At 33.6% G+C, this 288358-nt stretch overlaps 24 protein-coding genes, 4 long non-coding RNA genes and 2 pseudogenes across 79 annotated transcripts; 20 read left to right on the forward strand and 10 right to left on the reverse strand.

Annotated features, from left to right (window-relative positions):
* The first annotated feature begins 24976 nt into the window (after positions 1-24976).
* On the forward strand, positions 24977-36268 carry LOC123919541 (delta-1-pyrroline-5-carboxylate synthase-like). Of its 4 annotated transcripts, none has more exons than XM_045971466.1 (20): positions 24977-25473; positions 28837-28908; positions 29206-29309; positions 29788-29890; positions 29987-30148; positions 30532-30809; positions 31050-31200; positions 31536-31700; positions 31849-31926; positions 32332-32421; positions 32629-32715; positions 32821-32907; positions 32990-33086; positions 33169-33272; positions 33419-33494; positions 33744-33894; positions 33994-34062; positions 35135-35201; positions 35288-35358; positions 35793-36268. In XM_045971466.1, the coding sequence occupies exons 1-20, from the start codon at positions 25270-25272 to the stop codon at positions 35872-35874; spliced, it is 2298 nt and encodes a 765-aa protein (XP_045827422.1). In that variant the 5' UTR covers positions 24977-25269; the 3' UTR covers positions 35875-36268. The 4 variants fall into 4 exon arrangements, with proteins under 4 accessions (XP_045827422.1, XP_045827421.1, XP_045827424.1 ...); XM_045971465.1 differs by having other exon boundaries at positions 25110-25473; positions 30520-30809; XM_045971468.1 differs by lacking the exon at positions 24977-25473 and adding an exon at positions 27450-27589.
* A 1510-nt stretch (positions 36269-37778) lies between these two features.
* On the reverse strand, positions 37779-42539 carry LOC123919542 (glucose-induced degradation protein 4 homolog). The gene is made up of 8 exons (XM_045971469.1): positions 42377-42539; positions 42233-42288; positions 40397-40540; positions 39677-39750; positions 39440-39494; positions 39296-39358; positions 39070-39197; positions 37779-38130 (listed from the first exon to the last, which is right to left on the reverse strand). The coding sequence occupies exons 1-8, from the start codon at positions 42426-42428 to the stop codon at positions 38052-38054; spliced, it is 651 nt and encodes a 216-aa protein (XP_045827425.1). The 5' UTR covers positions 42429-42539; the 3' UTR covers positions 37779-38051.
* A 1621-nt stretch (positions 42540-44160) lies between these two features.
* Positions 44161-48937, forward strand: LOC123919543. 15 transcript variants are annotated; one of them, XM_045971475.1, is made up of 10 exons: positions 44185-44596; positions 45746-45861; positions 46051-46175; positions 46517-46799; positions 46886-47098; positions 47178-47426; positions 47684-47813; positions 48220-48289; positions 48389-48484; positions 48587-48937. In XM_045971475.1, exons 4-7 carry the CDS (start codon positions 46521-46523, stop codon positions 47753-47755), a joined length of 813 nt encoding a protein of 270 aa, XP_045827431.1. In that variant the 5' UTR covers positions 44185-44596; positions 45746-45861; positions 46051-46175; positions 46517-46520; the 3' UTR covers positions 47756-47813; positions 48220-48289; positions 48389-48484; positions 48587-48937. The 15 variants fall into 15 exon arrangements, with proteins under 15 accessions (XP_045827440.1, XP_045827431.1, XP_045827427.1 ...); XM_045971484.1 differs by lacking the exon at positions 45746-45861 and having other exon boundaries at positions 44161-44596; positions 47709-47813; XM_045971471.1 differs by having other exon boundaries at positions 45653-46175.
* A 1813-nt stretch (positions 48938-50750) lies between these two features.
* Positions 50751-61847, forward strand: LOC123919545 (disease resistance protein RPP2B-like). Of its 9 annotated transcripts, XM_045971494.1 has the most exons (13): positions 50904-51214; positions 51933-52463; positions 52601-53654; positions 53822-54276; positions 54933-56034; positions 56228-56503; positions 56775-57572; positions 58009-58749; positions 58962-59107; positions 60157-60260; positions 60401-60523; positions 60885-61304; positions 61426-61847. In XM_045971494.1, the coding sequence occupies exons 2-10, from the start codon at positions 52399-52401 to the stop codon at positions 60254-60256; spliced, it is 4737 nt and encodes a 1578-aa protein (XP_045827450.1). In that variant the 5' UTR covers positions 50904-51214; positions 51933-52398; the 3' UTR covers positions 60257-60260; positions 60401-60523; positions 60885-61304; positions 61426-61847. The 9 variants fall into 9 exon arrangements, with proteins under 9 accessions (XP_045827448.1, XP_045827451.1, XP_045827450.1 ...); XM_045971495.1 differs by having other exon boundaries at positions 50903-51214; positions 60404-60523; positions 60885-61847; XM_045971486.1 differs by lacking the exon at positions 50904-51214 and having other exon boundaries at positions 51240-52463.
* LOC123922053 lies at positions 61684-98846 on the reverse strand (annotated as a pseudogene).
* Positions 98847-100139: 1293 nt separating this feature from the next.
* Positions 100140-108166, forward strand: LOC123919554. Its single transcript, XR_006813271.1, has 3 exons — positions 100140-100256; positions 106339-106492; positions 107268-108166. It is a non-coding gene; the product is annotated as an uncharacterized LOC123919554 (long non-coding RNA).
* LOC123919551 lies at positions 101532-106226 on the reverse strand. 22 transcript variants are annotated; one of them, XR_006813260.1, is made up of 12 exons: positions 106063-106226; positions 105900-105968; positions 104530-104682; positions 104194-104416; positions 104018-104096; positions 103860-103906; positions 103229-103343; positions 102965-103079; positions 102817-102862; positions 102508-102588; positions 101968-102023; positions 101532-101868 (listed from the first exon to the last, which is right to left on the reverse strand). It is a non-coding gene; the product is annotated as an uncharacterized LOC123919551 (long non-coding RNA). The 22 variants fall into 22 exon arrangements; XR_006813255.1 differs by adding an exon at positions 103708-103757 and having other exon boundaries at positions 105900-106116; XR_006813267.1 differs by adding exons at positions 103470-103562; positions 103708-103757 and having other exon boundaries at positions 101968-102588; positions 104051-104416; positions 105900-106217.
* A 599-nt stretch (positions 108167-108765) lies between the features above and the next one.
* On the forward strand, positions 108766-117357 carry LOC123919546. 2 transcript variants are annotated; one of them, XM_045971497.1, is made up of 9 exons: positions 108766-108983; positions 109509-109673; positions 109781-110460; positions 110688-111771; positions 112060-112514; positions 112725-113829; positions 114023-114304; positions 115169-115927; positions 116306-117357. In XM_045971497.1, exons 3-9 carry the CDS (start codon positions 109889-109891, stop codon positions 117203-117205), a joined length of 5157 nt encoding a protein of 1718 aa, XP_045827453.1. In that variant the 5' UTR covers positions 108766-108983; positions 109509-109673; positions 109781-109888; the 3' UTR covers positions 117206-117357. The 2 variants fall into 2 exon arrangements, with proteins under 2 accessions (XP_045827453.1, XP_045827452.1); XM_045971496.1 differs by having other exon boundaries at positions 109509-110460.
* A 1336-nt stretch (positions 117358-118693) lies between these two features.
* On the forward strand, positions 118694-126120 carry LOC123922054 (receptor like protein 22-like). Its single transcript, XM_045974798.1, has 2 exons — positions 118694-120437; positions 125234-126120. Exons 1-2 carry the CDS (start codon positions 118694-118696, stop codon positions 125920-125922), a joined length of 2433 nt encoding a protein of 810 aa, XP_045830754.1. The 3' UTR covers positions 125923-126120.
* A 2022-nt stretch (positions 126121-128142) lies between these two features.
* LOC123919548 (disease resistance protein Roq1-like) lies at positions 128143-136082 on the forward strand. 3 transcript variants are annotated; one of them, XM_045971499.1, is made up of 8 exons: positions 128193-128840; positions 128963-130010; positions 130322-130776; positions 131657-132761; positions 132944-133213; positions 133847-134641; positions 135029-135218; positions 135305-136082. In XM_045971499.1, exons 1-8 carry the CDS (start codon positions 128266-128268, stop codon positions 135331-135333), a joined length of 4467 nt encoding a protein of 1488 aa, XP_045827455.1. In that variant the 5' UTR covers positions 128193-128265; the 3' UTR covers positions 135334-136082. The 3 variants fall into 3 exon arrangements, with proteins under 3 accessions (XP_045827454.1, XP_045827455.1, XP_045827456.1); XM_045971498.1 differs by having other exon boundaries at positions 128143-128840; positions 135029-136082; XM_045971500.1 differs by lacking the exon at positions 128193-128840 and having other exon boundaries at positions 129077-129174; positions 129206-130010; positions 135029-136082.
* Positions 135994-154304, forward strand: LOC123922055 (receptor-like protein 33). Its single transcript, XM_045974799.1, has 3 exons — positions 135994-136002; positions 136615-136968; positions 152394-154304. The coding sequence occupies exons 1-3, from the start codon at positions 135994-135996 to the stop codon at positions 154050-154052; spliced, it is 2022 nt and encodes a 673-aa protein (XP_045830755.1). The 3' UTR covers positions 154053-154304.
* LOC123919553 lies at positions 139149-141768 on the forward strand. Of its 2 annotated transcripts, XR_006813270.1 has the most exons (4): positions 139149-139537; positions 139668-140291; positions 140377-140468; positions 141632-141740. It is a non-coding gene; the product is annotated as an uncharacterized LOC123919553 (long non-coding RNA). The 2 variants fall into 2 exon arrangements; XR_006813269.1 differs by having other exon boundaries at positions 140377-141768.
* On the forward strand, positions 142490-143307 carry LOC123919550. The gene is made up of 2 exons (XM_045971503.1): positions 142490-142615; positions 142694-143307. The coding sequence occupies exons 1-2, from the start codon at positions 142556-142558 to the stop codon at positions 143144-143146; spliced, it is 513 nt and encodes a 170-aa protein (XP_045827459.1). The 5' UTR covers positions 142490-142555; the 3' UTR covers positions 143147-143307.
* On the forward strand, positions 144575-147367 carry LOC123919549 (receptor like protein 22-like). Its single transcript, XM_045971501.1, has one exon. It carries the CDS (start codon positions 144732-144734, stop codon positions 147138-147140), a length of 2409 nt encoding a protein of 802 aa, XP_045827457.1. The 5' UTR covers positions 144575-144731; the 3' UTR covers positions 147141-147367.
* A 598-nt stretch (positions 154305-154902) lies between the features above and the next one.
* Positions 154903-160180, forward strand: LOC123919555 (MYG1 protein). The gene is made up of 7 exons (XM_045971505.1): positions 154903-155299; positions 156099-156245; positions 156736-156834; positions 157623-157814; positions 157939-158058; positions 158926-158997; positions 159755-160180. The coding sequence occupies exons 1-7, from the start codon at positions 155024-155026 to the stop codon at positions 159977-159979; spliced, it is 1131 nt and encodes a 376-aa protein (XP_045827461.1). The 5' UTR covers positions 154903-155023; the 3' UTR covers positions 159980-160180.
* Positions 160181-162298: 2118 nt separating this feature from the next.
* On the reverse strand, positions 162299-166032 carry LOC123919556 (ribulose bisphosphate carboxylase/oxygenase activase, chloroplastic-like). Its single transcript, XM_045971506.1, has 6 exons — positions 165656-166032; positions 164665-164987; positions 164214-164405; positions 163507-163979; positions 162857-163138; positions 162299-162620 (listed from the first exon to the last, which is right to left on the reverse strand). Exons 1-6 carry the CDS (start codon positions 165698-165700, stop codon positions 162505-162507), a joined length of 1431 nt encoding a protein of 476 aa, XP_045827462.1. The 5' UTR covers positions 165701-166032; the 3' UTR covers positions 162299-162504.
* Positions 166033-170330: 4298 nt separating this feature from the next.
* On the forward strand, positions 170331-172566 carry LOC123919557 (pentatricopeptide repeat-containing protein At5g47360). Its single transcript, XM_045971507.1, has one exon. The coding sequence runs from the start codon at positions 170676-170678 to the stop codon at positions 172110-172112; it is 1437 nt and encodes a 478-aa protein (XP_045827463.1). The 5' UTR covers positions 170331-170675; the 3' UTR covers positions 172113-172566.
* Positions 172567-179843: 7277 nt separating this feature from the next.
* On the forward strand, positions 179844-181750 carry LOC123919558. Its single transcript, XM_045971508.1, has one exon. The coding sequence runs from the start codon at positions 180117-180119 to the stop codon at positions 181563-181565; it is 1449 nt and encodes a 482-aa protein (XP_045827464.1). The 5' UTR covers positions 179844-180116; the 3' UTR covers positions 181566-181750.
* A 7399-nt stretch (positions 181751-189149) lies between these two features.
* LOC123919559 (zinc finger protein 10-like) lies at positions 189150-190884 on the reverse strand. Its single transcript, XM_045971509.1, has one exon. It carries the CDS (start codon positions 190405-190407, stop codon positions 189433-189435), a length of 975 nt encoding a protein of 324 aa, XP_045827465.1. The 5' UTR covers positions 190408-190884; the 3' UTR covers positions 189150-189432.
* A 19202-nt stretch (positions 190885-210086) lies between these two features.
* On the reverse strand, positions 210087-215921 carry LOC123919560 (CASP-like protein 5B2). Its single transcript, XM_045971510.1, has 3 exons — positions 215602-215921; positions 211503-211635; positions 210087-210680 (listed from the first exon to the last, which is right to left on the reverse strand). Exons 1-3 carry the CDS (start codon positions 215733-215735, stop codon positions 210480-210482), a joined length of 468 nt encoding a protein of 155 aa, XP_045827466.1. The 5' UTR covers positions 215736-215921; the 3' UTR covers positions 210087-210479.
* A 15474-nt stretch (positions 215922-231395) lies between these two features.
* On the forward strand, positions 231396-235090 carry LOC123919562 (NADPH-dependent aldo-keto reductase, chloroplastic-like). Its single transcript, XM_045971511.1, has 7 exons — positions 231396-231728; positions 232492-232542; positions 232768-232844; positions 232960-233047; positions 233530-233805; positions 234201-234443; positions 234770-235090. The coding sequence occupies exons 1-7, from the start codon at positions 231609-231611 to the stop codon at positions 234854-234856; spliced, it is 942 nt and encodes a 313-aa protein (XP_045827467.1). The 5' UTR covers positions 231396-231608; the 3' UTR covers positions 234857-235090.
* Positions 235091-235331: 241 nt separating this feature from the next.
* LOC123922057 (F-box protein At1g80960-like) lies at positions 235332-237199 on the reverse strand. The gene is made up of 5 exons (XM_045974800.1): positions 236925-237199; positions 236312-236702; positions 235884-236024; positions 235587-235771; positions 235332-235365 (listed from the first exon to the last, which is right to left on the reverse strand). Exons 1-5 carry the CDS (start codon positions 237197-237199, stop codon positions 235332-235334), a joined length of 1026 nt encoding a protein of 341 aa, XP_045830756.1.
* A 3834-nt stretch (positions 237200-241033) lies between these two features.
* LOC123919563 (aldo-keto reductase family 4 member C10-like) lies at positions 241034-244531 on the forward strand. The gene is made up of 7 exons (XM_045971512.1): positions 241034-241211; positions 241343-241393; positions 242328-242404; positions 242847-242934; positions 243062-243316; positions 243832-244068; positions 244319-244531. Exons 1-7 carry the CDS (start codon positions 241086-241088, stop codon positions 244400-244402), a joined length of 918 nt encoding a protein of 305 aa, XP_045827468.1. The 5' UTR covers positions 241034-241085; the 3' UTR covers positions 244403-244531.
* A 570-nt stretch (positions 244532-245101) lies between these two features.
* Positions 245102-249934, reverse strand: LOC123919564 (2-oxoisovalerate dehydrogenase subunit beta 1, mitochondrial). Its single transcript, XM_045971513.1, has 13 exons — positions 249350-249934; positions 248693-248804; positions 248342-248377; positions 248168-248227; positions 248031-248088; positions 247846-247943; positions 247041-247130; positions 246873-246941; positions 246687-246773; positions 246191-246286; positions 246023-246100; positions 245728-245814; positions 245102-245507 (listed from the first exon to the last, which is right to left on the reverse strand). Exons 1-13 carry the CDS (start codon positions 249514-249516, stop codon positions 245472-245474), a joined length of 1074 nt encoding a protein of 357 aa, XP_045827469.1. The 5' UTR covers positions 249517-249934; the 3' UTR covers positions 245102-245471.
* A 6741-nt stretch (positions 249935-256675) lies between these two features.
* LOC123919569 (serine carboxypeptidase-like 9) lies at positions 256676-259155 on the forward strand. Its single transcript, XM_045971519.1, has 6 exons — positions 256676-256860; positions 257448-257596; positions 258297-258373; positions 258542-258661; positions 258769-258871; positions 259117-259155. The coding sequence occupies exons 1-6, from the start codon at positions 256697-256699 to the stop codon at positions 259140-259142; spliced, it is 639 nt and encodes a 212-aa protein (XP_045827475.1). The 5' UTR covers positions 256676-256696; the 3' UTR covers positions 259143-259155.
* Positions 259156-259857: 702 nt separating this feature from the next.
* Positions 259858-260569, forward strand: LOC123919572. Its single transcript, XR_006813272.1, has 3 exons — positions 259858-260052; positions 260143-260214; positions 260342-260569. It is a non-coding gene; the product is annotated as an uncharacterized LOC123919572 (long non-coding RNA).
* A 335-nt stretch (positions 260570-260904) lies between these two features.
* LOC123919565 (disease resistance protein RPP2A-like) lies at positions 260905-269093 on the reverse strand. Its single transcript, XM_045971515.1, has 7 exons — positions 268270-269093; positions 266637-267681; positions 265860-266314; positions 263975-265079; positions 263618-263887; positions 262221-263018; positions 260905-261965 (listed from the first exon to the last, which is right to left on the reverse strand). The coding sequence occupies exons 1-7, from the start codon at positions 268842-268844 to the stop codon at positions 261033-261035; spliced, it is 5181 nt and encodes a 1726-aa protein (XP_045827471.1). The 5' UTR covers positions 268845-269093; the 3' UTR covers positions 260905-261032.
* A 2131-nt stretch (positions 269094-271224) lies between these two features.
* Positions 271225-273451, forward strand: LOC123919568 (polyubiquitin). 2 transcript variants are annotated; one of them, XM_045971518.1, is made up of 3 exons: positions 271331-271483; positions 272049-272271; positions 272500-273451. In XM_045971518.1, exons 2-3 carry the CDS (start codon positions 272049-272051, stop codon positions 273192-273194), a joined length of 918 nt encoding a protein of 305 aa, XP_045827474.1. In that variant the 5' UTR covers positions 271331-271483; the 3' UTR covers positions 273195-273451. The 2 variants fall into 2 exon arrangements, with proteins under 2 accessions (XP_045827473.1, XP_045827474.1); XM_045971517.1 differs by having other exon boundaries at positions 271225-271483; positions 272049-273451.
* Positions 273452-278381: 4930 nt separating this feature from the next.
* LOC123919566 lies at positions 278382-284082 on the forward strand (annotated as a pseudogene).
* Positions 284083-284275: 193 nt separating this feature from the next.
* Positions 284276-287566, reverse strand: LOC123919567 (F-box/kelch-repeat protein At3g23880-like). Its single transcript, XM_045971516.1, has 2 exons — positions 286171-287566; positions 284276-284756 (listed from the first exon to the last, which is right to left on the reverse strand). The coding sequence occupies exon 1, from the start codon at positions 287466-287468 to the stop codon at positions 286173-286175; it is 1296 nt and encodes a 431-aa protein (XP_045827472.1). The 5' UTR covers positions 287469-287566; the 3' UTR covers positions 284276-284756; positions 286171-286172.
* Between the last annotated feature and the right edge of the window lie 792 nt (positions 287567-288358).

The following is a 288358-nucleotide window of genomic DNA, read 5'->3' on the forward strand; positions in this document are numbered from 1 at the left end:
ATCCTTTCATTGATTGTCCTCACTCTAGTCCTGAGTCTCCCAGCCCAAATGATCCTATCTCATCTCCACCTCCTTCAAATTCACTTCCTCATGACATTCACAATTCTATTCCAAATCAATCTCCCATTCTCAATTCACCACCACATGCTTCCACTTTACACACACCTTCCACAAATAACCATGACACTGACAATCCTACTGTGTCCATACCTTCATATGTGTCTCATCATCCAACTCCTTCACCTGCCATGCCTCCTCCACCTACTAGAAAATCTAATAGGATTACACACCCTCCTCCATACCTCACTGAACACTACTACTGCAATGCTGCAATTCATGATTCAACAAAGGATACACCATCATCATCTTCAAAGTGTAAGTATCCTTTATCTTCCTATATTTCATATCAACACCTCTCTTCTGCACATCATCATTACCTTTCAAATATTTCCACCATCTCTGAACCCACATGCTATGAAAAAGCTGTTTGTGATCCAAATTGGAAAGCAGCAATTAATGCTGAGTTGTCTGCTCTGGATAAATACAATACTTGGAAACTTGTCCCATTACCAAAGCATAAGCATGCCATTGGTTGTAAATGGGTCTTTAAGCTGAAACTTCATGCTAATGGCACTATTGAGAGATACAAAGCCAGATTAGTAGCCAAAGGATATACACAGACAGAGGGTATTGATTACATGGATACTTTTAGTCCTGTGGTTAAGATGACTACTATTAGAATGTTCTTAGCTATTGCAGCAATACAAAACTGGCCTTTGTATCAACTTGATGTCAATACAGCTTTTCTTCATGGAGATCTTGATGAAGAAGTGTATATGAAACCTCCTCCTGGGCTTGATCTTCCTTCTCCAAATCTAGTTTGCAAGCTTCAAAGATCCTTATATGGTCTTAAACAGGCAAGCAGACAATGGAATACAAAGCTTACTCAAACTCTTTTATCTTCTGGTTACACTCAATCTAAGTCAGATTATTCTCTCTTTACAAAACAAGCATCATCTGGCTTCACTGTCATTTTGGTTTATGTAGATGATCTTGTTTTAGGGGGGACAGATGATAAAGAGATTCAAAAGATTAAAGCTTTGTTAGATAGAAAGTTCAGTATCAAAGATCTTGGCACTCTCAAATATTTCTTAGGATTTGAAGTTGCTAGGACACAAGCAGGCATCTCCTTATGTCAAAGAAAATATGCACTTGATTTGATACAAGATACTGGTCTTCTAGGTGCTAAACCTTGCACTACACCAATGCAACCACAACTTCAATTGCACTCTGAATCTGGTACTATTTTGTCTGATCCTTCTACATATAGAAGACTTGTTGGTAGGCTACTATATCTCACACACTCTAGGCCAGAAATTGCTTATTCTGTAAGCAAGTTAAGTCAATTTCTGTCTGCACCAACAAATGAACATATGCTAGCAGGTTTGCATGTGCTAAAGTACATCAAAAATTGTCCAGGTCAAGGTTTATTTTTTGCTGCAAACTCTTCACTCAAGTTGAAGGGTTTTTCAGATTCTGATTGGGCTGCTTGTCCAGACACTAGAAGATCCACCACAGGCCTTTGTTTCTTTTTAGGTAACTCATTGATAAGTTGGAAGAGTAAGAAACAAAATGTTGTGTCTCGATCCTCTTCAGAAGCTGAATATAGAGCTCTAGCACAAGCAACATGTGAGGCTCAATGGCTTAAGTATCTGCTAAATGATTTCCACATATCACACTCCTCACCAATAGTTCTTTACTGTGATAATAGATCAGCTCTTCATATAGCTGCTAATCCAGTGTTCCATGAAAGAACCAAGCACATTGAATTGGACTGTCATGTAGTTAGAGAAAAATTGCTAGCAGGACTTATCCATTTATTACCTGTTTCATCCAAAGAGCAGGTGGCTGATATATTGACTAAATCCCTTCATCCTGGCCCTTTCCACACGCTTCAAAACAAGCTTGGAATGATTGATATCTATTCCAGCTTGAGGGGGGATGTCAAAGCTGAAACTTCAAGTCAACATAGTGATTACTTGGCACACAAGCAAGCTTCACAATCCATTTGATGAGATGGCATAACTGCCATAACTACTTTTGTTTCATCCTATGTAGATTAGTTATTTTTCTGTTTTGATCTAATGGCTAGGATTGCTAGATCAATTAGTTTGTTAGATGATAGTTACACTTTGAACTTGTATATATAGTGTAACTCACCATTGTAAACATTCATTCTAGTTTTGTGTGAATAAAGCAATTTACTTTCTTCCCTACATAGCTTAAGCTTCATCCTTCATTTTGTTCTTCAACAATGGTGGTTAATCATCACTTTTCACATCAAAAGTTTTTTATTTCTATTAATCCTTCTGTTTCTAGAAAAATAGAGATATGATAATTTAAAGTTCAGCTAACAAGTAAGTAAAATTTAATAAAGAATTGTTCATCTTTATAATTAAATTCAGGTTCTACGGAACGATTTATTTCTTGAAAAATCGTATTTGAATTCTTTCGAACAATTTGTCTTTAGGGGAAATTTAACGAGTCTATCCGAAAAAAAAATCTTCTTAATCCAATTATACAAAATTTATCAATATTTCATCAATTCCAATAGACATAAAATACTCTTTAAATGTGTAAATATGATTGAGAAATTTTGAAATATTATCATTGTGCATATTTAGAAATAATACAAACAAAAGTTGCACCAAAAGAATTAATTGATTACTTGGTTTATAATATGCTGATAAAAAATTTATTCATCACCCAACCAAAAATAAAAATTTCTTATTAGAATTTGGAAAGAAAGAGAAAACATATGTATAAATAATCTCATCTTTGATGTCATAAGCAATTTTTAGACATAAAACAAACATTAATAAATGGTCGCGTAAACACTTTTAACGGAGGTTTTCTTGAAGAAACAAAAATGGAATATATTAAAACCAACAAACAGCCCTCCCTAACACAAGGTGTGGCAGAAGGGTCCGCAAAAGTTTACAAACTGAGTGAAACAGTGAAGAACGTGCTTAGTCGATGCCCATACAAACAAAATGACTCGACCACCATCTGTGAGTGTTTACACCAAGAATAACATAATAGGCTTTCAGCCACCAGAATGAGTAACGTTTAACCCTGTCTAACATTTGGTCAATTGTAGTTTCCTTGGCCTTGAAGACTCTGTTGTTCCGCTCAGTTCACAATACCGAGATGCAACACAGCCAGACAAGTTGCATGGAAGAGCGGCTAGCTCTCGCCCCACTTGTAGAATAAATAAACTGACAAAAGTGATCCTGTAACGAAGCTGGGTCAACCGATGATATACCAACCCATGATCTGACCAAACCCCACAAAGGTGCGAAAACAGGGCAAGATAGAAACAAATGTTGAGTAGTTTTCAATCCCCCGCATCCAGTTACACAAAATTGAGAGTCATGAGAAATAATGTTACGCTGCACCAAATTATCCTTTGTTGGCAACCAGTTGCGCAATAACCTCCAAGCTAGAACAAAAACCTTCAAGGGTACCAAATCAAATATGAGGTCACATCCGCCTCGAGAGCGGCGGTAGTGGTAAGCAAGTTGTACGCCCGACTCGCATAATAACCACCAACAGTGTCGTGCCGCTAGAGTCAGCGATATGAAATGTTAGGCTGCAAAACAATATCAAAAAGAAGGTTACACTCCCCTAGCATCTTCTCCTTCCACGCCCGCAATTGTCGGTGCCATTGCCACTCCGCCCCTCCTTCCTCCCACCCGAGCTCACTCATCTCTGCTACCGTAATCGACTTATTAGTGGACAAGTCGAAAAGACGCCTATACTGCCACTTTTAACGGAGTTGAATTGAAAAAGGGATATTGGTGCAAATGTTTTATACTATCTTAAACGACCAATATATATTATAAAAAAAAAGTTAAATAACTAATTTATTTATTATTTATTTTTTTGTTTCCACTAGTATCCAGTCTACTTGACGTCTAATATGATTTGGAGATCAGTTCTGACATCAAGTGGTTCAAGCTTCTTTCCGGTTGCAGTTGCACGGATTAAATGATGGTCTTTCCTACCAAATTTACCGTCAATCACCACTAGACCAAATAACGATCGATTTTAAACAACTAATTTATTACAAATATCTAACTATAAAAACCGGAAGATGTATTTAACAAGTATACAAGGTACAAATTGTTTAAATTTTCCATAGTTTATAGATTTTATCATTTCTTTTTTCCGATTTTTCATACACTCTCTATACTAAAAATGTAATCTTATTTGAATAAATATGGACACTTCTCTCAAAATCTACATTTGAACATTAACTCACAAATTTTGGAATATAGTCCTCCCATTATGCTATATATCCAAAAAAAAAAATTATATATATAAATTCTATCCATTTTGTCTTCATCTTTCAATTCCCTTGGTCATAAAATTTTGTATATCTAAACTATCTACGGGTATCTATCCCTAAATAATTGTATCACCATACGTGTCGTGTAATAGTGTATTGAAAGGTACATTAGAATGTCTTCTTTATTGAGTTCTCTCTTCTTCTCTACTCCACAAAAGTTCAACTGTTCAAGTACGTCTTGAATCTATATATATGATTTTGTCTTTTCACTCTATTTTTCAATTGGTCGTTTGACTTATAAATATTGAGAACAACACATATAACCAATAATGACAAATTATATATTAATACTCCAAGCTAACAATGATTAATTTGAATGATTAGTAGGAAGATATCTTTATAAAAAATGATTAATTGAATGATTAGTAGGAAGATATCTTTATCTCCATAGACGTACGTAAGGCATACACATTTTAAAAAAAATTCCATTATTAAAGTAATATATATGAATGATGATTCATCATAAAATTCATGATAAAAAATTGAGTGTATTATCGTACCCAAAAAAAAAATTGTGTCTATCTTAACTCAATTAATTAACAATATTAATGGTATCTAATTGAGTTTAGGTAATTAATAAATTCTGCTTAAGGCGTATTGTTCGAAAAAATTTAGTTTGATTTCTAATGAAAATATTTTTTTGTCAGATTTTACTTACACACCTTTGAACTCTAATTATTGGGGTCCCTTTCCTGAGAACCAAATGGTACCTCACAATATATGTGAGTTTCAGTGATATTTGTCATTTCATCTGCAAACAAAAAAAGATGTTAGTCATCCGATCAAACTTGAATGTAACCTCACACTTATGTGTGGTGAATTTCAGTAATATTTATCATTTCATCTGCATACAAACAAAGTTGAGTGTGCCAATAGCATTTCCGACCATTATATAATCTACTTCATTATTTCAAAATAAATGTAACTTTATTAAAAATAATGTTTAATAAGAAATGTTATTCTTAGTTTTCAATTTAATATATTAATTTTTTTTTTACACTAATATATTAATTTTTTTAATCGTACCTTTTAATTAATAATGATATACTAGTCCCTTAGTCACATATTCATCTCAAGTTATAAGTCATTTTAATTATTTTACACAAATTAAAAAATATGGAAAAGAAATATTATAAGTTATTTTAAAATATTATTTCTCATTATTAATAATATAAAAAAGATAAATTAAAAAAAAAGACAACATAATAAATAATTAAAAATATAATATAAAAAGTAACATCATACGACATCCGTAACACTCTCTTTGCAAGGTGAAACAGAGCCGGCCGTATTTTTCTTCTAAAAAGTTTTCTTCTTCTTGTTTCAAAAAGGGGTGGTTTTGGGTCGTTTTTTGACTCGAAATCACCATGTGCATCTTTTTCTCTTTGTTTTATTTTTTAAGTGGTTTTCACATATATTAGAGTCTTCTTGTTTTATTTGTGATTTTTTCGTCTTAGTGCGTCCCGTCTTTGTGCGGTGTTCGTTTGTTTTTCTGTTTTTTGTGGTGTTCGTTTGGTTCAGATTGACAGATCATCTTTCATCAACTACTGATTCAATCAATGACAAGGTCATCAACGATGAAGATTCGGAGACATTTGTATTTCAGTTACTTTTATTTTGTCACATTATTTGTAGGCTTGAATATGTCGTTTTATTCAATGTCACATTATTTGTATTTGATGTATCTATCATTTTGAATGAATGAATATTTTATTTTAATAAAAAAATTGAACATAGAAAATAATAATAATCATATTTACCAAAAATATTTATCCGAAAAGATTATCCCTTTTGATTTTCAGTGAATAATAATCGTAATCATTATAATAAATAAAAATATCATAACAACAATAAGATGAGCTTGACTCTATCACCAATACCATCAACCTAAGTCAGCGGTCACCACCAATCAACTGTCGCCAAAAAGAAAAAGGAAATATTTTTGAAAATAAATAAAAATATATGGCATATTCAGTTCTTGATCGATTTTCCACATTTGGGCAGAAAAGAAAAGGTATCCACTAAATGGAATTTTTTTTTTGGTACATCACTAAATGGACTTTTAATTAATATGATTTGGGATAAGAGCAACATATATAACTTAATATATCTCATAAAAAAAAATTTAAAAAAATGGTAGTTTAAAGTAAAATTATTAGAATAGTCTCTGTTAGATTGATTCCGTTAGTTGAGACATCATATTTTATATGCAAGAGTAAGGTTCAAACCCAAACACGTCACTTATTTATTTTAAGGGTGAAATTTATAGTCACTATATATGTTCCCTAACCCAAAAAAATTGAGAATTTTATACGAAAACGACATTTAAGAAGAACAAAGAGAGTAACTATTAAATTTTTTCAACACATTGTATGCCGGCCCTAGTTTTTTTCCTTTTTCTTTGAATTTTCTTTGTTATTTGTTCATTATAGAGGGTGATTTTAGGTCTTTTAATTTGACCTATAATCAAGTTTATCTTCTTTTCATATAAATAAATGATTTTTTCTCTACACCATTTTCTTTGCTCTACATCATTTTTTCTCTTCTTTTCATATAAATAAGTGATTTTTCACATATATCAAGTTTTTTTTTTGTGTTGTCGTCGTCTAAGTGTGGAGTTGTGTTGGTCGTCGTCTCGTGCGACGTTATTTGCTTTCCCATATTGTTGTGGGGTTTGCTTATTCCTATTGAAAGATAAACTATCATATTACTAGTATAACTTACCCGTGCAAATGCACGGGTTAATGTTCAATGAAAAATATAGATATTTTTTTGACACATGAAAAATATGGATTATTAAATTTTCAATATTTTTTGGTTTTTTTAATTATTTGTTAAATTAATTTTATATTTAATGTAATAATTTATTTAAATATGATAAATGATCCAAATTTTGGATATTTTAAGGAGAAATGGTAGAACGGAGAGTGATACTTCACTCCCCGTTCCCAACCCACATGTTCGTATATTTGTTCTTTTATTTTCATAAAAAAAGGTCATTAAGCAAAAACTAATCTAACGGTTAATATATATTAGTTCTTAATCGTCATCTCTCTCCTTTAGACATTTGTTTTCTTCTGGAGTATTTTAGCCCATGTCCCCATGTGAAAAAATTTTACATTTGTGTAATGAACAGTAGAATTATTTATCATTTGCTTGACACAAAAAAAATTTATATCATTTTTTTTTATGCATATCTCATTGGTTAATGGTGCAAATTTTAAAAAATTTATCTATTTGTTTATCTTACAGTGATGTTTGGAAAATAAAAACAAAGTAATACATGATATTATTACTTTTAATTCTTTCTTTTTTTATATATAAAATCATTGTTACTTTCCTTACTTTCAATTGATATTTATCGTATTTTTTATATAATAAAATCTACCAATGTATGTCCCACCCCGTGTAAGTTATTTTTTGCTTAATACCTCTATGTAGATTATTTTTTTATCAATACCCCCTATTGTAATATTATGTTTGGTATAAATCACTATGTAACTTTTTTTTATTAATAAAATTAATAAAATAATAAAATAAAATAGAAAAATAATCTATGAAGTCAATTACTTCATTTCTTTTATATTTCAGACAATCACACCATTTTCTCAGTTCGATAAGTATGAAGTTTAAGAATAACTTTTTTTGTGAACAATTAAATTACTATTTTTATTTTTTTTATATTCCTTTTAAGGTGAGTATTTTTGTTCAGAGATTCTTAAGCCTTCGATTTTGTTTTGAAACATATTAAGCCTTCAATTTCTCAGTTCCACATTTGGCCAATTCGTTCTATATAATTTTTTTTATAAGCAATTCGTTCTATAGTATAGTCCTTCGAGGATTTTCTATTATTTTATCAGTATATTTGTTAAATATCACATGAAAAATTAGACAAACAAAAAAATAATGAGTAAAAAAAAGAGTACAACATTTATTAATAATAGTAAAAAAATAACATTTATAAGCATGATTTACACCAATAAAAAATAATATGAACAAAAAATGTTTTTTAATAAGTAAACATGATTAAAAAAAATGACAATAAAATATAAAAAAATATAAATAAATACTTAAAACTCTAACATCAGTTGATAATACCTAATCCTAATTTGAATAACGAACAATATGTTCTTCCGTATGGACATGCCAACAAAAAATTATAGCTCAAAATTATTATAATTATGATTAATCATAAACATCATTTAAATACAAAGCTTATATATATATAAAAAAATGCATATAACATCTTCGAAAATAAGAAAATAGAACAACGAAAAAGTTGAAGATTATCTCCTTGTAAGCACAAAAAAGACGGGCACCTGCAGTAAAATAAGAAAAGAAGATTATCTCCTTGTAGGCACAAAAAAGGATAGCATCAAAATACAAAAATATACTATATAAGTGTGGAGTTGTGTTGGTCGTCGTCTCGTGCGACGTTATTTGCTTTCCCATATTGTTGTGGGGTTTGCTTATTCCTATTGAAAGATAAACTATCATATTATTATTTGTAGTAGGCAATTTGCCGTTGTATGCTACTAACTTGGATGCTGTGAATTTATTCACATATTCATCCTTTTACGTTTTTAGCGATGTTGAATATGTGATTGTATTTGTGTATTCAATCAATTTGAATAAATGAATACAATTTTGTTCCATTTATTATGAAAATTTTAATGTCTAGTGTTTTAGAAAACAAATAAACGAGAGCATATTGACACTCAGCTCTAGCTAAGATGGCCAATTTTTAACTAGTTTCTAAATTATGGTTGAGATGTAATTTTATCTTATTAAATATATTTTAAGCAATAAAATACTATAAGTATTTTCCTTTAAAAAAAAATCATAACCATGTATGTAATATATATGTGTTTTTATTTGTGATGTTGTTGCATTTCTTTTTCTTAGAAAAGAAAAATATCGACACCTTTCTCATTTATTTTTCTTGTTAACCCAAAAAAGGGAAAAAAGTATGCTATCACATGAAAATCGTGCTAAAATATTACTATTACCTTTTCTTACTTGTTTCCACGCATGCATTTTAAGATTTGTTTTTCTCCAAAGTTCAAATTGAATTCTTATATCTTACTTAAAATAAATTGTAACATATTTCAACCTTTTGATAAATTAATTTAAACAATAAACTTATTTATATTTTTATATAAATTTTCATGTAACATTTTAACTTTATTTTTTGTGTTTATAACCTTCTAGTTCAGAGGAAAAAATGTTCTGATAATCTAAAGTTCGACTGTAAGAAATAAGACAAAAAATATTCCACCTAAAAATTAAATTCTTTTTTCGGAACGATTCATTCTTTTTGTTAAACTCATTATAACCATTTGAGATTTAAACATGTTATGTTAGTTTCTAAGCTAGTTTGAACTTTGACTTTCAGATTAGTACTCTTTCGATGTTCTTCAAATTCATAACCGATCTGTCAACTTTGAACGTGAATCACATGATCGATTGATAGTGATTTTATATATTTTTTGATAAATATAATCAATAAATAATTATATTGATAGGGTTTATCTTGGCAAACATATTATTATCTTACACAATATATTATGGAGGGAATGGTTGTTGTTAGAGTCGTGAAATCATTTACTACAAGGATGGTCAAATAATTTATTATAAATCCAAATTTAAGTGTAACACCACACCAAAGCATAACGTAACATTCTCAAATAAGAATCCACATCGTGTTACATAAAGATGCTTTCGGTTTCTATTTTCTAAAGAAAATCATGAAAACGACACACTCTCTTCACAATTGAAAAGACAATCGACAACGACAAATAAGTCACATTTCGTTCATATAAATTCAAACTTCAAACACTTCACTTATTTATTTTAAAGATAACTTTTTTATTTATCATAGACAAAAAGACAAAAACATCATAAATTCACACAAACACACAAGTATAATAGAGTCGAGGTTCGAATCGCAATTATGATATCTGATCTAACAATTTCGATATTTTTTATTAGTTGAGTTAACTTGTGAACTCTTAAAGATAATATTCTAACCACTAAATTACTTGACAAAAAATAAACGACAACGATAAATAAGTGACCATGTGGCTTCTCCAAATTGCCATGAAACGCAACAAAATGATTAACGTACACATCACGGGTCGTGGCAAACCCTTATTTATGTATGTAATGCACGTGGTATCACAAAGAACCATAGCTTAATGAATCAAATTTTTGCCGTTAGATTATGTACCTCACGTGCCGTATTAATATCGTGGAGAGAATCTAACGGTTTATTAGTATTTTCAGTGTTTGCGGTTTAATAAACCAAACATGTGTCGTTGTAGAAAGTGAAACATAGTTTTGTATTTATTTGCAACAAATGGTACTCTCTCAATGGTTGTCGTTTTGTTAAAGAAACTTAGAGACGTGGCAATTCTTCACCTCATTTTCTAAAGAATGATGATAACTTTAACGAATTTAAATTTGGATGACATTTATAACATGTTATGTTAGGTACATAAAAATAACTCATTGATTGTTGTCCAAGTTCTTTATCATAAAAAAAAAAAATCATAATTGGATATTATTATTAGAGAGATTAATATGTGATTGGGACGGACTCATGAGTCATGACTTATGATCAAGCTGTCTTTGTATATTTTGGTGGCTTTGTATAGAGTTCAATTTAGTCATAGTTCAATCATGATAAAATGGATAAAGAGTCTATTTAATTAACTATTTAGGAAAGAGATAATGGTTAATTAACGTGAAATGTGTTGTGCTTTCTGTTTTAGAGAAGATGAAGATATTTATCACTTATTCTTTAATTGTTTTTTTGCATTCCAAGTGTGGAAGAAATTTGATAAGTGGATGAATGTTGATTTGGTGCAATTTGATGAAGGTTGGAGCCATTTCAATGGATTTGAAGATTTAGTATAAATGTTATCTGATTTGGTTAGCTACCACGTGGAGTATATGAAATGCTCATAATAATATCATGTTTAGAGGGAAAGTTGTTACAGTGTCTTTTTAAGTAAATTAAATTATGTTTATAGCTTGGTTCTAGTTTTTAGAGAGAATAACAAATAATACATTTTTTTTTGTTGGTGCAATTATTCATTAATTTACTTTCATAATTTCTAATTGAGTTATCATGAATTGTAAGGATTAAATGTATCTAGTATTTCTTATAATCCAATTTTTGCTTATTAAAAAAAATGTATAATTTTATTGTGCCAAATGTGTAGAGGCGTACTATTTAGCCACAATTCAACTGCGACAACATTTTATTAGGCGCTACTTATACAAACCATGACGACGGTTAAAGTTAATTTGTTTCGGTGAGGGACGGTGTTACTGCTTCTTGGAGGTGGTAGATTCCAACTTCAAGTAAGTGAGGAATTTTAGAGAGTTGATAGTTTAACTGGAATGAGATAATATATCTTTCATTGATGTTGATATCTTATAAAGGTGTGGGATGAAAAAAAGGCGATGCTTGAAGATAGACAATTGCGAGATTTCAATGCGATTTTCGGTTCAACATTTGATCACATGTATCATTGTAGAAATGTGATTTCTTTTCGCGCCTTATGTGTTTTTTGCGTGTCCTACTCATTTATATTTTTATTTTTCCAATACTTAAGTATAGCTGACGTTATAAAAATGAACAAATTGAGAAAAAAAATCATTCACTATTTAAATAATGAACTAAGTTCACTACTTAACATACTTAACTAGCTAATGCACCACATACAAGAAATTTTTATGATTTTACATGATCGAATTAAAAGATGGTATAAATTTATATGATCGTTGAATTGCATGAAATAATTGATTTAAGATATCACCTTTTATATTTATCTATAGCTTTGTAAATAAATGAGTATTAAGTATAAAACAACTTATATTGAGAAATTTTTTAATTAGGTTTAGGTTTGTGCCATCTAAATTTCTTTATATGGTTCAATTATTGGCAACGAATATTTTCTTCACAAATAGGGCAGACTTTATGCCCTTAACACTATATCTAAGCAAAGTTCATATATATATATATATATATATATATATATATATATATATATATATATATATATGGGGCTGCTAATTTAGACCCAGTTGGGTCTAAATTAGCAAGGTGCACCTTTTGAGTTGGACAAAAATACCCTTTCTTTTTTTTTTAAAAAAAAAAAAAAAAACATATTGGCGCTGATCCAGTGTCGCGCGCCTACCGCAGGACCACCGTTACAGACCGTTGATTTCCATCAGACGGCCAAGAGATGATCTCATCATGGCTGTCGGATCAATCAGACAGTCCAGATCATCCATCTCCATGATAAGCCAGCGCGTGCACCACACTAGATCTGCGCCTGGAGAGAGAAAATTTCATTTTAAAAAAAGCAGGACACGTGTCAACTGCTGGGTGGTTGGCGTGTTTTTTTTTTCATTTAATACTTTAAACTCAATTATTTCGTTGTAAATTAATTTTTTATTTTTTTATTTTTATACCAAAATTCATAATTTTTTTTTGTCTACAAATAGAGACTTGGTTCGTTTGATTTGGACACAAAAAAAAAACTCAATTTTTCATTACCTTTAATTATATTTATATAATACTGTGAAACCATTTAGCTGGTAGAATGGTTTCACAGTATAACTCTCTGAAACCATTTTACTGGTAGAATGGTTTCAGTAAGTAATTTCTTAATTGTTTGCTTCTGAAACCATTCTGAAACCATTTAGCTGGTACAATGGTTTCAGAGCGTTGTACTTTGAAACCATTTCACTGATACAATGGTTTCAGGGGAGTTGATTTTTAATTGTTTGCTTCTGAAACCATTTTACTGCTAGAATGGTTTCACAGTATAACTCTCTGAAACCATTCTTCCAGCTAAATGGTTTCAGAAGCAAACAATAGTTTTTAATTACCGTTTTATCTCATTTAATTAACGAAAAATAGTTTCAGGTCTCAAAAAATTTCATAAAATATACCAAAAGTTCCAGAATATTATCTAATATTTTATTAGAAACAAATAAAAAAACAATTGGTTTCAGAGTACAAATCTATGAAATTATTATTATTATTTGTTAAATGGTTTTAAATAATCAGCGGAATTTGTGAAAATAATTTCATGACTTGAACTAGGGAGAGTGAGGTACACAAGAGGGTTCTAAATAATTCATAGTACTTTACATAAAATTTTGGAAATTTTTTATGGAATTATAATATTTTTAATTACCTTTTTACTCATTTAATTAACTAAAAATAGTTTCGGGTCTCCAAAAATTTCATACAATATACCAAAATTTCCAGAATATTATCTACTATTTTATTATGAAAAAATAAAAAAAAATAGAGCATCCCTGAGGCCGCACGCGCCCCCACGCGCCGCCGGTGAGAGTGGGCGTGGGCGACGCGCACTGTTCATCGTCCCTCCCACCCGTTTTATGCAGAAACGGGTCGTGCGACCCAGTTTTTGACCCGGTTCGATCTCCCTCAATACTCAAGGAAACTCGACGTTCCTTATATGGATTTTGATCGTTTTTCAATTTTACAAAGGTTTCCGGTATTAGTTTTTGAAATCGGCGTTCGATTCGCACGTAAAATGAGGTCGAAATTTGGAAGAAATTTAAAAAATGTAATAGTTGTTCTATTGTTTCAAAAAAAAAAAAAAGGGTATTTTTATGATGCAAATTACATACATGCCCCAGTTGCTCTATTGTTTCAAAAAAAAAAAATGGGTATTTTTGTCCAACTCAAAAGGTGCACCTTGCTAACTTAGACCTAACTAGGGTCTAAGTTAGAAAACCCCATATATATATATATAAATATATATATATATATAAGTCATTAAAGGTGTAAAATAACATTACTATGAATACTACTTAATTTACTATACATGCTCATTTCATCATAAGAGAAAGACCAAATCTAAGCTTTATTTGCTCTTTTCCTAAAATTTGGACACAACACAATGAATTGCCTTCCATTGCAAAGATACGGTCGAATATCAAAGCTTATTGACACATCCTCTCATATAGATGCAACCTATTGTTTCATATATAGCATTCACATTAACAATAATCGCTTGAACCTATGGGTAGCAAGATGGACAATTTGGATGGATTGAGATTTGGATGATATAATAGATGGGTAATGAGGCTCCTTTTATATATTATATTATATATAAAATAATTACACATGAACAAAAGGTAGACGAACAACAAACTGCGCCGCTAAACTTTTCTATATAGTAAAATTCGATCTTTGAAAAACTACATTCATAGACCTATAGGCGACACAACATTACTATGCATGATTCTTTGAACTCTTTTCATAAGGTTTACATGCTCTAGTGTTAGAAAGTCAAAAGAGTCAAATATAAACGGTATAAAAATATATTGATTGTTAAAGTACATTTTCTCATGTTCGACCATTTTGAGAATTTTTCTTAAAATAATTTAATCAAATTTGTCCACTAAAAGGGTTCGCATGTTTCAGATTCTAACATCCATATTTATGTTGGAGACCTAGTTAGGTTGAAGCTTTTAAGAGGTTGAGCATGGAGATGAGAGAATTACAAGAGCAATGAAAGGAGTTATGGATCAAGGGAGAATGCATAGAGTTAAGGAATGTATATATGGAAGTTGTAATATTGCCTCTGTTGGGTTTTTGTATATTGGCTACATTTTGCGAAAACATATTTTAGCCAAGTGTTGAGACAAATGTGCTGACCCCAAGTGTTGAGACAAATGTGCTGACCCCAAGTGTTGAGACAAATGTGTTGACCCCAAGTGTTGTGACAAATGTTGTTACACTTTGGAACAACACCTGACTCTGTTCTGCGCGCGCCAGCTAGATGTTATTATTTTCTACTCAATCTTTTGAAGATTTGTTTGAAGAATTATTTCGTCGCTTCTTATACAACAAGGCGCACGTGATCAATGTGTTTCAGAAGGCAGCTGAACCCTAGTTCTATTTTCCAAAGGAATTATATTTTTGGAAAATATATTTTTGTGTTTCAAAAATAGAACTATTATTTTCAAAAATATATCTGGTGAAGATTGCTGCAGAAAATATGAAAGATTTATTTCAAATAAATCTTTGTGCTTCAAGAAGATTAGAAGATTTAATTTTAAAATATATTTACAACAAATATATTTATGGGAGGAATATTTGATGCAAAGAAAGATTTGGTAAAAATATATATTTTGCATCTAGAAGATTTCTTGGAGCTGAAGCATTGTGAAAAGCCCACAAGGCTGTGCTATATAAAGGGTGCTGCTAACCCTTATTATTTACCGAAACTTGAAGCAAAAATAGAATATCAAAGATATAGTCTTTTAAGGGTTTCGTGTCTTTAAGCCACTCTCTAGGAGAGTTGGTGTAAAGTGAACCACTCGGGTTGTGAGATGGTCACTATGTCCTCACTCAGAAACCTATAGGTAATGAGTTGAGTATTGTCTTGGAGGAAGCTTTTAAGCAACTCCAAATTGTGAACTTAGTCGTTGGCTAGGTGGTGATGTTATTGAAGTGTGTCGACTTCATCTTTTTCAAGGAGAGTGTCTCCATTCTGTTGTTATTGAAATCCTTACTGGTTGTAAGGTTGAGGGGAGTGAGACGGGGTCTCATATCTAGGAGTTCCTAGGTAGAAGTGTCATTGGGTAGGGATTAAGTGAGGAGTTGTAAACGGGGGAGTTTAGCTCTGAATTAATACTACTGATAGTGAATTTCCTCCTGGATTGGTATCCCCCAGATTAGGCTGTTAGGCTGAACTGGGTTAACAATTATGTGTGTCGTTTATGCTTTTCAGTATATGTTTTTAATGCTCTGTTTTATTGTTCTTACTGCTAAGACAAGTGTTGCGACAAGTGTCGGCACATCGTGGACAACACTTGTCTACTGTGTACCAGAATTTCAATTGGTATCAGAGCAGGCATCCTGTTCTGTATCTGGGTGAGATCCTAGGGAAGATACTTTCTGGTTATGAACAAGTAAGGAATACTGAAAAGTTGTTTGGACTTGAAGAAGTTCATATTTGTTTGAATGGTCCCTAGAAGTGGAGGATGGACTATTCATGGCACGATGTATAGCTTTGATGTTTGAGCTTCTGTATGGTTTGATTTATTTTCAAACCTTTGTTAACCTGTTGCACCTGAAGTGTGGAGTCTGTGCAAAGGTCATTATGGTGTGCCTGAAGTTTGTTGAGGAGTTTTCTGGTTTGAATTCCGCTGCATACATATATGATGGGAAAACTCCTGGTGGTTTTGAGTGTGCTACACTCTGTTCTCCTCTGGTGAGGTTCAACTAACTTGTTGGAGATGCCAACGATACTTGAGGGTGATCTCAAGTTCACTCATAAAGGCACTCATATATGAGTTTGTTGAAGAGAGATCTGAACGAAGTTGTGAGCAATTTATTTTTGCTTCTAACCCTAAAAGCCAACTTCCAGTGGCTTTGATAAAGGATCTCTTGGTGTGTTCCTTGAGAAGGGGACTGATGTCGTCCCAAATGTTGCTACATCCGACCAGCAGTATGCAGAATCTTGTTGGATTTATTTTGACACTAGAAACTTATGGTTGACTTCTTGGGTGAGTTTATTTCTGATCCAAGTAAGTGGTAGTGCAGATGTGTGTTTTGTTTTTCCTGTGTAAGCTTGATAAAGGATCTATTATTATGGTACCTGAGAAGGGGACTGATGTGCTCCCAGATGTTGGTACATCTGACCTGCAGATTATGCAGAATCGTGTTGGATGACAGTTGGTCATGTAAGGTGCTTGGAATTATGCATAGGAGTGCTCAAGTTGTATGGTCAGAAGAAGCTTATCTGCCTATGTGAATCAGAATGTGGAGGTTCTGATCTTTCTTTAATAGTATGCTCTAGCAATGCATGACTATTGATTCCACTAGTAGTGGATGTAAAGGGCAGCAAAATATTGTCAGATACTGAGGTCTGATAATTGTCTTTGGTTATCTACTGCAAATCACTCGAGAAAAGGGCTGATAATCAGAATCTTAGTCAAGCTTTTAAGCAAACTAAGAAGTTTTGGAGTTTGTGAGTGACTTCACACTTATTAAGCATGACATCTTGCCTATTCAAAAGGTCATGATACAGAGTGTGGTTCTGCAAGGACAGTGACCAAGATGTGTCCTTGTTAAGTAAAAGGGTTAGAGTGTTGTTCAAACATGTGTGGATGATCTGGTATTGAAGGTTAATCAACTACTGATGGTTGATCCTCTTGTGTCCCCCTGCTGTTGTTAATTGTGACTTTGGTGCTTCCACTAAGGCCACAAGAGATTGTGTTGGTGAAACTCTCAAGGAAACTATCCCTGAGACAAATGTTGTACCAAGTGTAGGTACATTTGTGGCACCTGCAACTGCCACATATTTTGATACATCTGCAGCACCTGAAACTATAATAGATCATAATGTTTCAGATATTTCTTACCAGATGAATACTACTGAGAAAGAGAATACTACAAAAGTAATTATGACTGGTAATAATTCTGCTGATCACTGTGTTGTGAACTATAAATCTGATGAGAGTATTAGGTCTTTGTTTGCTGATAAAGAACCTTCTGTTGACAAAAGTGTGGGTGATGATCCTGATGTTGTCATTGTGAATGATATAGTAGGGCTGGTAAAAATGTGACAACTGTCAATACACTTGTCCAGAAATCTAAATCATGAAAGGTGACAAGATTTGTTGGGAAGAAACCTTTTTACGGTCCACCAAGGACAAAGAGTAATAATGTATCTGTTACTGGGAGAAGAAAAAGAGTCTGAAAAGAAAGAACCCCCTTCTAGTAAATCAGACTTTGAAAGGGAGACAAGTGTAGCTACATTTGGTGACACATTCAGAAGAAGTGTGAAAGGAATGAAGGTCTGATGAGATCAGTGTCTGATCTAGGTGACTGTTTTGATAAGCTGGTAAGGGGATTTGTAGTGAATGTTGGTGACAATTGTGATGATCCTAAAAACCCTGAGTATAGGCAGGTTTTTGTGAGAGGAAGGTGTGTTCACTTCTCACCCTCTATAATCAACAAATTTTTGGGAAGAAGTAATGAGGAAGTAGCTGAGCTGGAAGTCACAGATAATATTTGTAGAACAATCACTGGGAATAGGCTGAAGCAATGGCCTTGTCAAATGAAACTTTCTGCATCTCAACTATCTCCTTTATATGCAGTTCTGAATAAGATTGTTGTTGTTAATCGGGTTCCTACCACTCATTCCAGTAATGTAGCCAAAGAATTGGCTAGGTTCATTTATGTTGTTGGAACTAAGGCCAGGTTTGATTATGGTGCTTATGTCTTTTATGCCACTTTGGAACATGCTAAATCTTTTGCTCTACCCATAGCATTTCCTACTTTACTGTGTGGTATTGTTCTTGACCAACATCCAAATATTCTTGTGGACACTGATGTCCCTTGTAAAAGAAAAGGAAAGCTGAATATTGAGCAAAGGCTGCTTGCAGGGACAAATGTTGCAGCAGGTGTTGGTACATCTGTCCAGCAAAAGCTGGTGCTCTCACTAGGCAGCAAATGATAACTGACTTGATTGAGTCTAGTACAGCTCTTGAAGCCAGGAAACTGAAGACTGTGATGATCCTTTGAGCAAAGAATTCATGAAGGTTTTTGACATGGGTAGATGTGTTGAATTTTCACCTGATGTGATTAATAAGTTTTTGGGCAGGAGTGAAGAACCTGAAGCTGAGGTAGAGTTTTCTGACAGTGCTATAGGCTTGAGTAACTTTATCTACACTGTTGGTACCAAGACCAAATGGGATTTCGACTCTTATATTTTTCAAACTACTAAGCATGCTAAGCCTTTGGATGTGAAGATGCCAACAACATTTCCAATGTGCTTTGTAGTATTATTCTTGATCAACATCCTAGTATTTTGATCAGCTCTGATGTTATCTGTAAGAGGGAATCTCCTCTCACATTGCACTATAGACTAGTTGAAGGGACAAATGTCTCACATAATGTTGCAACATCTGGCACGAAAACTTCTAGGTTCATGACCAGAAAAAGAGATGATTGCTGATTTGATGAGACCTATGCAAGTTGAAAACCTTGGTCGAAAGAAGTATGTCTTTTCAGTTGTTGATGATTCCTCCAGATTTACTTGGGTAAATTTTATTAATATCGAATCAAATGTTGTTACTCATGTTAAAGGTTCTGTCAGTTCAAATGTTGTGGATAGTGTTGGAACATCTGTCAGATGTACCTCTGAAACTTTCAATCTGGTATGAATGTGGCTGTTGTTGATGACACTACTGTTGAAATCGTGCATGTGTCATCTTCCAAGGTTGTTGGTTCTGACACTTTGTCATCCCTCACTAAAGTTGTGGTTGAGTCCCCCAAAGGAACCTCACATAAGTCTAATGTCATATCGGATGTTGAAACATCCTGGACCAACCCGTTAATGTTGTTGAAACCTGTTCTGCAATCCCCCAAACTGATGCTAATATGGTTCTGAGAGTCCTCAATCTAATGAGGATCAACTAATGGTGGTTTGGAGTATTGAGGTTTTGAATGTGGTAGAAGAAACTGATCTTGATGATCTTCCACTTGACCAAAGTTGTTGCTCAAAGTGTGACTAAAAGAGAACTAGCATGGTACGATTGTTTTTGTGGATGTGCAATCTGCTGAGAAGTATTATATATGTTCAGATGTGTTATGATCATATGCGATAATGCTCATATATGTGATGATCAAAGGTTATTACTACTATGGTAAGTGACTGTTTCAGACCTTTTTCTGAAACCTCTAGTTTGATGTTCTTATGTGATGACAATATATATATTGTTGAAGATGCTTTTGGTATATGTCTCTTGAGATTGGAACTGAATAATACTCATCTGTGTTGAATAACTTGTCTGTTCTGGTACGAGATGTTGTAACATCTGTCTCAACATCGTGTTATCTCAAGTGTTCCAACATTGTGTACAACATCTGTCACCAAAATGCCAGAATGTGGTTGACTATGGAGTTTGATGTGGTGGATATGATATGGTTCCTCCATTTCTGATTTATATCCCATGGTGTTATGTTTGGTTGTAGTAGCTCTGTGCACTATGTGGTTGATGTGATGAAGATAGTATAGGTTTATGCCTTGTTACTTATGATCTTCATGCTATACTGTTGGAGTTTGGTCATGGTATTGTGGATGAAAGCGCGCATGTTCTCTTTCCACTACTTTTGTTCTCCGTATCTTTTGTGGGCTAGGCCAAGGATTTCTAGCACCTGTATGTGCCTATGGTCTGGAATATCTGCACTCTGGATATTTCTGTTTTTGCTACTCTGTGTTCTGATATGTATGATGTTTGTCAAAATTATGACTAAAAAGGAGGAGTAGTGTGTGTGGACAAATGTGTGGACTGATGTTCTTACATTTGGTGAAGTTGCTGTTCTTATGCTTCTATGCTCGTATTGATGTTCTTATGCTTCTATGCTCGTATTGAGGGGGAGTGTGAGTTATATATATATATGCATGTGTTGAGGGGGAGAAATGCTATTCAGGAGGAGTAGTAGTGTGTAGCTAGCTTGATAATATGTTCTGCTAGCTTATGCTCTGATAGTGTGTTTAATGGTTGTGGGAGTGTTATGTTCCTGATGTGTGATGTCATGTCTGATGTCTAGACATCCTGATCTGATGTGTGAGAATTTATTTTTCTCAGTATGTGGGAGTTTATTTCTCCCTATGTGGTTCTTTTGTGAGAGTTTAGTTCTCTCTGTTATGTAACTTGCACTTCTGATACTGCTATGGTACCTCTTTGCCTCTATTCTTTTGTTTAATGCACACTGACTTTATTTGTCAGAATTTGTGGCTAAAAAGGGGGAGTAGTGATCTGTGACATCTGGTATCTATCTGTGTGGACAGATGTGCTGACATCTGGTATCTGCGTGATGTGTGGACAAATGTGCTGACATCTGGTATATGCGTGATGTGTGGACAGATGTGCTGACATCTGGTGTGTATGTTGTTGCGGTTCTTTCTGCGATGTGTTAATCTTCTAGGCCTATGTCTGAGTGGAGTAAATGTTACCTTCAGCTCTGTGTGATGTGTTGCAAGAATTCCAAAAAGCATTTAAATTTGTAGCATAGGGCATGATCATAATCATAGTCATAGAAATATGGATGATTCATCGTGCTTAGTCATAATCATAGAAATATGGATGACTTTTATGCTTAGGATCACAGTCATAGAAATATGGGTGATTTAGGTCACATTCATAGCAATATGGGTGACTTAGTTAGTTACATTCATAGAAATATGGGTAACTTGTACATGCTTATTTATGAATGCACACATGTGTGTCTACAACAACTATTAAGCGTTAATCACTCTGATTGAATGCTTCTGCTATTACAAGGATGTTGTAGTTCCTATGGTTGATTACATTGTATGCTTGTGCTCTGTCATGCATAAATTCAGGGGGAGTGGTAGTATGAATAAGTGACAAGTGTGATGCCAGATGCTGAGACATCTTGGCTTTATTCTCTGGTGGCTGGGAATTTATTTTTCCTAGTTCTATGTTTGTGGGAATTTATTTTTCCCTGGTGATCTTTTGTTGAATGGATGTACTCTGATTATAGGAGTTTATTTCTCCTATCTTTGAATCCACTATGAGAGTTTATTTCTCTCTATCTGCTCTGTGAGGCTATATGTGTTTAGTCCTGCTATTGCATGCCTCTGATGCTACTTACCTCTCTTGGAAGTAGTCTTACTATGTGTTACTTTCTTTCCTAGTTGTGTGATCATGTTGACTTGAAGGAAAGGTAATACTGTATCTCTCTATATACTGGTCTAATATTGTTTTAGCCAAAATTTGCCAAAGGGGGAGATTGTTGGGTTTTTGTATATTGGCTACATTTTGCGAAAACATATTTTAGCCAAGTGTTGAGACAAATGTGCTGACCCCAAGTGTTGAGACAAATGTGTTGACCCCAAGTGTTGTGACAAATGTTGTTACACTTTGGAACAACACCTGACTCTGTTCTGCGCGCGCCAGCTAGATGTTATTATTTTCTACTCAATCTTTTGAAGATTTGTTTGAAGAATTATTTCGTCGCTTCTTATACAACAAGGCGCACGTGATCAATGTGTTTCAGAAGGCAGCTGAACCCTAGTTCTATTTTCCAAAGGAATTATATTTTTGGAAAATATATTTTTGTGTTTCAAAAATAGAACTATTATTTTCAAAAATATATCTGGTGAAGATTGCTGCAGAAAATATGAAAGATTTATTTCAAATAAATCTTTGTGCTTCAAGAAGATTAGAAGATTTAATTTTAAAATATATTTACAACAAATATATTTATGGGAGGAATATTTGATGCAAAGAAAGATTTGGTAAAAATATATATTTTGCATCTAGAAGATTTCTTGGAGCTGAAGCATTGTGAAAAGCCCACAAGGCTGTGCTATATAAAGGGTGCTGCTAACCCTTATTATTTACCGAAACTTGAAGCAAAAATAGAATATCAAAGATGTAGTCTTTTAAGGGTTTCGTGTCTTTAAGCCACTCTCTAGGAGAGTTGGTGTAAAGTGAACCACTCGGGTTGTGAGATGGTCACTATGTCCTCACTCAGAAACCTATAGGTAATGAGTTGAGTATTGTCTTGGAGGAAGCTTTTAAGCAACTCCAAATTGTGAACTTAGTCGTTGGCTAGGTGGTGATGTTATTGAAGTGTGTCGACTTCATCTTTTTCAAGGAGAGTGTCTCCATTCTGTTGTTATTGAAATCCTTACTGGTTGTAAGGTTGAGGGGAGTGAGACGGGGTCTCATATCTAGGAGTTCCTAGGTAGAAGTGTCATTGGGTAGGGATTAAGTGAGGAGTTGTAAACGGGGGAGTTTAGCTCTGAATTAATACTACTGATAGTGAATTTCCTCCTGGATTGGTATCCCCCAGATTAGGCTGTTAGGCTGAACTGGGTTAACAATTATGTGTGTCGTTTATGCTTTTCAGTATATGTTTTTAATGCTCTGTTTTATTGTTCTTACTGCTAAGACAAGTGTTGCGACAAGTGTCGGCACATCGTGGACAACACTTGTCTACTGTGTACCAGAATTTCAGCCTCGTTGTGATTTATGCGAGTCTAACATACAAGGACGAATTCAGAAATCAATCACACGGGGACCGAATTTCTTTTTTCAATAATAAATAATATAGTTAAATATATTTTTTGTCCTTATAAAATAACGAGTTTTTATGTTTAGTTCTATTAAATTTTAATTTAAAATATCTTCTAAAATCTTGTAGTTTGGTAAGAATAGTCCCTATTTTCAAATATTTTTACAAAAAATTGATACTTTTAGTCCTCAAAATAATTGCTATAAAATACAAATATGGACTAAAAGTAAATTTTTTGAAGGACAAAACTTAAAAACTCTTAATTTTATAAAGACAAAAAATATATTAACTCAAAATTATAAGATAAAATCACAATAATTTATTAAAAGCACCTAAAACAAGAGTGAGTAAATTAAGAGGTCTCATTAACAACTCATATACATTAAAAGTTACACATATTAAACATATATGCATGGGGAGGGGGGTTGGAGCCTCAACTTGCCCCCCTTGAGTCCGTCCCTGCTAACATATGCTATAGTCATCATACTTTTATTGATTGCGGGTTTTGCTAAAAATATTTGGCATAATAATATTGTTTTCCTCAATAATATATTCAATAAAATACTACCTCCGTCCCCAATTATAAGATTCTGTTTGACAAAAATGTACTATTCATTTAGCTTGTTTTGACCGTATTTTTTTAATAATATATAAATGTATATATTAGTATATAAGATCTTGATCAATTTGTTTTGATGAGTATTTTCAAAATATTAAATTTTTATAATTTTTATTAATATACAATTAAAGATATTAGTTATCAAAATTGTGCATTGGCGTACGTGCAGTGGTCAAACAAAATTAGGGACGGAGGTAGTATTACTTTTCAAGCATATGAAGAGAGCCCAACCTAAAAAACTAGTCTAATAAGTGAGAGAGTCTTATGGCTTAAGTATCATATTGATCATTTTGAAATACTCAATGCGAGACTTCTAACATTTTCAGGGCCTTTAAGAGTTGACACCCACGATGGTTTTCATTCTTTCGACACTGACCTGATGGTAACCTTTTTTTTTTTGGTGGGTTCACTCACTTATCAATATTCGGTGAAATAACTTTTTTAGTTGTTGACTAACAAATTATACTAATCTAACAAACTACAAATTTATTAATTTTGTTTGCTATTACATTCATCCAATGTCATTATATATATTATATATATAGTATTGTCTAATCCTGATAAAATAATCAATGACTCATCATTCTTCCAAATTCTTCTAAAATATGATTAATCATCTGAACTTAACCAATGTATCTTGGACCTACAAATTTTTTTACAATTTTTTGCAAAATTTGTAGAATAAATAAAATGAATTCTATCTTTTCAGTCAAATTTTCTCTGAATGATTAAACTCATAATCATAACTACTTGTTTACAAGATACAACTCTTTTACTAATAGTAGAATATACCTTTAAACTTATAAAAGTCAACAATACATTGATACATATTGATTAAAAAAAATACATAGATACATATTGATGTCGTGTCACTCAATAATACTACTTTTTTTCTTTTAAAAAAATGAAAATTATATTCATGGCTGAGATAAATAAGCCAATAGCACAAGTGTTAATGACCCCAAAGCAGTAAAATAATAGTAGTTAGTAAAGGACAAAATCAAGCAGTGCCTTTAAAAGCCCTTGTGACTTCTGAACTTAAACTCACATCATCATTAGCTTCTTTCATTCATTCACCTTCTTTGAACAAATTAAGCTCACAAAACTCATCTGAAAAACAAAATGGAAGTTTTGCAAAATGGCTTTACCAAGTTTGCAATCACTAAACCTCATGAGATAACTGTACCTCTTACTAATGGAACAAAAAATCTCTTTGCTAATGGAACAACAAATCTCCTTAACTTGATTGCTGAAAGTTATGAGGATTTGAGTAACATGGATCCTTCTAGAGCTTTTGTTAACAAGGTTAAGCGCTTAATTGTTAAGGTACTTCTTCATTAATTTATTCATCTTCATAATGTTTATTTTTGTTGCTTATTTTATTTAGAAACTTTCTTTTTTGTGAGTAGACTGAATATTAATTAATATCACACGAAACTCACATACGTGAAAGGTTATGAATTCAAACCCGAGATACTTCTAATATTTGATTTATCAATTTCGACTTTAGTTAGTTGGATTTGAACTCACGGAAGAGATCCTGTTTTATAATGAAAATTATATACATTATTATGTTTTACTTTCTTCAATATTCAACAATTTTTTTATAAAAAACAAAATCAACATTTTTTGTTGATATTTGTCTTTTAAATTGAAACTATGACACATAAGGCATAAATAAAAGGATGTTAGTATAATTTTATTTTATTCCCTTAATATTTAAGAAAAATAAAAATTCTTTTACGATATATTTAAATTGTCGATATATTTGACAGAATTATTGTGAATTAATATAGATAAAATTTATATTTTGTAGCTTCATAAAATCATGGTCCTACTCAACACAATCCAAGAGTCCATTTGGCCTAACTTTTTTTGAGCTTATGCAAATAGTTTATGCAATATAAATTAAGTTTTATGTTATTTTATAAGTTCACACTAGTGAAAATTGTAATTTTATAAGCTATTTTATCATAAACTACCTTGACAAACTTATAATAATATATAAAAATTGCATAAGTTGTTTGCATAAACTCTAAATAAGAGGAAAAAAAGTCAGGTCAAACGATACGTAATATTATATATTTTTTTGCAGAAATTGAACAAGTAGATGCATATTATAATTTTGTTTAATTTATTTTTTTGTCTGTTTGTTTCATTTTATTTTATCAAACTTTTTAATTATTTGTTTTACTGACTCATTTTTTGTGTATATTAAAATATGTAAAAGTTTTTGGCTGCAGTTTGATCTTTTGGCTGTATGTATCCATGGTGGCCTCTCATACATTTTTTTTGACAAAATAAATCACATTTTTTATATAAAAATCGATTAAAAGTTGTGACTGAATTATATATACATAACTGGTCACATGAGAGAATTATGTTAGGAGTTTTTTGTTTAAGACTTTGATTTTTACGATCGATAATTGAGAGTTCCGCTATTAAATCTAATTCAATTTTTCAAATAATTGATTTTATAAGGAACTCGTTAACTGCTTAAACATAATCTCTTGATGAGAGTTTTATGATAGAAACAAATCTATGATAGAAACTTTGTTCTATGAACAAGAGATCACGTGAGTCGCTTTATACTGCACATGGTGCCGCAGCTGGACTTATTTGCGTAAGCAGGTACAATACAAATTATTCAAGATAACTTAAATATCTTTGAGCCTTTTCAAAAAAAAAAAAAGTTAAATATCTTTGATTTGGGACTTTTTTTTTTCTTTAATTAATATTTGAAACAGGTGTCAGTTTTATAAACTTTGATATCTACCTTTCATAGGACCGGTTTGTACATGAAGTTATGAACTATGATTATGAAGTTGATTTTGAATAGATTAATGATTAGACTTATAAACAAATTTAATTGAAAGCTAAAATTGTAAAAATATTATTAATTATTAATAAATTTAATATCACGAAAACTTTTTAAATTTCTATAATTTTTTTAAATAATTTTTATATTTACTTGATAATTTCAATTACTAGATTACTTAATTTCAATACATAATTTCAATTACTAGATTACTTAACAAAATATTGTTATGAGCTAGTTTAATTGAAAAAGACATCGTACTTTATGTATAGAAGTCAGAATTCAAACCCTGAATTTTTTTACCATTGAACTATTCGACAAAAGAAAAATTTAACAACAAAATAGTAAAATAAAAAAGAATTCCATGAGAAGAGGAGAGGACCAGTAATATCAAAGACGTGATTCGTGGGTCCCACAAAGCACAATTCACACTTGGCAGTTCGCCTATATATATTCTCCTATCCCACTTCAACAATTTTCCGCATTCCGAGTACTCGATTTTCTCGACTCGGGTCTCTCCGTCACTCACCGAGTCAAAATAATAACTCGTTCTTCTTTACTCATTTCAACTCCATGGATCCTGCTCGAGCTTTCGTCAATTCTGTCAATCGTGTTATCGTTAAGGTCTTGCTTCATTATCATTTTTTAATATATATAATCAATTTTTTATCGTTAATTATTTCTTAATCACTGTTTCATGAACTTCGATTAGCACGATCAATGATCATCATCATTTTTCTAGTTTTATCAAATTAACTTAATTTCGATTAGAATGATCATCATAATCATCATTTTTTCTAGTTCAAAATTTGGATTTATTTTTATTTATTATAGTTTTCTTTTTATCTAAAAGACTATTAGAATTTGGAAAATGTATATTGAAACGTGTTAATCGGAAGATAGATGTGAATTTAATCCATTTTTTCCGGAACTGTATTTTCTGATGCAATGCAATGTAGAGGAAAAGAAAAATGGATTGGATGTGCTCGAATAGGTGTAGTCTGCATCTCAGTACCGTCTGATTAAGATCTGACGGTGCAGAATTTAAAATAATGTTTTTTATTTAATATTAAATGTCTCTGAGGTTAAATTCTTAATTATCAGATCTCAATCAAATGACCATAAATCACTCATCACACGAGTCTCTCACTGCACGTAAACCTGGTCCAAGGAAAAGTGTGAATCAGATCTTTGTTTGGAGCCTGTAAAAATTTTTTTTAAAAAAAAAAAAAACTTTGTTTGGAGCTTATAAAAAAAAAAATAATCTTTGTTTGGATGAGGAATCACGTGATGTGTTAAGCTCTAATTAGTTGCTTTTGATTCTAAACCAATTTTTCATTTTAACTTTTACTTTGATTTGTCATTGTACTTTATTTTTAATTAGTTAGGTGCATAATTTAGGGACCTAAGTTCCCGAAAGTCAATATAGTCACACAGTCATGTCATGTAATCTACGTGTTTGATTGAGATCAGACGGCTTTGGTGTTTAAATTTTGCAATAATAGATCCAAAATATTAAGTCATACTCATAACATGAACTGTCTCATTAAAATTGGATTATTCAAATTAATTTTAGCGTAAATACGTGATTCCATACAATTTATTTCCATAATTTAATAGTTTTGCGTTAGTGTCACGTTAGTTTTGTTAGCCTAGCAATATATTCGTTTTTAGTCATTGCAAACTGGTGTATGTAGTTCAAAAGTAAAACAGTCTTGATTGAAAATTGGATTTTTTAATAATTTTTTTATTGAATGCTGTTATTTATGATAGAAATATTAACATTTTTTTATTTTACAATTAACACCTTTACAATAATAGTCAACAAGATGTAATCAATTTTTTTGTTTGTTTGATTTTCTTTACCGAAGGTTGGAACAGCTGTTGTTACTCGAAGTGATGGAAGATTAGCACTGGGCAGACTTGGAGCTCTATGTGAGCAGGTATGTGTATATATATTTGTACAATTGTCTCTATGTAAGTTCATAAGTTGCAAATAATTTCAGTCCAAGAACGAAAGAGTATTTAAACTTACTATGATATCTTGTTAAGTGTTGATTAAATTGTGCTTAATTAAACTGTTTATCATGACGAAGAAGAAATGGAAGTAAATAAAACCTTCTTATGTTTTTGTTCTGTGAAATGGTTACTTGTCATTTGTATTTGTGTGTGTGTATGTGCGCGTGTTTTCTTTTATTGCTTTGTCATTGATAGCAATCTTTCTGGTAAAATTGTTGCAGCTTAAAGAACTAAACCTTCAAGGTTATGAAGTTATATTGGTGACTTCAGGTGCTGTTGGTCTTGGCAGACAAAGACTTCGATATCGTAGATTGGCCAATAGCAGGTAGATATAAATTATCTTTTACCACCATAATAACTGTATCTTTTCCAATGACATGGACATTATTTCCAACAAAAATGGTTTTCATATATACCCTCATTACTTTAGTTTGAAAAAATTGCTAACAGCTTCAGCTCTAGATGATGCTCCAAAAAAGTATGAGTTTTCATGCGATACTTGAGAAAGAAGAATACCTGTCTTAAACACAACTTTGAAGTCATTAAATATTTTATTCCCTACTTCCCCATGCTTTCTTTTCAATCTTTTGATCCAAATGAGTAATAACGATTAGACTGATTTAGGCTTGAAGGAGTTAATGCACATGTTAACTTGTTTGTTTTTTATTTTGAGGTCTTGCGAAGCGTAGTTTTCCTCTTTGCATTTCGAAAAATCTTAACCAAACAGGCTTATACTTATTAGTGTTGGAGTGTTAGAGGACAAGAATGACTAACCTGAAAGATATTGTTTACTTGTCATGCAGCTTTTCTGATCTTCAAAAGCCACAAGGTGACCTTGATGGAAAAGCATGTGCTGCTGTTGGTCAGAGTAGTCTCATGGCTCTCTATGATACTATGTTTAGCCAGGTGGAACCAAAACTTAGTTGGTTAATCAGTTGTTTTTTTTCTTTTTTAAAAATGTTTCTTCCATATTGATGCTGATACAATATTTTTCTTATGCAGCTGGATGTGACTTCCTCCCAACTTCTAGTGAATGATGGGTTTTTTAAGGATGCAGGTTTCAGAAAACAACTATCAGAGACAGTTAGCGCGTTATTAGAGTCAAGGGTCATCCCCATTTTCAATGAAAATGATGCTGTTAGTACTAGGAAGGCACCATATGAGGTATCCTAGGTTTTCTTCCAATATTTCATTGGGCTAAATCTATCTTTAATCCTTATAAAATTGATAAAAATTTGATTGTAGGTCCTAGAAAAAATTCATCAGCTTTAGTCCCTAAAATATACACCAATTGTGTGATTTTAGTCCCTACTAAGGAACTAGTGAAAAACACCAGTTTTGTTGCTGTTCTTAGTGAAAATGAATAATTTTTTTGTAGGGACCTTAATCAATTTTTGTTTTCAATTTTATGGTGATTAAAAATATATATACCCAATTTTTCAATTGAACTATATAAATTTATTTTTATTTTTCTTTTGACAACGTCGTCTAGTCACGGTGGCTTTGTAATACTTGATATTTTCTTAAATTGTAAGCACTGCCTGCAGGATTCTTCTGGTATATTTTGGGACAATGACAGTTTGGCTGGTCTATTAGCACTCGAACTTAAAGCTGACCTTCTTGTTTTATTAAGTGATGTTGAGGGCCTTTATAGTGGTCCTCCAAATGACCCAAGCTCAAAATTAATCCATACATATATAAAAGAGAAACATCAAAGCGAAATTACTTTTGGAGACAAATCTAGATTGGGCAGAGGGGGTATGACTGCTAAAGTCAATGCTGCTGTTTGTGCTGCTCATGCTGGTATCCCTGTTATTATAACTAGGTATTTAACCTTTTATGTGTTTCATTTCTCTGGCAAAGTCCTAGCACTGAAGGATGTCGTTATAATACTCATTTCTTTTATGCTATCAAAATACAATACACATTTCTATCATATATCATGCTGTATATAATCACAGTTCATGTAATTAGTAAAAGTATCTATTATCCTGATATTAGTTGAAGTATACATTTGGATTTTACATTTTACTGACTTTGAAATTGTATTTCAACTCCGTTTAAGTGGCTATGCCACAGACAACATCATACGAGTGCTTCAAGGGGAGAAAATAGGTACTGTCTTTCATAAAGATGCACATCTGTGGAAAAACTTAAAGGAAGAGAGCGCACATGAAATGGCAGTTGCAGCACGCAATAGTTCTAGACGACTTCAGGTAAAAACAGTTATATAATAAGAAAACTTCTAAATTGTTTTTGCAAATATTAGCACATAAACACATTATTTTAATAACTAAACTAGCTCAGGTAAGGTTTAAAATATCACATTCACCTTCATGGAGAACTAAAGTGGTAAGAAAATGAACCTGGTGACTGATTTGTATATCTTTTGAAATATAAGTTTAGTAATGAAAACTTTTTTAGGACGAATATGGAAATTTACATAAGCTTTGAGAGAACAGTTTAAGTGTATACATGTTTTTGTTATTCCCATCACAGTGAGCTGAAGTAGGTTATTCATTTGAACTACATTGATGATTTTGGTTTTCAGGCCCTAAAATCTGAAGAAAGGAGGAAAATATTGCTGGCAGTGGCTGATGCATTGGAGAAAAACCAAAATATGATAAGGCTCGAGAATGAGGCTGATGTTGCTGATGCCGTGGCAGCAGGATATGACAAGTCTCTGATATCACGTTTAACCCTGACACCTGAGAAGGCAAGAACTTAATTTGGTTGCATATACTGAAGTTAACCACACCCAGATTTTGACTCTCTTTTCTGTACAGATTCCTCACAATCCAAAACATGCGTTTTAATGATTGTGAGCATGTGTTTTGTCTGACCTTTGATTTTGTACTTAACAGATCTCTAGTCTTGCAAAGTCTGTGCGCGTGCTGGCAGATATGGAAGAACCAGTTGGTCAGATTTTGAAGAGAACTGAGGTCAGATCAAAACCCCTTTTCTTTCATTTGAAGGAGGTTCTCTTATCCTCCTAACTCTATTATTTTTTGTTCTAGACCTTTGATATGATCTGAGTCGAGCTAGGTTGACTCATATAAGGGGGCAAAACCTTATGTAAGCAAAACCAAGCTCCTTGCCACTTGGACCAACAGATGTTGTTGGTCCTTCAAACTCTTGTTCATTTCTGTAGTAACATGTGTAATATCTTCTAACTTGTTTGACAGATATTGGATCTTTCCAGTATTTGAAATGACATTCTTAAATGGATTTTGTAACTTATGTTTACTGATCTTGAACTTAGATAACTAAATATAGTCACCGACAGATTTTACCAAAAAATAAGTTTACTCATTTTGACAGTTCTCATTGCTGTTATATGTGTCCAGCTAGCAGATGAACTCGTCCTGGAGAAAATATCAAGTCCTCTGGGCGTCCTCCTGATTATATTTGAGTCCCGACCTGATGTTCTTGTTCAGGTATTTAAGGACCCTGTCTTTTCTATCTTCCATTTTCAAATATTACTTAGCATGACAAATATAACTATATAAGTATCTATCTAGTATAAGTCGATTATTGTTTCACTACATAATCATATTTCAATATAGCCTTTTCATTTATGCAATATTTCCTTTTAGTTAATTTGGATATTGATGTATTAGTTTTATGTTTAAATGAATTAATAGATAGCAGCATTGGCAATTCGAAGTGGGAATGGCTTATTACTTAAAGGAGGAAAGGAAGCCCGGAGATCAAATGCGGCCTTACACAAGGTTTACCTATTTATTTAGTTAGGCTGTAGTTTTTTCAGGTCAATTTGGATCATCATTTTAGTTATAAATAAGTTTCCATCTTTACATATTTCTTCTTTATTGTAGGTCATTACTTCAGCCATACCAGATACAGTCAGTGGCAAACTTATTGGGCTTGTGACTTCAAGAGATGAAATTCCAGATCTACTCAAGGTAGATATTACAAGTGAAAATCCTCATAATTATACTTTTGTGTGATGATTTTCCGCTGATAATTATTTATACTCTTCCACAGCTTGATGATGTTATAGATCTTGTGGTCCCTAGAGGCAGTAATAAGCTTGTTTCTCAAATCAAGGCATCAACAAAAATCCCTGTTCTTGGCCATGCTGGTAATGGATCATATATAAGTTTCCTATGTGAAGACCTGTAAAATAAACTAGGGTTTCTATTGATACTTTTTCTGTTATGCAGATGGAATTTGTCATATATATGTTGACAAGGCTGCTAATATTGATATGGCAAAGCAGATAGTTAAGGATGCAAAGACTGATTATCCTGCAGCCTGCAATGCAATGGTAATTAGCATTCATATCCTTTGCAATGCTTTGCTCTTGTGAAAAATGCTCACCCACAGATAGCTAGACCAATGCTTGCATGTTATTTGTGATGTCAATAGAATTTATAGACTTTGTTCATTAAAATAATGTCATGATATTCTTAGGAGACTCTTCTTGTACACAAGGATCTGTCATGTACTGGTGGACTTAATGAGCTTATCCTTGAACTCCAACGTGAAGGTTTGACCTTACTTCCAAATGAATTTATATGAAGATCACTGGTTCAAATTTAATTTTCTTTTAGTTTTTTCATAAGAATAATTGGAGTCTACAAATTTAAATGTAATCTTTGTTCTATTATTTTTGTTGTGTTAAATCTAGTCAATTTCTGTGATGATTGAATATGAATGGTGCAACTGTGCAAGAAAGTCCATCATAATTGCCTCAAAATCCGGAAAACATGTACTAACAATGATAAATGGCTTGCAGGTGTTCAATTGTATGGTGGACCAAAAGCTAGTTCCATGCTAAATATTGCTGAAGCGAGTTCTTTACATCATGAATACAGCTCACTTGCTTGCACAATTGAAGTTGTAGAGGACGTCTTTGCTGCCATTGACCACATAAACAAACATGGAAGGCATGTTCGAACCCTTAGATAATTTTCATTTTTGTTATCATTATCACTAATTTTATTGTGTCTAAAAGGTCTCTGTTGCTTTACTTGATGTTTCTGCAGTGCTCATACTGAATGCATTATCACAGAAGACTCTGAAGTAGCTGAGACTTTCTTAAGTCAAGTTGACAGGTATGTATTTTATTTTTGGTCGGTAACCATGTTTGATCCTTATTCCTTTGATTCCTATAGAGTATAGATATAATCCACTGACATAGCATGATAAGATGGAAGGGTACTTCAGATGTTTTTCATAATTTTTTTGGATCCCCAATCACCACATACTTCCCAAAGTTTGAAGTCCATTATTCTGAATATTGGGGCATAGTATTTCTTCAATCATACAAATATTAGTATTTGTTACTTTGCTTTATTACCAACTATATAATCTTATAAACTTTTACGTATCCCTCCGAGTTAGGAAAGGTGAAAGAAGCAAACATCATGGATACTGAACTACCTACTTCTGTTCTGTTTCTGTTTATTTTATTCATCTAATTGTTTGATTTTTTCCATATTAAGATTAGTATTTTCTTCTATCGAACTCAGAAATCATTAGTCTTATTTCCTGCTTCCAACTTGCGTAAAATGGCTCTTATTTTCATTACTGTTACTATTTCATGCTCAAGTCAAATCTTGAACTCTGGCATAAAGCTACTTCTTTTGTCTAAACCCACCAGCACCTATTTTTCCATTTAATTACAATACTCCAAGTTGAGATCTTACTTAGGGTAACCAAACTCCAAACCATTTGAACTAACAGGCATTGATTGGCTTGAAAGCTTCTGTCTACTATAAGCTTTTAAGACCTTGTCATCGAACATGGTTTTTCATTAGTAAGCCTTTCCTTGAATAATTCATCCCTTACCTTACCTTACCATTCCCCCTAAAATTGTTCAATATACCCGAGAGCCCTCTGGACCCTGTAAGTTGTGCAGATGCACTGTTATTCAGTCCATGATCTATTTGTTGATTTAAATGATTGCAGAAATTTCTATGCTGTTTTGTTGTACCCCATTTATCATCGTCTAGCTCGGGTCTAGTCCAGAATGAACAATTTTTTGAGATTCCTTTGGTTTTATCTCGTAAATACAATGAGGATACCACTTTGATGTGTTTTCAACTCATAACTACTACATTTTTATAACTCTTATTACTTGTTGCTGGTTAATTAAAAATCCATTTTTGCCTTGTACACAAACAGTGCTGCTGTATTCCACAATGCAAGTACTCGGTTTTGTGATGGAGCACGCTTTGGGCTTGGGGCAGAGGTAATGCATCTTCCAGTCTATTGTCACTAGTAGCATAGTTATTTTATTTTTCTCAGTTGTTTTTGGTTGTTTTAATTGTTGAACAGGTTGGAATAAGTACAAGTCGTATTCATGCTCGAGGTCCCGTAGGAGTCGAGGGGTTGCTGACAAACAAATGGTATGAAATTAGCTTTTGTTACTTTAATTAAGAAATAGAACTTCAACTCAACAAAAGTGCAATTATTGATATTTTTTCTGTGAGGGTCTGTTCTATGTTTCATTTTCACTTCAGCATTAGTTGCACATTTTTTTTATAGACTATCAATTTAGTCCCTAAAGTATGAATCTCTTTCCAATTTAGTCCTTAAGTATAGAAATATAATAAGTAATCCCTAAAGTATATAAAATTCATCACTTTAGCCCTTACTATTAAGATGCCAGGCACTAAATTTACGGATTTTCATATATACTAGTCCTTACTAAGATGTTAGGGACAAAATGGTGTGCAATAAACATCCTCCAACCATTTTACTTTCTGAATTATGCATACTAGTCTATTACAAGATCATGTATTGGCTCATTTTAAAATATTGTGTATCTAATATAATGCAGGATATTGAGGGGGAGTGGACAAGTGGTAGATGGTGATCGAGGGATCAATTATACTCACAAAGAAAAGGCACTAAAAGCATAATAGCCATGCAGAAAACTAGTTCAAGCTAATATGCTCACCTCGTCAAAGCGGCGTCTCTTATCTGTTTGATTTTGATAAGCAGAAATTTCTGAGATGCTGATCATGCATAATCCCTATTTTACCCCTTTCCGGACCCTTTTTCTTACCTGTTCAAGGGGAAGACAATAATTATGTGAATGTTGTAGTATGATTATGCTCTTAGTATTTCATTAAATAATCCAAGTTTGTAAAACAGCTATGCTGTGACAGTTAAAAATATAGTCCCTAAATCGTAGCGAAGTTGAATAATTGTGGAGGAGTGTTATTCTCCCGGTTATTTTATAGAGAACTAGATTTGTTTTAAGCAGTTTGTACTACTGAATTATACTTTAGTAATTGAGCTACTTTCAATCCATATGTACTACTGAATATTCGTGCATTTCCATTGCCTTTTTTAATCATTTTCATTTTCTTTACCTTAACACCAAGGTGATAAGAAACTGGTAAGAAAGAACCCCACAACCAACCTAGGGTTCGTCAAGTGGTAAGTATCTCAACATCATAAAGAGGAGAACACTAGTTTAAATGTTAGTGATGATTTCTAGTTAGAAGACTGCAAAAACTGAGGTCACATACTCTAAACATCTACTGTTGATTAGTCAAATTGCTGGCACTAAACTTGTGGTAATACTAGTCAGGACAATGAATGTTATGAGAGATATAAGCACATACTAGTTTTCGAGGGGAGAGATAGGAGAGTACTCATTTTCTTGATCAATAAAAGACTCTGTCACCAAAAGAGCTTGACAAAAGGGGAACCATTCATTAGTGTATATATTTCTGGGCAGCAGTATTCAATTGACACTGGAACATCCATTCCTGCCTGCACTAATCATTCACTTCTTGAGTGTGTGAGAGAGAGATCGAGATTGGAATTAGGAAAGATGGCCACTGAATGGAAATAGCATACTAACTTTTAATCCAACAACGACCAAGATTTTTATAACAAATTCAAATCGTGCATTATTAATGAGATACATTCCTTCAAGATGATATATGATAACCGTTAGAAACTGTTTTATTGTTTTAAATTGTCAAGTCTTTCATTATGTTATGGTTTAATAATAGGAAGCATCAAAATTGAATTTTGCCTTGTAATTTTAGTAAAAACACACTGTTGGGCAATTGAAGTAATGGTGTGAAAAGTACTCAGAAATATCATATTTGACTTGTACCAAATATAAATAAATCATATTGACGATACAATTTTTTATATATACATTATTCAATCAAATTATACAATAATGTCACTTTATTGTATTAGTTCCTCTCTCTACAAATATTTATATGATCAACTATGATTTAATTCATGTATAAAAGTATTTTACACCACCTCTAGTGTTGCAGTGCTTATGTTTTGTGCCTGAACATTGGGTATGAGTGCAAGCATGGGTTCAATCCCATGTCAACCCCTATCCCCTTCATTAGGCCAAATAATAATAATAATAATAATAATAATAATAATAATAATAATAATAATAATAATAATAATAATAATAATAATAATAATAATAATAATAAAATTATACTGGTCAAATATGTAAATCAAATCATATTTATTTTGACTAGTAACTTTTGTATTAGGTTAAGCTTACATTATCAAACTAGATTTTAGAGGAAACATCCGAACATAAATCGATTTTATTTCTAATTTATTTTACAAAATCAAGTTCAAACACACCATAGAAAAGTTAGGATTCATTTTCACGAATGAAGAAGATTGTGTGTGTAAGTGTTAAGCTAAAATCTTATTTTGTATTTGCAACACAATAGAAATTACTTGTGTGTGTAATATTCAACAAAAACCGAAAAAGTTTTACAATTTTTTCATATTATTTGTAGCTTGTAAAGATAATAAGTTGCTCTTAACAAAATATATACATATTTAATATGGTCGAATCTCGAAACAACAATAGATCATGTAAAGTAGTAACATTGGGGGATTTGTAGCATATAACAAAGTTATTCACAGTTGTGACATGATTGATTGTAACAACAAAATTTCACTTTTCTTACACTCTTGACAACACTGACAGTATTGAGCGCTTGCATAATCTCCCATGTTCAACTGACTGTAAGACACTTCAGAAGATAGCTTCAATCAAATGATAGATTTGATATGTTATGTGTCACACAATCTATTGTAGCTCATATGATGAAAAAGAGAAACCTGATCTTCCATCATTTGTGGCTTTCAACTCAAGCTTCTGAAATGGGCTGCAAAGGATCAATGAGTTGTATGTCAAAAACTTTCTTAAGATCTATAAAAGATATTGAATGGTAATGAAAGAAATCGACTCATCCTAAATTCTAAAGTGAAGAATGTACTTTAGAGAGATAATTCAAAGTTATAACTATTGGTTGTAAAACTAAAGCGGTTTGTTATATACTTTAGAGAGATAATTCAAAGCTATGCATGCATGTTATTAGAATCCAAGTTACTGATTTTCCAATGAGTAGTTAACTAGTTATAAATCTGCAATATTCCTTTTAGAGTGCATCTATCATTAAAGAGAAACGAAATTCACAATAAAAATGTGTCGAAAATTATTCTGGATACTATTTCAAAATTTCAAAAGGTTTTTATATTGGACCTAATTCATTTATTAGACCCCAAGCTTTATAAGAACTACTTAGGTCATATCTCTAGACAATGTGGGACTAAATCCACACCCTCAAACCCAACAAAATGAAGGCTGCAATGAAGGCAACCCAGATGCTGCAATTAGGTAGCTAGGTGCGAACCACTTACCACAATCAAAGGGGAATTTTCAACACACACCCTAATGCCCAGTCCAATGAGTCCAAAGTGTGGACGATGCGGGAAACCCAACAACGGATCTATGATAAGCTTTGATATCATCTTAAAACCTGGGTTGGGTCTAACTCAACCCTAGAAAATCAGCTTGTAAGGTGAGAGTGCCACTTTTTATAAACTCTTTTCAAATCTTATCTCTTTTCAATGTGGAACTTGGGTTTTTCCAAATACATGCCCAACACTATTGGGATTGAAGGTGTTGGAGGCTGCAATGAACACAACCCTAATGCAGCAATTAGGCGCTAGGGGAGGAATTTCCAACAAAATGCATAATGGTTTAATTTGATAAACACAGATATAAACTACTAATAAGTAATTAGAATTGGAAGAGGAAGCACCTGCTATTCGGATCGTAATAGAACCCACTGATAGAGCCATCGTTGCATGAGAAACAAACGTAGTAAAATCCAGCTATAGTTAATCCACAGTCAGTTCCAACATTCACAAAATACTGCTCCTTCCATCTCTGAAAAGAACATAATGCAATTGTCAGTGTTTTCATTTGAGAATATCAGTGTTTTCTTTTAATATTTTCATTTAGTATATCAATGAAAATAAATTTACCATGAATATGTAAGGATAGTTGCTTAGGTCTGCAGACTTGCCACCATCCATCTCTACTTGGCCCTGAAACAATGAAACACATTAGACACGTTACATTAAGGGGATGAACCTTATCTTACACATGAACCCAGGTGAGATGGTTACCAATAGGGGGCCAAAAGAGTCAAATTTAGTCCAGTGCCTTATATCATCCTCTGGTCTGAAAAAATAGAAAGAAAGAACAAAATTGGCTAGAACATACACTGGTCTGTAGAAGAAAAAGATGCAAGTATATTTGTCGAATAATGAGGCAATTTTATTTAATGTTATAATGTAGGGCATCATCAGTATTATTCAATTTATGATCCATGCTTGATTTAATTGTATTGCATAACAACATACGCTGCCTCCCATTTTCCTGTGAAGAAAGTATAATTCTTGGTATCGACAATCTCCCCTTCCCAGAATGTTACTACCTAAAAATCATTAAAGAGAAAGTGAATATCAGTGGTAATTTTTCTTTCTTCCTAGACATAAACAACCAGGGCATGCAGGAATAGTATGTATCGGTAGAAATTTACATCCAAGTAAATCCTGATGAACATGTTATAGCATAAAATGAATAAAAAAATTTGCTATATGTCATTCACACACAGGATAAAAGTATAGAAACTAATCACTGCCTGGACCATATTGGTCAATGTATCAATATAAAAAGAGATTATCATAAAAAAGTTATCAATTATTAATAAGATAAACCGTGTGAAATAAAATAGAAATGACAAGTTCTGCCATAAAGTAGGTTAATAGCATTCTAAAAATTCAAAATGCAAGCTAGAAACTTTATTACTAAAACTAAAAAAAAATGTTTGTAACCTATGGAAGTTCAATAAACATCACTCATGCAATACACATTTGTTTTTGTTAGATAAATATAAAACCAGTAGGTTATTCTGATATACATAAGATTTACAACAGTTTAATCCTGTCTTCAATTTGTGACAAATAGTTGAAACTGAACTAGAAAGAATTTATAAACATGCATATTTTCTAAAGGAGAAAAGTAGTTTATTTTTCTTATTTTTCTTTTTAAGAAAGATGAACTGTAGCGAAATTTCTTACCGGCGTGTCTGCCATAGGAACATTAAGAGCTTCCATGGTGCCGCATAGATATCCATGCTCAAGGTCACATCCTTGTATACGGACATTTACCCTCCATGCTTCATCCTTTTGTAGGCTTGAAACATTTTGCGTGCCAGAAAAGGCCTATAAATACAAACATCTTGAGTACATACTAGCACTTTGAATTTGTAATAAGATATACTAGCAGAAAGACAAAAGGATGTGAAACATAATTCAATGGATTGAAATTTGGAAAGACAAAATAAATTGTATCCACGGGTAGAACAACCAGCAAGTCGTACTCATATGGGTTACATTACATATATATAGTACAGTGTACATATAACAGTACGGGAATACGGACCCATAGTGAGATAATAGGTTCAAGGCTCTTAAGGAAAGTCCATCAGCTGAAGACAGTATTGTCAATCTTGGATCGTGGAAAATAGCGGTTTGTTCAAGTTCTGCTACACTACAGTGCTATAGCCACTATTTGACAACACTCTGTAGTCTGTACTAAATTGCAAATCGCAGAACAATAGCAGTTAGTCAAATTTTTGTTACGCTATAGTGCTATTTGACAGCACTAGCTAAAGACCTGCTTTGCAGCTGACGCAGAGAAAATAAGAAGCTTCAAGAAGAAATGAATGAAAAGCATGAGGTCAGGAGGCTGGCTCAAGGAATTTGCAGTGGAGGGAAACCAATAAGAAATTCCTGGATCTTGATTCTGTTTTGTGATTTCCACTTTCATAAAATTATTGTAGTGAGAAATACTGAATAGCATGAGGATTTAGGAGGTTATTAAGAAAGGTTAGGTAGGCTATAGGAAGAATATCCATTTCTAAAGAGTTTGGCACTGAAGTGTGTTTCAATTTCAATATGATACGTTTCCATTTTGTATCAGGTTCTTTTTGCTTTTTTGTTGTCCCCTTCAAATCCTGGAATGGCTTGCGTACAAAATATTGATTGCAAGTATTTCTATCCAAGCCAATACAATACATCTCAAGCTTCAAATTTCATCAAAACCAGAATTTGGCCATACATCATAATCGTTGTATCAGCTCCTAATCCTACTTGAATATCGAAATAGAAAAGTCTCCCTTGGACCACAATTCAGAGTCACACAGAACTCAGCACCATTCATTCACTCCACTTCTAATCTCAAGCTGTAATGGTATTTTTATTGCATTGGTTCAAGATTCATTGGGAAAAAAAAAAAATTCGGCTATATATTTCATATTCAGTAAAACTACATATCAGGTAAGCCACTAGGTTTGGTCTAGTGGTGAGGGATTTGGGCAGTATGCTAGAGGTCATGGGTTCGATCATTAGCTCCATTGTTAAAAAAAAAAAAAAAACTTATATCTCAGGTACCTTTGTATAATCCCACCATCAGAAACTAATCCTAGTTACCAATATTGAAGCCAATAATCACTTTGATCAAACCCAAAATAATTAAAGCACCAACATTGACACAAACACAAAACATCAACACCGATAATATTTGTAAAATGAATGAAGCTAACTACATGTGTAAGTGTTGTGTTGGTGTCAGACACAGGACACACCTTTTAGCTAAAGTGCCATACATAGTTATCTCCAACAAACTTTCATAAAAAAGCATAATTTTTGTTTTCCACAAAGGCAATAATCTTAAAGAAGCAACAACTGTTCAATGTTCTATGAATGAATCACATGAAATAAATGCAACAAAACTTAAACAAAGAAACCCAATTTCATCAAAAGGGTTTCATCTTCTCTAGCTAATAACTTCCATAATAATCGAAATTTGTCCAAGAATGAAACAAAGGAATAAAAGGGAAATGAAGAAAGTACCTGTCCAACACTTAGAAGAGAACAAGATTGAAATGAATTGCGCCTTGAATTTGCACCTAAACAAACAATAAAACAATAATTGAAAACATTATTAAGGATTGAAAACAAGAAGAAGAAGAAGAAGAAGAAGAATATAGAATATACCTGAAACGTGAGAAGGGGTTGTAGTGTTCTCCAATGCTACTCTTACAGGCATGTTTAGAGATACTGATCTCACTGTTGTTTCGTTTTGAATAAAAGGATTTTCGTAGCCCAAAGGAAACAGAAGAATATCAATTATTTAGATGAAGGATCAAAGAAAAAACAATTGACAAAAATTATTATTTATCAAAAATATAAATTGAAAAAAAATTTAGTTCTTTCATTTTTTTTTATTTTAAAAATATAAATTATAATGTGTACTTTTTTTTTTGACTAAAAATTATAATGTGTACTTGGTGAGTCTCGATTAATTGAACAAAAAGTTATAGGTATTTAAACGTTTTTGTTATTAAAATAAATAAATAAAAATAAAAAATCTTAAAAATTGAAAAATTTATAATAAAAAGTTTTGTTTTTCTACTTTTTATTATTAATGATGAATTTATATGTGTAAAATTATTCTTATAATCAATGTTATTCAAGCGAGTCTAGCCCTCAAGATCCATATTAGTTAGGCTTTGCGATAAGGTGGAATGAGGTTTTTTGAGAGAGATATTTGGCAAATTGAGACTTGCATAAAAGTATATATATCACATGATGTTATGTGTCAGTTTAGTTAATTACTTAGTATTGGTGAATTTTGAAAATATTGGCCCTATATTTTTCGAGAAGGGGTTTGAGGCAAAAAGATATCTTTTCTCCTTACCTCTTTATTTTGATGGTGAAAAGACTCTCAACAATTATTAAAAATTCGGTGGCCACAGGAGATATTCATGGAGTGAAAATATGTAAAGGACACCAATTGTGTTTCATCTACTTTATACTAGTGATTATTAATTTTTTTTTTTTTTTGGGAGTGAAATTTAGAAGAGGCAGACCATTTGATGAGGAACCTAAAAATTTATGAAGAAGCATCTGGCCAAGAAAATAATATGTCTAATTCGTAGGTATTTTTCACTCAAAATTTGAGTAGAGCTGCTCAAGAAGACCTATCAAGGATCATGAGAGTTGGACACGTGTTGGACACATCTATTTACCTAAGACTGCCATTAACCGGAAGGAGTAAAAAAGACATTTTTTTCTATGTGAAGGACCGAATCTAAAAACGTATAATCTCTTAGAGGACGGATCATTGTAAAGCGATTAAAAGTGGTGAGATTTATTTGTCTTGCAAGTGCCGTCTCATCCTATGTTATGAGTATCATTGTTATCCCAAATACAATTCTGAGGGATATCAAAGAATGTTTTACTGAGGAGAAGAATCAAACAATAAGGGCATCATGTGGTTCTGTTGGGATTGTATGATGTATCCTAAAGCAGATGGAGGGCTGGGTTTCTGGAATTTTCAATTGTTCTAGAGGGCTATGGTAACCAAACAAGGTTGTAATTTTATGACAAAATCAGACACTAGTGGAAAAAACACTTTATAGAAAACTTCTTAGGTCAGTTAGTGTTGCCACTTGACTTAAGAACACGCGCGGTGGCAATTCCGTAAATAAGTTCAACCTTTTTAGGTCGGTTGTGTTTTCAACAGACTTAATAGAGAATAAAAAAATAATATCGAATCTGTTGTCGTTTAACTGACTTAAGAAACCTTCTTTGTTAAGCCAGACTTCCCTCACCTGACCTAAGAAGTATATTTATTTTTTGACAAATTAAATTATAATATGTGGCATACGGGAATCGAACTCAGTCCCTTAATATTAAAAAAAGAATCTTTTTTTTTGTCAAAGAAAAAACCTAATTTTTTAAAAATAAAAAAAAAACAAAACTAACAATGTTAAAAAATAATAAATATGATGAATCAAAAACAAAAAAGAAAGAAATTAACGATACGTAGAAAGTTTCTAGAAACAAACTGAACCCTTCTTCTTCGTGGAAGTTCAATACACAACAATCTTCTTCTTCTTCACTGCAATTCATCACATCGAACACCTCACTGCCCAGAAATTGAACCCTTCGTCATCTCCGAACCATTCGTAAAACTTGAACCCACCTTCACCGCTCAAAATTGAACCCTTCACTACAATCTCAGAACATCGAACACCTCACTGCCCAGAAATTGAACTCCTTCACCGAAAATTCAAACCCTTCACTACAAATTTAAAACCCTAACTTTCATAGAAATTGAACTCCTTCAGTAAAACTAGAAAATTTGAACTGTTCCCTTCGCTGCAAACTTCGAAGGAATTGATTGCAAACTTGGAGGCTACTCATTCATATGTATGCAATCTTTAAACCCTAAGTTTTTATTTTATTTCTTGTGAGATTTCAATTTTTGTTGTTATTGTTGCTATTTCTGTGTTTTTTTATCATTATTATGATTATTATTTTTATTATTAGATTATTAGATTATTAGAGTCTAGATTGCTACAGTGGTAAGTTGCTTAGTATAATAGATTCACAATCTGTGTTAGTTGGTTAAAGAGTATACTATAGTATTTATTAGAGTCCAGATTTATTTTTGATATAATTTGTAAATTAAGACCATGGTTATAAGCATTAAATTTTTACCACGTTAGTTGGTTAAAGAGTATACATCAGTGATCAGTCATCCCAACAAGCACACACTTGCAGCACTTCAGTATGGAAATAAAACTATGTAGTTTTGTAACTGTAGTTCAGTTCATGATGTAGCAGTTCAGTTTAAAAATGTGAAACCTGATGCAGTTTCACAAACCACAGTTAGTCTTTTTTCACTTTGCAAAGTCAGTTTTAATAAAGCACATATGCAAAACTGTAAAATAAATAAACACTTCTTTTATAGTTTTAAAAGACAGCTTCCTCTGGAATTATTTCTTACCGATAAGACTCATTTTTAGTAAACAATGGCTTATCACCCTTGTGCCTAGCCTAATTGTGATATATTCTCATGTTGTAGACAGAGACTATATTCTCATTATTTCTAGCTGTTTCCTTTGTTTTAGTAATATTATTATTTAAATGTGATTTGATCCTTTAGTCTTATGGCACTGTAGGTTGTGCTGTATATGAAAGTTGCCCTGTATTGTTCCCCCATTTATTCTTTTACTCTGTATTTTAGTTACCCCATAATTCATAAATTACCTCATAATCTGATAAGAGCTGCGATCCTTGGAGAATTTTGAAAAACCGATCTAAAGGCTTTAATTATCCTCTTTACCAATGGCTTGGAAACCCCCTAGCTTGTATGCAGAAGATATGTTGTTAGGATAGATCCAGGATATTGAAGCAACTGATCTGGTTTCCTCTCTGATGTATGTATGCTGTGTGTTTGCTGCTTGTTTGTATCTAGCACAGGTCGGAGGCTTCTGCTTATATGGCTTTCAGCACCTTATCTCTGCTAAATTGGATGACTTGGTTTTTTTGTGTCTTTTTGTGTTTCCTTGACAGAGGCTGACATGATTTTTTAGGACAGTTTGTGGACTGGTGGTGTTGATTATTTATCCTTTGTGGTATTCTAATTTTGCAGCTGAATCGTTTTGGTTGCATCTCAAATTCTCTGTCCGGTAGGCTGCGGCAGAAGAATTGAGTTTTACTCATTTTCTTGTTAGTCCATTAGTTGTTTGTGACAGTGACTGAGGTCCTAAGACGTTCTTTTCTTACCTCAAAGGATCAAGGCTCTCAAGTTATGCATCTAGCTTTTGTGTAGCTCATTTGTAGCTCTATCAGTTCTTATTCTTGTCTACTGGTTTCAGGTTGCTTTGTGTCAAGGGTGCTAGGACTGGTTCCATTTTTTTTAGTGCTGATTTTATTGGTGTTCAAGTGGCTTGGGCCTTATTGTTATTGCTTTGGTTGTATCCTATTGTGCTTATTAATACAGGTGGTTGTATAGTTTTTTCCTTCAAAGTACTTCTTGTGCATCAAATCAAATGCTTAGATGTATATGTTCAACTTTATTTTTCTATTGATTATGTAATTTTGTTAGATTTGTTGGTTCCAATAATAAGGATTGACCATTGTATTAGCCTTGACCATTGTATTTAAAGGCATGGTTCCTCATTTTGACAATCAATCAAACATTTTGATCTAAATATGCAGTTTTTAAGTAAATTTTTTTATTGTCTCATGTACAATAGTTTTGATCATATAATCCCTTATATTTCATATTATTGAGCTTGAATTGTTATTGACCATTATTATATTTTTTTTCTCTCTAAACAGACACATGGGTGATGCATCAAATCCTTCTCAAAGTGGGTTGAATACTCAATCAACCAAAAAAAATGTAAGAGGTTGCACCCGGATGAAAAAGTTGGAACTTTTGTCTGCACGGGGTGAGAGAAAATCGATTGATTTCAATTCAGATGGACGTCCTATAGGGAAAACTGCACATGATTTCAAGTATCATGTGGCTTCCCTTGCTCGAGAGAAAATCAGTATTCTGATTAATGAGTGGGATAAGGTTGGTAGCGAAGACAGAAATGAAATTTGGACAGGACTTAAGGTAATTTTAATTGTGTTTTTATCACAATTGTACATAACTTCAGTATTTTGATATGTACTAAATCTTCTATTTGTTGTGTGACATAGCAAGTATGGGATATTCCTAAAAATGCTGCTGCGGAAAAGAAAACGATGATATATGCGGGTGAGCGTTGGAAGGCCTTTAAAAACAGTTTAACCAGTAGATATATAGACGAGAAAGGAAATAAGTTTGGCAAATCTGCTGCTGATGATTACTCTTATATTGGTAAAGAAACGTGGAACGATTTTGTTAAGTCGCGAGAGGACCCTGCCTTTCTGGTTAGTTGGCTTTATTATTTAGTTCATCAATCAACAAATTATTTAGTACTACGTAATGAATTATTGTGCTATATAACAGGAGAAAAGAAAGAAGGGGCAGGTGGCTCAGTCTTATAATAAATATCCCCATAGATTGTCTCAAGGGGGATATGCTTTGCTCGAGAAAGACATGATGGTAGATAAGTTAAAAAAAAGAAAAGAAGCAGCTGGAGGGGCAGAGGTTCCACCTCCATCTCCACCACAACGTCATGAAAAGTGGAAGCAAGCCCGACTAAAACCATCAGGAGAGTATACATCAGAAGCCACGCGTCTTATTGCAGAAAATATTGTAAGTAGTTATACAATTGTGTTTCTTGCGCTTCAAGTATGCGGTTTTTGTTCTGGTGTGATGATTTAGTTTAATTTTTCAGATTTGATTTAGGAGTGCTATAACATTATTTAGCTTGAATTCTTGGTGTGGTGCATATATATATGATTTTTAGTTTTTCAAATTTGATTTAGGAGTGTTATAACATGATTTAGCTTGAACTATGCAAATGCAATACTATATCCAATACACATAATTGATATAAATTAATTTAACAGATTAAATTGTATGTTGCCCTTGTAGTCATCATTGGCAATTGCTCATTATTAATCCTACGAAGCTTGAAGTAGTCTTTCTATGTTCATTGGGAAAGAAGCCGGATAAAAAAATCTGTGACATAGTTGAAACGTAAGTATTCAAATTATATACCGTACATAAACTATGTGATATGTTTTATTATACAAATCTAACGAATATTTCTTAATGCTACAAATCTATGAGTGAGGAAGCCTGCATTTTTTTTTCTTCTGTTTTCATGGTCCAAGTTTTGGAGTCTGTTGTTAGTTTTAGCAAGTTTTATTGTATTTCCTCTTGTTGCCTAGGCAATTTGATTTATTTTGGTTTAGGGATTGTCATTGTTTGTAGATGTTTTTAGTCCATGGATGTAGGCTTTGTGTCTGTTAGTTTGGGATTTGTTATTTTTGCCATGTACTGTGTTTGGAGTTCTGGTTTTGTACCTTTTAGTCCATGAGCATTACTTGTGCATTTGGATATCTATTAATAATATATTTTGTTGACTCTAAAAATTTTGTAGAGCTTTGGGAGCTTATAATAAGTTACAACGTGCGAGAAAGCAAAAGAAAGTAGAATGGTTCTTTCCCACCGTAAGTTGTTAACTTTCTATTTAAATGAAAATATATAACAGTTTTTGAATAATATTTACTGACTAGTCGACATTCACATTTGATCATATTATATTTTAGAGTCAAAAGCAACAAGCTAGTTATGAGTGTGGCTATTACATCATGATTCACATGTTGAACATTATATCTGCTACTATTGTTTGTTCATGGACACATGTAAGTAATAGAGTTATTTTAACAAGTTGTATCAATTAATTAGGACTATATTTTTTATATTGATATAATAATTTAATGTTATGTAAACTTTTATTTATTCAGATATTTCGGGATTCAAAGCCATTTCAAAAATATGAACTTAAAAATGTTCAAGAACGCTGTGTAAACATGATATTGGAACATATTGAAGTAAGTGCGGACAATGATATGAATTAGGGTGCAATTCTGTGTTGGATGTTGGCTATATAGTCTTTAAGGTTCCTACTTTTGATTGTATTTTGATAAGTACGTTGTTGTTTCACCCAAGTAGTTCTTGTTTATGCTTTTTTTATAAGACTAGTGTTATATCGGTTGAGTTTGCATTTTAGTGCAAAGCGCAGTGTACCTATTTTGATTACAATGATGTTTTAATTTTATATGACAATATTTTCTTCTATGGTTTTATTATTATTATTATTATTATTATTATTATTATTATTATTTTGCAAGCAGTGTATGCTATTAGTTTAAGTATATATGTGCCACCCAAATAAAAGTGTCATTACAAAAAAAAAAAAAAAAACTGCTTAAAAAAAACCCACAAGAAAAAAAGCATGCGTGGAAAAAAAATCCAACGTAAAAAAAAAAAATTCAACTTCTTAGGTCGGTTGATTATATCCGACTTAATAAAGAACTTCTTAAGTCGGGTACAAAATCAGACTTAAGAAGTCAATACTTCTTATGACTGTAATTATTAGGTCAGGCTCGGAACCATCTTAAGAAGTGGATTCTAACAGACCTAAGATGTACTTTTTAAGTCAGGTACTGATCTGACTTAAGAAGTGGATTCTAACAGACCTAAGAAGTACTTTTTAAGTCGGCTCAAATACGACTTAAGAGGTGGATTCTAACAGACCTAAGAAGTATTTTTTAAGTCAGGTTCAAATCCGACTTAAGACGTCAATACTTCTTATGTCGGCTTTTCTTAAGTCAGACGCGAAACCGACTTAAAAAGTCAATTTTAACCGACTTAAAAAGCATTTTTTCCACTAGGTTAGTGGCTAAGATCTATAACGCGAGATATTTTCCCAAATTTTGTCGTTTTGATTCTCATCTTGGTAATAATTCGAGTTACGATGAACATGTTATTTGGAAATCACATCAAGAGCTTATGGTAATAATCCGAATATATAATATCACTACCAACTGAACTATGCTCACGGGAACGTTATTACCTCTTTCTATCGAGACTTTATTGTTTAATGAAATTAATTAAATTTGTTAGTATCTCTTTATACTGGGTCAACTTATATACCTGTGCGAGTCGATTTTTATCCATTCAATATTCATATTCATCAATAGAAAAATGCCACGTAACCATTCTGTTTGCCAATTGTGAAAAAAACAAATACAAAACCAAAGTTAATAACGAATCAAAATGTCAGGTTTATTGAAACATTTGTTAAAAATGTAGGGACTATTCTTAAAAATCGAGCAAAATGCAAGGACTTAAAACATATTTAACTCTTAAGCCACTAGGTTTGGTCTAGTAGTGATGAATTTTAGTTAGTATGCTAGATGTTATAGGTTCGATCATCAACTTCATTGTAAACAGGTACTCTTGAAGGTCTCTATTTTTGCGTGGCGTTTACTGCGGAATCGACTGGCCACTAAAGCCAACCTGGTTACCCAAGGCATCTTATTGTCTGCAGTTATCTCTTGTGTTTCTGGATGTGGAGAGGACGAGTCGGCACATCACTTGTACCTTTCCTGTAGTACTTTTGGTTGGCTTTGGTTCGCTCGTGGATTGACGTTCCTATGGTGGACTACATTACTTTGTGTGATCATTTTGTCTGGTTCACTTTTTCAGCAGGTGGTTCTCGAGCACGACGGTCTTTTATGCAGCTTATTTGTCTTGCTTGTGTTTGAGTTATGTGGACGAAAAGAAATCATAGATTATTCGGTGATTCAACAAGTACTCCTCACCAATTGTTGGATAAGATCAAGTTGTTTTCCTATAGGTGGTTGAAGACGACGAGCGTGACTTTAGTCTCCAACTATCATAGCTGGTGGTCTAATCTTTTACTTTGTTTGGACCTTGTATGATTTGTTTATAGTTTTTTTCGCGACTCTTTGTAAATATTTGTAGTCGATCTCGGTACACCTTGTACTGAAAAGATTATTTAATTAATATATCTCATTTTGGTTTGTTCAAAAAAAACTTCATTATAAACAAAAAAAATATTTAACTCTTTATTTACTAATTACTAGTCTACAACATTTTTTTATATGTTATTTCAAATAATGTAAACTTAACATTTATATTTTTTCTTCATTTATTATTATTTTTGAGATTGACGAAATGACAAAATAATTATAAGCCGGCACAATCTCACAGAAGTGAGAGAGGTAAAGTTGGTATTTCTCGCATTTTAGTACCGAACACAATAGATTCAATTCTCAATCTTTTCAGTTACAGATTCAATTCTGAAACTTACCAACCAGCTATGAGGTTTTCAATTATTGGGTACTATGTACGAATCCGAGTTACAGTCTCAAGCATGGCATTGGCTGGTGCATTGTTTTTGGCATCAGCATATCATTTCGAAACACCACTTCACTCAAAAATGAGAGTGAGAGTATGTGATTTGTGGTTACCCCAAACAAAAGTGTGTGTGGAATGAAGAAAGACACTGTGCAACTTTTCTTCCTTCCATTCACAATCATACATACCACACCTTAAAATCAGAGGTAATCCCTTTTTCCAAATCTTAAATGTTATTATCATTGTTTTTCAATTACAAATCATATGATAGGTTTTTAAATCTTAAATGTTAAGACTTAAGACTAAGGTTTTTATATAGTGATGGCATGAAACCCCTATATACCCTCTTTTTTTTGTTGTGACTTCTTATCTTGATTCTTAACATTTTGTGGCTGAAATTTTCTGTCATATTTTGGTCCAAGTGGCTATTGACTTGTAATAATAAATAATAATAATTACATAATAACCCCGGGTTGACCTGGTGCCTGGTGGTTTAGACTTGACTTCAGAGTGTGCTCCTCTTTACGTCTCAAATTCGAATTCTCCCAGTGACAATTTTTGTGTTGGGTCGGTCCATACAGAATTGTTTGCCCGAATTAGTCAAATTTTACAATTTTTTGCAAAATTTGTAGAATAAATAAAATGAATTCTATCTTTTCAGTCAAATTTTCTCCGTATGATTAAACTCATAACTACTTGTTTTCCCGAATTAGTCAAATTTTCTCCTGTAGAAGTAATCACATATTATTGAGATGACTTTGACTTGTAAATACTCACATAAAGCAAGCAAGACTTGCTATTCAAAGAGAGTTTTGCCTCATCGTTTTAGTTGGTTTTTCGTTATGCAATTTCATATTCAATTATCACTTTGACTTAATTTTCATAAATTCCATCCATGTCTTCCTTCACTTCCTCCTCAAAAAGGCGCGAAAAACTTAAATCCACAGCTAGTAGTACTACTACTACTAATCCAAAGAGAAAGAGGTACAATGTGTACTTGAGTTTCTGCGATGAAGATGCAACTTATTTTGCTACGGAGATCTATTGGGCTCTTAGTATAAAAGCTCGATTCAATGTTTTCTGGGACGATGAAAAGCTTGGAAGTGGAAATCGAGAAATACCAACCTCAGTGCTGAATGTTATAGGAGATTGCAAAGTTGCTGTCATCGTGTTTTCAAGAAATTATGTTAATTCAAGATCGTGTATTCAAGAATTTGAGAAAATAACCGAATGTTGCCTAACCACCGGTGGTCTTATTGTTCTGCCTGTGCTCTATGATGGTCTCAATAACTATTCCGCAATCGGAACAAGTGGAGAGGCTTTTCATGATTTTGTGCATAGAATCTGGATAAAGGAAAACGAATCCTCCTCCAAAGAGGAAGATAAGTTCATGAGTTGGGTGGCAGCAATCACTAAAGCTACCACATATTCAGGACTGATTGATTTCGCAGACAGGTAATATTAAAGTTGAAACTTGCTTGATTTTTAGTTTAGACCTCTTATATTAGTATATCCTCCTTTCTTTTCACCTATGCACATATTGGAAAATTAATGTTATACATCTAATCATGTCTTGTTCATGTACTATCCAGTTATGGAAGGGAATATATTAAGGATGTAGTTGAAAGTGTTACTCGTGCGGTAAAAAAGAAAAGAGACTTGTTGGGTGTTTTCTATACAGTGAGTGTAAAATCCAGTGTGCAAGATGTGATTCAACTATTGAAACAATCAAGATCTCCTCTCCTACTAGGGATATGGGGGATGGCAGGAATTGGTAAATCAACCATTGCTGAAGCCATTTATAATCGGATTGGTCCCTATTTTGAGCACAAGTACTTGCTCGATAATGTCAGAGAATTTTGGAAAAGAGATGGAGGTCCAGTTTCTTTACAAAAGAAACTTCTTTCTTACAGGGGCATACCAACTGAAATGCAAATAGGTACAATTGAATCAGGAAAAGTTATTTTAAAAGAAAGACTTCAACATAAAAGAGTACTTCTTGTACTTGACAATGTTGATAAATTGGAGCAGCTAAAGTCTCTGTGTGGAAGTTGGGATTGGTTTGGTCCAGGTAGCAAAATAATCATCACGACTAGAGATAGGCATCTACTCAAGGAGCATGGAGTTGACCATATATATACAGTGAAAGAATTGGAAGAACGGGAATCGATTGAGCTTTTTAATCAGTGTGCATTCAGCCAAGCAACAACTCCTCAAGAAGGTTTTGGCGAACTTTCTAGACAATTAGTTACTTATTCTAGGGGATTGCCTTTTGCTCTTAAAGCCCTTGGGGGGTTTTTACATGGAAAGGAAGTACTTGAGTGGAAAAGTGTGTGGAGCAGTCTTGAAAGATTTTCATTTCCAGATCAAGAAGTACTACAAGCTCTAGAAACGAGTTTTGATGATTTGAGTGATGAAGAGAAACAAATATTCCTTGATATAGCATGTTTCTTTAACGGGATGGACAAAAATGACGTACTCCATACATTAAATAGGTCAACACAATGCACAGATCTTCAAATAAGTCTCCTTGAAGACAAGAGCCTTTTAGCCATTGATGAGAATAACAAGCTTCAAATGCATGTTCTACTACAAGCCATGGCAAAATATATCATTAAGATGGAATCAAGTAATAAGACTGATCAGGTGAGTGGTAATATATGTTTGATGTATCACCAATGTATGTTTTTTTCGTTCCATTATATAACAGCAAAGGAAGCAATGTAACAGTGGCTTCGAGAATTTTAGCTACCACATGTCTAAGCTGATTCTTTTTTTCTTTTTTTTTTCCTTCCTATTATTTATTGTTTCAGCCAAAGATGTACGATGTGTTCTTGAGTTTTAGAGGGGAAGACAGTCGTGTAAAGTTCATGTCACATCTCTACTCCTCTCTTCAAAATGCGGGTATTCATGCTTTCAGAGACGACAATGAGATTCAACGAGGAGATCAGATCTCAATCTCACTGTTGCGAGCAATTGGACAATCTAGAATTTCTATCATTATTTTGTCTACAAATTATGCTAATTCCCGATGGTGTATGCTAGAGTTGGTGAAGATAATGGAAATTGGTAGAACCAGGGGCATGGTTGTTATGCCTGTGTTCTATGATGTAAATCCCTCAGAAGTACGTCATCAGGACGGTCAGTTTGGAAAGGCTTTTAAAGATCTTATCTCAAAAATTTCAGTGGATGAATCCACCAAGAGTCACTGGAGAAGAGATCTTATTGATATTGGTGGCACAGCAGGGTTTGTACTCGTAGATTCCAGGTTATTTTCTTTTTTATTTTGTCCCAGAATATTGTTTGTGATGCTTTAAAGTTCTTAAGCCTTGGTTGGTGGTGTAATAATACCTCTATGTCCATTTTAAAAATTATTTTCTGATAAAAAGTACCATTTTTATAAAATTTCAAAATGATTATTAAGTTTTTCAAACTTATTACAAATTATAATATTTGATTGCAATGAAAAGCTATTTTGAATGCTTTTTAAATATAAATAATATGATTCAAATAACTATGTTACTGTGAATTATTTGCGGAAATTATTCACTTTTCTTTAGCATAAGGATTTGCAGACCAAATGCAGTGATGTTGGTGGTATTCTAGGGGTTGAACTTTAACTGGATCACTCACGAAAATAGAGGATATGGCGCGGTTTTATGCTACAGCGAAATTATGTAGGAGGCTTAATTGTATTCCTCTATTATTTCAAAACTAATTATATCAGAACACGCACGCAAATTTGTAGACTTAGACTCTTAAATTTCTCTTACATTCCCGTTGCAAACACATTTTTATCTTATAAAACTATACACGTATACGGACATATAATTCTTCCTCTTCTTTTAGTAGAATTTATATTGGAGAATGCTTATACATACAATCCATTGTGCACCTTATTTATCATTGATTCATATTTTATAGGAATGAAAGTGCAGATATCAAGAATATTGTTGAACATGTCATCCGTTTGCTAGATAGGACCGATTTATTTGTTGCTGAACATCCAGTGGGTGTAGAATCTCGTGTGGAAGCTGCGACTAAGCTACTAAACATCCAAGAATCAGATGTTTTACTTCTAGGGATATGGGGAATGGGTGGTATGGGTAAAACAACAATTGCCAAATCGATTTATAATCAAATTGGGAGCAAATTTGAGGGAAGGAGCTTCATTCTGAATATAAGGGAATTTTGGGAGACAAATAATAATCTAGCTTCTCTACAGCAACAAGTACTTTGTGATGTTTACAAAACAGCAACATTCAAGATACGTGACATAGAATCAGGGAAAAATATATTCAAGGAAAGACTTGCCCAGAATAGGGTACTTGTTGTACTTGATGATGTGAATGAATTGGACCAAGTAAAGGCTCTGTGTGGAAGCCGCGAATGGTTTGGTCCGGGGAGTAGAATAATCATCACCACAAGAGATATGCATCTTCTTAGATCGTGTAGTGTTGATCAAGTGTATAAAATAGAAGAAATGGGCGAAAGTGAATCTCTTGAGCTTTTCAGTTGGCATGCATTCAAGCAACCAAGTCCGACAAAAGCTTATGCTGCACATTCAGCAGACATGATTGCTTATTCTGGGAGATTGCCACTAGCACTTCAAGTCCTTGGGTCCTATTTGTCTGACTGTGAAATAACAGAGTGGCATAAAGTTTTGTACAAACTCAAATGTATTCCCCATGATGAAGTACATAAGAAGCTAAAAGTAAGCTTTGATGGTTTAAAAGATGTTACAGAGAAACAAATATTCCTTGATATAGCCTGTTTCTTTATCGGGATGGACAAAAATGATGTAATACAAATATTAAATGGGTGTGGGTTTTTTCCTGATATTGGAATTAAAGTCCTTATAGAGCGGACGCTTGTAACTGTTGACCATAGGAACAAGCTTAGAATGCATGAATTGTTGAGAGACATGGGAAGACAAATAGTTTATGAGGAATCACCGTTTGATCCTGAGAAGCGCAGTAGGTTGTGGCGGCGTGAGGAAGTGTTTGATATATTATCAAAGTATAAGGTAACTATTAATTAGAGAACTTGTTGTATGGTTCATATATGTTATTGAAAATTACAACAGTAAAGGAAGAGAACTAAACATTGATGAAATTTGAAAATTTGGTTTGATTTATGATTGTTTTAATGTTTTCTAATTACATGAGTTTCAAATGTCAAAATTATTGTATTCTGTTTCTCTGATTTTTCAATTTCAGGGAACAGAAGCTGTCAAGGGACTGGCTTTGGAGTTTCCAAGAGAAAATACTGTTTGTCTGAATACCAAAGCATTTAAGAAGATGAATAAACTTAGATTGCTTCAACTTTCCGGGGTGCAGCTTCATGGAGATTTTAAATATCTTTCCAAGGATCTTAGATGGCTGTACTGGCATGGATTTCCATCAACTTACACTCCTACAGAGTTTCAGCAAGGAAGTCTAGTTTCCATCGAATTAAAATATAGTAATCTCAAACAACTATGGAAGAAGAGCCAGGTACGAATTCTGTTCAATATTTTGGTCATGATTTTTGTTTTTTCACTAATCATATTTCTCAGTAGCGATAAATTTATCGTCTCATCTAGCTCCTTAATTTTTGTATAGTGCTCTTTTAGGTAGTAGTTAGGTGATGCTCTTATATATTGATGTTCCAAAATTGCCATTCAGTCAATGTTGTTCGTTAAACAATGACACCAAATGGTAGTATATTATTTAAGAATCTAAAATAAGCTTCTCTTAATATTCTCTTGGTTTTATTTTCTTGCAGATACTAGAGAATCTAAAAATTCTTAATCTTAGTCATTCTCGGGATTTGTCTGAAACCCCAGACTTTTCATTCTTGCCTAATCTTGAAAAGCTAGTTCTCAAAGACTGTCCAAGTTTGTCTGCAGTCTCCCATAGCATTGGATCTCTCCATAAACTTCTTCTAATAAACTTGACAGACTGCACAGGGCTTCAGAAACTTCCGAAAAGCATCTATAAATTAAAATCTCTAGAATCTTTGATTCTTTCAGGATGTTCCATGATTGACAAATTGGAGGAGGACTTGGAACAGATGGAATCCTTGAAAACCTTGATTGCGGATAAGACTGCTATAACAAAAGTGCCCTTTTCAATAGTAAGATTAAGAAACATTGGATATATTTCTATATGTGGCTTTGAAGGATTTTCACGTGATGTATTTCCTTCTCTCATTCGGTCTTGGTTGTCTCCATCAAGTAATGTGATATCCCTAGTTCAAACATCTACATCTATGTCATCTCTTGGTACTTTCAAGGACCTTCTTAAGCTTCGAAGTCTTTGTGTGGAGTGTGGCTCAAAACTACAACTTACTCAAGATGTTGCAAGAATTTTGGATGCATTAAAAGCCACAATTTTTCATAAATATGAAGCAAATGCAAGTGCAAATGCATCACAAATCTCTGATATGTATGCTTCTCCTTTAATTGATGATTGCCTCGGTCAAGTTCCCATTTCAGGGTCAAATAATTACTTGAAATCTCTCTTATTTCAAATGGGAACGAAATGCCAAGTCTCTAATAGTATGGAAGACGGTATTTTTCAGGTTTGAATTTCTCTTCTGCATATCTATTTTTTTTAAATTAAACTGGAACTTTGGTTCCGAAACAATTTTTTTCTAACCAATTTTGTTCTCCTTAATTTGAATTAGACTCCAGTTAATTCTTAAAGTTTTCAAACCCATTTTACAGTAGTAGTTTGTCAAATGAGTGTGAGTAATTATTTTATTTATACATAATTTAAGCCCAAAATTAAATTACATGCTTAGTACATTTTCAAGAAAAAAATATACCATTTCTCTTTTGTTTCCATGAGACAACTTTAATTTCTACGTAGAGTAGATGATCATATACATGAATAGAGAACATATCATTGTATATTTTTTAAGTAGGGATGTTAAAATAAATTACATAAATATAATGAACTTCTCTTTCTTTTTTGATCTTCTAAGTTTGTCATTTAAACATTTGCTCATTGTATAGACTGCAGATGCATCTTGGGATTCATTTGTGCTCCCCTGTGACAATAATTTTGATTGGTTAACCTTTCGTTGCAAAGGTTGTTGCATAATGTTTGATCTCCCAACAATGAAGGGGCGTAACCTAAAGAGTATGATGTTGTTCGTCACCTATTACTCTTCCCCGGACAACATCATATTAGAAGGTTGCCAAGGTGTGTTGATCATAAATTACACAAAGGCAACCGTTCAGGTCTATAAAATAGATACGCTAACCTCCTTTGAAGATGAGGATTGGCAGAGCATAACATCAAACCTAGAACCTAGTAACAAAGTGGAGGTTATGGTTGTTTTTGGGGAAGGATTCACTGTAGTTCAGACAACAGTATCTCTCTTATATGATGTACCGATCGACAAAGAAATGGAACACTGCAATGCAGTATACAGGGAGGATGTTATTGTTTCTAGTGACGACGACAACAATGTTAATGATTATATTAATGCGCCGGTGGATAACAATGTTATTAGACCTGGGGAAGATGAAAATGTAGGTGAAGATAAGCACTCACATGCAGTGGATAAGAATTCTTTTGTTTCTCGTGATGATGTCATGGCACCAAATATGGATTATGCTGTCCCTGGTGGCGGTGATATGCCAGCAGATAAAGTTGTTTCCATTTCTAATGAAAATGTGAGTGATAGTAAGAACGGCGATGCTAATGCTTCTTGTAAAGCAAACAAGAATGTTTCTAGTGGAGATAAAAATGTGAGTGATAATATTTTAATAGAATATATTTTTCATTTTTTCTTTAAATAAATTTTTTCATAATGTTTTGATGCTAGCGTGATTTAACAACTGTAGCTGTTGGACAAATTGAATTGTTCCAACAGCTATAGATATACACAATATATGTTTTGCAGACCAATTTTTGGTTCCTGAGTTGCTCTGGCTCTTTCTTTTTGTTATGTGTTTATTAGAGAATTTGTCGACTCTTCATCAAGCTTCCTTCCCTTGTTCGTGCTGCTTTGATTTCACGGCCTTTCTGGTTCGGTCTGGTTTCCATTCTGGTTTGGATCACTTGCTGTGATTCTAAGAAGCGAAGTAGTCGAAACCTCTGCACAAGGTAAGAACATATGTAGTCTTTGTCGAAACATGTGTGTTGATTGTAAAGAATTCACAGTTATTATTGAAGGGAGGTATTTTAATGGAGTGAATGAAAGGGATGAGGTAAGGAGTGGTGGGAAAAATAGATATTTTTTCTGGTTGAGGGGAAAGAAAGAGAGATAATCCTCTCTTTGTTTGGTTCCCAATGGAATGAAAGAGATTTTAATGAAGGGAAAATACTAATTTACCTTTTATACCAATGCAACATTTTATGGTACAAGTTGGCTTTTATGTTTCAAATAATTGGCAAGAAGCCAAGATTGAACGAGGACAGATTTTGCTCCCTGTGTTCCCATCCACCTATGTTTCAAATATTTTTTGTGCATGCATAACTAATCATCGAGTGTTTTTTTACTAAGCGCTTTAAAGAGCCAGATCCAAAAATTATAATTTGGAGTTGAATTTACTTTATTTAAAAGTTGAGGAAGTGGTTCAAATATATAAAAATAGTGAATCAAACTCTAATATATTCAAGGTATTGTATGATTTATTTTTATTTTTTTAAAAAAGCGTAACCCCTCAATTGCCCTTGTGTCTGCATGTGTTTATCAACTTTGCTTTTGTGTCTTTCTTTATCGTAATGTGATTTATCCTCTAGTTATGTTTGTAAAATGAGTAGATAACATTTATGCTGTTAATTTATATTTTTTGGCGAATATATGTATGCTGTTACAATATAGGTACCGTTTGGCCTAGCTTTTTTTTTTCTTCTTTTGAGCTTATGCAATTTTTATGTATTATTATAAGTTTTTCAAGGTAGTTTATGATAAAATAGCTTATAAAAATACAATTTTGACTAGTATGAACTTATAAAATAACATAAAACCTAATTTATATTGCATAAGCTCAAAAGCAGAGGAAAAAAAGCTAGGCCAAACGGTACCTATACTTAGAAGTTAGAACTTAAATTTATCCCCTCTTTTCAATAGTCTTGTTGGTTTACTTGGAAGATTGTTAGCAGCTTTCTATATCTATATACTTATAATTATATATTACGACGAAATGTAGATATATACAAAGGGGTAAATGGCTAGTGGATTGCGCGCAAAAGTTTATTACATACAAGAAGGCCAACAAAGACCACATTCTCAGCCATTTGCAGAGTTAAGCTTGTGAGTTAATACAGTGGATTGCTTTTTGCACTGCACTTATTGTTCATAACTCCATTTCCTTTTTTTTCCTCAAAAGTATCACTTTATGGATTAAAAACTTCTGATTTTATTGTCAACTCTCTTTTTTCCCATTTAATTAGAAGATGGCAAAGATTCTCCGGAGGAAATTCAACCATAACCATCTTAAATTTACAATCCAACTGTTGAAGGATGTCTTCTTCCATTGTCTTTGTCTTCTCCTTCATTGTCTATTTCAGGTTCAGGTTCGTGGTTTAGGTTTTTTAAATATGAAAAGTTTTGAAAATTAGTTTCCATATAATTGTGTTATGAAAAATGTATTGAAAATTAATTTTCAGATCGTAAATGTTCAATTCTAGAAACTTTATTCCAAAACATATATTGTTTACTTACTTCTAGAATATAATTTTGGGAAAACAATATAATGTGTTTATTGTGTTCAATTATGCAATTCCAAAATACAATAAAAGATACTTTTGTCATCAAATTATCAGAGGCTTTTAGAAAAATAGTGTTTTAACTATACAGTTTTAATTTGTATACATTCCTCAATATTTTGTTTACATGTTTTGATTTTGTTTGTAATTTGATCAATCAATTATGTAGATATGCATGACGTAGAGGGGATGCTCTTAAATTCTAATGATCAACAAGTTCAACACACAGACAATGTACGGTGGCTGAACAGAGTAATCATGTTTTAGAGGTTGAGGAACTTCAAGAGGACGAGGTTGTTCACCGAGTACTCATGTGTCATAGGATGAGGAACTTCAAAAGGAGGAGGTCCATCTTCAATTCCATGGCTTCTGTATCATCAAGCTTGAAGTGTGCATAATCAATAACAGATAACATGAGATCAGATGCATCGAAGCAGAGTAAGTGCCATATGAAGAAGTGCTTTGCGAAGTACCTTGAGAAAGGTAAAAGGATTATAAAACTTCATAACTTGATGGTAGAAACGGAGCAAGTTATAAATGACCAGAATCATAGAAATCAAATACTGGAAAACAATCTTGGATTCTTATTGTAAGTTTTACAAAGGTTAATTTTTTCCTTAATTAATTTGCATTTTATTAGTCCTAAATATGATTGGTAAAAAACGTTTTTATATATGTTGTTTAATACTGTTACAATATGACATCATTAGGTTTCTTAATGTGGATTTCAAGGTTGCCGACTTGAGACTTCCATGAAGCTATTGTCGATCCACCATATGTTGCCTGTGCAGTAAGGCCAGATCCTAGAGTGTGTGAATATGTAAGAGTGAGCTCTGAGACCCTTTCAGCATGAACCTGTAACATCAACTGATTACCTCAAACTTAGGATAGACATATCCTCAGGACCCTCGAGAAGGACTCAACGTACAAGTAAGTGATGAATCCTCTGCTACAAGTACAGGGACCTCCTCTTCTTGAAATTCAAAACTTCAGACATGAGTACTTGGTTCAGCTGTCACTCATTGTCTATGTGTTGAAGTTGTCGATCATTAACGCCCTTTAGAAACGCCTCCTCGGTAGTTTGGTAACGCATCTACATCTACATAAATGGTAAAATTACAAAGTTAAAATATTTAAACAAAAATTTAGAACAGCGGCAAGTGATCCAAACCATAATGCCAACAAGACCAAACCAGAAAGCGCACAAGATCAAAACAGGACAAACATGGGAGGGAAGTTTGGTAAAGAGTTTACAAAAATCTCTACTAAACAAATAACAAAAAGAAAGAGGAACTCAATAGCCAAAAAAATGGGATGCAATTTTTTTAATCGTGTCAATAGATTTGATTTGTCCGGCATCTTCAGTTAACAAATCACATGTGCATCATAGCATGAGAAGAAGAAATTTTATATTTAAAGAAAAAAACACGTAAATTTATACTACTATTACTCGCATTTTGATCTCCTCAACAACATTCATCCAAATTCTTATTATCACTCACATTTTCATCTTCATCAGAAACGGTAACATTGTTATCTGCTGGCTTATCACCGCCACCAGACAGACAGCATAATTCTTATTTGCTGTCATGACATCATCACCAGAAACAATTGCGTTCTTATTCACTGCATGTAAGTGCTTATCTTCTCTTATACTTTCATCTTCACCAATCACCAGTACCAATAACATTGTTGTCCCTGAGCAGAGCACATGAATATTTAAACCACCAGAAACAGTAACACCCTCCTTGGCTACTACATTGTAGTTTTCCATTTCTCTGTTGATTGGTTAATCAATAAAGAGATTTACCGTTGTCTTATCAACAACGAAATTCTCCCCAAAAACAAATATAACCCCCACTTTGTTACCAGGTTCTAGATTTGATGATATGCTCTTCCAATCATCATCCTCGAAGGAGGTTAGTGTATCTCTTCTATAGACCAGAATGGTTTTCTTTGTGTAATTTATGATCAAAACACCTGGGCAACCTTCTAATGTTATGTTATCCATGGAAGAGTAATGGACAACAAACATCACACTCTTTAGGTTACTCCCCTTCACTCTTGGGACATCAAATATTATAGAATAACCTTTGCAACTAAAGGTAAACCAATTGGTTTTATTGTTAGAGGGATCAAAAACCATATCCCAAGCACCATCTGCAGTCTGTACAATGAACAAATGTTTAAATGGATAAATTTAAGGATCAAAGGGAAAAACTTTATAGTTGTGCAATTTATATTGTTATCCCTATTTAAAATATATAAAATGATATATTCTCTTTTCACATATAGGATCATCTAATCTTAGTAGAATGGCCATTAGTGCCACTTTGATTAATAAAATTTCCCCCTTCCCCATTTATATTGCGTAAACTACGAATGTAAAGTGAGTTTGAAAACTTTAAGAATTACGTTGGTTCCAAATTCAGATTAATGGATGACATAATTTGTTAGAAAATTTTACTTTCAGGAACCAAAGTTTAGGTATACTTTTAAAAAAGAAGAGATATGCGGAAGAGATATTCAAACCTGTAACATACTGTCTTCTGTAATATTGGAGACTTGGCGTTTTGTTCCAATTTGAATTAAGAGAGATTTCGAGTAAATATTTGACCCAGAAATGGGAACTAGACTAAGGCATTCATCAATTAAAGGAGAAGCACACATATCAGAGCTTTTTGATGTAGTTACTTTTGCACTTGCTTCCAATTTATGACAGTTTGTGGCTTTTAATACATCCAAAACTATTGCTACAACTTGAGTTAGTTGTAGATTTGAGCCACACTCCACACAAACACTTCGAAGCTTTAGAAGGTCCTTGAAAGTACCAAGAGAAGACATGGATGAAGATTCTTGAACGAGGGATATTGCATTATTTAATGGCGACATCCAAGACCGAATGAGAGAGGGAAACACATCACGTGAAAATCCTTCAAAGCCACATAAAGAAATATATCCAATGTTTTTTGATCTTAATATTGAAAAGGGCACTTTTCTTATAGCAGTCTTATCTGCTATCAAGGTTGTCAACGATTCCATCTGTTCCAAATCCTCCTCCAATTTGTCAATCTTGGAACATCCTGAAAGGATCAAAGTTTCTAGAGATTTCAATGTATAGATGCTTCTCGGAAGTTTCCGAAGGCCAGTGCAGTCAGTCAAATTTATCAGAAGAAGTTTATGCAGAGATCCAATGTTATTGGAGACTGCAGACAAACTTGGACAGTCTTTGAGTACTAGCTTTTCAAGATTAGGCATATACGAAAAGTCTGGCGTTTTAGTTAAATACCGAGAATGGCTAAGATTAAGAATTTTTAGATTCTCTAGCACCATCTGCATGAAAATAAAACCACAAGAGAATAGTAAGCGACGCTTAGAAAAAAACACAGGAAATTGGAAGGGCTATTTTCCACTAAACCTTGAAACTATGATGCATCAATCATTTATTTGTTTTGTCTTAAACTTTGTCGATCGATAAAGGCTGGTAATTAATGGATATATGATATATCAGTATTGATTTCACTTTGAAGAATAAAGGTAGGAGCTAATATATAATGTGTGAAGTGCTAACTTGAAGCGCTAATGGGAAATATGATTAGTGAAAAAGTAATGAGAAAATACTAAACAGAAATTTTACCTGACTCTTCTTCCATACTTGTTTGAGATTACTATATTTTAATTCGATGGAAACTAGATTTCCTTGCTGAAATTCTGCAGGAGCATAAGTTAATGGAAATCCATGCCAGTACAGCCATCTAAGATCTCTTGAAAGATATTTAGACTCTCCCTCAAGCTTCACCCCAGCGAGGCGAAGCAATCTGAGTTTATTCATCTTATTAAATGATTTGGTATTAAGACCAACTGTATTTTTTATTGGAAACTCCAAAGACAGACCCTTGACAGCTTCTGTTCCCTGAAAACAAATAGCTTAGACATTTGAAACCCATTTAGTAAAAACAACAATGAAGAGACTATTTTTCATATTTCATGTGATAATTGAGAATCCAAATGAATGCTAATAACTGATTCATAAATGTTTAATTATCTTCCTTTAATGTTGTATTTTTCAATAACATATATAAACCATACAAGAAGTTCTCTAATTAGTAATTACCTTATCCTTTGATAATATATCAAGTGCTTCATCACGGTGCCACAACCTACTGCGATTCTCAGGATCAAACGGTGATTCCTCATAAATTATTTGTCTTCCCATGTCTCTCAACAAATCATGCATTCTAAGCTTGTACCTATTGTCAACAGTTACAAGACTTCGCTCTTCAAGCACTTTAACTCCAATATCAGCGAAAAATCCACACCCATTTAATATTTGAATTACATCATTTCGGTCCATCCCAATAAAGAAACAAGCTATATCAAGGAATATTTGCTTCTCTGTATCATCTTTTAAACCATCAAAGCTTACTTTTAACTTCTTCTGAACTTGATCGTTGGGAATACGTTTGAGTTTCTCCAAAACTTTTTGCCATACTGTTAATGAACGATCAGACAAATAGGACCCAAGGACTTGAAGTGCTAGTGGCAATCTCCCAGAATAAGTAACCACATCTGTTGAATGTGTAGCAAAATCTTTTGTTGGATTTGGTTGCTTGAATGCATGCCAACAGAAAAGCTCAAGTGATTCACTTTCGTTCATTTCTTTTATTGTATACACTTGATCAACTCTACATGATCTAAGAATATGGAAATCTCTTGTTGTGATGATTATTCTACTCCCTGGACCAAACCATTCGTGGCTTCCACACAAAGCCTTTATCTGGTCCAATTCATTCACATCATCAAGCACAAGAAACACCCTTTTCTTGGAAATTCTTTCCTTCAATACATTTTTCCCCGATTCGATGTCACTTATCTTGAATGTTGTTGTTTTGTAAACATCACAAAGTACCTGTTGCTGTAGTGAAACTTGATTAGTGTGTGTCTCCCAAAATTCCCTTATATTCAGAATGAAGCTCCTTCCATCAAATTTGTTTCCAATTTGATTATAAATGGCTTTGGCAATAGTTGTTTTTCCCATACCCCCCATTCCCCATATTCCTAGAATTAAAACATCTTCTGATTGTTCGATGTTCAGTAGCATAGTCCCAGCTTCCACACGAGATTCTAAACCCACTGGATATTCAGCCACAAATAACTCTTTCCTATCTAGCAAATGGGTGACATGTTCAACAATATTCTTGATATCAGCACTTTCATTCCTATAAAATATGAACCAGTGATAAAGTGTCCAAATAATTGTATGTATAAGCATTTTTTTAACATAGGCATCTATCCATAGAAGAGGGAGTATTATATGACTGTATACATTTATATTTTTAACATAGGCATCTGCCATATGCTACTGTTTCATATGCATATTATGAATCTATATGCGGTATATATGAAATTCTAAATTTGGTAGGATCTTACGATCCGTGTTACGATCCCCCGATTCACGATCTTGTAACCCTTCCCCGATCTTGCGTAGGATCTCGACTCTGACTACCTTGATTTTAACACTACTTAAGAATTTCAAAGCATCACAAACAATATTTGAAGAGAAAAAGAAAATAACCTTGAATCTATGAGGACGAACCCTGCTATGCCACAAATATTAGAGAGTTCTCTTCTCCAATTAATCTCTGTGGATTCATCAACTGATATTGTTGATATAAGACCTTCAAATTGTGTTCCAAACTGGCCTTTCTGATGACGTACTTCTGACGGATCTACCTCATAGAACACTGGCACAACCACCAGACCCTTGCTTCTGCCAATTTCCATGATCTTCTCCAACTCTAGCATACACCATCTTGAATTAGCATAATTAGTAGACAAAACAACGATAGAAATTGTCGACTGTCCGATAGCTCGCATGAGGGAGATTGAAATCTGATCTCCTCGTTCAATCTCGTCATCGTCTTTGAAAGTATAAATGCCCGCATTGTTAAGAGAGGAATACAGATGTGAAATGAATTTTGCACGACTGTCATCCCCTCTGAAACTCAAGAACACATCGTACATCTTTGGCTGAAACATTAAAGGAAAGTAAAAATAAAAAATCACAGCATAGATATATGGTAGCTAAAATTCTTGATGACACTGGTACATCAGCAGCAACGAGGCTACCACAATTTACTTTGTTGCTAACTTTTTATTTGATCTTATTAACTTTCTAGGTTCTTGTAAGGATTATGAATCCAAATGTTAACAAACTGATTTTGTTAGTGTTCACTTTACTTCCTTTGTCGCAGATCTATATGCCTATCATATATGTTAGAACCAAAAAACAATACATTGGTAGTACATTAAGCAGAGCATATATATTACCTGATCAATTTTATTACTTGATTCCCTCTTAATGATATCTCTTGCCATGGCTTGTAGCATAACATTCATTTGAAGCTTGTTATTCTCATCAATGGTTACAAGGCTCTTGTCTTCAAGGAGACTTATTTGAAGAGCTGTGCATTGTGTTGACCTATTATTTATTGTCTGGAGTACATCATTTTGGTTCATCCCGATAAAGAAACATGCTATATCAAGGAATATTTGTTTCTCTTTCGTACGCAGATCACTAAAACTCTTTTCTAGAATTTCTAGTAGATGTGGAACAGGAATGGAAAATCTTTCAAGACTCCTCAACACACCATTCCACTCAAGTACTCCTTTTCCATGCAGAAACCTCCCAAGTTCTTTAAGAGCAAGAGGCAGTCCGCCAGAATAAGAAACTACCTGTCTAGAAAGTTCAACAAAATCTTTTGGAGGACTTGCTTGGCTGAATGCACACCAATTAAAAATCTCATGTGATTCACTTTCGTCGAGTTCTTTTACTCCATATATATGGTCAACTCCATGCTCACGGAGTAGATGCCTATCTCTTGTCGTGATGATTATTTTGCTACCTTCACCAAACCATTCACGACTTCCACACAAAGCATCAAGCTGCTCCAATTTATCAACATTATCAAGTATAAGAAGTACCCTTTTATGTTGAAGTTTTCCTTTTAAAATCACTCTTCCTGATTCAATTGAAGGTATGCCAAAATGAAGAAGAAGTTTCTCTTGTAAAGAAACTAGACCATTACCTTCATTCCAATATCTCCTGACGTTTTGGAGCAAGCACTTGTCCTCAAAATAGGGACCAATCTGATCATAAATGGCTTGAGCAATGGTTGATTTACCAATCCCTGTCATCCCCCATATCCCTATTATGAGAGGACATGTTGATTGCTGTAATAGTTGAATCACATCTTGTGCACGAGAAGCTGTGCTCTCTGTATAGAAAGCACTGAATAAATCTCTCTTGTTTAGCACACAAGTAACATGTTCAACTACATTCTCAATATATTCACTTTCATTCCTGTATAATACATGAACAAGAGATGAAACGCAAGAGTTATTATACACAACAATTCTCCAATACGTTTAGAGACTAAATTTGGAGACCACATTAATGGTTTATCTCAACTATTTAAAAAAGAAAATAAATGTGCTCAAATCAAGCCCGGGCTTGCATTCACAAGCCCAAGTTCAATCCCGAGCTTGGGCATGCAGCGCCGTTAAAACTCTTACTCTATGTTTGGTTTCACATTTGGAGCCTCCATAAATAATTTTGGAGGCGTAAAATTGATTTTGACATGCATGGTTCAGTGTTGATTGGGGCTGAACTTGGTAGTGAGGATCACGACTCGATCCCCCGCAACTGCGATCAAGAGGGGGCTGAACCACTTCATGCCGCAACTGACTCATGAACCAGATTAAATTGGTGGTAAAAGCCAAAAAAAAATGCACTTAAAAAAAGAGAGTTTGCCGCTCATTTGGGTCCCAAAAGGCTTAACAAAATAAAGTCACAACATGTAGGGAGTAATCAAATTTAAAATCAAGCAATTTTCAAGTTTAAAATTACCCATATTGGTTTAAGATATCAATTGATCCTGAATATGTGGTAGCTTTACTATTCCCTGCCACCCAAGTCATGAACTTGTCTTCTTCTTTAGAGGTATCTTCTATCGACATTCTATGCACGAAATCACGGAAACCCTCTCCATACAAACCTCTATGCAACGTTCCGTACCCGGGATAGAGACCATCACAGAACAAAGGAACAACAATAAGACCATCTGTTGTTCCGCAACACTCAATTATTTTGTCCAATTCTTGAAGACAGAATCTTGATTTAGTATAATTAAATGAAAATATGATGATAACAATTTTGCATTTTCCTATAATATTGAGCACTGAATGTGAGTGTGTTAATGTTACCGGATCACCGGTTTTAAACCTCTGGTTGTCCCAGAAAACAACAGCTTCAGCTTCTAATGTAAGAGCATTATAGAGATGGGAAATAAAAGAAGAAGCAGTGTCTTGATCACAGAAACTCAAGTACACATCGTACTTCTTCTTTGGATTAGTAGTAGATATGGATTCAAATTTGTTGTAGATTTCGGAAGAAGACATGGATGGGTTTGATGAAAATTTCTAAAACTGATTGAAGAACAAGAAATGAAGAACTGAAATGATGAAACAAATGTTATGATTGCTTTATTTGATCTAAATTCTCAAACAAGTCAAATGTCTTATAAAGCTATACTTCCTCCAGTCACTATTATATAAACAAACAAAAAAATTATTTTTTAGATTCATGGAAAAATTGATACCGATAAAAAGAAGTTCCAAAGGCATCCTCCATTCATATCGATTTGGGTTTTTCTTCACCATATTTTAATCTGCCTCTTCTTCCTATACTAATAATTAGGGGTGCTCGCGGTTCGGTTTGGATCGGTTTTGAGGTAAAAACTCATCCGATCCAAAAATAAATTCATTTGCGGTTTGGTTCGGTTTTGGATAACAAATAAAAAAAATCCGATCCAATATTATGCGGTTTAATTTGGATCGGTTTTTGGATATCCAAATTATAAATTGTAATTTTTTTTAATAAATAGAAATATTATAAAAAACACTACAAAATAATAGTTTGACATTTTTGACAAAATAAATATTAAGTTTGATGTAAAATATAACATATAATATATTGAAAATTAATATTTTGGAATGACAATTACCAATTATATTCGAAACATATAAAAAGTAAAAAAAAAAGATTAAATTAAACTAACATATAGTATTAACAAAATTTAAAATGAAAAAAAAAAGGTTAATGCAATATATATATATATATATATATATATATATATATATATTTATACTAATAAAAAGATAAATAAATATTAAAATATATGTATGCGGTTTGGTTCGGTTTGGATCGGTTTTAAGAAATCAATCCGAAATCCGATCCGATCCAGCGGTTTTCACAAAAGAACATCCAAACACATCCAAAAAACTTTGGTTTTTTGCGGTTTTCGGTTTTTTTGGATCGGTTATCGGTTTTTATTTGGATTGGTTTGGATTCGAGCACCCCTACTAATAATTTTTCATTCAAAATAGAAGAAAATTATTTTCTTATCAAAATAATAGAAATAAACTAAAATTATTTTAAAATTTTCAATTGACTCAAAAGCCCTTCTTCTAGTAGCTTGGAGAAGAGACAACTCATGTGAATCCATGTGTATGTTCCCATTCTCAATAAGGATGAGTTACATGTGAGTATTAAAAAGTATTCCTTCCGATCATAGTTATAAACAAAAATCAATTTTTTAGGTTTATTGAAAAATATTGTAGTTAATTTATAATATAGGTAAGATACATCTGTTTATCTATGAAACTAAAAAGTGATTTTTTGTTTATAATAATGATCGGAGAGAGAATTTTATTTATTATTTTAGATGCAAGTTTTTATTAGAAAATGTTTATTCGGTGCCTCATGTCCCTGTCACGAGCGCTAATTAAATATATTAATGGAAAAAAAATTGTCTTAGACTTCTCAAACAAGTCAAATGTCGTCTCATAAAGTATAATATATTACTAGTACACTTCTAGATGATGGCAAGTTGCAAATAGGTCCAACGATGAAAAACCGAAGAAATAACATTGATTAACTGTAGTAATTATTTTAAGGGATATTCTAACAAACCTCTCATTATTATAGAAATAAAAATATTAATAAAATTTTGAAAGTAGTGTATTTAATGCTTTAAATTTTTAAAAATGGATTTTTTTACTTAAAACTTTTGTTTTTATTTTTGTTTTTTTAACTATTATTTAAGGACACTATTTAACATCACCCTTTAAAATTTAAGAAATGGCTTAAAGTCTTTATAAATGTTTTGTTAATTTACAATGTGACATTATTAGGCTTATTAATGTGGATTTAATGTTGACCCCTTGAAACCAACAGGAAGCTAGTATTATTGATCTAGCGTATGCTGCCATTGCAGTAATGCCAGACCCTGGAGTTTGGGAATATACAAGAGTGAGCTCTAAGTACCATTCAGTTGAGTCTATAACATCCACCTTGTTGGGAATTGTCTTGAAAACGTGGAAAAAAACAGCAAAGGCTGCTGTTTTGGTGCCCCGGGCGAAATTGTGCAGCAGAAAAAGAGGCTGGTTTCTGTTTTGGTGCCTCAGGCGGAAAAGTCTATGCCACATGCGGAAATCTGCGCCCCAGGCGGAAAAAGCTGCGCCCCGGGCGGAAAAACGCGTAGTGTTATTTATATGTCACATTTTCTGGTATTATGTGAGGAGAAATTAGGGTTTCTTCCTCCAACATCAATTTAGGATCAAAAGGGGTTCCTTTTAGGTATATTCTAGGGTTGGGGAAGTGTTTCTAACATCTTGTAATCACTTATCATTGAAATCTCTTGATCACGAGAAGAGATTTGGGAAAAGAGTAGAATTAGGGTTGAAGTCTAATTCTTGTAACTCTTTTGTGATGAATCTTTGTAATCAAGAAGGAAGTTTGATAGTGGATTGGAGGATCTCTCCCCGAGAGTAGGTCGGTTTTGACTGAATTAGATAAACAATTTTCATCGTGTTCTTTATCGCTTTGTTGTGTTTTAGCTTTTGTTGATTATTGCTCATCCATTTTGTTTTGGTTGTTTCAATTTATTTGTCCCACACATCAAAAACATTATTAGTGTGGTTTTCGATCCGAATTCACAAGACACCTATAACCTCAAATTTAAGGAAATAATATACGACTAAAAACATATAAAAATTGTATGTCATTTCGCTTTAGTGCCTACCTCTCTGAACATTATGAGATCTGGGATGAAAACACTAGTGTTTGGCCACCTCTCAACAAAAGACGTATCCTTAGGACCCTCGATCGAAAAATGACCCAACATGATGTGAAATGACCTATTTGCAGGTATGCAGACCTCTTGATATTCTAAACTTCAGGCATGAGTACTTGGTTCAGCTTCCGCACATTGTCTGTGTGTTGAAGTTGTCGACCATTAGCCTTTAAAATCACAAACAAATATTAAAACATGTAAACAAAAATTTAAACAGTGAATACAAATTAAAATTGTATAAATACAACAATTTATTCAGTGTTTTAAAAGCTTCAGAAAATTTGATCACGGAAGTATCTTTTACAGTATTATGGAAATACATTTTTAGATTTGTGTTCCGTAAGTGTTGCCAGTATTCAGTGGTCTACCTTAATCCAGCCTATACATAGATCTTCCAATAACCCAAGTCTCGATGAAAGCACCAATGGTTATAACTTTTTTTTCTAAGAAGTTAAATTAGCCCACTCAAATTGGCACCAGAGAGAATCAAACCTCAGACCTCAAGAGGAGTACACTCTCAGGTCCCAAGCCAATACCAATGCACCAACCCAAGTGGGTTACCAATGGTCTCATGACGTAAATACTACATTGAGCTATATTATAATATTTACTCATTGTGGGACTCGTAACAGTGCGGTGCAAAGAGAAAGCCTCAGCATTAACTCCCAAGCTTAACTCTGTGACGGGCTGAGTCTGCGATTTGTTGGCCTTGTAAGTAATAAGCTTTCGTGCGCAATCCACTAGCCATTTACCCCTTTGAGTATATCTACATTTCATCAATAATACATAATTATCAGTATGTAGATAACTACTAACAATTTTCCAAGTAAACCAGAAAGACTATTGAAAGGGGGAAATAAATTTAAGTTCTAACTTCCAAGTATATATCTTAACAGCATATATAATCCCTCCACTCCTTTCCTCTCCCCTCTCAATCCCTAACATTAAAATATGTCCCCTCAACAATAATTATGGATTCTTAATAATCAACACACATGTTATAACAGAGGATAGATATTGGACATAAACCTACTATTGACCAAACAGCTATTGATTTGAAGAAAATTGAAATGAAATGACATGCCATTTTTCCTTGAGTTTAAGCTAATATGTGGATGTTATAGGTTCAAATGAAAGGTTCTAAGAGCTCACTCTTACATACTCCCAAACTCCAGGGTCTGGCCTTACAGCAAAGGCAACATATGGTGGATCAACAATAGATTTCTGTGTGTCTCAAGGGTACAACATTAAAATCAACCTTAATAAACCTATTGATGTCACACCGTAACATTATTAGTGAATATATATAATCTGTGTAAAATTTAATAAGAAACCAAGATTGTTTTTCCAATATTTGATTCATGTAACTCTCTGGTCATTTATAACTTACTCAAGGTATTTGGCGAAGCACCTCTACATTTGGTACCTGTGCTTTGATGCATCCGATGACATGTTATCCGCTATTGACTATGTGTGCTTCAAGCCTGATGCAGAATCCGTGGAATTGAAGATATGGTATATGTGGTTGTTTCTCTAGTCTAAGGAGATCTATATATCTCAATTATATGCATAGCCTTATTTCATTCAATGTGGGACTCTACACAAATGATTGTGTAGTTTGGCTAGTTAAATACAATGCCTCCTCTGAGGGCTTTTTGAAGATGTGGTTTCGGTTCCCTTCTCAAGTCTAGCATGTTCTGTTTAGTTAGTCATGATTTAGGCATTATTAGTTTTTTGTTTATTTTATTTAAATAGACTATGTTAATAATTAGTATTGTTAGTTTTTGTTAATTTTGCTGAAAGTGAGAATCGGACCACTGACCTCCATAACTCCACTCCCTCACTCATTGCCTCAGTCACCAAGTTATCCTTATAATTCCCTTTAAGCATTAGTGTTTTGTGGTTTCAGTGTCCTTCAAGTCTAGCATGCATAGACAAGTTCCTCCTCCAAAATCCCATGAATATCCTAACAGGTTCCCTCACTAACATCCTAGGAGGGACGAGGCCCGACTTTGAAATCTTCTGGAAGCATGTGAGGTATCCATCAAGGCACTTTCTTGAATATGTTACACAAAGTCCTCTAGAAGCGTTATCGACTAAAACAATCTGCATAATGCTTCCATTTATTGTCCATCTCATTAGTACACGTGTCGCGGTCACCAAACCATACCAGCCTCACAATGTGGCCGGATAATGTCAAGCACATCCTTTTATTAGTACACATTATCAGTGAATGACTATAATGAATCATGAAAACAAAGAGGAGTACTATCTATTATCAGGATACACATCTAACAGACATCCTTTGTCGCCTAATCCATTGCAGTATAAAAAGGAAGCATATCATTTGTCCTTTCAATATTTGAAAAGTTCTAAAAAAAAAATGCCTATAAAACATCAATGATTCTTATAAAATAAAAGTACCTATAAAAGATTCATATAACTTCCAATGTGAAATGCACAGTGAAAGGACATAGGATAAACAGAACGCCGGAATGAATTGTAAATACTATTCGAATTTGGAAACACAATATTAATAATTTAAATAACGATAGAACACTGAAACTGGTATGAATAGAAATAATTGATATCATAAGATCAAAAGGTTCAAGTACAACTAAAAGAACCTAGGGTGTAGAATACTAATATCCTTAATTATAGAAAAAGAAACCAACAAAACAAAAAAATGAAGAGCAACATTGAAAGAAACCTAAGGATAGAACTCAACCCACGCGGTATCTGGGAAATGACATCCTCAAGCTCCTCTAATCTCACCTCTAATGCATTCAACCTAGCAGTAACTGTCTGATCTTGTCTGGCAAAATCAGCCCTGAGCTCTTTGAGGGCATCCAAAATCTGAGCTCCTAGAACCGGTCCAATGGTCTCAGGTGTTGCTGCTGCTAGCAGATTAGGCTGACAATCGGGTAGAGAAACCTGCTGCTCACCCTCGGCTTTAGCTGCACAAATCTCCTCAGCTACTGCCTCTGCAGGCCGGTCAAGGTCATACAGTAGAAACTGTACCGGTCCCGCGACATCAGCATACCACCCATCTGTGTGCCTAGTTAACTGCAAATGCTTCACCGTTCCCTCTCCAAACTGATTGTTGACTTCATTATCAGCACCAGAAACAGTAACATTATTATTGTCATTTCCAGAAACAATAACATATTCCTCGTCTACTACAGGAAACCGTTCCATTTCTTTGTCAACTGGTTCATCATATAAGAGAGATACAGTAGTTTTGTCAACAATGAAACCTTCTCCAAAAACAACCATAACCTTTACTTTGTTACCTGGTTCTAGATTTGATGTTATGGTATGCCAATCTTCATGGCCAAAAGAGGTTAGTGTATCTCTTTTATAGGCCTGAATTGTTCTCTTTGTGTAATTTATGATCAACAGACCTTGACAACCTTCTGATGTTATGTTTTCTGGGAAAGAGTAATAGACAATGAACAACATCATACTCTTCAGGTTTCGCCCCTTCATTGTTGGGATATCAAATATTACCGAACAACCTTTGCAACTAAAGGTTGCCCATTCAGAATTATTGTCACAGGGGAGCAAAAATGAATCACAAGTCCCATCTGCAGTCTGTAAAATGAACAAATGTTTAAATGGCTTGAATTAGAAATTCAGATCCAATGAAAAAAAGTTCTTCATCTAAGTACAATTTATTTTAGCATCCCTACTTAAGATATATGAAATGATATCTAAAAAAGGTATTTTTTTCTTTAAAAATATACTTTGCTTCTAAATTACTTCTAGACTTCAATTATGTGTGACTTAATCATGGAGTTGTTCACAGTTCATACCCATTACACATATTACTAATGTAAAATGAGTTTAAAAACTTTAAGAATTAAATTTGTGTCTGATTCAAATTAAGGGCGAAATAATTTGTTAGAAAAATATAATTTCTGGCAGCAACCAAAATTCTTGTGTCCTTTTTGAAAAACTAAATACGCGGAAGAGATATTCAAACCTGTAAAACACCGTCTTCAACAATATTGGAGACTTGGCATTTTGTTCCCATTTGAATTATGAGAGATTTCAAGTGATTCTTTGACCCTGAAGTGCAAACTTGACCAACGGAATCATCCATTAGGGGAGAAGCATGAATATCAAAGACCTGTGATGTTGAACTTGCACTTGCTTCCGAGTTCTGACAAATTGTGGCTTTTAATACATCCAAAAATCTTGCTATACCTTGAGTTAGTTGTAGATCTGAACCACACTTCACACAAAGAATTCGAAGTTTTTGAAGGTCTTTGGAAGTACCAAGTGATGACATGGACACAAATTTTTGAACTAGGGATATAACATTATTTGATGGAGACATCCAAGACTGAATGATAGAAGGGAATACATCACGAGAAAATCCATCAAAGCCACTTAAAGAAATATATCCAATGCTTTTCAATCTTACTATTGAAAATGGCACTTTTGTTATACCAGTCTTATCCGCAATCAAGGTAATCAATGATTCCATCTGTTCCAAATCCTCCTCCAATTTGTCAATATTGGAGCATCCTGAAAGAATCAAAGTTTCTAGAGACTTTAATTTATAGATGCTTCTCGGAAGTTTCCGAAGACCTATGCAGTCTGTCAAATTTATTAGAAGAAGTTTATCGAGAGATCCAATGCTCTTGGAGATCGCGGACAAATTTGGACAGTCTTTGAGTACTATCTTTTCAAGATTAGGCATATATGAAAAGTTTGGGGTTTCTATCAAATCCTGTGAATGACTAAGATTAAGAATTTTTAGATTCTCTAGCACCTGCATGACAATAAAACCATAAGAGAATAGTAAGAAAATCTTAGAAAAATACTATATTGGATTGTAATTTGGAAGAATGGCTATTATCGACTGAACTTTGACACTGCCATGTATCAAATACCAATCACTTAGTTTTTAGATTTAACTTTGTTGATTCCTGAAAACTGTTTAATGGTTATATCCATATTGATTTTGCTTTGAGTATTGAAGTTTTTGGAGCTAATATATAATTTGTTTAAGTGATAATTTTAATTGTTTTAGTTTATGAAAGTGTTTGTATATACAAATTACTCTGCTTTAACCGTTGTTAGTAATGTGTAATAGACATGAAACATTTTACATGCGTGTAAAATACGCGTTACATGATTTGCGGAAATAGACACCAGATAATATTACACATATGAAGTTATGTCATGCTCACTATTTATTAAACCATGATACTATTTACTAAACATAAAAATCAAAGACACAAAGTCATGCTTCAGAACATGATACTCTATTTCTTTTAAAAAAATAATGCTTTACTCAATACTTCTCAACTCAAATTGATACTATTGTGAGAGATTTCCAAAATGATAGAATCAACATAAGCACCTAAAAGGTGTGTGTCTCTTCAAGGATTTGAGGCTCAACTTGATAGGACGTGTTCTTATATGATTAGATGTATTTAATTATGAATTAATGTATTATGATCTAAATTTGTGCCAAAATCAAAACTCTAATCATTTCTGCTCTTATGTACAAATGGTAGTTTTTTTTTACTAAAGTACAAATGGTAGTTAGGGAACTATTTTTCTGTAAACTATCATTGAATGATATGCTTGTAGGTTAGTATTCAAACACACTTTAGAGTAATTGCACAATCATATTCATCTCTTTCTATTTGTTGCAGCATTCTGGCCGCACAAATTTATCCAACCAACTCTTGTACTAAATAAAATTTGTACCTTGTTCTTCATCCACATTTGCGTGAGATTAAGATGACTATATTTCAATTCGATGGAAACTAAACTTCCTTGTTGAAATTCTGCAGGAATGTAAGTTAATGGAAATCCATGCCAGGACAACCATCTTAGATTTCCGGAAAGATGTTTAAAATCTCCTTTAAGTTTCACCCCAGCAAGTTGAAGCAATCTGAGTTTATACATCTTCTTAAATGCTTTGGTATTCAGACTAACTATATTTTCTTTTGGAAATTTCAAAGCCAGACCCTTGACAGCTTCTGCTCCCTGAAATTAAAAAAATCAGATGATTGACAGCTGACTTTTGACATTTGAAACACATAATTAACAAACACTAAAAAAAAGAATGAATGATATTAATGTTCATGTGAAAATTAAAAATCCAAATGAATGTAAATAATTGATTCATCAATGTTTGGTTCTCATCCTATATAAAGCATACAAAAACTTTTCTAATTAGTAATTACCTTAAGATTAGAAGCATTAGATAACATATCAACTACTTCCTCACTACGCCACAACCTACTGCGCTTTTCAGGATCCAATGGTGATTCCTCATAAATTATTTGTCTTCCCATGTCTCTTAACATATCATGCATTCTAAGCTTGTTCTTATTGTCAACAGTTAAAAGGGCTCGCTCAAAAAGGACTTTAATTCCAATATCAGCAAAAAGCCCACACCCATTTAATATTTTTTTTACATCATTTTGGTCCATCCCAATAAAGAAACAAGCTATATCAAGAAATATTTGTTGCTCTGTAACGTCTTTTAAACCATCGAAGCTTACTTTTAGCTTCTTATGAACTTGGTCATGGGGAATACGTTTGAGTTTCTCCAAAACTCTCTGCCACTCTGTTATTTCACAATTAGACAAATAGGACCCAAGAACTTGAAGTGCTAGTGGCAATCTCCCAGAATAAGCAATCACATCTGTTGAATGTATAGCAAAATCTTCTATTGGACTTGGTTGCTTGAATGCATGCCAACTGAAAAGTTCAAGAGATTCTCTATCGTTCATTTCCTTTATTGCATGTACTCGATCAACTCTACATGACCTAAGAAGATGCATATCTCTTGTGGTGATAATTATTCTACTTCCCGGACGAAACCATTCGCGGCTTCCACACAAAGCCTTTACTTGGTCTAATTCATCCACATCATCAAGCACAACAAGTACCCTTTTCTGGGCAAGTCTTTCCTTCAATATAATTTTCCCTGATTCTATGTCTCGTATCCTGAATGTCGAAGTTTTGTAAACATCACAAAGTACCTGTTGCTGCAGTGAAACTTGATTAGTATATGACTCCCAAAATTCCCTTATATTCAGAAGAAAGCTCCGCCCCTCAAACTGGCTCCCAATATGATTGTAGATGGCTTTGGCAATCGTTGTTTTACCCGTACCCCCCATTCCCCAAATTCCTAGAATTAAAACATCTTCTGATTTTTTGATGTTTAGTAGCTTAGTTGCAGCTTCCACACGAGATTCTACACCCACTGGATGTTCAGCAACGAATAACTCTATCCTATCTAGCAAATGGGTGACATGTTCAACAATATTCTTGATATCAGCACTTTCATTCCTATAAAATATGAACGAATGATAAGGTGCACAATCAATTGCACAATCATATGCTTACCAAAAGAAGAGGGAGAAGTATATGCAAGTGTGTGTGCATATTTATAAGTTTTTTTTGAACAAGCCAAAAGTGCATATTTATAAGTTATAATTAGTTGTAATATATTGGAGGAATAATATTAAATCTCAAATATTCTTCTCCTTCTCATAACTTTGTTGTAGTATAAACCCACCATATCCTTTAGTTTTGTAAATTTGTGAGTTATTCAATTAAAATTATTCAAGATAGTTTTTTATTGCAATCAAATTTTAGATTTTGTAATTATTTAAAAAAAAAAAACGACCTATTGAAAATTTTAAAAATGATAATTTTAAAAGAAACTGGTGTTTATTACATCAAAGCATCACAAACAATATTGTAAGAGAAAATTCAAATAACCTGGAATCTATGAGTACAAACCCTGCTATGCCACCAATATCAATGAGGTCTTTTCTCCAATTACTCTTTGTAGATTCATCCACTGAGATTCTTGATATAAGATCTTCAAATTTTTTCCCAAATTGGCCTTTCTGATGACGTACTTCTGAGGGATCTACCTCGTAGAATACTGGCACAACCACCAGACCCCTAGTTCTGCCAATTTCCATTATATTATCCAACTCTAGCATACACCATCTTGAATTGGCATAATTTGTAGACAAAACAACAATAGAAATTCTAGACCGTCCAATTGCTCGCAACAATGAGGTTGAGATTTGATCTCCTCTTTCAATCTCGTCATCGTCTTTGAAAGTAAGAATCCCCGCATTTTGAAGAGAGGAATGCAGATGTGAGATGAACTTTGGACGACTGTCTTCCCCTCTGAAACTCAAGAACACATCGTACATCTTTGGCTGAAACATCAAAAGAAAGTAAAAACGAAAATTACAGCTTAGATATACGGTACTACGGTAGCTAAAATTCTTAATGCTACCGATACATCGACAACTATGAGGTTATCTACAATTTATTTTGTTACTAAGTTTCAATTCACATTCTTACTAATAGTTTGCAATGTTCTTGTAATGATTATCAAACCAAATTTTATCAAACTGATTTTCATTAATGTTAATTTGCTTCCTTTTCCGTCATATATTTTGGAACTAAGAAACCATATATTGATGATACCTAAAGCCGTGCTAGGCTCAAAATCATATATGTATTACTACCACTCACCTGATTAGTCTTATTACTTGATTCCCTCTTAATGATATCTTTTGCCATGGCTTGTAGCAGAACATGCATTTGAAGCTTGTTATTCTCATCAATGGTTAAAAGGCTCTTGTCTTCAAGGAGGCTTATTTGAAGAGCTGGGAGTTGTGTTGTTCTATTTAATGTTTGGAGTACATCATTTTGGTCCTTCCCGATAAAGAAGCATGCTATATCAAGGAATACTTGTTTCTCATCATAACTCAAATCTCTAAAACTTATTTCTAGAGCTTTTAGTAGTCGTGGAACTGGAATGGAAAATCTTTCGAGACTCCTCAACACACCTTTCCACTCAAGTACTTCCTTTCCATGCAAAAACCCCCCAAGGGATTTAAGAGCAAGAGGCAATCCCTCAGAATAAGCAACTACCTGTCTAGAAAGTTCACCATAATTTTCTCCAGGAGTTACTTCTTGGCTGAATGCATCAAAATTAAAAAGCTTAAGCGATTCACTTTCGTCCAGTTCTTTCACTCTATATATATGGTCAACTCCGTGCTCATTAAGTAGATGCCTATCTCTTGTCATGATGATTATTTTGCTACCTTCCCCGAACCATTCACGACTACCACACAAAGCATCTAGCTGCTCCAATTTATCAACATTGTCAAGTATAAGAAGTACCCTTTTATGTTGAAGACTCTGTTCTAATATCACTTTTCTTGATTCAACTGTAGGTACGATTTTTTCAGTTTCCTTACCAATATCAAAAGAAAGATGGTCTTGTAAAAACACTTGAAGATTACTTTTTCCCCGAACAGTTCTGACATCTATGATGCTCACATCTATGAAGCTCTTATCCTCAAAATAAGGACCAATTTGATCATAAATGTCTTTTCCAATGGTTGATTTACCTATCCCTGCCATCCCCCATATCCCTAGCAGTAGAGGACATTTTGATTGTTTCAATAGTTGAATCACATCTTGCACACCAGATTTTACACTTGCTGTATAGGAAGCACTGAACAAGTCTCTCTTCTTGTTTATCACATGAGTAACGCGTTCAACTACATTGCTAATATATTCACTTTCATTCCTGTTATAATATATATGAACAAGCTAGAGATGATTATATGTATAACAATTCCAACATATGCATAGATCAAAAGAAATGAGGAATAATAATCAAATCAAAACATGTAAAGAAAATATTTATCCTTTTCTTCATAAATATAAACCTAATTAATACTATACAAACTACCAAGTGTCTTAGGAGATGAGAAATCAGAATTCATCTCCTAACCAATCAAGGGGACCCTATATCAGATTCAGGAGAGATATAGGAGATTGGTTGGTAGACTAAACTATCTCACATTCACTGTCCAGATATTTCTTTTGCAGTTAATGTGGTAAGTCAGTGCTTAAATTCTCCTTGTCAAAAACACATGGATGCTTTATAAAAAATTACTTTGCACCAAATTACACTCTACCGCCTTCTTTATAAAAAAATTGATTGAATGCCACAAGATTGTGTTATCATAAAAATAAAATCTTATAAAATGCTTTGAAATATTAATTCAATACACAAGTAACAATTAGCGGATCCTTCATATATGTGAAAAATGAAAGTATTAAAAAGGCTATAAGATAGAGTAATCAAATTTGAAACAAAGCAAATTTGAACTTTAAAATTACCTGTATAAGGATTTGCGTTCTGAATATCTTGATCCTGAATATTTTAAAGCTTTATTACTGATAGCTTCCACCCAACTCATGAATTTATCCCTCTCATGAGAGATTTCTTCTTTAGAGATTCTATCCACTAAATTATGAAAAGCCTCTCCAAACATACCGCTCCGTAATCTTCCATTACAGGGATACACACCATCATAGAACACAAACAGTACATTAAGACCGGTTGTGGTTCGGCTATATTTGGTTATTTTTTCCCATTCTCGAAGACAATATCTTGAATTTGCATAATTTCTTGAAAATACGATTACAGCAACTCTACAGTCTCCAATTACATTCAGAGATGAGGTTGATATTTCTTGATCTCCACTTCTGTGCCTCTCACCGTCCCAGAAAACGGAAACTCCAGCGTATGAACTAAGAGTCCTACAGAGTTGCAAAACAAAAGAAGAAGAATCTATGGCACAGAAACTCAAGTACACATCAAAGCGTTTCCTCTTTGGATTAGTAGTGAAGGAAGACATTGATGGATTTAATGAAAGTTTCTCAAAGTGAATCTGATATTGCACAAGAAGTCAACTAAAATGAAATGATGAGGACAAACTCTTTTGAATATGAATAGAAAAATCTCAAATAAAAAATTACTTATCTCATAGACTTTGGCCTTTATTATATATTACAACTTGGATGCTTCTACGATGGGCAAGTTGCAAATAGTTCCACTAATGAATACATGATGAAAAATCCAATGATTGATTCAATGAATAATAAAGAAATAGAGGGTTGAGAATATTTTGAATTGATTAAGAATACGTTTGTTTTATTTTGTTTATTTTTAAATAATTTTTATATTGTATTGTTTGTTTGTTAAAATTTTTTTAACAATTTTTTTTTATTTTTTATAAAAGCTTCAAATAAAAAATTGATTTAAATGGGTCATCTTAAAACGTTGTTTTACATAAACTAGCAGGACACCCGTGCGTCCGCACGGGAGTCGCGGCGTTGCCGCTCCTCACTTGGTAAGATGAAAGGATATAATATTTTGTAAAAAAAATAGAAAAAGAATAATGGTAAAACCATCACAAAAAAATTTTAGGTCTCCGTATTAATTTAGGAATATAAATATAGATAATGTAGAAATTATGAAGAAAAAAAATAGGCTACCTTATTAATATATTAGTAAAAACATAGGTGTTGAAAAATCACAAAAAAAAATTAGGTCTCTGTATTAAATATATGAGTATAAATATATCCTTTTAAAATTATTAAAAATAGGTAACCTTGTTAATATGTTAGTGAAAATATAGGTCTCACAAAAATCATCAAAATAATTAGGTCACCGTATTAAATATGAGTATAACCCGTAAAATTGTAAAACAAAATAGGCAACTTAATTAATATATAAATAAAAGTATAAGCCCCGTATAAATCACAAAAAAAAGTTTCCGTATTAATATATGAGTATTTTATTGGTTCCGTATATGTTATAAAAGAACGGACAAACGTATTAATCGTATTAATATGAGTAAAAAACATAGGTCCCGCATAAACCACATAGAAGATCAGGTTATCGTATATTAATATATGAGTATAAATTTAAGTTCACAAAAAATAGTTAAAAACTGTAAATTTTATTAATAAGAGTAAAAACATAGGCCCTGCGTACGTGTATGATATAAACTGTTGTTGTTTTGTTTGGCACACCTTGTGTCAATCAGGACTCATTATTAATAATAAAATTCATTTTAGTTTGTTCAAAAAAAAAAACACAGGCACCGCAGAAATCACACAAAAGATTATATCCTTCTGTTAATGTATGAGTATAAATATATGTCAAGAATGAGCAACCTTATTAATATATTAATAAAAAAAAATATGGCTCGTAAAAATGAACAAAATAATTAAGTCCTTGTATTAATATTTGATCTAGTATAACCCGTAAAATTATAAAAAAATAAACAACTTTATTAATATATGATTAAAATTATAAGTCTCGTACAAATAAAAAAAAAGGTTATCTTATTAATTGATGAGTATAAATATATATAGTTCTACATAAATTATTAAAGAACATGAAAACTTATTAATAAGAGGAAAAATATATGCCACTTTTTGCTTTTTCATAGCCGCCCCACAACAACAACATAGTAAACCCTACTTTTTGCTTTTTATTCTTGTTCATCTTTCAATGAGGGGTAATTTTGGATCAATTTTGATCTAAAATCACCCCTTTTTGATTGTTTTATATTTATTTTTTATTTAAATAAGTGATTTTTCACACATTCTTATGTTTCATTTGAGTTTTCTTTTGTTGTTCTTGTCTGATGTTGTTTTAATCCCGTCTTAGTGCAGAGTTTTTTAGTCTTGAGTTCGCGTCTTGGTACGGTGTCCGGTTTAATTCCGTTGTAGTACAATGTTTGTTTTGTTCAGATTTGTAGATTTACTCCGATTCAGATTCAGTGCAGATTCACACGTACTCTACTTACTTGAATAAATGAATATTGTTTGTTGTTAGTCTAAAAAAAAACGAAAAACATAGGTCCCGTAGAATTCACACGAAAGATTATGTCCCCATATTAATATATGACTATAACTTGTAAAATTATAAAAAAAAATAAACAACTTTACTAATATATGAGTAAAAATATAAGACCCGTAGATATATCCAAAAAAATTAGGTTCCCGTATTAATTTGAATATAACCCGTAAAATTATTTAAAAAAAATAGACAACATAATATTTTAGTCCTTTTTTTCTCCAATAATTTTCTTCCGCATAGAAAAATCTCATAAGAATGAAAGTCATATCTTTCTTATTATATCTTTCTTGTGTGATTTGTTTATGGTTTTGTTTCTCTGACTCTTTGTAAACTTTTGTAGTCTACCTCGGTACGTCTTGTGTTGGGGAGGTTTTCTATGTTAATATATCTCATTTTGGTTTGTTAAAAAAAATATTAGTCCTTATATCAAAAACAAAAAATCTTTTAAAAAAAAAACTTCTAAAAAATGTCATTTATTTTTCAACTATTTTCAACTTTGTACTTAATTTTTACTGTTTTTTTTTAAACTAAATGTATCATTCACGCGTAACTGTAGAGAATAATCCTCTTGAGATAACTGACAATTTTTATTATTTTTGTCTCACCATTTTTTTACGGGAGTTTTTCAGTTTTTCTTCCACCATATTCTTGTATTAAATTAATTAAATTTATTGAGTTGAACTACAAATTGAAAATTAACTTAATTAAATATTGGATTGAAGTCCATAAATCAAGTTGAGTGAATCTAAAATAACGAAACATAAACAATAAATGATAAAATTACACTAAAGAAAGGGTTGAACTCAAATAAAATATCATAAATAAATGGAAACAACACCATGTACCTCTATATTGTAAAAAAAAAAAACCATACATTTGTTGTGTTATTTGGTATAATGCACTTATGACGTTGAAATAAAGAATTTTATTGAATCTCTCCTTTTATTTGTACATGAATTTTACTCTTTTATTATAAAAAAGAAAAAATAAATAAACACTTCCCCTTTCTTCTTTTAACTTAACTCATGTTGATTATATGTTGGTTCCAAAAATATAACAAATTAATTCATATGGCTTAGTGGTAAATCTAATAAGAATTGTAAGTAAAAGGTTAAGGGTTCGATTTCTACTAAGAAATTTTTTAGCATTTTTCTACTAACATTTTTTAATAAAGACACAAAATAACCCTGAATTGATTATGTGTCAAAAAATGAAAAAGGGGTAAATTAGGAATTTCATAGGTACTTTCTTTTCTTATATAGTAGATGGTTCCAAAAATATAACAAATTAATTCATATGGCTTAGTGGTAAATCTAATAAGAATTGTAAGTAAAAGGTTAAGGGTTCGATTTCTACTAAGAAATTTTTTAGCATTTTTCTACTAACATTTTTTAATAAAGACACAAAATAACCCTGAATTGATTATGTGTCAAAAAATGAAAAAGGGGTAAATTAGGAATTTCATAGGTACTTTCTTTTCTTATGTTTTTCTTCCACCATATTCTTGTATTAAATTAATTAAATTTATTGAGTTGAACTACAAATTGAAAATTAACTTAATTAAATATTGGATTGAAGTCCATAAATCAAGTTGAGTGAATCTAAAATAACGAAACATAAACAATAAATGATAAAATTACACTAAAGAAAGGGTTGAACTCAAATAAAATATCATAAATAAATGGAAACAACACCATGTACCTCTATATTGTAAAAAAAAAAACCATACATTTGTTGTGTTATTTGGTATAATGCACTTATGACGTTGAAATAAAGAATTTCATTGAATCTCTCATTTTATTTGTACATGAATTTTACTCTCTTATTATAAAAAAGAAAAAATAAATAAACACTTCCCCTTTCTTCTTTTAACTTAACTCATGTTGATTATATGTTGGTTCCAAAAATATAACAAATTAATTCATATGGCTTAGTGATAAATCTAATAAGAATTGTAAGTAAAAGGTTAAGGGTTCGATTTCTACTAAGAAATTTTTTAGCATTTTTCTACTAACATTTTTTAATAAAGACACAAAATAACCCTGAATTGATTATGTGTCAAAAAATGAAAAAGGGGTAAATTAGGAATTTCATAGGTACTTTCTTTTCTTATATAGTAGATGGTTCCAAAAATATAACAAATTAATTCATATGGCTTAGTGGTAAATCTAATAAGAATTGTAAGTAAAAGGTTAAGGGTTCGATTTCTACTAAGAATTTTTTTAGCATTTTTCTACTAACATTTTTTAATAAAGACACAAAATAACCCTGAATTGATTATGTGTCAAAAAATGAAAAAGGGGTAAATTAGGAATTTCATAGGTACTTTCTTTTCTTATGTTTTTCTTCCACCATATTCTTGTATTAAATTAATTAAATTTATTGAGTTGAACTACAAATTGAAAATTAACTTAATTAAATATTGGATTGAAGTCCATAAATCAAGTTGAGTGAATCTAAAATAACGAAACATAAACAATAAATGATAAAATTACACTAAAGAAAGGGTTGAACTCAAATAAAATATCATAAATAAATGGAAACAACACCATGTACCTCTATATTGTAAAAAAAAAAACCATACATTTGTTGTGTTATTTGATATAATGCACTTATGACGTTGAAATAAAGAATTTCATTGAATCTCTCCTTTTATTTGTACATGAATTTTACTCTCTTATTATAAAAAAGAAAAAATAAATAAACACTTCCCCTTTCTTCTTTTAACTTAACTCATGTTGATTATATGTCGGTTCCAAAAATATAACAAATTAATTCATATGGCTTAGTGGTAAATCTAATAAGAATTGTAAGTAAAAGGTTAAGGGTTCGATTTCTACTAAGAAATTTTTTAGCATTTTTCTACTAACATTTTTTAATAAAGACACAAAATAACCCTGAATTGATTATGTGTCAAAAAATGAAAAAGGGGTAAATTAGGAATTTCATAGGTACTTTCTTTTCTTATATAGTAGATGGTTCCAAAAATATAACAAATTAATTCATATGGCTTAGTGGTAAATCTAATAAGAATTGTAAGTAAAAGGTTAAGGGTTCGATTTCTACTAAGAAATTTTTTAGCATTTTTCTACTAACATTTTTTAATAAAGACACAAAATAACCCTGAATTGATTATGTGTCAAAAAATGAAAAAGGGGTAAATTAGGAATTTCATAGGTACTTTCTTTTCTTATATAGTAGATACAATGAACTTCTTTTTCTTTTTGGATCTTCTAAATTATTGAATTAGTCATTTAAACATTTGCTGATTGTATAGATTGCAGATGCATCTTGGGATTCGTTTGTGCTCCCCTGTGACAATAATTCATGAGGAGTGGTTATCCTTTCGTTGCAAAGGTTGTTGCATAATGTTTGATCTCCAAACAATGAAGGGGCGTAACCTGAAGAATATGATGTTGTTCGTCACCTATTACTCTTGCCCGGACAACATAACATTAGAAGGTTGCCAAGGTGTGTTGATCATAAATTACACAAAGACAACCGTTCAGGTCTATAAAAGAGATGCACTAACCTCTTTTGGCCATGAGGATTGGCAGACCATAACATCATTCTAGAACCTGGTAACAATGTGGAAGTTAGGGTTGTTTTTGGGGAAGGCTTCATTGTTGACAAAACTACAGTATCTCTCTTATATGATGAACCAGTTGACAAAGAAATGGAACGGTTTCCTGTAGTAGACGAGGAATATGTTATTGTTTCTGGAAATGACAATAATAATGTTACTGTTTCTGGTGCTGATAATGAAGTCGTCAATCAGTTTGGAGAGGGAATGGTGAAGCATTTGCAGTTAACTAGGCACACAGATGGGTGGTATGCGGATGTCACGGGGCCGGTACAAGACCCTGGAGTCTGGGAATATACAAGAGTGAGCTCTGAGTACCATTCAGTTGAGCCTATAACATCCACCTATAACCTCAAATTTAAGGAAATAATATACGACGAAAAACAAATAAAAATTGTGTCATTTCGATTTAGTGCCTACCTCTCTGAACATTATGAGATCTGGGATGAAAACACCAGTGTTTGGTCACCTCTCAACAAAAGAATACTACAGAGTCACACTTCCTGTAGAGAAAAAAGGTCCTGCCACTGTAGAACGATTTAATGTAACATAAAACAGAACTTAAACATAATATAAGCTTTTATTACATATCTAATCCATAACTATACTGCATCATACTCCTGACACGACCTAAGGATAGACATATCTTCAGGACCCTCCTCTTTGAGATTGCAAACTTCAGATATGATGAGTACTTGGTTCAGCTTCCGCACATTGTCTGTGTGTTGAAGTTGTCAATCATTAGTCTTTGAAGACACCTCCTCGGTTTGGTGGCATATCTACATGAGCAATAAAACCACAAACAAAAAACTAAAACATGTAAACAAAAATTAAAAAACCTGTATACAAATTAAAACTGTATAAATAAAGACTTTGTTTCAAAGTTTTAAAAGTTTCAAGAAAATTGATCACAGAAGTATCTTTTATTGTATTTTAGAATTATATTTTCAAAATTGTGTTCCGTAAGTGTTCGGCGATCTACCTCAATCCAACTTATAAGTAGTTTTTTCTGTAACGCAATCATCAACAAAAGCACCAATTGTTATGATGACTTAAGTTCATGAAGAGAACAAGTTTGATAAAAGCTATCTATGATCTTAGCCTTATTCAAATCACAAAAATTAGTCAAAAAAGTAAAAGAAGAATTGAGCATTTTTGTCTCCATAAGGAACTCAATATTGGAGCTATTAAAAGTAATAAGCCTCTTCAAGGCTCTCACTGTCTTGGGGTTGCCAAGCCCATGACAGTTCCACCAAAGGAGCCTCATAGTCCTTGGCTGACCTGCTTAGCAGGGCCTGCCATTAGTTGATTTTGCTGAATGTTGATTATGCTTACTTGCACCAGATGGGCCATCCAATTTCTGCCTTTTTGGTTGATTTGAGTTGTCCTCTTTGCCTTTATCATCAATGTGTAGCACCACCTCCGGGTAATCCCTAGTAGCCTTTAGAGCACTATGTTGAAAGACAGGTCTCAAACTTTGAGTCATAGGCATAGGAGTAGAAGAGTTTGCAGGCATCTTCACATGGGACTCTGTGTAGGGCTCTCCGGCTCTCCCTCTTTAGCTTGTAGCTTCATCTCAGCAAGCTGAGCAATTAAACTAGAAATACAAACCCACATAAGAGAATGAAAACCTAAAACCAAATAGGGAAAAACCAGACAGTGAAGAACAGATAACAGAGAAAGATAAGAAAACTTACTTGATATGCTGTTAAAATGACGACGATATGGAGAAACACTAGATCAAATACGATCATAGCGACACAAACGCAATTGGGAAGAAGAGCACGACGAAGAAGACACAGTTACAATGTTCTCATGTCTCCCTCTTTCTTTTTCTACACATTTCATCTTCGCGCTTATCTTTACTTATATTTTGATCTTGCTCTCGACCAGTAACATTGTTGTCAGCTGGCATATCAATATCATCACCACCAGAAACACCAACACTCCCATCATGGCCAGAAACAATAACATCCTCCTCGCTTACAGCATTGCCGTGCTCCATATTTTTGTTGATTGGTTCATCATATAAGAGAGATAGTGTTGTCTTCTCTACAATGAATCCCTCCCCAAAAACAACCATAACCTCTACTTTGTTACCTGGTTCTAGATTTGATGTTATGGTCTGCCAATCGTCATGGCCAAAAGAGGTTAGTGTATCTCTTTTATAGGCCTGAATGGTTGTCTTTGTATGATTTATGATCAACAACACACCTCGGCAACATTCTAATGTTATGTTGTCCGGGGAAGAGTAATAGGTGACGAACAACATCATACTCTTCAAGTTATTCCCCTTCATTGTTGGGACATCAAATGTTACAGAACAACCTTTGCAACTAAAGGTAAACCAATCAGATTTATGGTTTGAGGGGGGCATAAACGAACCCGAAGACCCATCTGCAATCTGTACAATGAAAAAATGGTTAAATGGCAAAAATTAAGGATAAAAGAAAAGTTCATTATAGTTATGTAATTCATTTTATCATCCCTAATTCAGATATATAAAATTATATATTCTCTTTTCATTTTCACATATATGATCATCTAATTGCAGGAGAAATAAAAGTCAATCGGTCTTATGAAATAAATGTAAATTAAGTTTGAAAAATTTAAGAATTAAATTGGAAATAAATTCAACTAAGGATGACATAATTTGCTGGAAAAATATATCTTCAAGAACCAAAGTTCCAATTTACTTAAAAAATAAATACGTGGAAGAGATGCTCAAACCTGAAAAAAACCATCTTCGGTAATATTGGAAACTTGGCATTTCGTTCCCATTTGAATTAAGAGAGATTTCAAGCAATTCTTTGACCTTGAAATGTCAACTAAACCAAGGCAATCCCCAATTAAAGGAGAAGCATACAAATCAGAGATCTGTGATGTAGTCGCACTTGTACTTGCTTCAAATGTATGACTATTCCTGGCTTTTAATATATCCAAAATTCTTGCTACATATTGATTTAGTTGTAGTTGTGAGCCACACTCCACACAAAGACTTCGAAACTTTAGAAGGTCCTTGAAAGTACCAAGAGATGACAGGGACACCGATGTCTGAACTGGGGATATTACTTTATTTGATGGTGACATCCAAGACAGAATGAGAGAAGGAAATACATCACGTGAAAATCCTTTAAAGCCACATAAAGAAATATATCCAATGCTTTTTGATCTTACTATTGAAAAGGGCACTTTTGTTATAGCAGTCTTATCTGCAATCAAGGTTGTCAATGATACCATCTGTTCCAAGTCCTCTTCCAATTTGTCAATCATGGAACAACCTGAAAGAATCAGAGTTTCCAGAGATTTTAATTTATAGATGCTTCTCGGAAGTGTCAAAAGACCTGTGCAGTCTGTCAAATTGATAAGAAGAATTTTATTAAGAGATCCAACGGTATGGGAGACCGCAGACAAACTTGGACAGTCTTTGAGTACTAGCTTTTCAAGATTAGGCATGTCTGAAAAGTCTGGGGTTTCAGTCAAATTCCGAGAATGACTAAGATTAAGAATTTTTAGATTCTCTAGCATCTGGAAGAAAATAAAACCACGAGAATAATGAGAGAAGATTAGGAAATAAAAAATAGATTGAAATTTGGAAGTATGACTAATTTCCACTAAACCTAGCGAAATATTTAATAGAATTTGTACAAATCGTGAATAAAATATAAAACAGAAAATTGTACCTGGCTCTTCTTCCATATTTGTTTTAGATTACTATATTTTAATGTAATGGCCACTAAAATTCCTTGTTGAAATTCTGCAGGTGCATAAGTTGATGGAAATCCCTGCCAGTGCAACCACCGAAGTTCTCCAGAGAGATATTTGAAATCTCCATTCAGCTGCACTCCGGCAAGTTGAAGCAATCTGAGTTTATTCATCTTCTTAAATGCTTTAGTATTCAGACAAACTGTATTATTTCTTGGAAACTCCAAAGTCAGTCCCTTGACATCTTCTTTTCCCTGAGATGAATAAGTAGAGAAACAGAAAATGAATAGCTTATATATCTGGTTGCTAAATTTTTTTGTAATTCAGTCTATAATTTCGACATTTGCAGCCCATATAATTAGTCTTAAAATTGAGTATTGAGCCTAACTCAATCCTACAAAACCGGCTTGTAAGGTGATGACTGCTTCTACTTTATAAACACATTCAAGCTATCTCGCAACTACTGTGGGGCTTCTTAACACACCCCTCGCGCAAATGGTGGATGACCCGATCAGAACTTGATAGCAGGCGGCCTAGCAGATGTGGAGAGGCTCTGATACCATCTTAAAATTGAGTATTGGACATAACTCAACCCTACAAAATCGGCTTCTAAGGTGAAAATTGCCTCTTCTTTATAAACACATATTTCATGTCATCTCGCAACCGATGTGAGACTTCTTAACGATTAGATAAAACCAAAACAATCATGAACCAAACTAATTACTCCCTCTGTTTCAAAACGAGTGTTGTTTAAGGTTTTTGAACACAGATTAAGAAACGCAATTATGCATTGTTGTCAAAAGACATGACACTTTAACTAAATTAACCCCGTTAACTATTGATAAATTTCTTTGAAAAAAAAATTGATATATTTCCCACTATCACAAATGCAAACTAAAATAGATTAATGCTTTGGGAATATTGTACATGGTAATAATTAGAGGACACAATTGGAAAACTTTATATTGAAAAGTGAAAATGACATACGTTTTGAAATAATTTTTTTTACTAAAGTGACACTCATTTTCAAACGGATGGAGTATCGCATATATTTCATGCTCATCCCTTTTCCCAACAAAAACATCAACAACATCTATAAACCCATAAAAGCAACAACTCAAAATCTAACAAAACTAAAAAACCCAAGATTTAGTAAGAATCATGCTCATCCCTTTTCCCTTTTTTTTTTAATGTTGTTGATGAATTTTGGGAATTATTCTGGTAATGAGTTTGAGAGGAAGAAGAATGTTGTTGCTGTTTTTTTTTTTTAAAAAAAAATTCCTTTTTCATTTAAAAAATTAAGTATTAAAAAAAAAAATTAAGTATTAAAAAAAATTACACCTATTTACTGACATGTCATTTAGAAAAAGTGTAAAAAATGAAATCATTTTGTCCAGTCACATGCCACCTAAGCTTGCCACGTCAACAAAAAATGAAGATTTCAAATCCAAGTGACATTGAGGGGGGTAAACAACAAAATCTTAATATTAGAGGAGGTAATCACAAAAAAATATTTTGCAGGGGTAAAACAAATTTCACCTATTTTGCCGAGGGTAAAACCCTATTTACCCTAATTAAAAATACAAATGAATGTTAATAAATAATAATTAATTCCCGAGTGTTTAGTTATCACTGTCATCCTTCACTGTTGTATTTTCCAGTAACATATATAAACCACACAAGAAGTTTGTAATTACCTTATACTTGGATAATATATCAAACACTTCGTCACGCCGCCACAACCTACTGCGCTTCTCAGGATCAAATGGTGATTCCTCATAAATTATATGTCTTCCCATGTCTCTCAACAAATCATGCATTCTAAGCTTGTTCCTATTGTCAACAGTTACAAGGCTTCGCTCTACAAGGACTTTAATTCCAGTATCAGCAAAAAATCCACACCCATTTAATATTAGAATTGCATCATTTCGGTCCATCCCAATAAAGAAACAAGCTATATCAAGGAATATTTGTTTCTCTGTAACATCCTTTAAACCATCAAAGCTTACTTTTAGCTTCTTCTGTACTTGATCATGGGGAATACATTTGAGTTTCTCCAAAACTTTCTGCCACTCAGTTGGTTCACAGTCACACAAATAGGACCCAAGGACTTCAAGAGCTAGTGGCAGTCTCCCAGAATAAGAAATCACATCTGTTGAATGTGTAGCAAAATCTTTTATTGGACTTGGTTGCTTGAATGCATGCCAACTGAATAGCTCAAGAGATTCACTTTCGTCCATTTCTTGTATTGTATATACTTGATCAACTCTACATGACCTAAGAAGATGGATATCTCTTGTTGTGATAATTATTCTACTCCCCGAACCAAACCATTCGCGGCTTCCACACAAAGCCATTAGCTGGTCCAATTCATTCACATCATCAAGCACAAGAAGTACCTTGTTCTGGGCAAGTCTTTCCTTCAATGTACATTTCCCTGAATCAATGTCACGTATCTTGAATGTTGTTGTTTTGTAAACATCACAAAGTACCTGTTGCTGTAGAGAAAATAGATTAACATCTTTCTCCCAAAATTCCCTTATATTCAGAAGGAAGCTCCTTCCCTCAAATTGGCTTCCAATTTGATTATAAATGGCTTTGGCAATGGTTGTTTTACCTGTACCCCCCATTCCCCAAATTCCTAGAAGTAAAACATCTGATTTTTGGATGTTTAGTAGCTTAGTTGCAGCTTGCGCACGAGATTCTACACCCACTGGATGTTCAGCAACAAATAATTCTGTCTTATCTAGCAAACGGGTGACACGTTCAACAATATTCTTGATATCAGCACTTTCATTCCTATAAAATACGAACCAATGATAAGGTGTACAATCAATTGTATGTGTATATATATATATATATATATTAATATATATAAGCATGAGCACTCTCCAACATATGCTTCTACCAAAAGAAGAGGAAGAATCATGTGCCTGCATATGTGCTTATTTTTTTTTAAAAGGAAAAAAATGCATTGCAATGGAAACGTAATAGAAGCACAAGCTTTAGTGAACCAGTAATTTGCTTGTCAATTTAGAGTACTTTAAGAGTAAATAACAAGCCTTCAAATTCACGTGCCTGTTATAATTGTTTGTAATATAATAATGGAGGAATAACATTAGGCCACAATTCAATTAAAATTCCACATCTAAATTACCACCAATATCAATTCCTTTGGTCATTACACTAAAAGGTGAGGGTTTACTTTTCTTTTTTAAATTGAAGACCTTATAAATACTTTTAAAAATGAAAATTTTAAAAGAAACTGGTGTTTAAAATAGACACATATTATTATACCACTAAGGCTTAAGAACTTTAAAGCATCACAAACAATAGTCTAAGAGAAAATTCAAATAACCTGGAATCTATGAGTACAAAACCTGCTGTGCCACCAATATCAATGAGGTCTCTTCTCCAATTACTCTTTGTAGATTCATCCACTGAGATTTTTGATAAGAGATCATCAAATTTTTCTCCAAACTGACCTTTCTGATGACGTACCTCAGAGGGATCTACCTCGTAGAACACTGGCACAACCTTCAGACCCCTATCTCTGCCAATTTCCATTATCTTCTCCAACTCTACCATACACCATCTTGAATTGGCATAATTTGTAGACAAAACAACAATAGAAATTCTAGATCGTCCAATTGCTTGCAACAACGAGGTTGAGATTTGATCTCCTCTTTCAATCTTGTCATCGTCTCTGAAAGTATGAATCCCCGCAAATTGAAGAGAGGAATGCAGATGTGAGATGAACTTTGCACGACTGTCTTCCCCTCTGAAACTCAAGAACACCTCGTACATCTTTGGCTGAAACATCAAAGGAAAGTAAAATTGAAAATCATGGTTTAGATATACTGTAGCTAAAATTCTTTATCCCGCCCATACATCATCAACTATAAGGTTACCTTCAATTTATTTTGTTACTAATTTCAATTCACAATCTTACTAATTCTTGTTATGATTATAAAACCAAACTTTATCAAACTGATTTTCATTAATGTTCATTTGCTTCCTTTTCCGTCATATATTTTGGAACCAAAAAACCATATATTGATGATACCTCAAGCCGTGCTAGCCTCAAAATCATATATGTATTACTACCACTCACCTGATTAGTCATATGACTTGATTTGCTCTTAATGATATCTTTTGCCATGGCTTGTAGCAGAACATGCATTTGAAGCTTGTTATTCTCATCAATGGTTACAAGGCTCTTGTCTTCAAGGAGGCCTATTTGAAGAGTTGTGCATTGTGTTGACCTATTATTTAATGTTTGGAGTACATCATTTTGGTTCATCCCGATAAAGAAACATGCTATATCAAGGAATATTTGTTCCTCTTTATTACTCAATTCACCAAGACTCTTTTCTAGAGCTTCTAGTAGTCCTGGAACTGGAATGGAAAATCTTTTGAGGCTCCTCAACGCACCTTTCCACTCATGTATTTCCTTTCCACACAAAAACTTCCCAAGGGATTTAAGAGCAAGAGGCAATCCCCTAGAATAAGCAACTATCTGTCCGGAAAGTTCGCCAAAATCTTCTCCAGGACTTGTTGCTTGTCTGAATGCATCAAAATTAAAAACCTTAAGCGATTCACTATCATCCAGTTCTTTCACTCTATATATACGGTCAACTCTGTGCCTCTTAAATAGACCCCTATCTCTTGTAGTGATGATTATTTTGCTACCTTTCCCGAACCGTCTATAACGCTCACGCAAAGCATATAGCTGCTTCAATTTATCAACATTGTCAAGTACAAGAAGTACTCTTTTCTGTACAAGTATTTCGTCTATAACCACTCTTCCTGAAACAATTTTATGCATCTTTATTTTAGTTGGTTCTGAGAGATCAGAAAATTTCTCTTTGAAAGAAACTTGATCATTATTATTTTTCCAAACACCCCCGATGTTTTCGAACAAGCTCTTGTCCTCAAAATAGGGACCAATCTGATCATAAATGGCTTGAGCAATGGTTGATTTGCCAATCCCTGTCATCCCCCATATCCCTATTTGGAGAGGACATGTTGATTGTTTCAATAGTTGAATCACATCTTGTGCACGAGAAGTTGTGCTCTCTGTATAGAAAGCATTGAACAAGTCTCTCTTGTTTAGCACACGGGTAACATGTTTAACTACATTCTTAATATAGTCACTTTCATTCCTGTATAGTACATGAACAAGACATGAAACGCAAGAGTTATTATACACAACATAACAATTCTCCAACATGTTTAGATACTAAATTGAAGAGATATAAAAATTTAGACACCAAATTATTGGTTTAATTGAAATCTCAACTATTTAAAAATAAAATAAATGTGTTACAGTCGTAATAATAAAATCAAAACCAAGTCCAGGCTTGCACACCCAAATTCAGGTTATATCTTGAGTTTGGGTATGCAGCGACGTTAAAACTCTTAAAAAGAGAGTTTCCGTCTATTTGGGTTTCACAAAGGCTTGATTGATTAGTCTCCACAATTGCACATGTGGCGGATACCGGTTTACACAAATAAAAAAATAAAATCAAAACATGTATCAAGTAATCAAATTTAGGCAAAATGACAAATGGAATGGAATGAAGTGGTAACTAACTAAGTTCCATTGTTTGGATTTGCAAAAAATGAATGGAGTGGAATGGAACACAATGGAACTCATTCCATCCCATACCATCCAATCTTCTAATTTTCTTTCCCCTCCAAATTGGGGTGTATGCAATGGAATGAAAATTTATAAAATATATCCAAACAATGGAATGATATCTTTACTCCATTCTGCTCCGTTCCACTCCATTCCATTATGTTCCATTCCGCTTCATTCCATTTTATACCACCAATCCAAACATAGCCTAAGTCATTTTTGTCCTTTTTAGTCTTTCATCTATGTTTGTATATGGTTTTTTAAGCTTTAAATCAATGGGTTTTTTCGGGGACATAATATATAGACTTAATTGCAGTTTTGGTCCTCCTATTTTCACCATTTTGTAGAATTGGTCCCCTATTTTAAAATTGGTCGCCCGTATTTTAAATTAACTTTATGAATGATTTTTCTTACGATTTCATTGATGGTATTTTCCCATCATCAGATCATATGCCACATCATTTAAAAAATATCACATTGTCAATTCATACTTAAAAATTATGATAGGGGACCAAAACTGTCACATTTTAAAATAGGGGACCAAATCTGCAAAATGACGAAAATAGGGGGAACAAAACAGCAATTAAGCCTAATATGTCTTTATGATCCGGAGCACAAAAATAAAAATAAAAAATTTACCTGCATTTGTTTAAGGCATCAATTGGTCCTGAATATGTGGTAGCTTTACTGTTGGCTGCCACCCAAGTCATGAACTTGTCTTCTTCATTGGTGGTTTCCTCGATTAACATTCTATACAAAAAATCACTGTCCGCATACAAACTTCTATGGGAAGTTCCGTACGACGGGTAGATACCATCATAGAACAAAGGAACAACTATAAGACGACATGTTGTTCTGCAACACTCAGTTATTTTATCCAATTCTTGAAGACACCGGCTTGATTTAGCATAATTTTTTGAAAATATGATGATGACCATTTTGACCTTTCCTATAACATTCAGCACCGACTCTGAGACTGTTAGTTTTGCATACCTCTCGTCATCCCAGAAAACAGCAGCTTCAGCTTCTGATTTAAGAGTGTTATAGAGTTTTGAAACAAAAGAACCACTGTCTTGGTCACAGAAACTCAAGTAAACATCGTAGTTCTTCGTTAGATCAGTAAATATGGATTCAAATTTGTTGTACATCCGGGAGGTAGACATGGATGGATTTGATGAAAATTTCTAAGTGAGTGAAGAAGAAGATGAAAATTTTGTGGCTGAAAATTTGAAGTAATGTTTTACTCCAAGTGCAATAATTCTACTGTCAAATGTTATTATGACACTCTTTTTTTACAAAATTTTGACAGCACCATACATTAATACGGTCTGTCGGCTTTTTTTATTTTTTAATAATTCTTTTTAGCCTTGGTAAGCGTGCTTGTTCTTGACCTAGTTGACTTTTGAACATATTTTTTAACTTATAAATAAAAATAAATATTAGCATATAAAATATTGTTGAATTCGTTTCAATGAGTATTTTTAAAATATCAAATTTTTATAAATTTTACTATAATTCAATTAAAAATATTAATCTTCAAAATTATGTATCGACATGCGTGAAATACTTAATTAGGTAACTCATTTTGAGACAGAGGAAATATTATTGAAGGTCATGTGACCAAATATTTTGTGTAAATTCCAATAAATGAGATATTCTTTCATGGACAAAAATTTGCTTTTGGTCATACACTTATTCAATTAGTATGTTGTATGAGCTTTAAAATTGTTTTTTATTATATTATTTTAATTACTTTTTATGTATTTCATGTTTTGATTGGTTGTGTGACTAAATATATGGTCTCTTCGTCCCAAAATAATTGTCACAATTTGACCGTGTGTATTATTCATACAAGCTACTTTGATTGTATTTTTTTAGCAATATATACAGACAAATATTAACATATGCGATTTTGTTGGATTTTCTCGATAAGTACTGTTAAAATATCAATTTTTAATAATTTTTAGTAATACACAGCTAAACATATTAATGATTAAAATTATGCATCGACAAGTGTGCAATCGTCAAATGTAACAATTATTTTGAGACGGAAGGGAGTAATGATTTTGTCGCATGACCATAAAAGAATATTTCATACTAAATATAAGATAACATTTATTTTTTAGATACATTGAATTCTCAATGAATCTAAAAAGTAGATATTCTCTTATATTTAGGATCGGAGGGAGTAGTTTATAAGCTTATCAGTTAGTTTATAGTTTAATTTTACCAAATAAAGCCGGGTGCGTTTGATCTGCTAAAAAATAAGATACTGGACAGCACAAATTCAATTGTACTATATTTGATTTTAAAATTGTTCATGGTACCGAACAAATTGAGGGCTAATGAACATGACAAAAAGTCTCGTGGCTTTGTTTGTAGGTTGCAGAAAGCTTTATATGGTCTGAAGCAGAGTCCTAGAGCATGGTTTGGTAGATTAAGTTCAGTTCTTCATAAATTTGGCATGGTCCGTAGCGAAGCCGACCATTCAGTGTTTTATAGACATTCATCTACTAACCAATGCATTTATCTTGTTGTTTATGTGGACGACATTGTTATCACAGGAGATGACCAAAGAGGTATTCGTGATCTCAAGCAACATTTGTTTCAGCACTTCCAAACCAAGGACTTAGGTCGACTAAAGTATTTTCTTGGAATTGAAGTAGCCCAGTCAAAATCAGGTATTGCCATCTCTCAGAGGAAGTATGCTCTTGACATTTTGGAGGACACTGGGATGTTAGATTGCAAACCCATTGACACTCCTATGGATCCAAATACCAAGCTTATGCCAAATCAGGGGGAGTCTTTTTCAGACCCAGGTAGATATCGAAGATTGGTAGGAAAGTTGAATTACCTTACTATGACTAGACCTGACTTATCCTTTGCCATAAGTGTTGTTAGTCAGTTCCTTAATTCTCCTTTGTGATAGTCATTGGGATGCAGTGGTTCGTATCTTAAGATATATAAAGGGGTCTCCAGGAAGAGGAATAGTTTATTAGAATAGAGGTCACAATAATGTTGTTGCACATACAAATGCAGATTGGGCTGGATGTCCTAGTGATTGACGTTCAACATCCGGTTATTGTGTTCTTATTGGAGGGAATCTTATTTCTTGGAAAAGCAAAAAGCAAAGGGTTGTTGCTAGATCCAGTGCAGAGGCCGAATACCGAGCTATGGCTCTCACCACATGTGAGCTTATTTGGTTGAAACAACTTCTTGACGAATTAAAATTTTGCAAGATTGAGTCAATGAGTCTCATTTGTGATAACCAGGCAGCCTTACATATTGCATCTAATTCAGTCTTCCATGAGCGGACAAAGCACATAGAGATTGATTGTCACTTTATCCGTGAGAAGATTCTTTCTGGGCAGATCGTTACATCTTTTGTGAACTCTAATGATCAATTGGCTGATATTTTCACCAAGTTTCTCAGAGGTCCGCGAATATCTTATATATGCACCAGCTTGAGGGGGAGTGTTTTCCTTTATTACTATTATGTGATATTTTGTTTACATCTTTATGTTGTTACACTACAAGAAAAATGGCAAGCGGCTGCAGTTCAAATAAGGCATCAGCGTCGGTTATGTCCGTCGCTAAATGACAGTTGCGGCAGTTGAATAAGCGTCGCAGATTGCGGCATCGCTAGGGTATACAGCGACGGTTCTGACAAACCGTTGGAATAACCGCTGCAAGGACGTTAGCGTCGGGTGCATTGATTCTTGCGACGGTTTTAATGTCACTGTTTGTAATTATTTTTCCAGTTTTTCCAGCTTTTAGCGTCAGTTTGAACCGCCGCAAATTTGTATTTTTTTTAATAAAAAATTTTTTTTTTTTTTTTTTTGGTTTCCACAAAAACATTTAAATGCTTTTTTTTTTCCACAATTTTTTTTAAATGGTGTATTTAACACTCTTGAATCCGATTAATATCAATATAACAAAATCTAAAACACAAAACATCGCAGACACATTATTTTACTGAACATATCAAGTAATTGATTCTCACAATTCATGTAGAAAATGATACAAGTTTACATCAAAATTGCTTTGAGTTAACACACTAAACATAAAACTATTACATTAAAAAGTGTAGCAAAACAAACAAGATGCTTATAAGCTCTTAGACAACAAAAATCAACTATATAGATCATCTAATTTCACACTTGAATTACTGTTGGTATACCTTGAGATCCAATTCCATAAAAAAAACAGCCCCCAATTCCAAAGCAAGCTTTAATGCTTGTAACCGCGTGTACGTGCACATCATCATCATATAAACCACCTTCACAATTTGGCCTTCAATTAAATAAAATAGAAACAACCATGAAGAAAAATCATAGAAACTTGACTATAATCATAACATTCAGAAATTAATTACAACTTTTTAAACCTCACCATGATAAACAATAAGGATAGGCAACTTCCACTACATTAGCACCATGTGCCTTTACCTGAACCATGTCACAGAGAATACGTTCTACATTAGATTGGTGAACTCCAAGCCTCTCACCCTTCAACCCGTGCAACATGAGTAAAGGTGCTTTGGAAGTGTCAAACAGAATAAGTCAATTGTTCACAAAATGACATAAGTTGTCCAGAGAATTTAACACACTAGCCTCTTTAAATTATGCAAACTAATTCAAGTCCATATGCCTCATTTGATACACATTGTTATTTAATAATCAATAGAAACAACTTAAAATAGAACCAAGACACGAATAAAAGATATAGCATAAGCTAACCCCTTATATAGCATTAGTTACACCTATCCAGTGCTACAAAACATATGTGTTCATTAATTAAGCATTTTCCTACAATAACCAAGCTTAAAGTTCACCAACAATCGAGACCAAATAAATCCATCAACACAAACAAAACTTCAAGGGAACAATCTAAAAAAAATAAATCCAAATAAGTAGTACAAAAAATTGATACCTATGTTATAATTAATGAACTCAATCTCAGTGCCTTCAATTTCCCATCACTTGATTCAATTTGTTGTGAGCACCAACATCACTAAACCAAATTTAAAACTACAACAAATGAGAAGCTATGTATCTTCATCACTGTTTTTAACTGAAAACTAATAACCCAATCTTAATTATCAAAGTATAAATCTCTCATCCACTTAGAAACAATCTTTCATTCAACAAACTAGACATATACTAGCATACAAAATTAAAAACAAACTACATGTGATTACTATTTTAGGAATCTGAGAACTCAGCAAAGAGGCAATAATACCTGTGATTTTTTCAATCCAGTCCATTTGGTCTAGTGCACTCTTTGTCTGCACAAACAAGCATAATTAATTAAGGAGTGGAAATATAAAGCTTAATCACTGTCTTTATATGGATAAAACATTATGCAAAAATATATTAAAATAACCTACAAAGTGTAGTTCTTTGTCGACTTAAAAGTCCAGAACCAAGCTCCAAACTATTCCGCCGACCAAAATGCCAATAAAAATATGGTTTTAGATAGCATCTTTGAGGCCAAATTCACCACTGAAATGCAAAAAGTTAACAAGAGTCTTAGTATTGAACTCAAATTAGGAATAGCTTCTTGCAGACTGCGCACTTTCTCAGAGACATGTTAAAGCCAAGAGGAAACATTAGCTCAACAAACAAAAATCAATCTAAGTTTAAAATCTTACTTGAGCATCAATTGAAGCCTAAATGATGTCTTTTTCAAATACTTTTAATAAACACATTTACACAAGACCAAATGTCTAAAAGCGATTTGGAGGCCATTTCAAAGAACTTTTTGACCTGTAAACAAGTGAAGAAAAGCATTACAATACATATACAAAAAGAAAGAGTAAGGTTCTTCTCTTCAAAAGGAAAATCAGAGATAAATGCAGAGTACACAAATGACAAGAAAAAGAAACTCTATACATATATCACCAATGCATCTATATATGTATCTATATCTCGTATCATCAATGCATCTATGTCTCATATCACCAAGGCACTCTGATTTTGTTGAACCTACAAATTGTAGCAACCAAGGTGGCACACTTTGATTATGTCAAACTCGTCGTCAATCCTAATTGACTCATATTGAAGATATGGATAATACTAATCCTAGTAGTATCACAATGGTCCACAACAACTAATGAGTATGATATGTTACCTATGAGTGAAATGGAAAATCCAAATTAGGCTTGTATGACTATGAAGCACCTGATTTCATCATGTCATATATAAGTCTAAGAATCTACAGAAAGTCAAAGAACATGTCTATAATACAACATGTATAACATAAGGGAAGTAGAGGAAACTTACTTTATTGTACAAGTCAAAGCCAACAAGGGACATAACCGCTTCCATGTCTGTAAAACAAAATTAAAAGATATTTATAAGACCAACAAACATCCTCATTATACAGGTATCTATATCCACTGCCTATAAAAAAATGAGATATTTTCCTGGATAATCTTTACATGAAAATGTTTAAATATAACATTTGTTGTCACCCTGCAGTTTACGGAATGGAGTGCCCATATGACTATGTGGAACAAACTGCAAAAAATTGGAAAAGACGATAACAATTTTCTTAGTTTAATCTACTGATTTAAAAATATATAAATTGGAAACAACACACATTGTGCATATTTACTTCTGCAATGCGGTTTACATCCTTTTCCTTTTTACATTCTTTTTTCCCACCCTTTTGTCTCCCCTTACATATACAGTTATCTAGCGAAAAGAAAGAATATGTTATCAATTTACCTTTTGAAAGGTTGCATAAAAGTAAACTAATGAAAGAATTGCACCCGTGACTGTGGATATAACAACTCAATAAGGACATTCAGAGCATGCAAGTGAACAAGATTTACAAACTGCAAAATTAAACAATAAGTTTTGTAATTCATATCCAAAAGAAAAAAAGTGAATACAAAGGAAATTTGATAAAAAATAAGATGTGAAAATATTCAAATAAGAAATGACTTACAACAAAAATGACGACATGGAAGAAGAATTGCCGCAGTTGAAGATTCCAAACACACTTTACAAACATGAGAATTGACATCTCCATTACCAAGATGCTTGAGTTATTTTTCCTTCACGAGGATTGGGTTACTATCAGAGTTAACAATGATTTTACCTGCATTGACAAGACAAGTTCAACATTGTCATCAGATGCATGAATAACTCAAGATTCTCTCAATCCTCTTCTCTCACGATCATGTCTCTGGCCCTTGCTTCCTACTGCCCCTTGGCTACAAACATATCATGACCAAAATCATAACAAATTTCTTGTACTAAACTTCGCCGACACTTGACGACAAGCAGTACAGGAACCAAATATAACATTCGCAAGAACCAGATCAACATAATAAAGACTGCATCGAAAACATATATTATGCAGTCAAAAGGTCAATCGATCTCAGACTTTATCCAAAAGACACATTTAACAAACACATAATAAATACATGTTAGCAAGATAACATTCTTGTTGAGATCATCAAACATACTAAATTCATTGGTCCAAGCATCTATGTTTCATCCAAAGCCTCTATGTTTCATCAAGTAAATAGACATGTATACATACACATAAGAGTAAAGAAACAGTAAATTATTCAATAACTAGAAGAGCCTATAAATTCACTCAAGAGTATGTATTCAAACTTACAGCTAACAATAAAACTTTGTCATGTCTCCACCTATAACACTATAACAGTGCCTTAACTCAAAATCAAATCTAGAACTAAGCTTTCTCGTGTAAAACACATTCAAAAATAAAAACTGAGTGATAGCACCAAAATCAAACACAAATGATTCATAAAATAACCAGCAATCACGGTGCCAATTAATTGGAGTCTAAGAGTTGTGCAAGCCAAAAAAAGAGTAGAATCTGCATAGGAAAATCAACAATAGGAGACAAACTCAAGTTTAATTGAGAAGAAATTTGATGATCTAGGTTCCTGATAAGTGTGCTTTTATATATTTTACACAATTGTTCATTATATAAATTTGATCAATATATTTAATTCAAAAATGATGTGAAATCTGGATCCAATTGAAACAGTAGAAGAATCCAAGAGAATTAACAAACCATCAAAACACTAAAAATCAAACTGTAGAAGAATACAAGAAATTAAACCACTAAACTCAAAAACCCTAAAAATCAAACTGTAGAAGAATCCTAGAAATTAAACGACTAAACTCAAAAACCCTAAAATCAAACTGTAGAAGAATCAAGAAATTAACAAATTATTATTACTCAAAATCATCATAATCAAGTTAACAACAAATTAACGAGATAGTAATCGGAGTTATAGAGAGATACAACGAGAAAGAGAGAGAGGAAGAGAGAAGAACCTGTGTTGAGAGAGAGCAATCGGAGCTACAGAGGGAAACGTGTGAGTCTTGAAGAGCAATTGATTTTCACTGAGTGAAAGAAGGAAACGTGAAAATAAATTGCGTGCGTGAGTCTTAAAAACAAACGACAATATACAGCGTTGAATGAACCGTCGCGCGATACCTAGTAAAACCGCCGAGAGTTACAAACAGCAAAGGCAGTTGAATGAACGCCGCAATAACCGTCGGGATTGACAAGAGCGGCGGCGGTTCCTTTACATGTGCCTCAAATTGACTGTCGGTATCTACATATTTTCTTGTAGTGTTATCACTTATTATTATCCCTATAATTTGGGGATCTTGATTGTATACTTTTGATTATAAATACAACAGGCTGAGGGCTTAGTCCTTCAAGCAATTCAACCATTTCATTCAAGAAAACTAAATTATGTATCTATAGGTATTGGAGGGTCTTGATGCTGTTCTTGGTGTTGGAGGTGTGTCTGATCCTGCCCGAGATCATTATGATCATCACCAGAAGGCAGAAAGGATTTGAGGATGTTTTTGGGCATGGTTTCCCCACTAAGTTGAGTATTGCTGGTCTTGTTTATAAGGTAATTTTGTCGAATTTAATTTATATGCACCGTCGGTGTAAAGATATTTTGCACATGCGTCCAATAATATACAGACACATCATGTATGGTCATTAAAAACACATGATGTGTCACATTCATTAAATGATGTGGCAACGCGTCATTGGATGTATGTGTAAAAAAAATTTACACCGACGGTGCACAGCAATTAAACTCAATTTTGTCATCTAAATAACCTATTTTATTTAAGTGTTTACTTGAATTTTGGCTTGCCTCCAATATTGGTTGGATTCGGAGGAGAGAACTACAATGGAAAATTTCTGACAAAGATTTGACCTTTTTTTATCAGTGAACTACAATGAGAATTAACTCATGATCAGTCGAACTGTGGTTAATTCATTTTCTGCAAAGATTTGACCTTTTATATGGGCTGAACTACAATGATACTTAACTCGTGATGAATAAAGTTTCATTAATTATTACATTAAAATGACTCATAAATTGACCCCAAAAAAAAAGACTCATAATTTTGAATGTAATAAGCAATATATTGGTCGTGTTCCATTTGCTTTCAAAACACAAAAGCACATTAATTCATGTCAAGGATTAAATTACACGCAAAGTACATTTTGAAGGGGGGAAAAAAATGCTTTTTTATAACATTATATATATAGGATATATCATTTCATATACAAGTAGGGATACTAAAATAAATTACATATTGATACTGAACTTTTTTTCCTTTGATCCTCTAAATTTTTAATTCGAGGTATCTAAACATTTCTTAATTGTACAGACTGCAGACGGGACTTGGGATTCGTTTTTGCTCCTTTGTGACAATAAATCTGATTGGTTAACTTTCAGTTGCAAAGGTTGTTCGAAAATATTTGATGTCCCAACAATGAGGGGGAGTAACCTGAAGAGCATGACGTTGTCTATTGTCAATTACTCTTCCTCGAAAAACATAACATCAGAAGGTTGCCAAGGTTTGTTAATCATAAATTACACAAAGACAAACCATTCAAGCATATAAAAGAGATACACTAACCTCCTTTGACGATGAGGATTGGTAGACCATAACCTCAAATCTAAGTGGAAGCTATTGTTGTTTTTGGGAGGGTTTCATTGTTGACAAGACTACAGTATCTCTCTTATATGATGAACCACTCGACAAAGAAATGGAATGCTGTCATGTAGTAGACAGGGAGAATGTTATTGTTTTTGGCAATGATGGTAATGATGTTAGTGGTTCTGGTGGTGATAACGAAGTCATCAATCAGTTTAGAGAGGAAACGGTGAACCACATGCAGATCACCATGTAAGCTGGTGGGTTATATGCTGATGTCATGGGACCAGTACAACTAGTACCACAAGACCCTGACCAGCCTGCAGAGGCAGCAGTTGAGGAGATTCCTGCAGCTGAAGCATATGGTGATCAGGAGCAACAAGTTCCTGTACCCAAGTGTCAGCCTGAGCAGCAGGCAACAGCTGCGCCTGAGGCCATTGGGACGGCCTTAGGAGCTCAGATTTTGGATGCCCTTGGAGTGGTGACGACTAATTTTTTCAAACTAGAGCAGATTGTTACTGCTAGGTTGAATGCAGTAGCGGTCAGATTAGAGGAGCTTGAGGCTGCCATGGCCCAGATACCGCGTGGGTCGAATTCCGAGTTCACTAACGTTGAGAGCTAGATCTCAGGTTTCTTTTGATGTTGCTTTTTTGTTGTTCTATATTGATTACAATATTTAGTATCAGTTGTTTCTATTCATACTAGTTTCGATGTTGTATCATTATTTGAAATCATAATATTTTGTTTCCAAAGGTTTTACAATATTTTTTTGAAGAAACCATTGAAAAGACCTTGCTCTAAATGGTTTTACAGTTTTGCACTGAACACCAAAAATAAGAAAATGTTAAATACTTAACAGGAAACCAGTTCAATGATTAAAAATGAAAACAACGTTTTGCAAAATTTGTTAGGAAACTTTAAACTGAAGGAGGGACACGGCAATGTCAATAAACAAGAAAAAAAGAGTATCGTGGAGGTGAAAGTAGAAGAAAGAAAGATTGGGTGGAGTGGTCATATGATTTCCTCCTCTCTTTCTGTTTTTTTTTCTTTTAAAATGTAAATTTCCACTTTGATGAACACATGGAGATGTCACGTCATTTAATTAATCATGTAGCAGTTTTTAAAAGAAGTGTGCTTTTTAAAAAATGTATTTATAAAAAATTTAAATGCCACATGGCATTTATCAATTTAAAAATATTTATATGTTAAGACTACCACAAGCACCTGCAGTGGGAGCCGACCGACGGTGGTTGAGGATGAGCCCATCCCACCATATCTTTTGCTCTCTTTAATCTTTCTATCTATTTTTCTTTCTTCTCCATTCCTCTTATTATGGTTTGTGTTTTGTGAATTTTGCAGGTTTTCATTCAAACTGGAGGCTTTTGGGGGTAAATGGATAGGTTGTTTTCAATGGATGAATAAGATGATCACGTTACATGGTGGTGGGTAAGTTTTTATTTTCCTATTAAAAAATTGATTCCATTTTGATTTGAGTAATAATAATATTTGGCTATGAATATGATGTTAATTAGTTGTTTATGTTAGCTTAACCATGTCATTACCAAAAAAATTGAGCTTAACTACAAGTCCAACATATGACATTTTAAAAGAGTTTGAATGAGGACTATAGAATTTGTCCTATCTAACAACTGAATTTTAATATAAGCATGTCACCATATATGACACAAGTTGTGAATTCATAATGGAATTGGGTATTCTATTCCCACTAGATGTTAATTATTTGTTTATATTAGTTTAACCATGTCATTACAAAAAAAATTGAGCTTAACCTTTCTATAGAGGACCATTGAATTTTTCCTATCAGAAAACTGAGTTTTGAAGGCCGGTTTGGCTAACATTTTAATATAAGCCGGTCACCATCTTTGACAGAAGTCGTGAATTTACAATGGAATTGGGTATTCTGTTCCCACTATTACTAATATAATAAAGCCCTCTCTCATTGCAAAACAGGTGAAGGGTGTGTGTCATGATACAGATTGAATCTAACTCCACCTCAAAACCATGGCTCAAAGGGGAAGATTGTCCAATCCTATATAAAGCCCACACACCAGGTTCATGACTTCTGATGTGGGACTCCAAGTTGGTTCATGAAGCCCAACTTGTACATGAAAATCGGTAACATGTCACCAACCACATTTGATGTTATTATTATGGTAATATAGATAGATAATATAATGTATATACTAAGTAGACCTTTGACTAGTGATAGTGTTGATGACCAGACGGCTTTGATTGAGATATAAGAAAGACTTGCTAATCAATGAGGGTTATGCCTCATCATTTTCAATTGAATTCCAGATTCAATCATCACTTTGAATAAATTTCCATCCATGTCTTCCTTCACTTCCTCCTCAAAAAACCACCACGAATTTGAATCCACGTCTACTACTACAAAACCAAAGAGGGAGCGCTACCATGTGTACTTGAGTTTCTGTGCCAAAGATACAGATTCTTTTGTTTCTTGTCTCCATGTGGCTTTTAGATCAAAGGCTAGACAGGCTATTTTCTTGGGCTTTGACAAGATTGGAGATGAAGATCGGGCAATAACACCCTCAGAGCTGACTGTAATTGAAGAGTTTAGAACTGCTATGATCATATTTTCAAGAAATTATGCTAATTCAAGGCGGTGTCTTATAGAATTGGAGAAAATAACCGAGTGTTGCAGAACCACAGATGGTCTTAATGTTCTCCCTTTTTTCTATGATGGTGTCTATCCCTCCTACGGACGTTTGAAGAGTGGTATGTTTGGTGAGGCTTTTCATGATTTTGTGGATAGAATGACCACTATAAAGGAAACCTCTAAAGAGGAAGACAAGTTAATGAGTTGGGTAGCGGCTATCAGTACTACTACAGATAAAGCTTCCAAATTTTCAGGATCAATAGAACCAACACAAGAATACCGGTAATTTTAAAGTTGAAAACTTGATTGATTTGAAATTAGGTTATTCTATCTTATGGCCTTTTTAATACTATGTGTTTTGAATCATTTGATTATCACAAGTTTAGCTAATTTAAATTCTTTTTAAAGTACTTCAGATTGCTCTCACCTTATTCCTCCTTTCTTTTTGACCTATGCACATGTTGGAGAATTGTTATCAAATAATCACCTCCTATTCATATATTACACAGGACCCAAAGTGAACATATTGATGGTATAGTTGAATGCGTTAGTTATGCCATAATCAGGCCGTCAACCAGATACTACCATCCTTATACAGTGAGTCTGAACTCTGCTGTGCAAGATGTGATTCAGTTATTGAAACAATCAAAAAGTCCTCTCCTACTAGGGATATGGGGGATGGAAGGGATTGGTAAATCAGCCATTGCCGAAGCCATTTATCATCAAATTGGTCCCTATTTTGAGGGCATGTGCATCCTCCATTACGTCGGGTATTTTTGGAAAAAAAATGATGGTCAAGTTTCTTTACATCAGAGCCTTTTTCATGACATCATAAAAAGAAATAAAACTAAAAATAGAAATATAGATAGAAGTAAAAAAAAGAAACTTAAAATTGAATCAGAAAAAATGATTTTAAAAGAAAGTCTTCAACATAAAAGGGTACTTCTTGTACTTGACGGTGTTGATAAATTGGAGCAGCTAAAGGCTTTGTGTGGTAGTCGGGAATGGTTTGGTGCTGGTAGCAAAATAATCATCACTACAAGAGATAGACATCTACTGAAGGAGCATGGAGTTGACCATATATATAGAGTGAAAGAATTGGACGAAAGTGAATCACTTGAGGTTTTTAATACTTCTTTAAGCTGCCATAAAACTTCTCTAGAACGTTTTGCTGAACTTTCCAGACAGGTAGTTTCTTATTGTGGGGGATGGCCTCTTGCTCTTCAAGAACTTGGGTACTTTTTGTCTACAAAGGAAGCACTTGAATGGAAAGATGCGTTAAGGAGTCTCGAAAGATTTTCCATTCCAGCTCCACATCTACAGGAGACTCTAGAAAAGAGTTTTAGAGATTTGAGTAATATAGAAAAACACATCTTCCTTGATATATCATGTTTCTTTATCGGGAAGAATAAAAATGATGTACTCCAAACGTTAAATAGGTCAACACAAAGTGCGGCTTATCAAATAAGTCTCCTGGAAGACAAGAGCCTTATAACAACCGATAAGAATAACAAGCTTGCAATGCATGTTATTCTACAAGCCATGGCAGGACATATCATTAGAAAGGAATCAGGTTATATGACTAAACATCAGGTGAGTGGTAATACTCTCTCTCTCTCTCTCTCTCTCCCCCCCTCTCTCTCTCTCTCTCTCTCTCTCTATATATATATATATATATATATAGCTTGGCTTGATGTATGGGTTTTTGGTTCCAAAATATATGACAACAAAGGAAGCAAAGGTAACATTAACAAGAATTAAAAATTACTTAAAAAAATAATAAATTGTGTGTAATCTCATAGTTTGTGATGTAAGAGTGGCATAAAAAAATTTAGCTACCATATATGTAAGTTTCATATATACTTCCTTTTGATGTTTCAGCCAAAGATGTACGATGTCTTCTTGAGTTTTAGAGGGGAAGACAGTCGTGTGAAATTCATTTCACATTTGTATTCCTCTCTTCAAAATGCGGGCATTTATGTTTTCAGAGACAATGATGAGATACAACAAGGAGATCAGATCTCAACCACACTGTTGCAAGCAATTGGACGGTGTAGAATTTCTATCGTTGTTTTGACTACAAATTATGCTAATTCAAAATGGTGTCTGCTAGAGTTGGAGAAGATCATGGAATTCAGCATGACCAGGGGTTTGGTGGTTGTGCCAGTGTTCTATGAGGTCAATCCCAAAGAAGTACGTCATCAGAATGGTCAGTTTGGATTAGCTTTTGAAGATTTTTTATTAAAAAATTCAGTGGATGAATTCACCAAGAGTAATTGGAAAAGGGAACTCTCTCATATTGGTGCCATAGCAGGGTTTGTACTCGCAGGTTCCAGGTTATTATATTTTTTCATTTTCGCTTAGAATATTATTTGTGATGCTTTAAAGTTCTTAAGCCTTGGTAGTATAAGAATCAAATTATATAAACACTACACAAGCCTTATCTCTAATCAAATTATACACATATTCTGGCATATAAGCATATATTGGAGAATGCGTATACATACAATTGCTTGTGCACCTTATCATTGATTCATATTTTATAGGAATGAATACGAAGATATCAAGGGTATTGTTGACCATGTCACCCGGTTGCTAGATAGGAAAGAGTTATTTGTTGCTGAACATCCGGTAGGAGTGAAATCTCGTGTGCAAGCTGCAACTAAGCTATTAAACATTCAAAAATCAGAAGATGTTTTACTTCTAGGGATTTGGGGAATGGGGGGTACGGGTAAAACAACCATTTCCAAAGCCATTTACAATGAAATTGGGAGCGAGTTTGAGGGAAGGAGCTTCCTGCTGAATATAAGGGAATTTTGGGAGTCGCATACTAATCAAGTTTCACTACAGCAACAAGTACTTTGTGATGTTTACAAAACAGCAACATTCAAGATACGTGACATTGAATCAGGGAAAAATATATTGAAGGAAAGACTTTCCCAAAGTAGGGTACTTCTTGTGCTTGATGATGTGAATGCATTGGATCAGCTAATGGCTTTGTTTGGAAGCCGCAAATGGTTTGGTCCGGGGAGTAGAATAATCATCACAACAAGAGACAAGAATCTTCTTGAATTATGTGGAGTTGATGAAGTGTATACAGTAGAAGGAATGGACGAAAGTGAATCTCTTGAGCTTTTCAGTTGGCATGCATTCAAGCAACCAAGTCCGACAAAAGCTTTTGCTGCACATTCAGCAGATGTGATTGCTTATTCCGGGAGATTGCCACTAGCACTTCAAGTCCTTGGGTGCTATTTGTCTAAATGTGAAATAACAGAGTGGCAGAAAGTTTTGGAGAAACTCAGATGTATTCCCCATGATGAAGTACATAAGAAGCTAAAAGTGAGCTTCGATGGTTTAAAAGATGTTACAGAGAAACAAATATTTCTTGATATAGCCTGTTTCTTTATCGGGGTAGATCGATATGATGTAATTCAAATATTAAACGGTTGTGGATTTTTTGCTGATTCTGGAATGAAAGTCCTTGAAGAGCGAAGTCTTTTAACTGTTGACAGTAGGAACAAGCTTAGAATGCATGATTTGTTAAGAGACATGGGAAGACAAATAATTTTTGAGGAATCACCATTTGATCCTGAAAACCGCAGTAGGTTGTGGCGCCATGAGGAAGTGTTTGATATATTATCAAAGGATAAGGTAATTACTTACTATTTATAGAAAAAATACAACAGTGTAGGTAGATAAATAAACATAGATGAATCAATTATTAACATTCATTTGGATTCTCAATTATCACATCATGAAATATGTAAAATAGTTTCAAATGTCAAAATTATATACTGCATTACAAATTTTTTAGCTATCAAATTTTTAAGCTTTTTGTTTTCAGGGAACTGGAGCTGTCAAGGGACTGACTTTGGAGTTTCCAATACAAAACACAGTTTGTCTGAATACCAAAGCATTCAAGAAGATGAATAAACTCAGATTGCTTCAACTTTCTAGGGTGCAGCTTAATGGAGATTTTAAATATCTTTCGGGAGATCTTAGATGGCTGTACTTGCATGGATTAAAATTTCCATCATCTTATGCTCCTGCAGAATTTCAGCAACGAAGTCTAGTTGTCCTCAGGTTAAAATATAGTAATCTCAAACAACTATGGAAGAAAAGCCAGGTATTAATTCTGTTTAAAATTTTGCTTATGTTTTTATCTTTTTCACTAATCATATTTCCCAGCAGCAATAAATTTTCACCGGACCATAAAAGAAGAACAGGCAATAAATTTAAATTTATTGTCTCTTTGAGCTCTTTAATTTTGTTTATAGTTCACTTTTGGGAAGAAAAAGTTAGGCATGCTTTCCGAACTTGTCAAATTGTTGAATTAGGATGCCCTAAAGTTTTACTACCTCCATCACTTATTATAAGTATCTTTTGACAATTTCACACATTAAGAATGTTAGGAAGTTTATTAAATTTGTGCATTCTGTGTATTGATGTTCCAATTTTTCCCCCTAGTTAGGTTTTTAGTTAAATATATTTTTTATTGAAAACTCGGTATCCAGCCCAAGGACCGACTAATCTGAGGGGACCAATCCCACCTCCCAATTCTCACTCGCTGCGCTACTCTTTGTGTGACGTTTGTGTTTAGTAATAAATAGTATGCATGACTGAGCACTTGGCAAGGGATTAGGACTTACAAGGTGTGTCATCCTTGGCACGTCTTCTATTCCCTTTGATGTCATTATGCTCTTAATTCGCCTAAAAATAGTATGCATGATATGATAATTGCATATACAAATAGTATGCAAGACATGTAAAATGTATCATGGCTATTACCTTCACAACGGATAAAAAATAGATAAATTGTGGAATTAATTTGTATATACGGATGTAACCATTAACCAGAATTTAGAGATCAGATCAACAAAATAATTAGTCCCAGTGTCAAGGTTTAATGGTAAATAGTTATTCTTCCAAATTCCAATTTTTTTTTCCTAAGCTGCTCTTACTATTCTGTTGTGATTCTATTTTCGTGCAGATGCTAGAGAATCTGAAAATTCTTAATCTTAGTCATTCTATGGATTTAACTGAAACTCCTGACTTCTCATATATGCCTAATCTTGAAAAGCTAGTACTCAAAGACTGTCCAAGGTTGTCAACAGTCTCCCATAGCATTGGATCTCTCCATAAACTTCTTCTGATAAATTTGACAGACTGCACAGGTCTTCGAAAACTTCCGAGAACAATTTATCAATTAAAATCTCTAGAAACTTTGATTCTTTCAGGGTGTTCCATGATTGATAAATTGGAGGAAGACTTGGAACAGATGGAATCATTGACAACCTTGATTGCGAATAAGACTGCAATAAAAAAAGTGCCTATTTCAATAGTAAGATTAAAAAGCATTGTGTATATTTCTCTTTCTGGCTGTGAAGGATTACCGCGTGATGTATTTCCTTATGTCATTCGGTCTAGGATGTCACCAACAAATAATGTGATATCCCTAGTTCAAAGATCTGCGTCCATGCCATCCATTGTTTTATTGGAACTTATAAAGCATAGATGTCTTTATGTGGAGTGTGTCTCAGATCTACAACTAACTCAAGTTGTAGCAATAATTTTGGATGTATTAAAAGCCACAAACTGTCAGAACTTGGAAGCAAGTGCAAGTTCAACTACATCGCAGATCTCTGATGTGCAAACTTCTCCAGGGTCAAAGAATTACCTGAAATATCTCTTAATTCAAATGGGAACAAAATGTCAAGTCTCCAATACTGCCGAAGATAGTGTTTTACAGGTTTGAATATTGCTTCCGTGTATCTAGTTTTTTAAAGTAAACGAATTTTGTTTGCCGAAATTATATATTTTTTAACAGATTATTCTTTCTTAGTTTGAATTAGACTCAAATTTAAATCTTAAAAGTTTGAAACTCATTTTACATTAGTAGTTTGGGAAATGAGTGTGAATTGTGAACAACTCCATAATTAAGTCACGCATAATTCAAGTCAAGAATTAAGTTATAAGTACCTTTTTTGATGATCATATTTATAGGATATATCATTTCATATATCATAAATAGGGATGAAAAAATAAATTACATAGAGATGGTGAAATTTTTTCCTTGGATCGTCTAATATTTTAATTCAAGGCATTAAAACATTTGTTCATGGTACAGACTGCAGATGGGACTTGCGATTCATTTTTACTCCTCTGTGACGATAAATCTGATTGGTTAACCTTCAGCTGCAATGGTTGTTCTATAATATTTGATGTCCCAACAATGAAGGGGAGTAACCTGAAGAGCATGATGTTGTCTGTTGTCTATTACTCTTCCTCGGATAACATAACATCAGAAGGATGCCAAGGTGTATTAATCAGAAATTACACAAAGACAACCATTCATGCATATAAAAGAGATACACTAACCTCCTTTGATGATGAGGATTGGCAGAGCATAACCTCAAATCTAGAACCTGGTAACAAAGTGGAGGTTATGGTTGTTTTTGGGGAGGGTTTCATCGTTGACAAGACTACAATATCTCTCTTATATGATGAACCACTCAACAAAGAAATGGAACACTGTCATCTAGTAGATGAGGAGGATGTTATTGTTTCTGGCAATGACGGTTATAATTTTAGTGGTTCTGGTGGTGATAATGAAGTCACCAATCACTATAGAGAGGAAACGGTGAACCACATGCAGATCACCATGTATGCTGGTGGGTTATATGCTGATGTCGTGGGACCAGTACAACTAGTACCACATGACCCTGACCAGCCTGCAGAGGCAGCAGTTGAGGAGATTCCTGCAGCTGAAGCATATGGTGATCAGGAGCAACAAGTTCCTTTACCCAAGTGTCAGCCAGAGCAGCAGGCAACAGCTGCACCTGAGGCCATTGGATCGGCCTTAGGAGCTCAGATTTTGGATGCCCTCAGAGAGCTGAGGGCTGATTTCTTCCAACTAGAGCAGACTGTTACTGCTAGGTTTGATGCAGTAGAGGTCAGGTTAGAGGTGCTTGAGGATGTCATGGCCCAGATACCGCGTTGGTCGAATTCTGAGTCCACCGACGTTTAGAGCTAGATTTAGGATTGTCTCCTCTGGTTTCTTTTGATGTTGCTTTGTTTTTTGTACTGTTGTTCTATAATGACTACGGTATAAGGTACACCACAAGTCCTTTTAGTTGTACTTGAATATTTTGATCTTATGATATCAGTTGTTTCTATTCATCATATTTTGTTTGCAAACGTTTTACATGCATAATCTTTTTTTGGCCATAGAATTTTTCTGAAGAAACCAATGAAAAACCTTGCTCTAAATTTTTTGTTGTTTTTGAAAACTTGGTATCTGGTCTTAGGACCGACTAATCCAGAGGGACCAATCCCACCGTCCACTTGTGGGGGTCCATTTAAAGCCATATTTTTTTGCTTTGTATGGACTTAGCCCACCGAAATTGACAACAGGGGGAATCAAACATGAGACCTTGAGAGGAGCATACTCCAAGGACTCAAGCCAACACCACTAGACCATCCCTAAGTGGGTTAACCTTGCTCTAAATTAATCATGTATTTGTAGACTTATTTTTGTTTTAATTCTCATCATTTGGCTAATGAAATGCAGCAAGAAAATAATGTTGAAAGAGAATAATGTTTATTAGTGGAAAAGAGTTGGATAGAAATTCATAACCAATATAAATTATGATGTGATGAATTCATGCTTTATGAATCGAGCTAAAGGAACATTTGATGATTTGTAAAAACTTTATTTATATCATAATCATAATGGATAACTAACTATCCCAATGAAAATGAAAACACACAATGTCTTTTGATCTATGCACCTATGATTTTTATTTTATTTTGACAGATGCACCTATGATTATAATAACATATTTTTCTCAATGTTTGGCACACGCTAATGGAAGACTTGGAAATCATCATTAATAAATATAACTGCAAAAATGTTTTCCATAACACATTGTAGGGTCATTGCTTTAAGTGACCTGAATTTTCCAAAGAAAAACTATACGGGTCTTGTTCAACGAAACTTCTATTGTATCTTGAATATCAAAGTAAATGTTGTGAATTCAAAAACAAGAAATATAGAATAAATAATAGTGACAATCAAACTAAACAACTCAAACAAAAGAATTAGCATGTGCTTCAAAAGTTGTTAAACAAAAATTAGTTTTGTTGAGAATAAAAACTTTTGTTATATATGTGTCATTTTTTTTGTTGGTAAATAGACAGAATGACAAAGTTATTATAAACTCACTCAAGCGAGGGGGTGGAGTTTGAACCACGGTCATAACGTTCAATTTAACAATTTCGGCATTTTTATCGACTAAGCTAGGACTTGTGTACATGTAATTTATAAAGAATTAAGAACTTCCATTTAATTTTGTTGTCTTAATTGCACACTTATTAATCAAGATATTCATCCTTTTCCACTATTGTTCAACGAAACTTCTCTTACCCTTAACCACACGGGGCAAAGTGTGTGTGTGTGTTTGAAACTATATATAATACATTAGTTTCACATAATGTAATTTCATTAGAAAGAGCAATGAAAATAACACTAGTTTCATTCCTTCTATGCTACTACTACTACTTCATATATATCACTCATGCCTCTCCCGATAGTCTTTGTCCTGTGGATCAACAAAATTGTGTTTGTCTTGAGGATCAACAATCTTTGTTGCTCCAATTCAAGAACAATCTCACATTTGAACCTGTAAATTCAAGACTATTGGATTGGAATAATAGCACTAATTGTTGTGATTGGAGTGGTGTTCGATGCGACTACGAGGGGCATGTTATTATACTAAACCTTTTTGATGCAGGACTCATCTCTGGTGGATTTAACAATTCAAGTAGTCTTTTTAGTCTCCAACATCTCCAGATACTGGACTTGTCGTATAACAATTTCAATTCTTCCTTTCCATCAGGATTCACCAAGCTGGAGAAGTTAACATATTTAGATCTTTCACACTGTCATTTTTATGGAACACTTTCCAATTCAATCTCAAACCTCACACACCTTACCAACATAGACCTGTCCGAGAATGATTTGAGTGGTGCAATTCCTTCATCCCTTTTTACACTTCCATCATTAGAGGAGATTTACCTTGAAAACAACCAGTTTAGTAAACTAGATGAATTCTTCAATGTCTCTTCCTTTGTATTAAACACCCTTGATTTAAGTAACAATTATCTATTAGGGCCTTTACCAATATCTATCTTCCAACTAAGATCGCTCACTTTCCTCGATCTTTCCTTTAACAAGTTCAATGGGTCACTTCACCTAGATAAGTTATTTCTTAAAGGGAATCCAATAAATGTTGAACCTTCTTCCATTCCAAAACTAAACACCCTAAAATTGGCATCCTGTAACTTGAAAAATTTCCCTAGTTTCTTGATAAACCTGTCAACATTGTCCTCTATAGACCTTTCAAATAACCAAATTCCAGGAGTACTGCCCAATTGGATTTGGAAAGTACAAAGTCTTTATAAACTTAACATTTCACACAATTTGCTCACAGAATTGGAAGGACCTCTAACAAATCTAACTTCCATCCACGTGTCCATGGTTGATATTCATAACAACCTACTACAAGGACCAATACCTGTTTTCGCTGACTCTGCTGACTATTTGGATTACTCAATGAATAAATTTAGCTCTGTTATCCCGCAAGATATTGGTATTTACCTAACATTCACAATTTTTCTCTCTCTTTCACACAATAATTTGCATGGAAGTATCCCTGATTCATTATTCGTAGATCCAATAAATCTTAATGTGCTTGATCTTTCCTTCAACAACTTTTCTGGATCAATTCCCTCATGTTTAATGACAATGACTGAGACCCTTATGGTATTAAATTTGAGGAGGAATAGTCTGCAAGGCCAAATACCAGATAAGTTTTCAACTTTATGTGTTTTAAAAACTTTGAAACTTAATGAAAATTTATTACATGGGCCAGTTCCCAATTCTCTTGCCCACTGCTCTGAATTAGAGGTACTAGACATCGGAACAAATCAGATTGATGGTCGTTTTCCATGCTTTCTGCAGAACATACCAACACTTAGTGTCCTTGTACTACGGAACAACAAATTTCATGGTACCTTGCGGTGTTCAAAAGCAAAAAATCCATGGAAAATGATTCAAATTGTGGATATTGCTTTCAATAATTTTAGTGGTAAACTACCAGAAAAATATTTCAGGACCTCGAAAAAAATGAAGGATGACGATGATAATGTTGAACCAGACATTATCCGCTTTAGGATAGCTGATGACAAAATTAGCAAGTGTACTAACTTATCGTTAAGTAATAAATTTTATAAAGTTCGTATCCGCAGGGATTGTTTCAATCTCGACAAAACTATTGAATCGTATTTAGGACGTAAATATAAGGGGGGTATGCTTGGCATATATTTGATTATGGGACAATAAACTAAAGATTGCAATAAATTGACGAAGACTTTTTAATGGAGAGAAACAATTAGGGATTGTTTCGAATCCTCTCTGTATTCCTATTTGGTACTCTAGGTTCTAATTCTCAACAACCAAACTCTAATAGTTACGATAATTTAACAAAATAGATTAAGTCCAATTCATTGGCTCATGATCCCTTTTATCTAATAAAGTACCATAATTCCTTAGGCGAAACTAATATTATCAAAAGCGTTATTGAACGTTAAATTCTTAATCATATCAACTAATCCTTTATTCCTAAAGCGATTACGATTGACAAACAGTTAATTTAGTTCTAGTAATAAAACCTAGCGTCAGTAGTGAATTATTTCTTGAAATCAATTCGATATTGGCCAAATAAAGAAAAGCATTAAACACGAAATTAACTGAATAACTATTAGTTTTAATTGCATAAATAAGAACACGTAGTTACATGGTTCAAATAGTTCTACAGAGAATCATCTAAAATCCTTAATCTGATGAGATTAGTTACTCATAATAATAATTGACATAACAATTATATAATAATAGATCAATGATGAAGTCACCTTGATATAAAACCCAATGGCAATTGCTTCTTCTCTCCCTGACGGCGTGAGTTCCTTGGTTCAGTTTTTTTCCCAAAAGTCTCGTTCGTCCCTAGGTTACTATGAAGCTCCTATTTATATCCTTTGTGAAAGAATAAATCACGTGCACCAAAACAATGAAACAATTGCATCCTATGCCATGCTGACACGTCATTCAAGTGAAAAGTTCTTGTCCATGTTACTGACGTCATGCTGATGTCATGTGCAAGTAGAAACCCAAATCGCGCCACTATCGTAATTTCACCGCGACGCGAAAAATCCAGAACTGAACGTATGTGAATGCTTGGAATTTTTCTAAGTGTTTTTACTCCTTTTTGCCTTTTATCTTCAAACTTTTTGTTATGTTAATTTCTTCAATTATTCTTCTCTTTGACCATGTATTACTCCTAAAAATCACTAAAATACTATAAAATAATAATTAAAAATACTCAAATGACCAACTGTCATCACAACCCCAAACTTGAACTGTTACTTGTCCTCAAGTGACATGCCTGTCAAAACAAAACTGTCAGGGATTTAACAAATTAATTTGAATGATAAAAATCTCATAAACTTTATTCTCTTCATCCGGCAATAGAACCACCGGTCTTAACTTCAGTGATTCTGCTCAATCAACACTTTGGCTTCTAAGACTTCAATCAGATTAAGTCCAATGACCGTTCCACACGATGTCCAAAGTTCAACATTATCTCTCACTCACCATTTCACTCAATTTGACGGAGTATTCACTCCATCAACATGCAAATGCTATTTTACCATAAGCTTGAAAAAAAATTCTAAACGTCAATCAAAGTAAATACATCACACACATTTTTGAGGTCTTAAGGGTTATAACTTGGCTTGGGTAAATGGTGGGATAATTTTGGGAAAAGTAGGCTAAATTGGAGTTAGATATCCACTACTATTCCTTATTGAAGCATTACCATTATCGGGGTTCAATTCATTGTTAATAAGGTACTTAGAGAACTTATCTTTCAAATTTTTTTCTTTTTTCTTTGAAGATGCCACTATTTTTCATGCTTAATGGCTCTTTATATTTTTTTTTTTTAAGAAACTCCATTATTTTTGTGAGTCTCTGTTATTCTCTTTTTTTTTTCTTAAGTTCTCTAGTACCCCTACCCCAAACTTAAGATGTTGCTAATTCCATAAGCAACCCCAAACTTAAAATGATGTCATGACAAGGAAATTTAAAGCTTCTACCTAACTCCAAGGAGGGCAAACAGATAAAAATTTTCAGGTCTAAAAGGCTTATAATTTGGTATGTCACCGAAAGAAAAGGGAAATATTTTTTTTTGGCTCAAAATGGTTTAGCAACGGATAAATAATGAACAAGGTAGCTTGAAAAGGCTCAGAGTACCAAACAATTGTGCCTCTATGTGTGTAAATGCAAAACCAATCAACAGTAGAGAATAGTCGCAAGTTCTAGAAAATATACAAAGCATGGATACACTCATAAGATGTGAAAGAAAATAGTATACCATGGAATTTATTTGGCTCAACATGCTCACCAGCCGAGGTATCTGAAAGTTGAACTGGTACACCGTGCAAAACACCATCTTTCCAATTCATCTCTTTGTCTCTTTAACCATCACACTTTCATGAGCAGTCACACGTCAGTTATTCTTTTATGTGCAAGTCTAAGAGATTCTCATCATGCAAATTCAAGTATTAACACACTGACAATTCTGAAACGACATAAAAACATTCAACTCAATAATAAACAAAGTAACATAAGGATGAAACATAGGGGATTGTCAGCAAACAACAACTATGACTGACTCTTTTTTTGTTTCTTTTTGTTTTTTTTTAAAAAAAAAAATTCAAGACTAGAAAATAAATAAAAACGTATATGATGGGTTGCCTCCCATTAAGCGCTTCTTTACAGTCATTAGCTTGACTCATCACCCATCGTTAGGGTGGCATATATGACAAAAAGAACACATCATCCTTCTTCTTTCTCTTGTTTGGTAGGAATTGCATGAACTTGACATAAAGAGTCAAATTCTTCCGTGCTCCAACAACTAAGCTCTTGGAATATGCACTCTCCCACTTTAGAGAAGAATGATGCTCATTTTTCAAGTGACATTTCTTTTTAATCTCCATTGGTTGAGACTCCCATGTTGCATAGAGATCAACATTCTTCACTCTTGAATTCTCTTTCATGCCATTATTTTTGTTTTTCGAATTTTCTTCTTCTACCACAATGGCATGAGGTTTCATCACCATCTCAACCAACTTCTTCTCACACTCATTTGCCTCCTCCATGAGGTTACCACATTGCACTTCAAATCTATCACAGGGAACTTGATTGGACCTTCAGAATTCATCCAAAATACTTTCGAGTTGTGAATTGTAATTAATCATGACCACTTGTGGCTCTTCATCTTTACTACAAGGTTTCTTATTATATTCGCAATCATGATTTTGATCACAATAAACACACCTCTCCTTTAGCTTCTTTATATCTATCTCCCTGTATTTTTCCTCGAGTCTTGATCTCAATAATTGATATCGAAGAATGCTTATCTCTTCACTATCAATCAATACATTCTCATACCATATTCCTGTCATTACTACAAAACTCAAGGAAACTTTTCAGTAGCAAAGCACAATGAAATAAACATGAAGTGTAAAAGTTTTTTTTTATATACAAACTAAAATAAAAATAACAGAAAAAAAATCCTATATACAATAAATTGTTTAGTCAAAATTAATCAACAATCCCCGACAACGGCGCCAAAAACTTGATGACAAAATTAGCAAGTGTACTAACTTATCGTTAAGTAATAAATTTTATAAAGTTCGTATCCGCAGGGATTGTTTCAATCTCGACAAAACTATTGAATCGTATTTAGGACGTAAATATAAGGGGGGTATGCTTGGCATATATTTGATTATGGGACAATAAACTAAAGATTGCAATAAATTGACGAAGACTTTTTAATGGAGAGAAACAATTAGGGATTGTTTCGAATCCTCTCTGTATTCCTATTTGGTACTCTAGTTACGATAATTTAACAAAATAGATTAAGTCCAATTCCTTGGCTCATGATCCCTTTTATCTAATAAAGTACCCTAATTCCTTAGGCGAAACTAATATTATCAAAAGCGTTATTGAACGTTAAATTCTTAATCATATCAACTAATCCTTTATTCCTAAAGCGATTACGATTGACAAACAGTTAATTTAGTTCTAGTAATAAAACCTAGGGTCAGTAGTGAATTATTTCTTGAAATCAATTCGATATTGGCCAAATAAAGAAAAGCATTAAACACGAAATTAACTGAATAACTATTAGTTTTAATTGCATAAATAAGAACACGTAGTTACATGGTTCAAATAGTTCTACAGAGAATCATCCAAAATCCCTAATCTGATGAGATTAGTTACTCATAATAATAATTGACATAACAATTATATAATAATAGATCAATGATGAAGTCACCTTGATATAAAACCCAATGGCAATTGCTTCTTCTCTCCCTGACGGCGTGAGTTCCTTGGTTCAGTTTTTTTCACAAAAGTCTCGTTCGTCCCTAGGTTACTATGAAGCTCCTATTTATATCCTTTGTGAAAGAATAAATCACGTGCACCAAAACAATGAAACAATTACCAATCGTTAGTTGGTTCAGTGGTGATTGGTGCTGAACTTGGTAGGGAGGACCGCGGTTCGATCCCCCACAACTGCGATCGGGAGGGCGCTGGAACCACTTGATGCCAGAACTGACCCCCGAACCAGATTCAACTGGTGGTGAAAAGCCGAAAAAAAAAAAAAACAATGAAACAATTGCATCCTATGCCATGCTGACACGTCATTCAAGTGAAAAGTTCTTGTCCATGTTGCTGACGTCATGTTGCTGACGTGTGTGAATGCTTGGAATTTTTCTAAGTGTTTTTACTCCTTTTTGCCTTTTATCTTCAAACTTCTTGTTATGTTAATTTCTTCAATTATTCTTCTCTTTGACCATGTATTACTCCTAAAAATCACTAAAATACTATAAAATAATAATTAAAAATACTCAAATGACCAACTGTCATCAATAGCTGTTGATGCATATTATCAGGAAAGTGTCACAGTTATGAGTAAAGGTCAACAGATGGAGTTGGTAAAAATTCGAAAAATCTTTAAAGCCATTGATTTCTCATCCAATCACTTTGAAGGACAAATCCCAGAAGATCTAATGGATTTGAAAGCACTCGTTGTTCTCAACTTGTCAAACAATGCTTTCTCTAATGAAATCCCATCAACTATTGGGAACCTGAAACAGTTGGAGTCTTTAGACCTCTCAAATAACTCTTTGGTTGGTGAAATTCCTATGCAACTTGCAAGCTTGTCGTTCCTTTCTTATTTGAACCTTTCCTTCAATCATTTGGTTGGGAAGATCCCAACAGGTACTCAACTACAATCATTTCAAGCTTCTTCCTTTGAAGGAAATTATGGGCTATATGGTCCTCCTTTGACCGAAATACCAAATGGTACAAGGCCGGATGAGGTGCATCCACAACCAACATGTGGAAGGTTAGCCGGTTCAATTGACTGGAATTTTTTAAGTGTGGAGTTGGGACTTGTTTTTGGTCTTGGAATCATCATTGGTCCTATCATGTTTTGGAAGCAATGGAGGGTAAGGTACTGGAAATTTGTGGACAAAATTCTTTGTTGGATGTTTTCAAGGATGTATCTTGAATATGCAACTGACAGAGGACAAACATACACAGTTTTAAGGTGGGGATAACAATTAATAGTGCTAGTAATTGTGATAATTAGTAAAATATTGTTTTGTATTTTCATTGATGTTGTTCTTTGTGTTTACTTATAATTTATGATGATATGTATCGGAACTTTGAAGGTATCTTCAATTGATGATATGAAGTGCATTGGGTGTTGTGGTGATGGTGTTTAATTACAAATAAAAAGAGATTAATTATGATGATTTTGTTTGAGCTTGATTATAGATTAGAAAAGTCCTTAATTTTCTATTGTACGTTTTACTATTATTATTTTTCAAAAGAGAAGGACAAATTTAAGAACCATTAAATTAATATGACTACACTGGTTGGTTGAGAATGTTTCTTAAGTATATATATACTCTTCAATAAAAAAAATGTAAGTTATCATGTATTTCACTGCCTCTAATGTCTAAAACCTTTAACATATGGCACAATTTATATAGTTAAAAACAAAACTCATCCATTTGTAATTCGAACGAAAAGATATCACCACAACTCCATGTGAAGCTATTTTATTTAGTAGAATTACTTTACTTTACTAACAGAGAAGTATACATAAATTAGAATTCTCTTCAGAGCTATAACCCTAAAATTAAAGGGTTGTAGTCACACTGTAAACTAATTAAAGACGACTCAGTTACGTGCTTTTGATCCGGCATCCTATGATGGTCATTTCTACTCCACTTTTTGGTAATCAGAGATCTATTCTAACAATCATTGTCACTAAACAAGAATTAAGTTCATCAAGCTCTCATGGGAATGAAGTTGTATAATGCTCCAGGGCCAGACGAATTTCAACCTATTTTCTTCAAGATGTTTTAGAATGATAGTAGAGACGATATATGGATGTTTCTGAGGAAATCTTTTGATAATGGTCAAATGGACCCTCAGGTAGCTTAATCTCTATTGATTTTAGAGAATTTCGGCCTATTTAGGCACTAGCCGAAGTGATTCCTGCTGCGGAAGCTAATGGTGATCGTGAGCAACAGATTCCTCCACCTGAGGGTCAGCCTGAGCAGCAGACAGCAGCATCACCTGAGGCCATTCCGTCGGCCTTAGAAGCTCATATTTTGGATGCCCTCTAAGAGCTCTGGGCTGATTTCTTCCGTCTAGAACAGACACTTACTGCTAGTTGAAAACAGTAGAGGTCAGATTAGAGGTGCTTGAGGATGCCATGCCACAGATACCGCGTGGGTCGAGTTCTGAGTCCACCGACGTTAAGAGCTAGATTTAGGATTCTATACTCAGGTTTCTTTTGATGTTGCTTTTTTATTGTACTGTTGTTCTATAATGACTACGGTATTAGTATTGTACACCACAAAGTCCTTTTCGTAGTACTTGAATCTTTGTATCTTATGATATCAGTTGTTTCTATTCATACTTGTTTTGATGTTGTATTATCATTGTACCATTGCGGTGCAGCTTTTGGGCGATCATCTTGAAACCTAAAGTTCTAAGCAAAATTTTCCGGTATATAGCTTAATTTCCATCTATTAATTATAGTTTCTTCCTCATATGATATAGGTTGCAGAGATGGTTTTCTTTGGTATAGGGTACTGTTTTTCATGAGGTTGCAATTCTAGTGGATACGGTTTTTCATTCATTGAAAACACCATCTTGATTCATTCTATTCTAATATATAGTTTCATGGATTCACTCACACCGTCATCATGTCCCGTTCCGGTTCACAAGAACTGCTTGTCTGACGAAGTTTGCTTCACTTTCATCGTAATGTTGTTTTTTCTATATTGAAAGAGAATAATGTTTATTAGTGAAAAAGAGTTGGATAGAATTATAGAAATTCATAACCAATATAAATATGATATGATGAATTCATGCTTTACTGGTCAAGCTAATGGAGTATTTAATGATTTGTATCGTAATGGATAACTAACTACCCCATTGAGAATGAAAAACAAAATGTCTTTTGGTCTATGCACCTATGTTTATAATAACATACTTTCTCAGTGGTTGGCACACTCTAATGAATAATTAAACGATCAAAACCACATAATGGAAGACATGGAAATCATCATTAATTAATATAATAACCTAAAGGAACTGTAAAAATGTTTTCCATAACACTTGTAGGGTCATTGCTTTCAAAAAAAGCACATGTAAAATCACATTGAAAACAGAAAAACACAATAATTGCATGTGGGGCAATTATGTAAATGACAAAAAGCACATGTAATGACAAAGAGCAGATGCAAATGGCACTTGTCAAATGACTTTAGCTTATAAATACTCGCATAAAGCAAGCAGGCCTGCTATTCAAAGAGATTTTGCCGTTGATTTCAGATTCACTAGCTTGCCTGTATTTGAGAAATTTTCATAAAATTCATCCCATGTCTTCCTTCACTTCCTGCTTCTATAGACGCCGCAAATTTCAACCCATATCTACTACTACTAACATGAAGAAGTACGATGTGTACTTGAGTTTCTGCGACGAAGACCCTGATTTTTTTATTTTGGGTATCTATAAGGGCCTTACTTCAGGAAGTGGAATTAATGTTTTCTGGGACAATAAGAGGATTAAAAGAGGAGATCAAGAAGTACCAACCTCAGTGTTGAATGTAATTGGAGATTGCAAACTTGTTGTAATCGTATTTTCAACAAATTATTTTAATTCAAGATGGTGTCTTCAAGAATTGGAAAAAATAACTGAATGTTGCCGAACCACAGATAGTCGTCTCATGCTTCTTACTTTCTCTTTCTTCTATAATGGTGTCCATCTGGTGTTAGGATATCCGGACACTGATTTTTTTGAAAGAGAGGCTTTTCATGATTTTCTTGATAGAATCTATAAAAAAGAAATCTCCCAACAGGGGGATAAGTTCATGAGTTGGGTGGCAGCGATCAGTCATAATAAAGCTATCACTTATGCAGGATCAACATATTTGGGACACGTCTTCACAAACAGGTAATTAATTGTGAAGTTGCCTTTTCATGTCTTTTTCATGCATCTGTGCTTCCTGGAACTAGCAGATTCTGAAATTCCTGATTTTATTTAAGTTAATTATTAACTATTCATCTATTATACAGGATAGAAAGAGAACATATTGAGAATGTAGTTGAACTTGCTACTCGTGTGATAACAGAGAAGAGAGACATGTTCAATGTTTTCTATACAGAGAGTTTAAATTCGCGTGTTCAAGACGTGACTCAACTATTGAAACAATCAAAATCTCCTCTCATATTAGGGATATGGGGGATGCCAGGGATTGGTAAATCAACCATTGCCAAAGCCATTTATGGTCAGGTTGGTTCCTATTTTAGGCACAAGTGCTTGATTGAAAATGTCAAGAGATCAGTTCAGAATAAAACTTATACTCTAGTTTCTTTACAAGAGAAAATTATACTTGATATGGCCAGAGAACCTGAAAATGATATATCTACAATTGAGTCAGGAAAAGTGATTTTAAAAGAAAGACTTCATAGTAAAAGGGTACTTCTTGTACTTGACGATGTTGATAATTTGGAGCAACTGCATGCATTGTGTGGAAGTCGTGAGTGGTTTGGTGAAGGTAGCAAAATAATCATCACGACAACGAATAGGCAACTACTAAAGGAGCATGGAGCTGACCATATATACAGAGTGAAAGAACTAGACGAAAATGAATCGCTTGAGCTTTTTAATTGGAAAGCGTTCAGCCAAGCAACTTCTCAAGAAGGTTTTGCAGAACTTTCCAGACAGGTAGTTGCTTATTCTGGGGGATTGCCTCTTGCTCTTACAGACCTTGGGATCCATTTCAATTCGGAAACAGTAGATATCTGGGAGTGTAAGTTGCATAACTTCACAAGGCATTTCTATAATGGTGTACAGGGAACACTAGAAAGTAGTTTTAATGATTTAAATGATGAGGAAAAACAAGTATTCTTTGATATAGCATATTTCTATATCGGGATAGACCAACATGATGTAGTCCAATCTTTAAATAGTTCAACACATTGTACAAATCTTCTAATAAGCCTCCTTGAAGACAAAAGCTTTGTAACCATTGATGAGAATAACAAGATTCAAATGCATGTTTTGCTACAAGCCACAGCAGAAGCTATCATTACGAGGGAATCAAGTAATAAAACTGATCAGGTGAGTGGTAGTGTGTGTGTGTGTGTGTGTGTGATTTTGAGGCTAGCTCTATTTGAGGTATCACCAATGAATGTATGGTTTTTTCGTTCCAAAATATATAACGGCTAAGGAAGCAGAGTGAACATTAATGAAACCAGTTTGTTAACATTTGGTTTCATAATCATCACAAGATCATGGAAAGTTAATTAGTATGATTGTAAATTAAAAATTAATAACAAAATAAGTTCTGGGTAACCTCATTTGTTGATGATGTATCAGTGGCATGAAGAATCTCAGCAACCATATAATGTTTCTTTTCTTTAATGTTTCAGCCAAAGATGTACGATGTGTTCTTGAGTTTCAGAGGGGAAGATAGTCGTGCAAAGTTCATGTCACATCTGCATTCCTCTCTTCAAAATGCAGGGATTGATACTTTCAGAGATGATGACGAGATTCAACGAGGAGATCAAATCTCAATCTCACTGTTGAAAACAATTGGACAGTCTAGAATTTCTATTGTTGTTTTGTCAAAAAACTATGCTAATTCAAGATGGTGTATGCTAGAGTTGGAGAAGATAATGAAAATTGGCAGAGATAGGGGTCTGGTTGTTGTGCCGGTGTTCTATGAGGTGGATCCCTCAGATGTACGTCATCAGAAAGGTCAGTTTGGGAAAGGTTTTGATGATCTTACATCAAAAATCTCAGTGCATGAATCCACAAAGACTCGTTGGCAAAGAGATCTCTATGAAATTTGTGGCATTGCAGGGTTTGTCCTCATAGATTCCAGGTTATTTATTTTTTATTTTCTTTTAGATTATTGTTCGTGATTATTTAAAATTCTCAGGGCTTTGGCTGTGTATTACTATACTATCCATGTCCATTTTTAAAATCTCTTTCTGATTGATCACTTTTTAAATTAACCCACCTAAATTGGCACGAGAGAATCGAACCTGAGACCTTAAGGAGGAGCACACTCCCAGGTCACAAGCCAATGCCACCAAACCAACCCAAATGGGTCAAAAATTTCAAGATAACTGATTGATTTTTTTTGACATTCTAGATACTGATTGATGTTTTCAAAAATAAATACAAAATCTGAAAGTTCAAGAATCATAAAATAAGGAAACTAAATATCCTAATAAAGAGGAAACTAAATCTATCATAATAAATAATATTATAATAATCAACACCCCCCTCAAATTGGAGCATATATACCATATGCATCCAACCTGTTACATATATAATCAATCTGAGGCCCCCGTAGAGATTTAGTGAAGATATCAGCTAACTGATCATTTGAGCTCACTGAAGAGATTTTAATGATGCCAGAAAGAATCTTTTCTCTAATAAAATGACAATCAACTTCTATGTGTTTAGTCTTCTCATGAATGACTGGATTTGAAGAAAGATACAATGCAGACTGATTATCACACATAAGTTTCATAGTTCACAAAAATTCAAGGCATGTAACAAGTGCCTCAACCATAAGAGCTCACAAGTAGTGTGGGCCATAGCATGATACTCTGCCTCTGTGCTTGACTTTGCGACAACAGTTTGCTTTTTACTTTTCCATATAAATCCCTCCTCTTTGATAGAAGCATATGTTTGAGAATGCTTATATACATACAATTGATTTGTGCACCTTACCGTTGGTTCATATTTTATAGGAATGAAAGTGCTGATATCAAGAATATTGTCGAACATGTCACTCGTTTGCTAGATAGGACACAGTTATTCGTTGCTGAACATCCAGTGGGTGTAGAATCTCGTGTGGAAGCTGTGACTAAGCTACTAAACATCCAAAAAGCAGAAGATGTTTTACTAATAGGGATATGGGGAATGGGGGGTACGGGTAAAACAACCATTGCCAAATCCATTTACAACAAAGTTGGGAGAAAATTTGAGGGAAGGAGCTTTCTTCTGGGTATAAGGGAATTTTGGGAGACACATACTAATCAAGTTTCACTACAGCAACAGGTACTTTGTGATGTTTACAAAACAACAGCTTTGAAGATACGAGACATTGAATCAGGGAAAAATATATTGAAGGAAAAACTTTCCAAGAATAGGGTGCTTTTTGTGCTCGATGATGTGGATGAATTGGATCAACTAAAGGCTTTGTGTGGAAACCGTGAATGGTTTGGTCCAGGAAGTAGAATAATCATTACAACAAGAGATATGGATCTTCTTAGATCATGTGGAGTTGATCAAGTGTATACAATAGAAGAAATGGACGAAAGTGAATCTCTTGAGCTTTTCAGCTGGCACGCATTCAAGCAACCAAGTCCGACAGAGGATTATGCTACACATTCAGCAGACGTTATTGCTTATTCGGGGAAATTGCCACTAGCACTTGAAGTCCTTGGGTCCTATTTGTCTAATTGTGAAATAACAGAGTGGCAGAAAGTTTTGGAGAAACTCAAATGTATTCCCCATGACCAAGTACAGAAGAAGCTAAAAGTAAGCTTCGATGGTTTAAAAGATTTTACAGAGAAACAAATATTCCTGGATATATCTTGTTTCTTTATTGGGATGGACAAAAAGGATGTAACAGCAATATTAAATGGGTGTGGGTTTTTTGCTGATATTGGAATTAAAGTCCTTGTAGAGCGAGCGCTTTTAACTGTTGACAATAGGAACAAGCTTAGAATGCATGATTTGTTAAGAGACATGGGCAGACAAATAATTTATGAGGAATCACCATCAGATCCTGAGAAGCGCAGTAGGTTGTGGCGCTGTGATGAAGTGCAAGATATATTATCTAGGGATAAGGTAATTACTAATTAGAGAAACAGTAAAGTAAGAAACTAAACATCACAAATTACTAATTAAAGTGCTTGATGAGAATTGGTTTCATTCATTATGTTCAGTGGTTGCTACTTATATGTGGGTTTCAGATTTCAAAATTAATCTATTTGTTTTCTGTTTCACTGATTATTATTTTTTAATTTCAGGGAACAGAAGCTGTCAAGGGACTGGCTTTGGAGTTCCCAAGAAAAGATTGTCTGGAAACCAAAGCATTTAAGAAGATGAATAAACTCAGATTGCTTCGCCTCGCTGGGGTGAAGCTTGAGGGAGATTTTAAATACCTTTCAGGAGATCTTAGGTGGCTATACTGGCATGGATTTCCAGAAACCTACACTCCTGCAGAATTTCAGCAAGGAAGTCTAGTTGCCATTGAATTAAAATATAGTAAGCTCAACAAAATTTGGAACACGAGCCAGGTATTTGTACATGAAAAGAATACATTCAAGTTTAAATTTATCGTCCCAAACGTACATCATCACTTATTTATAAGTATCATTTGACGATTTCACACACTAAGAAAATTAAGTAGTGTATTAAATCTGTCCATTTTGTTTATTGATGATCCAAAGTTTCTCATCAATTAATATTTTAGTTAAACAATGACAGTAGCAGCCTAGCAGGTAGTAAATCATTTAGGAATATTTTTGTAAAAAATTAATTAATATATTTAGTAAATTTTTTAATCAAAATTCATGTTCTGGGTCTCCAATTTTTGTGTTTATTAAAACTATATCCAACCGATATCATGGTTTATTAAAGCATGTCATGTAACGCTTCTGTTATAGACTTGTAAAATGTTTCAGGTCTATTACACCTCACTAACAACGGACAAATTGGGGAAGTAATTTTGACATATAAACACTTTCATGAACAAAACAATTCAAATCGTATATATTCAAAATTATATATCAGCTCCCAAATTTAATATTCAAAGAAGAATCAATACTGATATAACCATTAACCAAAACAACTAAGTGATTGATACATCCAAGTGTTTTCTTCCTAAGCTTCTCTTACCATTACTCTCTCGTGGTTTTATTTTATTGCAGATGCTAGAAAATCTAAAAAATCTTAATCTTAGTCATTCTCTGGATTTGGCTGAAACCCCAAACTTTTCCTACTTGCCTAATCTTGAAAAGCTGGTACTCAAAGACTGTCCAAGTTTGTCTACAGTCTCCCATAGCATTGGATCTCTACATAAACTTCTTATGTTAAATTTGACAGACTGCACAGGTCTTCAGACACTTCCGAGAAGCATCTATAAATTAAAGTCTCTAGAAACTTTGATTCTTTCAGGATGCTCCAAGATTGACAAATTGGAGGAGGATTTGGAACAAATGGAATCATTGATTACCTTGATTGCGGATAAGACTGGTATAACAAAAGTGCCATTTTCAATAGTGAGATTGAAAAGCATCGGATATATTTCTTTAAGTGGCTTTGAAGGATTTTCTCGTGATGTATTCCCTTCTCTAATTCGGTCTTGGATGTCGCCATCAAATAATGTGATATCCCTAGTTCAAACATCAGTGTCCATGTCATCACTTGGTACTTCAAAAGACCTTCAAAAACTTCGAATTATTTGTGCGAAGTGTGATTCAGAGTTACAACTAACTCGAGATATAGCAAGGTTTTTGGAAGTATTAAAAGCCACAAATTGTCAGAACTTGGAAGCAAGTGCAAGTTCAACTGCATCAGAGATCTCTGATATGCATGCTTCTCCCGTAAGTGATTGCATTGGTCATTTTCGCAATTTAGGGTCAAAGAATCACTTGAAATCTCTCTTAATTCAAATGGGAACAAAATGCCAAATCTCTAATGTTGCTGAAGACAGTGTTTTACAGGTTTGAATATCTCTTCCACGTATCTAGTTTTGTGAAAAGTAAACAAGAATTTTGGTTGCTGCCTGAAATTATATTTTTCTAACAAATTATTTCATCCTTAATTTGAATCAGACACAAAATTAATTCTTAAAAGTTTTTAAACTCATTTTACATTAGAAGTTTGTGTAATGGGTGTGAACTGTGATGAATTCCATGATTACGTCACACATAATTCAGGTCAAGAACTAAATTACAAGTAAAGTACATTTTATAGGAAAAAAAAAGGATATATCATTTCAATACAAGTAGTGATAGTAAAATAAATTACATAGTGATAATGAACTCTTTTTTTTTCAATTATCCTCTAAATTTTTAATTCGTGGCATCTAAACATTTTTCATTGTACAGACTGCAGATGGGACTTGGGATTTATTTTTACTCGGCTGTGACAATAAATCTGATTGGCTAACTTTCAGTTGCAAAGGTTGTTCGATAATATTTGATGTCCCAACAATGAAGGGGAGTTACCTGAAGAGTATGATGTTGTACATTGTCTATTACTCTTGCTCGGAAAACATAACATCAGAAGGTTTCCAAGGTATGTTAATCATAAATTACACAAAGACAACCATTCATGCATATAAAACAGATACACTAACCTCCTTTGACGACGAGGATTGGCAGAGCATAACCTCAAATCTAGAACCTGGTAACAAAGTGGGGGTTATGGTTGTTTTTGGGGAGGGTTTCATTGTTGAGAAGACCATAGTATCTCTCTTATATGATGAACCACTAGACAAAGAAATGGAACGCAGTCATTTAATAGACGAGGAGGATCTTGTTTCTGGCAATGACAATAAAAATGTTAGTGTTTCTTGTGGTGATAATGAAGCCATCAATCGCTTTGCAGAGGAAATGGTGAACCACATGCAGATCACCATGTACGGTGGTGGTATATATGCTGATGCTGTGGGACCATTACAACTAGTACCACATGACCCTGACCAGCCTGCAGAGGCAGTAGCTGAGGAGATTCCTGCAGCTGAAGCATATGGTGATCAGGAGCAACAGGTTCCTCCACCTGAGGGTCAACCTGAGCAGCAGGCAACAGCTGCACCTGAGGCCATTGGGTCGGCCTTAGGAGCTCAGATTTTGGATGCCTTTAGAGAGCTGAGGGCTGATTTCTTCCAACTAGAGCAGACTGTTACTGCTAGGCTGAATGCAGTAGAGGTCAGATTAGTGGTGCTTGAGGATGCCATAGCAGAGATACCACGTGGCTCGAATTCTGAGTTCACCGCCGTGGAGAGCTAGATTTACGATTCTATGCTCGGGTTTCTTTTGATGTTGCTTTTTTGTTGTACTGTTGTTATATAATGACTACGGTATTAGTATTGTACACCACGAAGTCCTTTTCGTAGTACTTGAATCTTTTGATCTTATATGATATCAGTTGTTTCTTCTATTTTTTTTTTTTTTTTTGCTTTCACCGCCAGTTTAATCTGGTTCGGGGGTCAGTTCTGGCATCAAGTGGTTCCAGCTCCCTCCGATCGCAGTTGCGGGGGATCGAACCATGGTCCTTCCTACCAAGTTTAGTGTCAACCACCACTGAACATATCGTTTTTTTTTTGGCTTTCACCACCAGTTTAATCTGGTTCGGGGTCAGTTCTGGCATCAAGTGGTTTCAGCCCTCTCCCAATAGAATATAATGTTTTTATATTGAAAGAGAAATAATGTTTATTAGTTAAAGAGAGTTGAATAGAAATTCATAACCAATATAAATATGATGTGATGAATTCATGCTTTATAGTTCAAGTCAAGCTAATGGAATATTTGATGATTCGTAAAAACAACTTTATTTATATTATAATGGATAACTAACTACCCCAATGAGAATGAAAAAAATAAAATGTCTTTTGTTCTATGCACCTATGTTTATAATAACACATTTTCTCAATGGTTGGCACACACTAATGAATAATTAACCGATCAACAAGCTGGAGAAGTTAACTACATTAATTCTTTATAACTGTCATCTTTATGTTACACTTTCCAATTCAATCTCAAACCTCACACACCTTACCCACCTAGAACTTTCGAATAATGATTTGAGTGGTACAATTCCTTCATCCCTTATTACACTCCCATCATTGAAGGAGATTTACCTTGAATACAACCAGTTTAGTAAACTAGATGAATTCTTCAATGTGTCTTCCTCTATATTAAACACCCTTCATTTAAGTAACAATTATCTATCGGGGCCTTTTCCAATATCTATCTTCCACCTAAAATCCCTCATTTCCCTCGATCTTTCCTTTAACAAGTTCAATGGGTCACTTCACCTAGATAAGTTTTTCGAGCTAAAAAAATTAACTTCCCTATACATTTCATACAACAGCTTATCTCTTAACGGGAATACAATAAATGTTGAACCTTCTTCCATTCCAGAAATTTACAATCTAGGATTGGCATCCTATCAACATTGTCCTTTCTAGACCTTTCAAATAACCAAATTCAAGGAATACTGCCCAATTGGATTTGGAAAGTACAAAGTCTTGAATGACTTAATATTTCACACAATTTTCTCACAAAATTGGAAGGACCTCTAACATATCTTACTTCCATCGATATTGAGTCGGTTGATCTTCATAACAACCAAATACAAGGGCCACTACCTGCTTTCTTTGACCGTATTTTTTCTCTCTCTCTCTCTCTCTCTCTCTTTCACACAATAATTTGCATGGAAGTATCCCTAATTCCTTATGTAATGCTTCAAATCTTAAAATGCTGGATCTTTCCTTCAACAACTTTTCTGGATCGATTCCCTCATGTTTAATGACAATTACCGAGACCCTTATTGTATTAAATTTGAGGAGCAACAGTCTGCAAGGCCCGATCCCAGGTAAGTTTCCAGCTTCTTGCTCTTTAAAAACTTTGAACCTTAATGGAAATTTATTACATGGGCCAGTTCCACATTCTCTTGCCCACTGCTTCGTATTAGAGGTACTGGACATCGGATCAAATCAGATTGATGGTCGCTTTCCATGCTTTTTGCAGAACATACCAACACTTAGTGTCCTTGTACTTCGGAATAACAAATTTCACGGTATCTTGCGATGTTCGAAAGCAAAAAATCCATGGGAAATGATTCGAATCTTGGACATTGTTTTCAACAATTTTAGTGGTAAACTACCAAGAAAATATTTCAGAACCTTCAAAAAAATGAAGTATGACGATCATAAACATGAACTGATCTTTATCCATTCGGAGAGGTATGGATTATATTATCAGGATAGTGTGACAGTTATGATTAAAGGCATACAAATGGATCGTTAGTTAAAATTCTGACAATCTTCACAACAGTTGATTTCTCATCCAATCGCTTTGAAGGACAAATACCAGAAGATATAATGGATCTGAAAGCACTCATTGTTCTCAACTTGTCAAGCAATGCTTTCTCTGGTAAAATCCCATCAACTATTGGGAACCTGAAACAACTAGAATCTTTGGATCTCTCAAATAATGTTTTGTATTTTTATTGATGTTGTTGTTTGTGTTTACTTCTAATTTATGATGATGATGATGATGATAGTATTGGAACTTTTAAGGTACATTCTATTAAGTTTAAATAAAAGTGTCATTGATAGTGTTTCATTACAATTAAAAAGACCTTGCTCTAAATTTTTTGTTGTTTTTGAAAACTTGGTATCTGGTCTTAGGACCGACTAATCCAGAGGGACCAATCCCACCGTCCACTTGTGGGGGTCTATTTAAAGCTAGATTTTTTTGCTTTGTATGGACTTAGCCCACCGAAATTGACAACAGGGGGAATCAAACATGAGACCTTGAGAGGAGCATACTCCAAGGACTCAAGCCAACACCACTAGACCATCCCTAAGTGGGTTAACCTTGCTCTAAATTACTCATGTATTTGTAGACTTATTTTTGTTTTAATCACTACTAGAAAAAGTTTAAATACCGACGGATTTTAGAGACGAAATTTGTTTCTTCTCTAATAGAGATGGAATTAGAGACAGAAAAAAGTTGTTAGAGACCGAAATTCAAATATATGTATTAGTCACGGATTTTAGAGACAGAAATTTCTGTGTCAATAAAATTTCGTGTCTAAATCCGTCTCTATTTTATTATTTTTATAATTATAATTTAAATAAATAGTTAGAGACGAAAATTTGAGACGGATTTTAGTCGTGTCTAATAATTTCTGTCTCTATATTCGTCTTTGATTGATCAACTTAAAATTAAAATAGTCAAACATTTGTCAGAGACAGAAGTAATCCGTCTCTGAATTAATCTGTCTCTAAAATCTGTCTCTAATAAAATAATATTGAAAATTTATTTTTCGTGTCATCCCTCCAAAAAGTTTATGAAATAATATTGAAAATTTATTTTTCGTGTTATCCCTCCAAAAAGTTTACCCAATTTTTTCACTGCCCGCCAAAAAGTTTTACAGAATTATAATTTTATTAAATATTTTTTTATAATAATAAGACAAGAGTGTCTTTGACTTAGGTTTCACCTTCTTCCTCCACCATCCACTCCGTTTCATCGCCGTCCACCATCCATCCACTCCGTTTCATCACCTTCTTCCTCCACCATCCACTCCGTTTCATCGCCGTCCACTCTTCCACCATTCAGAGGTCGGGTTCTTCACTCCGTTTCCTTTCCCCCTTGTTTTTCATTTAACAAAATTGATTTCCCTCTCTCGTTTTTTCATTCACGAAATTGGAACCCTAAAGCACAAATTTCCTTTCCCTCTCTTGTTTTTCATTCACAAAAAAACCCTAACACACAGACATTCTCTCTGCAGGAACCCTAAATTGATTTGTCTCACACGAACAGGGCCAGCTTCTATCGCACAGACGACGATTCACCCACCGCTTTTGGTCTTCAAATTCCAAGGTTAGTTCAAGTTCCAGTTCGATTATTCAATGATTCTCATTCCAATTTCCCCTTTCGTTTAGTTGTTTATAGTTTAGTTCATCTTCACGGTTTCTGCGTGTTTCTTCTGCGATTTTGCTTCCACGTGCAGCGCTATAGCAGCAATACATGACAGATCTGCCACAGCATTTTGTGTAGCGCCGGACCTCTTCTACGCTACACATCGTTGTGATTGCTGCTGTTACACTGATATTGACTAATGAGAGATAGACCTGACCTTGTAACCCATCTCAAAGGTTATGGGTGTCAAGCTGGCTTACAGACTGGGTTCTTTTCAAGTTTGGACTTTTTTTTTCCCCAGTTCAACCCTTTGGATGCAATGCTCATCCTTTGTTGCTTTTCATTTGTAGCTTAACCTTGGCATTTTATTAGAGTAAATTGTTGGCTATGAAGAGTAAATATTATTTTCAATAGTATAACGTTGTGCTGAAACATGGTTTGTCAATTGCCTTGATGCTTTTATCACTTAACTAGCGAAAGAATTTGACCTATTTTACAACAACTAAGTTGGCAGAGACGTATAATGCAAAAATTCTAGTATTTCCATGATTAGTTTAAAACTGCAGCATGTTACTTTAATTTCTTCTCCACAGGCTTATCTGAAGGAAGGTACTGCTATAATTCAACTTGTTATGTTTGATGATCAAATTGGCTGCCTCATTTATCTACTGTTCACCAGTTTTGAAACATTTGTTTGGATCAGGATTCAATAGAGGTATGCCTTAAAAGCACAAATTTCCTTTCCCTCTCTTGTTTTTCATTCACAAAAAAAACCTAACACACAGACATTCTCTCTGCAGGAACCCTAAATTGATTTGTCTCACACGAACAGGGCCAACTTCTATCGCACAGATGACGATTCACCCACCGCTTTTGGTCTTCAAATTCCAAGGTTAGTTCAAGTTTCAGTTCGATTATTCAATGATTCTCATTCCAATTTCCCCTTTCGTTTAGTTGTTTATAGTTTTCAAAATTCTCTTCGCCGCTACCACCGCCATCTTCACATTCAGTGGTTGGTGGTCTTCTGGTCATAGTTGTGTGTAGTTTTGTTTCTTGTGTGGTGGTGTTTTAGATGTTGTATATTAGTTGAATCTAGGTGATTTGTGCTTATTGCTATATATTTATCTGTTTTCACTAGTTTTCTAATTCATTGTACTATTTGTTGGAAATTAAGAAGTCTCACATAAGTGAGAACACCAAAAATTAGTGTCTATAACTGGTGCAGAAGTGTTTCTGCAAGTGTGTATATTGTTTGTGTGTTTTGTGTTGGCGTTCTGAATTTTGCTGTCCAATTTATATCCTTGGTTTCACTATGGTTCAGCTGTAGTCAGATTCAGCAGAAGATAATTATGTGGGGTTTAGGTTGAGCTCAAATTACTGCTTCTGTCAAGCTAGCAGTGCATATCCTATTTGTATTGGTGAATTTGTCACCCTGTGTTGTAGGATTTTGTCCTTGTGGTTGGGGTTGGTGCTGTAAAGAATTGGGGTGGTAGCTGACATTAAGTTTGGCTATCTAGATGGGTGTTGTTTGGTGCCAGGCAGCTAGTTGGCTTGTAGAAACTCTTTTGTATTCTAAGCATGTCTCATGCCCATCTTTATCTTTATTAATTCAATCCTTTTTAGCCTTTCCAAAAAAAAAAGTGGCGGATAGTTTGAATCCATAGTTTTGTTTTTGTTTTGTATTTATACATAGTTGTGTTTTATATTTATACATAGTTGTGTGGTGGTATTATGAATAAATTATATTTATGTTGGAATGCTTTATAAATATTGCTAATTGCCTGAGTGGAACAAAAGGAGTGAGGGAACACCACATGTTTGGTATACTATAGATTTTCTCATGTACTGTAAGTCTGTAAGGATAAAGAGATAAACACAGAAACAGTTTGCGAAATAGAAAGCATGTTGATTTGAAAAAAAATAAAAATTTATATATAATTGAATCTATGTGATTACTGTAGTGTTTTGAGTTGTTTTGTTCTTTGACTTGACCCCTTTATGATTAGAACCATTTTCACCTGATACTTAATTATTGCATTCTTGCTGTTTTAGTAGTTATGGATCGTAGTTGGATGAATTCTAACCGTTTGAGTGGAGAGTATAAGGAAGGAGTGAACAAGTTTATACAATTTGCTTTTGAAAATCTTCCTAATAACAACGAAAGGTTTTATTGTCCTTGTATGAAATGTCTTAAGAACACCAGGCCTGAATGCGCCACTAACACCCTTAAGAAGCACTAATCTCTCCTCTGTCACACCTTGCTCTTTCATTTCCTGCCAATAGAAATTAGAGTTAAGTTAGAAAAAATCTTTTTGTCCTCTGTCACACCATGGCTGGACTCTGTAACAGAATCTCCTCTTTCTGAACTTTCTGCAAGACAATTAAAAAAAACGTTCATCTACTAAACAATATGACAAACTACTATATGTTGGCTTTGCTTTCCTGTTGTACTATGTGGCCGATATGTACTCCTTGTGAATTTTTTGTGCCTTTTATTAATAAATCTATTTGCAATTAAAAAAAAAAACAGGTTGTGTTTGCAACTGAAATTACACTACTATTTGTATTGTTTGTTTGTAGGCCAAATACAAATGGCTTGAAAAGGATGAAACTAGCATTAAAAAAAGCTTTAATAGTAGGGGACATTGGCCCTGAAAAATGCTTTGTTCAAGGTTCGTAGCGGTAAAGATAAAGGTGAATGGATTGATGAAGACAAGTTAAAAGAATTGACGGATCAATGGAAAGGTGAAAAGTGGCAAAATATTTCTAAGATTAATACACAAAACAGAAAGTCTCAAGCCGGGCATAATGTGCACAGTGGAGGATTCATTTCTGCTAGAGAACATGCCAAAAAAATGGTTAGTAGTAAATATGCTTTAGTGAATTTCAATTTAAATAGATTATACTAAATTTATGTTGGTTATTGTTTTAGAGGATGAAATTGAATAGAGAGCCAACCTGTTTGAGGTTTATCAGAGAATGCATAAACCAAAGGAAAAATCAAATGAGTGGTTTAACAAAGAACAAGCTCTGATAGCTGTAAGTATAAACTAATCTTGTTTAAGTTGTTACTTTTAGCAATGTAAATAATATATACTAATAGTTACAATTTTTCAGGAAAGTTACCAAACTAAATTGTTTGAGAGAAATTCTCAAATAGGTGAGGGTAGTAACCAACAATCTGATGATAGTATATACATGGAAGTTGTTGGAGGCATTAACAAGAAGGGACACATATTTGGATTGGGATCTCAAGCTGCCACTATCAAAGAATCTTTGAAATTTTCTACTTCAATTTCTACTGATGTGGTACAGTCAGATAAAGTTGCTGCTATGGAGGCTAAGATTGAAGCATTAACCGTTGAACTTGAGCAAAAGAATCTTGAACAAGAAACGTTAAAACAAAAGATGGAGCATTGGGAGCAGATTTTTGGAAGGTTTGTGCCTAGTATTAATCAAAACTCTCCGGGTCAACTTGGAAGAGAAGGTGATAATGAAAATTATGAGATGGATACTAATGAAAATTATGTGATGGATGATGAAGATGATGTGTTGGATGATGAGGCTTAGCTTTAGTTACTTTCTTTTATGTATTTTTGTTAAATCAATTATATGAATTTTTGTGTCTTTGACAATTTTAGGTTTGATATTATATTTAGTGCAGTAGTGGTGCACTTGATACTTTGTAAGAATGACATACATTTGGTGTCAATCGAAATTTGATTTTCTCACATTCTAGAATTATATAAATTACATATAGTAGATAAAAATTAATATTTGAAAAATTGTATAAGCATTTAATTGCTAAATAAGAAAATAAAATAAAAAACTTTATAGAGACGGAAAATGTGTTTTGTCAATATGGAGACAGAATTCTATGCTTAGAGACGAAATTTTTGAGACAGAATTATTTGAATTTAGAGACGGACAATTCTGTCTCCTTTAGAGACGGATTTATTATGTTTTGAATTCAATGTTTAAAGACGGATGTTTATTTGATAGTGACAGATAAATTCTGTCTCCAATCAGAGACAGAATATAAAATCTGTCTCTGATAGTTTAGAGACGAGGAAATTAAAGACAGAATCAAATCGGTCTCTAATTCTGTCTCTAACATGCTTAGTGACGGAATATTGGCATTTTAGAGACAGATTTTGCCCGTCGGTATTTAAGATTTTTCTAGTAGTGAATTCTCATCATTTGGCTAATGAAAATGCAGCAAGAAAATAATGTTGAAAGAGAATAATGTTTATTAGTGGAAAAGAGTTGGATAGAAATTCATAACCAATATAAATTATGATGTGATGAATTCATCATTTGGCTAATGAACATTTGATGATTTGTAAAAACTTTATTTATATCATAATCATAATGGATAACTAACTATCCCAATGAAAATGAAAACACACAATGTCTTTTGATCTATGCACCTATGATTTTTATTTTATTTTGACAGATGCACCTATGATTATAATAACATATTTTTCTCAATGTTTGGCACACGCTAATGGAAGACTTGGAAATCATCATTAATAAATATAACTGCAAAAATGTTTTCCATAACACATTGTAGGGTCATTGCTTTAAGTGACCTGAATTTTCCAAAGAAAAACTATACGGGTCTTGTTCAACGAAACTTCTATTGTATCTTGAATATCAAAGTAAATGTTGTGAATTCAAAAACAAGAAATATAGAATAAATAATAGTGACAATCAAACTAAACAACTCAAACAAAAGAATTAGCATGTGCTTCAAAAGTTGTTAAACAAAAATTAGTTTTGTTGAGAATAAAAACTTTTGTTATATATGTGTCATTTTTTTTGTTGGTAAATAGACAGAATGACAAAGTTATTATAAACTCACTCAAGCGAGGGGGTGGAGTTTGAACCACGGTCATAACGTTCAATTTAACAATTTCGGCATTTTTATCGACTAAGCTAGGACTTGTGTACATGTAATTTATAAAGAATTAAGAACTTACATTTAATTTTGTTGTCTTAATTGCACACTTATTAATCAAGATATTCATCCTTTTCCACTATTGTTCAACGAAACTTCTCTTACCCTTAACCACACGGGGCAAAGTGTGTGTGTGTGTTTGAAACTATATATAATACATTAGTTTCACATAATGTAATTTCATTAGAAAGAGCAATGAAAATAACACTAGTTTTATTCCTTCTATGCTACTACTACTTCATATATATCACTCATGCCTCTCCCGATAGTCTTTGTCCTGTGGATCAACAAAATTGTGTTTGTCTTGAGGATCAACAATCTTTGTTGCTCCAATTCAAGAACAATCTCACATTTGAACCTGTAAATTCAAGACTATTGGATTGGAATAATAGCACTAATTGTTGTGATTGGAGTGGTGTTCGATGCGACTACGAGGGGCATGTTATTATACTAAACCTTTTTGATGCAGGACTCATCTCTGGTGGATTTAACAATTCAAGTAGTCTTTTTAGTCTCCAACATCTCCAGATACTGGACTTGTCGTATAACAATTTCAATTCTTCCTTTCCATCAGGATTCACCAAGCTGGAGAAGTTAACAGCATTAGGTCTTTCTAACTGTCATTTTCATGGAACACTTTCCAATTCAATCTCAAACCTCACACACCTTACCAACATAGACCTGTCCGAGAATGATTTGAGTGGTGCAATTCCTTCATCCCTTTTTACACTTCCATCATTAGAGGAGATTTACCTTGAAAACAACCAGTTTAGTAAACTAGATGAATTCTTCAATGTCTCTTCCTTTGTATTAAACACCCTTGATTTAAGTAACAATTATCTATTAGGGCCTTTACCAATATCTATCTTCCAACTAAGATCGCTCACTTTCCTCGATCTTTCCTTTAACAAGTTCAATGGGTCAATTCACCTAGATAAGTTATTTCTTAAAGGGAATCCAATAAATGTTGAACCTTCTTCCATTCCAAAACTAAACACCCTAAATTTGGTATCCTGTAACTTGAAAAAGTTCCCTAGTTTCTTGATAAACCTATCAACATTGGCCTTTCTAGACCTTTCAAATAACCAAATTCAAGGAGTACTTCCCAATTGGATTTGGAAACTACAAAGTCTTAAAAAACTTAACATTTCACACAATTTGCTCACAGAATTGGAAGGGCCTCTAACAAATCTAACTTCCATCCACGTGTCCATGGTTGATATTCATAACAACCTACTACAAGGACCAATACCTGTTTTCGCTGAATCTGCTGACTATTTGGATTACTCAATGAATAAATTCAGCTCTGTTATCCCGCAAGATATTGGTATTTACCTAACATTCACAATTTTTCTCTCTCTTTCACACAATAATTTGCATGGAAGTATCCCTGATTCATTATTCGTAGATCCAATAAATCTTAATGTGCTTGATCTTTCCTTCAACAACTTTTCTGGATCAATTCCCTCATGTTTAATGACAATGACTGAGACCCTTATGGTATTAAATTTGAGGAGGAATAGTCTGCAAGGCCAAATACCAGATAAGTTTTCAACTTTATGTGTTTTAAAAACTTTGAAACTTAATGAAAATTTATTACATGGACCAGTTCCCAATTCTCTTGCCCACTGCTATGAATTAGAGGTACTAGACATCGGAACAAATCAGATTGATGGTCGTTTTCCATGCTTTCTGCAGAACATACCAACACTTAGTGTCCTTGTATTACGGAACAACAAATTTCATGGTACCTTGCGGTGTTCAAAAGCAAAAAATCCATGGAAAATGATTCAAATTGTGGATATTGCTTTCAATAATTTTAGTGGTAAACTACCAGAAAAATATTTCAGGACCTCGAAAAAAATGAAGGATGACGATGATAATGTTGAACCAGACATTATCCGCTTTAGGATAGCTTTTGATGCATATTATCAGGAAAGTGTCACAGTTATGAGTAAAGGTCAACAGATGGAGTTGGTAAAAATTCGAAAAATCTTTAAAGCCATTGATTTCTCATCCAATCACTTTGAAGGACAAATCCCAGAAGATCTAATGGATTTGAAAGCACTCATTGTTCTCAACTTGTCAAACAATGCTTTCTCTAATGAAATCCCATCAACTATTGGGAACCTGAAACAGTTGGAGTCTTTAGACCTGTCAAATAACTCTTTGGTTGGTGAAATTCCTATGCAACTTGCAAGCTTGTCGTTCCTTTCTTATTTGAACCTTTCCTTCAATCATTTGGTTGGGAAGATCCCAACAGGTACTCAACTACAATCATTTCAAGCTTCTTCCTTTGAAGGAAATTATGGGCTATATGGTCCTCCCTTGACCGAAATACCAAATGGTACAAGGCCGGATGAGGTGCATCCACAACCAACATGTGGAAGGTTAGCCGGTTCAATTGACTGGAATTTTTTAAGTGTGGAGTTGGGACTTGTTTTTGGTCTTGGAATCATCATTGGTCCTATCATGTTTTGGAAGCAATGGAGGGTAAGGTACTGGAAATTTGTGGACAAAATTCTTTGTTGGATGTTTTCAAGGATGTATCTTGAATATGCAACTGACAGAGGACAAACATACACAGTTTTAAGGTGGGGATAAAAATTAATAGTGCTAGTAATTGTGATAATTAGTAAAATATTGTTTTGTATTTTCATTGATGTTGTTCTTTGTGTTTACTTATAATTTATGATGATATGTATTGGAACTTTGAAGGTACCTTCAATTTATGGTATGAAGTGCATTGGGTGTTGTGGTGATAGTGTTTCATTACAAATAAAAAGAGATTAATTATGATGATGATTTTGTTTGAGCTTGATTATAGATTAGAAAAGTCGTTAATTTTCTTGTACGTTTTACTATTATTATTTTTCAAAAGAGAAGGACAAATTTAAGAACCATTAAATTAATATGACTACACACAATCTTTTAACATATGGCACCATTTTTGTAGTTAAAAACAAAACTCATCCATTTTTAATTCGAACGAAAAGATATCACCACAACTCCATGTGAAGCTATTTTATTTAGTAGAATTACTTTACTTTACTTTACTAACAGAGAAGTATACATAAATTAGAATTCTCTTCAGAGCTATAACCCTATTAGTTTTTCTTAAATGGTTTGTGAACCAACCAGTCTTAAAATTAAAGGGTTGTAGTCACACTGTAAACTAATTAAAGACGACTCAGTTACGTGCTTTTGATCCGGCATCCTATGATGGTCATTTCTACCCCACTTTCTGGTAATCAGAGATCTATTCTAACAATCATTGTCACTAGACAAGAATTAAGTTCATCAAGCTCTCATGGGAATGAAGTTGTATAATGCTCCAGGGCCAGACGAATTTCAACCTATTTTCTTCAAGATGTTTTAGAATGATAGTAGAGACGATATATGGATGTTTCTGAGGAAATCTTTTGATAATGGTCAGATGGACCCTCATGTAGCTTAATCTCTATTGATTTTAGAGAATTTCGGCCTATTTAGGCAGTAGCCGAAGTGATTCCTTCTGCGGAAGCTAATGGTGATCGGGAGCAACAGATTCCTCCACTTGAGGGTCAGCCTGAGCAGCAGACAGCAGCATCACCTGAGGCCATTCCGTCGGCCTTAGAAGCTCATATTTTGGATGCCCTCTAAGAGCTCGGGGCTGATTTCTTCCGTCTAGAACAGACACTTACTGCTAGTTGAAAACAGTAGAGGTCAGATTAGAGGTGCTTGAGGATGCCATGCCACAGATACCGCGTGGGTCGAGTTCTGAGTCCACCGACGTTAAGAGCTAGATTTAGGATTCTATACTCAGGTTTCTTTTGATGTTGCTTTTTTATTGTACTGTTGTTCTATAATGACTACGGTATTAGTATTGTACACCACAAAGTCCTTTTCGTAGTACTTGAATCTTTGTATCTTATGATATCAGTTGTTTCTATTCATACTTGTTTTGATGTTGTATTATCATTGTACCATTTCGGTGCAGCTTTTGGGCGATCATCTTGAAACCTAAAGTTCTAAGCAAATTTTTCCGGTATATAGCTTAATTTCAATCTATTAATTATAGTTTCTTCCTCATATGATATAGGTTGCAGAGATGGTTTTCTTTGGTATAGGGTACTGTTTTTCATGAGGTTGCAATTCTGGTGGATACGGTTTTTCATTCATTCAAAACACCATCTTGATTCATTCTATTCTAATATATAGTTTCATGGATTCACTCACACCGTCATCATGTCCTGTTCCGGTTCACAAGAACTGCTTGTCTGACGAAGTTTGCTTCACTTTCATTATAATGTTGTTTTTTCTATATTGAAAGAGAATAATGTTTATTAGTGAAAAAGAGTTGGATAGAATTATAGAAATTCATAACCAATATAAATATGATATGATGAATTCATGCTTTACTGGTCAAGCTAATGGAGTATTTAATGATTTATAAAATCAACTTTATTTGTATCATAATGGATAACTAACTACCCCATTGAGAATGAAAAACAAAATGTCTTTTGGTCTATGCACCTATGTTTATAATAACATACTTTCTCAGTGGTTGGCACACTCTAATGAATAATTAAACGATCAAAACCACATAATGGAAGACTTGGAAATCATCATTAATTAATATAATAACCTAAGGAACTGTAAAAATGTTTTCCATAACGCTTGTAGGGTCATTGTTTTAAGTGACCTAAATTTTCCAAAGAAAAACTTTATGGGTCTTATTCAACGAAACTTCTCGCGTCTTGAATATCAAAGTATATGTTGTGAATTCAGCAAGATACCACTTTTCCACTATTGTTCAATGAAATTTCTCTTACCCTTAACCACACAGAGCAAAGTATGTGTGTGCGCGCGCGCGCAAGGGCAACTGTATATATAATACATTAGTTTCACTACATAATGTAATTTCATTAGACAGTAATTAGAAAGAGCAATTAAATGTATTGAGGATCAACAATTTTTGTTGCTCCAAATAAAAAACAATCTCATATTTGACAGTGTAAATTCCACCAAACTACTGGAGTGGAATAATAGCACTGGTTGTTGTTATTGGAGTGGTGTTACATGTGACAATGAGGGGAATGTATTGGCCTTGACCTTAGTGATGAATTAATCTCTGGTGGATTTAACAATTCAAGTAGCCTTTTTAGTCTTCAACATCTCCAGATACTAAACTTGTCTGGTAACAATTTCAATTCTTCCATTTCATTAGAGTGTGTTTGGACGAGGCATTCTAGAAATTCAAGGGATTTTAAATATTAAGCAATTCAATTGATTCAATTGAATTCCCTTGATTTTCAAATTCTAGTGTTTGGATAAAGTGTTGAAATTCCACCAATCGTAAAATTCTTTGTTTTGATAATGTAATTGAATTTCCTTCATTTAATTTTATTTATTATAATAAAATTGACCCTAAACCCAAAAAATTGGCCGAAAAACCAAAAAAATTGGCCGAAAAACCTATAATGGCCAAAACCATAAAATCGGCCAAAAAAACCTAAAATCGACTATCAACCATTAAATCGGCCCAAAAACCCAAAAAAATCGGCGGAAAAACCTAAAATCGGTCAAAACCATAAATCGGCCGAAAAACCTAAAATCGACAATAAACCATAAAATTGGCAGAAAAAACCTAAAATCAACTGTAAACCATAAAATCGGCCAAAAACCGGAAATCAGCAAAAACCATAAAATCGGCCAAAAAACCTAAAATCGGCCAAAAAAAACCGAAAATCGACCAAAAACCCTAAAATCCACTATAAACTCTAAACTCGGCCGAAAACCCAAAAATCAGTCGGAAAACCAAAAATCGACCCTGAACCCAATAAATAGGCCGAAAAACCTAAAATCGGCCAAAAATCCAAAACTCGACTATAAACCCAAAAATGACCGTCAAACGAAAAATCAACCAAAAAACCCAAAAATCGACTATAAACCCTAATATCTGCCGAAAACTGGGTTTATATTTTATTTTGACAGATGCACCTATGATTATAATAACATATTTTTCTCAATGTTTGGCACACGCTAATGGAAGACTTGGAAATCATCATTAATAAATATAACTGCAAAAATGTTTTCCATAACACATTGTAGGGTCATTGCTTTAAGTGACCTGAATTTTCCAAAGAAAAACTATACGGGTCTTGTTCAACGAAACTTCTATTGTATCTTGAATATCAAAGTAAATGTTGTGAATTCAAAAACAAGAAATATAGAATAAATAATAGTGACAATCAAACTAAACAACTCAAACTATAATACAAATTTATGTGTAACTTAAATCCATACAATCAAATCGAAACAAAGCCTTTTCAAAAAAAAAAAAAAACACAACATAAAAAGAGTAGGGGAAACAAAAGAAAAATATTGATTATACCACTCGTTAGATGGTCTAGTAGTGATTGACGTTGGACTTGGTAATGCCGGATACTGGTGCTGAAAACAAAGAAAAAAACAAGAAATTAGCTACAAGAACTCAGTAATAATTATCTAAAAGAACAAGAGAGAAAACATAGATACTTTCTCCAATCAATTAATTCTCACTATTTAAGGTGTTTAGAATGTGTCTTTGTACACTAGAATCTTACCAAAAACCTCTCAACCCTTAACCTTTGTTTCCTAAGAATTCCCTTACCCAAAACCAAAACAAGAATAACTATAGGAACTCTGCTTCTGTCTCATTAATGGCTAGAGGGATAAATCCTGACAAGGGAAAAAAGTATAGAGCGCTTAAGAGGATGTAAAAGAATTAGCATGTGCTTCAAAAGTTAAACAAAAATTAGTTTTGTCGAGAATAAAAACTTTTGTTATATATGTGTCATTTTTTTTGTTGGTAAAATAGACAAAATGACAAAGTTATTATAAACTCACACAAGTGAGGGGTGGAGTTTGAACTTAATAATTTCGGCATTTTTATCAATTAAACTAGAACTTGTGTACATTTAATTTATAAAGAATTAAGAACTTCCATTTAATTTTGTTGTCTTAATTGCACACTTTTTAATCAAGATATTCATTCTTTTCCACTATTGTTCAACGAAACTTCTCTTACCCTTAACCACACGGGGCAAAGTGTGTGTGTTTGAAACTATATATAATACATTAGTTTCACATAATGTAATTTCATTAGAAAGAGCAATGAAAATAACACTAGTTTCATTCCTTCTATGCTACTACTACTACTTCATATATATCACTCATGCCTCTCCCGATAGTGTTGTTCTTGAGGATCAACAAAATTTTGTTTGTCTTGAGGATCAACAATCTTTGTTGCTCCAATTCAAGAACAATCTCACATTTGAACCTGTAAATTCAAGACTATTGGATTGGAATAATAGCACTAATTGTTGTGATTGGAGTCGTGTTGGATGCGACTACGAGGGGCATGTTATTACACTAAACCTTTTTGATGCAGGACTCATCTCTGTTGGATTTAACAATTCAAGTAGTCTTTTTAGTCTCCAACATCTCCAGGTACTGGTCTTGTCGTATAACAATTTCAATTCTTCCTTTCCATCAGGATTCACCAAGCTGGAGAAGTTAACATATTTAGGTCTTTCACACTGTCATTTTTATGGAACACTTTCCAATTCAATCTCAAACCTCACACACCTTATCTACATAGACCTGTCCGAGAATGATTTGAGTGGTGCAATTCCTTCATCCCTTTTTACACTTCCATCATTAAGGGAGATTAACCTTAAATATAACCAGTTTAGTAAACTAGATGAATTCTTCAATGTCTCTTCCTCTGGATTAGACGCCCTTGATTTAAGTAACAATTATCTATTAGGGCCTTTACCAATATCTATCTTCCAACTAAGATCGCTCAATTTCCTCAATCTTTCCTTTAACAAGTTATTTCTTAAAGGGAATCCAATAAATGTTGAACCTTCTTCCATTCCAAAACTAAACACCCTAAAATTGGCATCCTGTAACTTGAAAAATTTCCCAAGTTTCTTGATAAACCTGTCAGCATTGTCCTCTATAGACCTTTCAAATAACCAAATTCCAGGAGTACTGCCCAATTGGATTTGGAAAGTACAAAGTCTTTATAAACTTAACATTTCACACAATTTGCTCACAGAATTGGAAGGACCTCTAACAAATCTAACTTCCATCCACGTGTCCGTGGTTGATATTCATAACAACCTACTACAAGGACCAATACCTGTTTTCGCTGACTCTACTGACTATTTGGATTACTCAATGAATAAATTTAGCTCTGTTATCCCGCAAGATATTGGTATTTACCTAACATTCACAACTTTTCTCTCTCTTTCACACAATAATTTGCATGGAAGTATCCCTAATTCCTTATGTAATGCTTCAAATCTTTATCTGCTTGATCTATCCTTCAACAACTTTTCTGGATCAATTCCCTCATGTTTAATGACAATGACTGAGACCCTTATGGTATTAAATTTGAGGAGGAATAGTCTGCAAGGCCAAATACCAGATAAGTTTTCAGCTTATTGCTCTTTACAAACTTTGAACCTTAATGGAAATTTATTACATGGGCCAGTTCCCAAGTCTCTTGCCCACTGCTCCGAATTAGAGGTACTAGACATCGGAACAAATCAGATTGATGGTCGTTTTCCATGCTTTCTGCAGAACATACCAACACTTAGTGTCCTTGTACTACGGAACAACAAATTTCATGGTACCTTGCGATGTTCAAAAGCAAAAAATCCATGGAAAATGATTCAAATCCTGGACATTGCTTTCAACAATTTTAGTGGTAAACTACCAGGAAAATATTTCAAAACCTTGGAAAAAATGATGCATGAGAATGATAATGTTGAATCAGTCTTTATCCGTATGGAGATAACTGGAATATATTATCAGGATAGTGTGACAGTTATGAATAAAGGTCAACAAATGGAGTTGGTAAAAATTCTGACAATCTTCACAACAATTGATTTCTCATCCAATCATTTTGAAGGACAAATCCCAGAAGATCTAATGGATTTGAAAGCACTCATTGTTCTCAACTTGTCAAACAATGCTTTCTCTAATGAAATCCCATCAACTATTGGGAATTTGAAACAGCTAGAATCATTGGATCTCTCAAATAACCATTTGGTTGGTAAAATTCCTATGCAACTTGCAAGCTTGTCATTCCTTTCTTATTTGAACCTTTCCTTCAATCATTTGGTTGGGAAGATCCCAACAGGTACTCAACTACAATCATTTCAAGCTTCTTCCTTTGAAGGAAATTATGGGCTATATGGTCCTCCCTTGACCGAAACACCAAATGGTACAAGGCCGGATGAGGTGCATCCACAACCAACATGTGGAAGGTTAGCCGGTTCAATTGACTGGAATTTTTTAAGTGTGGAGTTGGGACTTGTTTTTGGTCTTGGAATCATCATTGGTCCTATCATGTTTTGGAAGCAATGGAGGGTAAGGTATTGGAAATTTGTGGACAAAATTCTTTGTTGGATGTTTACAAGGATGTATCTTGAATATGCAACTGACAGAGGACAAACATACACAGTTTTAAGGTGGCGATAACATTAGTGCCAGTCATTGTGATAATTAGTAAAATAATGTTTTCATTGATGTTGTTCTTTGTGTTTATTTCTAATTTATGATGATATGTATTGGAACTTTCAAGTTGCATTAAGTTTAAATAAAAGTCTCATTGATAGTGTTTCATTACAAATAAAAAGAGATGAGTTATGATAATTTTGTTTGAGCTTGATTATAGATAAGAAAAGTTATGGTTATATATAACTCGCTAAAATTGGGTTTAAAATTTTGGGTTTTATCGATGAATGTATGAAGAAGATGAAAAAGAATATGAGGAAGATTATGAAAAAACTAAAAAATATTGTCATCCATCTAGACTCCCACAAAAGTGTCAACACATCGTGCACGTATCCCAAAAAATGCCACCATAAGCTTTTTTGTAAGTTAACATTAATTTTTAACGTCACATACCAAAGTGTTTAATGAATTACAGAATCATAAATATTTTGCATTTTTTTTCTTGAGTCATAAACTAAAATGACAGCAAGTTGCACATTTAAAAACCAAAATAACTATTTTTTTTCTAATCACACTCCAAAAATATTGGTTACACCCCAAATTGACCAAAATACCCTTGAAAAAAATTAAATTTTCAATGTCATCCAAAGACTTTTGTGTGTTTCTCAATTTCTCTTCCATTCTCCTTTTCGTTAACAAACAACTAAAACTCTCAAACACACAACGATGTCGCCCAAACAACCGTTGTAGTTTATTTCTACTAGTCAAATATTGGTCATGTTATTGCTTAAACTCAATCTGAAAGGTAAGATTATATAAACTCAAATGTGTACGTAAAAATTATAATACCAAAATTGCCCTTCTTTGTAAAAAAAATTTCTAAAAAGATTCAAAATAAAAAAATTATGCCAAAAATATTGGTTAAACCCTAAAAAATTGTTAAAACCTAGAAGAGGGGTTTTGGGAATGAATTTGTGTTTATAAATCCACAAGCCATGTGGGCAATATCATCAACAACAACAACAAAGACATCATTTTTATTCAATAATTTCCATTTCAACAAACATTTGACTCTTCCAATTCGTCTTCTAATGTCTAATTCTAAAACTGCTAGGGTTTCTGATTCTTCTTCACCTTCTTCTCACGCGTCACTCAAGCGCGTTGGTACTCACAATGGAAGCTTCCATTGTGATGAAGCTCTTGGTTGCTTCATGATTCGTCTCACTCGCAAGTTCTTCAATGCTGAAATCGTTCGCACTCGTGACCCTCAGGTGTGTATGGGACCTTTCTCAATCCAAATCCAAACCCAAAATGTTTGATTTTTTTGTTTTGTTGCTTAGGAAGTGTTTATTTTTCTTTGTTTGTTCAGTTATTATGAAAAATATGATTTTTTTTTGTTTGCTTGATGAAAAGTGTTTTTTTTTTGTTGGGTTGCTGAGAAAATGTTATTTGTTTTCTGGTTTTTCAATGACTTGAGAGAGACCCAATTTTGTTTTGGGGAGTTATTTTATTATTAAGTTGCTGTCAGTGACTGAAGAAGGTTAGGTTTTTTTTTTTCTTTTTCGGAGGAGGTTGTTGGTGAGAAAGTATGATTTTTTTTGTTTGGTTGATGAAAAAGTGTGATTTGTTTGAGGTTTAGTTGATGAGAAAATATGAGTTATTTTAGTTTGATTACTATGCAATTAGGATACTTTTGTTTTTGTGAGGTTTCTGAGTAAATGTGATTTTTTTCCTGGTTTTTTCATAACTTATCAGTGACCCAGTGAGATATTGGTTTATTTGGGAGGTAGTTTTACTGTTAAGTAGTAGTCTGTGACCGGAACCGGAAAATGCTGTATCTTTCGTGTTGTTTGTTTGGTGTTAAAATGTGGAAAAGGATGATGCTTTTCGATTGTCAGTGGAGTTTTTTTAATGGTAATTTGTTAGGGGGGCATTTGAAATTTAGTTGGAGAGGCATGTTTCTTTTTGTTTGTTGAAATATGTGTTTCGCTATTGAATGAAGTGAAAGATTGTGTATTTTTTTTTAATATATGTTTGATTTTTTTTTTGTTTAACCTAAATTGTGAATAGGTGTTGGAGGGTCTTGATGCTGTTCTTGATGTTGGAGGTGTGTATGACCCTGCCCGAGATCGATATGATCATCACCAGAAAGGATTTGAGGAGGTTTTTGGGCATGGTTTCTCCACTAAATTGAGTAGTGCTGGTCTTGTTTATAAGGTACATTTGTCATCTAAATAACCTTATTTTATTTAGTGTTTGGTTGAAGTGAGAAATAGAAGCAGGGGAGAGGTTATTTTAATCTAGTTTGGTTCAATACGAAGGGGAGGGTAATAAAGGGGGACACAATTTCTCCTCACTCAATTTTGGCTTCCCTCCGATATTGGTGGGATTCGGTGGGGGAGAAAAGATGGGTTTGAAATATTTTACATACATTGATTGACTAAAATATTTGTATGCAGAATGTAATATGAATGCTTATAAGTGTAAAAAAGGTAAATTAGTTTTGAAGTCCCTTCCCTCCCTCTAATCAGCAGAACATCTTGTTGAAATCCCTCAACTCCTCTCCTTTGAACCAAATAGTGAGAATTCTTTTGTTTTGGTATAATTACCAATTGTGTGTGGAAATTTGTATTTGGAATATGAATTTACCTTACTAATTCTTCTGTTTCGGTATAATTATACTATGCTTTCTTTTTTCTGTGTGTAGCATTTTGGAAAGGAGATTATAGCCAATGAACTTAAAGTAGATGAAGAGCACCAAGATGTGAATTACGTATATTTGGCTGTTTACAGGAGCTTCATGGAGGTAGTAAATTTAAAAATGTACTCTATTTCTACCTTTCAACTTTATATACATTATAGCACCTTGTTTGGTGATATTCCTTTCCACTCCTTGATTCATGGTAATTCGTTTTTCGGATACCATGTTAGACTGTTGAGATCTCAACCTTGGAGATAATGAAATCAGAAAGTGAGAGAGCGAATGGAAGAGTAAACTTCTGATTGTATTTCCTTATCTGTTTCTCTTACAATAGTAATAGGGAAGAGTCCCTAATAAATCTAAGCTAACTAAGTTTCCTAACTAACTCACAGCTGTGTAACTGCAACAAACTCGTACCGACTTAACTGTAACTTAACTGATATTCTCTAATATACCCCATCTGCATTAGTGTGGGTCGCAGGTAGAATGTACAATATCACAGCAACTCAGTAAGTAGAATTAAACAATCCCATCCCCAAGATATTCTGAGAGAGAACCTGGACTCTCCCGCAAGACTCACTAGTTGACTTACTAAGGGGTTTCCTATGATGTGTTGTGGATTTATACTGTGGATTAGTCCTTCATTGTTTTTATATTCTTTATTCAAGGACTTGGTTGAAAGATAGTTTTGCTTATGTTGTGGGACAATTAATTGAGAACCACATGTTCTTTGTTTTAATTTGATAATAATTGCCTGCAGAATGGCTTAGGGGACTACTGTTGGGGGTTGTTAGTCCTCTTAAAGTGGCTGATTGGTGAAACAAAATATATTTCTGATGATTATTAGACAGTTGGAACATTATGATAAATGATATTCTTGTTAATCATTTCAGGCAATTGATGCTGTAGACAATGGAATCAATCAATATGACACAGACCAGCCTCCAAAATATGTGAATAATACTCATTTATCTTCAAGAGTAGGGAGGTTTAATTTGGATTGGACAGATCCTGATCAGTCATCTGAGAAAGAAAATGAGGCCTTTCATCGTGCCATGGCTCTTGCTGGCAGTGAGTTTCTGGATGTGAGTATTCACCGTTCACGCCCTTTCTCTTTGAACCCTAAGAATAGCAAGGGATTTTGAATTTTTTTTCTTCCTGTTTTACCTTTTCATTGCTTTCTGAACAAGTTCCCTTCTTCCCCTGCAGAGTGTTCGATTTCATGTAAACTCATGGTTACCAGCAAGGTCAATAGTAATGGAGACTGTGGCGGCTAGACAAACTGTTGATCCTTCTGGAGAAATTTTAGTTTTGAAAAAATTCTGTCCTGTGAGTTGATTACTCTTGTCACCCTCTTCAAACATTTGTATGATATTTTTAAACTTGATTTATTCAAAATTTTGAATTATGTCTAGTAACTGTCAAAATCATGACTTGAGGGCTTGAGAATGTGTTTTGACCAACATCTTGAATATATATGTTGAAAAATATTCTAGAGCTTTTCTCATGCAAATTTTTATGGATTCATTTGAAAATATTTAATTCTGGGTAAACAAGATTTTGAGTCCATTTATAGAGCAAGTTAATTGTGAAATCATGATTTGAAGCTTGAATGATTATTTAGACTTTATCTTAAGGCTCTGTTTGGTAAAATAAAGCTATAAGCTAGCTTATAGCTGAAAAACTAGCTTATAGCTGATAGCTGAAAAGCTAGCTGATTGAAATTAAAGTGTTTGGTAAAATTAGTTTTTTAAATGATTGATAAATATAAAAAGACATAAAAGGACATTTATATGTAGTGGGTAGTTTTTCTTTTAGTGGGTAGTTTTTTATTTTATAAAAAATAATAAAATTAAATTAAAGGTTAAAAATGGAAAAAACTGTAAAAAGCTATAAGCTATAAGCTCAAACGCTACTTGAAATAGCATCTCAAAAAAAGCTATAAGCTCGTGAGAAAAGCTTTTTACCAAACACTTTTATTTTTTTCAAACAAGCTTATAAGCTAGTCCAATAAGCTATAAGCTAGCTTATTGGACTTACCAAACACACCCTAAAAGATTTCATTTGATGAAAAATAAATAAGTTATATATTTTTTGTAAAAAAAATTCATTTCAAGCTGGTGGCACCAGGATTTTATAGTGGTATTTTACTACACACCATGTTAGAAGATTTTAACTTTTTTTTTTTTTCCGCAGTGGAAGCTTCACTTATTCGAGCTTGAGGGTGAGTTGAAAATTGACCCACCAATCAAATATGTTCTGTATCAGGTATGCACTTCATTTCCATTTTCTTCAAGTTCTATTCTATGCCTTAGTTCTGAAGGAGTCTCTAAAAGGGCATGTCGATAGATGTTTTAGAATGACTGCTTAGTTTGGTCTTTATTGGTATGAGAAATCAAACTATGAAAAGTCCAATATAATTAGACAATGGGTTGTTTAATATGTCTAAAGTTCAAACGTCTAGCTAGATGTTGAAGTCATATGAAGGTTTTGGTAGAACGAGATAGAATTGAATTTGAAATGGATGCAAATAATCAATTATCAGGGTAACGCAATATGATGCAATACCAGGCTGAGTGATTCTGGTTAAGGTTTATGGATGTTCAACAAGATCATTTTAAACTGCACCTTAATGAAACTGACCAATGCTTGAAAAATCATCAACTGTACTAACTCAATGTCCAAAGTCATGACTGATTAAAATCAGAACGGACAATCATGTCTTCTCTATAATTCATAAACCCTGATACATTTTGATCCCAATTTCCAAAATCATAGATTTGTCACCAAACCTTAAACTTGTTCTTGGCTCTCATTTGTGTTCCCATTAAATACATTCTCAAATCTTAGATTCAAAGTTTTCTTACCTCTGCACCTCAATTACTCAACTTAATATACCATCACTAGCAGGATTTCCAACTGCACCATTAAGGTTGTTTCGTAGTATAGCTGATTTAACCTTTGATTCATGTTCTTTTAACATAGCTGATTTCTCCACACGTGCCTTTCTCGATGCCTTTTACAGGATGAGAGAAGCAAACAGTGGCGAGTGCAGGCTGTTTCAGTATCTCCCGATAGATTTGAGAGCCGGAAGGCTTTACCTTCACAGTGGCGAGGCTTAAGGGATGATGTGCTCTCAAAGGAAGCTGACATTCCTGGTTGTGTTTTTGTGCATATGAGTGGATTTATTGGCGGAAACCAAACTTTTGAAGGTGCCTTGGCCATGGCCAAAGCTGCTTTGAAGATGTAGGCAGAGGATTGTAAAATCATCCATTAATTTTGCAGAATCTTTCAGTCTTGTTTTCTGATTGATTGCATTAAAGAGACAGAAGGGGATAGGAACATTGCCTTAAAAGATAATTATAATCATAATTGCTGAGTTATTAACTTTCTTTACTTATGTATGTGGATCTATCTTATCCAAAATTTCGTTTTGTAATTTAACCTTGTATACCTAATGTATTCTGGGTGCTTTTTTTTGATAAAATGTAATGGATTTTGTTTAATCGGGATGTTTCAAGATATCATGAATTTCATGCATCTATTTTGTTTTCTTGGAGCTCCAGGCTTTGAAAATTCTTAAATAAGTCTCGTAAAGTTGTTAATGTTCTTTTAGAGTTAAAAAAAGAATTTTTGAAACTGAAAGAACTGTTCTTCAGATTTAACTGAGTATAGGATATGCATCTAGCATAATGTATAAAACATCCAAAGCATATAAGTAAAACTTATTTTTTCAGTGTGAAACTTTTGATGACTAATTTAAGTATCTGTTTTTTTTTTTTTGACAAATATTTAAGTATCTGTTTTATCTTGTTGAGTAAATGTATATTCTTTGCTCTCAAAATTGTCGATTCTAATCTGATTTTTTTTTTATTGTGTTTCATTTGTAATAATTCGTTGTCATGTTTTGAGTTTTCTTAGCATTGTTAATAGAAGCACATTGCTAGCATTCACATCTATGTGTATCACCACTTGCTCACAGCTTTCATGCAGATACAACAGTTTTCTTAGCATTGTTTTGAGTTTTCTTGATCTTTTGGTAGAAGTACATGAGTGGATTGGTGTTTTGGGTCTGGAAGAGGATGCACAAAATCTGACACTGTTAACACAGTAAAATCATAATCTATGAAGCACCAACTCAGACACCAAACACAACACTTACATATAAACACCAATAATATATATGTGTACATGTGTCAGTGTCTTGTAGGAATCAGAATTGACACGTATAATCTATGAAGCACCAACTCAGACACCAAACACAACACTTACATATAAACACCAATAATATATGTGTACATGTGTCAGTGTCTTGTAGGAATCAGAATTGACACGTATCAGACACCGAAAACATCTTCAATCTAAAGTGTCGGTGCTTAAAATCAACCTAAGCTAGAATCAGTTTCTCACTTTTGAGGTTGAAATCTTGATTGGTTGAACTCTGCCGCTGCAGAAGTATTGCACACCGCGTCATGGATGTCAGTTCCATCACGGGTTTAATTGATGTCCCTAAAATCATAAGTCTTGGACAGTTGTCAAACTCAACAGCAAAGGGACAATAGCGCGGAGCAAATAAGAAAGAAAAGGAGAAACCTTTACCATCAGTGGAGTTCTGTATGTTCAGATTGGTGGAATAGAATGAAACTGATTTAACATTCATTTTTTTAAAATCTAACCAGACGATTCCATTTTATTCCACTCAATTCCTCCTTATACCACCAATCCAAACATACTCGAACTATAAAGGCGTTGGATAAAAACCTTGATCCTTTAGGCTACTAGTCTCATTTGTAAGCTTTCAATACAGTTTCACTTTTTTCTATTTCTGCCATTACAGTCATGGTTAAGTTGTCACTTCTCAGTCCCTCGAATCCAACATACAAAAGCTGATCAGGCTGAGATGAGACTAGGAGGATCATAAGCCATGAATCTAAACAGAAGCTGAGAAATATAAAGATAATCCAAGGGACTGAGAATCGAAATGTTTGTGGCAGTGGAATGTATTGTGAGGTAAGAGGAAGCATAACAATTAATCTTATTGTGTATAAAACAGGCGTGTGTTGGTGTCTAGTTTAACTTTGATCATTTTTCTTCAATGTTGTTAATCCGGAAGGTACTACTCTACCATAACTTCATTCTAAGTTCTTGGTGCTGTATTCTAAAGATGCCATGCATAAAACATCTAGGACTGATTTATTTTTTTTCCCTCTTTCTTTCAAGGACCTACTAGGCTATTATGGTTAAAGAAGTGAATAACACATAACATTTGATGGTAAGGTATAAAGGTAATACTTTTCTGTAATTGCAGGTTCAATTTATTTTTCTTGCTTTAGATTTTAGTTGTGTCTCTGATTAGTTTTATTTGTTTTATATATTGTGTTAATTGTTCCCATGTCATTTATCATCTAAACCAGTTAGACTACTGGGGTCTAGCGCAAGTAGTTGGTGTGCAGTGTGTGATTGTTGTAAATCTCGAGTACCAAGTTTGATTCTTAATGTTAAAAAAATTTCTAAATCAGCTAGCTCTCACTATACAAATGATTGTGCAAAATGAAAGGAGGAAAGACGATTGCCAAAACAATGCCATCTATAAGATGTCATTCATAAAATAAAACTCAACCATAGGATACACAAGCAATAACACAAAATGTATAACCTAGAGTTGAGATTAATACACATTATATAAAATATGGTGAATGATCTACGAAACATAGTAACATGTTTTTTAGACTGCTTTTACAAATCTCCATATTTATCTGTACACTTAAAATTCAACTACAAATTGTATGTGCAGCTTCCATTGTCACTTCTGGCTGTTGGATCATAGTTTTCTGCATAAGGGTCAGCACAACCTTGTTGGACAGGAAAATTAACTTGCTGAGCTCCTTGTCCTGCATCCAAACAGTAAGATAACATTTTTGTTTTAGTCTAAGTTGTTGTCAGGACCGGCCCGACATATTTCTAGGTCTAAATCTAGAAGGAGTTTTTGAATCAAGGTTTTAAGATACCACCGAAGTCTAGTGCACGTTGTTGGTGTGAAGAGTATGTGAGTGTTATAAATTCAGCGATACCAAGAATGATTCCTACACATAAAAGAAATAACGGCTTTAAGGATCAAAGGACTAACCGTAGAAGTTTCCAGTCTTGATAGCATCATCATTTGCATCACCAAGAGCTGCCTCACTGAGGTATTTGTCAGCTAACTGAACTCTCTTTACATTGTCTTGTTCTTGAACAAGCATATTTCCATACTCTAGTAGCTTGTCAATAGTCATTTTTGGTTGCTCAAAAGTTGGAGGTCCTTCCTTTGAATTCACAAGCCTTTTCCCAATACTCTCGACACCAATACCAGAAATCCAATTCCTGACTTCATCATCATACACTCTAGCCCTCAAAGCACCAAAAAAGTCTGCAAAAAATTGCATCAAACATTTGATTACTCTAATTTCATCGGGCCCTATTTGGATAAACAGCTAAATTAGGTGCTTATAACACGAACACCTATGATATAAGTGTTTATGTATAAGCTATTTCTATAACAAAATAAAGTCAAACTATTTTCATATAAGTTATAAGCTGTTTTCATAAGCTATCATGGAGAATTTATGAAAATAGGCTGAAAACATATTATGGACATGTCATAAGTTGTTCCTATAAGCTCACCAAACAGTCTCACAGGTGTTTATATCAGTACATAAGCTCAAATAAGTCAACACAAATACAGGCCCTTAATAACTAGAAATTTTGACTTGAAGCTGAGATTAAGGGATGACATACCAATGGACTGTCCAGGGAAAGTGTCAACAAGCTTGACAACGTCATCCTTAGGGACACCATCTGACCTGAAAATACCTTGACAGACACCGATCCGATCCTCACGAGTAGGCGCCCAGTAGAATTTTTCCATACGACCATCACGAATTAAAGGAGCATACAATGTTGAGAAATCATTACCGGTGACTATGATAGGGACGCGAGGATTATCCTCCTTGTTGTACATACCAGGAAGTTGAACATTGGTAGGGTTGTCAGCAATGTTCATAAGGGTTGCATTTACCATCTGGTTGTTGACTGTGTATTGAGTAGTGCCACCAAGTCTACCAGCTCCTGCATCAAGATCATTGATGAAGAGACAACACATCTTTCCTTTTTTGATAATGTCGGCCGCCTCACGGTACCTTTGCCTAATCAACTTTGCAGGCTCTCCGGCATTTCCACTTTCTAATTCTCCAGCACTCATCATTATAGGGCTGAATTCCAAAGAAGTAAACCAGAGTTAGTAACTGAGTGTCAATTTCATCTTGGATGTACCTACGCTACCATGCTATAGTGCTGCTATAGCTGGCATGTGACAACACTTATACTAAATAGTGTATCGCAGAACAATAGTGATTTGTTCAAATTCCGCTATGCTATAGAGCACTAAAGTATCGCTATAATCATTATTTGACAACATTGTGTAGCAATAATGGAATTAAACTAACCTGATTCCCATCTTGGCAAAGACAAGCTCACATTGAAATGACTTCCCTTGACCTTTTCCTCCCCAAATTCCCAAAATGAGAGGAATCTTAACACTTGGCAAGCTTAGATAGTTCTTGGTGATATGAACAACAAGCTTGTCCATAAATGCTGGTGCAATATACAAGCCATCAATTGTATTGTCCATATTGTACCTGAACATTGTTGTCGAATGGAGATTCAAATTGTGAATCGAAAGACTTACTTTTCAAGTTGTGAATCAAATTATATTGTGATTTGTAAGATACAACTCGCATCGCATGTATTGTAAGATACTGATAAGTGATAACCGTGTACTAGAAAATAAGTCTATTAGCAATAGCATTCAACAAGTAAATAAAATGAAAACACTTTAGTTTTCAAAACCCGAGTTTCAAATCTACGTTTAACTGAATTAAGGCAAAAAAAACTTACTGGCGAAGGCCGGCACTAATATAATCATAGGAACTCATGATAGCATAGTGAGTTCCAGATCCCATTGGAGCTTGGAAAACACTGTCCACCTTTCCCTTCCCTCTAGTGATATCTTGCTGATCATCTGAGGTGTCATAAGCAAGTCCAGCCCATCTGTCCTTTGAGGTCTGCTTTTCCTCATCATATTCGACCTGCGCGGAAACCTTGAAATTACCAGACAAACTCTTCTGGCTGGAAATCAGTGAACTGGTTTTCTTAAGGCTTTTTCCAAAAAATGCTGAACTTGTCATAGGAATTCCATTGCTAGAGCCATTCAATCTCAACTGCACAAAATATAACAGACCCTTTTTAGTCCCTGATTAACCATGAACTCCAAATTCAATGAAAATTGGAACAGACTCATATGAAAGAAAATCAAACACATACTATGTTTAGATCACAAAAATTCAGAAGGAGTCCATGTTCATGGAAATAAACTTAGAGTCAGGGTTTTAAAAAAAGGTTTGGTTCCACAATTTCGCAATCTTCGACTACTCTGGACTCAAATATAAGCAAAAAAAAATTACTCCCAGTAGTCCTTATTATAAGAAAAAGTTTATTCTTAGTTCATTGAATAATTGATGTATCTGATAATAAGAAAAAATTTGTTTTTTTAGCTTCATTGAATAATTGATGTATATGGTCTATAACATCAGATACGTCAATTATTTAATGAACTTAAAAAAACATCATTTGCTCATAATTGAGTCTGCTACCCCTCTTAACACTCATACAACTAGATACTTAAAAAAAAAAAAAAAAAAAAAAAAGAAGAGATATTAGAATCAATAAAATCATGCATGTTTTATGTAGGCATGTGTAGAATATACTTAAGAAAAGAGAAATATTAGAAACAAAGTCAATAATCAAAAGCATAAGTGAAACCACGCATGTTTTATATATGGACTATAGACCAAAGTCTTATAAGCTTAATATGATATAATAAGGGTACCTGTGCCATGTTAATGGCTCCAACATTTGTAACAGAAGTTGCCATAATTATTGGAAACCAAAAACAAGTTTGGTAAAGATTATTGAATTGGAAGCAGAACAAATGGAAGTTAGCTCCAAAGTCTTTGGATTAGATTGACAAAAAGAGAGGTGGGAGGAAGACTTTATAGTGTGATGAAGAAAGCTGAAGTGAGTGGAGCAAAGAGTGAGTACAAAGATAGAAATAATATTATAAATAAATAAATAAATAAACAAATAAATAAATGAATAAAAGAATCTATGGATTTAATTGAGAATTTATCAATAGCCACACAAATGAAATTGGCTTTATTGTATTATTGTTTGAATGTTAGTTAAGTAACCCTTAGGGGAAATGAAGTTGGTTTTATTCTATTATTGTTAGTTATGTAAATGTCAAGGGTTCACAATGATGTTGAATAATTGAGATTTTGAAGTGTGTTTTTCTTCTAGTTTTAAGTTTAAATTTTTCTATACTATTTTGTTTAGGTTAATTTATATAGAGAAAGTCTTGTTTTTAACTTGGTCTCGGCTAATAAAATTGTTGTTAATTAAATTACTTTTTATTTTCGTCAGGTAAATTTAATGGTTAGAATTTTATCTTTAAAGTGAATAAATAAAGTGTTTGGAGTTTAAATTCTGACTCTATATATAAAATGTGATATCTCTTCTAACAGAGTTAAGTTCACGGGATCCCAATAGTCAAGTTGCTATGTCTATGTGTATAGTATAGTACGTGGCTTATTTAGGTAACATGGAACTTGGTTTTATACCATGATGATGATGATGACTTGGTTTGGAAGCTTCTCGTAAGTAGTTAAGGTTGAATTGAACCTTCTTCCTCTACCACTCATATTTTATCATTTTACTATTACTTATACTTACAACAATATGGAGAAAAGAAGAAAAGACAAAATCAAATTATTTATTCTTTTGAATATGATAGCTAGTAGTAGTTAGACATCAAGGTCACTTTGAATTCAACCTTATGCCATAGTTACCTTTTGCATATACTAGCTTGACTTTAGCTTTTCATCTTTTAAAATAATATGGTACAGTTAAAAATTGATAAAATCAAGTTCTCTTCCTTAATTTGGATTAATTTCAATGAACAACTTCAAACACTTTTTTACTTTTAATTGGTGGGATTTTTTAAAATTTCTTTGACACATTGATACGATTTTTTACCCCACTTGTATTTGTGAAGGATTTTTTTAGTAATAGAGATATTATTTGTTTGGATTAACTTGTTTTGACTTAGGATTGACTTATTTTTTAATAAGTTTCTTATGCTAATTCATAAATTTCCATTAGCAAAAATTATATTTTCGTAAACTGTTTATTCTTAAACTACCTAGAGTTAAAGATCTTTAATAATTGTTTTTATGCTATTTTTTTAGTACATCAATCGAAATCATTACATATTCAATTTTGCTAAAAATTAAAAAGGATGAATCTACGAACAAACTCACAACATCCAAGTTAATAGCATAAAACAGATTAATAATCTCTATTTAAGTAAGTTTTTGAGGACTCGGTTCCTTTGAGCTTAGTTTTTTTTTTCTATTGATAACAAAATTAAATACATTATTTCTAAGATAATGTTTTTTATTCTTTATCACGTCGTTAGGCACAGGTTAATAATATTCTTTAAAAATTATTAGACATAAAAGTACGTGTTCTTTTTTAATTTTCGGCTTAATTATCGTTATGGTCCTTTTATTTTCACCATTTTGCAGAATTGATTGTCTATTTTAAAATTTGACAGTTTTAATCCCTTAATCAAATATTTTGTCTAAAATATGGTGATACTACATGCATGTTTTATCAATTATAATTTTAAATTAAGATTATATACCAATCAACTTTTATTTTTTAGATAAATGCTTGATAGAAGACTAAAATTGTTAAATTTTAAAATAAGAGATCAATTATGCAAAATTATAAAAATAGAATACAAAAACTGCAATTAAACTTTTTTTTTAGGAAAGTAGCTGTCTTTTTTTTTTTTTAAGGGAAGTAGCTGTCTTTTTATTATTATTATGATCAAACGGTTAAGCCTTATCTTAACGGTAACCGAATCGACAAGTCATAAATCTAGTTTGGTTATTGTTTTCTTAGGGTGGCCCAGCAGCTACAATCATTCAAATAAAAGTGTATAAATAATTAAGCACAAATTTTTCTTTGGTGGGGTTATGACACTCGACTACTCATCCATTATTGGAGTTTAGATTTGGAAATAACTTGAAATGTAGAAACTTCACATGTGACTATCACTATGATAAGTGATAAAACAAAACAGTTTTTTTATGTTTACAAAAATGTCGACACTCAAATAGTCTATAGTTTGGTTGTGTTTGTATTTATTAATTAATGTAATAAATTAATGTTAGGTTGTATTTTTATATTATTATTTTTTTACCACCAGTTTAATCTGGTTCGGGGGTCAGTTCTGACATCAAGTGGTTTCAGCATCCTCCCGATCGCAGTAGCGGGGATCGAACCGCGGTCCTCCTTATTAAATTCAGCGTCAATTATCATTAAACTAACTAACTAACGATTGGTTATATTAATTTATTTAAAATAAATTAAAATTTTGTTTAAAGAATACAGATATTCAATAAAACTCTAATGTGTCTAAGAATTTATCTTACTTAAAATTTAAAAGTATTAATCAAGTAGTAATTTAACTTGCTTATATATAAAAAAAAAGTAGATTTTTTTTAGTAATTTAACTTAAAAGGGTTAACGAGTTTCATTTAAAATAAATGTTTGAAAATTTTGAATTTAATTTTTGAAAGGAACAATAATTTATTAAAATTTATTTATTTCTCGATGAACTCTAAATTATCAAAAATATTCCTTCAAAAATTGAAAAGTTAACAAAAAAAAACTAAAATCATTTTTTTTTTATGTGGACAAGGGTGAAGCTCACGAATAAGGTAGCACGACAGACTGACTGACAGAGCACAAGTTATTGTCCAAGTTTCTTGGAAGTAAGTGTACTACGTTTCATAATTTGCCCGGAGCTATTATTGTTTTTGGCTGTAATGGATGGATATTCACAACTCACAAGTTAGTACTGATTTCATAACTTTTTTGTTCCAAAAAGAAAAATTCCATTTGAAAATTTGTACATAAAGGTAAATTTTGGATTTGAATTTGAGTAACTGCAAAAAAATATTTCGTCTTATTAACTCATATTTTTTAAAATAAATCTCAGCATTTTTTTTGGTAGAAAAATCTCGACATTATTAGTTAAACTAAATCTTACAAACGATGGATAATTATAATTTTAAGATAACATTTATTGAGTTAATATTAATTTTTCTTTCATACTAACAATTTTAAAACACAGTTATAATAGTAGAATGATATTGTGAAATTGTTTATTTTTATTGAATGTGTAGAAAATGATTCTAATATTTTTTATAAAGTCAAAATAATACAAAAGTTATCTATACGATTCGGCACATACTCAATGAAAACTATAAAAAATATTGGCGTCAGAGAGAATCGAACCTCAAATCTCAAGAGGAGCACACTCTTAAGTCTCAAGTCAATACCAATGCACCAACCCAAGTGGGTTAGAAACTTGTATTATTATGAGTAATGATTCATCCGCAAAAATGAATGAGTATGAATGTAGATACAAGTATCTTAGTATCCACCCGTCCCATATTTGTCTAATATATATTTTTAGGTTAAATATATATTTGGTCCATTTACTTATTTTAAAAGTTAACTCCAATAAAAATCCGCGATTCGAATACCAACGTCTTTTGTAGCTATACCAACTAAATTACTTTTATGGGACTTAACAATGATCAATTTAGTCCTTAATAAGAATGACTACAAATGCCGTCCCGTGAACTTAGTTCAGTTCGTAGGGTCATTACATATATTATGCAGGAGCCGGAGTTTGAACTCATACAATTCACTTATTCACTTTTAAGGTGAAATTTCTAGTCACAAGAAAAAAAGAATGACTACAAATAACACCATATATTAATTGACCGGGTGTAGTGTATATTTATTAAAGTATTATGGTTGCATCGTGAGTGGAGCCTTGGACTTGTTCAAGTGGGCTTGATCCCTTCTCGGGTGATCAACTCATTTAAATGGCTATTGGCCTTAACGAATGGTGTCCTAGTATTGTTCGGTACAATTAATATTAGATAATGTGACTAAATTATTTATCTTTAAATTTTTCTCAATCATGCGTGTATGTCTAATTATAATTGATATGAAGTTGTGCCCCAAGTTAATATTTCTCTTATTCTGCATACATACATATTGGTATTCATCAAATTCAAGTTCATGAAGTCGAAACATATTTGTATAATTTGAATTTTAAAACTCAAATCTTATTTTTTCACCACTAGAGTCCTAGAACTCAAGTTGGACATTTTTTAAATTTCAGAATGTCCACGAGAAGGGCGCGCGAAAAGAAATGAAATTTTCTCATCTGACTCCCTATGTTGCTTTTCTACCCCGCGTTCCATTTTTGCCTTTATTAAAAAACTTCGGAACGCATTTTCCGATAATTCTTTTTAGTTTAAATTCGAAAAACACATTGCAAAATTTTTTCAAAATAAAAAAAATTGAATAACACGTTCCGAAATATTTATCCAAATGAAAAACGGAAACACTGGTAGAAAAGAAAAATAGGATGACATGAGAAAATTTCAAAAGAAATTATCGTAAAAAAATTCGCTTCTCTTCTTCCCCAGGTCGGCAGTCCTCTCTTCTGTCCCTGCACCGCCGCGGCGGCGCCCAGTCGTCCACTCCCTCTCCTCTTCCGACGCTTCTCAACAAACACAGACATTGACCGCTGCTTCATCCTTCTCACTGCCGCCCACTACACCACCGTCGACAACCCTCGCCTGAGAAGAAACCAGAGAGAGTGATGTGCGATTTCGTGTGAAAAGACCATATTAAAGCTTTGGTGAGACTACTTAATCTAACACTGAGTAATTACGATCCTTAAATTTACAAACCCAATGCACCACTTAGTAAAAATTGGATCTTTTTCATGTTTTCAAACTTTCAAAATCGTTCCTTTTGCAACTCAACAAATGGGTATTGCTTCAATTGTTGATACCCTTTATACCCATTTGCATAAAAATAATGGAATCACTATTGAGAATTTTTTGTCCAAGACTAAGCCAAAATTGGATTCTCAATGCGTTATTCAAGTTCTTACTAAGTTTTATCCTACACATTCTCAATTGGGTGTTAGGTTTTTCATTTGGGCTGGATTTCAAACAGGTTATAGGCATAGTGGTTATATGTATAGAAAAGCTTGTAACTTGCTTCAGATTGATAAGAATCCTGAGATTATTTGTGATTTGATTAAGTCTTATGAGGTTGAAGGGTGTGTTGTTAATGTTAACATGTTTAGGGAAGTTTTGAAGCTGTGTAAAGAGGCTCAGCTTGTTGATTTGAGTTTGTGGGTGTTGAGGAAAATGGAGGGTTTTAATTTGCAACCGGATACGGTGATGTATAATGTTGTTATAAAGTTGTTTTGTAAGAAGGGTGATGTTGAAATGGCGGAGAAGTTGGTGAAGGAGATGAGTTTGAATGGTCTTTGTCCTGATTTGATTACGTACATGACTATGATTGAAGGGTTATGTAATGTGGGTCGATTGGAGGATGCTTATTCGATGCTCAAGGTTATGAAAGGTCATGGTTGTTCGCCTAATTCGGTTGTTTTTTCGTCTATTTTGGATGGGTTGTGTAGGTGTGGATCAATGGAAAGGGCATTAGAATTGTTGGATGAAATGGAGAAAGACGGAGATTGTTGTCCTAATGTTGTTACATATACATCTTTGATTCAAGGTTTCTGTAAGAGAGGCGAGTGGGCGGAAGCAATGAATATTTTGGATAGAATGAGAGCTTTTGGGTGCTTTGCTAATCATGTTACTGTTTTTACTTTGATTGAGAGTTTTTGTAGTGAAGGTCGTGTAGAAGAAGCTTACAAGTTGGTTGATAAATTTGTGATGGAACATTGTGTCTCGCGTGGTGATTGCTATAGTTCACTAGTGATTTCTTTGATAAGGATAAAGAAACTTGAGGAAGCACAGAAGCTCTTCAAGGAAATGCTTACTGCTGAGATCAAACCCGATACTTTGGCGTCTAGCCTTTTGCTAAAGGAGTTCTGTTTGAAGGATAGGATACTGGATGGATTCTACTTGCTTAATACAATTGAGAATATGGGATTCTTGTCTTCCATTGACACTGATATTTATTCTATTATTTTAATTGGTCTTTGTCGAGAAAACCACTTGACGGAGGCCACAAAGCTTGCAAAAATAATGCTTAAGAAATCTGTTCCTCTACGGCCTCCATACAAAGAAAGTGCAATTGATATCCTAAGAAAATATGGAGAAAAAGATCTTGTGAACCAGTTAGCTGCTATACATAAGGAACTTCGATGATAGTGTTATGAAAGACATCAAATTCATTATTTATCAGCTGGAACTGGCTGAGATAGGGGTGCGACTCTAATCCGTGTGGTGGTTGGCCTCTTGATGGCTTTCCGGTCCCGGTTTGAAGATGATTGAAAAGTTTTGCTGTATGGTGCCTATCGTTAAATTAGTGGAGTTGCAATACACAGACAAACCTAACGGTTAGTAATAATTGTCCACCGTGGACCACATTATGGTGGTCTATGGTAGAAGCTGCGGTAATGCTGTAATTTATTTTCTCGCCAAAGATTGTAATCTGATAGAGTATCTCACTCGTGTACACTTGGATATTCTAGATTTTATGTAGTTTTGTTAGTCTATCTAACATACTTTAGTTACATCGTCATCTCTGTTAGATGATATGATTCTGTTTGAGTATCTATTTTTTTTAGTCTGAAGGACAAGATTGTGTTTCTTGTATGAATATAATCGTTATCATCAAAATAATTAATTTAGATTCATTTCAGTGAAATTCATACAAATTTCTGTCAGTTTTTCTTTCAATTTACTCTCGATTATATTATTCTAATATGGTAGATTGAGCTTGTCTGCAATCCATGGCCAATATCTTCCAATCTTCCACTCTCATATCCTTCCTCGCCAACTCTGATGAGTTCTTCGTAATCGTTGGCACACAACTACTCTTCTCTTGGTCGGAAACCTCTATTCAATTCCTTAGTTTTCAATGAAATACTATGACATACCTTTTTCATTATAGTTAATCCTATGTGCTTTTTTTTCTTTTCTTGAAATGCAAAATCCCTTAGTTTTATAAGCCTTACTTCATTATATTCATTTAATGATAGATTCTATTTTTATTTTCTTTTGGAGTAACTAACGTTTGAAAGGAAGAATTTATGAGATGAAGTTCTGCTTTTCTGTTGTACAAAAAACTAGAATTGTGAACTCTTTCATACAATTATAGTAGATGATATTGATATTTTGATAATAACTTCCATTGCAATTTATTTTGCAAATCCAAAGCCTATCCTTGATAGTGTTGATAGGCAAACAATTTTTTTTGGGTAAAATCTTAAGCAAGTGAATAGAGGGGGCATTAGATGTAGCACATGAGCTGCATGATTTTGACTGCAGTAGAAAAATTTATGATGTGGTCTAGATTATTTTTGTATGCCATAAGTAATCCTCTTTTGAGTCATGGTTGAGAACATTATAGTTGGAACCGCTTTCCTTGATATGAAATTTCTTACTGCGTGCTTGCTGCATTGTTTCCATTGATGTTAGTATTCTCATTTGCACTCAAGAGGCAGGATGAATGAAATTGTAAAATAAAAATGGAAAATAGCCAGGTAATGGATCTGTGAATGGAGGCATTCTGAGATGCTTGACAAATAAAAATTTGTATATTCATATTTATCCCTAAGAATAAAAAACATATGTTTTGTATTCTATTTGTAACTGCTAGTGCTAGATTCTGCTGGAGTAAGATTAGAGATGACTCTGTATGGAACTGAAAGTGAAAGATTGAAAATAGAAGAACGAGGTTGAACTTTGTACTTACAAATTTTTTGGGGATGAACATTTAAGCATGAATGATAATATCTTTGACAAAACATCAGTTGGACAGAACCATCGTAGGGCATAATGGCTTCTTCATATGAAACGAGGTTAAGGGTATTGTTTGTCGGGTTCTTGTTATATTGTGTTTAATGTGTTAAAAGTGTGGAGCTGAGAAATTCACCTTCATGCAATCTACAACTTTGGAGACTCCAATTCAGACACCAGAGGCATATTAACAACTGCATTTGTGCTAATTCTTAGGGAATATGGTGAAGACGTTTTCATAAGCATGCAAGAAAAGACAATAATGGTCAGTTATTACAGATTTCATAAGCAACCGAAACACAACATCCTCATCTCTTCTACTATCTTTGTTCTTTCCAGGTTAGTTTTTCTTCTTCTTGTTTATGCTTCTAACAATAACAAGTGCAAAATGCCTTGGAATAATGTTATTATAGTTCAAACCATTGGATCTTTGTTGTTCCATTATCATTCATTTGTTACATGTTGGTTTTTGTTTATTGACAATTAATTTTAACCAACATCCACTTGAAGAGATACATGCTTCTTATGTTCGAGGAGTGATTCCATAATGTTCTGTGATTTTGCTTCAGAAATATAAACTTTGACCAAATGATGCATCCATGCATGATGTCATCAACCAGTTAGCCTCTACAGTTAAATTAGGTTGTACTTGTGTCACTCACAAAGCTGTAATAGGTAACTGCTTAAAGAACTAGTAATTTAGTGTTTGTAGAATGAAAAGATTGTGAATGAAAAGTTCATTTTTGATTAATTAGGATGAGTCTAGATTCTGCTTAATAAATAAACAAGGAGGTAAGACATTCGGATACACACCTCGGTCCCATTGGCTACTTGCCAGTGCAATTATTTACAACTTACAAGCATAATCTACTAGCTGGCTATTAACCTATGAATCACTGACACAAACACGAAATTGAAACCGACTAGTAGACTGCAATAATAGTTTGAGAAATGGAAGTGATTGTATGCAACCGTACGTGTTAGTGTCATGTCAGTGTCAGACACCACTCAAATACACCTTCAATTTGAAGTGTTGGTGGTACATAGATCCTAACCAATATCTACGGATGTTTCAAGTTTCAAAATTTATGCCTGTAGAACTCAACAAGCAGTTTAAGGACAAGTGATCAACCACGGGACAAAACTCAGAAAGTATTAAAGTCCAAAGCAAAATGTAGTAGGAATCTGGTGTATGTTTAGTTCCCCAAAATGCACTCTCTAAAGCTAAATGTTTCTACTTAGACTAATTTCCCTTAAAAGCAAAATCGCAGTTTAATTTTTCTATTGATAAGTATGATTTCATACTTACGCATTCATATTGATACATGTAATTAAATAATCTTCAGTTTATATTGGGTGCAAAGGTAATGCATATAACTGTGAAACAATATGATCTGTTGAAGCAAAGTTTTGATCATTTGTTCTTCTCTCAATGTGTTTTTTCAAAACTCAGTCTCTATTTCAGTTTCTGAGTTCCAAATATGTGTCTATTATTGTATTCAGATGAGAACGAAACGAGTTAGTGCAATAAAAGAGAAAAATGTATAATGACATTCAAAATTTAATGAAACAATATACATGATTGTCATTTTAATGTGATTGCATTCTAACTTTTGAACTAATATTATTATTTGAAATATAACGAGGGAATGAGTGATTACTTGATTGAAGTTAGCATGGTTGAAAACTTGAATTGGAAGAAGATAAGTAAGATCATAAATTTTACCATTCATTCATTCAAGAGTAGAGCTATTGAAAAACGATAGTTTCTCTTCCCGCCCCCATGTTTCCTTTTCACCCTTCTAGCGCGCAAAAAAATTCGATTTCTATAAACCGAAGTTTTTTTTAGTGTAAAAGGAAACATGGGAAGCCTAATGAGAAGCCAACTTGAAAAACAAACAGGATTCTACGTTAGCAAGCACTTTGCACTTTTTAAAGAGTCAATCAAAGAGTAACAAAACCACACTGTTTGTAATACACTTAGCATCTTAATACACTGTTTATTAGATCATTTACATTCAATAAAGTTATTGAGAAAGTGGATGGTTAACCAGTTTTTCACTATTTTCCTTAAAAAAAAAAAAACAGTTTTTACTGTTTATTGGTAAAATAAAATATAGATATATTGATTCCTGTCATTCAAAAATATATTATATACTAAATATATTAGAAACTCGATAATCTAAAATGCAAACGCAAACACAAAGATAAGAGAGATTAATCTAGTGGACAAACAAAGGGGTGTTCTGCTAGTTAGTTTATGAAAGAAAAGAAAAATGACACGTACCAATGGCAATAATATTTTTCAGTGTGAAACTGAACTGAATGGATTGATTGGATAAAGACAATTAGAATGAGTTTGAGACGCTACGTTGACAGCTCCGTGTGGGGGTGTTAGTGAGTCCACACGACTATATCTATTGACTTCAAATCAATTATGTGACCTAGTAAAACAAACATGATAAGAGACTCATACAATATAATTACATCCTTTGTGCCATTAAAAAATGATAATAATCCTTTGTCTAGTTCAAATGTACACTCAAAATAACTGTCTGGTAAGTGTAATTTATTTAATAACTGTGTCACGGACATTGATTTGATTTATAGGGTTTAAGTTTGAATATTAAATATCTCGCATTTTTACGCTTAAATATTGCATAATTAATTTACTTCATAAAAGGTGGTAGAGTGTTCTTACAATGATGCTGTGATGTAGTACTTAGCAATAAACTATTTTCAATTTATCGAAAATAAAAGTGCAGAAATACTAAATGGTACGAGACGAAATTCGACGACATGTGTGGCACAATCTTCGCCGTTTAACAAACTATTTCATTTACCACTTTGGCATGTATTCCGCCAAAGCCGGATTTAACAATCTCCAAAATCATGCCAAATCAGCTTTCGCGTTTCTTCGTTACTATATTTTGTCGTACTCAATAGCACTCCTCATAAACTTTAAGCCTACTTGACATAAAAAAAATTAATAATTGTATTTTTTACTAATATAATTTAATGATAACTTTTTAATCTAATATAAAATAAACTTATATATATATGAGATTTATCTCCCTAATGCATGTCATAGGATTGACCACAAATACAAGAAAAAGGTGATGAATCTTTGGACTAACGAGGGTACTATGCTCAACTGAAATCATGAATTATATTTGTACTTGTCACATAGTCAAGGTCACAACAAAGAATTTCCAATCCACCTAAACTATGTTGGAGCTTTCTTGTGTTCACATCCTGTGTTATAGTACATATATGTCTTGATGGACCATTCGTGAGTGAGGAACAAAATCAAACTTAGACGATTGATCTACTAGGAATTTAGGATGATTTCTCCTTTTACCTTTAAATTTTTCTTTTCACGCGAAAAAATTCGAAAAATATTTTCCAAATTGTTTTCAGTGTAAATTTTAACTAGAAGAAAATTTCGAAAAATGTTTTTCGAAGTTTTCTGTTTGTTTTGCGCGAAAAGAGAAATTTGGGCAAAAATTAATAATTTTTAACGGCTTTATAGAGATCATCCTAAATTTGGTCAGAAGTTCGATTACTGCTTCATAGATATGAAAAAATTCATTTAAAAGAGAAGAATCTACCTTATATATACACTTTATAAATTCTTCGCTGAAAATTAATAATTTTTAACGGCTGATATAGTAAAAAAAAGCTCACGTCCCAATCCACAAGTGACAACACTCCATAGGCTGAATATACGAAACAGGATTTAAGTCCACATTGTAATGAGTATTTTATAATATTATTATGAAAACGAATCCAACAGAAAACACCAAAAAAGAAAGATAATGAAAGAAATTCCAGAAAGAAAAGTAATACTCTCGGAATGTATTATGTATACGTAATCATAAAATATTAAACGTCCTTTTAATTAAATCACAAGTATGATAGTATAACAGCATATACTATCATTATAATATAAAAAATAAAAGGCATGCATATATTTTCTTAATGCAATTTTTCCAGTCTTAAGGGCCATTAACTTTAGGAGACCAATTTCACTGTCCATTTGCAGGGTCTCATTCAAAGCAATTTTTCTTACTCTATATGAACTAATCTAGCTATTAACATTTGTATCAGAAGAAATCGAACTTAAAACCTTAAAAAGAGCGTACTTCAGTAACCTAAGTCAACATAGCATATATACTATCGTTTCAATATCTTGTGACATAGTATATGATAATTAAGATTAAAGACTTGAGTCGTTCTTTCATTTGGTACTCGTACGTACGTGAAGCTCTCTTTCCTTGTAGGTTCGTTCCTATAATAAGCCATCACACAAGTTACATAATGAATTAATTAGAATTTCTTAGTGTTTGATATGATATTTTTATTAATATATCTCATTAATATTTTATTTTGATTCAGTGATTACCGACATTTTTTATTATGTGAAACTGAAAACTAAAATACAATATTATATCGAAGAAATTTTATACCAGTTCAGTCCACATTCTGGTATTTTTACTACAATTTTATATAATCAAAGATGTAGAACATCTTATTCTAATTCTAATATTTTTATAAGAGACAATTAGGTCAAAAAATTTAATGCTGTAAACTATGTTACGACCAAATATAATGCGAGTAAACTATATTATGACCAAATATATATTAATTTTTGTTGACTTAATTTTTTCTTATGAAAAAGATCGGAAGTAGTGAATTTTATTTATTACCAACTTATTTTTTTTTTCTTTAGATGAAGTGGTAATCCACTGAAAATAAAGTCACATATAAATTGTGAGATCCCGGGTTCGAAACTGGGTCACGATGTCCGGCCTAGCAATTTTGACATCATTAAATTTTATTTATGACCAACGTAACTTGTTTTCTTTCTTACAACTTGTTTGTAAAAAAAAGAAAAGAAAAGAAGATTTTATTTATGACCAACTTTTTTTTATTCTTACATTATTTTTGGACAATATTTTCTTTTTCTTATTCTTATATGTTACGTGATTATAACGTTGACATATATTAATCAGCTTGACGCGTATGACTTCATCAACACAGTAATATGTACATAATTTTATATAATTTAACAAGATTCACAGATAAATAAAGAGATCAAAGTATTTTGGTTTCCAATTCCCTACGCAACAAGAAAAAGATAAAGAGGAAAAAACACAAAGGATAGTAGTATATACATAATATATACTATGATATGATTTGTATGACGAAATAATAGAATTAATTAGAGAAGCAATGAATTAAGTAGTTAAGTGGATCATATATGCATGTATACATTATTTTTGGTAATTTTTTAATGTTATGTATCTAATTGTTGAAATCCAACGCCTCAACAAAAATTTATTAAATCAGTCTCATCCATAACTCCATGTCATTATATTATTATACAAATTATATTTTAATACAAATATACAATAATTTTATCGTCTGAGTACAATAATGACGTTTGATTTCCTATTTTGTTGCGGTGTTCGTTTTATTTTTATAAAAAAAAAATTGGCTTTCGTCAATTACAGATTGAAACGATAATTTGGCACTATGGTTGTAGATCCGAAGAGATATATATATTTCAACCACTCTAATTATTTTATGATATAAGCATTTTGTCATTATATACTATTCGTAAACATTTTTGACGATGTTAGTTGTATAATTGTATTTGAGGTTCTCTCCATTTAAATGAATATATAGTTTTGCTTTAATAAAAAAAAAAAACTACAATTGAGGCGCCTAATAATTAGCTTAATCGTACTGTTAATTTTGTTTTAGTTTGGGACCTGAAAATGTGCTCCTCTTAAGGTCTGAGGTTCGATTTTTTCTGGTGCCAATTTGGGTGGACTAATTTATCTTCTTCAAAATAAAATTTGTTTTAGTTTGATGCTAAATATATGAAGCATCCACCGTTATACATGTTCTAAGTACATTAAACAATATTAAATCCTCCCATTTGGCGGTAGTGAGAACAATCAAACAATCAAACGATCATTCATAGATTTTCAGTGTCTTTTAATTAATGTTGTGCCAAAAAATTAAGATGATAAATTAATGAGTTATTTAGCCTAATCGGTGTATTGATTATGATTACCCAATGAATCCCAACCCAACTGTCCAAACGCGTCTTACTAAGGAATGTTCAAAAATAATTGATTATTATTCATGATTGAATTTCTTGGTCCACAACAATATAGTACTAATCCACTACCCTATAAATACACTTTCAATTAAACACAAACATTATCTATCATCAAGTTTTTCTCACCCTTCAAAACAAAGTCAAATAGTGAATAGTCACACATTACAACCAAAGCAAAAATAGTAAAAATCAAGAGTGAGATAAATATAAAACAATTTTCAAATTAAGAGCAATATCAAAATTAGCAAAGTAATTAACGTACAGTTAGGGAGGTGATGGTGATGGTCGTGGCATTGGCAATGCCACGGCGTCACAAGACGGTGCCGGAGTCTGCAACCCTCGGCATCCTTGCCTTTGACGCCGGCAAGACTATGTGTCGCCTGATCTCTCTCTACCACTCCCTCTCTGACGAAGAAATCACCAAACTCCACCACGATGTCATCAAATCCAAAGGTGTAACATATTTAAATTCCAACCAAGAAAATTTCCTCATCAACCTCGCCGCTGCCGAACGCCTAGAGGAGCTCGACAACATTGCTGCAACTGTCTCCCGTCTAGGCCAAAAGTGCTCTGACCTCAGCCTAGCACGATTTGACCTTGTATATGCCGATCTCAAACACGGTGTCATTGACCTCGGGAAGCTGCAATACAATTCCCGGAACACCCACAAAATCGTGGACAAATCCGAGAAACTCATCTCCGCAACTGCTAGTCTCCACTCTGCCATGGAATACTTGGCAGAGTTTGAGGCTGCGGAGAAAAAAAGACAACAACAACAACGTTATTGGGACATATCAAAACCATCTTTAAAGCAAAACTTGGAACATTTCAACGAGAAATTAGTGCACCAAAGAAAGCAAGTGCAACATTTAAAGGAAACATCGTTATGGAAACGAACATTCGACAAAATCATTGGGATCATGGCAAGGCTTGTGTGCATTGTGTATGCAAGAATATGCTCCGTTTTCGGCGCATATGTTAATACCGAAAAGAATGACAAAAACAGTTTCATACGCTTCGGTTTTGGTTTCGACGATTGTTGCCTTCTGGAACACCGCGAGTTGTATCATAATACAGCTCGCAGGGTTTCAGAATGGTACGAGGAATCCCATCCGAAGCGTGGTATGAGGTGCGGGCCTATTTCCAAAGAAGCAACAACAACTAAAACTGGTGGAATCAGATTTCTCAATAAGCCTATGCCAATGGATTTTGCGCCTGGTGGCGGTGAAATTGAGAAAATGATGAATGGTAATAATGATAGAGTTTTGAAGATGGCGCCTCCATCCACTGTGGGTGGAGTTGGGCTTTCTTTGAGGTATGCTAATGTGATTCTATCGGCGGAGAGTTGTCTCCACGGGCCAACGACGGTAGGAGATGACGCGCGTGAGGCATTGTACGAGATGTTACCGGGGAGGTTGAGGGTGAAGGTAAGGGCGAAGCTGAAGGGACGTTTGGCGAAGGGAAGCGAAGGAAGTGACGGGCACAAGCTTGCAGAAGGGTGGCGGGAGGCGGTGGAGGAGTTGATGGAATGGCTATCACCGATGGCCCACGACACTCTCCGGTGGCAGAAGGAGAGGCATTTGGAAAATACGAAATTCGAGACAAAGCCTACGGCGATGCTTCTGCAGACATTGCATTACTCTGACTTGGAGAAGGCAGAGACTGCCATAGTAGAAGTTTTGGTTGGGTTGAGTTGTATATATTGGTGTGAGAGAAGAGTGTAGTGAGATTTATTATATATTATTATATATATAATTAGGAGTAATTCCAAGGTTGTTTTATGGTGTTAATATTAAGTTTAAGATGATTGTGCTGTGATTATGAGGTAGTTGATGTATATTAAGATTTTTGAAGATTTTGTCATAATTGAAATCAAGATTACAATATTATTTTAAATCTTTGATTGGTATGTTTTTAGAAGCTTAATTGTTTGCTCCTGTGATTATTAAGGGAAGATGTTCTGTTTTGGTTTTTTGTATAATTTAAATTTATGGTCACTATTAACAAATTAGCATGATTGAGTAGTTATTATAGTTGTGAATCTGTTATGAATAATGAGTAGTTATTATAGTTGGGAAATTATGTTGTTACTTCAATTTCTTTAAGATTCTGCTTCATTCATTTTTTGTTTTTGAATTTACTGTTTTGCTTGTTACTCAAGGTATGAGGTAGTAATTCTGAGGAAATGTTCAATGAAGAAAGGCCCAGTTTGTATTTGTTTTTCAGAACAACATGATTGTTGTATAATTCATTGATTTGTGAAGAAGGGGGTGTCTAGCTAGTGGCCTATAAAATGTCACAGCTGAGAGAGCTAACTTTACTCCCTGCTCATTTTTTTAAAAAATGAAAACCACACTTCTATTGATTTATCAATTTTGACTAGAAAAAACACCATTTTTTTTCATGCTCGGATGGATACATCCGGACAAAATGGTGTTTTTTCCTGTCTAGACGGATAAATACGAACGAGAGCAATTTTGACGAATTATTGGAAGAAAAATAAACTATCTTAAGTGGATACATTTGGATGGATAAATTTGGATAAAACAGTGTTTTTTTCCGATTCAAGTGGATACATTCTAACAAAACCGTGTTTTGAGAAACATTCGAGGGAAAAGAAACTCTCTCGAGTAGATGATGTGTGAACTTGGTATGGTATGATGCACACAAATAAATCGTGTTTTGTTCATTCTGATTCAATGGACAAAGCTCCCCTACATATGATTTTCTCTTTTTGCCCCCTAAGGTCCTGAGTCTGTCGCACCTCTCCTGAATTTCCAAAAACATTCCCCACGAGTTCTAGAACTCAAATGTGTATTTTATTGTTCAAGATCTAGAATCCGAACGCCTCCCACACATACATAAAATTTCAAAATTTTATACATTCAAGTTTTATAATGTGAAATTTGCTTTGGATTTTAGAACTTGAAACATGTATTTACTAAGATAATTCTTCTTTATTAAGTTGTTTACGCTCAGATAATAATGATCTTCATAATTCTCTCGCTGATGTAAAGTGAAACGTTTCACATAAAATTTTGGATGCTCCCACCTCCCGCTGGTGCGATGCGATGCCAGACATTGCAACTAAGTTGTGGATCCTCCTATTGATATGAAGTTAAACATTGCAACAACCCATCATCAGGATGATCCACAATTTTAGGGTCAGTGTCTGGTCAACAAGAGAATAACAAGGGTCCCAGTAAAAACATGTTTCAAGTTCTAGAACTTGAATCCTAAAATTTCAAACATGTATAGGGGACATACGAATTCTAGAACTTGAACTATAAAATACACGTTCGAGTACTAGAACTCGAGGATTGGTATTTTTGAAAACTCAGGGGTGCATGAGAGGCTTAGGTGGGGCAAAAATTAATTCTCCCTTCATACACTCTCTATTGGTTCATGTTAAAGAGCATTGAGTGGGTTGCTTATGAAAATAGTGGCTGCTATTCTCCCTTCATATACTCTGTAGTTTCATTACTTTCTGCACCCTTTGTTCTTTTCTTTGTATGCTCACCCACTTCTTTCTACCCTGGGCCAAATTACTTTCTCTTCCATTAATATTGGGCTGGAAATCTGCAACCCAACTCCTCGCATAATAATATTACTGATCGCACCCCGCTCCTCTTAATTTTAACTTTTCACACTCCTGCTTTATCTTTCCCTTTTAAAAATATAAATTCATTCTCATTCTTCCCTTAAACACTATGCTTCACAATGGCACCCCTTCCGCATCACTCGTTTCCTTTTCTTCTTCTTCCTTTCTCGCCACAACCATCTACATGATAGTCTCGCAAGGCTATCGTTGGCGGTTAATCACCACCGCTCTAGTGCAACATATGCAATGTAGAGCTACTAATCGGAGATGTTTATCACGTTGAACTCCTCTCTCCACATAAAGTTACCCCTTAGAAACATTTCATCGTTACCAAACACATGGCTGAACCAACATTTTATGAGGCATAAAGCGATTTATTAAATAAAATTTTATTTAATTAATAACCAAATAATGCTGACTGAGCGGGTGTAGGCTGTTGGTCAGGGGTTCGATCCTTGGCAGCAGCAATTGTAGTATTTTCTTTGTAAATAAGTTGGTGGTACTTATAAACCATCAACTTTTAAAAAAAAAAAAAAAAAAAATAAAAAAAATAACCAAATAATGAATTTTGTTATAAATATTTTATTTTTTATTAATAAACTTATTTTTTTATTGATAAATTTATATTTTTAACCTAAAATTATTATATTCAATGCAACTTTTTGTTGTATAGTGATAAAGCTTTTCTTTATTTGCAAATGAATATATAAATATATAGAAAATAAAATTGAAAATTAGGCCATGCCATGGACACTGATTTTATTGACCACCCTGACCCTCACATTATGAGATGAGAGAAATTAAAAATATGTAAGCAAGAATAGCTCGTGATTCCAGGAACATGCCCCCATGCAAAAACATACTCTTTAGACCTTAGTTGTCACAACAATTATTAAGAATAAAATCCCAGACAACACCAACCCCCAATGCTCTGGATCGAATTTCTGTTTCAAAATTCTGATTCTCCAACACAGTGATTTATTTAATTTCTTTATTATTAATTCAATCAACAAGCTACTATAGTCCTCTATATATTATATAGTTCAACAGAAAAAAAATCACAAAATTTCATGAGAATAATATCTCATACTATAGTCTATAGTCCTCTATAAATATTTTTTTTTTACAATAAGCTTTTTTTTCTTTCTATAAGTGATGAGAGTAAGTGAGTAACGACAGTTTCTTCCCATGTGCAACTCTGCCGCTGCACCCCAAAAACTTCATTGATTCCTCTCTGTTTAAATCAGACCTACCCATCTCATTATCCCAAAAGAGGACAAAGTTCCACCAACTGCCTTTAAAACTTATCTTGCACATATATAGGACCTAGTTTACCTTACACATTCATAGTATATCTTAAATTTTGTACCTCTCATTTTTTCACTTTCCTTCTAACATTAATATTACCTTAACTTAGGAAGAAATTTTTAACTGATATGAGTTAAGGGTTGAGCGAGTTCAAGGAGTTAAATGATTGTGATTTTCAAACCCTAATGGCGAAAAAAGTATATAAATATAACAGCTAAATAATTATTAACATTTTCTTATAAGAAAATTGAGTGAAATAATCGAGATGAGATTTTTGAAGTTTTGTTTCGAGTTCAAAAATTGATTCCCTAATGCAAATGTGTGATGATACAATTGCAGATCTCAATCATCTGATGCAAATCAATGAAGAATATAGGGATGGCAATGGGTAGGGTATGGGTAGGGTACTATAGTACCCATCCCCATACCCGCGGATTGAAAAAATACTCGTACCCATCCCCATACCTGCGTGGGTAACAACCTTTGCCCCCGTCCCCATACCCTATGGGTACCTAGGTCCCCATACCCGTACCCGTTACCCGTATTTTTATTAAAAATAAATTGATCAATTATAAAATATCATATAATTTTAATAGAATTAAAAAAATTTCAAATATTTTAATATTGACCAATGAAAATTATAAACAAAATTATTACTAACCTTATGTTAAAGTTCATATTTATGTTAAATATTCACATTATTTTTATATTATGTTATAAATAAACATTTTTATTAAAAATATGTAATAGTTTAGTAGAGTTGTATTGTTTTAAATTGATTTACATATATTATAATATAATAAAATAAATAAATATATATTATGCGGGTATGGGGCGGGGTGGGTACTAAGGTACCCGTACCCGCACCCATACCCGTTCATTTTTGCGGGTAATTACCCATACCCGTGCCCGTACCCAAAATGCGGGTTTTTACCCTACCCGTTGTGGGTAATTTTTGCGGGTACTCTCTGGGTATGGGTCAAATTGTCATCCCTAGAAGAATAATCGAGATTACTTTAATTCTTAAATTGTATGCCTCTCATTTTTTTCCACTTTCCTTCTAACATTATTTCTTTTATTCGAGTTAAATTTCAACCAATTTTAATCAAGGTTGAAAGATTTTGAAGAGTTAAATAATCGAGATTCAAATCCTAATGGTGAAAATATATTATACACATTTGCTTATCCAAATCTTTTGAGTGAAATTAAGCAGAGAATTTTCAAGTACGGTTTTGAGTTTAAAAAAGGATTCACTAATGCAAATTATCGCGTGATACAATTATGGATCTTGGTCATCTGATCGAAATCAATATTTAAATTGCTTAAAAAGTTATTTAGTTGTGTGATTTGAGTCGTCAAATTTGAAATCAATGATTGAGATTCATTATTAATAGATGTAAAACAATACGATATATGTATGTGTAAGAGGGTTGAGTTCGAGTAGCTTAATTTATAGATTTCTTAAGCATGGTCTTGGATTTGAGCTTATGTTATTTAGTCAAATTTTTCGTTAGAGATTAGTCTTTGATGTGAAGATGTTGAATATTAGTTACAACAAAATAATAATTATATTTCCCTTTAATTCCAATCACGTGCAAAATTCAGCAAATATAAACTAACACTCAAATCGAAAAAAAAGGATTTCCTAACCCCCATTCCCCTTTCATATTAATATAATCTTAACTTTTTATAGCCTCATAAGAGAATTTGAATGTTGGGTATGTCTTAAGTTTTTCAATATTGATGTGCATAATGTGTACATGTGATAGTACGTATGAATGACTATGTTAGGTACAAAAAATTCATTTAAGTCAAAGAGATGAGTTTCCATCAAATTACTTATTAAAGCTTAAGATTATAAAGAGTAGCCAGAATACTCGCCTTGTGTTCTGCAACAATTTATGCATTGAACTTGACAACCTATATGGTTAAATAATATAGTAGTTTATAGGGGAGTTGGAGTACTCACTTTTCAACATTCTTTATCTTTCATTACTTGTCATCAAGTGAGTAATATTGATTTTTTAACTAGGTCTAAATTCTATCATATGCAATTCTATTCGATGAGTCGATCCAATCACCATTGATTCACTATACCTCGAACATGAAATATATGGTTTAAAATTTAGATAGAAGATCGAACAAGTGAGATCGATCACCAGGTTGGTTAAACTGGTTCAAGCATGATTGAACCGAATGACAAATAAATACGAGGAATAAATTATTGAAAATGTAAAAATAATTAATAATAAAAAAATAATAATAAACCGTGGAAAATTCACGACTCAACATCAATTTCGTTCAATCATATTGTGACACAATCGAGGTTAAACCAATTGACAAAATTGGTCGATTTCTATTTCATCTACTTGAACCTATCACTTTCAATCCGATTTTTAAAACATTTCTTCAGACAATCCTAATCAATGTGTCATCGAAGACTAAATATAAGCGCTCCAAGAGAAATTTTAATAATAATTTTTTATATTTGAGAACGTTTTTCTTCTCTTCGGTTAAACGCAACAACCGTTGATTCGTTTCGTATGATATATGTACAAGAAGAAGAAACCAAAAAAAAGTTCAATTTTCAAATTTCTTAATTCCCACATAAAACACAAGAAAAAACAAGATAATTTGCATAATCAGCGCCTGTGAGTCATTGTTGGAATAATTGATATTCTCATAGTGATTATTAAATTGCAAAAAGCATATTATCTTTACAAAATATTTTAATAGGGTTTTGATTCCATAGTAGTTGGCAAGTTTTTGGATTGATATAGAAGAAAAGGTATAGCTAAAAAAAAGGTGAAAGAGTGAAGTGAAGCAATTGGATTTGAGTGTAAGTTAAAGGGAATCAATGTTGGGATGTATCTGACTTCTTGCGGCTGTGAAAAGCTATCAGTGATTTTTTTTTATGAGTTAGTTTAGTTTAGAATCTGATGGAATGTCAGTCAAGTACTGGATAGGGAAATGAGCTAGCTAGCTATTCCCTTGTCATATTTTTCCATGCAATTAAGGAAGATTTCTCGTGTCCACGAATCTTAGTTTAACTCGCAGAAATGTCGAAATTGTTAGGTATAGAATGCTATGACTAGGGTTTGAACTCTCGTCTTTCACTATATGTATGTGAGTTTCTAATGACTTGTCATTTCGTTTATCTATAAAAAAAAAAAAGCGGACTTCTCGTATTCATGCAGTCAGGACATTAACATTTGTGCGATCAAAAGTAGAAGGTTTAAACTTCAAATTAAAACTGAATACTTTTTATTATAAAATAAAATTGAAAATTAACATTTTTTGGACTATATAATTTTGATCAAACAACTTTCGATATTCCAAATTCGTGAAAGTAGATCCCATTATCACATCGTAGTTAGGGATTCTTTGTATTCATACATGCAGTCAAAATATTGGTTTTCGTTTGTTCAAGATTAAATTATCTAGATTAAAGCGCAATATTTTTAGACCATTTAATCTTAATCGAACGATTACAGATGTCTCAACAGCATTGCCAATATGCAAATAGCTCTCAATAATTTAAAACAGTTTTTACTCACGGTACATTCTTTCTCCCTCACTCTCACTCTCTCTCTCTCTCTCTCTCTCTCTCACTGAAATTCTGAAACAGTGATTAATTTCCACGTTGCCTTGAAACATATATCAGAAGATGATGTCAATTTGAACAAGTACTGTTGTCCACATGCAGAATATTGTACTACACTACAAGGGATTAGTTTAGTTCCAAAATTAGAACACAAGCTTTCATTTTCTTCACTCATTGACATTAATGGAAATAGAAAACTCTTCATTGAAATTTTGGTTATGACACAATAGTAAATGATATAATTTCTTTGTAGACTCACTCGAGATAAAGATAAGAAACTTGCATTGGGAAACCCTATTTAACCTTTTTTTTTTCCTTGTTCAAATTAAAAATTATCCGCTCGCAACTACGCATATATATACTGATTTATTTCATCATTGAGATTCATTTAACTTAAAAGATGTTTTCTCACATAAATATTGGTTAGAAATTGAACTTCATGCTTAAAGAATCACATATTTACAATTTGTACGAACACTATTTAACTTCGAAAAAATAATACAAGAAAATAATATAAATTTATGAGATGAAAACAAGAATTATATAGTTGCATTATTAAATTAAAAACCTAGCCGGCAAATTATTGATGTATTGTTCTCAAAGGATAAGCTCTGATTCAGGTTCGATCTCAGCTACTAACATTTTTCTTATATCTTAACAAACTTATTAAGCATTAAAATTTGCCCAAGAAAATTATTGATTTGAAAATTTTCATATATGATCATAGTAAATATAAATGGAAACATCAATTACCAAGAAATGATCATGAATTTAAACAATTATTCAAAATAATTTAACTTTTGGACACATTATATATCTAAGAAGAAGTTTACAAAAGCCTGTGTATATAGTTTGCAGTAAATGTTATCATGACATACAACTTTGCAGATATCTGAAACTGAACCCTCTAGAAAAAAACAAATCAAACATGATGAAAAGCTTCCTTGTACTCTTCTAGGGTAAAGAAAATTAAGAAAAATAAATAAACAAACAACAAAACAAACTATGAACATATAAGTGAAGAAAAATCTATATTCATTAAGAAAATTGAAGAATTTTCTTTATATATGCTACTAAACTATACCTTGGACTTTGTACCAAGTCTTAACTCCAGATCTAGCTCATCAATGGAATTAGGGTTAAGCTCAAACATGTTTGCTTGCATAAGTTGGTGTCTATCAAAAGAACTTGACTTTGAGAATAATAGATTTGTGGAATAATCTATTTTCTTCCTCTTCTTACAATTTAAATCTTCTTCCTTCTTAGTACTTTCAAATTCCACAAATGGATTAGCTCTACACAAAACCAAATTCAAGCTCATAGCTACATCACTTTCATCATCATCATTGTTACCTCCTTTACCTCTAAACGTAGAATCCATAATTCCCTTGGAGACTTTTTCATGAATATTATCAACTTCAATTTGAAAATTTGTTGAGCATAATCTATCATCCGCAGATAAATTCCGCCACGATTCAGAAGAATTAAGAGGAGAAATCATCTTATGAGGAATAGAAGAATCATAAAATGGAATTAGGGTTTCATCTCTTAATAAAGCTTTAGAAGGTGAGGGTGATGAAGTTGAAGCAACAAAATGATCAAGATCATAATTAGGGTTATTAGTTTTATAAACCAAACCACAAAGAGGAGAATTAGGGAATAAGTTATTATAAGCCAAAGAATTAGCACTTCGAATAATTGGCTTTTGAAGATGATTTTGATCAAGTTCATGATGATGATGATGATAAAGAATTTTTTCATTTTGTGGACTAGAAGAAGATTCTTTTAATCTTGCTCTATCTTTTCTATGAACATTCATATGACCACCTAATGCTTGTGCTGATCTAAACTCTCTTCTACAAAAGCTACAAGAATATGATCTTGGTGGCCATATACATCCACCAAGTGAAACTCCAGCTGCATCTTCAGCAAAAGCTTGTTCTTCCCATGAATCACCATAACAAGAAGAAGAAGAAGGGTTAACAAGATTTGAATTACTCATTGAGTACTTTCTCTTTGTTTGTAATTGTATCCAACATTGATCCTGTTCCATTGATACAAAGATCACAAAACCCTAGTTGTTTATATATAAAGAAATTATAATCAAAAGCTATATGATATGAAGTTGAATTATACTATATCTTAGCTAGGGCTTATAGATATATAAATAAAAAGGATAGAATAAGATGTGTGACATGAAGTGTTGAATACTCTAACTTGGTTGTATTTTGGTGCATAATTAAACCAAACACTTTTGGTGTTTTTTGTGTTTGGTTATGAAAAGAGTCAATGAGGGGACACACACAAGAATGAAAACCCTTTTTTTCTGCAATTTTCTTAGTGAATGGAAGATAAGCAAAAGCAGCCATGGAATTGAAAATTAGTGATGTGGGGTCCACTTAATGTGTTACATATAATAAACATTAGATGTGAGGTGGGGGGGTGGGTATAGTACAATATACTGACTGAGTGACTTAACTCTAAAAAATCTGACTGCAATCTCTTCAGACTTTGAGATCCAGCAATGTGTTGTCCTTTTATTTTGTTGGGAAAATAATGTCCTTTGGTTTTCATTTTACTATTGTACATAGAAGTATAGAACAAATAGGCTTTTCATGTGTCCTTTTTAAATTGAATATAAAATAAAATAAACAATTACAATAATGATACTAGTAGGACATATTTAATATATACATAGGTCATATCGACCGATCCATAAATGAATATAACTTTTTTTAAAAAAAAAACAATGAATATAACTTTTTAAATATAATGATAGTTAATTAATATTAAATATATTTTTAATTTAGTTTTTATAAAATGTTTTTGTTGATTTTCAATCTCCAAAAAATTTTCCGTCACCACTAATTCTATCATGTGGTTTGCATCAAAGCCGTGAGCCCGTGTGACCATCATGTACATTTTTTAGATTTTGATTTAGGCCACAAATTTTGAGCTATAAAAGACCTAAAAAAATTCAATTTAGTTATAGTTCCGACACAAAACCCTTGGTCCTTTAGTTGTAGTTTTAGATTTTACGAGAAAAAAATACAATATATGACTAAAATAAGATTTGTTTAGAAATTATTAACCAAAAAAAAAAGATTTGTTTAGAAATTTCATTACCAAAACAAAAAAATAAAAAAAATATTATTATGTAAAGTATATTCTTGGGTTTTTTCCACGATCCTAAGATGAAAAGAACTACTCACGCATAAACTTGTGAGCAGCAGCAAAATAACAAGAGTTTTGATATGAACAAGTGTGATAATTTTTGCTCCGGCCGTAACACCTGGCTACAGAGACGTAGCAAGCCAAGGAATTTAGAAAATTGGCTTTGCACACTCTTACTTTTGGTGACGGTTCTATGTCCTTTTGGCAATGTCCATAAAACTCATGCATATTTTCACCTCATCAAAAGTAGAAGAACAAACAAATGTACACAAAGATTGTTTACTTAGTTCGAGCCGAATTGACAAACATTTGAGGGAGAGAGCAATTTTTGTTCCACTATTAATGAGTCTTTATTCTTTACAAAAGATACAAAAGAGCTACAAAAATTGGCTTCAAGAATTAGCTCAACATGAGCAAACCCTTATTGCAATCATTTCCCTTTCTTAACGAGAATTACAAAAGTGATAAAAAAAAATAGCGTCAATATTTACCGAGAACAATTCTTATTTCTCTCATTCACCCTTTTTCGACCCCTCAATAATAATTACCGTTCAAAGTGCTTAGAAAATGTTTCAACCCGAAACGATGATAAGCTATGATTCCATCTTAGTATTTCTCTCAATTTTTTTCCTTTTTAATAATTTCCCTCATCTTTTCCTTTTTAATAATTAAAAAAGCAAACAAACAATAGAGATTTCTAGAGGAGGGGCATCACTTAGACTATATTAATGTTAAGCTTGATACCGTCCCGATCACTCTAATTAAATTTTACTTAATTTTTGTGATTGTTGTGATTGTAATATATTAATTCTTAAGAGTGACTTTTTTGACAAAGACAATTCTCTCTTGAAAGAGATTTCATTTCTCAAATTTTTAAAATATTAATTCTCTCTTGGAGTACATGCTATAATTTATTTTCTTTAAAATAGTCTAGTGATGAAATTGAAATCAATCACACTTTTTATTTTTTAGGCTTTGATATATGTGACTTGCAAACCTTTTACCTGTTGAGAAAACAATTCAATCCCTCCAAATGCTGCAACAGATGTTGGAGCATCTGTCACCACATTTGTCTTCACTGTTTGTATTGTGTTTGTTACTTGCTTTACAAGTTAGTATTTTGATGTTAGTTAGTTGTAACAGTTAGTTATAACTACTTTGTGTATTGTTGGTTAGTTGCTAACTAACTATGTCAGTTAGAGTTAGTTAGCTTGTTTGTTAAGTAATTGTACAATTTGTAACTCTATAAATTGTACCAAAGTCAATAATAAAATCAATGCTTTTGATAATCTCTTTCTCTCATCTCTATCACCCTCTTCCACTCTAACAAGTGGTATCAGCTAGCCTTTAGGTTTTCGATCAATTCCATTCCCTTTACACAGAAAATTCGTTCTTTCTTGTTCCATTGTTCATTGATTCATCACGATGAACAATAACAGTAATTCTTTGCCTGCAAATCTTCCGATTCTAGATGGAAAGAATTGGGATCAATGGTGTGTGAAGATGAATGTCATCTTTACCTATCAAGAAGTTGAAGAAATCATCAGTACTGGGTTTGAGCCTCTTGCAGCAAATGCGACTGAAGCTCAACAAACGGCTTTCAGAGAAGTGAAGAAAAAAGATAGTAAGGCTCTGTTCTTGATTCATCAATGTGTAGATTCATCGAATTTTGAGAAGATTTCTGGTGCTAGAACAGCTAAGGCAGCTTGGGATATACTCAGTAATGCTCATGGTGGTGGAGATAAAGTCAAGAAAGTGAAGCTTCAACACCTTCGAAGGCAATATGAATTGCTAGGCATGATGGATAAGGAATCCATTGGTGAGTATTTTACTAGATTGCAGACTTTGGTTAATTCAATGAAAAACTATGGTGAAACTGTATCCGATCAGCAAGTAATTGAGAAGGTTCTCAGAACATTAAACCCTCAATTCGATCACATAGTGGTAGCAATTGAAGAATCCAAAGATCTTTCCACAATGACTGTGAATGAACTGCACAGTTCACTTGAGGCACATGAACAGAGGCTTCAAGAAAGGAAAGAAAGGAAAGATAACAAGGCAAATCAAGATCAGGCTTTGTATGCAAAGAATGGAGGTTCTTGGAACAAGAATGGTAAGGGAAAGAATAAATGGAATAAGAATAAGGGAAAGAGTGATGGCAGTCATGATCAGAATCATCATAATGGTGAGGAGGATCATTCTGAATCTTCAAAGAATAAAACCAAGAATGGTGGAAAGAAAGGTGATAAGAGCAAGATTCAATGTTATAGTTGTGATAAGTGGGGTCATTATGCTTCTGAGTGCAGAAGCAAGGGAAAGAAGAAGCAAGAGAATGAGGCAAATCATGCAAGACACAATGACTCAGATTCAGATGGTGTTTTGATGATGGTGACTTCAAACTCAGAGAAAGATACCTCAAAGCTATGGTACCTTGACACTGGATGCTCAAATCACATGACAGGTCATAGAGATTGGTTATTGGAATTTGATGAAAACTTCAAAAGCAAAGTGAAGTTTGCAGATGACAGCACTATATCAGTAGAAGGCAAAGGCAAAGTGATGGTTCAGAGGAAGAATGGTAATCACACTTTTGTCACTGATGTGCTGTATGTACCATCTATGAAGCACAACCTGTTGAGCCTTGGACAGTTACTTGAGAAAGGGTTCAATTATTCCACAAAAGATCACAGCATTGAAGTATTTGACCCTAAGAACAAGTTGATTCTGAAAGCTCCATTGTCAAAGAATAGAACATTCAGAGTAAATCTTCAAGCTTCTGCATTTCAGTGTTTTTCAAGTTTGATCACTGAAGATGAGAAATGGCTGTGGCACTACAGGTATGGACATTTGAACTTTAAAAGTTTGAATCACTTGTGTAATAAGAAGATGGTTGTAGGGTTACCACTGATTCACACACCAGAGAAGTTGTGTGAAGGTTGCTTTGTAAGCAAGCAACCCAGGAATTCATTTAAGAGTTCAGTATACTCTAGGTCAAAACAACCACTTGATGTAGTCCATTCTGATGTGTGTGGACCAATTGAAGTTCCAACTCTAGGAGGTAGCAGATACTTTATGACTTGTGTTGATGAATTCACCAGAAAAGTCTGGATTTATCTGCTGAAAGAAAAGAGTGAAGTATTTTCAATGTTCAAGAATTTCTGTGTACTAGCTGAAAGACAAAGTGAAAATAAGCTAAAGGTACTCAGAACTGATGGAGGTGGAGAGTACAATTCTAAGGAATTTCAAACTTACTGTACTCAGAAAGGCATCATTCATGAGGTAACAGCTCCCTACACACCTCAACATAATGGTTTAGCAGAAAGAAGGAATAGAACTCTGCTCAATATGGCTAGATGTATGTTGAAGGGTAAAGGTTTACCAAAGTGCTATTGGGGTGAAGCTGTCAACACTGCAGCATATGTGTTGAACAGGTGTCCTACAAAGAGATTTAAGGATAACACACCAGAGGAATTATGGACAGGTCACAAACCAAGTGTGAAACACTTGAGAATCTTTGGTTCACTGTGTTACAGACATATTCCAGATGAGAAAAGAAGAAAGCTAGATGATAAAAGTGAAAAGCTGATTTTCATTGGATATGATGCTACAGGTGCCTACAGAATGTATAATCCCAACAATAAGAAAGTTGTGATTAGCAGAGATGTGATTGTTGATGAAAAATCACAATGGAAATGGAGCTCAGAAGCAAACACACAAGTCACAATGCAACTGGAAGATGGAGTGAATGATGCTGCAATCACACATCAACCAGTAGATAATCAAAATCAGGGCACACATCATGAAGAAGATATGCATACATCAAGTGATGATGATGATAGAATTCAACTATCATCAGTGCCTACTCAAGCTCCAAGGAGATCAACTAGAAACAAATTTCCCTCTGTCAGGCTTAATGATCATGAAATCACCTCAGATAGTGCAGTGAATGCAGATGGTGACTTGGTACATTTAGCATTCATGGCAGATGCTGAGCCAATTAACTGGAAAGAAGCTGTAGTAAGTTCAAAGTGGAATGCAGCAATGAAAGAAGAACTCCATTCAATTGAAAAGAATCACACATGGAAATTGGTTGAGCTACCTCCACAAAAAAAAGCTATTAGTGTGAAATGGGTGTTCAAATTGAAAAAGGATCCAGATGGCAAGATAGTGAAACACAAGGCAAGGTTGGTTGCAAGAGGATTTCTTCAGCAAGAAGGAATTGATTACACTGAGGTGTATGCACCAGTAGCAAGAATGGAAACTATCAGGTTAGTGATTGCAATAGCCAGTTCATACAATTGGTCACTATACCATATGGATGTAAAATCTGCTTTTCTCAATGGTCCATTGGAAGAAGAGGTTTATGTACTGCAACCACCTGGGTTTGAAATTGCATCAGAAAAGAACAAAGTGTATAAGCTTAACAAAGCTTTATATGGCCTTAAACAAGCTCCAAGAGCTTGGAATAAAAGGATTGATGAATTTCTGCAAAAGGAAGGTTTTGTGAAGTGCACTGTTGAATTTGGTGTATACATGAAGGGAAGTGATATCTCAGATGCTATTGTCATTTGCCTGTATGTAGATGATTTGCTGATTACAGGTCACAGCACAACTAGCATTGAGAAATTCAAGGGGAGATTGAAAAGTGAGTTTGAAATGAGTGACTTGGGCAAACTCAATTACTTCCTTGGATTAGAATTTCACTATGCTTCAGATGGTATTGTATTGCATCAGAGAAAATACATTGAAGATGTATTAAAGAAATTTCAAATGGAGAATTGCAAAGCAGCTGAAACTCCAATGGATGCAAATTTGAAATTGTCAAAAAATGAAGATGAACAAGCAGTAGATGCTACTTTGTTCAAGCAGGTAGTTGGCAGCTTGAGGTTCATCTGCAATACAAGACCAGACATTAACTATGCAGTGGGCTCAGTGAGTAGGTTCATGAGTAAGCCTAAAACTTCTCACTTGATTGCAGCAAAAAGGATCCTAAGATACTTGAAGGGTACACAGGATTATGGTCTAGCTTTTCCAACAAGCAACAGTGAAACTCAAATTGAACTTGAAGGTTTCTCAGACTCTGACTGGTGTGGAGACAAAGATGATAGAAGGAGCACATCAGGTTACTGGTTCAGGTTCAGAAATTCACCTATCTCATGGTCTTCAAAGAAGCAGAACATAGTGGCATTATCTAGTTGTGAGGCTGAGTATGTAGCAGCAGCACAAGCAGCTTGTCAAGCAGTTTGGCTTGAATCCTTACTAGAAGAATTGAAGATCAACTATGTGAAGCCTATGAGATTGAATATTGACAATAAATCTGCAATCAGCTTGGCAAAGAACCCCATTGCACATGGAAGGTCAAAGCACATTGAAACCAAGTATCACTTTCTAAGAGACCAAGTCAGCAAAGGCAAACTGAATGTGATGCATTGCAGGACAGAAATTCAAATTGCAGATATCCTTACCAAGCCACTGAGGGCTGATAGGTTCAAGGAGCTAAGGAGCATGTTAGGCGTTGTGAAGACAGAGAAATTGAATTGAAGGGGAGTGTTGAGAAAACAATTCAATCCCTCCAAATGCTGCAACAGATGTTGGAGCATCTGTCACCACATTTGTCTTCACTGTTTGTATTGTGTTTGTTACTTGCTTTACAAGTTAGTATTTTGATGTTAGTTAGTTGTAACAGTTAGTTATAACTACTTTGTGTATTGTTGGTTAGTTGCTAACTAACTATGTCAGTTAGAGTTAGTTAGCTTGTTTGTTAAGTAATTGTACAATTTGTAACTCTATAAATTGTACCAAAGTCAATAATAAAATCAATGCTTTTGATAATCTCTTTCTCTCATCTCTATCACCCTCTTCCACTCTAACATTACCATCTAAATTTTATATACGGAGTAAGGTTTTTTTACATCGATGAAACATATGGTTTTGATGAAATGATGTCGGCAATATATGTATATCATTATATCAAAAGAAAAATTACGTATTTCTTATGGATTTAATAAAACAATACCAAGACAAATTTAGATGCAACCAAAAATTTATAATAATGCAAGTTTGCATTACGTGCGATTTTGATAGTGTTGCCGTTAGTAAACGTTACAAGCAAATAGCATGCCATGCCAAAAATACAACACTAGTATTCGAACTATATGAAAATGACTAATTTTATTAATATTGTTATCATGTCTATGTCATAGTCATAATAAATAATCCAACTCTTTTTGGGAATAAAATTAAATAATCCAACTTGATCCACAGGCATAACATTTTTCAATCCACTTGAAACTATAAATAAATGAAGAATTATACTGCTTACGAGCTTTAAACTTAATTTGTTAATTAGTTTTGTTTGGGTTTTCATTAATTATTTTGTCAAAATGCTGAGCTTTTTTTTTAGCAAAATGTATTATGGGAAAAGAATAAAAGTTGTATTATATTCTTTCTTTTTTTGCGATAAGTTGTATTATATTAATCTAAACTATATACAAAATACTCATTTTTAAATAGAGCAAGACATAGTTTTCCTAGAAAAGGATCCTCTCAAAAAAAAATCTCAATTTTCCTCAATTATTTCATCTTAAGTTCTTAACTATTGATCAACTTTTCGTTATTATTTTATAATTAAAATATTATCACATATTTTTGATCTAATAGTTTTTTGTTTTTTTTTTTTTTATGTTTTTGATCTAATAGTCTAAATGCACACATTATTTTCAAAAAAAATTTTCTAATGGAGAGAATTCATTCTCTAGTTTTCCATCTCTCGTCATCGATCTCTTCTCCTTTCATTTTTCTCCTTTACTATCTTCATCACTCTTTTCATACATCTCTCTCCACTGCTCTCTTCATTCCTCTCTTTCCATCTGTCTCGCTCTCCATTGCTCCCTCCATCCATTTTGCTCCATCAAGCTCTCTTCATTCATTTCTCTCTATCCACCTCTCTCCATGCATCTTTCTCCATTGCTCTCTCCACCACTCTTTCTATCCATTTCTATCCATCCATCTCTCTCTATGTACATCTTTCTCTCTCCCTCCATTGCATTGTCCATCAAGCTCTATCCACCACTCTCTCCACCCTCATTCATCTCTCTCTCTATATCTCTATCTCCATCGCTCTCTCAATCTACATCTCTCTCTTTTTCCACCTCTCTCCATCTCGATCTCTCTTCATATTTCTTCATCCATCTCCTTTTAGGTCTCTCCTCTTATGAAAACACCTACATATTTCTATAAAAAGATATGGCTTAAAAATTTATAGAAAAATAATAAGGTGAATTCTTCGGTACACATATTATGTGGATGTGTACCGGTACACTGCTGATGTGGTTAACAAGTAATATAGTAATTAATGCAGATTTGTCAACAAAATAAAAATAATGCAGATTTTGTTTCTTTATTAAGTTTTTTTATATTAAACACTACTTTTTAATATGAGTTTAATTATTATGCACCGTCGTTGTAAATTTTTTTTGCACATACATCCAATGACGCGTTGCCACATCATTTAATAAATGTGACACATTATGTGTTTTTAATTACCATACATGACGTGTCAATATATTATTGAACGCATGTGCAAAATAACTTTAGACTGACGGTGCATATAAATTAAATTCTTTTAATATTGGCAAATGTATCCTTCCTGAATAAATCAAATCATGCATCATATCTTTCAACTTATTTATGATTTTCAACAAATTCAAATATTTTAATATTATTCTAATATCTTATAAATAATATTATTTTAGTATTTTGTATTTTCTTAAAAATTAAAATATGATTTTAATAACTTTTTTAATTATTCAAACAAAAAAAAACTTTTAAAATTATTAATATGATTGATCCAACTACGATATTAATATTTCAATTTTTTTAATATTATTAGTTTATAAAGATTAATATTCATTTACCACCTAATCATTAGTGCATATAATTATTAAAAAATATATATATTTTAGTAAAAAAAACTTAAATTTTTAATATGTTTATATATTTTATTGTAATATTGTTAATTTTTAGTGATTCGTTATATTTTACAGGGTTAAATAAGTTTGTTATCAATACAAAATTACTAAATTTATTTTTTATCTTCATAAGAAAATGTCATGTTTTGATCCCCACAAAATGTTTATGCATGCAATTTTGGTCATGTTGTAAAGTTGATGTATATTTCTGATGATTTTGCAAATATGTATAGCGCATTATAAAAAGTTTGTCCAAAAGTAAGGAGCACAAAATTTGATTTCTAGGTCAAAATATCCGTTACTTTTATCTTGATATTTTGATTTAGAAAATTCATATTAATTCGTCTCATATTAAAAAATACTAAAGTTTTGTAAATGAACTTTTGATATTGTTCGACATGCTTGGTTGTCGAAATTTAAATTCATAAGTTATTGTTAGTCCAATTAAGTGATATTAAACGACTTGAATGAGAAAAATTGAATTCCTTAATAAAGTAAGTATAATTAGTTAAGTTTGCATATGAACTATGTTTCAAGTTGAAGGGTTTGATCTAAAATTTTTTATTTCTGTTGACACAATTGGTATTATTAGTCGAGACTTAATAGTCATTTCATTTGAACTAAGTTTTTTTAAGTCATAGTTAATCTAACTAGTTGAGGTTGAATTGTTTGATTTTAGAATTTGAATTCTTAAGTGTTTCTCATTCCCACTTGGTCAAGTTGAATAGTGAGATTGAGAATGTTTGATCTCCTTAGTTCCTTTCAGTCTAATTGGTTGTGACTTAACAATCCTTTCATAATAACTAGGTTTTTGGTGTAATAATTCGTCCAACAATATTAGATTGAACTGTTAGCTAGAATGTTGAAATTCAACTTTTTAAGTGTTTATCATTTCAATTAGGTCAAGTTGAATAGATTAACTGAGATGAATTGATTCCCTATGTCACAATTGAGAAAATTAGTTGAGACTTAACACTCATTTCATATGAATTACGTTTCTTGAGTCATAGTTAATCTAACTAGTTGATGTTGAACTGTTACATTGTCGACATTTAAATTCTTAAGTGTTTTACATTTCAATTTGGTCAATTTATTTCTTTAGTTCTTATCGGTAGAATTGGTAGCAACTTAATAATCCTTTTCTGATAACTAGGTTTTTTATTCACAGGTAATCCAATTAGTTGACATCAAAATGTTATATTGCTAAAAATTTAAATGTCACGTGTCTCATTCTAATTAGGTGGTATTGAATTGTTTGAGAAAAAAATTAAAATCAAACACGTACAATACAACTGAAGTTGTACTGTCAAGTCCCTTAAGTTTTAGCAGATCAAACGCACCCTTAATCATAGTTGGTAGAATTACTCTTTTTTTTTTTTTTTTTAAGAATCACACACTACATGAAAATCTCAATTTTCTAATAAAACTTGTTGAGAGATTAAGTAAGAAAAAAAATTGAAGGAATATTTTTAGTAAAGGGTAATTTTGGTAGAAACTCTCAAATATTGTACAAAAAAAATATTTGAGAGTTTCTACAAAAAAAATATATATTTGAGAGTTTTTTTTAAAAAAAAAAGAAGTATCGTATATATAATATTTGAGAGAGTTTTTTAAAAAATATATAACATTTGAGATATTTGAGAGTTTCTACCAAAATTACCCTTTATTACAAATATTTCCCCACCTCCCCTTCCCTCCATCTACGTCGAACCAAACATACCCTAAAGGAAAATGCTACTCCATCCGATCCTAAATATAAGAAAACGTTTATTTTTTAGATTCATCATAAAATTGATGTATCTAGATAACATTATAGTCTAGACACATCAACTTTACATTGAATTTAAAAAAAAAAAAAACTTTTTCTTATATATAGGATCGGATGGGGTATTTAGTAAGAATTTTTTGATGCAAGAAAGAGAAGAATGATACCCACAACCTAAAACAAACAAAATCCAACCGCCGGAAATTGAAAAACCTCGAAATTGCATATATGAAATAAAAATATGAACTTTACGAGAAATTGAAAGAAATGTTTCAAAACGAGTGGTGCTATAAGTATAAAAAATAATATAAATTGATGAAAAGCAAAAAAACACACATATTAAAACCCTTTTGTCAATTTCACAAAAAAAAAAAACCTTTTGTAAAAAAAAAAAAACCATTTTGAAATTTTTGTAAATTAAAAATCTCATCTCATCTAAAACATCTCATCTCTTTTTTTTTTTACAAAACATCTCTTTTTATTTTGACAAAAGACAATTTAGGAAATTTCTTTAATTTCCATTTTAAAAATTTTGTAAATTAAAAGAGTAATTTAGGAAATTTCTATTTAAAGAAGTTTTGAAATGAAATGTTAAATTATTATTACATGTGGACCAATTAAAATTATACACCTTAACAGTGTACCGGTACACGTCCACATAAGATGTGTACCGGAGTGCTCACCAAATAATAATAGTTTGTAAGACAGATATTATTAGATTTGACGGTACTTTCATTCGGGTTCAATCGCATGTCTCGCAATTGTTGTGTATAAATTTCATATGCTATTTGTCACTTTGTCTACCGATAAAAAGAAAATATAATTTTTTTAATGCAAGCGCTCTTTTTTACAGTAAATTTCATATAAAAAATTGAATATTATATATAAGAACTTTTTTACAGTAATTAATATCATATATAAGAAGTAAAACTATATTTAACCTTTTATATATCTCGCAAGCGCTCTTTTTCTCTTCTATATTTGTTATATACAGATTTACTATGCACACCCTCATCTAAAGTGGGCCGCACCCTTTTTATTCTACACAACACTTTACTTTCTCCATCTAGTTGTTTCTTTATCGCACCCCTCCTTGCACTAAACATTATTTTTTTTTGAAGAACCTAAATTAGCCTACCCAAATCGAACCTCAGACCTCAAGAGGAGCACACTCCCAGATCTCAAGCCAATACCAATGCATCAACCCAAGTGGGTTTTGCACTAAACATTATTATTAGTGAGCATATATTCTTTGTTTTCCTTTTAGTACAAGCATTTATCCTTATTATTAGTCGATACTATTAATTACTTTATTTATTAATTAACATACACATGTTTAAAATCATCACGAATTCTAAAGAGGGACGATAATTTTTTTTTGTTGTTGACAAAGTCGATAATACTTTCGTCAAAAAAAAAAGTTGATAATACTTTTTAAAAATAAAATTATGACTCTTGTAGTTTTTATGGCTAAAAAAATGACATTATTAACTTTAATTCAGTATGAATTACATTTTTATTATATGTTGTTTTATTCAAACCGGTGTCAATTAATTCATTATTCAACCATGAAAATGAAAATAACCATTAAATTATATGTTCAAACATCAACGTATATTATTGATAATATTTTAAATATTTTTTAAATATTGGTCCACCATTAATCACTTGAAAAAATAGTCCATATTAGAATTTTCCGAAATTAACACTTACTATTTACAAACTTTCTTTTAAGGGTCATGTAAACAGAATCAGAATTCCTTACTACATTTGGACTCTTTTGAGAAGATATATACCCCATTTAACAGTTTCAAAATTGTTGAGTTTCAAATAAGTTGATAAAATAAATAAATGAACTATAGGAGAATAAGAATTTCCCCATGCCATTAACCTGAATACTCAAATCCACACTTGCATGGAAAAATTACACAAAACAAACAAGTGAAGTTCTTCTAAATCTTGAACTCATGTATTATACGGCACATAAACTTCCGTTTGATATGCTAAAAAATAAGGGACTGAACAGGATAACTCTAGCTGTACTGTGTTTGATTGTAAAACTGTTTCAGGAACTGGACAAACTGGGTGGCAATGGACAGGACAAAAACAGAATTTTTTGTCCCTCACTAAACCACAACACAACTTTTTGTCCGCAGTACAAGTTGTTTAAAATATCAAAATACAATTTTATTAACCAAATATCGTATAAGACAAAAAAATGTTCAATATCCCAAAAATCTGTTCTGTGCTGTTCTGTCATGTGTTTTGCTGTTCTGTCCAGTACTAACTCTTTAATAGATCAAACACACTTGTGTTGGTTGATTAATTGTGCAACACATTTTATTTCATTTTCTTATTATCATTGATATATCAAAATTAAATTTAAAATTTTATAATCATCATATAATAATATCCACAAAGAAATTGAGTGAATAAATTCAACATCCTATTCTTTACATATGGGGAAATTAAGTATATTGAAAGGGATAAATTATGTTGAAGTTGTGAGTGGACTAAAAAAGTTGATGTTACTTTCCACATTGTTTTTATTTGTTGTTTTGTAAGTTAAGTTCAAGAGGGGAATATACACGCCTTTAGACTTTAGTTTTACACCAAAAATCCCTTTGTTTATCCTTCTTCACCTAACTCATCTCACAATTTTTTTTTTTTTTGGTAGAATAAAATTTAATTTTATTGATTTTGCTTAATTAGCACTTGCAAGAAATCGATCTATATACTAGAATTTACTCATGTGATACACTTTCTGCTTGATCTAACTCTCATTTGTAAAGTGACTTTATTAACCAAAGAAAATACCAATTTTTAAACCTATTTTCCTCATGATGCAACCCTTGATCAAGCGATACTCCCGATCCGTTTCTAATTTTTTTTAAAAGTTCTTGAATATTAGTCAGTGACGGATCCAAAAAATTTATAAAGTCTGAGTAAAATCTCAGTTTTAAACAAAAATTTCAATTTTACACTGAAAATTAAAATCTCAATTTTGAAAAAAAAAATCTAAATTTTTCCTTAAATTAACCCCTAAAATTCTAAATTTTACCTTAAACTAACCCCTAAAATATTAAAAAATTTACTAGAGCCTGAACAAGTGTATCTAGACTATATATAGATAGGCCCCTGATATAAGCGCTATGATTAATTTAATTGAATAGATGGTTAATTCAATCCACAGGAAAATTTGTTGTTAATTTCTAATATTGAATTGATTCAAATTTTAACTATGAACAAAATTAATTATCTTTTTATCTGAATTAACGTGGTTAACCGGATGTTGTCTGAGTCTAAAAATTGTGCCTGTGTATTACCGTTGATTGTATGTACAGTCAGAGTACATATACCCAAAAAAATTCAATAGTGCTTATGTTTTATAATCACACACAAATGTTAATCACTTTGACTAAAGGAAATTTTTTTAAGGAAAATAAAATAATTATATATTGAGAAATTCTTGAGTAAGTCAGCAACTCTAAAATAGTAATTATTAAAACAAATCGAATCTTTGAATTTTTAAGGAAAATAAAATAGCTATATATTGAGAAATTCTTGAGTGAGTCATCAACTCTAAAATAATCATTATTAAAACAAATCGGATCTTTGAATTTATCATATGTAAACTTTGAAGTTAAGTTTATTAAGAGACCAATGAATTTGGTTGCTCACACTTTAACTAAGACGCCCAATTTTTGGACTAGTTTCTATAATGTATTGAACTTTCTTTTTTTGGTTTACAATGAGTTGGGGATCGAACCCAGGACATATAGCATACTATTCAAACTCATCACCACTAGACCAAACCTAGTGACTTATAATGTATTGAACTTTTGATAATTAATAAAATGCAGTAAGTTTGTTTGCTAAAAAAAATGCGTCGAAAAAAAAACAAACCACATCTTGATACATTTTTTCCTTTACCTTTTTATTAAAGAAATTTAAGTAAATTGGGCTAAGGCCCTCATTATTATTAAAAAAAAAATTATGTAAATTGAATTCCAAAAGCTGATCAAAGTTTTAAAAAAAAAAGTTCAAATTAGTATCGATAGAATAGAAGTCTTAACTCTTACACTGGGTTTGGATGTCAAGAGAAATAGGAAAGAGAGAAATAATAAAGAGAGAAATATGAAAGAAGAGAAATAAAAGAGAACTTGAGTAAAAATCTTGTATTGTTTGGATGAATAGAAATGGAGAAGAAAGAAATAGTAACACTTCTTTCATTAATTTAGATAAATAAAAAAATTAATAGAAAAAAATTAATATAAATGACAAAAGACAAATTTAACCTTTATAGAAGTGAAAGTTAAAAATTTAGATAACTACGGGGTAATAATGAAAAATCATAAATGGTAGTTTATTTCTCTCGTAAATCTTGCCTCTTGTGAAGATATCTTTTTTTATTGGGTAGTTACCATCAATTATATTTTTCTCTTTCATAATTTCTCTTCTCTTCCAAACAATAAAAATATCTTATTTCTTTACTATTTTTCTCTTTTTTATTTCTTTCTTTTCTAACAAACACACACAATGTTAAATATTACCATCATTATCAAATTTTCATATCGGTGACAAAATTCTAACTCAAATTCTTATGAGATCTTAGTTGAATTCTACCAATTAGACCACAGATCTTGATATAAACGAAATCATATGCGATTCAGATACGAAATCTAATATATCAAAACTCATGCATAGATATAATTAATGTGACCACCTTATTATAAAAAATATAAATATAAAAAAAAGTACGTGGCTACCACTGAATGCACAAAATCTCAACAACCTAAATTTAGATATAATTTTTCTAATAAGCAAACAACTAGCAGTTGCATTATAGCAGTGGTAAAATAGGAACTAAGTCTAGAATATATAACCAAAAAAATAATTTTTGAAGGTGTTTTAAAAATTGATGTATCTGATCTATAATATTAATCAAATATATTGATTTTTTAATGAACCTAAAAACAATTTTTTTTTGCTTATAACAATGACCGGAAAGAGTATCATATAAAAACTAAAAACCTACTATACATATATTATTACATCACATGGTATATTATATATAAAGTACTAGCTAGTATATAAAAGAAAGACAAGAAGATAACCTGACAATTGCAGAAAGAATTTGATAGGGACGGCTGCTGTGTGGTTGGAAATGAAAGAAGTATGAGACATATATATATAATGTAAAAATAGGGTAAAGTCTACGAGAATTTTGCGGGAACCAAATAAAGTTTTTGCGGCAACCGAGGAAAATAATAGAAAGATTGTGCGGGAAACTAAATTAGTAAAAATAGAAATATTGAAATAATATTAAAAAAATAAGACAAATGCTTCTTCAGCGGGATTCGATGAGGTGACCTTCCGAATAAGGAGTTCTAAAGTTCCTTTCAACAACTTTTACTCAAAGCTCCTTTCATTCAATTTTGTTCATTCCAAAAAAAGTCCTTTAATTTAATAAGTGCTTAATTTATATTATGTTTGGCCTGACTTCTCCTTAAAATTATAAATAAGTAGAAAAAAAGCCGGGCCAAACGGTACCTAAGTGTAAGGATATATTTACTTTGAGATTATTTTTTTATAATATATGTCTTTCTTTAACCGGAGTTTGATCTTCTCCTATATATATTTTTTGATTCACTCTCATTTTCCTAATTCAATGGTTGATTGAACGACAAAGAAATAAAAAAGAATAGTGTAGGAGAGAGACAGGGCACAAATTTAATTTTAAGAAATGACAATAGAAAATATTTTCACAAAATAAATAGGGTTTTACGCTAGCTTCATTTATTTTTTCAAAAATATTTTCTATTTTCATTTCTAAATTTGTCCATAAATTCTGTTTTTAATAAGGAGATACTAATTAAATTCTGAAAGTGGAAAATTTGTGTGCATTTTTCTTAAACAATGAAAACGTTAAAAATAGTTTTCATTATTTCTAAATGTGCACCATGTCTAATTAACATATTTCATCTTATCTCCTTTCCAATTATTCAACTCGAGAGTATACTAACTTTGATTAAATCTGGTGTGTATCTTGAAGACTTAAGTGTATACATATCTAGACTAAAACAATGGAGGTAACTATGATCTCCATCCTCAACATATTTTGGAATTTACATATTCAGACAAAAACAAAAACATAAGAACAAAGAACAAAAATTATGCCACTCAAAAGCACTAATAGCTCCAAATAAATTGTATATCTTATAGAAAACATGGGCGATTTTTTTTGAAGTGTGAGGGTGGAAAAAGTACCTCTCGAAACAATAATATATATTAATTAAAACAATTAAGAATTCAAACCAATTAATTATGATGAAATCAGTGTCACTACATACTCACTAATTAACTTATAATTAATTTATAATGAAATCTAAATAAATAAAATAAAAATGTGGAAAAACATCATATCAAAACCAACCAATCTTGTTTTGAAAGCTCAAAATCCACCAAAATAATAGTTAAAATAGTGTGATGAACACAAATTATCCTATAATCTATATTTTTATCCATAGTTGTAGAATGTGGTTTGCACATAGCTTTCAAAATCTTCTTGTAGGTTAACATTGAAAATGAAACTTCCCTAGCCTTAGCGTGAAAAGTTATACTCCAATATATATACATTCTATTACTCCACGTCACCATACCCTTACATTCCCCTCATATATTTCTCCTCTTACCTACAATTTCCATCCAATTCACAAACCAAACCAAAAAAACCTTTCCCTTTCTCTATATCTTAAAATGGAGGGTCTTATTCCATTTGTGTACAAAGCCATAGTACAATACAAAAATGGCAAACAAAGATCTAATATTGGTTGTTCATGGTTTAATGATTCACCTTCCTATTCATATATGAAACTTCCCGCCGGTGATTCAGGTCGATTTCAAATTGTTGCTTCTTCTTTTTCTTCTCCGCCCTCCAACGTTACTGGTTCTACAACACAAATCGTTGCATCCCCGGGTGGTAACATTAACGTTCGTTCTCCATGTCGTCGATTGATCAATTCACATAGAGTTTCAACATGAACATGAACATGAACATGCAACTTATTATGTTGGGTGCCTAAATGAATGTGTTTTTTTTTATAAGCAAAAAAAAAAAGACACATGAACAAGTTATTGTGTTGTGGTGCTTGAATGAATGTGGTTTGGTTAATCATTATTAGTTTACTTCTTTGTAATGTTAAGTGTTCATGTTTGTTGTAATTTTCACATGCAAGGGTGTGACTAACCAAAAGAAAGGAGTCATACGCTTGATTAGTGTGCTTGGTATAGTTTGCTAGCATTGTGCAATTGTAAATATGGGTTCTGAATGCTTGTGAAAATATTGTATGTGTTTCATGGCCAAAGGGTCATATATAACATTATATGCTATATAGTATATACTATGTGTGTTTCTTGGGGGAAAATGGTTAGTGAAATGAAGGATAAGTGTCTTGGCCTAAGGGGTCATATCTAGCCCTGAATTTGCCGGGACTAGTGAGTCCTCCTAATGAAAAATTATATTGCAATTATAATTACTTGTTTGTTTTGATTAGTTGTTTGATTGATTTAGAAAAAATTATGGTAGTAAAAAGTTTAGGTATGATGGGTTTCGAACGGATTGATTTTGCGGTGGTTGGTATTTTTTAAGGAAGAATCTTTTCAATTGTTTTTCTCTATGTTTTTCACGTGTTATCAATCTCGCCATTGAATGAAAAAAGTGAGATGAGTTTTTAATATAAACATTAATGGAGTAAAACTATTCAATGGTGAAATTGATGATATGTGAAAAACATGAATGAAAAATAATTGAGAGAATATATCTATTTCCATTTGGTGCATTTTATTTGCATTTAAATAGTTTTTACCAAAAACTTGGGTTCTTAATTAAAGAATTGTTGATCTATACTAAATATGGATAAGAGATAACCAAACCGGATATCGTGATCATTGATCGTTGTACTTGACTTCCACCTCTTCCTATGTATGGGGCGAGTTGCCTACCCCATCACCTCAGACGCTGAATTGTTTCAAACCATCGAGATTGAATCTAGCATAATAGATTAGACTCCTACAACATGACGAACCAATGTTACAAGATCGAAATTCTATTTTGCCAAAGTCACATGATGAGTTATTCGATTGTTATTCAATGATTTTGATCGATTAACTGTGGTGAATTTCAATGAAACTATATATTTTGCCATTACCAACAAAATATTTTACAAAATGATCAATGATATAGTCCTTCAGGTGGAGCTTTCATGGTGGTAGCCATGGCCTATTTGACAAGGTGCTTGGAGGTGTCTGTACCTAATATTATTTTGATTATAAAAAATGTTTTGAACATTGTCATCTAACAAGATTTACACACAAAAAATGTTTTCAATTATTTGTTTATTTTGTTATTATCAGGTTTGGTAGAGGATGGCGTGTAAAACATTCCATTGTCATCTCATATATGCCTTTCATTGAAATCTCACTCATGCCATTTATTTATTCATTGAAGTAACATGTAAACCTATTCCAACATGAAAATATTAAATAATGCTGGTCTTGAAATTATAAAAATAGATCAATTTAGTCCTTTAAATTGAAGAATGCTAGTCACCCCTCCACCAAAATATCTCTTCAAAAACTATCAACAATTTAGTTTTTGCAATCCAGGTTGACTATAATCGAAAACTTCGGAGTTTGGAGCTAGCATAAGACATTGACACCCCCTACTATCAAGAGGGTTAGCAACAAAGTTTGCTTGCCTCGTAATGAAACTAATCATATAGTTTTGATGAATTTGTAATTGTAACAAGATTAAACATATACTATATGCAATCTGTATATAGCATGAATTTTAAATCATAACAAGGGAAATACGAACTCCGGTTTCTTTTCAAGGTTTCCAGGATACTAAATTAACATACAAGATTATGTACAAAATCAACAATGTAGCATGAGTACAATCATTTGCCTACATTAAGGAAGAAAGATCACATAATCATATCCAAGGCTTAGATTAAAAACCAAAACTCTATAACTAAGTTTACAAAAACATCACTGTGATAACTGAAATCTCAACTATGTTGACACCTCATAAACCACGGATCAAGAGTTTTGAAGAAGGGACAATAACGAAAATTTTGCCCCAAATATCAGAGATGTCGAAGATATTGTGATGTCCATGGTGGTCATCAGTCAAGCTGAGGGAAATAAATCAAGCTAGACTGAGGCCAATATCCAAAACATCACATGCGATGACACAGCTGTAAGACCCCAAGTGACGAAAGCCATGGCCACAGAAACCTGGTAACTGTGGCAAGGAATATTCTTATGAACTGCACACATATCCACGTCTTTCGAATATAAAACTATGACTCCTGCTGATGAGCATGCAGCTGCTAGTGACAAAATGGCTGTTACCTGTATATCATAAATCACTACTATGATTTCACCACATAATCACCTCAATTTTTCTTCACAACATAGAAAATGTGATACCATAGAATAACAGGAAGATAATGAAGGTTCCTATAATTGTTAAATATGATTCCGAAATTGAAGCACGTATTTATCAACTCAACATTTTCATCAAGATTTGTTAAAAAGATGACCAAATCGAGATATACTATTCTGCACGAGTGCATGTATGTTAATGCAGTAAGTGATGTTCAGTTTAAAATTGTGACTATTCCTTTTACAACCAAATTATGCTTATGTACAATAGTAACATGCATATCGTGTAGCTAGAACTAAATCAGTTGTTCATTTCTTGCTGTTATTAAAGGTAAAAGCTGTCACAAAATTGAAGAAGCATAAACAATAAGCCTACAAAGCTTGCTGTACTCTAATTAAAATATTTAACTCCCACAACTATGTTTGTGACTATATCCAGCTATGTAAGACCGACACTTCGGGCTAAAGGCGTGTTTGGTGTTTAACATATGTGAGTGTCCAACATCACACCAACACGAGAGGTTACACCCAATAACTTCTATTTTTTAAAATAACTATTGGTGCCTACGTGTCAGTGAACAGTTGGTGTATGTGTTTGTTGATCAGTGCTTCATAGATATCAAGTAGTTAGTGATTACCATCCAAAAATTTAGAACCAATGGAATCCCTGTCCAATTAAATGATGCGTATAATCATGTTAAGCATATTTTTATCCTTCCAATTGTTTGTTTTATAAAGTTGAACTTAGTTCTCCACATGAAAATAGAAAATGAGTTGTGTGACTATTACCCAATCGCCTACGACAAAAAGGCTAACAAGAATTGGATTTTGTAGGTCTCTCTTTCTTCTCAAAGCATAAATATCAAGACATGCAAGTCCCAAGCTCCAGAGCACTTGAAGTCCCATTGATGCAGTTAAATAGCTGAAAAAGGAAGCAAGGATCTTGTGAGAATCAATTTAAGCAATAAAAAATGGAAACACTTTCCACATAATAGCAAAACTTTGACATTAAGTTGTAAACATTAGAGCATATTATTAAAATTGTTGCGATTGAGGGAAGAAAGAATAGATACTAAATGTGTATTTGAATTGATATTGATTTAATGCGAAGAGTTGTTGCGAAACATAGAGGTTTAATGCAAAACATATATGTTTAATGTGAAAGATAGAGGTTTATACTAGACTCATAATCCTAACAAATATGTAAACAATTTAAATATACAAAAATATGGAAATAGTATCTCAATAAATAATTTAAAGTATTCAAAATCATAGTTACCAAACCTGTATAGAAATGTGTAACAGCCTATTCCAAAAATGCTGTCGCACGATAGCGCATAGTGGGATGGTCGATATACTAAAATTTTAGTTACAATTTTACAAATTAAATAATTTATACTACACGTATATTAATGCTAAAAAAATCTCAAAGTTCAAGACATTTAAAAATTAATAATGAAGTCGTAGATCTTAAGCTAAATGCATAAGCTAATAATAACAACATTCATGTAAAATAATAAATTTAATCCTCTATGCATCATTCTCACAACAGCATGTGTGATCAGCAACAAGGAATCTCAAGACCCAAAAATATATCGAGACGTTAGAATATTTCAGAGAAACAAAAAACAAAGGGAATCGGCAATGGAAAAACACTTGTACATGAAGAATACACCAAGATCACCAAATTCGGCCTGTTAGAAAACAGGGGAGGCTTGGGCCCTGCCCTCTTTTTGTAACCAAAAAAAAAAAGAAAACAGGGGAGGCACAAAATTTCATTTATATAGCCCAAAAAAATCAATCTACAACAAGCAACTAATAGGAAAAAGAGAGTTTGGCTGTGTCTGAAGGAGTGCATTTCCATTATCTCTATCAAGAAAAGCAACCATCATGATGATCACGAACGAAAAAAAGGATGCGACAAAGAAGAAATTGTGGCCATGCGATGCTATGCTCCACTATCACACCGTTCATAGTAAAATATCATGAGATATTTTTCATATATCTAAAGACTTTTCTCAAGCTTAAACTAACCATGTTTAAGCTTGTTAGTTGTTACAAATGAATCCTACTAATAAACGAAAATATAACGGATCCGCCAAATATGACTGAAAATGCAACTCAGGGATGCTTAAGATTTTGGAGAAATGAGCACTAATAGAAGGAAACTTAAGAAATGACCAAATGATAATGATATAGAGATGATTGGAATGTTGCATCACGACAAAGGAAGACGAGACTTTGCAAGAATGACTAGAAAGTCATAACAAGAAGAAAAGAGCTTCAAACTCATCAAGAATAGCCTTTGGAAGCTTTACACGCCAGAAAACAATTCACAGCCATGACGTATTCACCACTGTCATGACACATGACTTAGATAGGAGAAATCCCCGTTGGTATAATTCACAATGGGAAGCTACTATGTTATCAATCTCGATAGAGGGCGAACCCAAAAAATGGAACGGAGCTCGAGCGGGGAGCTATTTTAGCGATGTGGACACTGATACTAAAAAATTATATTATTAAGAACTGAGAAAGTATGAAAAGATATATTTAGTATTAATATAAATGAAAAATTAAAGATAGATTTTTATTTTTGGTGTTTGGAATTAATTCATAATTATTTGCTTAATTAAATTAATTGATTTTATAACTAAACAGACCCAATATTAAAATGGAAAAAAAAAAAAAAAAAAAACCAAAGTTAAGTTATCCAGTTAGGTCACTAGACCCATTCCTATTATGAAAGATCCGACATTAACCAAGGGAAACTCATCGTAACCTAGTTTCTCCTCTCTCGGTACCCGCCGCCACCTTCACTGTGCAATCCATCGTCATCCTTCTTCTTCTTCACCTTCACTGTGCTTCTTTAATTTCTTCTCTGGCGACTACACAGAGAGACGGGAGAGGCATAGAGAAAATCGCGAGAAAGAGAAGACCGTTGTTTCCCCTAATCTATCTGCTGCACCGCTCCAGATCCAACCCACAATGCTATCTAGCGCGCGAAACCGGACGCGTCACCCACTTTCGTGACGTTCCATCTCGTATAATAACAGACAGAAGCTATATTTATCACTTCATAACTCAGGTGAGAATGAAGTCACTGAAAAAGTTGCCGGATCGTGGTATGCAGGAGGATGAACTACATTAGAGATTTGCAAGGAGATTGTGGAAGCAGCAGGCAAAAAAAATTACAACTTAAAAGCAGAGAACTTTAGAGAGTAAAGGCAATTCGAAACTGATGAGAAGAAAAGGATAATAGAAATAATGGCATACAATAGTGTTCCAGATTTTATTAATTGATGGTTATAATTGATAAGCCACAGAAGATAGTATTTTGATGATATTATGTCCAAATTAACAAGATTTAAATGAGGAAGGAAGAAAATATAACATTGAGACTAAACAAACTTAAAGAGGAGAAAAAATCTAGTCCACGTCTCAATACACACCAAAATGTACACAACTTTCGCAATCGCATAGACACATCTGAAAAGAGGAGAAAATAATCTAGTCCACATCACAATACACACCAAAATGTACACAACTTTCACAATCGCATAGACACATCTGAAAAGAGGAGAAAAAAATCTAGTCCACGTCACAATACACACCAAAATGTACACAACTTTCGCAATCACATAGACACATCTGAAAAGAGGGGAAAAAATCTAGTCCACGTCACAATACACACCAAAATGTACCCAAAACTTTTTCAATCGCATAGGGGTAGACAATGAAAATTGTATTCATTAAAGTCCATAAAACACAAATTAAGTAGTCCACATTCATGTGAACCAGTAATATTTAACAGAAAAACATACTGATAAACATTTCATTTAATATCTTCACAGTTTCCACAATTGGATTACACATTACAGCTAATCTTCATTTTTCACACACATACTCCATGTATGTTGTCACTTATGCATGATATGAAGCAGCGTTCACGCCCATAAGATACGTACAAACTACAAGTCTACAATGCATTATTCTATCTAACAATCAGGCATTTCCATGTTCCCAAACTACCAGCATAAACAAAATCATAACAGCCTAAACTAACTAACTAACTTCTAAGAACAACTATTAACTACTCTAATTTCTCTTTATTCTACAATCCTAACAATAAAACATTGTTGTGCTAATCCAAAGTTTAGCCGAGAGATAAGTAAAGCCAAGGGAACGATTGTTCCAAATTTTCAGCTAGAAATCAAACTCGGGTACTTCTGATCGATTCAACCTTAACTAAAGTTCATTATTGTCTTAGAAAAACTCCAAAAAAATTGTAATAATTGTAAATTAAAAGTAATTCATTTTCACTGTTAAGAATCATTTTAGCCCCCCTTTCAAAAATGGGGTACAAGTACACCTATATCAATTGAATACAACAGCTTATCTTTGGATTTTAACACTCATACTTGAGAGGACCAAAACCATTCTTCAGCTTAAAACAATTTTCAACCACTTATTCCCAAATGAAATGACCATCACAAACTCATTTCCATAAGCTAATGGTATTTTCAAAAGGAAAACAACATCCATTTTAACTAATCATTCTCATAAGTTTAGAAACAACAATGAAACATCCTTTTCAAAAAAATCATTACAGAAACAAACACTTGAAATAAAAGCTATACTTAATCAACACTACATATCCTGCAAACTCCTCTATCCAAACACACCCTAAATAAAGTCATACAATAAAAGTCTCAGTAAAAACAAAACAATTTAGCAATATCAAACAATGATCCAACCGCACAACAACAAAACCCTAATTTTAAAATCAGAAATAAAAACAGAAGCATGCATAAAAATGCAATTTTTATTTTTACTTAAAATAGAAAAAAAAAAAAATAAATAAATAAATAAATAAATAAATACCAACCAGAAAGCGGTGATGGTAGAGAATCCAGGGGCTGAAGTCATAACGCTAATAGAAGCAGCACCAAATGCACATTGTCCAAACCTCAATAAGAATCCACTCGTTGTTCCAGGTCCACCCATTAATCTCTTCATCATTCTCCACCTTCTTCTGATTCCAATTTTTCTAGGTTTTATGAAGATGAAGAAAATGAAACCCTAATTTTCAAAATTGATCAATTATTGGAGATTTTTGTTTCTGCTTCTGAATCCATTTGAGGATTTTGGAGTGAAAGAAGAAATGTGGAATTTGTTTAATTAATGTTAGTATATTGTGAAAGATTTGTTTTTTAACTGCAAGTAGGAGTGGGTGAACTGTTTACTTTTTCTAGAAAAGAAAGATAATTGTTTTTCTTCTTTTAATTTTTTTTCTTCAAAAAGCTAAAATGATATATATTACCACAACAGCCTCCCCAGCACAAGACGTGCCAAGATAGACTGCAAAAGTTTACAAAGAGTCATAGAACCAGAATCATAAACAAATCATACAAAACCCAAACAAATCATAGGACTAGACCACCAACTATGGTAGTTATAAGCTAACGTAACACTCGTCGACTTCAACCACCTAAAAGAGAAAAGCTTGATCTTGTCCAACAAAATATAGGATGTATCTGTTGAACCTGTGAATAATCGATGATTTCGCTCCGTCCATACAACCCAAACACAAGTGAGCCAAATGAGCTGTAAAAAAGATCGACGCGCGCGGGAGCCACCTGCTGAAGAAGTAAACTGAACAAGATGGTCGCGCAGTGTAGTGAAACCCACCACAGGAATACCAATCCACAAGCGCACTAAATCCCAAAGAGAACCAACAGTACTGCAGGAGATAAATAAGTGATAGGCTGACTCAGCCTCTCCACATCCAAACACGCAAGAATGAGCTGTAGAAGATAAAACACCTCGAGTAACCAGGTTTACTTTTGTGGGCAACCTGTCACGCAATAAACGCCACGCGAAGATGGAAACCTTCAGAGGAACCTGAGGATGTCAAATGAGGTTATCCGCATCATCCATAGTAACTGAAACATGAGAAGTAAGAAGCTGATATGCGCCTCTAACAGAGTAACCCGTGGCAGGATCAGGGCGCCACTGCCAACTATCAGTAGAATGAGCCTGCATGAAAATGTTAAAAAGTAAAGACTGACACTCCCCCAACATCTCCTCCTCCCATGCCCTCAGCTGCCGCCTCCACTCCCACGCCTCGCCTCCCTCACCCCACCCTAAAGCAAACATCTTTGCCACCGTGTGCGATTTGGTCTCTGCCAACTCAAACAAGCGCCCAAATCGCTGACACAAAGGAATCTCATCCACCCAGGGATCGGTCCAGAAAAAAGTATCTGACCCGTCCCCCACCCTCTTCACAACCTGCTCCTGAAACCACCTGCCCCCTGTCTCACTCCCTCCATCCCTAATACGCGCTAACTCCCTCCACCACGACGACCCTCTCCTGCCTCCATCTCGAAGTCTACCTCCCTCAAGCCCATAACGAGCTGCCAACACTCTGAACCACAACCCCTCTTTGTCCACTAGCATCCTCCAACACCATTTTCCTAAAAGAGCCTGGTTAAACTCCCTCAAACGCCTGACCCCCAAACCTCCACTCTCCTTACTTATGCAAATAGAGTTCCAACTAACCCAAGGAATTTTCCTAGAATCCTCACAACCCCCCCAAAAAAATTTAATGAAAAGAGATTCAATAGAGGAAATAGTACCTGAGGGAACTTTGAAGAAGGAAAGAGTGTAGACAGGTAGAGATGTCAAGACAGACTTTAGCAGAACCAGACGACCACCAAAGGACAAGAAACGACTCTTCCACCCGGATAATCTATTCTTTATACGAATCAACATCGGTTCCCAAAAACTCAAACGTCTCGGATCGCCCCCAATCTGAAGACCCAGGTAAAGGAAAGGAATTTTTCCCACTTTACAACCTAGAGCAGACGCAGCTTCGCCCAACCAGGAATCAGGAATATTAACCCCAACCAACATACTTTTATTAAAATTAACTTTCAGGCCTGACATAGTCTCAAAAAGCACAAGAACAGCTCGCAAAGCCCGAACATTTGCCCAACTTTTGACCCCCAACAAAAGAGTGTCATCTGCAAACTGAAGGTGTGACACCGTCATCGAACCCTGCTCTCCAATACTGTATCCCGTGAACAAAATTTGCGCTATCATCGCCTCCATAAGCACATTTAATCCCTCAGCAGCCAGCAAAAAGAGAAAAGGGGACAGCGGGTCACCTTGCCTAAGACCGCGCTGGAGAGGGAATTCATCAGTCGGACTACCATTAACTAACACAGACGCCGAAGCCGTACTGACACACTCACGAATCCACTTCCTCCATAGAGTTGGAAAAGACATTCTCCCCATAACATCATCCAGATACCCCAAGTCCACTGAGTCGTAGGCCTTCTCAAAATCTACCTTAAACAACATTAGATCCTTCTTAAACTTCCGCGCCTCATCCACCACCTCATTTGCAATAAGAATACCGTCGAGGATTTGTCTATCCTTCACAAACGCCGACTGAGATTCGGAAATCATGCTACCAATCACTGTACGCAACCTATTCGCTAAAACCTTCGCCAAAATTTTATACAGGCTTCCCACAAGTGAAATAGGGCGAAAGTCGTTTAACCTTTGAGGACTATCAATTTTAGGGATCAAAACAATAAAAGTAGAATTTAAACCCTTTGTCAACTTGCCATTACGGTGAAAATCCGAAAGAAAACGCATTATGTCACCCCGTAGCTCAGCCCAAAAATCTTTAATAAAACCTAGATTAATCCCGTCTGGGCCAGGACTTTTATAACTGTCACAATCCCACACAGCTGATTTCACCTCATCCTCTGTGAACGGTTTGGTTAAACCAGCACTCTCCGCCTAATTTAGCTTTTTAAACAGGTGGTCATCAACCCCAGGCCTATCCACGTTAGGTGCCTTAAAGTGCGACTCAAAATATGAAAACACGGCCTGTCTAATAGGGATCACGCCCTCAACATTAACCCCATTCACCTGAATAACGGACATAACATTCCTACGACGACGCCCCGCCAAAACCGAATGGAAAAACTTCGAATTGGCATCACCCTCCTTAAGCCACAACGAACGGGATTGCTGCCAACTAATGCTGGCATGCAACCGCGCCAACGAGTGAATGTCAGACGAGACCCCATGAATTTCCACTAACTCCTCCTCAGAAAGATCATCTTCCTCCCCTTTCTCGTCAAGAGCCAAAAGCCTGCCTTTCAGGGTCTCAATACGGCCGGGAAGGTTTTGAGTATGAGTCTTATGCCACTCTTTTAGGCATGCCTTAATCATCTTAAGTTTTTCCTTGAGCACATATCCTCCCCAACCATCAATCTGGAACGACATCAACTTATCTCTGACGAACAAGTTATAGCCGGGGATGTCCTTCCAACACTTAAGCATTCTCGACGGGCGAGGTCCCCAGTCTTCCTCATTCGCAGACAAGACCAGGGGACAGTGGTCAGATAACCCTCTCATCCTAGCCACCTGCCTACAATTAGGCCAGGCCAAGCACCACTCCTCAGAAAGAAGGAACCTATCAAGACGACTCATCGAAGATCCATCCCCTTTAAACCAAGTAAACTTACGACCAATTAAAGGAAGATCAATAAGGGTATTATCTTCGATGAAGCGAGCGAAAGGAACATAATCCAAAGAACGATGACCACCTCTTGACGAGCGCCTTTCATCTACAAGTTTAACCGCATTAAAATCTCCACAAACACACACCCTCTTACCCACTAGTGAACGAAGCCTCACAGAAAGGGAATCCCACAGACCTTGCTTAGCCCTATCGTCACAAGGCGCATAAACATTAGCCACGGAGAACTCTTCTCCAGTCTTAGAGAACCGACCATGACACCACAGAACATACTCATGGCTCTCTGTCGACCACACCTCCACCTCGGAAGTATCCCACAAAGTTATAAGCCCCCCTGACGCCCCTACCGAGGGTCTATAAGAGAATCCGTTAGATGAGCTACCCCAAAGATTCGAGCCAAGAAAAACGTCACAGTTTTGCAGCTTCGTCTCCTGGATACAGAAAACGAAGGGTTTCAGATCCTCCACCAACTTACGTACTTCCTTCCTCTTCTCTAAACCACCCAATCCTCTAATATTCCAAGACACAATCTTCATCAGAAAACACTCCCCCCGCAACAAACAGATGAAACACACAAACTAGCACTCACTCGCTTGTCGAATTCCCCCCCCCTGACTGCTGACCTGAGACCTCCTTGCCTTTGCCCGCCCGGGAAAGAATATTGAACATATTCACGTTGTCTCCTTTAAACTTGACCCCAATAGCTTTCCCTATCCCCCACACATCATCCATCTTCATTTGTTCATTTCCTTGAACAGCCACCCAGTTTAACCAATCATTGTTGATAGAACCCGATGTATTGGAATCACCATCAGATGCTTGGCGACTCAAAGAACAAGACCGGTTAAAAGCATCCCCGCCCCTGCGCCGTCGAACGTTCTTCTTTAAAACTTTTAGCACCTCATGGCTTCTTTTAATTAATTGCAGTGTTGGTCCCCTATTTTAAAATTTTACAATTTTAGTCCTCCATCAAATATTTTATCTAAAAACTGTCAAATATTAAAATAGGAGGATCAACTTTGCAAAATAATAAAAACAGGCAGAACAAAAATGCAATTAAACTTTTTTGTTAATTCTCTTGTTCTTAAAGGAAGAAATCTAGTAATTCGGAGTTTGGACGCAAGAAGCTTAGCTAAGAAATTATTTACTTTTAAAATAGAATTTGGTGAAGCTCATTAACATCTTAGTTTAAAAAAATATTTTTTGGTGAAATGAATCATAATGTTATACGGTAATGGTAATTTTAATAAATTAATTGAATATACACATATAAATATTATTTAATAAATTATTCAATTCAATAATAGAATCTTCGTGTGTTAGGGGATGAAATTTCGCCATAATCCCCATATCTCTTTCGGAGGGTTTTCTCCCTCATCATCATTCTCATTTTTGCTTATATTTGTGTTCGGATGAAGTAAGTTTTTGCAAAAAAAAATTATGAAAATGTGTGAAGTTGACACATTGTAAAATAAAATATTTCATTTTATGAATAAATAGTAATTTATTTAATTGAAATACTTAAAAGAGTGGTCATAGAACACTCGTTAGCACGACACAAAGTAATAAAAAATAAAAAATTATTCCACCATTAGTCAAAAAACAAAGTAAAAAGAATAATTCTTTGATTTCTATTCATTTTAATTTTAACAATTCTTATGTTTTTTTTTATAAAAAAAATGTTATTTTGATAAAAATAAAATGTGTCACTTGGAATAAGAAAATATTAAAAACTTCTTGAATAAGTAGTTGGTTAATTACTTTGTCCTTGGACATCAACTTCAAGAGTTAAAGGTAATATTCCATCTAGGGGTGATCGTATCCGAACCAATCCAAAAGTAAAACCGCAAATCGAACCAAACCAAACCGAAAACCGCATTTGGTTTGGATGTATTTGGATGGCTTTCTTACTGAACCGCAAACCGCAAAACCGCAAACCGCAAAAACCGTAAAAACCGCGGATAACCGCAAAAACCGCATTAAGTTACTATTATATATTTATATTCCAATATTGTAAAAGAAAATATATTTATATTCCAATATACATGCCCAATTACCAAGTCAGTCGACCAAATTAATCGAACTTCAAGTTGTTTTTATTTTTTGTACTGAAATTTTATTTTGGTGTTGTAATGTTATTTTAAATAAACAAATTTTATCGGTACCGTGATGTTATTTTGAAAATTCAATTTTTTTATATATTTAAAATTGTAAGTTACTATAATGTTATTTTGGATAAATAATTTTTGTTGGTACTACAATGTTATTTTGGAACTTCAATTTTTTTTTTTTTTATGCTTAAAATTGTTCGGTACAATCGTTATGTTTTAAACCGCACCAACCGAACCGATCCAAACTGTATTGGTTTGGTTTGGTTTGGATGACTTTTTAAAAATCAACCGAACCAAACCGAACCGCATGCATTTTTATCTCGCGGTTAGGATGACTTTTATGCTCAAAACCGAACCAAACCGCACCGCGATCACCCCTAATTCCATCTGATGTGTTTGATAATTTGATGTGTCCCTTTCATCGAAAAGAAAGAAAACACGAAATGCCCTACAATTTTGCCACATGAGGCTTTTTTTTTAGTGGACATGAACTTTCTAACTACTAAGTACATTACATTCATTATTAAAATTAAGGTCAAATTAATAGGTATTTTAATGACAGTAGTTAATTAATAGGTATTAATCATTCCCTTATTTATTTAAAAGATATATGATTTATATAATAAATTACAATTATTAACTATTTTTTTGACGAAAAAAAAAAGTTAACTTAACTCTAATGTTTTTTCTTTCTTAGATTTGGAGCAACATCCCCTGGTCTAAATTTTTATTATAAAAGAAATTACAATTTTATCAATCAAAAATATTATTAATTTTTTTTTGGCACAAATAGGTAATTAATATACAGTATTATTATTTTTTTTTGACGAACAATAACTTATAACATTTCATTATTCAATAAAGGTGCAATACAAATAGGTAATATCTCAAATTGATAGCGACGAGGCCAAGAAATGGCCGCCCTAGCAAGTGTATGGGCAACCATGTTCGCTTGCCGCTTGATAAACTTAACCATAAAGTTTGGATTACATTGCAAGATATTATTAATATGGCAAATAAAAAGACTAAACTCAGAACTACCACCATGTAAGTGATGAACCGCATCCACGACGTTTTTAGAGTCCGTTTCAAAAATAACATTAGATATACCCTTTTGTCTCAATACTTCCAATGCTTGGATTAGTGCTATAGCTTCACCTTCTAAGATAGAACAGTTCCCTTCCAACCATGTAGTCTCTGCCATCACGAAACGTCCCATGTGATCCCGCAAACACCATCCCGTGCTAGTTTTATTGAGCGCTTGATGAAATCCCGCATCAACATTACATTTGTACCATCCATAACTTGGTGCCTGCCATCTGATGTATTGTTGCTGCTGCTGTTCAGTACCTGAGGCGCCATGCTGCAGATGTTGCTGTGCAGTATGCGTGTTATTATTATGCAGCTGCTGTACCGAGTTCCATTCGCCCCACAGAACTTGCGCCTTAGTTCCTAAACTTCGACCCGGTTCACTCGTCTCATTCCAAACTCGATTATTTCTATTATTCCATAATGTCCAGACTAGCATAGCAAACAATCCCGCCGTCGTTTTGTCTTCGGATGAACAGATCATGTGAATAAGTTGACTGGTGTTGGTACATTGCTGCAGCCGTGACTCAATAACATGCACCAGTCCGGCTGTTCGTCGAGCTTGTATACTTGTTTCGCACCCAAACAACACATGCCAATCGTCTTCGTTATGTTGATTACAAACAGGACACAACAAAGGACACGGGACATGCTTCTCTTGTAAACGCATACGTGTCGGTAAGCATCCTTTGCTAATTCGCCATAGGAGATGTTTGGCTTTTGGAGGAGCACTAATTGACCAAAGCCTATGCCAATCAGTTTGTTGCGGCACAACATTCACTTTTCCTGTAACATTCATCATCAAATTGTATCCACTCTTAACACTATAACAACCATTTGTGCTATCAATCCATATTAACTTATCCTCCTCAATCATGTCAAATAAAGGAATCTCAAGAATACGGTTAGCGATATGTATAGGAAATAAAGACTCAATTTTCTCCTTATCCCACATTTTCGCATTAGGAAACATAAGGTCATTAACATGAAAATTATGCACACCTTGAACTTGAGGTGAGGGAAGCCATGCGCCATTAGTTCCTCTTAACCAAGGGTCATGCATGACTTTTATGTTATCACCATTTCCAACACTCCACCTACAACCATTCATAAGAATTTGCCGAGATTTCCAAATACCTCTCCAAGCATAGCTCGGATTATGTCCCAATTTTGATTCAAAAAAAGAGGAATTCGAAAAATACCTTGCTTTATAAAGTTTAGCCAAAAGGGTGTGAGGTTTTGTCATAATATTCCATCCTTGCTTAGCTATCATGGCCAGATTGAAACTATGTAGATCACGAAAGCCCATACCTCCTTGCCCCTTCGGTATTGCCATGCGGTCCCAAGCCATCCATCGTATTCCTTTATTATTTGTTCCTCCACCCCACCAAAAAGAGTTCATCATTCTCTCAATATCCTTGATAATAGCATCTGGAAGAAGATATACACTCATGACATAAGCCGGAATTGCCTGGAGTACTGATTTGATCATCACTTCCTTGCCTGCTCTTGATAAAGCTCTTCCTCTCCAAGAATTAATGCGCTTCCAAATTCTGTCTTTAATGAACGCAAAGATATGCTTCTTTTTCCTGCCAATCATAGAGGGGAGTCCGAGATAGTTTCCCGTACCAAGAACATGCTTAACTCCCATGATTTTTGAAAGATCTTCCTGGTCTGCTATGCTTAAATTCCTGCTAAAGAAAACTTCAGATTTTGTCAGGTTAATTTCTTGTCCCGACGCTTCTCCATAAGTTTTTAGAATTCTCATCAACTGTTCAGTTTCCGCAACGGTTGACCTACAAAACAAGAAACAATCATCAGCAAAAAGGAGGTGAGACACCACCGGTGCCCCTCTGCAAATCTGGACTCCATGTAATTCTCCACTAGCCAAAGACTTCTTGAGTAGAGTTGACAGGCCTTCGGTGACCAAGATGAAAAGATAAGGCGAGAGAGGGTCTCCCTGCCTTAGTCCTCTTCCTGGTATAATAGGACCCACTTTCTCAAAATTCACCAAAACTGAATAGTTAACAGAACTAACGCATAGCATCATCCAATGTATCCATTTATTAGAAAAACCCAATCTTTCAAGCATACCCCGCAAGAATCCCCAATCCACTTTGTCATACGCCTTGCTAATATCTATTTTTAAAGCAAGTTCACCTTTAAAACCTCTTGTTCTTCTCTTGAGCGCATGAATGACCTCTACAGCGATAAGTGCATTATCCAGGATCGATCTCCCTTCAATAAACGCCGATTGTTCCTCCGAAACACATTTGTCAAGACAACTTCTCAACCTGTTTGCCAACAATTTAGAGATCATTTTATAGAGCACATTGCATAGGGAGATTGGCCTCAAGTCTTTCATGGAGATAGGGGTCTCACATTTAGGAATCAGGCAAATATTTGTTTCGTTCAAGGAAGATGGGAAGTACCCTCTTTCCAACCACTCTTGTGCTGCTTCAAAAATATCATTACTACATAAATCCCAAAAGTGTTGATAAAAGGCTGGATTAAAACCATCCGGACCAGGCGCTTTATCCGGATTCATTTGGAACAAAGCATCTTTTAACTCTTCTTTTGAAATAGGCCTCACTAAGCTTTCATTATCCTCTTGTGTTATTTTAGGGACAATCAGGGACAAAACCGGATCATGTGAAGTGGAATTTGATTTAAAGAGGTGATTGAAATAATTCAAAGCTACCTCACATAATTCTGGTTGTGATGTTACAGCAATGTTGTCATCATTCATAAGCTTACCAATCTTCTTTGCCCGCTGTCTAGATGTCGCTGACATATGAAAAAACTTTGTATTCAAATCTCCTTCTTTTAACCAATGCATCTTAGCCCTCTGCCTCCAATATGCTTCTTCCTGAATTAACAACCTTGCATGTTTTTCTTGAACCTCCTTGAAGCGCCACGAGTTTGTTGGATCATGGCAACCTCTCAACCTCTCCAACTCTTCACTACACTCTAACATGTCCTTCTTGAATCTCATTCTCTTCCTTTTCCCCCACCATTTAAGCTTCTCCGCACACCTAGCTGTTTTAATTGTGATGTCAGTTCCTCTCTCCCTGCCCCAGCCTTCCTCCACCACCACTCCGATGTCCTCCTCTTTCAACCAACTGTTTTCAAAACGAAAGGAATAACTTTTCCCATTCCTCGTCATAGGTGAGTTTTGTAGCAAAATGGGACTATGATCAGAGTGAGAGGTTAACAGGTTCACTAATTTGACATTAGGGAAGTTCATGAGCCATTTTGAATTAGCCATGGCTCTATCAAGACGTTCCTCAATAACATTCGGTGAGCCTCTGCTTTTGGTCCAAGTAAACGGGTAGCCCTCCAAATGAATGTCAGTGAGGTCGCAGTCGCACACTGCACTTCGGAAGCCATTGCACAACCAGTTTGGGTGGGGATGATTCCCTTTCTTGTCCTCTTGCGCCAACAAATCGTTAAAGTCACCTATAATACACCACGGCAAGTCAGACATATCACGCAGCTCTCTTAATAAATCCCACGCCTTTCGTCTTCTACCTCTTTCCGGATATCCATAATAGCAAGTTAATCTCCATTCATCCTCCTCCTTCTCTTTCACAATCAAATTGATAAAGTTTCTCGAATAATTCAATACTTTGCAACTTATAGTGTCTTTCCACATAACCGACAAACCCCCACTACGACCTTCTACTTCTACTGATAAGCAAGAATTAAACTTCATGTTCACACGGAGACGTTCCATAGTATGATTTTTTGATAAAGTTTCCGATAAAAACAAAATATCTGGTTGGTGACCTTGAGCAATATTGCGAAGATTAGGAATTGCACTCGGAGTGCTCAATCCCCGGCAATTCCAACTGAGGATCTTCATTGGTCCCGGCAGGCCTGGCTGCCAGGACCCGCCGTTAAAAAATGCTCAGCCTCCTTCAAAGTTACCTGGTTGTCTGCTTGATCCTCCCCTCTTCTTCTTTTCTTCTCGCTTTGAGCCTCATTGTCTACTGTAGTGTTCTGGGTCATGGTTGGTTCAGGTTGTTTCTGGGTCGGGTCGGTTAAATATTTGGGTTTTTTTTCCGGGCTGGGTCGGTGTTGGTTCGGTTCAGCGATGGTTGTTTGGACGGGTCGGGTAGGTGCTTTTTTACTGGTTGAAGCACGTGAGGTTTTAGGGAAGGCATGTTGGGCTATTGGTGGGTCCTTGATTAAGGGTTGACTATTGAAAGTCAAGAGCTGATGAGGCAATGATTGTATATTATTGTTTCCCGTTACTGGTCGATTGATGATGATAGGGCTGGAATGATGGTTGGTCATGATGGGAGAATTAATGTTTGGGAATAAATTTGACAGATTGTCAGCAGAGATGAAAGGTTGTGCGGTTGTATTTTGGATTTTGATGGCAGCATTATTTAAGGTAGGGTCTGTTATGATTTGATTAGGTGAGCTGTTTTTGTTTTTTAAGGTAAGGTTTGATGAGTGGGCCTGCATCTCATTAATAGGCAATGAATGTGCTTGTCTGGTAGTGATTATGGGCTGAGTGAGACTTGGACGGTTTTGGGAAGGATGTTGATTACTAGATGAAAACTCAGTTGCATTGGGGTCCACATTAGCGCTACCGGTCGGCGCACTTGATTGCCCAGCCACATTTCCGCCGTCATTCTCCGATCGACCACCTCTTTCCTCCCTTAACCACCGCGAGCTCATTCTCCCTCCTTGTCTGCGCGGCTCCGCTCGAAGTTCAGAAGACCACTCCCGAGAACCATCATCTTGCTCCAATGAGAATCTAACTTCACATCTATTTTCAGCATGCCCCATGACTCCACAAACAAAACAAAATATTCCCAGTTTTTCATATTTAAACTTAACAGTACACCACTTCCCCTCCTTATTCATCACTTTAGTAGCTTTCTTGAGAGGCAATCTGACATCAAGTTTCACCCGAATTCTCATGAACTGTCTCCAAAAACTCGAATTGTTGTTCTTATCATATTCCACAAACGAACCGATGTAATTAGCCAACGAGATGCCAACTTTCTCCTTCATCAATCCCATAGGTAGATCATGGACTTGAACCCACATGTTGACGTGAAACAAAGGAATATGTTCAACCTGCATCCCCAACTGAACTTGCTCCAAAATAAGCATATTGTTATCAAAGGACCAAGGCCCTCCTTTGAAGACTTCCTCCATGGCGAGAGGATGAGCAAAATGGAATAAGAACTTTCCTGCTATTGTCTCCTTGATCGTGACTCCTCCCATTGGTCTCCACAGATCCGCCATTCGCACTTTCATGGAGTTGAAATGAATGGCCTTATCACTAATAAATCGTCCAACAAGGCACCATCGGAGATCCACTTGTTCATCTTCCTCCTCCTCAAAATCAAACCGGAAACCTTCCTCTCCTTCATGCAGCGATAAACCCTCGAGATTAGGATGATCCATAATAGCACACTGGATGGTAGCTATGCGAAAGTGTTGTTTGTATTCTAAAAGATAGAAAAGGTGAATTTAGTGAAAGAAAAGCAAGCTTCTCACAAAGAGAAGTATGAACAAACCCTAGCAGAGCACTAGGAAAACAATCTTAATTAGTGTATTAGATCAGTATTATTATTAGTAGCAGCAAAAATTGTGAGATGTAATAATATATGAGCTTTATACAACCCAATACCCATCTCATAAAATAAGATTATCCAATTGGAACAACCCTAATTTCTCTCTTTGTTATCAGCCAGCCGCTACTTCTTTCTTCTTCTACTTCTTCAGAATTTTTTCCACCACTTTTCCCTTCTCTGTTTCTACTTTCTTCACAATTTTTTCTCCACTTCTCCCTTGTTTACTTCTTTTATTTCCATATATAAACATACATCTTTAATACTTATGAGAAGTAATAAGATAATCATGAAACACATAAAATTTTAACTCTAAAATTGCAAGATTACTTGCTTTGTTTCTAATTGACTTCTTCTAAATCTGTTCAGTTTCATCTTTCATCTATTGTTCTGTAGTTTAGTTTTATTCCCATTTTTTTTTTTTGAATCACGCATTTAGACCGGCCGATTTCCAAAACTGCCGAGTCACCAGTTGGGTTTGACCGGTTCACACCGGTTTGATTACATGGCCGGTCCATTTGTTGAACCAACTCGGTGACATATCCGGTTCACGGTTGAATCAGTCCGATCGTTCAGTCCGGTTTTTAAAACACGACACTGACAATTATCCATTCTGTTTTTTTTTTTTTTTTTTTTATTATTATTTTTGTCAAAAAATTATTATTATTATTATTATTATTATTATTTTCTCATTTAAAAACCGTTGATGGGCGTGTTAATTGTTATACCCTAAATTTTGACTTTCTTTTAAGTCTCATATTATAGCCGAGACATTTCTCTTTCAAATACGTGCATTAGCTTGTTGAGATTTTTTTTTAAGAAGCTAAATTAGTTCGCCCAAATTGGCAACAAAGAGAATCGAACCTCAGACATCAAAAGGAGTACATTCTCAGGTCCCCTGTCTGAGTTTAAGGTTATGAGTTTGAGTTCCATTGGTGTATTTTTTATTTTTTTTCATGTATTTTTTTTAGTTTAATTTTTTGTATAACCATATATATAACAAAAAGATGAAAAAAAAAGAGTTTGTACTTGAATACAACAAAGAAAAAAGAAAATTCGGAAGGAGGTCAAAGGATCAGCTTCACGTGCAAGAAAAATCACAACCAAAAGGGAATTATTTCTTTCTTTTCATAAATCAAAATTAAAACTTACATATTCATTCTAAAATAAACAATCACAGATTAAAGCTCAGACCTAATCTTTATCTATAAGTAACACCAGAATTTCATACTAAAAACACAAGAAAAAACAATCAGAGAGAGAGAGAAAATTACACGCAAAAAACAGAGAAACCAAAATCCTAAAAAATTTCTATTGGTTTATTCTCTATTTTTTTTTTACGTGTAATTTCCAGTCTCTCAGATTTTTTTGTGTGTTTTTAGTGTGAAATTCTAATATTATTGATAGGTAAAGATTAGGTCTAGACTTTAATATGTGATTGTTTATTTTTAGAATGAATTTGTATGTTTTAATTTTGATTTATGATGAGAATGAAATAATTCCCTTTTGGTTGTGATTTTTTTTGCGGGTGACACTGATCTTTTGACCTCGTTCCGGATTTTTTTTTCTTTGATGTATCCGCTTACAAAATTTTTTATTTTTGTTATATATATATAAATATATATATATATATATATATATATATATATATATATATATATATTTTATGGTAATACAAAAAAAAAACTAAAATAAACTAAATAAAATACAAGAAAAAGAAAAAAAAATACACCAATGGAACTCAAACTCATAACCTTGCACTCAGACACGCCCACAAAAAAATCTGCATTGCCAAACAAGCTAACACACGTATTTGAAAGAGAAATGCATCGGCCATAATATGATACTAAAACTAAAGTCAAAATTTGGTGTAGGGCGCAACATATTATTTGTTTGTCTATCATTCATGTATAGTTATCCTACATTTATTAATAGAAAATTAACGAAGCTAAAAAAAAAAACAATGTGAAGCTAAAGAAAATGTGATACTCCATTATTTTGCTATCATGTTCATGTTGCACGGCCATTATTTTGCTAAAGAAAATGTATACAACTTGGATTCTTTGTTATTTTTTAGAGGTTTCACTAACTAGATGGGTTGAGTATTCAAATTTTCCAAGTATTAGCGTGTTTGATTAAATTAAGTGTCTTCTTGTCATTTCTAGCAATTGCCGGCAAAAATATGGCAACTTCATTTGACAAATGTGCCGCCGGCAACCGATATGCTAGCAAACATAGGAAACAATAATATGTGGACTTTTCTTATATTTGATTTAGTGGCAACGTAGAGATGCAAAATAGAGGTGGTCCTAAGCAGTGATGGAGCTACAAAGAAAACCTATTACGGTTCTCTTCAAATTCATATGAAATGATTCTTTCTAATTTATTTTAAACGGTGGTCGTGGATTGGTGGCTAGAAAATTCCACCGTAAATAAATGTGATGGTTTGAGTTCAAACCCGGCCCCTTGCATTGCATTACAGGGAGGATATTTTTTTTTGAAAAATACATGTCGTTCTTCGGTATCATAAAATTCATCAATAATTGAATCTGTATCAAACTTTTCGGTAATTCTTCTCTCAATGTAAGTAATCACAGAATTAGATAGAAATTCATCTTCCATCTTGTTTCTCAACCTATTTTTTATAATCAATGGTGGATGATTTTTCCATAATTCTCACTATAATAATATTAATTATTTAATTTATAGTTAATAAATCCATATACATAAAAATATACAAATCCATACACATAAAGTCTTTAAATTAATTTACATATAGCAGTATTTGAAAAGAAAAACATTGAAAAAAAATACTAATTATCTGAATTGCTCAACCAAGCGATCTCACAATTGTGCTATGACTTGTTGAGTAGTTAAGTGTGGTGGCTAATCTCACAATTGCAAAACATTAGCCATTAGGTTCAGACTATGAGGACTAACTTAATTAGGTTGAGAAAATCAAGACTAATTTTGTGAGATTTGGAGTTAATTGTTATAATTACTAAACAAAAAAAAGTACATATAAGGCTAATGCTACGGTGGATAATTTTCACTGTGAATAAGTGATCTATCGAATTTGAATTTTACAAAATTTACTGCTGGACTGAAAATTTATATCATATAAATCATTCATAAAAAAAATTTTTAAAAAATTAAAAATCATTTAATATTATCCATCTAAACTTACGCTGAGATGCACAACAGTGTGAAACCGGGTATTTTTCATCACACCAAATCCAAATCCCATGGAAAGGTACTTATCACTCAATGCATTAACATTTCATTTTTTATGATGACATATGTGCACATATCATCATTCTTTCACTTTCCAAACTTTCAACATCTCAAGTCTTCTTTAATAGACCAATAAATCTCCCACCGTTCAAATCCATCTCAGATCCCATATAGCCAAATCCCAACCATTCAACCCCTTCTTCTATTTTCACGCACAATCCATTCACACATCCATTGTCTCTACAGTTTTTCTTCCTATAAATAGCATCAAACAATAACCGAAAACAAAGATCCATAGAAAAACAAAATGGCCACAGCAATCAAATATTTTCAGTTGAACACTGGTGCTAAAATCCCTTCTGTTGGATTAGGTACTTGGCAAGCTGAACCTGGCGTTGTAGCCACAGCTATCACCACCGCCATTCAGGTATTAATTTTATTTTATTTATTTATTTATTTATTATTATAAGCTTTACTAAAATTTTAATTTATTTTTGGTTGAGTTGTATGCCACTTTTGGAGTAGCCAAAATTAATTCTAGTGTAGAATTGATTTTAACATTTGTTTACTTTAGAGTAGAATTGATTTTGTTTTCAAAATGGTACTGGAATCCCTTGATACCAGAATTGACAACCGAACCTGATTAGTGGTGGTCTAGTGAGCCGGAGCCGGATACTGGTGATGAAAATTTGTAATTTCTATTTCTAAATTGATTTGACATTCAAATTTATTGTTTAACTCACTTTTACACAAATATATCCAAAATTTTACTTTCAATCCAATTTTTGCCAGAATTAATTTATTCACTTAAAATCAATTTTGTTCACTGCAAAACCAAACATACACTTGGTGGATGTTTGAATCAAACAATGAGTTTGACGAAATCGCGTATTGAGTCTAACTCCAAGTTCTAACTTGGAGTTTTTACTTAGAATTGATTTTGATATGTTTGGATGTTCTCAGGTAGAATTGATTGAATTCTAACCTGAAGCTAGAATTTGAAGTTTTTGCATCTACAATTTATTTTTTATATGTGTGTTATTGTCCAATCCACTTTTACATGAATGTATTTAAACATAAATCACTTTACGTTCAACTCACATTTAGGTGGAATCAATTTTACATACTTTTGATTATTCCTAGGTTTTATAGGACTGAACTAACCTTGGAGATTCTTTGTTTTTTGTCAGGTTGGATACAGACATATTGATTGTGCTGAAGCTTACAAGAATCAAGCAGAGGTAACGATTTTTGTTTTTTTTAGTGTTTCTCTTTTTTACAATTTTTTTCATTTAACATGCAATTATTTACTCTATCATGATTTTAGGATGTGAATTGTGATAAATTATTATTTGTTGGTTGTTCTAGCTGATGCAATTTCACAACATAATTTATTGGCTTTGATTAAAAGGGGAAAACAGTTAGAACAATTGCTTAAATGGAAGCTAATTTACTGTTTTTTGTAGATTGGTTCAGCTCTGAAAAAGCTATTTGAGGATGGTGTTGTTAAGCGCGAGGAGTTATGGATCACCTCAAAACTCTGGTTTGTTAATTTACTTTTGTGAAATTGTGTTTTTTTATATGAATGTTGTAAAGTATGTTTGTTTAAGGTTGTGTTTAACCTAAATCCTCTGCTTTGTTTTGTTAACCGTTTTCAGGTGTTCAGATCATCATCCAGAAGATGTGCCAAAAGCATTGGATAAAACTTTACGTGATTTGCAACTTGACTACATTGACCTCTATCTGGTATGCACTGACTTTTCTGCATAGTGAATGTATATTAATAATTTGGTGAATACTAGACACTCTAAATTGATATTGATACCATGTGACATTCGGGATTTGGAGGGTTTTTGACACTTCCTGGCATCCTATGTCGCATTGACTATGAAGCACGGACACAGACACGAACACGACACTGATATGTATAGTATTTCACGAATGCTTGATATCTTTGTATCACCAACACTTTTGATTAAAGGCATGTCTGGTGTCCGACACCGACACACGTGATATCACTTTCTCAAATTATTACTACCGGTTAGTGTCGTGTTTGTGTCAGTGCTTCATAGCTGGCTTGCATGTGCAAATGAATCATGAGGTTGGTTTTTACACAATGTTTCTCAATTGAGTAAACTGCATTGGTTTTACACACAAGAAATGTGATGCTGAGTTGAATTATCAAATGGTGCATTTTATTATTTGCTGAATTCGATGTTGTTTTGTAGATCCACTGGCCAGTGAGCATGAAAAGGGGAACAGGTGAATTTAAGGCTGAAAATCTTGATCATCCAAACATACCTAACACATGGAAAGCACTGGAGGCTCTATATGATTCTGGAAAGGCTAAAGCTATAGGAGTCAGCAATTTCTCTTCAAAAAAACTTCAAGACCTATTGGACATAGCAAGAGTACCTCCTGCTGTTAATCAAGTCGAATTGCACCCTGGATGGCAGCAAGCAAAGTTGCATGCATTCTGTGCATCCAAAGGAATTCATCTATCTGTAAGTATAGCACATATAGAATTCCCTTAAAAGATCTGATATTAACGTAACATTTTGATTGATTTAGCGTCTGTTTGGATTGACTAATTTGAGTTATCTATTGACATGAACACTTGTTGTGAGAATGTTTGGGAGAGATTTCGGAAACCGTTCATGACATGTCAATAAACTATTCTCAACTTATTTTCATTAGTGATCCAGACAATTTATGAAAACAACTTATAGCATAGATGAAAAATTTTACTTTATTTTATATTTTGTTATAGAAATAGCTTATACTTAAACACTTATATGATAAACACTTATGCTTTTAAGTCTTCAATTAAGTTGTATATCCAAACAAGGTCTTCAAATAAGTCTTCAATTATCTATAATGATGATAAATATCTCTTCAGGGATATTCTCCTCTGGGCTCACCAGGAGTACTCAAAAGTGACATTCTGAAGAATCCAATTGTCAAAGAGATTGCGGAGAAATTAGGAAAGACAACAGGACAAGTCGCCCTTCGATGGGGTATACAAGCAGGACACAGTGTGCTACCTAAGAGCACTAATGATGCTAGAATCAAGGAAAATTTTGACGTGTTCGATTGGTCTATTCCTGAAGACTTGTTACCAAAGTTCTCTGAAATTAAGCAGGCAAGTTGATAGTTTAGTTTAATCAATTGTTGATATTTTAGTAAATCCATGATTTATTATATATGTTACTATAACATTGATCGTTGTTTTATTTATCGATGTCAAGATGGTTTTGAATTGCGGTTGCCATAGAGGTTGTGACTTGTGACATCATTGTAAACATCTCTAAAACTTCTATATTACACAATCACAATCATGGTCGTAGACTGCAATTTAGAACTACGATCGAGATGACTTACTTTATCATTTAAACTCAATTATTTTCCAAGTCAATCCAACGAGAAAGGTTCATTATCTGAATTAACACATGGAACTTACAAATGCAGGATAGGCTAATTAAGGGTACCTTTTTTGTTAATGAAACTTATGGTGCCTATAAGACCGTTGAAGAACTCTGGGACGGTGAAGTATGAACAATATGCAACATTGAGATGACGAATAATACACTGCTTCCACGATAAAGGAAGAAACTTCAGTTATTCACTGCTTTCATGATCAAGATTAAATCCAGATGCTGTTATTATTCATCTAATTTTATTTCCATGTAATGTTATATCTATCTATGAGTTGTGTATTTATGTTTAATTTGTGCTATTACTTCAAATGTTATTGATGATAATTTTAGAATCAAGGACTCATTTTTCAAATCTGGTGCCAATAGAATATGATATTTCATTTGGTATATAATAACTCAAAGCTCTATCTGAGATATTCCGATTTGGATTAAGTGCAGTCACTGCTTCGTGCAGTCGGCTGCAATCAGGTCATTGGGAGGTAGTTTTTGATCGTACGGTCATAAACTCTCCAACTGCATGCAATCACTGATTTTTGACGGTGATTCAGGTCCGAGATATTCTAATAGAATCATTGAACAGAAAAATATTCATGTTAGAAACCAAAAACAGCAGTTGTAAGCAAAAGCCTGAATGAAAGCACAATAGAGTGCAGCAGGTTCATATATCCTTTTACAAAGAGATAAAATCTAATAATTTGTAGCATACTATATTATCCTAACAATTCTTGGTTTTTTATTTTACTATGATGATGGAGAGACAACTTGAACGTTTTGGTAGTGATTGTAGATCTTTTGCTTTGTACACATTTGTTGAACCACAAATTATATACATCTTTTCCATCACGTACGATTTAGTAATCAAAAGTTCAGCAAATTTTACTTCTTGCTCTTTGCCTGTAAATCCCTTAATTGTAAAATATTTCAACTCATTAAACAACACAAAATAATAAGGTTCTCGTTTCTCCCAAAACATTGACTTAGGATATGATAGAATATAGTCATAGTCCTCAGAAGAAACCGTAGCTTTTTTTACCTATAAAACACAAATATATTTCAAGCATCATAATCTATGTAAAAATAATGTCATTTTTAATGTGAATATTCAATAAAATAAAAAAAAATTAATAAGGTTAATAGTCACATACCGGTATATTAATGCTTAGAGTATTGAGATGGACACATGTCAATAGTACGTATGAAAGTGGTATAGCTTCTCTTATGTTATTCAAATCCAAATCAATTGACAAGGTTAAAAGATTTCGAAAAATATTGGTCGGTTGAGATTCCTGCATTGAAGAGATATGATTAGCACAACATACCTATTAGTATTTGGATAGATGTTGTCACGAAGCACATGAAGACATGAAACACGACACAGATACCGACATATAGACATTCATAGTAACTCGAGTGTGCAGGACATTTAAACTAAGAAAATAAAAATAAAATTTTAAATAGCATAAACTTAGAAACTTTGATAACAAAAGTTAATCAAACTTCATAACATAACATAACATAAATATATCATGATAGAAATCATAATAAGAAAAGAATAGAATTAGAGATAACTAACCAAAAGATCGCTGCAATTTTCAAGAAAATCTGTACTCTTCCAAATCCAATGAGCATTTGGATTGTAAGTAGAATAGAAACTTAAAAGCTTCTCGGAGTAAATTCTTAAACCCTTTGGAAGGCAAATTAGAGAATCAATGACTAGATCTTGAAGCTCCTTAACATGAACCTCGATCTCTCTAACATTCAACCGCAGAAACTCCAAAGTTTTAAGACTTTGGTTTTCAATCTTGAGACGATCGAACCCTTTTGAATCAATGAGACTAAACTTCTCCAAACACAAACATTTTTTCAAAATTCTATCGATGATATTATTCTCCATAAACATACTCTTCAACTTCAAACTTTTCAACTTTTCGCAGCTCTCAAATGCAGATAAAACCGAAAGTTTAAGGTTATAGTTAGTCAACTCGAGTGAACACAAACTCGAAAATATCTTAGGTTTAAATTCAGCCATCACATATTTTATGTTACGTCGATGATGATATGAAAGCTCACACTCCAAACTCAAAGAACTCAACTCTTTTTTCTCCTCAACAACAAACTCAACCAAATTTTTCACTACTTTAACATCCAAACTTAGAAAATGCTTGAAGCTACAACTAAACAAATAACCACTGTGTTGATGCAACATATTCTTAACAATATCGCCATATTTGATAGCATCATTTCGAGTGGCTATTAATTTGCGAGTTAATAAGGATTTGTTCATGCGAGTCCAATTGAAATCAAGGTGCGATGAATTCTTCCATAAATGTTTCCATCTCTTAGATAAAATACTTGTTCTAAAAATTTCATCAATAGAAAGTGAACATAGTATGCAATGCACCAAAATTTCATCTGGTAGGTCACTTATCATGTCTTTCTCCTTTGTTGTTCGTCTCGGCATTATTTGCTTCTGCAAATAATAATGGAAATAGGGTTTGATCTTGTTGGCAAAAACAGGTATAGAATATAACGTGTAAACTTCAAGACCAGAGAAAAATCACAGCCTTTTCCAAAACCAACAACTAGAAAATATCACTAATGCCCCGCACTCTCCAAAGCAAATACCTGATTACATCTCACAACACTAATAAAAAGAGTACAAGAGAAAAACATAAAAAAGCTTAAAGTGCTACTGACAGCTGCATCTAAAAACAAACAAAGAACTTAGTCCAATATATGATTTCCCCTTGCTTTACCACTCTAAGCGATGTTGGACTTCTCCAATAGCTAATTTTTAACCTCTTCTTTATTTAAAAAACTTGACTTGACAATTAACCTCGACAGATCTTATGGTATTTAAATAATAATTTTTTTGAATAGCAAATTTATTGATAAACCACACCCAAGGCATAAGAAATACCTAAGAGGGAAAAGGGCAGGATACAAACAAAAAGAGAGCTTCAAAGAAGACTCAAGATGTGTAGAAACAAATACTATGTGTGTACCTGACTTGAAAATTTGGTTGATATGGCTATGGTGGAAATTCACAAAATCTAGGGCTCGTGGTCGTGGACAACAAATTACCGCAAAATAATAGGTTAACAGTTGAATTGAAATAACTTAACGAATTGCTTATATAAAAATAAAATAAATAACTTAACGAATTAACGTAAAAAAAAAAAAAAACTTAATGAATAAGAAAGTTTCTCTTCCCACCATGTTTTTTTTCTACTCCGGTTTCTAATTTAGCTTTTGGATAAATATTTCGGAATGTGTTTTTTGAATTATATTTTTTACCTTAAAAAAAAATTTCGAACTATGTTTTTCGAATTATTTTTCAAATTTGAACTAGAAAAACTTTTAAAAACTGCAAAAAACGCAAGGTTGTCAGACTCGAGAGTCTACTCAGACTCGAAAAGGGTCGTAGACTCGTACGAGTTTATGGAAACTTAAAAATGAGTTTCAAAAGCCTATAAGTTACTCATAAATGACATATATAAATGACATATATATAAAATGGAACACCAATTAACATACAATTCAATTTTCAAATAAAAATTCAAATTTCAAACTCCAAACAAACTTGTCAACAAAAAAACTCCATAATAAAACAAACAAAATAGCAAAGCTCCGGTGAAATATATATGATAATTGCTTCAAAGATCAAAAGCTCCGGTGACATCATCACCATTATCTTCACCATCATCATCAAACTCTGTCCCAGATAAAAACACTTTCTTCGTCATTAACCAAAGTTGGATTGCTTGAACTTCCACTTAATTCAACATTGCTGCCACCATCACTTTGCACAACATTGGTAATAATAACATTAGGTTCCTCAACATTGTTAGCAGTAACATCAACTTGCTCAACATTAACTTCAGCTTGGTCATTATTTTCTTCATTAAGGGTTTTCAATTGTTTTTTTTTTTAATTTTGTGTTTTGGGCTTTTTACGGGGATTTTTTTATAAAAAAATTTATATACTCGTAAACTCGCCATAAACTCGCGAGTTTATACGAGTCTATTGCGAGTCTATTTGAATCTAATCGAGTTTATCAAAAATCGAATCTATGAGCGATTCAATTCGTTTTTGCTTCCTAGATACGTAAACTCGTATGAGTTTAAGAGTCTACTCGCGAGTTTGACAACCATGAAAAAACGCGTTATGAAATTTTTATACAACAACAAAAAATGCAAGATGCGGTTGCCTATCTTACTTTCCTTTGGTGTGAGAACGTTATATATTATTTTCAATTAATTATCGATGAAATATTTTTCAATCGATTTATTCGCGAGGAGCCTTATGAGGTGAAAATCTCATGTACGGTTTTGTAACACTCATAATTATCAACTTTAGGTAGAATCCACTGTATTTCGAAAGCCCGAAGCATTGATCTTGATAACCCCCAATTCAGAACTTCCTCTCTACCAACAACACCTACTCCTTCAACCCGTTCTAAAAGAAATAGGTTATTCTATAAAAAAGAGAGAAGAACATCAATCTACACTTAAAAATATGAATTCAATCTAATAACATCAAATAAGTTATTCTATTAAAAAAATATCAAAGAAGATTATGCCATTTTTTATAGTTGCATATTTTTCTATAAAAATCTTATTCTTATGTATATTATTATGTTGTCCTTTCATATCCTATTAATTAGAATCTAATATTTCGGTTCACTCAATTATATATATATATATATATATATATATATATATATATATATATATATATATATATATATATATATATATATATATATATATATATATATATATTATTTTTTTAAGTTAAATAAAAAATTATATATATTTTTATTTACTTTTACATGAAAAATACATGTGTAATGTATTTATCATTGATACTTAAATGTTATGGTACTGGGACAAGTGTTGAAACTTTGATACACAATATATTACTTAAAAATGAAAAGTTATATTATTTATAAGATGAAATATTCATATTCAAATAAATATTTAGTCTTATAAATATACCATATTTCATTTTTTTTTTTTTTTACCAATACCATATTTCATTTTTAGAGTCTATATAATGTTACATTTTAAGAAAAATGACTAAAAACAAAAAATGTTATATTTATAAAAGAAAAACTTATCTAAAGTTGTACAAAAAAAAACTTGTTTAAAGTAGAGCCGGGTATGCGGGCTAGCCCGCCCCATTTAACCCGCCCCGCATAAACCCGCATATTAAACGGGGCGAACAAGCCCGTCGGCAAATATAAACGAGTTATAATATTAAGTCCGAGTCTGGTCCGCATAAGTCCGCGGGTTAAACGGTTAACCCGCGGACTATTACCAAAAAAAATAAAAAAAATTATTTTTTTCAAAAAATAAACTAAATTAGTAAAATATTGATATAATGAAAGCTTAAAAAAATATATTATTAATAATTTTATGTTATAACATATAAATTGTAACTAACAAATAAAAATAAATAAAGTTTGTTTGAGTTTATCTATCTTCTCTTTGTAAGTAATGCAACTAAAATCAAATTTAACTGATTCTTATCGTCATTTTTTTACCGTCCATTTTAGTGAGAAAAACTTTCTACATGTACCCAAAAAAGTATAAAAAGATTAACAAATTAAACTTAACTAAATCACATCAAGGTAACCAAATTATTCAAATATAATAGCGAAAAATACCCCCAAGAAAAATAACTACCCATTTGGACATGTATCTTTTAAATAGTAGCAAATGTATATACAGCTAAGACAAAGTAAAAGATAGTGAAACCTGATGTTTTGTGTTGTTGTCTACTTGATTAAAATTGGAGTGTGTTATTGCTTTTTATAATTAGGGTTTAGACTAAGTCTTTTTTGTTTTTGCTGTTAAAAAAGTTGAATTTGGACATGAACCAAGTTATTTATATCTGATAAATTTTGTAATTAATTATATAAAAAAAAGCAGGCGGGCCACGGGCTAACCTGCGAACCCGCAGATTTAACCCGCATAACCCGCGGTTTTAACGGTCCAACCCACACGGGCAAAAATGTAAACGGGCCAAAAAAATTTGGTCTTAAGTCCGTGCGGGCTGCAGGTTAAACGGGTCGGCCCGCGGACCTTGGTCCGTATATCCGGCTCTAGTTTAAAGTGTCCATAAATTCTTCTAACTCTAGTAACAAAAATGTCATAATTATTAAGTCGGCCGTCGTGATGATTCAAATCGCAATTTCTCCATTTATGTGTGTGAATTTATAATAATTATTATCATTTCGTTTTTATATTAAAAAAAAATTATTTAACCTTATTTTTTTTTTCTCCATTTGACTTTCTTGGTTATATCTCTGTCTGTGTTTTGTTGTATCATCACCATAGAAAATGGATAGTAGTGAGGATCTGAGATTCTTTGAATTGAACACAGGCGCTAAGATTCCTTCTGTTGGTTTAGGAACTTGGCTTGCTGCACCTGGTGTTGTTTACGATGCAATCTCCACTGCTGTCAATGTTTGTTTCATACTTTTTCGTGTTTCATTCCATTCTTTTCTCATTTCTTGCTTTGTGTCATGTTTTCTTTTTATTCTTATTGTTTACTATATCAGTTTTGGAATATTAACTACAGTATGTTGTTAATGCAGGTTGGATATAGACATATAGATTGTGCCCAAATTTATGGCAATGAAAAAGAGGTGAGTGTTATTTCAAATAAACATAGAACCTGTATGGATTGCCTTATTTGAAATTGAGCTTATCTACTGATATAAGTTTTGTGAGACTGTTTGAGAGAATTTATGAAAACAGCTTACGACAATATTTATAAGTAAGTTCTCCAATATAGCTTATGAAAACAGATCATAACATGTATAAAAACAATTTATCTTTATTTTATCTTTTCTTTTGCTATAAAAGTAGCTTATGTAAGCTTATACGTAAGTGCTTATCATGATAAGCTAGTGCTATAAGCTGCAAATAAGTTGTTTATCCAAATAGGCCCATAGTATATCAATAGTTCTAAGCTATGACATATGTTTATTATTTATGTGCCAAAAGAGTAATTTTATTGTTTTCAAATTCAAGTACCAAATAATCACGTGGTTGACTTAAGTGATTAATGAGTTTCAGTCAAGGTCCAATCGATCCCTGGCCAGAAGAATTCTTGGTCAAATTTTATTTACCTTTCGACTGAATTCTGGATTACTAAACCTTCTCTCTAAGTGTCGGAGGATTAAGACAAATTTAATAAATTAAAGTATAAGATGAAAATAATTGAACGTATTTGATTGAATTTAAGTTTTGATTGAGCAAACTGTTGTAGATATAATTGAAATGTTCCTGCATAATTATTAGTTTTCTAACTAATCACTTCTTGCATAAGTTGAAATGAGCTTCTACATCTGAAAATTCTGAACATTCTCAAAAGATCTCTCATCATTCTGCTCAAGAACTACTTATATAAACTTATAAGAGTATTTAACATTCAACTTCTACTATAGTTGTAACTCATCATTCAGTATGTTGATTGTAGAATTGTATTTCTATTGTTAGACTTTTTATCATCTTTTTGCTTGTACACTGTTGTGGTAATGTTTATATCGGTTAACTTTTTGTAAATTTTATGCATAGATTGGTGATGCCTTGAAGAAGTTGTTTGCTAATGGAGTAGTTAAGCGTGAAGAAATGTGGATCACATCCAAGCTATGGTTTGTCTTTTTCATATGTACTTATAAACATTCTTTTTCATGCCTAGCCTCATGTCTAGGGCCAGACATCTAGAACGTGAGCCGATAACTCGTGGCCCACAGATCTTGTATAGACTTTGATACCATCTTAAAATTTTGGTCGAGTGTTACTGAACTCTACAAAATAGGCTAGTAAGGTGAGGTATACCTCCCACTTATAAACTTTTTATGCCAATATCACACATTAAATATAGGACTCAACAGAAAAAAAAAAAATATTTAAGCTTCTCACCATGATTTTATGAATTATCTTTCTAAAGATTTAAATTCTTAATTCATAAATTAACAAATTTGATTACATAACTTATGATTGTTGTGATTTGTTGAACGTGTAAAACTTTTTATACTGACACTGTCAAATTTCAAGTTTTAACATTCTACGGCTCACAATTGCATTCTTTAGGTGTACCGATCACTTGCCAGAAGACGTCCCAAAGGCATTTGATAGAACTTTACGGGATTTGCAGCTGGACTATCTTGATCTCTACCTTGTATGTAAATGACACTGACATTAACTTTTTCCTACATCAGATTCTTTTATGTTTGCTATTTTATAGTGTTACTCAATGAAAGTTCTTATATTAAGATTTCTTTTGTGATATGTCTGTATTCTTCAAGATTCACTGGCCAGTGAGCATAAAAAATGGAAATTTAACAAAACCAAACATACCAAGCACATGGAAAGCAATGGAGGCGCTTTACGATTCGGGCAAGGCTCGAGCTATAGGAGTCAGCAATTTCTCTGTGAAAAAACTTCAGGATCTGTTGGATGTGGCACGTGTTCCTCCTGCTGTTAACCAAGTTGAATTGCATCCTTCATTGCAGCAGCCAAACTTACACACTTTCTGTAAATCCAAGGGAGTGCACTTATCTGTGAGTATGAGTATGCAAAGTTTATGTTTTGTAGGATAGTTACCTTAGTTGCATATGTCTGAATATGAAGAACTTCAAGGAATTATTGATATGGTCATATGGTTATCGAGATCTTACGGTACATGTGAATCGCAACTCAATCAATATGAATATCTAGTATATATGTATCCAGTTTGGACATAAATCTCATATTGAATCTCGATTCATTCCAGTGAATCACTCTCTAAACTTACCGTTATCAGGCACTTTTTGTGTCAACTTTGTATAGTTAATAACCAATTTTTTTTAATCAATTGATTTATGACTTGAATCTTAAACTATTGAGGTTCGTATATGATATATCAGCTTATAATTTAGCTATGCCACTTATTTTTACTTAAAAGTATCACGTTTTTATTACTAATGTATCTTATGATTCATAGTAAGATTCGATTCATGATGCCTAAAATAGTTCTTCTGATTCACGACGGTATTTATCTTGATTTGATAACCATGTTCTTATTGTTCTTATTCAGGGTTATTCGCCACTAGGTAAAGGAGTTGAGAGTAATATTCTTAAAAATCCGGTTCTACACACGACTGCTGAGAAGTTAGGGAAGACTCCGGCTCAAATAGCCCTTCGATGGGGACTACAAATGGGTCACAGTGTACTTCCAAAGAGCACAAATACTGCGAGGATCAAGGAAAACATTGATCTGTTTGACTGGTCTATACCAGAAGCTTTGCTAGCCAACTTCAATGAATTTAAGCAGGCAAGTCATTTCATCCAAAATGTTTATATGGATGGATTCTAAAAAACTTTTGATTTATTTTTCTATTGTATTTTCATTACAAGGACCGTAATGAAAACATCGAGGATCAAAAGAAAATATTCTTATTTTTCAGGGATTGAAACCATCAACTTCTTTTACGTGGACTAAAATCAAAATAAGTGTATATTATAGGGACCAACAATTTATTTAAGCCATAGTTTCATTTCAACTTTCTCATTTACCATTGCAGGAAAGAGTAGTTCCTGGAGAACAATTTGTTAGCCAGACATCTCCTGGGTACAAAACAATTGAAGAATTATGGGATGGTGAGTAAGACACAATTTTCATATGGGCTACTGCTTTTCCATTGTTGAATGTGCTGACATTTTTTTAATGGTGTAATAATTTACAATGTAGTCATAATATGGGAAATAAGATGTGCTATTGAGGATTTGATCTTATAGATTTGAGATTTATGGCCTGTTTAAATTGACGTTTGACTTATTTGAATTTATCTACTTACATACGCACTTGTGAGATTTTTTTTTGTGTGGAAAGAGTTTATGACAAGTCAATAAGTTGTTTTCAACTGATTTTCATGAGTTCTTCAAGATAGCTTAATCATCAAACTTTTAATTAAGTTGTAGTAATGCTGTAATAGTAAAATATTAATGTTGTACCCCAAAAATGTATTAATTTTGACGCACTTCTAAACTGGCAACCAATCAAAATTAATCATTTGTATGATTTTTAAGATAAATATGACTAAAGTCAAATATGTTAAATAATCCAACAGTCATAATTGATTGATTGATTGACAATGTAAGTTTTACAATGTGAGATACACAAGGCAAGAGACACGTCATTCCAAGAAAGACACTGTACTTCAAATGTGCCGAGTCACCAACTTATACAAATGTTGGTCATCTACCGAACGATCGAAACATTGAGGGCGTCTGTTATCGGCAAATTTGAAAGTTTGCCTACTATGAAACATGGAACTTACCAACAAAAACAAGGAAAAACAACAAATATCATCATCATTATCATTATTATCATTATCAGAAACATTGTAAAATTCCACATGGACACTAGATCCATTTCCCCACCATAATTTTGGACTCATCAATAGAGGACATATGTTATAAGAGGATTCATAAAGTCTAGAAACACTTCCCATTTTCAGTATACAAGGCATTGTAAAAGAAGTATTACATTACATTATATATGGTCATTATTCTTTTATTGACATTTTATGATTCACATTGGGAGAAAAAGCCATGATGAATGAGTTTTATCCCATGTAGTCTGCATCACACCAATGCATCACTGACTGTAACATGATGATTTATGATGATGGCATCAAGGTGATATTGGTAGCCAGAAAAATATGATTAAGCATATCAGTAGTTGACAGTTGATTTAATTGCATCCAATATCTGCATGATTAAATGAGTGACACTTGCATCAGTCAAATCCTACTTATGTCCCTTATTATGAGGAAATCAGATTCCATATAGTTACCAATCCGCGCATTCACTCAATCAGCATATTGGTGTACAAATTTTGAGCTCGGTATTTTAGTTTTAAAAAAATGAGAATTGTAATTTAAAATGAGACTTATATATAAGAAAAAAAATATTAAGATAAACAATTTACCTTATTCTTGGTTGGCATGTAGAAGGGTTCAAAAACAAGAGGAAAAGGAGTGTCTAAACCACAAACTCTTGCTACAGGTGCCTCTAACTGTACAACATGAGAGGAAGAAAGCCATTAGAGTTTAGACAAGTTTCAGCTGAATTTTGTTTATCATAAAGACATATATATAACCATTTTCATGAAGTATGCAATGTGGGATATTTCCAAAACATGACTCATAATGAAATTGAAAAGTATACCCTTTTGGCCTCAAGAATCTTTACTTGAAGTTATAAATTAAAGGTTGGATTCATACCCGTGAGAAGCAGCGTTCAAGAATGGAAGCCGAGATTTCTGCGCCAAAACCTCCAGTCACTGGAGCTTCATGACTAATCTACACAGTACATTCAATGCATCATAATGTAGGGTAATACCGATCCGCATTTTGGTATTTAATATTTATTCTATAAAATACTTTACTCACAAGCAGTCTTCCTGTCTTCTTTACTGATGCCTCAACAGTTTCTTTATCCCAAGGAATTAGTGTCTTCAGATCTATCAATTCACAAGAAATTCCCTCCTGCAGAATTTCTTAGTAAAATTACGATTTCATGATGTAGATCTAATTCCTCATACAGTAATATATACTCTTGGAAATGGAAAATTATAATGTCAAACTGTCATTACAAACTGTGCTGAATAGATATCATGTGTATTGGAACACCTAAAGATCGTGGTTTGACGGCGTTCGAAATTGTGGCTAACTATGTTCAGTGGATGGATAATGAGTTGTGACACCTTGTCATATTTATTAATCATCTGCTGAACGTAATTAACCACATATTTGAACTGCACTAACCATCCAAATTATTAAAATTTGTTCCCAATTTTGTGTCAAAATGTCGATTTCGATACACAAATATGATGTAATGCAGATTACATGTTCTAACTCTTTATGTTTCAAAGAAACAATCACTTACTTTTTCAGCATCAAGGCAAGCTTGTTCCATTATAGATAATTGAGCTCCCCATCCAACAAGTGTAATATCGCATCCTTGCCGAATCACCTGAGTAAGTACAGAGTTAAAGGTTGACACAAAAATGTATCAATAATGTTATGCAATATGAAGAACTTCTTTTTCTTCTTCATTGGGACTTTTGTGTACCTCAGCTTCAGATAAAGGCGTCATGTAATCATCCTCTGGTACTTCTTCAACGGCCAAACGATAAAGCCACTGAAAAAATGAATCGCATAATCAAAACTACAAATGTCACATACTGTAATTATGTGCACATAATTCATTAAGGTTGTTTTAGAAGAATAAGAATACAACCTTTGGTTCAAAAAATACAATAGGATTCGGATCTCGTATGCAAGATAACAATAACCCTTTTGCTTCTTTTGGACTTCGAGGGATGACCACCTATACCAGAAACACTCTTGAGGCATTTGCGAAAAAAGGAATCAATTACGAAGATAGGAAAAGCCAACATGATAAACAATCATTGTTCTCAAACAATCCTAATTCTTTCATCGCCCAATATCTCTTAGTTCTCATAGATCCTAAATATACGCATTTTCTATTATCTATGTCATATATATGTTACAATATGCTCTGGTTTGTATCTATGATTATCAAAATATTACTTTAAACCCTTCAAAATCTTCCATCTACCTATTCATAAACCCCTTTTACACTTGAGATCTGTTTGGATTGACTTATTTGAGTTTATCTAATAGCATACGAGCTTGTGAGACTGTTTGCAAGCGCTTACGTAAACAACTTATGGCAGGTTCATAAGCTGTTTTCAACTTATATGCTAACAATTTGACTTTATTTTACCTTTCGTTAAAGAAATAACTTATACATAAGAACTCATATGATAAGCTCATAGCATAAGCACTTAATTAAGATGTTTATCCAAACAGGATCCCGATCTTCCTAGTTGAATGATTGAGCTATTATACACATAGATTCAACTCATGCTACACTACTTTAGAGCTTTAAACATTTCTATAGTCCATAGAACTGTCAAACACGACATTGTAAATGGCTTAATCTTTTGAAAAAGAGAAACATAAGTACCAAAAAATTAGGTTCTAAATAACAAAATAAAATCCATATGAAAACACCATACTTTGATACCAGGAACATGACAGAAGAAAGCCTCGGGAGATTGAGAGTGGTAATGTCCACCATGGCCAACAGCTCCATAAGGGGTTCTAATTGTTAAACCTATAAGGATGTTAAAAAAATATTTATACAAGTGAAAATTTAGATAAAGCCGAAATCTTCAACGCTGGAGCAGCAAAAGAATTTTACCGCCGCAGTTAAATTGGTTTCCACTCCGGTATCTGAATTTAGCAGCTTCATTGACAATCTAGAAACCAAAATTAGTCAATTACTGATCAAAAGAGGCGTTGAATAAGACTAACCAAAGCCTTATGAAGAGATCATGCCTGATCAAAAGCAGGAAAAATATAATCTGCAAACTGGATTTCTGCTATGGCTCGATTTCCCTGATATGTAAAAACATATAGTAGCTTAAATTCATTATATAACAGAAAAGTTGATTATATCAGATTGCAGTATGGTTTGATAGTAAAACAAGTAAATTATTTTAACCTACTCACCATAGCTGCTAGACCAATGCCAAAGCCAACGATACCCTGCGAGTATTTTTTCAATATCAATTTACAAAATTAATGCTTAGGATATACTAATCATCATAGACAATAAAAAGAAGAAACTCAACATCAAACCATGTTCTAGAAAATGTTCTTTTGACACTATTTTTCCTTCTTTTTTGGATAGAAAGTTATCCTCGTCTTATACGTCTTAAACTTTCCTTGCGAGTTGTGAGATTTTTTAATGTTTTCATATTCCTACTGTGTGTTCTCTGTTTGTGTTTTTCGAGTCTGGTTTGTTTTGAACCAGGGTTGCTATTCTAACACAAAGGAAGCATGAAATGCATAATCAAATACCTGCTCACAGAGAGGAGTATTGAAAACCCTATTTTTACCAAATCGATCTGCTAATCCAGTTGTGCAACGGAACACACCACCAAAGCCTACATCTTCTCCAAAAACATAAGCACTGCAATGAAATGCAGGAGGAGAATATAAGGAGGTACACATGATATTTATCTTATATATTCACTGTATCACAAATGAAATTTGAGCATCATGGAAAAAACTTTTAATGTAACTGATAAAACTATGTGACAAAGACACTCTTAATATAAAGTTCAATTCACCAATTGCATTCATACCACTTTTCAAACACACTTCAATATAAAGCTTCCAGTAGCAACCTTTGTTTACAATGCAATAATCTCAGAATAATGTTTTACAAAAAGGGTGTTGAAACTTTATAATTACTAGCAACTATTTGTCATCTTCATTATTCAATACTAGATAAAACCTCAACCTAGATAACCACATCCCTGATAGAAGCCACTAATCTAGTTATGTAACTTCAATCAATCAAAAACCATATAATTGGGCTCAAGTGGTTAATGAGCTCCCCCCGGGATGAATGTCAGACTTTACTTACCTCCTGGACATATGTCGCGACCAGATAGCAATAATCACATACCTTTCTTATTATCCTTATACAGAAAAAGAATGAATGAAACTAACCGAGGATCAGTGTCCAATGCAATATGAAGAGCCTGATTAATAGCAGAATACAGGTTCAATGATTTAACACCATTCTCACTAACATCTTTCTGAATGCATGAGGTGGACAAACCCCTCTTGGAAACCAAAGAGACCCATTTTCCTAATCTCTTCACAGATGTTGACATGTCTTCTTATCTATGGAAGAAATGAGAAACTTGCTGAAAACAATAGCTAGCACCCAAAATTGACTTGAACTTGAATCAAACCAAAGTTCTTGTCTTTTCTCTTCAATTTATGAATCTTGAGTGTTTGAGGCAATTGGGTATGCTTAGAAGTTGAAGATTTTCAATGATTGCTCAAAACAGTTCATGAAAGGGGAAGGTTAGAAAAAAAACAGAAAAATGAAAAGGGTATGGATTTGGATTATTTAAGGTTTCAAAAATCAGTAAAAATAAAATCTCAACCGTTAAAATTGTTGTTATTTAGATGAATGAGAATGGTAGTTGGTATAGATTTTGGTGCATCTTAGGTTGTCGTTATTCAGAAAACAGCAAGTGGATAAGGTTGCATGGTGTGTGTCTGAGTTGAGTCATAGTCCTTATCGAGCTCCAAAGCCTAATTCTTCATTCCTTTATATAATTCAACTTATTGGTAAACTAAGGTGATTAATGTTTTAATTAAAAACCAAACGTGTCTTCGAATTATTGGTTCATTGGCCAAACTATTGAATTATTATTCGAACCGCATGATTAAATCGGATAAAAATGCATAACCTGGTTGAATAAACCAATATCTATAACAAAACTATATAAACATTAAACCAGGTTGATACGGATGACTCGGTCCCTAAAAAGAGTATCACACAATAAAATAGTACAAATTTAAATAAATTCAAGTTTCAAAATATTATAATTCGTATGAATTGTATAAGTTTTCAGTCTCAAAATATAAATATCAAAATATCATAATTTCATAATTTCACAAGTTCAATATTTAATTCAAATTTTAAACATAGTCGCACGCACAATAAAATAGTATAAATCTAAATAAATTTTAAACAAACTCTAACTCTTGAATTCATATGAATCATATCAGTTCTCAATCTCACTTTCTAATTTCAATTTCAATAAAAAAAATTTTGAAAAAAAGGTTAAAACCGCGCCATTTTTTTAAGAAAATAAAATAGGAAAATGCTAAATAGTGTCCCCGGGGCACTCTTTAAGAAACCAAATATAGTAATATTACATTGGAGTTTGTGCAGTCAACGTCTCGAAAGTGTAAACAGTGTTATTTTTAATTTTAAAATTTCCTTTTTTGGTTTCCTTAACCAGTGCCCCGGGGGCACCGGTTAGCATGACCCAATAAAATAAAATAAATAAGCATTGAACCGACCTATTTTAAAAAACCACTAGTTTGCCGGTTTTTAGGGTTAAGTAAGGCTAAACTCTAACAATTTTAAGATGGTATTATTAGAGTTGCTCCATGATCCGCTAGGCCACTTGCTATCATGTTAGTGATCAGACCAGCCACGATTTATATCTGCGCACCACGTCCAATAGTGTTGGGACGAGGGTGTGTGTTAACTAAGAGTTCTACATCAATCTGGTCAGGATTGAGTTATGCCAAACTTTCAATTCTAAAGATTTGTCTTTCTTGTAGAAAAAACATAAGAAATAGAAATGGCTGTGTGACAACTAATGAAATTGTGTCACAATTAATAGGTACGTGGGATTGGGGGAAACGTATGATCTCATGCAAGTGTTTTATTAATTTATCAAATCAGAGACAAACCATGGCATGCAGTTGGGAAACACTCCCAAGGAGTGTGGAACTAGATATAATGAGGAAGGAGAACAATGTGGACAACAATGTCAAGGAGTAGGAGACTGATGTTTTCTGCTACCATGAAGACATAGAGAAGAATTACTGTCACTGTCATCACTTCCACGACAGCGAGGAGGACAACCTTGCCTACTTCAGATCTTGAGATTCTGTTAAGTGATGCTCATGATCAAGCTTTAAGTTGCAATATACATTGTACAGCTAACATTTTGTAACTAACTTGTAGCACAAGTTACTGTGTAGGTAGTGTAGCTTAGCTTATGGTAGATCATCTATGATTGTATATAAGTGATGTTAGTGTAAGAACAATTCATTCTATTCAATAATGAAGAAACTTTTCCTTCAATTCCCTTTCTATTCTTGAATCATAACATGGTATCATCCGCCTTCAAGATCCTAACCGTTTTTCCACCACCGTAACCGTTTTCTTCCGCCGCTGTAACCGTTTTTCATCATGGTTCGAGCTCAACCTGATCCCGTTCTTGACAATTCTTCTCCTTACTATGTTCATCCCGGCGATGGACCTTCCTCTGTCATCGTTACTCCTCTTCTCACCGGCGCTAACTACCATTCTTGGTCACGTTCTATGAAACGTGCGCTCGGTGCGAAGATGAAGCTTGATTTCATCACCGGTGCTCTTCCAATGCCGGATGATGACTTTGATCCTGCCTATCGTGCTTGGCATCGTTGCAATCAGTTGATTTCATCTTGGATTTTGAACTCCATTTCTCCTTCGATTGCTCAATCTGTCGTGTTCATGGAGAACGCCATTGATATATGGAATGATCTTCGTGAACGTTTCTCGCAAGGTGATCTGGTTCGTATCTCTGAACTTCAACAAGAAATCTATGCTTTGAAACAAGATAATCGTTCTGTAACTGATTTCTACTCTGAACTCAAGACTCTTTGGGAGGAATTAGAATTGTATCTTCCAATTCCTTCTTGCACTTGTCGTCAGCGTTGTGTTTGCGAAGCTATGAGGTCTGCGCGTAGAAATCACATCTTGCTTCAAACCGTTCGTTTCCTAACTGGTTTGAATGAGAATTTCTCTACTGTTAGGTCACAGATCTTGATTATGGAGCCTCTTCCTCCAATTAACCGAGTTTTCTCCTTAGTTATCCAGCATGAACGCCAAGGTAACTTTGCTGAAATTGATGATTCTAAGATTTTGGTTAATGCTGCAAGATCTGCAAAACCTTCTTCTAGTTCCAAATCTTCTACTCGTAGTTGTTCTTACTGTGGAAAGGACAATCATGTGGTTGAAAATTGCTTCAAAAAGAATGGTGTACCTCCACACATGAAGAAGTATTCATCTGCTCATAATGTTGCAGCTGAGGGAGGTAGTGTTGATTCTAATGTTGCTCCTACTCCTCCATCACTCTCTCAAGATCAGTATGATAAGCTCATGACTCTCCTTCAGAATTCTAATCTTGCTTCCAATGTTGGTTCTGCAAGCTCCAATCAGGTTGGTTCTTCCATCATCACTGATCATTCATCAGTGATTCACAAAGGTATTCATCTTTCTTCTCATAATGCATGTGTTCTTGGCACTTGGATCATTGATTCAGGTGCTAGTCACCACATATGCAACTCATTATCTTGGTTTCAATCATATATTGAAATCAATCCTATTCACATTAAATTACCTAATGGAAATTTTGCAATTGCCAAATATTCTGGTATTGTTAATTTTTCTTCAAAATTAGTCATTCATGATGTTCTATATGTGCCTGCTTTTTCAATCAATTTAATTGCTGTGTCCAAACTTTGTAGTTCATCTAATTACAATGTTAATTTCACTGGTTCACAATGTGTCATTCAGGACAAGAAGTGCTTGAAGATGATTGGTTCTGGTGATGAGCATGAAGGCCTGTATCATCTTAAGCTCACAGATAGTTTGGCTCATGTTGCTTCCATTGATGGTTCTAACCATGCCACCATTCCCAAAACAGCTATATGGCATTTTAGATTAGGGCACCCTTCCCATCATAGACTTGTTAGTATGAAAAACAAATTCCCTTATGTAATAGCAGATCATAAAGGAATATGTGACATTTGTCACCTTGCTAGGTTTAAGAAATTACCTTATGGTAATAGTTTTAATAAAGCACTTGCTGCTTATGATGTAATTCATTTTGACATTTGGGGCCCTATATCAATAAAATCTGTTCATGGTTATTCATATTTTCTAACTGCTGTAGATGATTATAGCAGATTTACTTGGATTATCTTAATGAAGTCTAAAGCTGAAACTAGAACTCATATAGTAACCTTACTTAAAATGATAAAAACTCAATATAATCACCAAGTCAAAATTGTTAGGTCTGATAATGGACCTGAGTTTCTAATGCATGATTACTACTCTTCTAATGGCATTTTACATCAAACAAGTTGTGTGGAATCTCCACAACAAAATGGTAGAGTGGAGAGGAAACATCAACATCTTTTGAACATTGGTAGAGCTCTCTTATATCAGTCTAATTTGCCTAAAAATTTCTGGTCTTATGCTGTGTTGCATGCTGCATACATCATTAATAGAATTCCCACACTTGTACTTGAAAATAAATCACCATATGAAATGTTGCATCAATCCTTACCTGATTTAAATGATTTGAAAGTTTTTGGTTCTCTTGCATATGCATCTACTTTAACTGCTAATAGAACAAAACTATCACCAAGGGGTAGAAAATGCATTTTCTTAGGCTACAAGCAAGGTGTCAAAGGCACCATCCTTTTTGATCTTGAAACCAGAGACATTTTCATTTCAAGAAATGTTAAACATTTTGATCATATTTTACCTTATACTACCAACAATTCCAAAAACCATTGGCATTACCATTCAATCCTTGACAGTGATTCCATCACTCCCTCACCAGATAATTCAACTCAATACTTTGACACTCCTGCCATTACACCACCAAATGACTCACCTCCTAACACACCTGACCAACAAAATAATTTACCTAACCAACAACATAATTTACCTAACTCTACACCAACTGCTACTTCACCATTGGTTAGGCCTGACAGGATAAAGCATAAACCTTCCTATCTGTCTGATTATGTCTGCAGTTCTTCAGATTCATCCACACAGCCATCATCTCCAGGTATTCTCTATCCTATCTCCTCTTTTCATTCTTTAGATCATCTGTCTTCTTCACATAGTGTCTACACAATGTCTCTCACACAACACACAGAACCTAAAACCTATGCTGAAGCTTGTAAATCAGAACATTGGATACAAGCTATGAATTCTGAGCTTGAGGCATTGGCTCGTACTGGCACTTGGAAGATTGTAGATTTACCACCTAATGTTAAGCCAATTGGTAACAAGTGGGTTTACAAAATTAAGCACAAGTCTGATGGCACCATAGAGAGATACAAGGCCAGACTTGTAGCTAAAGGCTATAACCAGGTAGAAGGTCTTGATTTCTTTGACACTTTCTCACCTGTTGCTAAACTCACTACAGTTAGAATGCTTCTTGCCATTGCATCTATTAAAGGGTGGTTCTTACATCAGTTGGATGTAAATAATGCCTTCTTGCATGGAGATTTACAGGAGAATGTTTATATGCAAATACCAGATGGTGTTCAGTGCACTAAGCCTAACCAAGTATGTAAGCTGCTCAAGAGTTTGTATGGTTTGAAGCAAGCCAGCAGGAAGTGGTATGAGAAGCTTACATCTTTGTTAGTCAGGGAGGGATATACACAATCCACCTCTGATTATTCATTATTCACACTCAATCAACAAAACAACTTCACTGCATTACTTATATATGTTGATGATGTGATATTGGCTGGCACTAATATGCAAGAGATAGATAGAATCAAATGTATTCTGGATCACAACTTTAAAATCAAGGATTTGGGAGTTGTGAAGTACTTTCTTGGATTGGAAGTTGCTCATTCTAAAGAAGGCATCAGCATTTCTCAGAGGAAATACTGTCTTGATCTGCTCAATGACTCAGGTTTGCTTGGCTCCAAACCTGCATCTACACCTCTGGATCCTTCCATCAAGCTACATCAAGACAATGGGAAACCATTTGAAGATATAAGCTTGTACAGGAGACTTGTAGGGAAATTGTTATATCTCACAAACACTAGGCCTGATATAACATATGCAACACAACAGTTAAGTCAGTTCTTGCATAACCCTACTGTGACACACTACAAAGCAGCATGTAGAGTCATTAGATACCTCAAGCACAATCCTGGTAGAGGCCTCATGTTCCACAGAAACACAGATATGCATCTCCTTGGTTATTCAGATGCTGACTGGGCAGGGTGCTTAGATACAAGGAAATCAACAACTGGATATTGCTTCTTCTTAGGTTCATCACTAGTTTCATGGAAAGCTAAGAAGCAGTCAACTATATCCAAATCATCCTCTGAAGCAGAATATAGAGCACTATCTTCAGCAACTTGTGAATTAACATGGCTGCTATACTTGCTGAAAGATTTACACATTGAAAGCTCCAAACAGCCAGTGTTGTTCTGTGACAACCAGAGTGCTTTGCACATAGCTTCCAATCCTGTCTTTCATGAAAGGACTAAGCATATAGAGATTGACTGTCACCTTGTTAGAGAGAAGGTACAAGAAGGCTTGATGAGGTTACTTCCTATATCAACACATGATCAGGTAGCAGATTTTTTGACAAAAGCATTGCCTGCACCAAAGTTCAACAATCTCTTGTCCAAGCTTGGATTGCTTGACATATACCAAGCATCAGCTTGTGGGAGGATGTTAAGTGATGCTCATGATCAAGCTTTAAGTTGCAATATACATTGTACAGCTAACATTTTGTAACTAACTTGTAGCACAAGTTACTGTGTAGGTAGTGTAGCTTAGCTTATGGTAGATCATCTATGATTGTATATAAGTGATGTTAGTGTAAGAACAATTCATTCTATTCAATAATGAAGAAACTTTTCCTTCAATTCCCTTTCTATTCTTGAATCATAACAGATTCATTTCTTTTGCACTTTGAAATCTATGCAGGTTTGCCGTCGTCCTTGGAGGAGACGAAGTCAAATCTTCGTCGTCCTCTCAATACGTTCTTGTTGAATTTTGAGACTCTAGGTGAGTGGTGACGGTCGTTGAGGACTACTTTTAGTTTCCTTCCAGCCGAGAGACGCAAATGTTATGTTCCTCTATCATTTGTGAATGATTTTGGACCTGGGTGATGAGGTTCATAATTCTTGAAATTTTTAATTTACATGTGCATCATGTGTCTAGTTTTTATTATTTTTTTTTAATAATAATTAAAATGAAAAGATGCTTCTCCTTTTGATAATCTTAATCTTGCACTACGTACAGCATTAAACAATAGCATGTTCAACTCAATGATTTAACTTTTTATATTGTATAGAATCAACATGTTTCTCAACAACTCATCATCTCAATCACATGACACTTTTTATATTTTATAGAATACAACCAACATTCATCTTAATGACATGATCATTAACAAAATTATTTAAATAAGATGCTAGAGAAATTAATTGAAGCTTGCAAATTTGAAGATGATGGTTCCTCATACTCATAATTCATTTCACCATTGTTGTCAGATTATACTTGCTCTTGTGCTTTTTAGTTTGCAGATATTAACTCACATCGAGGCTTATGGCTCAAAGGTTGAAGTGCTTCCTGGTTTTGAAGGGCCTCTTCCTTTTGAACTTGAAACAGGGTCAGCATTAATCTTAACCATTTCTATTCACTATTTCTTTCTTTTTTATGAAAATTTTCTATTTCAGTTTCACCTTTACTATTTAAGGATCCAACATTCATAACTGGGAGTAAATATATATCAAATAAACATAAGTGGGAGGGAGTTGTTGAAGTTGTTTGGATCCCACGTTGCTCATGTTTTTGAGCTGTTGAGTGTATAAACCTGCTTGAACACTCTCACCCTTTGAGCTAACTTTTGAAATGAGTCAGGTTAAAGTTTACAATGTAGGAATTGAACCAAGGCTCACGATCAGTTGAGCCACCTGCTACCAGGTTTCTTATTGGGCCACCACCCGCAATCTATATCTGCGTACCAAGTCCAATAGTTATGGGCATGACAGGGTGTGTTAAGAGTCTCATATCGGTTGCGAGACGGCCTAAATATATTTTTATAAACGAGGACAATCCTCACATTACAAGCCGATTCTGTAGAGTTGAATTCGTCCACTCATGATTCTAATATTTGTCTTTAGTATTTCTTGTAGAAAGACACAAGAAATAGAAATGGCTGTGTGACAAGTAATGTATTTGTGTCACAATTAATAGGTATGTGGGATTGGGGGAAACAGATGATGACATGCAAGTGTTCTATTATTTTATCAAATCAGAGAATAATCCTAAGAAAGACCCTCTTATGCTTTGGTTAACCGGTGGTCCTGGTTGTTCTTCTTTTTCTGGCCTTGTCCATGAAATAGGTAATTTTTAAATGATAACTCTGTTTTTATTTTTTCTTGTATATCTTGTTGTGACAGTTTGTTAATGCATAACTGGATATGTATATATTATGAACCCAATTTCATGCGGTCATTGACTGCACGCATTCTTCCAATAAAGAGATTTGTGATCGTCCGTTAAAAAACGAACCAGATCTTAAGCAAATTTTGTTTTTCTTTATAAACTAAATTACCGAGCTTGAGATTTGGACCTCGATCTTGATCGGACAATCATGGATCTTGAGATTTAGTTACTTAATTAGGAATTTTGTTAATATGAGTTAGTGTCATGGTCAGGGGAAATAAGGCATGTTGTCAATAAAATAGAGATGAGTGATTAGGGACAGCATTATCTTGTCATTTGTATAGATTTAGGGGCCTTTTAGGCAATTAGGAGAGTTTAGAGTCTCTACATAAGGCTTATACAGAGAGTGAAAAAAACAGCTTATTAGTATAACTAGATTTTACATCTAATATGACAATCTTTAACATTTCTTTTGTAACCATTTTAATGTAAATTTTGCATTATGCCGAATCACTATGCTGTGAAATGCGACATCAGTTTTGTACTTTGGCTATTTTCTTGTGTTTGGTTTAGCTTATCAGTATAATTGATCCTGCTGAAATTGATCCATTGAAAAGCAATCATAGAATAACTTTGTCATCAATTGAATGTTAATAGATCCAATTGAATTCGAAAACAAGGAGTACGACGGGAGTGTGCCTAGTTTGGTCTCGAGGCGACAGTCATGGACAAAGGTGTTAAGAGCACCTCAATAATTTAACACTGATTTCATTTACTGAAGTTAATCCAAATTTTTTAAAAAGAACTTTATATTAGTCATGTAATTATAATTTTGTTTCTTTTCATGGTTTCATTATTGGATGGTGATTTACTAATATTAATGTTAATGATCTCTTGGTCAGCTATGCAGCATTATTTTTGTAGATTTGCCATTTGGAACCGGTTTTTCATATGCTAAAAATCTGACTGCTCACCGAAGTGACTGGAAATTAGTTCACCATGCTCATCAATTTCTTAGGAAGGTAACATTCCCGTCTGTCCGATTTCTGGAATAAAGACCATAGTCTACCTCCATCATGACAAAAATTAAAAGTAAGTTTGTGGCTGTAACACTTATATGTATTTGTAGTGGCTGATTGATCACACTGAATTTCTTTCAAATGAATTCTACATTGGAGGCGATTCATACTCTGGCATTCCTGTCCCGGCCATTCTTCAAGAAATTTCAAATGGTTAGAAATTCTAAACGGCTCAATTTTTATGATGAATTAGTCATTTAAATAATGATAAATATGATGCCTAAATAATGGTGATACTATACATTAGTTATTTACATATTCTCCTTTAAATATAAGCAAAGCAAAAAGTTTAGCATATTAAAGTTGACTGGTTGGATTACCATGGTTCCTTTCTCTTAAGAACCGGAAATTTAAGACAACGGAAACAACTGATATTTTTCCTTTTCGTTGATTAACAGGAAATGAAGAAGGTCTCCAACCATAGATAAATCTCCAGGTTTCCAACCATAATCTCTTTCTGTTGCTTCTACTAGAGGGATTTCTGAAACCGCAAATACCTTTATTACTATGAACTATGAAGCTTAACTGGCATATAAATTTTCAGGGATATCTGCTAGGGAACCCCGCAACAACACGAAGAGAAAAAAATTATCGAATCCCACATGCTCATGCAATGGGACTCATCTCCGATGAACTCTATGAGGTAATATTATTATTATTATAAGAACTCTTTAGTCAAACTAAATAGATTTTCATTTATTTGGTATTAACCCTCTGATTCGCAGAGTATATAGATTGTATTTTCCTGTTGATTACAATGATGATGTTTTGTACTTGACCTTAAAGATTGATGTTATGCTTAATGGTTTACCATTATATATTGATAGTCACTGCAGAAAAATTGTAAAGGAGAGTATCATGATGTCGATTCCAGAAATGACTTGTGTTTAAGAGATCTCAAGTCTTATGACGAGGCAAGTAAACCATCCCAATTTTGTTTGTTGTAGCCTCTCTTGAACCTAATATCTTGTAACTCTTTTGTATCTCTGGTAACTGACTTATCTTGCAAGTTAACTACCTACTTGTATTTTATACAATCCCAATACATTCCTAATACTTTCCTTTCTATTGATACATATACTCTAATAGGAATGAGGAATGAGTGACCAGAAGTGTCTCTTTGTATGCTACTTATGATATTGATAATCACTTTTGTTTGTCATATATATTGTTAAACTTTTACTTCTTATCTTCAGAACCTTTCAAGAATTGATCAGTTCAACATTTTAGATCGCTTTTGTGAAGGTGATTCACATCTATAGAGGAGATCATTGGCTCAGGAGTTGAAGAAATCTTCTAGTTCTCATCTCAGAGTTCCCGAATTAAGCTGCCGAGTAATTTTATCAAAACTAGTCTAGATTAACACATAGTTTTTGTCCATAATGTTGCAAATTTGATGTTTCCTGTTTTTATTATTAATGTAGATTTATATTTTTTACCTCACCACTAAATGGGCTAATGACGAGTGTGTTCGCAAGGCACTGCATATTCGCGAGGTTTGATATGATAAACCTATAAAACTCATTATATCTTGAGATTCTCTAATGATCGATGTATCACAATTGGCAACAAGAAGTCTCAGAAACTAATGGATACTAATGTACACAGCTTTGAGCTCTGCAGGGAACCATAGGGAAATGGGAACGTTGTTACAAGACTGATTTTGAGTTTCAGATCTCTGATAGCGTTGAGTTTCATGCAAATCTAAGCAAAAAAGGACAGCTCACGCCAATAGATATTTCCTCCGAGATTTAAGGTTCAAATTCAAATCAAGTCCCTCGATAATTTTTTTTGAGGTATCGGTCCCTCAATTTCGACATAGCTAATTTCATGACATGGCATCTCACCAACCTGAAAACTTACCCTAAAAAGAAAAAAGAGAAAGGAGGAAATCACATGACAACTCCTCCACAATCCTTTTTCTTCTTCTCTTTTATTGGCATGCCATGTCCCTCGTTCAGGTTACAGTTTCCTAAAAAATTTTGTGCTTTATATTATGCTTTTTTGCAAAAAGTTGTTTTCATTTTTAATCATTGAACTGATTTCCTGTATAGTGTTTAACTTTTTCTTGTTTTTGGTATTTTCAATGGTTTCCTATAAAAAAAACCTATGGCCAAAAGAATATTACGAATGTAAAACCGTTTGGAAACAAAATATTATGAATTCAAATAATGATACAACTAGTATGAATAGAACCAACTGATATCATAAGATCAAAAGATTCAAGTACAACTAAAAGGACTTGTGGTGTACAATAGTCATTACAGAACAACAGTACAAACATCAAAAGAAACCTAGGTATAGAATCTTAAATCTAGCTCTCAACGTGTTTGGATTCAGAATTCGACCAACGTGGTATCTGGGCCATGACATCCTCAAGCACCTCTAATCTGACTTCTACTGCATTCAACCTAGCAGCAACAGTCTGCTCTAGTTGGAAGAAATTAGCCGTCAGCTCTCTAAGGGCATCCAACATATGAGCTCCTAAGGCCATCCCAATGGCCTCAGGCTCAGATGTTGCCTGCTGCTCAGGCTGACACTCGGGTAGAGGAACCTGTTGCTCCTGATCACCATATGTTTCAGCTGCAGGAATCTCCTCAACTGCTGCCTCTGCAGGAATCTCTTCAACTGCGGCCTCTGCAAGCTGGTCAGAGTCATGTGTTACTAGTTGTACTGGTTCCACGACATCAGCATATAATCCATCAGCATGCCTGGTGGTCTGCATGTGGTTCACCGTTTCGTCTCCAAAGCGATTGATGGCTTCATTATCACCACCAGAAACACTAACATTATTACCGCCATTACAAGAAACAATAACATCCTCCTTGTCTACTACATGACAGTGTTCCATTTCTTTGTCGAGTGATTCATCATATAAGAGAGATACTGTAGTCTTATCAACAATGAAACCCTCCCCAAAAACAACCACAACTTCCACTTTGTTACCAGGTTCTAGATTTGAAGTTATGCTCTGCCAATCCTCATCCTCAAAGGAGGTTAGTGTATCTCTTTTATATGCATGAATGGTTGTCTTTGTGTAATTTATGATTAAAACACCTTGGCAACCTTCTGATGTTATGTTATCCGAGCAAGAGTAATAGGCAACAGACAACATCATGCTGTTCAGGGTACTCTCCTTCATTGTTGGGACGTCAAATATTATAGAACAACCTTTGCAACTGAAAGTTAACCAATCAGATTTATTGTCACAGCCGAGCAAAAATGAATCCCAAGTCCCATCTGCAGTCTGTACAATGAACAAATGTTTAGATGCTTCAAATTAAAAATTTGGAGATCAAAGGAAAAAAAAGTTCATTATCACAGTTCACACCCATTATGTAAACTACTAATGTAAAATGAGTTTTAAAAAAATTTTAGAATAAAATTGTGTCTGATTCAAATTAAGGACGAAATAATTTGTAAGAAAAATATAATTTCAGGCAGAAACCAAAATTCCCGTTTACTTTTTAAAAAACTGGATATGCGGAAGAGATATTCAAACCTCTAAAACACGGTCTTCAGCAACATTAGAGATTTGAAATTTTGTTCCCATTTGAATTAAGAGAGATTTCAAGTGATTCTTTGACCCTAAAGTGCGAACATGACCAAGGCAATCACCAATTAAGGGAGAAGCATGCACATCAGAGATCCCTGATGTAGTTGAACTTGCACTTGCTTCAAAGTTCTGACAATTTGTGGCTTTTAATACATCCAAAAATCTTGCTACATCTTGAGTTAGTTGTAAATCTGAATCACAATCCGCACAAAGAATTCGAAGTTTTTGAAGGTCTTTTGAAGTACCAAATGATGACATGGACACAGATGATTGAACTAGGGATATCACATTATTTGATGGCGACATCCAAGACCGAATGAGAGAAGGGAATACATCACGAGAAAATCCTTCAAAGCCACTTAAAGAAATATATCCAATGTTTTTCAATCTTACTATTGAAAATGGCACTTTTGTTATGGCAGTCTTATCCGCAATCAAGGTAATCAATGATTCCATCTGTTCCAAATCCTCCTCCAATTTGTCAATCTTGGAGCATCCTGAAAGAATCAAAGTTTCTAGAGACTTTAATTTATAGATGCTTCTCGGAAGTTTCCGAAGACCTGTGCAGTCTGTCAAATTTATCAGAAGAAGTTTATGCAGAGATCCAATGCTATGGGAGACTGTAGACAAACTTGGACAGTCTTTGAGTACTAGCTTTTCAAGATTAGGCAAGAATGAAAAGTCCGGGGTTTCAGTCAAATCTAAAGAATGACTAAGATTAAGAATTTTTAGATTCTCTAGCTTCTGCAAGAAAATAAAAACCACAAAGAGAGTAATAGTAAGAGAAGCATAGGAAGAAAAAATAGATTGCAATTTGGAAGAATAGATATTTTCAACTAAACCTTAACACTTGGATGTATCAATCACTTAGTTTTTTAGTGTTGGTTTCGGAGCTGATATATAATTTTTGAATATATAAGATTTGAATTGTTTGGTTCATGAAAGTGTTTATATGTACACATTACTTCCCAGATTTGTCCGTTGTTAGTGAGGTGTAATAGACCTGAAACATTTTACACGTCTATAACAAAAGCGTTACATGACATGCTTTGATAAACCATGATATCGGTGGACATAGTTTTAATAAACACAAAAAATATCCCTAAATTGGAGAATAATTTTTACAAAAAATATCCCTAAATGATTTACTCCGTTACTGTCATTGTTTAACAAAAATAGTAATTGATGAGAAACTTTGGATCATAAATACACAAAATGGACGGATTTAATACACTACATAATTTATCTAGTGTGTGAAATTGTCAAATGATACTTATAAATAAGTTATGTACTTTTGGGTCAATAAATTTAAACTTGAATGTTATACTTTCATGCAAAAATACCTGGCTCTTGTTCCAAATTTGTTTGAGCATACTATATTTTAATTCAATTGCAACTAGACTTCCTTGCTGAAATTCTGCAGGAATGTAAGTTAATGGAAATCCATGCCAGTAAAGCCACCTAAGATCTCCTGAAAGGTATTTAAAATCTCCCTCAAGCTTCACCCCAGCGAGGCGAAGCAATCTGAGTTTATTCATCTTCTTGAATGCCTTGGTTTCCAGACAATCTTTTCTTGGAAACTCCAAAGCCAGTCCCTTGACAGCTTCTGTTCCCTGAAATTAAAAAATCAGAGAAACAGATTAGTGAAACATAATCAATGTTTAGTTTCTTACTTTGTTGTTTCTCTAATTAGTAATTACCTTATCCTTTGATAATATATCAAGCACTTCATCACAGCGCCAAACCCTACTGCGCTTTTCAGGATCTGATGGTGATTCCTCAAAAATTATTTGTCTTCCCATGTCTCTTAACAAATCATGCATTCTAAGCTTGTTCCTATTGTCAATAGTTAAAAGGGCTCGCTCAACAAGGACTTTGATTCCAATATCAGCAAAAAACCCACACCCATTTAATATTTCCATTACATCCTTTTTGTCCATTCCAATAAAGAAACAAGCAATATCAAGGAATATTTGTTTCTCTGTAAAATCTTTTAAACCATCAAAGCTTACTTTTAGCTTCTTCTGTACTTGATCATGGGGAATACATTTGAGTTTCTCCAAAACTTTCTGCCACTCTGTTATTTCACAATTAGACAAATAGGACCCAATGACTTCAAGTGCTAGTGGCAATCTCCCAGAATAAGCAATAACATCTGCTGAATGTGTAGCGTAATCCTCTGTCGGACTTGGTTGCTTGAATGCATGCCAGCTGAAAAGCTCTAGAGATTCACTTTCGTCCATTTCTTCTATTGTATACACTTGATCAACTCCACATGATCTAAGAAGATCCATATCTCTCGTTGTGATTATTACTCTACTTCCCGGACCAAACCATTCACGGCTTCCACACAAAGCCTTTAGTTGGTCCAATTCATCCACATCATCAAGCACAAAAAGCACCCTATTCTTAGAAAGTTTTTCCTTCAATATATGTTTCCCTGATTCGATGTCACGTATCTTCAATGCTGTTGTCTTGTAAACATCACAAAGTACCTGTTGCTGTAGTGAAACTTGATTAGTATGTGTCTTCCAAATTTCCCTTATACCCAAAAGAAAGCTCCTTCCCTCAAATTCTTTCCCAATTTTGTTGTAAATGGCTTTGGAAATGGTTGATTTACCCGTACCCCCCATTCCCCATATCCCTAGAAGTAAAACATCTTCTGATTTTTCGATGTTTAGTAGCTTAGTCACAGCTTCCACGCGAGATTCTACACCCACCGGATGTTCAGCAACAAATAATTGTGTCCTATCTAGCAAACGAGTGACATGTTCCACAATATTCTTGATATCAGCACTTTCATTCCTATAAAATATGAACCAACGATTAGGTTCATAATCAATTGTATGTATATAAGCATTCTCCAACATATGCTTGTATCAAAGAGGAGGGAGAATTACATTACATTTATAAGAAGTTGGTAAACCAGTAATCTGTTGTATGATTTAAAATTTAAAATTACATATGCTTGTTACTTCTGTATAACATTTGTAGTATAAACCCACCACATATATCCTATAGTGTCGCGAGTGATTTAGTTAAAATGCCACCTCAATAATACCACCATCATAGTCACATTTTGTGTGCAAATCTTTACAGTAAAGAGAAGTGAAAATCAAAAGAGTATGACAAATTTAAATTTGAGATAAAGATTCATGGCTTCCACAAACAACTCATCAACAATTCTAGAAATGTCAAATGGAGGATTTAGGAACACCTTCTAGAGATCGATCATCATCATAGAGGACATAATAGATACAAGATAAAAATATATAGAAATTGGTTCCTAGTTTTGAGATATTTATGTAAAACCAAAGTTAATTCATATATGTTGACAATCACAAAGAAACTACTTCAAACATGTTTTACTCATTTAACATATTTATTGGAATCTTGTTTCAAATTAGCTTTACATTGCGATCAAATTTCAGATTTTGTAATTGTTTTTAAAAACATCAATCAGTATCTTGCAATTTTAAAAGTGGTCATCTTTAAAAGAAAGAGATTTTTAAAATGGACACAGATAGAAATTTTTTAAACAATCACGAATAATAACCTAAAAGAAAATAAAAAAAAACAAATAACCTGGAATCTATGAGGACAAACCCTGCAATGCCACAAATTTCATAGAGATCTCTTTGCCAACGACTCTTTGTGGATTCATCCACTGAGTTTTTTGATATAAGATCATCAAAAACTTTCCCAAAATGGCCTTTCTGATGACGTACATCGGAGGGATCCACCTCATAGAACACCGGCACAACGACCAAACCCCTATCTCTGCCAATTTCCATTATCTTCTCCAACTCTAGCAAACACCATCTTGAATTAGCATAATTTTTTGAGAAAACAACGATAGCAAGTCTAGACCGTCCAATTGCTTGCAACAATGAGATTGAGATTTGATCTCCTCGTTGAATCTTGTCATCATCTCTGAAAGAATCAATCCCCGCATTTTGAAAAGAGGAATGCAGATGTGACATGAACTTTGCACGACTATCTTCCCCTCTGAAACTCAAGAAAACATCGTACATCTTCGGCTGAAACATTAAAGAAAAGAAACAAAAAAAAAAAAATTGTAGCTTAGATATATGGTTGCTGAGATTCTTGATGCGACTGATACATCATCAACTATGAGGTTACCCAGAATTTATTTTGTTATTAATTTTTAATTTACAATCATACTAATCAACTTCTCATGTTCTTGCGATGATTATGAAACCAAATGTTAACAAACTGATTTCATTAATGTTCACTCTGCTTCCTTAGCCGTTATATATTTTAGAACCAAAAACCATACATTGGTGATACCTCAAATAGAGCTAGCCTCAAAATCACACACACACACACACTACCACTCACCTGATCAGTGTTATTACTTGATTCCCTCGTAATGATAGCTTCTGCTGTGGCTTTGTGCAAAACATGCATTTGAATCTTGTTATTCTCATCAATGGTTACAAAGCTTTTGTCTTCAAGGAGACTTATTAGAAGATTTGTACATTGTGTTGAACTATTTAAAGATTGGACATCATGTTGGTCTATCCCGATATAGAAATACGCGAGATCAAAGAATATTTGTTTCTCTTCATCATTCAAATCATTTAAACTACTTTCTAGAGTTCCTTGTACACCATTATAGTGATAACTTGTGAAGTAACGCAACTTCGACTCCCAGGTAGCTACTTTTTTCGAATTGAAATGTTTCCCAAGGTCTGTAAGAGCAAGAGGCAATCCCCCAGAATAAGCAACTACCTGTCTGGAAAGGTCAGCAAAACCTTCATGAGAAGTTGCTTGGCTGAACGCGTTCCAATTAAAAAGCTCAAGCGATTCATTTTCGTCCAGTTCTTTCACTCTGTATATATGGTCAGCTCCATGCTCCTTTAGTAGTTTCCTATCCCTTGTCGTGATGATTATTTTGCTACCTTCACCAAACCATTCATGACTTCCACACAAAGCATTTAGTTGCTCCAAATTATCAACATCGTCAAGAACAAGAAGTACCCTTTTACCTCGAAGTCTTTCTTTTAAAATCACTTTTCCTGACTCAATTGTAGATATATTTATTTCAGGAGCTCTGGCCATATCAAAAAGAATTTTCTCTTGTAAAGAAACTAGAGTTTCACTTTTATTCTGAACTGATCTCTTGACATTTTCGATCAAGCACTTGTGCGCAAAATAGGAACCAACCTGACCATAAATGGCTTTGGCAATGGTTGTTTTACCAATCCCTGACATCCCCCATATCCCTAGTATGAGAGGAGATTTTGACTGTTTCAATAGTTGAATCACATCTTGCACACGAGAATTTAAGCTCTCTGTATACAAACCATTGAACATGCCTCTCTTCCCTGTTATCACATGAGTAGCTAGTTCAACTACATTCTCAATATGTTCACTTTTGCTCCTGTATAATATTATAGATGAATAAGAGACGATTATATCGTTGTGTTCATCTGATAATTATAAAACATGATTTAGACTATCATCGCGTTCATCTGATAATTGTGAAATCTCACTTATGTACCATAGATTTAGCCTAACTGTTGAAATATGATGTACATTTCTAGAACACATTAGTAATTTATAGAATAACTAAGTAATGATGCAGATGTCTAGAATTTTCTAGAATACTTAAGTGGTGCATAGAATAAATCAATATCACACATATATTAGGAAATGTCATGAAAATTCTAGAACGTAGTATCTACAAAATACCTCATAGACATATAAATAGGTGAACATATGTCAATAACATTAAGGTTCATGATATTACTACTGCTACTACTCTCCTCCTAGAATAAGTTAACTACTAATGTATTACCCCGTGTCTCACAAAATGCTCCAATACTATTCTACACTATCCAACTGCATTCTAAACTAACACTACTACCGCAACTACTAACACTAACATTTCACAGTTTTAAATTTCACATGCTCAATCAAAGTAATAATAATAATAATAATAATATTAAAAAGGTAAGTTTAAAATTACTTGTATGTGAAGACGTGTCCCAAATATGTTGATCCTGCATATGTCATAGCTTTATTATGACTGATGGTTGCCACCCAAGACATGAACTTATCCCCATGTTGGAAGATTTCTTGTTTAGAGATTCTATCAAGAAATTCATGAAAGGTCTCTTGTTCAAACATAGCTATACTTTTCTCCGAAATTCCGAACGAGATACGGATACCGACGACACGATCATAGAATAAAGTAAGAAGCATAAGACTACTATCTGTGGTTCGGCAACATTCAGTTATTTTTTCCAATTCTTGAAGACACCATCTTGAATTAAAATAATTTGTTGAAAATACAATTACAACAAGTTTGCAATCTTGAATTACATTCAGAACTGAGCTTGGTATTTCTCGTTCTCCTCCTCTTCTAATCCTCCTCTTATTATCGTCCCAGAAAACAACAATTTCACGTTCTGAAGAAGTAAGACCCTTATAGATACCCAAAACAAAAGAACGTGCATCTTCGTCGCAGAAACTAAAGTACACATCGTACCTCTTCTTCCTGTTTAGATTAGATCTGCGGCGTATATTGAAGCAGGAAGACATGGATGAAAATTTCTCAATTATAGGCTAGTGATCAATCTGAAAAAATCTCTTTGAATAGCAAGTTCTGCTTTGCTTCTTTGCTTCATGTGAATGAGTACTTATAAGTCAAAGTCATTTCATATAAGTCAAAGTCTTCGAGAGAAACATGTATAACTAGTGTGCGTCCATTAGAAATGGAAAATGGAAAATGCACTAACTACTCGATTTAATCAAATTTGGAGGCTATTAGAAATGGAAAATGTTAATGTTAATGCATGCTTAGCGATATTATATTATATATACATATATTGGAGATGGAGTTTCTATTTCGGTCAATTTACTTATCCATATTAAGGAGTGAAATTTCTAGTCAGTTACTTGATAACAAATAGAAAATGCTAAATTTCATATTGAAATTTGTGCATTCAATGCATGTAAAATGTAAAAAAAACTGATTAAAAATTATGAATTTCTTCTAACCATTAATGGAGAAGATTAGAAAAAAAACAGAAAAATGAAAAGGGTGTGGATTTGGATTATTTAAGGTTTCAAAAAACAGTAAAAATAAAATCTCAACCGTTAAAATTGTTGTTATTTAGATGAATGAGATTGGTAGTTGGTATAGATATTGGTGCATCTTAGGTTGTCGTTATTCAGAAAAACAGCAAGTAGATAAGGTTGCATGGTGTGTGTGTCTCAGTTGAGCCATAGTCATTATCGAGCTCCGAAGCCTAATTCTTAATTCCTTTATATAATTCAACTTATTGGTAAACTAAGGTGATTAATGTTTTAATTAAAAACCAAATCTGTCTTCAAACTAGTGAGGCTATTAATTACTAGTTCATTGGTCGAATCATTAGTTCATTGGCTGAACTATTGAGTTATTATTCGAACCACATGATTAAACCGGATAAAAATGGATAATCTGGTTGAATAAACCAATCTCTATAATAAAACTATATATACATTAAATCGGGTTAAATCGGATGACTCGGTCTCTAAAAAAAAAAGTATCACACAAAATAAAATAGTATAAATCCAAATAAATTCAAGTTTCAAAATATCGTACTAATTCGTATGAATTGTCTCAAAATATCGTAATTTCACAAGTTCAATCTTTATCTTAAAATTTTAAACGTAATCACACACACACACTAAGTAAAATAGTATAAATCCGAATAAATTTTAAACAAAGTCTAACTCTCGAATTCGTATGAATCTTATCGCTTCTCAATCTCACCATCTCACTTTCTTATTGCAATGTAGGTATTAAACCAAGGCATATGCTAGTCGTAAAGGTTAGCCTTAAAGTTGTTTAATTTGTAGTTTTTTTGGAGTCCCACATTTTCATGTTTTGTGGCCGTTAAGTGTATAAATGTGTTGGGACACCCTCATGTTTTGTGGCCATTAAGTGTTTTGTGGTCATGGATTTTGCGATTTTGCTCACCCTCAAGGATCTGGATCCTAAGTAAAATCCAAAATCAGAGCAAAATCCCAGTAAAATCGCACAAAATCGCTACAAAATTCGCGATCTCGTATGGATTCCACCACTGGGCTTTTCTGTTTTATGATTTTAAACTTTGAGTACTTTTATATTTATGGTTTGAGACTTGATTGTTTTATGATTTTAAACTTTGAGAGCTTGCACTTTATAACACACACACACACTATTATGAGTTGAATCCATCGATTTTGGTTGCGATTTTCGATTATGAGATCTTGATTTCCCCTTTCGATTCAACAAAATCAATTGAGTAGAATCCTTAGATTTTGGTTGCGATTTACGATTTTTCGGTCTTACTATCCTCTTTGGATTTAAAGCAAAATCTCAATTCTGACAACCTTCCTTCCAACAAATAATTTTCATTCACACCCCTCATAGAGCTAACTTTAGATCAAATGGTTAAGAAATTCAAGTATATACCCCTTCTATCACATTATTCATGATTGTTTCAGGCTCCGTGAGTTTTAGGTGAAGTGAGAAAGTGTGAAGATGAGACGTGAAAAAAGCTTAAATTCAGCGTTTGGATTTACTCATGGGCGGGTCAGGACCAACTGTCACTCCGCATTCATTAGCTCTTTCTTAAGCCAGTGAATGTAAATTACAGTGAGTAGCAAGCAAGCGAACAGAGCGCACCTAAACTCAAAGCGCTAGCCCTTTGGTTTGGCTCCTAAAATATAAATATCCCCTACAGCGGAGCGTTGCTTTGTTTGCTCGGACTGTTCCGATGAGGAAGGACGCTCATTTGTCGATGGAGCTTATTTATTAGGTTTCTGGAACCATCGGTCCAATTCCCTCTACCGGACTCGCCCGTACCAACCTAGTTCAAACCAAAATTTTCAATTCACTAACCCACGGTCCATTATAAACCACCCAAATATCTAATTTTTGAAAGGAGTCACGATTGATCTGGATTTAGCTGGACTGCTCGAGAACAACGCTCTTATCCAAACTGCCCAAACAATTGATCCACGTGTCACAATTTGAATGGCAGAGTTGCCGTGCCGTAAAGAAATCTCGTACCATTTTGTTTTGCTATAAAAACCGAAACCGTGAAATTCATTCTTCACGTTCAAATCGCTTTCCCTTTAGTAACCAAAAAAAAAACCGCTTTCCCTTTTGTTGAAGAGAAGAATTCATAACACAAAACCGCTTCAAGGTATCATCATCTATTCTCTCTTCTCCTCCGATTATGGATTCGATTATTAGTTCTCGTTCAATCGATTTCTGAATTCCTCAATTTATTTCGATTATTAGACCTCAATTATTAGGGTTTTGTTTAATCTTTTATCTTTTCGATCGATCATTGGATCAGGCTTTGTTTTTCTTTTTCTGAATCAAACCGTTTACATGATTTTGCTGTCTCAATAATTTCTCACGCGAAGATCTTTGTGAAAATTATCTCGATTAATTCAATTAATCAAAATTATGTGTATTGCATGATTCTAAAATTTATTTCAGTTAGATTAGTTCATGGATATTTATTTGTTTGATTCTGTGATCGGAACGATTAATTACGATGTAAATTCATAATCCAATTTATTGATTGTTTGGGAGAATTTGACTTTTAACATGAGTCTTTTCTTCATGAGTCTTTTCTTCATGAGTCTTTTTCACTTTGTTGTAGCCATAATAAAGAATTGATGATTGATACATTGTTGTAGCCATAATAAAGAATTGATGATTGATACATTTTATTTTTTTGTTTATTTTGGATAATATAGATGCAAATCTTCGTTAAGACCCTCACTGGCAAGACCATCACTCTGGAAGTTGAGAGTTCAGATACCATAGACAATGTTAAGGCCAAGATTCAAGATAAGGAAGGGATCCCACCGGACCAGCAGCGTCTGATTTTTGCTGGAAAGCAGCTGGAGGACGGGCGTACCCTTGCCGATTACAACATCCAAAAGGAGTCTACCCTCCATTTGGTGCTCCGTCTCCGTGGTGGTATGCAAATATTTGTTAAGACCCTCACCGGAAAGACAATCACCCTTGAGGTGGAGAGCTCTGATACCATTGACAATGTCAAGGCCAAGATTCAAGACAAAGAGGGAATCCCACCAGACCAGCAAAGGTTGATTTTTGCTGGAAAGCAGCTCGAAGATGGCCGGACCTTAGCTGATTACAACATCCAGAAAGAATCCACTCTTCACCTTGTCTTGCGACTTCGTGGTGGTATGCAGATCTTTGTTAAGACCCTCACTGGAAAGACCATCACCCTTGAGGTGGAGAGTTCTGACACCATAGACAATGTCAAGGCCAAGATACAAGATAAAGAAGGTATTCCCCCAGATCAGCAGAGGTTGATTTTTGCCGGAAAGCAGCTCGAAGATGGCAGAACCCTGGCTGATTATAACATCCAGAAAGAGTCAACTCTTCACCTTGTCTTGCGTCTTCGTGGTGGTATGCAGATTTTTGTGAAAACTCTTACTGGTAAGACAATAACTTTGGAGGTTGAGAGCTCAGACACAATTGACAATGTGAAGGCTAAGATACAGGACAAGGAGGGCATTCCCCCGGATCAGCAAAGGTTGATTTTTGCCGGGAAGCAGCTCGAAGATGGCCGAACCTTGGCCGATTACAACATCCAGAAGGAATCCACCCTTCATCTTGTCCTTCGTCTGAGGGGAGGTATGCAGATCTTTGTGAAGACTTTGACTGGAAAGACCATTACATTGGAGGTAGAAAGTTCAGATACGATCGATAATGTCAAGGCAAAAATACAAGACAAGGAGGGAATCCCACCAGATCAGCAGAGGTTGATCTTTGCTGGCAAGCAATTGGAGGATGGAAGGACCCTTGCTGACTACAACATTCAGAAGGAGTCTACTCTTCACCTTGTGTTGCGCCTTCGTGGTGGATTTTAAGTATTTGAATGTTGCAGAGCTGTCTTATAATGTGTGGAAGTCCTTGCAGGTCTTACGTTTCTATTGTTTCAGAACTTGTTATTGCACTGGTCTTTAGTCCATATTGGCCCTTAAAACTTTAGTTTGCTGTGGTATTTGTATAATTCTGTTCTCAGTTTACTTCATGAACATGGTTTATCTGTTATTGTTCTAGTAATCTTGCACTCCTTACTTTATATTTTTATCCGAAGTTCAAATGATATGCACTTTTGATTTAATTACTGCTTGGCTCGCAATTGGAAATAGTATACCTGTCTCCTTTTCCATTACCTATTTTCCCTGTTACAGTTACAGTATAACAAAACAACAAATTCTGGAAATATAAGACATAGGTGGTGAATAAAAATGGCTACATTACTACATCTCTTGCTGATGAGGCTTTTCACAAGAGTTCTGAAAAGAAAACCCCTTTTAAATTCTAGTTTGCTTGTGTTTTTCTTATACTCCACACAAAAGGAGGGATAAACCTGATAAAAGGCTAGAACCCAAAATTTCCGCGACACACTTTTTGTTCCTCTACGTCTATACTTGATGATAGAGCCTATTTATTAGTATTAAGGTTGATCTTTTACTCTCACTCTCGTCTCTTCTTTTACTTCTCTGCCTCTCTAGGTTTTATAAAATAAAAATAACTATTCTTAAAATAAATAATATTCCTATGCATTGCTGCTATACTAAAATAAAGATATCACTAAATTAATCATGAACTAAAATTTAAGTATATAACAAAAACATCTATAAAATAATACCATCACTCAGTAGATTATAAGGAAAAATATTTTCAATTCAACAACGATAAAATATTTAAATATAAAAATCGTGTAAAATATCGGGATCTTAAACCTGCTATCAGGTATCTGATCAGACCATCCACGATTTATATCTGCGGACCACGTCCAATAGTGTTGGGACGAGAGGATGTGTTAAGAGTTCTACATCAATCTGATTTTGCAGGATTGAGTTATGTCCAACTTTCAATTCTACGATTTGTCTTTCTTGTAGAAAAAACATAAGAAATAGAAATGGCTGTATGAAATTGTGTCACAATTAATAGGTATGTGGGATTGGGGGAAACGTATGATGTCATGCAAGTGTTTTATTAATTCACCAAATCAGAGACAACCATGGCATGCAGTTGGGAAACACTCCTAAGGAGTGTGGGACTGGATATTGTCATCGCGGTCTAGGATATAATGAGGAAGGAGAACAATGTGGACAACAATGTCAAGCAGTAGGAGAATGATGTTTTCTGCTACCATGAAGACATGGAGGAGAATTACTGTGACTGTCATCACTTCCACAACAGCGAGAAGGACAACCTTGCCTACTTTGGAGTTCCGCTTTTCTTCAGATCTTGAGATTCATTTCTTTTGCACTAAACAATATGATATTCAACTGTTGAGTTTTCGGTTCATAATGTTGGATATTTTATAGAATAAATTTATTTTAAAGTTAATTATTGTATAATGATTAAATTAATTAATTTTTTACCAAGTCATATAGTACACGTTTTTGTCTTAATTCCTATTTACTTGGTTTTTAATCCTAATTACTAGGATCGGAAGTTATGCTTGGTACTATTAATTAGAACATGAGTATATTAGGTAAAATAACATAAGATGATGGTGGTAAGTGAGAAGATAAATTATGAGAATGAGATGTGAGTAAAATATAAGTGATTAGAGAAATACTCTTATGAAAACTTTTTCCTTTTCACATATAATTGAGTTATCTTCCTGGATTACATCACCGGTGTCAATAATGTCTTGCTAGTTCTATTACCTCGGATATGATTCATATCTGGGAAGGACCTGTTGAATCCTGGGGGATTTGCGCTTATGAGGCGGATAAATCCTTAAGGACAATGCGATCAGCACGCCTCAGGTATTGTTCGATGGTTCACTATTTTGCAGATCATTCATGGTTTTGAAAGTTCATGGTGGTTGACGAAATCAATAAAGATAAGTTTCTATAATGTTTATTCTTATTTTTATGTTATTCGTTATTTGATTAATTACTTATATAAATATATGTGGTTTATTATTGTGATTAGGTCCAATTTTTACAACAATCTTAAGGATTTATATAATTCCCTTTGGCAGAATTTATCTTGTGTTATATTCATCAGAATTATCTCAATTTGAGAACTATAAAGAAATTGATGTGGTCAATGGAGTTCACCAATCTGAATTTTAAAGTGCTCATTTATTCTCGTCGCGGAAACAGGAGAAATTTTATGAACTATGAGGGTTTGCCAACTAAAGACGGGCGCATTTTTCCTGCGAGTTTTGAGTTTTATATTAAATCTGTGATTGTGTTGAATTTGTCTAAAAAATTAGAATTATTTAATTGTTTAAAGGTTCCTTGGTTTGCTACAAAATCTTTGTGCATTTTTCCAGTTACAGCAGCATTGTCTTCATTCATGTGATTATTATTATAACTATTATGTTTATGGATGAATATGATTACCCTTCTTAGAACCATGAGTCGATATATGTAAACCCCATACAATACTCTGTCTGTTGCATGCCTAGTGGTCTGGATTATTTGAAATTGAGTTAACGTGTTGTATGCTTTACTTGACTATTTGCATAAATTCAATTAGAACTAAGAGAGTGGATTTCTTGTGAACTTTTTATGCAGTAAAGCAGTATTTATTGTCTTGAAATTAAGGGCGATATATTAATCAAATGTATGTATTTGTTGACGATGGATATGATTGGTAGTCACATACTCATTTTTATATTTTGAGACCACATGTTAACATGTATAAGTTGATTGATGATTTGATAAATTATTATAGTGGCTTGTATTTTGAAAGATTGAGAGTATGTTAGTATGTGCAATAACTTGAGAGTTAAAATGAAGTGTATGATATTGTGAATTGTGACTGCTTAAATTATATTGGTGTGGTTACTAAGAATATATATGCAATTGAAAATATTTAAAGACATGATTTGTAGTAGCTTGCACTCAAACTTTGAGTTTTCTTAGTGGTTTGTTTAGCTCAGGCATGATCTGCACCGGGAACTTGGTGGACTTGATTATAAAATATTTGTTGCCATTGAAGCATATGAACTTCTAGAGTTGAAAGCAAATTGAGGAGATATTTTATTGAGAAATTTCATGACATTGAGGTATTCAAAGAGATACTAATATGCTATGTGATTGAAAAGTTGTCGCTTAGAAATATTATAAGTAGACCTGTACATGATTATAATTCATGAAATATTTTTGAGATATCATAAACTATAATATGGTATATTGAGATTATCCATTGTATTAAAATAATACAATGATGTTTAGTGAAATTTGTTATGAGAAAATATATCTCTATGTGCGGAGTTATAAATTGTCCTTATTGAGGGGGCACCGTCACTTGAAATAATTCAAGTAGACTTGAATAAAAATTCACCTATGCTACCAAATGTGGGGGTGATGTCGCTTGATAGTCTTTCAAGTAGACCTGGTGAATTATATATGATGAAAGTCAGTTTGATAACATATGAGAAAGTGATGAGCCATTGTATTAAAATAATACAATGATGTTAATCGGATATAAGAGCCGATGAGAATAAAATCGATAAGTGAATTTATTGTGAAGAACAAGTTTATTATTATAGACTTCGATAAAATATGAGATTAATTGACTTAGAGACATCTTAGTCAATATTACTTGATGAAAGAAAATTATGTCTTCATCACTTGTGTAAAGTACGTACTTGAAAAGCCCCTGGGAAGAAATAATTTTGTGACACATCGAGAGGAATTGGACTTTAGCCATTTGAAATCAACATGTGATAGGAACCCAACCTTTGTGATTGGAGATCCCATGAATAAGGTTCATATGGGTAAGAACAAGTTACTTGTTAGATCTGCTAGCACCAAAAATTAATCAATTAATTTTTGTCTTAGTCCTTTTCTTATGGTGTGAGTGATAAAGTGCTAGACACTGCATTATTGAGAGGGTAAACAATAAAGCTTTTAATGAATTTCATATCCCTTATGGGCGGTGTATGATTTGCAGCATACACTTGATGAAATCACCTATGTGAGTGTCAAGTGGGGCCGCTTGTATGAGATTTTGGCGAAATCTCTAGAGCACTCATGAAAGAATCCAGGCACGCGCACGGCCTATTCGCGCACCACAGCGATAACAGCAAGAAATGTGGGGTGTAATGCGATTGATAGACCGCTAACATACGCTAAGTTTCACTGGTTCATATAGCTTGCTACACCAGTTTGATGCATTACATCAATGATGTTAATCCAGGAAATGATTTTGAGTATTCTTCTAAACTTTAAAATAAATTGTGGGGGATTGTTGGATATTTTATAGAATAAATTTATTTTAAAGTTAATTATTGTATAATGATTAAATTAATTGATTTTTTACCAAGTCATATAGTACACGTTTTTGTCTTAATTCCTATTTACTTGGTTTTTAATCCTAATTACTAGGATTGGAAGTTATGCTTGGTACTATTAATCAGAACATGAGTATATTAGGTAAAATAACATAAGATGATGGTGGTACGTGAGAGGATAAATTATGAAAATGAGATGTGAGTAAAATATAAGTGATTAGAGAAATACTCTTATGAAAACTTTTTCCTTTTCACATATAATTGAGTTATCTTCCTGGATTACATCACCGATGTCAATAATGTCTTGCTAGTTCTGTTACCTCGGATATGATTCATATCCGGGAAGGACCTGTTGAATCATGGGGGATTTGCGCTTATGAGGCGGATAAATCCTTAAGGACAGTGCGATCAGCACGCCTCAGGTATTGTTCGATGGTTCACTATTTTGCAGATCATTCATGGTTTTGAAAATTCATGGCTGGTGGTTGACGAAATCAATAAAGATAAGTTTCTATAATATTTATTCTTATTTTTATGTTATTCGTTATTTGATTAATTACTTATATAAATATATATGGTTTATTATTGTGATTAGGTCCAATTTTTACGACACATAATTCTTGAAATTTTTAATTTACCTGTGCATCATGTGTCTAGTTTTTATTATTATTTTTTTATAACAATTAAATTGAAGAGATGCTTCTCCTTTTGATATAGTCTTAATCTTGCACTACAGCATTAAACAATGATATGTTCAACTCAATGATTTCACTTTTTTATATTTTATAGAATCAACATGTTTGTCAACAACTCATCATCAACAAGCACATTTAAAGAAGAGTACGTCAAGTGAAATTAGTTGAAGCTAGCTTGCAAATTTGAACATGATGGTTCTTCCTTCTCATAATTCATTTCACCATTGTTGTCAGATTCTACTTGCTCTTCTGCTTTTTAGTTTGCAGATATTAACTCATATCGAGGCTTATGGCCCAAAGGTTGAAATGCTTCCTGGTTTTGAAGGGCCTCTTCCTTTTGAACTTGAAACAGGGTCAGCATTAACCATTTCTATTCTGTATTTCTTTCCTTTTTTATGAAAAATTTCTATTTCAATTTCACCTTTTTTATTTTAGAATCCCACATCCATAACTGGGAGAATATATATAAAATAAACATAATTGGGAGGGAGTTGTTGAAGTTGTTTGGATTCCACGTTGCTCATGTTTTTGGGCTGTTGAGTGTATAAACGTGCTTGAACACCATCACCCTTTGAGCTAACTTTTGAAATGATTCGGGTTAAAGATTTAATGTAGGGATTGAACCAAGGCTCACGATCAATTGAGCCACCTGCTATCAGGTTTCTTATCGGCCCACCCACCATTTATATCTACGCACCAAGTCCAATAGTTCTAGGCACAAGGGGGTGTGTTAAGAATCTCACATCGGTTGCGAGACAACCTGAATATATGTTTATAAGCGAGGACAATCTCCACCTTACAAGCCGGTTCTGTAGAGTTGAATTGGTCTACTCTTGATTCTAAGATTTGTCTTTATTTTCTTTAAAAAAAAAAAAGATTTGTTTTTACTATTTCTTGTAGAAAGACACAAGAAATAGAAATGGCTGTGTGACAAGTAATGTAGTTGTGTGACATTTGATAGGTATGTGGGATTGGGGGAAACAGATGATGACATGCAAGTGTTTTATTATTTTATAAAGTCAGAGAATAATCCTAAGAAAGACCCTCTTATGCTTTGGTTAACTGGTGGTCCTGGTTGTTCTTCTTTTTCTGGCCTTGTCCATGAAATAGGTAATTTTTAAATGATAACTCCATGTTTTTAGTTTTTTCTTGTATATCTTGTGACAGTTTTTTAATGCATAACTGGATATGTATATATTATATGAACCTTATTACATGCGGTCATTGACTGCACGCGAGTCATCCAATCAAGAGATTTGTGATCGTCCAATCAAGAACGAACCAGATCTTAAGCAAATTTTGTTTTTCTTTAAAAACTAAATTACTGAGCTTGAGATTTGGACCTCGATCTTGATCGGACAATCATGGATCTTGAGATTTAGTTACTTAATTAGGAAATTTGTTAATATGAGTTAGTGTCATAGTCAGGGGAAATAAGGCATGTTGTCAATAATATAGAGATAAGTGATTAGGGACAGCATTATCTTGTCATTTGTATAGATTTAGGGGCCTTTTAGGAAATTAGGTGAGTCTGTAGAGTCTCTCAAATACATTAATAATGAGAAAATGAATTACATCAAGGAAGTACACAAGGCTTATACAGACAGTGAAAAAAACAGCTAACTAAGTATAACTAACTTTAACATTTCATTTGTAACCATTTTAGTGTAAATTTTGCGTTATGCCGAATCAATGTGCTGTGAAATGCGACATCAGTTTTGTACTTTGGCTATTTTCTTGTGTTTGGTTTAGCTTATCAGTAGAATTGATCCTGCTGAAATTGATCCATTGAAAAGCAATCATAGAATAACTTTGTCATCAATTGAATGTTAATAGGTCCAATTGAATTCGAAAACAAGGAGTACGACGGGAGTGTGCCTAGTTTGGTCTCGAGGCCACACTCATGGACAAAGGTGTTAGTTAAGAGTACCTCAATAATTCAACACTGATTTCATTCACTGAAGTTAATCCAAAATTTTTAAAAAGAACTTTATATTAGTCATGTAATTATAATTTTGTTTCTTTTGATTGTTTCATTATTGGATGGTGATTTACTAATATTAATGTTAATCATCTCTTGGTCAGCTATGCAGCATTATTTTTGTAGATTTGCCATTTGGAACCGGTTTTTCATATGCGAAAAATCTGACTGCTCACCGAAGTGACTGGAAATTAGTTCACCATGCTCATCAATTTCTTAGGAAGGTAACATTCCCGTCTGTCCGATTTCTGGAATAAAGACGATACTCGACCTCCATCTTGACAAAAATTTGTAGTGGCTGTAACTCTTATATGTATTTATAGTGGCTGATTGATCACACTGAATTTCTTTCAAACGAATTCTACATTGGAGGCGATTCATACTCTGGCATTCTTGTTCCCGTTATTCTTCAAGAAATTTCAAATGGTTAGAAATTCTAAACAGCTCGATTTCTAAGATAAATTAGTTATTTAAATAACGGTAAATATGATACCTAAAAGTTTCTTAATCACTTTAACTAATCCTCTTACTGTAATACAGTATTTATTTACATTCTCCTCTAAATATAAGCAAAGCAAAGCAAAGCAAAGAAGTTTAGCATATTAAAGTTGACTGTTTGGATTACCACGGTTCCTTTCTCTTAAGAACCGGAAAGTTAAGACAACGAAAACCGACTGATAATATTCTATTTCGTTGATTAACGGGAAATGAAGAAGGTCTCCAACCATCGATAAATCTTCAGGTTTCCAACCATAATCTCTTTTTGTTGCCTCTACTAGCAGGAAAAATAATCTATAGAGAGATGTCTGAAACCTTAAATACCTTTATTTCTATAGCACTTGTTATATGCACTATGAAGCTTGACTAGCATATACATTTTTAGGGATATCTGCTAGGGAACCCCATGACAACACGAAGAGAAAAAAATTATTGAATCCCTTATGCTCATGGAGTGGGACTCATCTCTGATGAACTCTATGCGGTAATAATTTATGAACTTAATTTATATTGTTAGTTTAATTGCACTGAATCATATCTCATCATGTAGATATTTTTTAAGATATATTAGGAAACTAATTTAACAAAGTGGCAAATTTGTACTTGAATTTAAAGAATGATGTTATGCTTACCATTATATATTGATCACAGTCACTGCAGAAAAATTGTAAAGGAGAGTATATTGATGTAGATTCCAGAAATGAGTTGTGTTTAAGAGATCTCCAGTCTTATGATGAGGCAAGTAAATCATCCCAATTTTGTCGGTTGTAGCATCTTATCATTCAATTCTATCCAAACAAATATAAGCTATTCAATTAACAAATTTGTATTTTCTACAATCCCAATACATTCCTAATACATTCCTTCTATTGATATATACATACACTCTAATAGGCTTGTTCGTCTATTCTTTTTATTTTGTTCTTTGGATTGATTGTGTGGCTTTGCATACACATAGATGCTAGATTAATTGCTTGGAATGTTTAGTTTGGCTTCAATTGTTATTTATTTCACTCTTTGTTCTTGTCGGTGTTGAGCAAGGGTTCAAATTCACAACAATATAAAATGAAGAGAAATGAGTGACCAGAAGTGTCTGTCTGCATGCTACTTATAATAATGATAATCACTTTTGTTTGTCATATTGTTAAACTATTACTTCTTATCTTCAGTGCCTTTCAAGAATTAATGAATTCAACATTTTGGATCGCTTTTGTGAAGATGATTCACATCTATTGAGAAGATCATTGATTCGGGAGTTGAAGAAATCTTCTAATTCTCATCTCGTAGTGCCCGAATTAAGCTGCGGAGTAATTTTTTCATCCCTTGTCTAGATTCACACACAATTTTGTCCATAATATTTCAAATTTGATGTTCCCCATTTTCATTATTAATGTAGAGTTATAGTTTTTACCTGACTACTAAATGGGCAAACGATGAGCGTGTTCGCAAGGCACTGCATATTCGAGAGGTTTGATATGATAAACCTACAAAACTCATAATATCTTGTGATTTTCTAATGATCGATGTATCACAATTGACAAGAAGAAGTCTCAGAAACTAATGGATATTAATGTACATAGCTTTGAGCTCTGCAGGGAACCATAGGGAAATGGGAACGTTGTAACAAGACTGATTATGAGTATGAGATCTTTGGTAGCGTTGAGTTTCACGCAAATCTAAGCAAAAAAGGATATCGCTCTTTGATATACAGGTGAATGTATATTTTCTCTTTCGATGTAGTTTATTTCATTTAAGAAAAAATTGTTGAAATAGTACGAGATGAAAACAAGCAAACATATCTCATCTATTGCTTTACCATATATTTTATAGAGATCAAAAACATATTTAATTCTTTTATATAATTTAACTCCGTTTTTTTGTTGTTGTCATTTTTGCATAGCCAACCACTTTTCTTTTGTCATTTCACTTGACTTGAATTATTTTATGGTTAGTATGATATATTAGGTTATAATTTTTCTATGTCGCTTAATTTTACTTAAGAATGTTATATTTGTATATTTTTGTAATGTATCTTACGATTTATAATAAGATTCGATTCACATTTCAAAAGTAGGGCATCCTATTCACAACTTGATTATTGATTTGATAACTATGAATACATTCATGATTCATTATGCATGTGCTGCTTACATTTCCAATCATTTTTTTCATCATAGTTGAGAATACTTGTTTTGTTCTCTAAAGTGGATCGACCAATTTAAAAGAGGGACATTCGTCTTTCTGCTTGCTTTCTTGGTGCCATTAAGACTAGCTAATTTTTTTTTATGTCAATGATATGTTGTTGGCAGTGGAGATCATGACATAGTTGTTCCTTTCATGTCTACTCAAGCTTGGATAAGGGCTCTAAACTACTCCATTGTAGATGATTGGAGGCCATGGTTTGTAAATGGCCAAGTGGGAGGGTAAGCATGAAACTTCATATCAATTTTTTAGATATCGGATTGAACTTCCCGGTTGAACCAGGAATGGCTAATTCGTCAGTTGGCTTTAATTTGGTTGTATCATAGTCATATTGAATCAGATTGAACCACAATTGGACTAGGTTGAACATGTGTAACCGCCGTTAGTTCAACCAAATTTTATTTGTCATACCGTCCAACGGGGAATGACCAATTTGTCAGTTTGCTTGAATTCGGTTGCATCATAGTCATATCAAACCAAATTGAACCACAATTGAACAAGGTTTAAACTTGAAAAGTCATGTTTACTTTTTTCTTTATTTGTCATCCCTTCCAACCATGGTTGAACTAATTAAAGCATGATCCAGAAGTTTCATTGGTTCGATCTTTGGTTCAATTTTTTAATTATTGCTACATTACCACATTTATGAGGGTGCATAACTTAATCAATAATATGCTTTCATGTAGATACACAAGGACTTACTCGAATCAAATGACATTTGCAACTGTGAAGGTAACAAATACTAATTAAATCACAAGTGCTCTTTTGTTCTCTTAAGAAGATAAAAACACTCAATTTGGTGAAATATTTAAGCTTCTTTGATGAGATTGTGCAACTTCGTTATATCGATTTTCGATGAATAATTTTGCAGGGTGCAGGACACATAGCTCCTAAGTACACTCCTGAGCAATGTTTTGCCATGTTCACTAAGTGGATATCTAAGTTGCCTTTGTAAATCAGCAGGCTACAATGGCATAAATTAATCAGATGTTCATTTGTCAATTATTTTCTTTTTTAAAATTGTAAATATTTGAAAAATTGTTAAACATACATGTATTACAAATAATCATCTTTACTAAATGTTTGATATATCCTGACTAAAACAGTTGTCCACACATTTAGTGTTCAACCGTTTTTCGAATAGAATTACCTCCAATAGAAGTTGATAAGAAATCTATGCTAAACAAGAAGTCAAGCTAATCAATTTAAGTTGTACATAACAAATAAATTTAAACCTAGATTACCACAACAAAAACACTAACCAACTAGTAATACCAAAATTGAAACTAAGGTTGAAAGTTTAGAATATCAAAGTTGACTGTTTGGATTACCACATTTCCTTTCTCTTAAGAACCTGAAAGTTAAGACAAAAAAAACCAACTGATATTTTTTTTGTTGATTAACAGGAAATGAAGAAGGTATCAAACCATCGATAAATCTCCAGATGGTCAATCAAAATTATTAAATACTTTCTCATATGATATCCAACCATATCATATGCCATACTTGTTATGTCAGTTATTTTCTGAGATTATATCACCAACCCACATAAATACTTTCTCATAAATACTTTCTCAATCGATTAACAAAATATAATATCACCAACCCACGGCAGATTAGTCCTTTATGCATAAATGCAATCAAACATAGAACAATTGATCTTGCTTTTGGATTTTCCTTTCACCTTCTATCTTGTGTAATACCTTCAACATCTGATTGTTTTCCTCCTCCATGAATTAAGCATCTGAAGTGATTTTGGACAATTTCTTCCACCTGCAAACTGGGAAGCAAATAAAATAGCCAAAAGATTATGTTAGGAATTATAAAGTATAGGTTAAAAAGTGATAATGGAAATTCAGTCATAAGATCCTAAAGCAGTTGCAAAACAATAAGATAACAAACAACTCATAAGGCACTTTTCCACATAAGGTCAGTGAAACACATGCAAGTAGAAAAATATCAAACAATGCTTCAAAACAAAATGTACTTGTAAAAGTGTTTTTAGGCTTCAAATACACATAGATAATTGAGTTTTAAACATAAAAATAGCAAGACAAAACCCAAACCAGCCCCAAAACAACACAGTAGCCCAAAGCTAGCGAGCTAAGCAGTCCCCAGGGTCCCAACACCATTCGTAGATAAGACAGGGCAACATCTTCGATCTAGCTAAGCTCCACTCAGTTTATTCAACATATTGAGTGTGTTTGAAAACCAGTTACTTAAAACTCATTGCAAAGCTTCATCACCCAAATTCTAAAGTATCAAAGAGACACAATTAACAAATGCGCACTCAAGTAAAGCAGACAAATGCACTTATTAGTTGTAATAAAGTTTTAAGGTAAATGATACCAATGTGTTTGAAGAAATAAAATAATACAGTACTGGTTTTTCCTTTTGTCATCTTATAGGTCTACGGATATAACAAATCTACCGAACCCTATAGACGTGTGTATTTTTTTTCGTGCATTCTTTTTAAAGACAATTTTATTAACAGGAGCACAAAGCTATTTGCTGTTAAAACACAAACTTGCTAATCTTTAACCTCATAGATTTCAAACAAATACATGTTAGATATCTGTCCAATTGAAATAATTATGCACTGATGCAAAGCTACAAGTACTAAAAAAATCAAACTGCTGTAAACACTTGGCAGCATATCCCAACCAAAGTGATGCAGCACCTTTCTTTAACTGTACAGCCAAGTTCTCACTCCACCACCACATACCAGTTCCGAACACACAGCAACATTGGCTGGAATATAGTTTATACATTCATCGTTCCTTCATTAATATCATATACAATCCTCTTCTCCAAAATAATATATTAATATAATTCAAATAATGTACTATCCTCTCAAATTGAGGAGACAAAAATAAAAAGTGTCCAAGGTAGATTGAATTTCCTTCAAGAAGAATCATCTTCCATTTCATATAAGTAAGGCCAGCAAGAGGCAGGCTGATTGTCGTTGTCTGAAAATCGCCAATCCTTTTGGTTATAATTATGATATAAAAACAATTTTTTTCTTTCAAATCCATGAGAATTGTTGACTTGTTAACTATAGCTAATAGATAGTCATTAAAAAACAAACTCAACCTAAAAGCAATCATAAAAATGAATAGTCACACAATCTATAATATGAAAATCACATATAAATACATCAATTTAAACAAGTAAACCATGAAAGATGGACTTACTTTTAACAAATTGAAGTTAAGCTTTCAACAAAACCGTTGGCAAAATGCCAACATGAATTGGTGCAGGTTCCTTCATCAATAATAGTTTTGTGCACGTTAACTTGTGTTCGCTCCACTCTATGATCTCTCCAATTATAGAGAATTACTTCCAATTCTTGACTACTATACAATATTAGAGTATCACCATCCTTAGAAAGAAATAATGGCAAGAAATAAAGATGATACTTCAGTGTACGGCTACTAAAGTCATGGTTTAACTGAAGATCGTGATAACTAATTTTAAGAAATTGAGTCCAAGACTCTTGAATCCCAAATTTCTTCATCTGCCATATAATAAAATCGGTTTCCTTATAAGAATAAGAAAAACAAAAGCAGTCACCCAACACACGAACAGTTGGCGCTACAGGGGGCACCTCATCAAAACCCTGAGGCAAAGTATACATATTGTATATCTCAGTCCCCAAATTAAGTGAAACAATAACAAACTGCTCGACGGTGAAATTGTCAGGAGGAAGATGATACCAAGTGTATGGGATGTCATTGCGAACAGCCAACCAGTTAAGAGTGCCATTAAAAAACACAGCATCATGCTCAAGTGATGCATGACCCATCAAATTAAAAGGAACAACTGGGAAACTTTGAATATTTCTCCAAACATTTTCATCAAAACTAAAAACTCTCACATCGCTTGTCAATTTATCAGGAATGTAACGTGAGGCAACCACTTTAAAAGTACCGGTGGAGTTATCACAACCAAAATTTAAACCGAACCCACCAGAATCAACAAAACACCCAAATTTTTCAGAAATTGCCCTAGTGGCTGGGTTCCATAGACGGAGCCAGTACTCGTACGTTTGATGATCAAATGTATGCGTGGCCGAGAAACCAAAACCAGACAAACAGATCAACCCATTACAGGAACCAGCTACACCAGAGCAATCTTTTTCGTTCAAAAGATAGTGATGATCAGCGAAAAGGGTAAACGAAGGATTATCGAGAAAAGAATGTATAGAGTATGGAATGATACTGTAATCAACCTCATATTCATCGTCACTTCCGTATTCTGATTCTCCCTTGAAATTTTGGACGTGATGAGTGATTAGAGTGAATTGTGGATTATGTGATTTTGATTTCTTGAGATGTAATTTCACAAAATTTGGATCGGAAATGAGAGTGTTCCAGGAATTACTTACACATTTGAATCGAAGAAGAGATTTCACAGGAAGTAATGACAAGAACTCGGTGAAAAGATGTTCGGGGACCAACGCCCACGACGACGAAGCCGACGGCGGAGACATGGCTGATTGCGTATGAATCACACAAGTTCCGATCCGAACATGAACGCAGCTCCGTTGTAGGCAGGTAGCAGTTACTACTCTCTCCGTCCCACTATAAATACTAGTTGACCATATTTATTAAAGGTTTAATTAGTCTATCGGTCCCTTAAAGAAATTTTAGGTTTCACAATGGTCCCTTAAAGAAAAAAAAGCTCAGATTGGTCCCTTAAAGAAAAAAAAGGCCCGGATTGGTCCTTAAAGACATATATGTTTGTCATATTGGTCATTTCCGTTAAATTTTAACTCCAAATATAACAAAAAATTCCAATGGTTAAAATTTTAAAAATTAATAAGGTTTTTGGTAGACCACTTACACTTAATGGCATCCACAATCCAGTCAATTAAAACTAACGTTTTTTGTAAAAAATTGACAGGAAGGACCAATTGAGAAACGGATGTGTCTTTAAGGGACCAATCCAGACATTTTTTTCTTTAAGGGATCATTATGAAACCTAAAATGTCTTTAAGGGACCAAAAGACTAATTAAGCCTTTATTAAAATATCTCCATTAATAAGTTTGGTGAGGTTCCTAGAAAAAGTTTGAATATGACTAAACTGATTAACGGATATGTCTCTAAGGGATCTATTCAGACTCACGAAACCTAAGAATACAAATGTGGCTATCACCAATTGGTTGGTTTATCTATACTATATATAAAGATAATACATGAGATTTGGTGTGAATTTTTCATAATACCAAAAATACCCTTATTTTCTTTTTGGGTTTACAATGACTGAGGATCGAACGCAGGACCTATAACGTACTACACAAACCACTCACCACTAGACTAAACCTAGTGGCCTATCATTCAACATTTCTCTTTTAGTTATTTTGTAAAAAAAAAATTAGT

The sequence above is a fragment of the Trifolium pratense genome, linkage group LG4, assembly GCF_020283565.1.
Source record: "Trifolium pratense cultivar HEN17-A07 linkage group LG4, ARS_RC_1.1, whole genome shotgun sequence".
Classification (NCBI taxonomy): Eukaryota; Viridiplantae; Streptophyta; class Magnoliopsida; order Fabales; family Fabaceae; genus Trifolium; species Trifolium pratense.

Bases quoted from the DNA above. Each gene is read 5' to 3' on its own strand.
- LOC123919563 (XM_045971512.1), top strand. From the start codon at position 241,086: ATGGATAGTAGTGAGGATCTGAGATTCTTTGAATTGAACACAGGCGCT. The intron at 241,212-241,342 runs GTTTGTTTCATA...TTGTTAATGCAG, and splicing joins CAATCTCCACTGCTGTCAAT to GTTGGATATAGACATATAGA. The intron at 244,069-244,318 runs GCAAGTCATTTC...TTACCATTGCAG, and splicing joins ACTTCAATGAATTTAAGCAG to GAAAGAGTAGTTCCTGGAGA.
- LOC123919567 (XM_045971516.1), bottom strand. From the start codon at position 287,468: ATGTCTCCGCCGTCGGCTTCGTCGTCGTGGGCGTTGGTCCCCGAACAT.
- LOC123919555 (XM_045971505.1), top strand. From the start codon at position 155,024: ATGTGGGCAATATCATCAACAACAACAACAAAGACATCATTTTTATTC. The intron at 156,835-157,622 runs GTAGTAAATTTA...TAATCATTTCAG, and splicing joins TTTACAGGAGCTTCATGGAG to GCAATTGATGCTGTAGACAA. The intron at 157,815-157,938 runs GTGAGTATTCAC...CTTCCCCTGCAG, and splicing joins CTGGCAGTGAGTTTCTGGAT to AGTGTTCGATTTCATGTAAA.
- LOC123919558 (XM_045971508.1), top strand. From the start codon at position 180,117: ATGGTGATGGTCGTGGCATTGGCAATGCCACGGCGTCACAAGACGGTG.
- LOC123919546 (XM_045971496.1), top strand. From the start codon at position 109,889: ATGTCTTCCTTCACTTCCTCCTCAAAAAACCACCACGAATTTGAATCC. The intron at 114,305-115,168 runs GTATTAATTCTG...ATTTTCGTGCAG, and splicing joins AACTATGGAAGAAAAGCCAG to ATGCTAGAGAATCTGAAAAT. The intron at 115,928-116,305 runs GTTTGAATATTG...TTCATGGTACAG, and splicing joins CCGAAGATAGTGTTTTACAG to ACTGCAGATGGGACTTGCGA.
- LOC123919542 (XM_045971469.1), bottom strand. From the start codon at position 42,428: ATGCCTGTAAGAGTAGCATTGGAGAACACTACAACCCCTTCTCACGTT. The intron at 40,541-42,232 runs GTACTTTCTTCA...TTGTATTTATAG, and splicing joins CTCTTCTAAGTGTTGGACAG to GCCTTTTCTGGCACGCAAAA. The intron at 39,198-39,295 runs GTAAATTTATTT...TGTTCTTTTCAG, and splicing joins ACTATCCTTACATATTCATG to AGATGGAAGGAGCAGTATTT.
- LOC123919541 (XM_045971465.1), top strand. From the start codon at position 25,270: ATGGAAGTTTTGCAAAATGGCTTTACCAAGTTTGCAATCACTAAACCT. The intron at 32,908-32,989 runs GTAGATATTACA...ACTCTTCCACAG, and splicing joins AAATTCCAGATCTACTCAAG to CTTGATGATGTTATAGATCT. The intron at 34,063-35,134 runs GTATGTATTTTA...GTACACAAACAG, and splicing joins TTCTTAAGTCAAGTTGACAG to TGCTGCTGTATTCCACAATG.
- LOC123919548 (XM_045971498.1), top strand. From the start codon at position 128,266: ATGTCTTCCTTCACTTCCTGCTTCTATAGACGCCGCAAATTTCAACCC. The intron at 128,841-128,962 runs GTAATTAATTGT...TCTATTATACAG, and splicing joins GGACACGTCTTCACAAACAG to GATAGAAAGAGAACATATTG. The intron at 133,214-133,846 runs GTATTTGTACAT...ATTTTATTGCAG, and splicing joins AAATTTGGAACACGAGCCAG to ATGCTAGAAAATCTAAAAAA.
- LOC123919569 (XM_045971519.1), top strand. From the start codon at position 256,697: ATGATGGTTCCTCATACTCATAATTCATTTCACCATTGTTGTCAGATT. The intron at 256,861-257,447 runs GTCAGCATTAAT...CACAATTAATAG, and splicing joins CCTTTTGAACTTGAAACAGG to GTATGTGGGATTGGGGGAAA. The intron at 257,597-258,296 runs GTAATTTTTAAA...GAATGTTAATAG, and splicing joins TGGCCTTGTCCATGAAATAG to ATCCAATTGAATTCGAAAAC.
- LOC123919556 (XM_045971506.1), bottom strand. From the start codon at position 165,700: ATGGCAACTTCTGTTACAAATGTTGGAGCCATTAACATGGCACAG. The intron at 164,406-164,664 runs GTAAGTTTTTTT...AACAATGTTCAG, and splicing joins ATTAGTGCCGGCCTTCGCCA to GTACAATATGGACAATACAA. The intron at 162,621-162,856 runs GTTAGTCCTTTG...GTTTGGATGCAG, and splicing joins CAAGACTGGAAACTTCTACG to GACAAGGAGCTCAGCAAGTT.
- LOC123922055 (XM_045974799.1), top strand. The intron at 136,969-152,393 runs TTTTTCGAGCTA...TCCTTTAACAAG, and splicing joins GGTCACTTCACCTAGATAAG to TTATTTCTTAAAGGGAATCC.
- LOC123919543 (XM_045971471.1), top strand. From the start codon at position 46,521: ATGGGTGATGCATCAAATCCTTCTCAAAGTGGGTTGAATACTCAATCA. The intron at 47,099-47,177 runs GTTAGTTGGCTT...GCTATATAACAG, and splicing joins GAGAGGACCCTGCCTTTCTG to GAGAAAAGAAAGAAGGGGCA. The intron at 47,427-47,683 runs GTAAGTAGTTAT...TTAATTTAACAG, and splicing joins GTCTTATTGCAGAAAATATT to ATTAAATTGTATGTTGCCCT.
- LOC123919560 (XM_045971510.1), bottom strand. From the start codon at position 215,735: ATGATGAAGAGATTAATGGGTGGACCTGGAACAACGAGTGGATTCTTA. The intron at 211,636-215,601 runs GTTGGTATTTAT...TTCCTTTTTCAG, and splicing joins TCTACCATCACCGCTTTCTG to CTATTTAACTGCATCAATGG. The intron at 210,681-211,502 runs GTAATAGTCACA...TATGATATACAG, and splicing joins TTTTTGTCGTAGGCGATTGG to GTAACAGCCATTTTGTCACT.
- LOC123919568 (XM_045971517.1), top strand. From the start codon at position 272,049: ATGCAAATCTTCGTTAAGACCCTCACTGGCAAGACCATCACTCTGGAA.
- LOC123922057 (XM_045974800.1), bottom strand. From the start codon at position 237,199: ATGCCGAGACGAACAACAAAGGAGAAAGACATGATAAGTGACCTACCA. The intron at 236,025-236,311 runs GTTAGTTATCTC...TCTTCAATGCAG, and splicing joins AAAATTGCAGCGATCTTTTG to GAATCTCAACCGACCAATAT. The intron at 235,366-235,586 runs GTACGTGATGGA...GCTTTCATTCAG, and splicing joins GAACTTTTGATTACTAAATC to GCTTTTGCTTACAACTGCTG.
- LOC123919545 (XM_045971492.1), top strand. From the start codon at position 51,904: ATGTCTTCCTTCACTTCCTCCTCAAAAAGGCGCGAAAAACTTAAATCC. The intron at 56,504-56,774 runs GTACGAATTCTG...ATTTTCTTGCAG, and splicing joins AACTATGGAAGAAGAGCCAG to ATACTAGAGAATCTAAAAAT. The intron at 58,750-58,961 runs GTGAGTGATAAT...TGTGTTTATTAG, and splicing joins TTTCTAGTGGAGATAAAAAT to AGAATTTGTCGACTCTTCAT.
- LOC123919564 (XM_045971513.1), bottom strand. From the start codon at position 249,516: ATGTCAACATCTGTGAAGAGATTAGGAAAATGGGTCTCTTTGGTTTCC. The intron at 247,131-247,845 runs GTATGGTGTTTT...TTTCTGGTATAG, and splicing joins GTCATGTTCCTGGTATCAAA to GTGGTCATCCCTCGAAGTCC. The intron at 245,815-246,022 runs GTATGAATCCAA...CATGTTGTACAG, and splicing joins TTGAACGCTGCTTCTCACGG to TTAGAGGCACCTGTAGCAAG.
- LOC123919549 (XM_045971501.1), top strand. From the start codon at position 144,732: ATGAAAATAACACTAGTTTTATTCCTTCTATGCTACTACTACTTCATA.
- LOC123922054 (XM_045974798.1), top strand. From the start codon at position 118,694: ATGAAAATAACACTAGTTTCATTCCTTCTATGCTACTACTACTACTTC. The intron at 120,438-125,233 runs GTACTAACTTAT...TGTCATCAATAG, and splicing joins TGATGACAAAATTAGCAAGT to CTGTTGATGCATATTATCAG.
- LOC123919559 (XM_045971509.1), bottom strand. From the start codon at position 190,407: ATGGAACAGGATCAATGTTGGATACAATTACAAACAAAGAGAAAGTAC.
- LOC123919557 (XM_045971507.1), top strand. From the start codon at position 170,676: ATGCACCACTTAGTAAAAATTGGATCTTTTTCATGTTTTCAAACTTTC.
- LOC123919550 (XM_045971503.1), top strand. From the start codon at position 142,556: ATGCATAAACCAAAGGAAAAATCAAATGAGTGGTTTAACAAAGAACAA. The intron at 142,616-142,693 runs GTAAGTATAAAC...ACAATTTTTCAG, and splicing joins AAGAACAAGCTCTGATAGCT to GAAAGTTACCAAACTAAATT.
- LOC123919565 (XM_045971515.1), bottom strand. From the start codon at position 268,844: ATGTCTTCCTGCTTCAATATACGCCGCAGATCTAATCTAAACAGGAAG. The intron at 267,682-268,269 runs GTAATTTTAAAC...AATATTATACAG, and splicing joins GGACACGTCTTCACATACAA to GAGCAAAAGTGAACATATTG. The intron at 266,315-266,636 runs GTGAGTGGTAGT...TTAATGTTTCAG, and splicing joins CAAGTAATAACACTGATCAG to CCGAAGATGTACGATGTTTT.
- LOC123919562 (XM_045971511.1), top strand. From the start codon at position 231,609: ATGGCCACAGCAATCAAATATTTTCAGTTGAACACTGGTGCTAAAATC. The intron at 231,729-232,491 runs GTATTAATTTTA...GTTTTTTGTCAG, and splicing joins CTATCACCACCGCCATTCAG to GTTGGATACAGACATATTGA. The intron at 233,048-233,529 runs GTATGCACTGAC...GTTGTTTTGTAG, and splicing joins ACTACATTGACCTCTATCTG to ATCCACTGGCCAGTGAGCAT.